Source organism: Paramisgurnus dabryanus, chromosome 3, assembly GCF_030506205.2.
Source record: "Paramisgurnus dabryanus chromosome 3, PD_genome_1.1, whole genome shotgun sequence".
Lineage (NCBI taxonomy): Eukaryota > Metazoa > Chordata > Actinopteri > Cypriniformes > Cobitidae > Paramisgurnus > Paramisgurnus dabryanus.
Genome location: NC_133339.1, coordinates 10,370,889 through 10,599,500, shown reverse-complemented (window position 1 = coordinate 10,599,500; position 228,612 = coordinate 10,370,889). Strand labels below are relative to the sequence as shown.

Sequence of the window (228,612 nt, the reverse complement as noted above, 5' to 3'; positions counted from 1 at the left end):
GACAGACAGACAGATCAACAGTCAGACCGATATATAGACAGACAGACAGTCGGACCGATATATAGACAGACTGACAGATTGATAGTTGGTGCAATATAAAGACAGACAGAAAGTCAGACCGATATATAGACAGACAGACAGATCGACAGTCGGACCAATATATAGACAGACAGACAGACAGATCGACAGTCAGACCGATATATAGACAGATCGACAGATCAACAGTCGGACCGATATATAGAGAGAGACAGACAGATCAACAGTCGGACCAATATATAGACAGACAGACAGATCGATAGTCGTACCGATATATAGACAGACTGACAGATCGATAGTCGTACCGATATATAGACAGACTGACAGATCAATAGTCGGACCGATATATAGACAGACAGACAGTCGGACCGATATATAGACAGCAGTGTTGGGAACGTTACTTTAAAAAAGTAATTAGTTATAGTTACTCACTACTTGTTCCAAAAAGTAACTGAGTTAGTAACTGAATTACTCTATAATAAAAGTAACTCGTTACCAGGGAAAGTAACTATTTGCGTTACGGTTAAAAAAAAGTTGCTATATGTCAAAGAATTTGTATTTTCACATGTTGTAGTTTTCACATGTCAGTTGAAATGAGTAGAACAGACAGGTGTTCATACATAACTTTCAACCTGAGACAACTGGTCAAGTAAACACCCTGTACTTCCAAGTGTTTTGTTCACAAAAAGTTAACTTTTAAACAACAAAAAGTGTGTTTGCTCTGTAGTCGTATTCTTAATTAAATAAATCAAACTCCAAATGTCAGACAACTGGTCTGGTAGACATTCTGTACTTCAGGTATTTTCTTCAAAAGTAAACAGTTAAATAATATACAGTAAAGTGTGTTTGCAATAACTGTAGCAAATTAAATAAATCAAACTAACAACCTGAAATAAATAGTCTGGAAGACATAGGCTGCTGTATTTCGTTTTCTTCATTAAAAAAGTAAACAGTTTAACAATATGATTCATTAAATTAGAGTTGCTTACAACGGATGTCGACAAAGTCTTCGCTCCCGGACATAATGTACACATTACATGCACATTTATGCCAACTTTTCATCGCATTGCTCCTCCTGACTCGCCATCTCTTCTGCTACCGCGAATCTCTGTTTAGCTGTTGCGTGTGTGTGGGTAAATTCCAAATGCCGTTTGTGCGCCCTTATATATAGACAGTCATATATAGACAGACAGAAAGTCAGACCGATATATAGACAGACAGACAGATCGACAGTCGGACTGATAAATAGACAGATCGACAGTCGAACTGATATACAGACAGATCGACAGTCGAACTGATATACAGACAGACAGATCAACAGTCGGACCAATATATAGACAGACAGACAGATCGACAGTCGGACTGATATATAGACAGATCGACAGTCGAACTGATATACAGACAGATCGACAGTCGAACTGATATACAGACAGACAGATCAACAGTCGGACCAATATATAGACAGACAGACAGATCGACAGTCGGACCGATATATAGACAGACAGACAGATCAACAGTCGGACCAATATATAGACAGACTGACAGATCGATAGTCGTACCGATATATAGACAGACTGACAGATCAATAGTCGGACCGATATATAGACAGACAGAAAGTCAGACCGATATATAGACAGACAGACAGATCGACAGTCGAACTGATATACAGACAGACAGATCAACAGTCGGACCAATATATAGACAGACAGACAGATCGACAGTCGTACCGATATATAGACAGACTGACAGATCAATAGTCGGACCGATAAATAGACAGACAGAAAGTCGGACCGATATATAGACAGACAGACAGATCGACAGTCGGACCGATATATAGACAGACTGACAGATCAATAGTCAGACCGATATATAGACAGACAGAAAGTCGGACCGATATATAGACATACAAACAGATCGACAGTCGGACATATAGACAGACAGACAGAGTTAGTGTAGGAGAGTGGTGTTTATTTGATCATTGATGTTGTGGTTTTTTATGATGATGCTACAGCACAGATCTGACCCTGTTGTCTGATCACTGGACTCCGAGGACTTTTGTAGTATCTCACCTTCATTTGTCAGGAAGTCATAAATCATGATGTGATAAAGACAGAAATATCCCATCAGTCCATACAGAGTAAGTGTTGGAGGAGAGTCTGCTTCAGAATGTGAACGTGAAGATAAAATCTTGTTGTTTTCAGTTTCAGGAATGATTTACTTTCAAAACGGATTATAGACAGTCATTCAAATTAGTTCACCCTTCTGATTGAAATCTAGTCATCTATTACTGGCTTTCAGTGTTTTAATTTTAAATGCATGAGAAAAAGAGAGACTTACTGAGATTCACTTTCAGTGACTGCTTGTGAACAGACATTTTTCTTCCAAAGCACTAAAAGTAAATTTCTGGTGTATCTCCTGAGCATTCAGTTAAAGCTGAAGTAGAGTCTTAAAACACAGAAATTCCACTAATCACATTTAGCAGTTATAACATCAAACACTAGAGGGCAGTACAGCTTTAATCTTCACATTATAGCAGTGAGTTTTAGTGTACAAAAGTTTTTTATGTATTTGAGGTAAACAAAATTAAACACAAACACCATATTCAGAAGCTTATATATGTGAAATAAAGCAACATCACACTGACAAACACTCACACGCACGCAGTAATAAACAGTGAGTTTATCTCTCAAACAAACAACAGATTGAACCACAGAACCCGAGGCAGACGATGAAATAATGTTCATTATTGAGAGAAGAAATATTCTTCACCTTTAAAGCCGTGTCCCTCAAAGCTCAAGAGCAATAAAGTCAAGTTTGGGTTTAAGTTACTCTTGTGAGCTGCTGCATTAAAACCCTGACATCTTATAAACTCAAATGTGTTTGTCACTACTGAACAGTTTCTTTTGAAATGACTCAATATGTCAGTGGTCTCAGTCATTTCCACACATAGAAACAATCACTTACAATGAGTAATGAGGTGATTTAAAGGCACAGGTAAGTTTAGTCAGTCAAGATATCAATAATCCTCTGACTCTGAGGGGTTTATACATTGACCTGTTTGTTTGACGTGTCAACTTCTGACTCAATCAATAGATTAAGAGCTCTATAGTGACACACATAGGAGAAATATTGTTCAATCATTTCATCTGAAACTTTAGAGGAGGCACAAGCTTAGAAGCAGGTTTTCAGCAAACATCTCTATTCAATCTGAATGCTGTGAATAGGAAAAATTAACAAAATTGTTATTTTATTTCATTCATCTAAACATTCATGTACATAAACGATGATGCCGATGACACCACACATCTGTAGTTACACCAACTTGAAGGAAAATTCATTTCTGAAGACAGTCGAACACGACGATTCATTTCAAACATCAGGTACAGGCACAAAAACTCAAATAAATCCTCAAAATCTTTATTTCATGTTCTTTTGTAAGAGAAAAAGCCCTGCAGACACACCGAGAACTCAATAAATCCACGGATCAGATGGATCAGACCCTGTACTCCAGCAGCTCAGATCAGATGTTGACCAAACGCCACATGGGCAGCTAAAAAAATCAGCTGGAAAACATGAGGAAAAATCAGCTTTGAAGCTTTAACTTCACTTAAATGCAAATACAAATTATATTTAAACATGATTAATGTGTATGTAAATGTAATAAAATGAAATATTATGACATTTGTAAAACAGCAGCAAATGGAGACTTTTTTATTTAATGCCTAATAAAGCAACTAAGTATATGTTTAGTTTAGGTCAGTACGGTGTTTTAAACTTATGAAGTTGACTTTAAATATTTGAACAGATTGTAAAATGTGTATTTTTCATAAGTCATATCAAGTCTTTTATCTATTTCTCTCTATTATGAGTGAATAAAGATGAGGCAGATTAGCACACAGATGTCTGAGGATTTGCTACAAAATCAACATTTAATTTAGTGAAGAACACAAAGGTTTGAAATCACACATCTGAGCATCTGCATCTTTTGTGTTATAACAGATGTAGAAGAACCCGGTGAGATGTTTGACATCAATCATCTGCCATTGAGACCTTGTAGACCTGAACTATCATCAGTATCTGAATACAAATTTTCTGTGTATGAACAGTGTGTGAATAAAACTCATAACTTAAAAAACTCTGCTTAAACTTTGCTTTGTGCATCAATTCTGCCTTGGGTGTGTACGATATTTCTTTGTTGTTGTATACTTAAAAACTCTTTTTTAGTTTAAAAACTCAAATCTCCTCTATCAACCAGCTGTAATGTTATTGTAATATTTGCAAATCTCATTGTTATGCTCTTTTTCTAAAAATGTAAAAAATTATTATTACATTTTAACTAAATAGTCTGAACAAACCTGAAGGCAAAGATTTACATGGAGTCTCAAATACACTTTGTCAAATCTAAGAGTTGCTGTTTTTGTTTATGCTTATGTTTATTTTTTTGTATAATATACGTTTATGTATATATATTTTTTACCTGGATCCATGTAAGAACACAGTACATAAGGTGCAATAAGAATAGGCCAACATGTAGAGGCAATGCATTGTTCAATATGCATGTGTGCATGCAGGTGCATATATTTGCAATAGAGCCATGAATATAATTTGTATTGGTAATGCCATGTACAAATTTTATTTTCAACATTGGAGGATAGAATGATATTTCCAACACAAACTCATGGCATTTGTACACTGTAAAAATACTTTGCTGCCTTAAATTATTTTGTTAAAATAAGATTTACAAGTCATGTCAAGAGAGATGAGTTGTCACAACTTAAAAAATATAGTTGAGAAAAGTCAACTTAATTTTATAAGTTATAACAACTCACCTGTAGTTATAACAACTCAACTCTAGTCAAGATAAATAATAGTAAGTTGAAATGACTTGTAAATCCGAGTTGATTCAACAAAAGATTTTAAGGCAGCAAAGTATTTTTTACAGTGTACCTACTTTATGATGTGACTAAATCATATGAACATTTTCTAGTATTATGTTTTTAGTATAACGCCTTTACAGTAAAAATTATGCAGCATTTTTGTCAATCAACATATATTTTTATTTTACTTTAACTTAAAAAATAGTTTCTTTTAAGTTATGTCAACTTTTCATAAGCAAAATATTAAATTAGTAGGTTAATTTGACTTGCAAAACACAGTTGTTTTAACTTCATGCTGCATTTTATTTTACATTGTTTGGCTTTGATGATGCTTTTGTTGAATTAATCGTCTGAATTTATATGAAATTGCCACCACATAAACACTCACAGAAAAAAGGTACAAAACTGTACATCTTCAGTCGCTGATACCATAATGTTCTATTTTGTACCTTCTGGGAATACAAAACATAATACAATGTTGTACCTTTTTGGGTACCCCTAATCTTTTAAATGGTACAAAATTGATCCTTATGATGTACTGATGTATTTTTAAATCACAACTTCTCATCTTTTAGCCCTGTGATGTGCCAGAGTGACCTTACTTATTATGTAATCATGTTGAAAAGTGATGCATGACATATGCAAAACTATCACTCCAGTGTTTACAAGTGCGGAAAAAAAGGAGTGTTCAGATGTTGTTGTATATGAAATGATACTAATTAATGTCTTTGTGTCAATCAAAATGGTCTGCAAGTGTGCGTTTGTAACATGTGTGTAACGTGTGACCTTTCAAAGTGATTACGTAATATGTAAGGTTGGCTAGTGCAAGAAGAGAAGTTGTTGTTTAAAAGTACTTATTTTGTTTTCCTTTATATTGGCAAAAAAAATGGTTGGGATAGTTTAGAACCATTTGCAGCTGCATTGAAACTGTAATCTGTTGAGGTCCACTAAAGTCCATATATGGAGAAAAATCCTGGAATGTTTTCAAAAAAAAAAAAAAAATACATATTTTTGACTGAACAAAGAAAGACATAAACATATTGGCTGATATGGGGGTGAGTAAATAATCACTTTTAAAAAAAAAAAACTTTTTTATGAAAGTGGAGTAATCCGGTCTCCAAACCTTTTTGTGAGCAAGGGCTACCACAATCGATAAAACAATCTGGAGGGCTACTTTTTTATATAGTCTACTCAAAACTTTTTTGTTTTACTTGTTGATTTTATTTTATTTTACTTGTTGATATGTTTAAGTATTGTTTAAAATGTTAACATACCTAAACCAAGCCAAGCTAATATAAAAAATATGTAATAAATAAATATTACAATTAAGACTATTAATAGTACCGAACCCCTAAGGTGACATTGGAGTAAAAAAAATCTAAAGTTTAGTTCATGTGCTCACGTGAAACTTTCATGTGCTCACTCAAAACCTTCATGTGCAGAATTTTGCACGAATTTTGCGCGCGCGATAGTTTCAGGTGAGCACGCGATAGTTGAGCACGCGAAACTAAACTTTAAAAAAAATTCTGCACATGAAGGTTTCGCGTGAGCACATGAAAGTTTCGCGTGAGCACATGAAAGTTTCACGTGAGCACATGAAACCAAACTTTATTTAATTTTTGCTCCATGTCCCCTTAGGGGCTCCGTATAATAGAATGTGCTTTGGCAAATTTTTTATTGAAGACCCCTGCAATAGGTCCTAAGGGTATAAAATTGTACCCCAAAAGGTAATGAACCTTTGAGGGTACCATCCCAGTGACATAACAAGCCTTTTTGTACCTTTATTTTAACAGTAAATTAGGTTAATTTGCCGTAAGATCAGTTTGGTATTTCTCATTGTCAACTTTTCTGCAACTGTTTGTAAAAACTCCTATCTTTGTTTAATGTTTTTATTAAAGCAATAAACCCCGAGAAGCAGTGGGTTACCAGTGCATTTTATAACAGCTAAGGGGCGTTGTTAGGCACGACGCGACTTATGTTTTGTTTAGTTCTCACGGCATGCTTTATACCATGTTTGATGGCATATTTTGATGGCATCGAGGATGACTAATAAATGCCCGTAAAGAAGAACGCTTTGTGTCCGTGTCTATTAACTGGAGGGAGTTATATTTATCTCGCCATTAATTGTGCAATTGTAGACAAATTAAAAATATGATTTAAGACTGTGGTGTTTATTTTCATAAATCAGTACGCAGCAACAGTGGCGCAGTGATACTTATGTAATGTGGTCTGAACCGTGAGGTTACCGGTGTATTTTATCACGGCTTAGAACGCGTTTCAACCAATCAGAATGAAGAACCAGAACTGCCCGTTTTATAATGCGATTTAATTTATGACACACTTCACCTTTAATTGTGATGTCATCATGTGAAGTTTCAGATCAAGTTTCTTCACCATGTCTGTGAAGATGAACTTCTATCCAGCGGCTGGATCTGTGATGTTGCTTTATCAGCACAAAAGTTTCTGTTATGGTTTACTGCGGGTGAACAACAAGGATGAGTTATGTGCCCTAAGATCTCACCACTCACTTTCTCTCGGGAAGAGAAAAATATTACAGTGCACATTCAGTAAATTTTGCCACGGTTAAGGGCTTTTCTTACACTTGACAGCAAAATATATGGGTTAAATATAAAACTGACTTAGAGAATTTATAATAAGCAATTAAAAAAGACATCAGTGTTTAATGAAATTACATTTATTCATGTATGCTTAACTATGTCCAAAATATATATAAAATAATATAAATTCAGCAGATGTCGTTTACAATGGCTTGTAAATCAAGCTGTAGATATTGTAAAAAACGACACACCTTAGATCAATCTCTATGGGACTTGTGTGTAACATTACATCTGATGTTCAAAGGCACTGGAAAGCTTTTTCTCCTCGTCTGGTTTTAGTAAAATTATCTTGAAGGCTTTAGCTTTGACTCACTGTTGACAATTTGGCTTGCTCCCGGGCTGCTGCGTGTCAATTATTTATGCCTTTAAAATGAAGAATTCAACACATTTCAACATCTTTTTATGACTTATTGATACAGCGCCACAAATATCACATTATACTCAACAGGGAGGGAAAGATTTTACCGACGCGCCTGACTCAGACTTTTAAATGTTGTACAGTATGCGTCTCAAGATTCATTTTCAGCACTCAATTTCTTAAACAGAAATGGTTTTGTGAGTGACCTTTATATGAATGTGTTTGCCAAATATATAAGAATTATATTGGACAACGCCAGAATAAAATACCCTTCGACATGAATTATTTCACCAGGTGTCTGCAAAGCAAATGGTATTTTAATACTACAGTAGAAATTTTAAATAGTTAGTTTTTCTATCAGGTGAAATACAGTTCAACAGTATATGAGGAGAATCAAAGTAACTTCAAGACACAAAGGAGATTATGTTTTCGGGAGAAATACAGTGAATATTGATTAAACAGTGTAATTCATCTAGAGATGAAATGTTTATTTCTATCTGATAACATATCATAAAAACAAGCACAGAAATCATTGGATGAAAACTTCAGAGATTTATTTATGTGGATTTAGGATTGGTTGCAGTCTCATAGTTGAAATAATTACCCTGAGTGGTGTCACTGTCATTTTCTAACGTTTCATCTATTAGAGTTTATTAAACAGCAGCATTTATACAGGATGACGTGTTGAATTATTCATAGCGTTTTAGTCTTGTACACCGCAGCTCTTGGTCTTTCTCATTTGGAGTTGTATAGAGATGATGAAGATGGACTGCTGAATATATCTGAATACATTCATCTGTTTTCCTATACATCACACTGATATAAAGCTGAGGAAACTGAATAAAACACTTCCTATTCAGAGTCTGAGTTATCTACAGTATAGATCAGTCTGGAAGACACTAAAAAAGAACAGTTCATTATTCCCTCCGTACTTTTCTGTCTCTTCCTCCTCTTCTTCCTTCCTAGCCACACTATTAAAATTATTAGTTGACTTTACTTAAAAAATGAGGAAACCCTTTGAGTAATTTACATACTGTTATGTATCCTCTGGTATGTAAGGTTGTTTTGACGTATGTAGTTGCATATCTGTACCAGAGGTTAAGTAATTTTTGTCATAAGCGGAATGTCTGGGGGCACCTACTGGCAAACAAGGGTACTGCAATACATTGAGATCATTGAGAGTGGGTTTTTAAAATATGATTTAAATGAATTCAAACTATTTTAGCCTTAAGTTACTTAGTATAGCCATTAACATGTTAAGAGTAGACAAATAAATTATTAATTCTCATATTTCTATTTCATTAATAGCTCAGACAAAAGCATAATTGGCTTTGGTTTGGGGGCAGTGCCCCTCCCGCCCCCCCAAACTCTGCCTATGAATTTTTTAACGCAACAGGTTTGTCTGTCTGATTTGTTCTTTCTTTATTTCTAGCTTTCTTTCCATGTTTCTTCCTTCCTTTCTTTCTCCCTTCTCTTCTTTTCCTTCCTTTCTTCTCCTACTTCCTTTCTTTCTTTCTGTCCTGTCTTTTCTCTGTCCTTTTCTTTCTTGCTTGCTGTCATTCTTTTCATGTTTCTTCTTTCCTTTCTTCCTCCCTTCCTCTTTTTTTCCTTCCTTTCTTTTTTCTTTCCTATCTTCTCCTACTTCCTTTCTATTTCTTTCTTTCTCCTTTTTCTTCCCATTCTTTCTCTCTTTTTTCCTTTATGGTTTTCTTTCTTTATTTCTCCCTTTCTTCTCATTCTTTCTTTCTTTCTGTCCTGTCTTCTGTCTGCCCTTTTATTTCTTTCTTGCTGTCATTCTAGCTTTCTTTCCATGTTTCTTCCTCCCTTTTTTCTCCATTCCCCTTCTCTTCTCTTCATTCCTTTCTTTTTTCTTTCCTTTCTTCTCCTACTTCCTTTGTCTTTCATTCTTTCCTTTTTTCTTTCTTTCTTTCTGTTCTGTCTTTTGTCTGTTTGTTCTTTCTTTCTTTCTTTTTATGTTTCTTCCTTCCTTTCTTTCTCCCTTCATTTCCTCTTCTTTTCATTCCTCTCTTCTTCTCCTTTCTTCTCCTACTTCCATTCACTTTCTTTCTTTCTTTCTTTCTTTATTTCCTGTCTTCTGTTCTGTCTATCCTGTTATACCTTTCTTGCTGTCATTCTTGCCTGCTTTCTTTTCATGTTTCTTCCTTCCTTTCTTTCTCCCTTCCTCTACTCTTCCTACTTCCCTTTTTCTTTCCTATCTTCTACTACTTCCTTTCTATTTCTTATTTTCTTTTTTTCTCATTTTACTTCTCATTCTTTCTCTCTTCCTTCCTTTCTTTTTCCTTTTCCTTCTCTTTCTTTCTTTCTTTCTTTCTGTGCTTCTATCTTTTTCCTTTCTTCTCATTGCTTTCTTCCTTCTCGTGTCTTTCTTTCTTCTCATTGCTTTCTTCCTTATCATTTATTTCTTCCTTGTCATTTCTTATTTTCTTTCTTTCTCATTTTACTTCTCATTCTTTCTCTCTTCCTTCTTTTCTTTTTCCTTTTCCTTCTATTTCTTTCTTTCTTTCTTTCTTTCTTTCTTTCTTTCTTTCTTTCTTTCTTTCTTTCTTTGCATCTTTTTCCTTTCCTTTCTTCTCATTGCTTTCTTCCTTCTCGTTTCTTTCTTTCTTCACATTTCTTTCTTTTTTTCTCATTGCTTTCTGTCTTCCTTCTCATTGCTTCCTTCTTTCTCATTTCTTTCTTTCTTTCTACCTTTCTCTCTCCTCATTCTTTTCCTTCCTTTTTTCTTACTTCCTTTCTTGCTGATTGACCATTTGACATCTGCTCTGTTTAAATCCACCTCATGATTTCTAAATAGCCGTTTCTTTTTTCCATCTAAATGCAAATAGTTACAGTCAATAAGTCGGCCATATCCGTGGCCCATTTACAGTGAATGTGAAGAATTAGAGCTCGCAGGCATTGTTCTCGTGTCCAGAAAGATGCATCACCCACAAACCCTCTCTCAGTGAAGAGAGAAAGAGAGAGATGGAGGTGAACAGGACCGGTGCTTCATACATTAATCCAAAAACCGACCCGGGCTTGTTTCAATGAAGAATTAGGGCAGTAAGGCTTTGTACTCTTAAATTGCTCATGATAAATTTCTTTTGATCCTAAATGTATGCAACACAACAGTAGACATGTCAAAAAAAACATTCATTTCCACTGTTACACAATAAGATAAAACCCTTGATGATAAAATACAAGGGCTTTACCATCAAGACTACAGGTCACACGGGCAGTCGAAGCAGCTCATGTTGTTTTCTGTTGGGAAAAAATGTGATGTCCATCTTCATCATCAGTTACAATAACTGAACGGCTGAAACACATAATAGCACCAAGCCAACTTGTGTTCTTGTCATCTGTCAAGAGATGCATTCATAAGGTTTATGATGATAATAAAGCCCGCCTCCCCTGTGAACCTGCAACCTGACAAAACATAAACAAGATCAGCGCCTGCCATCTGTTTGTTAACAATCACTTCTGTTCTCAGCCTCAGAGGAAGAACCGCTCCGAGTATGGACACATGAATTTAATGTTTGTGTGTTCATGCAAAGTTAATGTCGGAGAAAACAGCTCCTCACCACACCGCCGTTTCATCTTTCTCAAAACAAGAAGTGCATGACTTTAACAGGCTTGATTCGACCGGAGAGCTCCGGGCCTTCGAGAATACGAGCATTGATCTCTTACGGATGAAAGAAACCCAGATCACAAAGAATGCGATGGCAGGGACGCCAACATCTGTAATACACGACACAAAACAACTGCTCTCTGTCGTAAATGAGAATCATTAATGATGCAGAAATGAAGAATCTGCTAACGTTCGGCAGGAAACCATTTCAGAGATTGATGATATCCCGCCAGATCATTTACAAAGGCAAGCAACATTTCATTTTTTACCTCTCTGGTTAATATGATGATAATGAACATCTGGTCATTTAACAGCTCAATGCGAATTGCTTACGATCCTGATGTTGTTTATGGGACTGAAGTCCAATCGTTTAGTTCAGAAATCCAGCTTATGTCCTCAGATTGGAAGTTCTGTCATCATTTGGGACACAAAATAACCAAAACGTCTCACAGAAAGAGCAGCGGTGCCTACGGCAGGGTCTGAATTCGCTCATTAATACTCACACGCAGTATTCAATACGCAGCGAACCAGTCTGAACTAACACATCCGGTTTAATAAATTGAGTGCAGTGCGAACAAAGGACTCCGAGCGGACAGCAGAATTTATGGTCTTCATTAGGAAAGGACTGATAACACCAAAGGAAGATCTTCTTGGCCTTGGGAAACATTAGCTTCAGTCTTCAATGTTCTGTGCACTGAAAAATGTCTCGCTGTTGAACATTAAAAGATGTCACAGCATCTCTCACCCGCATCGCAGACGCCATCAAAACACTGCAGGCTCATCAATTAGTCATGAGTTCAGCAAAAACATCAACGACATGTGAGCACAACAGACAGAAAATACCAACACATGTAGTGAGATTATTTATAGCTTTGCAAAGGGAAATTGAGATAAAGAGAGAGAATTTTTTGATGAAACTGATTTACTGTGATCCGGTTTTATAAACTTCCTGTTAAAACTTTAGGTGAACATAATGCGCCAGGTCCATTAGAAATTCAGTACAATTGCATCATGTACCACAAAAATTAAGGTAAACTTATAATAGAAGTCAATGGATAATGCAATAAATGTTAAAATATTTTGAAAGTTATTTTAGTTTCAACATAAGACATCACAGGATAAATGTGATCAAATGTGTTAAATAATCTTAATAAAGATCTTAAAAGCTAAAAGAAATCATGCATTTGCTTTGCTTCAAATTCGGCTTTAAAATCTTCCATCAAAAACCGCTGTGACGTGTAAAAATAATTTTCTGTGATGTTGAGCAGTATATGGCAAAAATGTCACAAAATGTGTGATTTTTGTGACACAGAAAAATGTGATTTTAACCACCCAGCCAAATTGGAATGATACAAAAAACTTCAAGTAAACAAAATCATGGAAAAGCAGACAAAATTATCTGCTCTCAAACCATGGCAACTCACCGGAAAGCTGCTGTCTCTTTCCACTTTCAAATACAGCAAAAACCTGAATGGATGCTCGCGGTTGTGGTAGGGTAGGGGTGCCATAACTTTTCCTACCAAGGGCAAAAAAATCAAACCTGACTTAAGGCCGTGGGCCGAAAATATTAAAATTAAAAGTTCTCTCATTATTTACAATGTTCTAATATTTAAAAAATAAATAATTACTTTTTATGTATTACTTTTTTTCATAACTAATGCAGTTTTATTTTGAAAGGTAATTGTTGTAAAAAAGAAATCATTTTGCCAAATTTTTTTACATTTTCTTTAGTCTGTGTGCCACTGCCTCGACCTCTCCATTATTATCATATAGTACCCGAGTTTGTTGAGTTTTGTGACACATGCTATACACCTTCAAGTATGCATGTAAATTAAAAAAAAAAGTTTTGTTCACTTTAATTCCTTGCATTTAATTTCAATTTTTGTAATGTACAAATAAAACAACAAATTTTACTTTTTGGAAAATTTTTTATTATAAATAAGAACATTTGTGTCAATGATGTTTTTCTTTTTTCCTTATCTCACTTGGCATGACAGGCCAAATTAAAGGTCATTGTGGGCCAACTTTGGCCCTAGTTTCGGCACCTCTGTGTTAGGGCTCGACCCAAATAATCCTGAACACAGAAATGTGGAAAAACTGTTTAGCGGTGTAACTACACAGTTTGCTGCAGTCTTTGTAATGTGTTTCAGCAATACATTTCTAACATTTATAATGTGTTCAAAAATTATCTGAAATTAATTTATATTAATTCACTACTTATGTACTTGCGCATAACAGAAGTGAATGTTGTTGCCAAGACAACTATGTTATTGTTAACACACATCAAAATAAAACTTATAATGTAATAACTGCACGTAATGTAATAAGTGTTAAATTATTATTGTAATAAAATCGTGTAAATATTTTCTCCAAACTTAATAAAATCTTGAGCTCATAATGCAATAAAATTATTACATTATGAGAAAGGTATTACATTATAAACTCACCAAAAATATTGTCATAACTAATAATTTGAAACATTGCAAATGTATTATTAGTGGTGTTTGCGTTTATTTAAAGCATCACTATTATTATATATCATAGAGACATGGGGTGGGCTTATTTCACTAAGCATAATCATTGGTGGATGCCAATTCTCTCCCTAGCAACCAAACAGAGTACCCTAGTAATTATTTAGGGAGCTCTATCCACCTTATTTTCGAACGCGAAAGTGATGTGACCTATGTTCATTTCAATAGCCAGCCGGTAGAAAACAGTGTCGTGGGAGCATGCATAAAACATGATTTTTATAGTTAAAGTAAATATTTACTACAACTGCATGTATGAAGCAGTGTGAGGATGAAATTAAGAAGTGGCTTGATATATGAAGATATATTCGATATTGTTGCTCAGGGGTGACGGGTCTTCAATGCGCAAATATAAAAGCACAGAGACATAGCAGTATCTTTACAATGGGAAAGTCATTCGAGTGTTTGTACATGGAAAAGACCAAGACTTTGTGTTTTTAACCTTTCAGGCAATGGTTGAAAATGTCACAACTGTCCCTCTGGTGTGAGTTTTTTTTTAAACGGCAATTTTTAATGGACTTAAAGTTAAAGTGAGTTTTTATGCCACCACATCAATCTTCACGCGATCCGACAGTCAGCAGCATCTTTCTCATTTAACACATTGTAAGTTATTTGAACAAACCATAATAAACATATTAAACTACTACATGTATTCAGTATTGTTTTCATTTATGAGAATATTACTATGCAGTAGATAATTCATGAGATTATGACATTTTTGCTCACTTTGAGGAGGACAAAGTCACTTTTGGCTTTAAATGTATGGGCTTGCATGGTATGAATCCAAAAGCACGGTCGTGATGTAATATTTGTTTTACAAATACATTTATCATACAATAAAATTGTTATTACATTAAAAATTTTTATTACATTATGAACTTTATTATGTTTTGAGAAAATTATTACATCATGAACATTATTTTACAATAATAATGTAATACTTATATATTATGTGCAGTTTTTACATTATGAGTTGCTAATCTTTTTTTGGGTTTCAGCTTGTCTGTTAACTAAATCGCTTAATTTATTAAAATCATTGACGCATCACTTATTTGGTTTATCAATTCTGTGCAGTGTCACTAAACTCCTCACTCTCGCAATGAATTGTGGGTAATATCAGCCATTATAGTGTGCATGGATCTGTACTCAACAAACATACTATTTGGGACATACAAATTCTTATTTCGAATACTATTGGAATAGTATAACGAACAGTAGGCAAACTAGGACGCATTGAGAGTATTTAGGAAATACGTCTTTATCCATTATTTCTCACATTAAAAAAGAAATGGATTAAAACAGGTCAATTTTGCAAGATCATATTTCAATTTAAAATCAATTTTATTAAGACCTCAATACCAAACACAATCAGAATGGCACTTATCTCAAGAATCCCTCCGAGTCATCTGGCACAACTGTAGACAATCAGTACTGAAGCAGAGCATCATGGGAAATCTCAGATAGACTGACAGTAAACATCATGAAAGAGCTACTTCACATGTTATTCATTAACATCTTTCTAAAGGGAATATGCTGTTTAATTTTGTATAATAGCCTATTAAACGCATATCTTCCATCATCATTATTTATTCAGCACCAATTTTCCTCCTGTGCTTTCCATATATTGCGTACGTTTGTTTAATTAACACTTGAGAGATTTCGTGTTGGACCAACAAGAAAGGAAAGGGAATATATTAGTATTCAAAACTGGGAGACCATACGTACGAATGGCTAAATCAACCAAATTTATTCACAATTAGTCTACAAGTACAGGTTAAAAAACACACACACACATTACTGTACACATTTGTGTAATCAAATATACTCTGGATGGCTCGATTATGCTAGAAAAAGTTTAAACGGAACAACGAGAAGTCGAAAAGTAACCCACGAAGCAGCTAACTGAGCATATTTACAATCAGCTACGCGAAACGTAACATCACATTTCTATTGAAAACTTGATGATGATGGACGTATCGTAGAAGAAACAAAAGAACAGAGATTACGCGACAAAGGAAAACCGATTGCAGATTTATTGTGCTTTTAAACCCTTTCCCCACTTCGTAATCGAAATGGGATGCGTTTTTAAAAGAGGCACTCGATAAGTGCTAACTTCACTTTATATAGAAGAATTGCTATAGCTATGATTAGGACTTGAGTTACAAATCATAAATCTATATACGGTTTAATTTCTGTATGAATAAAGTCCGCAGCAGTTCAATCCACGGCCCAGACAACCGCATTTGGGTTTTCGTCTCGCTTTCTTCCGATCCAGGATCCGTGTGCGAAGCCCTTGTGTTTGCTCTACGTGTGAGGAGATCCGGGCTGCTTCAGGAAAGCTGACCCAGAACCGATGGAGTGAAACGTTTGCGCTTGAAGCAGGAACAGGTCAAGGTTGGATCCTTTTAAAAGAACCCAGTTGAAAGTGGGACACCATTTTAATTTGAAAGTTTCTCGAGCCGGATCTCAGCTAACCCGCAGAGCACTGCGGCGATTGTTTGTTGACATCATAGTCACTTGTTTTCATTCATCTATCGTTCTTAAACAGTTACTTCATTCTTACTAGCGGTTCTGTACTGGGGTTGGTGATGTCCCGGTATATACTGTAGGTGGTCTACCGTGTGCATGCGGCGGTTGGCGAACGCTTGCCTCTTGTTGCCCACCTGCGCGCTGCTAACAGTCAGAGTGTTGTGGGATTCGTTGGTGCTGGTGGGGTGCGAATGCATCTTCATCATTTTGTAGTGTCGGTCCATGACCGGTGTCGTTGGTATGAACATGTCCGTTTGGGAGATCGCCCGGGACATGGTCTTTTCCCGGAAGTTGGCCCGTCGCAAGGACAGCATCTTATCTGGCGACAGCAGAGGATCCTGGGAGTGAAGTCGATCGGCTGATAACAGTTGTTCCTGGGAGAGAATGCGTCCGTGGTATGGAGAGAGACCACCCGCGCCTCCGCCGTACGAGGACAGGTAGTCCCGGTTGGGTTTGGAGCGGGCAGGGGACAGCACGTGATCTTGGGACATGGCCCGCTGCACGCGCTTGGGTTTCTGCCGCTGTGCTGGAGGTTCCACGTTCAGCTTCACCATGTGTGACTGCAGGTTGCCGCCCCGGGAGGGCTGGTCGTGCACATGATGCTTTCGGGTGTAGTACTCATCATCTTTATCACCTGAGAAAGAGAGAAATCTTACAATCAGCTCACAGACAGAAGACAATGGTGATGTGATGACAAAGGTCGCCCTCCTTACCCACCAGTGCATCTATGGAAATGCCCCCCCCCTTATCTGAAAGAACTACTCACACCTCTAACAACAACCTGACCCCTCCGTTCAAATACCTCAAACAGCCTCGTTATCCCCAAGACTAAGCTCAGCACCATGGGTGATTGGGCTTTCTATTCTGCCGCTCCCTGTATCTGGAATGCCCTCCTCGAACCATCTGAGGGCACCTCAAACTATTGAGACTTTTAAAAAAGGACTGAAACATTTCTTTTTAGGAGAACTTATGACTTTTAACTACACACCTTTCACCCTTTTATGATCATAACTGTAGCACTTTGAGATTTGCTCCAAATGTAAAGTGCATTACTACCGAGCCCCTAAGGTGACATTTTTGTAAAAAATCTAAAGTTTAGTTTCATGTGCTCACATGAAACATTTGTGTGCTCACATGAAACTTTTGCCTAGTCACGTGAAACTTTGATGGGCTCACGTGAACTTTCGCAAACTCACATGAAACTTTCATGTGATCACGCGAAACCTTCATGTACAGATTTTTTTTTTAAGTTTAGTTTCGCATGCGCATGTAAAAACTAACGTGTGTGCACGTGAAACTTTTGCGTGCGCACATAAAACTTTCGCTTTCGCACATGAAACTTTCGCTTTCACGTGCGCACATGAAACTTTTGGTTTCACGTGCGCACGCGAAATTAAACGCGGTAGTTTCACATGTGCACACGAAACTAAACTTTATTACATTTTTTCTCCATGTCCCCTTAGGGGCTCCGTACATTACAAATAAAATGTATTATTATTATTATTATTATTAATAATTTCAAAACCTAGATCTAGTGATCCAAGTTGTCTCCATTAAACTTTAAGATCTGTCAACCGTGTTTCACACATATTTGCCGACATACAATATAAACCAGCCTGATCTCGCAAGAATTCGTACATATTTTACGAGTTGGCTAATTCGTATCAATTCATACAAAGTTAATCATGCAAAATCTTACGATTCTCATGAAAAAAAAACTAAACCGAACCCTGCACCTAACCCCAACATCACAGGGGTCAAGGCAAATCGTACCAAAACGTACGATTGTGGTCGCATGAATTGATACGAATTAGTCAACTCGTAAAATATGTACGAATTCTATCAAAAACCACCTCAAAACTTTAGCGAATTAAGGGATTTTTTTTAAATTTGGCATTTCCATCAATCTTATGCGATACTTTAAAATGCGCATAAAGTCAGGGTGATGGAAATCCAGCTATAGTGTCTAACGAGCCAGCAATGACCTCTTCAGATAAAGGCATCTTTAATGTCATACATAATGTAGTTTTTTTAAAACCTGTTGTTAGAGAAGACCACCCACTAGCCACATATGTTAAAGAGATGAATCTCTGTTGTGTGTGTTAAGACAGATATAGATTCACTACAGAAGTGTTTACGTCAGTAATAAAGACATGATCTGATAGCTGGCTGCTTCTGTAGTTCACAATTACCATCACTGACGCTGCCGGGCTTTGGCAGGCACTGAGCAAACCCAAAGGCCGATGGTGGCGATGTGAGGGCATGACATTAGAAATGAAAAGGTCATGTGAACAAACCTACAGGCCACACGCTTGCTATTGGTCACTCTCACACCCATGAGCTCAATTATTTGCTTAGATAAGACCATCACAAATCAACACGCAGTAATGCCACAAGATCCAAACGCTGTATATGACATTCCAGGATAAAGTGGATTTCCATGCCAATGTTGGGCCGGCCAATCCAAGAGAACGGTGAAGGCACAACACCTTCAAACACGTCGGACTGAGAGATTGTGAGGTAATGCTAAGAGATAATAATGCTAGAATAATTTCGATTTCCTGAGAGAAATAAATTTGACAGGTGTGCGATGATGATATGAGCTAAAGACGGGGACATGAGGCGACTCTCATGATTACTGTTTTTTTATTCATTTATTGTATAGAGGTAAGTCCGTGCGCTATTCTCTTATGTCATTAGTTTGTAGCATTAAATCCTCATCTCTCATTTATCATGCTAAATATCTTCATCTTTTCTTTCCTCGTTGCCCGTGAGAATGCGATGCTGTGTTAGTCATTGTCAAAGGACAGAACAAAAGCGCGTTTGGGGATTTTTATCTTACAGCATAAAAATATTCATTAAAGATGAAATGTGTAATTTCCCTGGCACCTTGTGAGATTGCATGAAAAACAGTTTTTAGAAAGTCAAACAAGCAATTAAAGTAAGATGGGAGACAGAAGTTTACCAACCATCTCTCTGACCCAGCGGCTTATTAAAACAGTGAGTAATTGTCCTGCATTAGCAGTCATTAATCTGAGCTCCACCTCCCTGCTTAACTCACATCACATAAAGTCCTGAATTACTCAAGCACTAGAAGACAGGAAGAGTACAGAGCGATAAAATTAATGTGGATGACAACTAAGATCACTTGGAAGAATACAATGAGAAATGTTCACATTGATATTGAGATTAATATGATTAATAATACATTTATTTCTTGGATAAACCCCTTGAAATGCACTGGTTGGTTTTCGAGGGGGTCCTAATGTATATTATATATATAGGTCTGTCAAAAGATTAAATTTGAAATTATTTTACAGATGTGGCCTTTAAAAATGCGCGTTTCTGAGAGCAGAATGCCGCGGAGACTTCCGAAATTCTGCGAGATCCCGCAGAAGGGGAGTTCGGTGGGGGACGCAGGAAATATAAAAACCTGTAGAGGGCAGGCGTGTTTCATGTAGGCCATACTGACGACAATGTGTGTGCTCGACTTCATGCTTAGCGTATACTGTATGATATTGAAGTAACATGACACGGATTATCAATGTTTAGGCGATAGACTTTGATGTCATACAAATGCATGCTTTTTGGCAAACATTTTGTTGGCGAAGTTTTCTTTTGCCAGTTACATAAACAGTCACATATTCTTCATAAAAATCGGACTCAAACGCGCATCATTTGTCTTATTTTTTCCGTGTACTTACAGTAGAAGAGACGTGATGTATGATAATCGAGTCTAATAACAAAATAATTCGCGAAGACCTTTGAAGAGACCGAGCGCATTTACGCAATATCATTAACTAGTTTATCTAATTTTACATTTAGTTCATTTTTGCATCTGAACGTTTTAATAGCTTTAACATGTGGTGCGCTTTTCTGCATTACAGAACAGTAGGCTACTTTTTATATTATCATGTTTCCCTTTACATGGTATGAAACACGATAAAAAGTATGCATTGGTGTTTAATACATTTCACTGAGAATTTGTATAATATGTTATACTTTTGTACTAAGGAAATAAAATCATAGTGTGAGTGTAAATATTCATAAATTGGAGGAGTTTCTGAGGTGTTTGTCATCGGCAAAATGTGCAGTTTCTTTGTTGCTGATTAAAAACCGTTGGCTATGTGATTGTTTAAAATTGACATTTTTTCTACTTATTATTAATTTATTTTTTGCCTACATTTACTCAAATAATATCAATGTGAAAATATAAGTAATTCATACTTCAAGTTAGGCGTAAAACTTACACATTTTTGATGTCAAATAGAAATAATAATAATTTGAAATATGCAATTATTACAGTTTAAAAAACTTAAATATATTACTCTGACCTTTTTAAATATATTGACTAAAATAATCTGTAAATGTAATACTTATATTATTAAGGCGTATACATCAAATAATATATGTACATTTTACACAAAATATCTGTTCTATTTTAAGTAATTTATTTTCCAACTAAAAAAATCGCATAACTGCATTAAGAGATTTTATTAAGTTACTTTAATCATTTATTTTAGAGATATTTACAAAGCCACTGAATCATTTTTAACAGTGTGTACATTATGACCTTACGGTAGACTATTATTAAATGCATATAAATAAAAATATGTAAAACTAAATAAAAAATATATCATACACGGACTGTATGTAAGCATACGTTTTCTTGTTCGGTGCACGTGGGTTTAAATGCCGTTTTTCTAAAGAAGAATTTTAAAACTTTATTGGTGGTAGTTGAGAAGAATTCCTTTTTCCATTTCTAAATCATTTTGAGCGCAATATAAATATATCATATTTTTATTCTTATTATATAAGAATACGCAATTTTTACAACATTTTTAACATATGGAAAATATACGTTATGTTGTGTGAATTTCCTAATTACAAGCTTTTGATGAAATTGCACCAAAACTAAACGTGCATAAAAACATAAAAAAGCAATTTAAATAAGCGAAAAATCTTTTTTATGAGCTCAAAATGTTGAATATAATGTGCTATTGCTGAAAATTGCCCATCTCTAAAGGAGAATATTCATCTTTAAAGTTGAAGAAACAAAAAAGTACTGACAAGCATTCTCAAATATAGCCTATATATTCTGCAAGCACTCAGTTGAGAACAATTCCATTTTCCATTTCTAAATCATTTTGAGCGCAATATAAATGTATCATATTGTTATTCTTATTATATAAGAATACGCAATTTTTACAACATTTTTAAGATATATAAAATATACGTTAAGCGTGTTGTGTGTATTTCCTAATTATAAGCTTTTGATGAAATTGCACCAAAACTAAACGTGCATAAAAACATAAAAAAAATCATTTAAATAAGCGAAAAATCTTTTTTATGAGCTCAAAATGTTGAATAGAATGTGCTATTGCTGAAAATTGCCCATCTCTAAAGAAGAATATTCATCTTTAAAGTTAAAGAAACAAAAAAGTACTGATAAGCATTCTCAAATATGTATATTCTGCAAGCACTCATTTATCCATAATGATGTAATTTATTTTTTAATAACATATTGTCGCTGTCGGGCAAAGATACTCTCTGGACACCAAGACCATGTCTATGGGTTCAAGAATAACAAAATATTGGCCATTTGAAACTCGAAAGTCATCACTTTATTTTGTCCCATTGTTTTCCATTTTGCGGGTGATAAAACTCCTGTGCACGTCGTTCAAATTCATTGAAATTTTGTTCACTTGTAGTTTAGCAAGTATGTATAATACAATTTCAATAATGTTTTTACACTGCACATCGTCTGAGGAAATCCGAAGTTGCGTCGAGGGGAACCAAGCTGACAGCCGCGACAGCAGAGATTGTCACGTAGTACCTACAAAAGGGTACCTGCAGCGATATCATTCTGGCTTGGTGGGATGTCAGCCAGCGAGAGTCCTCTGATTCTGGCCTTGTTCTTTTACTCCTCAGAGTCTAAAACCAGGAGGGCATATTAAGTATTCATTGTATTTTCATTTTAACAGAGCAGCTATGGTTGCGCGTTTCACACACCTCTCCAAACCACGTTGTTAACACTATGCTTGTTCGACTTCATGCGGCGCCACAAGAACCGACAGCCGGATGACGTCAGAGTACCGCGAAAATGATTCAAGAAATCATATTTCGCCTCGCTCTCGCGATACTGTGACGTCTTCCGGCTGTCGATTCTCGGGGCGCCGCATGAAGTCGAACAAGCCTATTGACAGCAGCAAAAGCTACGCATGCGCTTTTAACTTGTAAAACTCAAAGGTGTATGGGTAATGTAGTCTCTGCTCTCGGTGGGACGAATTAGGTAGCTTGCATTGTGAAGGGCGCTTTGAAAAGCGGCAGCGCAGCCAAAGGATTAAATTAAGCCTCTGATTTAAACAGATGTGCAAATGAGCGTTCTGGTACGCTAGAAGTACGTTCTGGGCGCAGGGAGAGGTGGTGGTACGCAAGAGCTATATTTGGAAGTGGCGGTACTGAGTACTGGCGCCTACCGGCCCACATTAAAGCACTGGCGGTAGCAAAGGTAGACGGCCCTTTGAAAAGCAAAAGAAAGCTGATAAAATGAGAAACCCACACTGAAATAAATTGGAGTAGGATTTAGGCTACTTAACAAAATCTAAACATTTTTCACTCAGAAAAGGCTAGTAAATATAAACAAAATTATCAGCAGCTTTAACTTTATTACTTTTTTAATTTTAATTCACTCTTTGTTTCAGCGATGTTTATAAATATACTATATTTTTGCATTTTGATTACAAACTGTTCTACACTGAAAAGAAACTAATGTAATCTTCATGATTTAATCACGTAAAACACAAGTCTAAACACAAGCACCACTTTTCTGAATGATGATAATCACAAACATCCCAGAGTTTGTAAACCAATTGTTTGTAAACATATTTAATGCTAACTACTTAAAAATTCAGAAAATATTTTTTACAGTGTATAAATAAAAAGACATGAAGGAAGTTAATTCCAAAATGTAATTAATTGTACATGGTTTAGCTGCTTGTTTTAGCAGCTACCAGTGACACAGAGTCAAGAAATTAAAAACCACCCACCCCTAGGTCTGCCAATTCTTTGCCAACCCCCAATGCTAATCGATCACCTCATCATCAGGGAATCAAAAGAAAACCGGTTTATCCAGTTTTCACCAGCGCGTTGGGTTTTAATTTCAACCCTTGCAGTTTCTTTGTTAAAATGCTATTTAAGCAAATAGGCCTAATACATACGCTGTATGTTATTTTAAATGAATGTTTATAACTTATAAAATTAAGTGGATATCAGGTAACTTAATTTGACATATGTTGATATAACCTAGGCTCTTTTTGTTATGAAACATGTTCAATGGTTACAGTGCCTCATGGTGGGGTTGAACCCCTGGTTCAGTTTACCCCATCTGGTTCACTTTGCCCCACAGCCACCGTTTTGGAAAACTGCCTAGCTTAGTAATTCAGGCTAATCTTTAGCTAAATCATTCACATGGTTTTATACATTAGCCTATCACCAATATGTATGGTATAAATATTTAGACCTGGATAAATCTACTTTGACATAACAGCCATTATACCTGGTATGTATACATTTTACTTTGATAGGATAAAAACTGTTTTTTTTTTTTTTAAAATCATACTTTAATCATAACTCTTTAATTTGTCCTTCTCTTTAACATAGCCAAATATAAATTATGGTTGCTACCTGTATTTGTGGTCACACGGCTACAAATCTGTATGGTTGCCTAGATAAAGGGGGTGGGTCAACTTACCCACTGGCTCACTTTGCCCCACTCTCCCCTACTTGGTATTGAGAAACGGGCATTGTTTATCGAAGCCGGAGCGCGAGCTACAAACTACAGAGCGAGTGCGCGGGTGCACAATGGTGAAAGAGCAACACACGATGTAAATAACTAAACCAGTGCTCGCAGTACAGACACTTTATATTTTAGCGTACTGCGTACCTTCACTTTCTTTTGCGTGCCACCACTTCTCATGTTGCTGGTACAGGGAACTACACTAACCTTTTCCACTGGTGGCACTTGCGCTACCAACTTTTTCAGTTACTGGCGCAAAATATGATTTGGTCGCACATATTTTTTTCAAGTTATATTAAGGCGCTCTGGATAATAATGAACAATAATGAAACTGTATTGCATACAGATATGCTTTTTATTTTTACTTGCCATCAACATGCCGCCTTGTTTTCTTAAACGTTGCAGTGTTTCCCACAGATCTGAAATTTACTTGGTGGTGGTAGCCGGTGAAAAGGGCAATTTTTACCCACTGACAAATAATGGTCTACCATACATGTGATGTAGAACTAATAATGTGTGACACAACACAATACTTTGATTCATTGAAAATTAATATTAATTTCACATTATATTTCATTAATCTAACCACCCCAAACTTTCTTTGCCATTAACAAAGCTGACACTGTTTGTCAAAGCACCACGAAAAGACTTACTGTTTTTGCACTGATATATGAAGCAATTAGACCCCTTTTATCAAACTCAATATAATACAATACTATGTATAGTATATTAATAGACAGTGCAGGTCTATAGATTATAAATGTGACTGATGTTATAATGGTTATAATTTCTATTAGAAAGGCACTTTTACTGCTACTGCTCTATCTTTCTATTTCTCTCTTGCCGATTTAAAAAGCTTAATCCACTCATTATTTCAGATTTAAAAGTCTACTTGCTGTCCCGGTGACAGACTTTACATTGCTTTGCTCGTTCAGTGCAATTGGCTTGACATTAGCATTGCTTTTTGCTACAATCTCTGTCCAAACTTAATATGGATATGGTTTTAGAAAATATATGGTTAATTAATAATAAGATTATTAAAAAATGTGAGAAAGAAAAAGCAGCGCGTGGTCGTAACAAGAACAATCGCCATAGAAACCGGAGGCACGCTGAAACTGCACTCGAGCTTTAGCGCGGTAGCGCTCATGGCCGTTTTCCGATCGACTCGGGTTATAAACACAACATTAATCAGACTTGGGACCCAAAGTAATTAAACTAGGACCTAACCGGACCCGACAGACCATTTAAAATATAAACCCGGAACCATACGAGTCCCGCGTCCTCAGTGAAGAAAGACCTCTGCTCAAGTTCAGAAACAAGGAAGACACTGCGCTTGCGTCGCGTCCCACCCAATTCATTGAGAAACAGCTGAGCACACAAACGCACACTGATAGGGAGAGACACGACGTGCTTTCACGCAAAATGAAGCCAACGTGTTGATGGCTCAGAGCACGTTATAAAACGTATTCTTAAGATCCACATTTCTGTTTTAATAAATGCTCATAGTAAATCATAGCATATTGTCTAAAACATTAGGTAGCACATTTGCGACCCATTAAAAATTAGGGTCGCAACGGCAGTTCAAAAGGTCGCATATGCGACCATTTTGGTCGCAGTGTAGCTCCCTGTGGTACTTTGCCTTAAAGAGTCAAAGGGCGTTTCTATGTGGCGCTGCGCAGACAGTTCGGCAACTAAGACATCAAAGTACCGCGAGAGCAAGTCGAAATGTTACAAATGGTCCGACTTTACCTTTGCTCTCGCGGTACTCTGATGTCATACGCCGACCAGTCAGCGCCGCACCATTTAAAGTCGAACACACAAAGCGTCAAGGCAGGGCCGCTGGAAGTCATTTTGAACAGGGGGTGCTGTGAATTTTTTTAACCAAAAAACCTATGAGCCTATAGGCCTATTTAAAATACATTTTAAAAATAAATACATTGAGATTTACTACTTTATTGTCATATACACTTCAGGGCACACAGCCAGGGTCTGAAACACAGACATCATCAGTTCTCAGATGAATATGCGCTATTAATCAGAAGCAAAAATACTTATCCCAGGGGGAATTACTTTCGTTACAATTTACATACAACATATAATATTATAACAACATATAATATTAATTAAACTTCACAGTTTTCAATGTCCATGCGGACGAACATATTTTACTTTCGTTTTTAAGTTAAGATCACACGTCGATTAACAGATGTAAAATATTCTTACATTAACATACCTAGTATATTTTTATATAGATCTTTTTTTACTAAATAGTACTATTACTGTCTTTTTTAAACATATAAATAATTCATAATTTGAACAAAAATAATAATGGGTTTAGTTCTGATATTGTATACTTTTAATAAGAAAAACATGGTGTATAATTACATTTTTAGAATAGGCTTTATATAAGGTTTGTACTGTAAAAATACTTTATTTGTTACAAACAAAAGATAAAGAATTTACAAACGTGTGGAGAGCCATTTCAGCACTTGGACAGCGAAATGTTTTTTTTAAAAGCATTACTTAAAATGTTTTCTCATCTCACCATATCTACAGGTGCAGAGTCATTATATACAATAAATCCGTTGGGTAGCATTTAAAAAAAAACATTTAAAAGTAGATGCATTTGTTTAAAGCAAAGCATTTATTTACTTAGCTACAGATGAAGCAGCTCTTTGCGCCTTCTAACGTCTCATAATTGGTCATCATTTATGTCCAAGAGACTCAATAATAATCTGTTACATTTTAATCCTTTAATTTTTCATATTAAAAAGCGTTTTTGTGCTGCTGCGCATCCATGTAATAAACAAACCCGCGTTGTCATTCCGTTAATACGCATATTATCAACGCGCTCTTTACTCGAACAGAAAAAACTCGCCTCGCGAATTGCGCCGGTTGTATAGAGATTCCAAAGTCTCTCATGAGCTAGAGGACAAATATCCAGGGAGTTCAGTATTTCTGTGTGGGCATGCATCAGGGAAAGGTGTGTGAGTCTTTTCTGGGTCATGGTGCTGCATACCAATGTCTTCAAAAGATGCAAGGCGGAGAAAGTGCGCTCGGATGAGGCCACGGATAGGCACAGTAATGAAATTAAAATCCAAAATACACGTAATAACCTACGTGTGTCAAAAATAATTTCCTAAAATATTCATAAGTAATATATCAATTGTGCAAAATATTTTAACCTAAAAAAAATATATTTCTCGCCTTCCCGCGACCATGCGTCAAGGTCTGGAGGAAAATGATACCTGCCCGGATCCCACGCACGCATCTGCAGTTATATACATTTTACAAAACCAGTATTCATTAGATTTTAAGAACTTTTTTGCCACTTTTAAAACTGTAAAACTAAATAAAAAAGATATCATATGCCGAATAAGCATGTAAGCATATGTTTTCTTGTTCGCTCCACGCAACACGGGTTTAAACGCCGTTTTTTTTCTAAAGAATAATGTTTACACTTTATTGGTGGTGGTTGAGAATAATTTATATTGCTTGCAGAATAATGTATATTGCATTTTAGCGCAATATAAATGTATCATATTGTTATTCTTAAATTAAAGAATACTAATATATTTTTTACAACATTTTTAACTTTAAAACATACATATAAAGATGCTTTGTACAATAGCTTTGCTTCTGACAACAATTTTCTGTAATAAATCAGTAAATGAATCACAAAATGTGTTGAAAGTGGCGAATAAAATGCTTGTCAATTCAAACAAAGGTGTATAAAACCGCTTTAATTAACAATAACTAAACTGTGCTCTTTTGCATACCTCTACTTTTCTCATGTCTTTCTTTATACCACCTTTATCTTTTTAAAATCTTGCCACTTTTAGAAATAATTTGTTTGCATTTTTTGTATACTGCACACTTTATTTGCATCAACTATACCCATAATAACATTTTCTACGTTTTTCTTTCAATAAGGAAATCTGTTTATTGTTATGAATAACGGCTGAAAGGATAAAAAAAAATCATAACACTGACTGCCTATATGCGCAAGAAAGGTATTATTAAAGTTTTAAATATGTAAAACTAAATAAAGATATCATATGCCCACTGTACAGTATGTAAGCATAGGCCCATGTTTTCTTGTTCGCTCTGCGTGGGTTTAAACGCTATTTTTCTAAAGAATATTTTTTTAACTTTATTGGTGGTGGTTGAGAAGAATTCCTCTTTCCATATGTATAGCATTTTAGCGCAATATACATGTGTCATATTATTGTTCTTAATATATTAAGAACAATAATACTAATATATTTTTACAACATTTTTAACTTTAAAACATGTATTTTTATACCACATGAATCTCTTTAAAATAGTAATACTTTTAGAAAAACGGACATAATTATTAATATTATAAACAAACAATGAAACGGTGTCAAAATTCGACAACACAAATAATTAAGATATTCATTGTAAATAGAGTTAAGGGTATTAGGCTCACACTAAATTCTTTGTTGCACTTAGTATAAATGCCCATTGCACGTACAGTCATCTTAATAAATGTATGCGCTGTTATGCTGGCAAGAAGGGGTTGACGTCACTTTGCTGTTTTAATAGAAATATTAAATATTCAGCAATGCCCTTATTAACTTCTGGAAACAACCGCAATGACAACGCATATAAAAATGTAGTTTTTTATGCGCCACCTGGTGGATTTTCTGTGAAGCGAAACACATTAAGGGAAAAGGGAAAGTAGCCCCCCCGAAAACACTTGCAGAATTCTGCGTGACTCCGCGAGACGATTTGGCGAATGCCGCGGGAGAAAACGCGCGTTTTTAAAGGCCACATCTGTATATATATATATAAATACACATACAGTAATGTCTACAAAATATTAAATAAAGTGTGTTCAATACTTATTCCCTGTGTCATTTCACTTTATTTATTATGACTCAACTTGTATACTTAAATTTTCTGATTTCTTTGTATGAATTCAATATTTGGCTTGATGGCTACATCTGGTGGAAATTTTGTGTCAATAGGCCACTTAGAAATCCCTTTACTGATAAAAATGCTGATGCCAAATACTGTCAAATACTTATTTTCCCTGCTATATATATATTTTATATTATAAATATAAATAAAAAATATACCTAAATTTTTTTTCATACATGCATGTGTGTATTTATATATACATATACAAACAGTACACACGCACGCACGCACGCACACACACACAAATATTATGCAAACACAAATTTAATAGTAAAAGGCAAAAGATTAGTTTATGATGCATTCTGGTAAACCGCGTCTGCATAATCACAAACCGGGTAGTGTGAGTTTTTGTTTCCGAACACTAAATGTAAAACACTGTTTAGATCGATATAGTACACTAGTTCCAATTTTTATTTCGCAAAAGTATATAATCAATATGATGTTTAAAAGTCAATTTAGGATCCAACCATAAACCTCAATATTTAATTTGATCAAATATGCCTACAGATGACTCTGGGCCGGATTCACACACCAAAGTCGGCAGCTCCGGTGCGGATCCGGCCCGGAGTCGTCTGCTGCACTAAAAAAAATGATTCATTGAATTTAATAAAAATTTTAAGGTAAGTGGTTGCAATCAATTTATTTAAGCTACATTTAAACAAAAGTTTTATATTTTATTTTACGTTACTATAAATGTAGCTTAAATAAATTGATTGCAACCACTTACCTTAAAAAAATTGATTAAATTCAATGAATCATTTTTTTCAGTGTGTCTGGTACAAATACACATTATATTACGAATTATGAGCTTGTAATTTAAGCATATTTCTTGTACCAAAGACCATAAGATTATATTTTCCTTTAATAAGTACAAGTTTATAAGATTTAATTTGCAGGATTTTTAAAACAAATTGGATAAAATGTATATTTTGTATTAACATAGAGATATTGATGTAAAATAGCCCCAAGGAACATCCCAGCAAACATTTTATGTTTTAAAAACATCTAATAGCTGTCCAAACACAGCCCAGACATCTAGGCAAAAATTTGGTCAGTCATTTAATAAATGTCTAACCATAGCCCAAAATAAATAAAACAAAATAATTAAATGAAATCAAACACCTTGTAATCTTTGTTGACATTAGATGAAATATCAGACATATCAAAAGCTATTTTGGCAAAAACGAAATGTATAGAAGTGGATAGAAGTGGGTTACTCATACCATGACTATCTTGGATCTATAGTTAACCTAGGTGGTTAAATGAAGGCTATTGTTTATCGCTGGGACACATGCATTAGTGATACTCATCTGAAACGTATAAGTAAACACAAGACTATGGCTGAGCTTTCTGATAAATCCCATTGCTGTCTTAGATAAACAATTGAGACTGAAAAGGTCTCTTTGCAATTTTTCGTCCTGAGTAGTTTGAAGTGGTTTTATCAATGTACAATCCTGCATGAAAGACGCTCTTTTCTTTGTGCTGTGTTTCAAATATCATTTAGCTAAAGTACATCTAATCATACGACCTCTGTATGCCAATACTTTATTCATTCATATTGGCCTTTGTATTTAATGAAAGATGTCTTCTGGCAACGTCCAGTGGTTATCTTTCATTAAGCAGGTGCTTTTTATTCTGAGAGGTACACAATGTATTTATTATAGGCGAGTGTCTTGCTGAAGGTCAACAGAATGGGGATTGCAAAAACTTTCTAATTCAAGAAACAATCCTCCGGCTTTAAACCTACGGCAATGTAATTTAAATATCTGAGTTGATTCCCCAGGACAGCAATGATATTAAACGATGAGCAATTTGAGACTTTTGCTTATGTCTACTGCTTCACAGATTTTTCCCCTGAGGAAAACATCTTCACATGGGGCTCTGTGTTTAGATTTGTCTAGATACTAAAATCTGCATTCGAAAGTCAGAAATCTCCAAACAAACTTTTTTCATTTATACTCCAAGACCACAATCTGAGCTATGTATTCCACATTCATTTTATAAATTCTCACCAAGGTCAAATGCTTTTAAAAAAACAAAAACAAAAAAAAAACTAAAAAAAACACATTACATTTGTATGTGTATTGATATTTTCTGGAATTTTTTGTTTCTCTCACCCTCTTTTTCTCATTGGAAGAACATACAGTGAAACAGGGCAAGTACTCACTTAATTCTGCTTTTATGGCCATCTCATATGAGGGAGGGAGATGAGTGAGGTTCTGGAAAGACCGTGAGAATGACAGATCGTAAGGTTCAGTCTGAGACGTCAGAATGTTGTTCATCCTTGGCTTCTCTGTAGGGTCAAAGAAACAGAGGCAGAGAGAAAGAAAGATGAAACACATCAACAGAATGTGTGCATGAAACTGTGACATCTGTCAGAAAACACAGCGTGTGTGCGCGTAAGAGCTTGTTTAATGATAGCGAATGTAACTCCAAGCAGCTGCTCATCTAGTCAAACAAAACACATTTTCTTATTCATTCAGAAAAATATCTACGAAAACATAAATTAAACTACATAAATGAGAAAAAAAGACTTTCAGAGACTATATCTTGAATTAATACCAGTTTCTTATACATTTGCATTTTTAAAGCATAAACTAAAATTAAATATAGTTAAAATTATCGTTCTAATGAAAAATGTTTTGCTGTGTCATACAGACACACACTTTTGCTTCTCAAGTAAATGTACTTTGTTTTAAAGTTGTTTAGGTATTTTAAATAGAAAACAAGACAAAAGTAGATTATTGTCAGACTCAGACAAACTATTTTCGATAACATCCAGACTTTAACATTTGTGATCTTGTCAAACACAGGGAAACTGTACACACACAGAGACCAGCACAGAGAGACTATACACACACAGAGACCAGCAGAGAGAGACTGTACACACACAGAGAGACCGTACACACACAGAGACTGTACACACAGCAACCAGCACAGATAGACAATACACAAACAGAGACCAGCACAGAGAGGTCGTACACACAGAGACCAGCACAGAGAGACAGAACACACACAGAGACCAGCACAGAGAGACCGCTAACACAGAGACCAGCACAGAGAGACCGTACACACACAGACCAGCACAGAGAGACAGAACACACACAGAGACCAGCACAGAGAGACTGTACACACAGCGACCAGCACAGATAGACATTACACACACACAGACCAGCACAGAGAGGTCGTACACACAGAGACCAACACAGAGAAACCGTAGACACAGAGACCAGTACAGAGAAACAGAACACACACAGAGACCAGCACAGAGAGACCGTACACACAGAGACCAGCATAGAGAGACTGTACACACAGATACAAGCCCAGAGAGATCATACACACAGAGATCAGCACAGAGAGACAGAACACAGAGAGAGACCAGCACAGAGAGACTGTACACACAGAGACCAGCACAGAGAGACCGTACACACAGAGACCAGCATAGAGAGACTGTATACACAGCGACCAGCACAGATAGACATTACACAACTAGAGACCAGCACAAAGAGACAGAACACACACAGAGACCAGCAGAGAGAGACTGTACACACACAGAGAGACCGTACACACACAGAGACCAACACAGATAGACTGTACACACAGAGAGACCAGCACAGAGAGACCGTGAAAACATAGACCAGCACTGAGAGACTGTACACACAGAGACCAGCACAGAGAGACTGTACACACAGCGACCAGCACAGATAGACTTTACACAAACAGAGACTAGCACAGAGAGACAGAACACACAGATACCGGCACAGAGAGACTGTACACACAGCGACCAGCACAGATAGACACTACACAAACAGAGACCAGCACAGACAGACATTACACACAGAGACCAGCACAGAGAGACCGCTAACACAGAGACCAGCACAGAGAGACCGTACACACACAGACCAGCACAGAGATAGAGAACACACACAGCGACCAGCACAGAGAGACCGTACACACAGAGACCAGCATAGAGAGACTGTACACACAGATACAAGCCCAGAGAGATCATACACACAGAGATCAGCACAGAGAGACAGAACACAGAGAGAGACCAGCACAGAGAGACTGTACACACAGAGACCAGCACAGAGAGACCGTACACACAGAGACCAGCATAGAGAGACTGTATACACAGCGACCAGCACAGATAGACATTACACAACTAGAGACCAGCACAAAGAGACAGAACACACACAGAGGCCAGCACAGAGAGATGGCACACACAAAGAGACCGGAACAAAGAGATCATACACACAGAGACCAGCACAGAGAGACTGTATTCATTGAGACATGCACAGAGAGATCATACACACAAAGATCAGCATAGAGAGACGACACACACAAAGAGACCAGAACAGAGAGACCGTACACACAGAGACCAGCATAGAGAGACTGTATACACAGCGACCAGCACAGATAGACATTACACAACTAGAGACCAGCACAAAGAGACAGAACACACACAGAGGCCAGCACAGAGAGATGGCACACACAAAGAGACCGGAACAAAGAGATCATACACACAGAGACCAGCACAGAGAGACTGTATTCATTGAGACATGCACAGAGAGATCATACACACAAAGATCAGCATAGAGAGACGACACACACAAAGAGACCAGAACAGAGAGACCGTACACACAGCGACCAGCACAGATAGACAGTACACAAATAGATACCAGCACAGAGAGACTGTACATACAGATACAAGCCCAGAGAGACCATACACACAGAGACCAGCACAGAGAGACCATACACACAGAGACCAGCACAGAGAGATCATACACACAGAAACCAGCACAGGGAGATCATACACACAGAAACCAGCACAGAGAGATCATACACACAGAAACCAGCACAGAGAGATCATACACACAGAGATCAGCACAGAGAGACAGAACACACAGAGAGACCAGCACAGAGAGACTGTACACAAAGAGACCGGCACAGAGAGACTGTATACACACAGAGACCACAACAGATATAGCCTACCGTACACACACAGACACGCACAGAGACCTTACACACAGAGACCAGCAGATAGTGACAGATCAACAAAAAAAATTAGATCCTACATTCACATACATGATGGGAAAGGAAAATAATACACATGTACAACATGTGTACTGCTTACCGTAGTACTCTATTCTGTGTCCTAATAATCCAAGTGAGAAAAACAAAATCAGTAAAAAAAAACGTTTAATATTTTACATGATGTTTACCCACTGTGGTATAGATAACGTGTGATGCGTTCTATCATTCTGAGTCAGAAGTTGCTGTTTATTTGGAAACTCAATATTAAGCCAAATACAGAATATGACGTGTTTTGTGTTTTTCTTTCAAAATGTCTCAAACCATCCCAATTAAAATCCCCAAATTGTTAAAGGAAAGTAAATCAATCAGTGTAACTTAACTTTGCATTTACCTGCGCTCAGTTATCCAGTTTCCACATCTAGTTAAATTAAAGCATTATTCTTCAAAATAACATCAAGCTATTTTCATAATTTCTAAAATGTGCAATATGATGATGACTGTTATTATAAGCTCTTATTTAATGTATGCTGAAATAAATATTGTTTGGTGTCTATTTATCTGATAACAACAGTCTGTGATAGTAATTATATCAAGCCAACAGCTTGAAGTAGAAACATAATGTTTGTGTTTCTGGGCCAAAGTGACTCAAAATGATGGAGCAGATCACATATTATTATTGAAAGACGTGGGCTGTTGAGAGTCATCCGGGCCAGATCGGGTTAATGTAAGTGTACTCTTCTCTCTGTAATGAACTTCATGAGCTGATAGCAGCACAAAAGACATTTAATTCAATACAGCGCAGGTGTTAATGGTCACCGTTCCACCGTGACAGCCGTGGCCAATGTGTGATTACAGCCTGACAAGCCTTTTCAAACCAAATCACATTTGGGAAGAGGGAGATACGGTCGGAGTAAATACAATTGTGGCTTTTCAATAACTGTGGAGATTCGATTAACATACTGTTTGTTACGGAAATCCTCCTGCTAGCGAGGCCATTTACAGGCTAAGCTTTTAATTTCCGTGTTTTTTCACCGTTTGATAAAGGGTTTCTCTGATCTCAAGGACTGTCAGGGATTGAGCTTATCAGCGCTTATTTGATGAGGCTCATTATGAAAGTCATTTCTGGAGATAAAATCTAGCCTCATTAATAATTTTAATCTAAGTGTGCTGATATTATAAGACATGTTCGTCATGCTAAAACCATCTGGATGTGATAGTTTTGCGATGTCTTAATAAATCAATTAAACTTCAGTTTAGCTCGGTGTGGGTAAAGCATCATCATGACAGGTATAGCAGAGACGAAACGGTTTTCAGGAATTCTTTCTGAACGTTTAAAAAAGCTAGAAAATAACTTACCAATTTTTGGTGTGTGTGAACCGGTGAGATCCAGATGGCTGGTGTAATCGTGCTGATGATTATCTATAAGAGACAATGAAGAATAAACTGTTAAATGTAATTAAATGAGTTAACCAATATGTGACCCTAGACCACAAATCCAGTAATAAGTCGCATAGGTATATTTGTAGCAAATGCCAAAAATAATAAGGATATATTTTATACATTTCCTACAGTAAATATTTAAAAAATGTATTTATTATTAGTAATATGTGTTGTTAAGGACTTCATTTGGACTTTGAACTTTAAATGCAATTTTCTCAATATTTAGATTTTTTGCACCCTCAGATTCCAGATTTTCAAATATTTGTACTTCAGCCAAACATTGTCCTATCCTAACAAACCATACATTAAGTGAAAGCTTATTTATTCAGATTATGTATAACTCTCATTCTCAAAATTCACCCTTATGACTGGTTTTGTAGCTCAAGGTCATAAATGACAAATTCTGTAGTTTAACATAGACATTATGTAAAACCAAAACAAACCACAGTACATTAATATAAGTCCTAACACGTTCTTTAACCGGCAGACATTTCTAGAAAACAATATCTGTTTGTGGACAGCAGAAACCGTCTGTACAGAGGAGATGAAATCCACAGAGGCTCGTCGATAACACGAAACGAAAAGTTATAGAGAGACAAGAGGTTAGATAAACTGAACTTTAATAACTGCTTCTTTTATCATTTTAACAAAGAAACAAAAAGTAATAAAACCAATATTGCCCCATAAAATCTACTGCTGCCAGACAGTTTACTCTTCACACTGAAATTACATTGTTTGCTGGAAGAGATTACGCAGCAATTGAAAGATTTTTGGAAGAAAAATGTGATGCAAGTTGCTAGGGTGCTTTGTTAGGTTGCTAGTAGGGATGCTTAACGATTAATCGCGATTAATTGTTAGCAGAATAAAAGTTTATGTTTACATCATATATGTGTGTGTGAACTGTGTATAATAACTTTGTATAAATAAATGCACACACATGCATGTATATGTTTTAGAAATGTTTACATGTGTATATACATTTGTATATTTATGTATAATTTATATTATATATAAATATAAATACTTAATATATAATTTTTTTCTTAAATATATATATACATATTTATTATACACAGTTTACACACATATGTGATGTAAACAAAAACTTTTATTCTGCTAACGGTTAATCGCGATTAATTGTTTAGCATCCCTAGTTGCTAGGTCACTGATAATTGTTTTAAATAGATGTAATAGTTAATGTAATTATTGGGTGTTTTAAAGGGGACATTTCACAAGACTTTTGAGTAAATATATGAAGTTTTAGCTCAAAATACCTCACAGATAATTTATTACGGCATTTTAAAAATGCCACTTTGAGTGTATCCTTTTAAATGCAAATGAGCTGATCTCTGCACTAAATGACAGTGGCGTGTTTGGTTAGTGCAGATTAAGGGGCGGTATTAACCCCTTCTTACATCACAAGGGGAGCCAGATTTCACTGATACATTTTTCATATGTTTGCAGAGAATGGTTTACCAAAACTAAGTTACTGGGTTGATCTTTTTCACATTTTCTAGGTTGATACACTCTAAAAACAAACGGTGCTATATAGCACCAAAAGTGGTTCTTTGCTCGTAATCATTTCATGATATGTCCCCTTTAATGTACTGAAGTTAGAAATCTACAAATCAGATATGCAAAATGATTTAGGTACAAACATTATTTTAAAGATGTTAGTCTGAAAAATGCAGTAACAAAACACAGTATTGAAGATTCTGTCATCCATTTATCCACTTAACTTCTCTCTATGAAAGATTTCAATTCCATTTTTCGATTTCAAGTAGGCACTAATAGTCCCAGAAAGGTTTATAGGTTCTGAAACCTTATGAGAGTTTTGTTCTTGTCTGCTCCTCACATTCAATTCAACACATTTCAACATACAGTAATGGCTTCAATTTCAGCCACATAAAAATGCTGGCTTCAGAATATAATGCATGTCATATGAACTAGAGCCCTGCAAGCCCAACGGGGCCCGACAGGCTAAGCCTATTTTGGCCGGGCTCTGGTCGTTTTTTTTCAGACTGGGCTCTGGACGGGCTCTGGCTTATTTTGGCGTCTCTCCTCATTGTGTGTGTGTTTGCGTGTGTAGCAGAGACAGCACGAATCTGAGAGCGCACATCAGAGAGAGCTTAAAAGTGATTGATATTGGTCTCGGGTCAGGTCGGGTTCGGGCTGAAAAAATTGCAGGTCGGGCTGGGGCCGGGTAGGGTTTGAACACTACGGGCCAGGGCCGGGTTAGGGCTGGAGTTTTTGGCCCGTGCAGGGCTCTAATATGAACTACTGTTAATGGTGCAATTTTGCCCTTTTTAATGCTTAACTTGTTTTTGGGCATTATTTTAAATTTTATTTAATCGTGGTCACACAAAACTACTAAAACACTCTACCTTTTTTAATGAACAACACTTGTAAGGTTGCAGAAGACAATCAATCTTAGCCTGTTTTAGCTAAATGCTCTCTTCAGCACGATGGTAACCTCTTAAAGATCAACAAAGATAAACATCTCTCTTCATGCACAAACCGAGAAAGAAGACACAAAAGCAGAACTTTTTTAAATGTGAACTGCTTTTGAAAATGTGGTAGATGAAAAAGAGACAATCCGCCATCTTTGGATATTAATGTAATAATGTATGAATAATGTATGAATCCTGGTTCTGTTGTTGATCTTTTGCTGCTGTTTGCATGTTTAAATTAAATAAAATATTTGTTTTTACTGCCACAAACTGTATTTTTCCACAATGGCATCAGTTAACTTTTAATGTTCGGTTAACAAGCTGCAGTTGTCAGTCGAGAAGTTTGTTGTAAGTTGTCCTAACTTAAAAAAATAACGCAAACTTTGTGTAATTATTATTATTTTTTGATTCCAAGCAATATTTCTGTATGCAGTACAAATGATGCAGGGCAGCAATAATTTGCGTCATTTACAGGCCAATCACAAATTAAGGAAAGAAAAGTACTGAAGTGTCTGTAGGCAGATGTCGACACGCAACGTGTGTTAACAAATATTTTTTCCTTTTAAAGAGCACCAATGTTATTGCTAAAAACAATGTTATTTTGTGTATTTGCTATAATACAATGTGTTTGCATGGTTTATGGTTAAAAACACATTATTTAACAAATACCCTACATTTTTGTAGCTCCAGATGTCAGTATCTTCCTGAAACAAATTTGATTGGCCATTGTGATTGGTCTGAATACCTCTGACGTCAGCCATAAATGTGACGCTCCTTACCATGTTTGAAAGATTCGCTCAATGCAATGCTAACAGGAGTTAATTTACAGGCTGTGAGTCCAAGCGGGAGGAATTATGATAATGTCTGTCTTTACTACATCACCAGTCCCAGAAAGTAAACTGTTGTTGCATGTGTGAAAATATGACTCCCAGGTTGTCACTGGGGCAGTACCTTAAAAAGGTCCTAATATGTACCATAAGGTCTTGAAAATGACATGAAAATGACAATCAATAAAAGATTTACTTCTCTCTAACTGATCAAACCAGCTGGAAATTCAAAACACAAAGAGGATAAACAAGAAGTGTTGTGTAAAATCAGCATGGAGCTGCAGACACAGCTTTGTTCAATCTCCTCTGTTGGGTGGATTTGAGTATGAAAGAGACAAACACGGATGATTAGGGCACATCCACAGCTGAAAACACAGCCCAATTACACAATGAAACACTGTATACTAAACGCCTAAAAGCCCAGCGACTGCCGTCCCACTCAACCAGCAGACTTTGATCCGGGGACCAATTATCCCATCTTCACTTTACTCCAGTAAATGAACTTGTTTCAGAAGCAAAACAGCTTCCCTGCTTAACACACACATACATACACACGGACTAAACAACCAAAACTTGCAATTCATCACAAATGACAATGTGCCTTTGAAATTCATGTTTCTAGACAGCACACCACAAAAACCTCACATGACACCGGAAAAACATTAAGTACACTTTCTCAAGTGCAAGAAGAAATAAGTCTATAAAGTCTGGAGGAATACTTGAAATGCATTTCGTGTTGGACTGCAGGATCACGCAGAGATGATAACAATTAGCTCCCAAACAATTTCAACCCAGCAATGACGGAAAGACAACAGACGCGAGCGAACTCCGGCAATCCCTACATGCCTGCGTTTTAATGGAGTTACTGTAGAACACACATTAATTTGTTTCAGACTTCAGGGTGCCCACTGTAAAATATAAAAATCATCCAAGTAAAATTGAAGCGTAATTGCTGCCTGAAGCTTTTATTTATAATGAAAGTCAAAAGTTCATTGCACTTTTTGACCATTTTTAATATTGATGATGGAAATTCACGTTAAAGTCCCCCTGGGGGAATATCAAGTTTTATTGTTGTCTATGTCTATGTGGTGTTTCTAATATGCTTTAAGACAAGCCATGTGCAAATTCATCGTTCAAAACCACTGCTGAGTATTTTCTCCATAAAACAGTAGACTCTCAAGTTTCATTCCCACAGTTTAAAATCGGCTTTTAAATCATTTCCATTATGGATATTATGCATGGATGCTTCAGCTCTGCGTCTGTGATGCTCACACCTGTTAACATCAGCGCTTAAAGATTAGTGCTGCAAATGCGCAGTATGAAAACCGAACTTAGCAGTTGTGTCTGAATCTAAAGGATTATTAGCAACACCTGTTAAATCTAATCAACCAATAACATGGCAGTTACTTTAATGCATTTAGGGGTGTGGTCGTGGTCAAGACAATCTCCTGAACTCCAAACTGAATGTCAGAATGGGAAAGAAAGGTGATTTAAGCAATTTTGAGCGTGGCATAGTTGTTGGTGCCAGACGGGCCGGTCTGAGTATTTCAAAATCTGCTCAGTTACTGGGATTTTCATTTCTAGGGTTTACAAAAAATGGTATGAAAAGGAAAAAAACATCCAGTATGCGGCAGTCCTGTGGGTGAAAATGTCTTGTTGATGCAAGAGGTCAGAGGAAATGGGCCGACTGATTCAAGCTGATAGAAGAGCAACTTTGACTGAAATAACCACTCGTTACAACCGAGGTATGCAGCAAAGCATTTGTGAAGCCACAACATGCACAACCTTGAGGCGGATGGGCTACAACAGCAGAAGACCCCACCGGGTACCAATCATCTCCACTACAAATAGGAAAAAGAGGCTACAATTTGCACAAGCTCACCAAAATTAAACAGTTGAAGACTGGAAAAATGTTGCCTGGTCTGATGAGTCTCGATTTCTGTTGAGACATTCAGATGGTAGAGTCATAATTTGGCGTGAACAGAATGAGAACATGGATCCATCATGCCTTGTTACCACTGTGCAGGCTGGTGGTGGTGGTGTAATGGTGTGGGGGATGTTTTCTTGGCACACTTTAGGCCCCTTAGTGCCAATTGGGCATCATTTAAATGCCACGGCCTACCTGAGCATTGTTTCTGACCATGTCCATCCCTTTATGACCACCATGTACTCATCCTCTGATGGCTACTTCCAGCAGGATAATGCACTATGTCACAAAGCTCAAATCATTTTAAATTGGTTTCTTGAACATGACAAAGAGTTCACTGTACTAAAATGACCCCCACAGTCACCAGATCTCAACCCAATAGAGCATCTTTGGGATGTGGTGGAAAGGGAGCTTCGTGCCCTGGATGTGCATCCCACAAATCTCCATCAAACGGAATTTTTTTCTATTAATTGACGAGATAACTCGCCAATGGCGGGGAAAGAGTTAAGGTGAAGGGTCAATCTGAGCACATAGCATTGTGGGATAGTGCTTGTTCTGTTTTCATTGGCTACTCAGTAGATGTAGGAATTTCGGACACTGCCAGACAATAATCACTGATAACACCCGGCTTTCGATCTCTCTCTACGACAAAGGACCACCGCTTAGGAGCTGTGATCATAAAAATCATCACAAATGTTTCGCAATGGCCATCTTTCATCCGAGACAGCAGAAAATCGTGCAGTGTGAACATGGCATAAAACAAAACATCAAAGCTTATTGTGTCCAAAAAAATAAAAACGTTGAGGGTGATGATATTCCCAAATGATGGCCCACATCACTTTCTCTAAGAGTCGTGCTTTCAAGAAGACACTTAAAAGCCTGCTTACGGATGTTAATTAAACATTGAATGATCTCAGAGCGACCACTTCAGTAACACACTGTACAAATACACTTCAGCTGACCTTATTAACAACATTAGCAACATTGTTACTTGGGATTATATTCATCTGCATAAAATACAAAACATAAATGACTGTCATTCTGACAAACCATCTCTCTAAAATCAATCTTTGCATAAATATACATTAGTAATAGTAATGTTTGCGTTAAGCACCCATAATTATGATTTGACAGTAATTTACTGGTAAAACCTGTGGTAACCTTTGCCAGATGTTGGCATCTCTGCTGTTAATTGCAGTACGTTTTAACATCACAAGCACACATAAACATCTGTGGTCTGCTGCTTTAAGTGCGGAGCGTACATCAGGGCCAGTTTCTAAATGTAAGTGCCCTACTTTGAGTGATCTACAGGGGGAACTGAGCCATTTCACAGCACTCAGCTGGCATCGGGGATCAAACCGCTCTGCGAGTCTCTGCCTCCCCCCGCAAGCGCCGCTTTTAAAAGAGAGCTCTAATTTCTGTCTCGAACAGATGGAGGAACATTCATTTCCTACTTTAATGAATTAAATACGTCCTATCCAGAGCTTTTATACAGAGAAACACAACTACGCCGAGATAAACTTTTAAAAAACATATGTAAAATGAATAACACATTTCATATTCAGCAATGACGTTATGCTGATCTGGGTGACACAGGAGTGAAAGCAAAGAAATCCGTGACAGATAATGGACAACGCTCCAGCATCTGCAAAGTAAAGCTGCTCTCCGTCTCTCACTGGGCTTATTTGTAGAGATAAGCACAGATTTAATTGATGTCTTCCTCAATTAGAAAGAAGTAACATCACTCAAAACTGTCATTATCTCAACACACCGATTCCTCCAACCGCGAGCTGACGCGTCATGATGTCCTGAAGAAACACTCAAAGCATTAAACCACAAAACAGGGACAGATTTTTAAACACAAAAAACATTACTAGACAAAAAATTAAGGAAAGGAGGACCGTTTTGAGCACAAACAAATACACTTAGATTTTTATAATATTTGAGAAGATCAAAATGCTTCAGACAAAACCCCATGTTGTACAATACTGGAATACATTTGATATTGAAGTCACACTATAAAAAATACAGTGTTAACTCTTTCACCGCCAGCGTTTTTAAAAAAAAAGTTGCCAGCCAGCGCCAGCGTTTTTCATGATTTTCACAAAAGTTTAATGTCTTCCAGAAAATGTTCTTCTTCAAATATATAAACATACAATATACCAAATGAAAGAACAGACCCTCTGCTTTCAAACAAAAAATCTGTTTCATCCTACCTTCAGTAGGTCTTTTGTAATCAGCTTTTGAATATCGGTAGGTTTGTGCAAAAACACCACATTTTGAGCAAAAAGCAGAGATAATTCCATTTTTGTGACGGACTTTTCATAGAGATCCCATTCAGAGCGATCTTTTAAACAGACACGGACATGCAGCAGCTTGCCATAGGGCAATACTTCCAGGTTTAAAAAGTTGCGGAAGGGCGCCACCTAGTGGAAAATAGCGGTATTGCGGAGAGATGGAAAAACTCGTCATTGGCGGGAATGCGTTTTCTCTTGATTGACGAGATATCTCGTCAATGGCGGGGAAAGAGTTAAACAGAAGCGCAATGGCGCCTGGTGACTTATCTTCCGAGGGGCGCAAATTCAAAATATTGTTCGAAGTGTCATATTTAAAATATGTGTTTGTTGCGTCATGTAAACCATGTGTATTATGTGTCTTGTCAAAATTAGTGCCTGCTGCACACGCGTCGTAACCGTATTTGATAAAAGAGACGCTCACGTTCACAAAATACTCGCAAGTATCTTTTAACACCAAACTCTGTTTACGCATGAGATTACGATCTGTCAAATGCGAGCGTTTCTTTTATCATAAATCCTTTAGACACATGTGCGGCAGGACACGTGATGCGCAGAACACATATTTTGAAATGACGAGCCACACACATGACGGACTTAGGGTGGCCATTCGTGCCAGTTCCACAGGACACGTCCCGAACAGGATACGGTAAGAATTAAACTACAATAAAAGAAATAAATCTTAATTTTCTAATGTATTTTAACTGAAATGTGAGAACCTCAATTACGTATGCGGTCAAGCAACGCGACTTCTGGAAAACAAACCCAAGATCCTGTTTGGGATGTATCCTGCAGAACTGGCACGGATGGCCACCCTAGACCAACTACATACATGTTGTGACGAGCTCCACATCGTGCACCCTCGATAAAGAAGTCACCGGCCGCCTCTGCAAAAGAGACATCTGAAAGAAGTCTATAACAAACTTTATTGTGATCATTACACAAAGCAAACCAAAGCTGACAAAGCCACTTTTAATAACCGTCAATACATTCATACTTTTGCATTTTCTTGTGTACAGCTATAGATTATAGATAAAACATTAAATAAATTGAATTTCTCCAAATACCGTCCAACAATTTGTCCTTAGGAGATTTAAGACTCTTGTGTCAGAAAACGATATTGTTTGGTTGATGTGAGATACGAGCTGGCCTGATGGTCACGTAAACAGTGTTGGGTTGGTGTGACCCAATAAAATGACCCATCTGGCTCAACCCATTGGGTGAAAAACAACCTAATGTTTTTTTTAAAGTGCACTGCAATGCTTCCGAAACATATGTGCCCAAACTAGGGCCCGCCGGCCACAGTTGGCCCGCAATGACGTTTAGTTTGTCCCGTCATGCCACGTGAGATAAGGAAAATGGATACGTCATTGACGCAGATGTTAGAATATTTCTAATTAAATATTTTCTAAAATGTAACGTTTTTGTTTTATTTGTAAATTGCATAGATTTTTAATTGCAATTAAATGCAAGAACTTAAAGATAATATTTTTTTTATGTACATGCTAGAAGAATTGCCACTTTGTAGGTGTGAGCAAAAATGTGATGTTTTGGGTGTGTCCTTTAATATGCAAATGAGTTGATCTCTGCACTAAATGGCAGTGCCATAGTTGGATAGTGCAGATTAAGGGGCGTTATTATCCCCTTCTGACATCACAAGGGGAGACAAATTTCAATTATCCATTTTTTTCACATGCTTGCAGAGAATGGTTTTCCAAAACTAAGTTACTGGATTGATCTTTTTCACATTTTCTAGGTTAATAGAAGTACTGGGGACCAAATTATAGCACTTAAACACGAAAAAAGTCAGATTTTCATGATATGTCCCCTTTAAACTGTTCCTCTTGAACAAGTTTGATTAGAATTTCTCCAGAAAATAAAGTGGAATAAACTATTAAGTGTTTGATTCATAACTATGCTTGTTTTGCAGGTTTGTAGCTCTTTTTATCTCTGAAGAGAATTCGAGTGAATTCTGTGGACTTTCACTTCAAATCTCATTCTCTCATCCAAAATGTTAAAACGCTCGGCATGCAGATCCCTCGACCCTGACCCACGCTGCTTCTGAAAACACCAAGAAAAGCTTGTAAAGCGAGACGGGACTTTCTAGCAGCAGGAAATGATAAAGTGCTTTAATTCAGCGCGGCTTAATCAGAAGTTTTCACAATGGGAAAACATGTTTCACATTTTGTTAGGAGCACGGTAGTGACACTTATAAAATGCTAATTACTTTCCTGGAATTTCATTGGCCTTCGTTTATATTTGATGAATCGCTTTGCGTGTTTTCTCACAATTACGCTGACATTGGTGACGCCAGGCTGCAGACTAATGAGACCGAAATCTCAGGCTTTGTGAATATGCTGTAAACTGTAAAATTGCAGCACAAATCTGTAAATGAGCTGGCAATTATCATCTTCTTTTGACTGTGTAGTGACATTTTACTGACTGGATTTCAATGCATCATTTTCATGTTTACATACAGCTGTTGTTTACTCAGTGATGATTGGGTAAATCTCACAAAATCTGTCAAGATCACAAGTTAGTACCGACCACACAGCTTTCTGGACTCCTGATTATGGCCTTCTATAGTCAAATATTGTTCATTTAACAGTACAACCATTATAACTATATAATCTGTGTTATATATTTGATCAAAAACAAAAGAATAAAATTACAATTTATTACATTTTGCTTAAAAGAAAAGGTCAATTTTTAATACAAAAATTAGTTACATTAGTTAATAATACAGTGCGATTTTCCTCTACAATTCTCGTTGCTAACAAGAACTATATTATAATTTTCTTCATGCAAAATATTATTCTTACCATGTTATGGTAAAAAATGTACATATATAAGAAAACACATCATAACAAAGCTTTTAAAAAAAAAAAAAGGAAATTTTATGTCTTGCAGAGAATGTCAAAAATCAGCTTATTATAAAATACTGTTTTAATGCATTAACGTGCAAGTCAATACACCGACTACGTAGAAAATAACGTTGAAATTAGAGGGTTTGTCAGGTTTCTCCTAGAAAATCTGTCAGAAGCTATCCTGTTGTATCTATACTCATGACTGTTACTTGTAGATCTAACATAAGTTTTTAATATTTACAGTTTTTCTGTCAACTGCTGCATGAGTCAAAGCAGACATTTAAGCCTGAAGTTTAGTTTAGTTTTTTTTTTACGTGTACAAGAACCGCTGTACACACACCGCCATATAAATGCCAGAAGAGGCATTGCAATTTGTTGCATCAAACGTCTGTGTACGCATACAAGTCAAATAAACAATGCTTTTTAACACAAAATATACAATGCTAACATTTTAATATTAAATATAGTGCATAATTTTTGCATAAACTTTTTTAAAGTAAGTTTTACATGGAATTTAGCAATTGCTTAAAATTTCATGTAAAACTTACTTAAAAAAGTGAACGCAAAAGTAAAGTAAAGTAAAAGTAAATCCAGCGTATTATTTTTAACAGTATACAAGTCCACTGCCTTGTTGGTATTTACTAAAATAATTCAAGTAGTTTCAACACAAAATTATTAGGTTAATTTCCTTCTTACAAATTTGACATGATAAAATTCAGTTGACTTTACTTAATAATGTGTTCATTTATAATTGCTTATCTTTTTGTGTTATTTTAACAAGATTTTTTTAAATATAATTTATTAATTTTATTTAGTTAAATTTACTTAGCCACAAAATAATTTTTTTACAGTAAAGGCTGTGCATTTGACCGTGCACGTACGCTATACTTCAGGCTTTATGCGTTAATTTACATGTACTTTTGTTTGTGGCATTTCTCTTTTACACATGGAGAAATGTGCACATGAACAAAACAAGACGCTGTGTCTTGTTAAATACATGTTTCTAGAAATGATGGAGGGAGACACTCTTTAAAGGTGGTGTGTTTGAATTATAGCGGAATCTAGTGGTGCGCATTTCAATCAACGGCTCACCCCTCAATTTCAAAACAACTATGGTAAGCGCCACAGGACAAACATGTCGTCGTCTAAGACAATGTAGGGATGAAACTTGCTCTGTAGTACAGTTTGTCCATTTAGGGCTACTGTAGAAATATGCATGTGACTTCAATGTAAGGGGACCCGCAGCGTATAGAGATAAAAAATTGGTCATTTTAAGGTGATAAAAACAACACAGTTCATTATGTAAGGTCATTGTAATGTATTTATGTCAAGAGATCTTTCTTAAAGTTACACAATGCACCTTTAAGAAAGGTAATGCCACATTGATCACATGTTCACACTCAGTAGATCTATAGATGTATTGATCAGTCATTATATGTCATAGCAGAACACTTCCAGTCTCGGCTCAAGAGATAGACACTGAATTGAATCTCCTGTCAGCTTTGATTATTACCAAACAGCCAATGAAACAGCCTCACAAAAACATGAAAGTATATTTGAATGTTAGACGACCCTGTTACTGTTCTTATAAAGAAAGATGTGTTAATCTTAAACTCAAACTAATAACAGCAGTCAGCCCAGCTGGTCATGCCACATTCTCACCAAATCAATGCCACGGTAGAAATAAAACTCCTCACGCATTATTACACAGGTAACAGAAGTTCGAATCAAGTGCATTGCATTGTGGGATGTAATGTTGAACACAATGTGCTTTGATTGTGAAGTTTGGCAAATGTAATAAGCTACTGGGATATTTCACCCCAAATACAGACTCCACATACTGCGCACAGCAAATAGTAGTGTAAAAGTGCTCCAAATACAGGTAAAATATTCATATGACACAAAGTAACATCACTGTGGTAATCTCATGTAGAGATGCGTCCTCAATCCTCACACTCTGTATCAGCTGCACTTTAAAAACAACCATAAAATTCAAGGTCATCGTGAGAAAGCACAATCTTGTTAAGCGTGACGGATCCATCTGAGACTGATATTGTAGTTCATCTTACAACTCTGAGTAGAGAAACTCACTTATAAATCATCAATAACAACAAATATTAACCACAGAAAAAAAGAGAAAACTTGAATAACAATATTTTGACGTTTTTAAAAGATTTTTTCTTAATCATTGTACTGTACACGTATAGCCGAGTCTCAAGAGCTTTTTCTCTGACCTGACTGATCTTAACAAACATCGAGGGACATATGAAATGTTTGACTCTGTCCAGACCAGATGATGAACTATCATTCAGGAGATCTCTGGTAAAGGCGAGGATTATCTCAGTTTGGTGATTCTGGACAAACCTCTGATGATTTAACCTACAGAAGTTTATAAAGTTAACACATTCCACCCTGGTGCTTTATGATAAAGAAGCATTACCTTTTTATTACTGTTAATAATTAGGTCTCTGCTTTGGAGCTCATTGCACATTCACATTTTTCCACTAAGAGAGATGGGTGTGAAAGAGAGAAGACTTTTAACCTCATTCAATTCACCTTTAATTGATCAGTTCTGTTTCGCACCCACTCAGTCCATCTCACAAACCTGAAGTAGTACTCACCTCATAATCTGCTCTAATGCAGGCTTTCCCAAAATGTGGGTGGAAATTACAAAAATTAAGAAAAGACAATGGAATACCAAAATCATGTGATAGTTATCTGCAAAATATACAAATGCAATGTCAAATGAAACCAAGTGGCATTGATTCTGATACATGCAGTGCTGGCAGGTGTACAGGGATTACAATATTAAAGTGATTATTACAATATAAGTCAATAAGAATCTCGCAATACTATACGTATCATGATACATTGGATTTCTTTACGTACTGGTACTGTAAGGCGGGGCGGTATATTGGGATATTCCCTTTTTTATATGACGGGATATGCTCAAGAGCAATGGCAACACACATTATTAAGCTAATGGGCTCATGCGCTGTACACGCACTGTCATGCACTGTACATTCTGCAGCGTTCATGTTTACTTTCGTAACATTAGGCAACATAAAGCAATTAAAGATTGTGTTTTTATTGCCTTTATCTCAAAACTTCTTAAGAAAAACTTTCTCCAACTCAGCTTTGTACATTTATCCAGAGATTAAAGGTGAACTCGACAAGAGATGCTGTGCAGTGGGTGGCGTTGCCAAGTCCTCTGCTTTTTTGAGATTTGGCTGTCTCCAATCGGTTCATTTTTTATGTAGGTAAAATATGAAAGGATTTTATTTATTAGTTATTGGTATTTGAGCTGTAGATATTCAATGGGATGCTTTTGGGCTAGTTTTGAAACTCTGTAGGGATGGTTTTCATATGCAAATCTGGCAAGCCTGGATGTGTGCTTGCGCAGACGTTTGGTTCGGATTATATAGAGTATACACGTAAATGAACATTTAAATCAGATTTACAGATATAAACTGTATTGCCGAAACCTTTCATTGGATTAAATTTAGTCAGATTGACAACATTTTGTGCATGTAAACATAGCCACTGAGATCACAGCACCCTATGCAAACCTTAGCAAAAATAATTGTGGCACACCGCTATTAAAGTACTTCCTGTTACTGTTTAAGTTCAAAGACAAAAGAATGCTATCTAGCGGTCGGGATGTAAACTCCAAACAAAACAACTGATAAAAAAATCATTATTGGATATCATGACACATGTATAAGTGTTTTCGTATGCCAGTATTACAATATACATAATGCATGATTATATAAATATAAAATATATTGAAATATAAATGTAATCTCTACTACTATTGATCAATGAAGTATGGGAAAACAATTTAGTAAAAGACTCCAGAAGTTCAGTTCTGATTTATATTTTTACTACAAAAAGTAAATTAACCATTACAGTACATTAACATATAAGATAAATTTGTCCATGCACCTGAAAAACATAACTGTGGGTTTACACCAGATGCAAGGTCAACGATTTGCACGAGTAGATTAAGGCTGGTTCAGACGGGATGAATTTAAAATCGTCAGCCGATTTTCCAACCCTGAGAGACCCCACACACGGCGATAAAACATCGCGGGTCTAACAGTTTTGGTCGTACAGTTAGTGGTGCGCCACCACATGGCAAAATCAACACATCACACACGAACCGATTTGACTCCCGAGCAGTCCCAGGTCAGACAGGAAATCTCGCAAAATCTCTCGAGATCAAACGTGATTTCATAGTAAACAATCATGGCGGACAAAGAGGATGCAGTGGCGATAGTTTGCAGTTTGTTTTTAACCGACAAAAAACTTTCTCAAAAGAAAAGGCGATGGTCAAAGAAGTGGAGACAAGACAACGCGAGCATGGACTATACTTGCTACATCATGATATGGAGGTGAGTTCTTGTGACCCGTGATTTTGTTTACATGACACCGGTACATCCACGCTTCCTCGTCACCTCGCTTTCTGATTGGCTACACGTCACAGTCCACAGGCTGCATGCTTGTTTGTCCCCGGGAGACACCACACACGAGAAGAAATCGGTCCAAAAAAATACAGAGCAGTCTAAACACACCACACACGGCAAGAATATCTGATCAGTTTATTTTACGATTATCAGAGCATCCTTAAGATTGTCGGAAGGGGTGAATCTGGGCTAAAATCAGCCTAATTATCCTGCCGTGTGAACCAGCCATTACATAAAAAAGTCAATGCAAAGACACGATCAGATGCATCCTCGCATGGTGCGTTTGCAAAAAAAACCACGCGCTATTCGCCTCAAATGCGTCTTCGCCTAAGTTGAAAATATTCAACTCAAGCGGAAAATTTGCATGACACAAAGATAAATCCCGCGAGTAATCTAAAGCGAGTAAAGCGATGCCCCGCATTTGGTGTGTATGTAGCATAAACCTGCATAACATTGTCGGCAATGTGGTTGCTATTAGACTTGTTGTCAAACAACTGGAATACAAACAGTTATTGCGATTCCATACCCCTTCAAATTGTGCAAATACCTAATAGTCATTATTTATCGCAATAAATTGTAGTTGCAGGCAAATGAAAAAAGGAATATATATAAAAAACTGCAATAAAAACAGTTTATGCATGCGCAAAAGTCATATGAACATTCTTTAAAGAAGCTAAATTGCATACTATGACCTCCTAGAAGCACCCCATACGTAGCTGCTCCCAAGTACAAGTCCTTGCCATTAATGCTTGGATAGTACGCGTACATCTCCTTTAGTTAAATTAATGGTGTGTTCTACTTCATGCGGTGCTGCGAAGACCGACAATGACATATGGATGACATACAAATACACCTAGTGTGATTAGAAAGCAAACTGCTCTGTATGATTTCTCGAATCGTTCTTGCGGCACTTTGATGTCATCTGCCTGTCTGTCTGCGCAACGCCACATCAAGTAGAACGCATCTATTGGCTAGCGTGGTGGCTGTGATACTTAAACCTACCAACATCTGTCACCATGACTTTTAAAAAGGACTTAAGTTTTACGCATATTTTAATGGAAACTAAGCTACAGATGTTGCTATTGTGTTTCCTTACTAAATATTCAGTGAAGTTGCAAAACAAAGATGCAGACCACTTTTTTAATCAATCATAGCTCCACACCTTGACAGCTAAAAGCAGCAAAAAGCAGCGAAGTCTGACCCTGTCAAAGACTTTTATAAACACCACACGTTCCTACATCCTAGGTGTGCTGTGTGATTTTATTGGCCACCCGACTAAGCAGCCAGATATTTTGTGATTGATTTGGTGAGACCTAATCAAGTGTCTCCACGCCGCCTCATAGACACAGAGAAATGGAGCCAATTAACTTTGACTTGAAAATGTTAAGAAATATGTGCATGTGACTGGCAGAAGCGCACCGCGACCATCTTCTCGCATCTATTTTGAAGCGTTTGATTTATGCGGCACTATCGAGCTCCCAGGAGCATGCAGGGTTAGCCCTGAACCCTCGAATCCGTTCGCTTGGCCAGACATGCGTTGATGGAGTGGGGCGGCTAGCCGTGAAGTTATACGACGCTATTGATTAGCTGCCTGTATTAGCGTAGCCACCCATGGAGATGAGAGACTCTTAGCACTTCTGAAATAAACACAGACACTCAAGTAATAACACACATTTATTAAAGTCTGGTGGCAGGAGTGAAGGACTTTGTGGCAGGAAGTGCTAACCCTTCTTTATTAACATACTGAGGGAAATAATTGGCACCTAGCGTAGCGTGGTGATGCTAGCGTAGCGTGAAGAAATGGCTCAATGCTAAATCGTGACTGCCGTTTTATGGCATGTACAGGCTTTTGTTTCTCAAAAAAACATATAAATATGCTCGTGCTAAAAGTGACAGCTGTCGTACGGTTTGTGGAAAACAGATGTGCGGAACAAAAACTCGGGTTTGTGTGTGTTATGTGAAGATCAGACCGCAATCAGATGCTAAAAGCTTAATTACGCACCAACAGCAGCTTGGATAAACAAACAAACACTTGATTTTGCATAGCTGTTTATACAGATCACTCCAGCAAGACGTTTAATATTGACCAAATAATGATCGCATGTAATACTGCATCACTAATATACTATTTATTATACAGATCCAGAGCTGAATGTTGATTGATCAATTCATGATTTCAGCTGTGTTAAAATACAGAATATAATAACAGCTATGAATTAATATTTATCTGTTTACCAGCAAATGGGAGGTGAATTGGTGGTTTGGATGAATGTGTTATCGGATATATTAGAGATATTTCTCATGCGTCTGTGAGATCAAAAAGTGAAACCCGAACAGCTACAAGGTTGATCCATTGAGACACCTGCCCGTAAGAGCCAAACAGACAGAAAAATCTTTCATCCTTCTCTGTCGGGATTTGCAAAAGTGTTTCAGTTCAAACACTGTGCTTTGGTTCAAGTCTCACGGCCAGCGGGTTGCGACTGAGGTGCCCTTGAGGTGCCTACCTTTCCTCCAATTGCTCCCCGGGCGCTGCAGTGATAGCTGCAAAACTGACTTTTTTTAATTTACAGACATGGAGTCATTCTGTTTTTATATGAAAGCAGTGGATGAAAAATCCCAAAGACTTCTGCTGAAAACGTAATTCTGTAATTCATCAAAGAGCGTAAAATTAGAGATGTTCATTTCAGTTAATTTTCCAGACTGACAACCGCAGCTTGTTAACCGAATATTTATTGTTAACTGATAAGATTTTAATATTAAATTGTCATTGAGTAAAAATACAGTTGATGGTTGTCTGTGACCCGGTAAAACAATAAAAAAATTTTATTTAATTTAAACGTGCAAACAACAGATCAACAACAGAACCAAGATTCATTCATAAATTTTCATGCAACATTACTAGGGATGCACCGATATGGAAATTTTGGGCGATACCGATAACCGATAACTCTTTATATTTTGGGCCGATAACCGATATATATATATATATATATATATATATATATATATATATATATATATATATATATATATATATATATATATATATAGGCCGATAAATATTCAATTCAATTCAATTCAATTCAATTTTATTTATAAAGCGCTTTTCACAAAAGTCAATTGTTTCAAAGCAGCTTTACATAAATAGAAGCAGTGAAAAGCACAGAAAAACGACAGATAGCACAACAAAATACATGATAGCATGAGCAGTTAAATTTGCTGCGGCTATGACTCAATATTATAAGTGCACGTATTACTAAAGCAACGTATAGAAGAGGAAGCTAGGTAAAGCCCAAAAAAAAGGCTGCCTCCCCGGGGTGAAAAACCCCCTAGGAGAAAAAAAAACCCAGTGAAAAAAAACCCCGTATTCATATTAATTTCACAATGAAAAACTCCCAAACCGCGGACATCTTGTCTTTGCGCTAGACTAGCATTCTCTTCTTAAGCCCGCAACACGTGTCACCTTCGTGCTATGTCACAAAAAGCACCAATCAAAACTCCACATGGCCAGCAATGAGCAAGTGAAGTGGTTCAACAAACCGAAATAATCCATCATTTATCGGCTTTCATTTATCGGCCTAATTTCGCTATCAGACCAATAATCGATAATATTAAAAATAAGCAGTTATCGGCCGATAACGATATGTCGGGCAATATATTGTGCATCCCTAAATATTACATTATTAAAGAGCACGTGAGCAGTCCAGAGAATTAATATCCATAGAGGGCAGATTGACTCTTTTCATCTACCACAGTGGCCAAGCAAGACACATTTCAAAAAGTTTTGCTTTTGCATCTTCTAACTTTGTGCAAAAAGAGAGATGTTTATGGTCAGGGTCTAGGACAGACGAGATCAGCAAAGGTCGGACTGGATGCCCATGTGACGTCTCCGTGCAGCTTCCAAATCATACTCAGACACGGATACATATGCAGTAAAAATGATTTCTCATACAAATGATTACCAGACCATTATTTCATTTACAAGGCATTCGCAAATTAAGGATAGAAAAGTGGATAGATGTCTGTAGGCGCCTGTCGACAAGCAACATGCATTAACAGTTTTTTTCTGATAGTATTAATCGGTCATAAATTCTTGCTTTTGTTTAATGGTTAACTGGTCAATATGAACATCCCTTCTTTAAATCAAACTTCATACTCTAAAAACAAACGGTGCTAAATAGCACTAAAAATGGTTCTTGGCTCGTAATCATAGAGGAACCATTTTAAGTGCCACTATTTTATAGCACCGATGAAGTACCTGTGTAGTGACCCCCATTATGTGGTGACCCCCGTATGGTTTTTCATAGGTGCTATATAGCACTAAAAATGGTTCCTCTATGATTACGAGCCAAGAACAACTTTTAGTGCTATTTAGCACCGTTTGCCTTTAGAGTGCAGTAAACTTGCAACAGTAGTTTAGGCTGTCTGTCTTTCCAGTAACCCTGAAAAACATCAATCAATTCCCTAGCAACTGTTCAGAATACCCTAACAACCATCGATCAATGCCCAAGCAACTGCTTGGAATAACCTGGAAAACCATCAAGTAATGCCATAGCAACCGCTCAGAATGCTCTGGCAATCATCAAGCAATGCCGTAGCAACTGCTTGGAATACCTTGACAACCATTAAGCAAGGCCCTAGCAACCACTCGGAATACCCTGGCAACCATCAAGAAGTGCATTAGCGACCGCTCGGAATACAGTGGCAACTATCAAGCAATGCCCTAGCAACTGCTTGGAATACCATGACAACCATTAAGCAAGGCCCTAGCAACCGATCGGAATACTCTAGCAACCTTTAAATAAGGCCCTAGAAACCGTTTGGAATAACCCAGCAACCATCATGAAGTGCCCTACAAACTGCTTGGAATACCTTTAAAAACATGAAGCAAGGCCCTACAACCTGCTCGGAATTCCCTAGCAACCATGAAACAGTGCCCTAGTTACCGCTCCAGTACCCCTGGCAAACATGCAAGCAATGCCCTTGCAACCACTCCGAATACCCCGACAACCATTAAGCAAGGCCCTAGCAACCACTCCGAATACACTTGCAACCATCAAGCGATTCCATAGAAACCACTCAGAATTCCATGGAAAACATCATGAAGTGCCCTAGCAACGGCTCAGAATACCCCCGCTACCATCATGAATTGCCCTACCAACTGCTCGGAATACCTTGATAAACATGAAGCAAGGCCTTACCAACTAGCAACCATCAAACAGTGCCCTAGCTACCGCTCAAGTACCCCTGGCAACCATCAAGCCATGCCCAAGCAACTGCTCAGTATACCTTGAAAACCATCAAGCAAGGCCGTAGCAACCACTTGGAATAACCCGGCAACCATCAAGCAATGCCCTTGCAACACTCCGAATACTCTGGTGACCATCAAGCAATGCTGCTCTAGCAACCACTATGAATACCCTTGCAACCATCAAGCAATGCCTTAGCAACCACTCTAAATACCATGTCAATCATACTTCAAAAAGTTAGGTGTAGTCCAAGTTTTAGGTTGGTGCAGATAGCAGAGAGACTCCAATACAAATACAGTGATGCTTTCTTTTCCCAGAAAGAATGTAAAACATGTAGTGTATGTTGGTTAGATAATTAAGTTTAAAAAATATCACATATAACATTTTAGCCCTAAAAACAACTATATAAAACTATCAAAAAGATTTAAAAAGATCCAAACCCTGTTTTCATGGTACGACCTTTACAATAATGAAATAAAGAAACCTTAAGCTGCCCGTCCGTCTAAAATCAAAGATGAATCGATAAACATGTGTCATTCTCTGTATGATATCCTAGGTAAAAGCGCTATTCATTTGACCATATCCCCATGAGCCGAACACCTTCACCCGGCACAGCACGAAACACTGCCTGTATGATGGGGAATAATACACCGATCGCAGCACAATCCGGCTTGCTGCAGATGTCAGAAATTATATGGGGCTGGAAAAGTCACACAAGAGCAACACTCTGAAACACTCATCTCTGATAAAGTCTGGCATTTCAGCCTGCGGTCAAGAGAGACCCTGTATGCTAATGTCTTTTATCTCTGGTCTTTAGACGCAAGGTTGAGAATTGATACTTTTTTAAAGGCATTTTAATGCAAAAAGACAACATTTATATTACATCTGAATGTGATGCTGTGACCAACATTATTAAAGCACACCAAGCAACCCACAAAAAAAGAAAAATCACAAATGTTTCTTTGTGATGGAAATGGGATCATTAAATGAATCTACAATACGCATAACTACAAAACAATATTTGGTTTCAAAGTAGCCCCTAATGGGTGATATGCTGAACACTTATGACACATACAACCCTGTTATGCATTTTTACATTTAACTGTATTTTATTTTTAATTAATTTTTTATTTGTTTGTGTTTATTTAATGTTTGTTGCAAGAAAATAATGAAATCACACAAATCAGGTTTATTTACCTCTATTTTGACATTATGGTAGCAGAGTTGCATGAACTCATAAAATGAAAAGTAAACATATGAATGTTACGTTCGACTTTCTGAGATGAACAAAATTTTTTTTGCAAATGTTAAGCTTGGGAAAACCAGCAACCACACAGTAACACTCATATTTCTTACATAAAATTTTAAACTCAGTGAATGAAATGACATCCGCAATCCATTTTACTTTATGTATTTTGATGTTATTCCAAGTGAAACACGATATTAAACACGAGCGGGAACTGACTGGATGATGAAACTGGAGTCAGGTGGTTAGAGGAGCTGAAAAATAAGATAAATTGTGGACATCATCCATAAAGTAAAGCAGTTTTAGAGGCGCAGCAAGTTATTATCATTTGATGACAGACTGAAAGATTTTATTTCTTTGCAATAGCATGCACTGGCAAATAGTGCACAATAAGACCAAGAATAAATGTGTGGAAAGTTTCATGTTGTCTTTAAAAACAACGAAGGCATGTAGGCCTCTTATATAATGTCAGAAAAAATTGTCTCAAGCTGTCACATGGCCAGGGGTACCTCTTAGGTACAAATATTGATTCTTTGGTACCAGTAGACCCATGTACCTCTGATGTACTAATGTGCCCTTTTTTGCACCAGTATTTACCTCTGAAGTACTAATGTGCACTCTTTTGTACAAGTATGTATTTCTGTGTTCCTAATGTGCACTCTTTTGCACCAGTATTTACCACTAAGGTACTAATGTGCACTCTTTTGAACCACTATTTACCTCTGAGGTACTAATGTGCACTCTTTGGTACCAGTGTTTACCTCTGAGGTACTAATGCGCACTCTTTGGTACCAATATTTACCTCCAATGTACTAATGTGCACTCTTTTGCACCACTATTTAACACTGAGGTACTAATGCACACTCTTTGGTACCAATATTTACCTCCGAGGTACTAATGTGCACTCTTTTGCACCACTTTTTACCTCTGAGGTACTAATGTTCACTCTTTTGCACCACTATTTACCTTTGAGGTACTAATGCGCACTCTTTGGTACCAATATTTACCTCCGAGGTACTAATGTGCACTCTTTTGCACCACTTTTTACCTCTGAGGTACTAATGTGCACGCTTTTGCACCACTATTTACCTTTGAGGTACTAATGCGCACTCTTTGGTACCAGTATTTACCTCTGAGGTACTAATGTGCACGCTTTTGCACCACTTTTTACCTCTGAGGTACTAATGTACACTCTTTTGCACCAATATTTACCTCTGACGTACTAATGCACACTCTTTGGTACCAATATTTACCTCTGAGGTACTAATGTGCACTCTTTTGCACCACTTTTTTACCTCTGAGGTACTAATGAGCACTCTTTTGCACCAGTATTTACAACCCCAAAACAGAAAAAGTTGGGACACAGTAGAAATTGTGAGTAAAAAAGGAATGGACTAATTTACAAATCTCATAAACTTATATTTTATTCACAGTAGAATATAGATAACATATCAAATGTTGAAAGTAAGAAATTTTGAAATGTCATGCCAAATATTGGCTCATTTTGGATTTCATGAGAGCTACACATTCCAAAAAAAGTTGGGACAGGTAGCAATAAGAGGCCAGAAAATTTAAATGTACATATAAGGAACAGTTGAAAGACCAATTTGCAACTTATTAGGTCAATTGGCAACATGATTGTGTATAAAAAGAGCCTCTCAGATTGGCAGTGTCTCTCAGAGGTCAAGATGGGCAGAGAATCACCAATTCTCCCAATGCTGCGGCGAAAAATAGTTTTCTGAGTTTCTCAGAGAAAAATTGCAATGAGATTGAAGTTATCATCATCTACAGTGCATAATATCATCCAAAGATTCAGAGAATCTGGAACAATCTCTGTGCGTAAGGGTCAAGACCGGAAAACCATACCGGATGCCTGTGATCTTCAGGCTCTTAGATGGCACTGCATCACATACAGGAATGCTACTGTAATGGAAATCACAACATGGGCTCTGGAATACTTCCAGAACACATTGTCAGTGAACACAATCCACCGTGTCATTCGCTGTTGCCAGCTAAAACTCTGTAGGTCAAAAAAGAAGCCATATCTAAACATGACCCAGAAGCACAGGCGTTTTCCCTGGGCAAGGCTCATTTAAAATGGACTTTGGCAAAGTGGAAAACTGTTCTGTGGTCCAACGAATCAAAATTTGAAGTTCTTTTTGAAAAACTGGGATGCCATTTCATCCGGACTAAAGAGGACAATGACAACCCAAGTTGTTATTAGCGCTCATTTCAGAAACCTGCATCTCTGATGGTTTGGGGTTGCATGAGTACGTGTGGCATGGGCAGCTTACACATCTGGAAAGGCACCATCAATGCTGACAGGTTTATCCAAGTTCTAGATACATATGATCCCATTCAGACGTCGTCTCTTTCAGGGAAGACCTTGCATTTTCCAACATGACAAATGCCAGACCACATACTGCATCAATTACAACATCAAGACTGCTTAGAAGAAGGATCTGAGTACTGAAATGGCCAGCCTGCAGTCCAGATCTTTCACCCATAGAAAACATTTGGTGCATCACAAAGAGGAAGATGCGACAAAGAAGACCTTAGACAGTTGAGCAACTAGAAGCCTGTTTTAGACAAGAATGGGACAACGTTCCTATTCCTAAACATTGGTCCTCCTCCAGCTGTTCCTTGTATGTACATTTAACTTTTATGGCTTCTTATTGCTACCTGTCCCAACTTTTTTTGGAATGTGTAGCTCTCATCAAATCATAAATGAGCCAATATTTGGCATGACATTTCAAAATATCTCACTTTCAACATTTGATATGTTATCTATATACTACTGTGAATAAAATATAAGTTTATGAGATTTGTAAATTATTCCATTCCTTTTTTACTCACAATTTCTACTGTGTCCCAACTTTTTCTGTTTTGGGGTTGTACATCTGACGTACTTATGTGCAATCTTTTGGACCACTATTTACCACTGAGGTACTGATGTGCACTCTTTTGTACAAGTATTTACCCGATGTACTAATATGCACTCTTTTGCACCACTTTTTACCTCTGAGGTACTAATGCCCACTCTTTTGTACCACTATTTACCTCTGAGGTACTAATGTGCACTCTTTTGCACCACTTTTTACCTCTGATGTACTAATGCCCACTCTTTTGTACCACTATTTACCTCTGAGGTACTAATGTGCACTCTTTTGCACCAGTATTTACCACTGAGGTACTAATGTGCACTCTTTTGCACCACTATTCATCTCTGAGGTACTAACGTGCACTCTTTTGCACCACTTTTTACCTCTGAGGTACTAATGCCCACTCTTTTGTACCACTATTTACCACTGAGGTACTGATGTGCACTCTATGGCACCACTATTCATCTCTAAGGTACTAACGTGCACTCTTTTGCACCACTTTTTTACCTCTGAGGTGCTAATGCCCACTCTTTTGTACCACTATTTACCTCTGAGGTACTAATGTGCACGCTTTTGCACCACTATTTACCTTTTAGGTACTAATGCGCACTCTTTGGTACCAGTATTTACCTCTGAGGTACTAATGTGCACGCTTTTGCACCACTTTTTACCTCTGAGGTACTAATGTACACTCTTTTGCACCAATATTTACCTCTGACGTACTAATGCACACTCTTTGGTACCAATATTTACCTCTGAGGTACTAATGTGCACTCTTTTGCACCACTTTTTTTACCTCTGAGGTACTAATGAGCACTCTTTTGCACCAGTATTTACATCTGACGTACTTATGTGCAATCTTTTGGACCACTATTTACCACTGAGGTACTGATGTGCACTCTTTTGTACAAGTATTTACCTCTGAGGTATTATTGCTCCCGCTTTTGCACAACTATTTACCTATGAGGTCCTAATGCACACTCTTTTGCAACCTTATTAACCTTTGAGGTACGAATGTGCACTCTTTTGCACCACTATACATCTCTGAGGTACTAAGGTGCACTCTTTTGTACATTTGAGCTACTAATATGAACTCTTTAGGAGCAAAGGTGTACTTCTTCAGAAGGGACCGTTCCAGTGACAGCTAGGAACCATTTTTTACCATTTTTTCTAAAAGTGTAGTTTATGCTGCTCACGCCTGGATAATTCAGCATGTTTACATGACAAACCATAATGTGGAGTGTTAAAAGTAAAATAGCGTGTCCCTCTTGAAGTCATATCCATAGTAAAAGACATAAACAGAATATGTGATGAAAGCACAGGCTACAGAAAACTAAATTACAACTATAAAAGGCCTGAATTAGTATTAAGGGGTCGTGCGGTCCAGCAGGCAGATTACAGCACAGAGAACAGTCCTAATGCTCCCTATGCAAAGAAAAACATCCACTGCTTCGCAGAAAAAACTCATTGGTCTGTTTGAAGAATATGTGTATAGTCTATACTGGACACAAAAACCATTACTATAGTGACTCACATCCTATATACCTTGAAAATAGGAGTTCAAATATGGGAAATGGTCTCTCATGAACAGTGCTCTATTTTAATCTTGTGCAAAATAAAGTCAAAGTTGCTTAAAGAAGCCTACGAGATTGTAAGTGATGTAACATTGAGGAAACATTCACCTGATGTGCTCTGGAAAACCTCAATCAGTTTAACTAACCCACAACTTTAACAGAAAGCTATTAAAAGAGATCTCATTGAAATCCTATTAGTGTGAGAGACGACCTCCTGCTGAAATAATCAACCTTGTTTGTTCATCTGTTTGTTTGGGGTTATTATGCAGATTTATATAGTAAAGCATTGAAGGCATAACAAGGCTGAGTGCAAAATCATCATCAGAGTTATATCAGCTTATGTTGTTTTCATAACTGAAAGACGTGTGTGTATGCGCCGCCATCAGCTAAATGTGTTCTGTGAGTTAGTAGCGCATTAGTGATAAACTTTATCGGACAATAATCAACCTCTGTCTGACACTAAACAGGGAACTTCTGTATGGGAAGGGAACGACATTCAAACAGTTTTTACTACAATTTCTGATTTCCAGCCTAAAAAGGGAATTTTCATCCAGCCTAAGTCTTCCGTCTTGTGGTTGACGACAGAAATAGGGAAAGTTTCCTGCAGGGGTAAATTAACCCGTCTGGGAGGTCTTAAAATATCTTCTTAACTAGGACAATTTAAGACAGTTTGGGTGGGTTAGCCGGATGTTTCAAGCTTGGATTTCACACATGCACTGTAGTGTTAGGATGCCTGACTCATTTCATTTCAATGAACCAGTAAAAAACTCTTTATTCTTTGCTTCATTAAGTTCAGTATGAGCTTGCTACGTTTCATCAGATAGTTGTTCAGCTGTAAATACCATGTGTCCATTGTTCTGACCATAATGATTGGCTCCATTTAACTCTTTGAAGCCAGACACAAAATCAGACACATCTGAAAGAAACTCTTTAGTATACATAAGATATATCTGAAGATCTATCTATACTATACAATATAAAATGACACTATCCTATACTATACCATACTTTACTATGCTAAAGTATATCATAATAAACCATACTGTACTATACTATACTGCACCACACTACACTAAACTAAACAATACCATACTTTACTGTACTTAGCTATACTATACTATACAAAGTTTTACTGTACCGTACGGTACTGTATCCTACCGCACTATACTATACTATACTGTACTGTACTGTACTGTACTGTACTGTACTGTACTATACTATACTATACTACACTGCACCATACTACACTAACCTAAACAATACCATACTTTACTGTACTTAGCTAAACTATACTATACTATACTATACCATAATATACTATACCATACCATACAATCCTACACTACACTATAACACAGCAAGCCTTACTGCACTTTACTATACTATACTATGCTACGCTACACTATACTATGCTGAAGTATACCATAACAAACCATAATGTACTATACACTATTGCTCCATATTGTACTATACTTTACTATACTATACTATACTATACTATACAATACTATACTATACTATACTATACCATAGCAAACTGTACTGTAATGTACTGTACTCTACAATACTATAGTATACTTTACTGTACTATACTGTACTGTGCTAAAGAATACTATAATAAACCATAATGTACTACTGCACCATACTGTACTGTACTATACTATACTATGCTAAAATATACCATAATAACCAATAAAGAACTATACCATACTGTACCATACTATACTGTACTATACTACAATATACCATAAAAACCATAATGTACTATACCATACTGCACCATACTATACTGTACTATACTACACTATACTATGCTAAAATATTTCATAATAAACCACAATGTACTATACCATACTGCCCCATACTAAACTATACTATACTATTCTAAAATATACTAGAATATATCATAATAAACCATATTGTACTATAATATAATGCACCATACTACACTAACCTAAACAATACCATACTTTACTGTACTTAGCCATACAATACTATACCATAATATACAATGCTATACAATACAACACTATACTACAACACTACACTATACTGTAGCATAATGTACTGTACTGTACTGTACTGTACTGTACTGTACTGTACTGTACTATACTATACTATACTATACTTTACTATACTATACTATACTATACTATACTATACACTGTGCCGTGCCATGCCATGCCATGCCATGCCATGCCATGCCATGCCATACCATACCATACCATACCATACCATACCATACCATACTATACTATACTAGTGTTGGGCTATACACTTCATAGTGAAATTGGCCTGTTTGTTAGCCTGTGAAATCACCGATACACAATAGTTTCCTTATGTATTTATTTGATATTTTTTAAGTATTTATCTATGACAAGCCACTGAATTGGTGGACAAAACAGAAGCTGCTTTCTGTAAGGGCAATGTGCACTGGTGTTGCAAGTACAGGTTATGTTACTGCGAAAATATGATGATAATAATAATAATAATACCATAGTAATCATTTAAAAGCTAAGCGGGGAAACAAGCCAGTAATTGGGAGGAAAGCTATCACCATCTGCAACAATAGTGTCGTCTATCGGCACAACCCTACATACTATACTATACCATACTATACCATACGTGCAATACTGTACTTAACTATACTATACCATGCCTTCACTACATCACATTTATAATCTCTTGACCTGTTTATAATCTATTTACCTGCATTGTCTATTATTATTGTTTCATTAATATACTATATATATATATATGATTGTATTCAATAGAGTTTGATAAAAGGTGTCATTTACACAAGTACTGCTTCATGGCAAAGAGAGTTTGGGATGGTTGGATTTATAAAAAAATTAATATGAAAATTAATATAAATGTTAATATAATAAAGAATAACAAATAAATCAAAGTATTGTGTTGTGTCACACATAAGTTCTTTGTCGCACGTACAGTAAACCATTTTTTTGTCGGTGGGTAAGATTGCCTTTTTCACCGGCTAACACCACAAGCGTATTTCATATCTGTGGGAAACACTCAAAACCTGCTGATCTGATTTGAAACCTAACTGAGCATCACAGACACATTTATTGATATGTTTTTGTAAACTTTCATCTAATCTCTACGGGGTCAGTGAGGGTCCATATGTAACATCACAGAGGTGTATGATGTGCGACCAGAGATGGGAACAACAACTTCAGATTGAGTTTAACACACCTACACATGCTTTTAAGATAGAGGACAATGCCCGAAACCTGTCGAAATGCATGCTGTGCCTCTCTAGGGGGTACTGATGTCATGCAATGCCATGCAGACAATTCATGTAGTAAATAAGTAAATACACAAATAGAAGCATAAAATGTCACAGCATGAAAAAGCAGAATTATAATGTAATGCACTTTCTGAAGTAAAATTGTAAATTGTTTCCCAACTCAAAGTCGAATGCAGCCACAATATTTTCTCTTTTCCAGCTGGCCGTCTTTTGTTTAAAGTGGCAAAAACAACACATACATAAGATTTGCAGTTTGTGTCTAAAAACACTTCAGATCAATGTTCATTAAATGTGTGCGTATGTGTGTTTGAAAAAGCCGAACCGGAGCCACATATTGCACGAATTCAACTACATTTGTCCCTATTACCAAGTATCTCACACCTATAACAAGATAAATGTTCCTCTCTGGGTGGAAGTAAGAGAGACATTTATTTAAATCAAAAGCTTTATTATGAATTTTTCCCTGGCAGGCAAAAGGTAAAAGCCGTCACTTACCATGATCCGATGCCATTTCAACACAAACCGCTACCGAAGGTGCCCGTAGGGGCCGACAGAAGCTTCTCTAGCAAATTAAACCTGTATTTATAATGCTGAGGAAAGTCAAAAGCCCATAACGCTTTGTTTAAATGAGGTGAGATTTGATCGCACGAGTCTCGTAGGGCCTAAAGTATTAAGACATATGAGACGTTTAGTTATGGAATGAAAAGATGAACTATGACAGATTGTGTGACGGCACGGCTTTATAAAGAGAATGAGATCGCTTGCGATGCTCCTTTAGGGTGAGATAAATGTGTTTAGTGAGGTACTAGATAGATCTATCAGTCATAAAGTGGATCCAAGTATCATTACTGTCACATTTAAATGCAAAAGGAGTCGAATCATTAAACTGAAAGCAGACACGGACCTCCCAACCTCTATAGTTAAAAATAAAAACCACAAATTTATTGCCACCGAATTAAATGCTTTTAAAAGCGAAATTACATTTATGCATCTGGCAGACGCTTTTATCGACTCACAGCACATTTTAATGTTTTTTATCAGCAGGTGTGTACCGCGGGAATTGAACCTATGACCTTTGTGCCACTAATGCAATGCTCCACCAATTGTAAAACTGTGATGTTTCTAATGGTCGACATGGGAGAACGACCAATGCCAAGGTCATGGTTTTGATTAGAAAAACACAAATAGTGATCAAATGCAATTGCTTTAAATGAAAGAATCTGCCAATGAAATAACAAGAAATCATTTTAGTCCACTATAATAACTAAAACCCCCTGTAACAATAAATCAGGCAGCACACAGGACGCCCTGTTCCCTTTTCAATACAACACTTGTGCTATTATACGGTAACTCTTCAGCCAGAGATGTGAAGCAGGCAGGTATCAGGGTGCAAATACACTGTAAAAAAAATCCGTAGAAATTGCAGCTGGGTTGCCAGTAATTTACCGTAGATTTAAATTGATGTTATTGCAACATTTTGTTCAAAGTTAAATGAACATTTAACATTTACAAGTCTTTGTCTTTACAGAGTAAAACTAAAAAAACAGCATCAAGCAAAACATTCTGGGAAACAAAATCTGAAGCAAAACCCAGAAAAAGGTTGATGATGATTTCTGGTTCCCAGAATTCTTTGCATGAGGCTGTTTTTGTATAGTTTTATTCTGTAAAGATAAAGACTTGTTTATATTTAAAATGTATTTAACTTTGAACAAACTCTTGCCAGTAAATAACATAAATTTAAATCTACGGTAAATTACCGGCAACCCAGCTGCAATTACATTGTAATTTCTACGGATTTTTTTTTACAGTGTAGGTTTGCCCGTCAGTCCAGCACCTGTTCAAGCCCACCATGTAATAAAGCACGATTTACAAAGACGGGTCTCTATGGAAACTTCCCTGAAGATAAATGACGTGACAGGAGATATCGAGAGCAGCCGTGTCGCGTGTCTTGAGGACTAAAACCTGTTCACGTTAAACTGCTGCAGTGAGGACTGAGATCTAGTTTAGAGATTGTGAATGAGTTCATGTTGGAAAAATCCTGAAAAGGAAAACTTTTGGGAATAACAGAACAATCTTAAATGAGGTAGGGGAGAACCGGGGCAAAAGTAACGCAGGACAAAAGTAACAAATCGATTTTCTCCGAGCCCTGATAACATTTGCATCCTAAACTACGACAGCATCTTATGCACACAACCCCTGACAGAGCTGACAAATATTGCGTTATTTACTCACCGTTTTCCGCGTGTAGATCCAGAAATCTGATTTCAACCATGATAAATAAATTCCTAAAGCGGTCATTTTTTCTTATAACCCGTTGTGTTTCTGGTTTCATGTGTTACAATTATGTTGAAAATGTGAAAATTTATATTATTCTAATTTGATTTAATTTAATTTTCATAGTGTTCAAACTGTTGAAAAAAAGTTTTATTCTCAACAATTTAAGTTTGTACGGTTGGTTGTTTTTGTACGGAGCCCCTAAGGGGACATGGAGAACAATTAAATAAAGTTAAAAACGATCACGTTTAAGCAAAAGTTTCATGTGCTTACGCGAAAGCTTCACGTGTGCAAAACTAAACTTTAAAAAAAATTCTGCATATGAAGGTTTCGCGTGAGCACATGAAACTAAACTTAAATAAATTACAAAAAAATTTACTCCACCTTAGGGGCTCTGTACCTTTGAAACATTTGATAAAACTGAAATTTAAAATGAAAATGTAATTTCATTATTTTTACGGAGATAAATTACAAAATATGTTTGCAGTTATATATTAACTAGGTCATAGTCATGTATATTTAATAAAAACAAGTGTAACACAAAAATCAATCTTGTTTTGTTGTGTTACCCCCCCCCCCCTCCCCCGGGGTCGAAAGTAAGGAACACGCCCAGGGAGCGCAAGTTCATTCCCTAGTTTGCCGACGTGCGTCTGTGGAGGGAAAAACCCGCTGTGCGCCGGTGCAAAATACGAATGATACATGCGTCACTGACAAAGTCAATTGCGCTGGGTGCAAGATAGGGCCCAAGAAGTGAATTGTTCCCTGATGCTATTTTGCAGTTTCAAAAAACAATTGCGCCACTGAGCAGAAAAAAAAGTTTAAAGTCAGTGGCGCGTTGCGCGTTGTTCATTATGCTATTTTAAGGGCGCATGCTTGACCATAATGTATAGCGTGCACAACGCGCACACACTTTGCTTATCTAATCTACACAGATGCAACAGTTATTTTTGCAAATCATAAATTGTTACACTAAAAAATATTAACACATGAGATAAGGGAAATCATAGTGGTGAGCATTGTGGTGATAGTTTTTATTTATTGTGTGGCTGCGTTAAAAAATTCTCATGCAAATAACAATTAAAATATTTTCATAAGTTTGTTGTGTGGCTGTATTACGCTTATTGTATGTAAATAATAATTAAAATGTTTTAATAAGAAACCTTAATGTATATGAACTTGATTTGTAAGTGTTCTTTGGGGTTGGACCTTGCTTGCGTTTCTTGGGTCCGATTTCAAAGCCCCCAAACCCTTTCAGCGGTGAGGGTGGACGCAGCGATGTCCTCTGCTGGCGTCAGGTCCTGTGTAGAGGCAGATCCACCTCCCGTTACACGGCGTGCCCGATTTATGCTGGGAAGCTTGGGATTCCCCCGTCTCCTGACATCATTGTAGCGCTTGGCGCAAAGATGGGGATGCCAGCTGATGAGACTGTGGCTATTTCCTCTAACGCCTGTTTAACCGACGCTGATTTGGGCGGGTTTCTCCCATCCCCATACAAAACAACTTCTGTGTCTTTGACTGCTCTTACAAGAACGTCGGTCTCCTCGGCTGTGAACCGCTCCTGGCGTACGCCTGGTAAATCCGTCATAATAATAGCAACCCGTCATGGAACTTGCGCCCTTGCGTTTAAATGGAATGTTGGATAGCGTTCTGATCGGTTTATTTGACGTTACGCCTAAACCACACCTATGAATAATGAACCTACTTCAGACCAACCCCTTATTGATTTGTGCCCGGCGCAAGAGTTATTTCTCCCGCCGGGAAAATAGGAACAGCGCCCAAGATCCGCCCACAAAGTCACTTGCGCGTTGCGCTTCGCACTTGCGTTTCAGATCGTTAAAATAGGGCCCCTTATGTTTAAAGTGAATTTATACTGAAGCCGTTTTACTTTTTTTTTTAATTCCACCTGGTATTGATAGACCACACTTGTGAGTTACTGACCACAGCAAAAATATCTCTCTGTCTTAAACCTTTTCTTTTAAAATTAAGTTTTCCTGAAAAAATGGTACATTTGCCCCCGCTCTCCCCTAATATTGCAGTTGCTTATTTTAGTGCAAATGGAGATTTTGGTTTAAGTTGCTTGCTTCTGAGATTAAAAAAATCTCACGTATCTCTACATTGCAAAAACTGACGTTCTTGCTTAGTATTTTCTTGATGAACAAAATGACCTAAACATAAGTGTAGTTTATAAACCAATTTAAGTGAATCTTTGCTTAACACGAGCAAAATAATAATACTTTGCCAATGGGGTTAGAAAAAAATATATTTAATTTTTAATTAAACTTAATTAAAATTTTTAGATATTTGTACTGAAAACAAGAAAATAAAATTATTTAATTTTTCTTGAATGTAGTGATTAAAGTTGTTTTCTTACCCCATTGGCAGATTTTTCTAAATATAATTTTTTTTGTGTGTAATAACTGTAGACTTTATTTAATTTTGCTCATCAAGAAAATGAATTTTTAAATATTTGTACTGAAAACAAGACAAAAGTACTAAGAAAGAAAGTCATGTTTTTTTTTTTCAGTGTAACTGTGCTCAGATGTACAAGTATGGCGAAGCCTGTAACCAAAACATTTCTTTAAAATGTGCACACACATACATGATTTACAATACACAAAACTGTCATATAAATGAGAAATCGAGAGCTATGAAAGAGAAACCACTGAGCAATACAATGTAATTTTCTGGGAATAATTCTTATTATTATTATAAACTAAATGTTTGGAGAACAAAAGAAATCAAACATCCTAGAGAAACGTTTTGTTGCATAGTTCATTCATACATTTCAGAACTAAATAGATAAAAATAAGACAAACAAGTTAGGTTTAGGGTTCATATTGAATATTTCTTTTAAATGTACAAATCTGGGCTGAATTTTATCTAAAACTGTATTAAAGACAAGTTTGCATTTGATCTACATTTAATCTCAGTTGTTCAGGAGAAAATTTGAAATAATAAAGAGATCTCATGTATGATTTCTTGTTCATACAGGATTAAACTATAATGTCAGAGGGTTGGTATAACCCAAATCCAATAATACTTCAGGATGTAATAGCTCAACCGAGTCTCATGTCATCATGGCTCCTGTGAACAAGCGGGAGCTCCGAAATAAGTTTGACATTAATCTCACAAGGTTCAATATCTTCAATATCACAGAACATATTTTAAAATGGAAAGAAACCTACATTTCCCATTCTCAATGACATCTAAGCTGCAGGGAATAATAAATGAAAATCAACCAATCAAACTGTAGAGTAGTACTGCATCCTTCATATCTCTGAAGAGTCTTTAGTTTGATCAGATTTATAAAAGACAGATTACTTTCCCGAAAAAACCCGAGCCCCTGGTGGCGTACCACAGGCAGACCGAGTCACAAGACAAGCAACACACACAAAACATTATCCCACTATCTCTAGACAACTTATGATTCCCTTCATGTTCATGTCGTTTACATTATATGCACTTACTGGCGACTGCCCCAGTTGATTTTGTGTCAGCTCTTGTTTGGTGTGTGTGTGCGCTAGTATGTGTGATGTGCCCATATAAGGACTTCCACTGTACTTCCTGCAATTGCCCATAAAAGACACAAAGCAAAATTGTTACATATGAACATTTTCCGAAACTTGGTGAAGTGCATTCGACACAGAAATACTCTGTCAGGCGTCCATCTGCTTTTTTGGCACTTTTTTGAAGACTTTAACTCTTTAACAGTTAATAGGTCAAAATGCATGAAAAAGATTTAGCCCACCCACCCCCCGTAATCAGCAGAAAACGGATAAATCGTTACATGAAAAACAGTAAAGTAAAATACCTAATTAACGATAAGGCTGATCTCTCATACAGAGAGAGCAATGTACTGTAACACAACAGAATTCACTATTCAGACTGAATAAATGAGGTCAGGTGTTAAATAAAATCCCTCGCAGTTAATTTCATTTCCTTTATCTCGCTGCCCTCAAAGCTGCTGGTGTGTCACAGAGCCATATATCAAACTGAATCTGTAGAAACACACAAGCCTTTTCTACAGTCAGCATTGCAAGGTTATTGAACAGATATATGGTAGAGATTTTTCTTTTAGAAACGTCAAGGTTCTGTTGTGAAACTGCATTAAACTGTAAGAGACTTTTGGTGTAAACTAAATAAAAAGACGAAAAGAAAAATTCACAGAGAACGGGAAAATTATTGAATGCATATCTTAAATAATATAATAATGGTATTATTGCAAATGTTACTATCCTCATAAATGGATTATAATCTAATTCCCTTAATTTCTTTAACTTTAATTATGAGCAATAAGAATCCACTTTCTCTGTTTCTTTGATTTATATCATTTCCTGCTTGAACCTCTAACAACAGGAAACTACATTGTTAAAAAATACACAAAAACAAATTTACATACACCACCCTCTGCATTAAACCTTGAATCTCTGCCTACTGTTTAAGATCCAAATTAGCGTGGTTAACTGTGCGACGTCTGACCCCTGGGGGCCGCAGGGGGCTTCTGTGCTCTTCTCTATGGGGCTTTTAAAAGTGACATCAGGAGTGGGTGGAGAAATTTGCGGTATTCTGTAATTAGAGACGCTCACTGTCGAATCCTTACTGTACCATACTTATGAACGACCCCTGTAATTAATGGGTGAAAGGTTTAACTCGGTTAAACTAACACTAATCCATTTACTCAAGTATGTGTGCACATATTAGTCACACAAATCATGCGCACACATTAACATGCAAACTAGAAGGTGACATTCGCTGAAGATGACAGTGCTTCCCGGTGGTGCTACACTGTAAAAAAAATCCGTAGAAATTGCAGCTGGGCTGCCGGTAATTTACCGTAGATTTAAATGTATGTTATTTACTGGCAAAATTTTGTTCAAAGTTGAATGAACATTAAACATTTACAAGTCTTTGTCTTTACAGAGTAAAACTAAAAAAACAGCATCAAGCAAAACGTTCTGGGCAAAACAAAATCTGAAGCAAAAAACAGAAAAAGGTTGATGATGATTTCTGGTTCCCAGAATGCTTTGCATGAGACTGTTATTGTATAGTTTTATTCTGTAAAGATAAAGACTTGTTAATATTTAAAATGTATTTAACTTTGAACAAACTCTTGCCAGTAAATAACATAAATTGAAATCTATGGTAAATTACCGGCAACCCAGCTGCAATAACATTGTAATTTCTACGGATTTTTTTTTACAGTGTAAGTGCTCGCTAAAGTATTCAGTGTGGTCAGGGAACTACACTAACATTTTCCACTGGTGGCACTTGCGCTACCAACTTTTTCAGTTACTTGCGCAAAATATGATTTGGTCGCACATATTTTTTTCAAGTTATATTAAGGCGCTCTGGATAATAATGAACAATAATGAAACTGTATTGCATACAGATATGCTTTTAATTTTACTTGCCATCTTTTAAACCACATGCCTTCTTGTTTTCTTAAACGTTGCAGTGTTTCCCACAGATCTGAAATTTACTTGTGATGGTAGCCGGTGAAAAGGGCAATTATTACCCCCTGACAAATAATGGTCTACTATACATGTGATGTAGAACTAATAATGTGTGACACAACACAATACTTTGATTCATTGAAAATTAATATTAATTTCACATTATAGTTCATTAATCTAACCACCCCAAACTTTCTTTGCCATTGACAAAGCTGACACTGTTTGTCAAAGCACCACGAAAACACTTACTGTTTTTGCACTGATATATGAAGCAATTAGACCCCTTTTATCAAACTCAATATAATACAATACTATGTATAGCCTATTAATAGACAGTGCAGGTCTATAGATTATAAATGTGACTGATGTTATGATGGTTATAATTTCTATTAGATGGGCACTTTTACTGCTTATGTTCTATCTTTCTATTTCTCTCTTGCCGACTAAAAAAAGCTTAATCCACTAATTATTTCAAATTTAAAAGTCTACTTGCTGTCCCGATGACAGACTTTACATTGCTTTACGTTTTTTATATCCCGGGTCAGCTTAAGCTTTGCTCGTTCAGTGCAATATGGGCTTGACATTAGCACTGCTTTTTTGCTACAATCTCTGTGCAAAGAAAAGATATGGTTAATTAATAATAAGATTATTAAAAAAATGTGAGAAAGAAAATGCAGCGCGTGGTCGTAACAAGAACCATCGCCATAGAAACCGGTGGCACGCTGAAACTGCACTCGAGCTTTAGCGCGGTAGCGCTCATGGCCGTTTTCCGATCGACTCGGGTTTTACACACAATATTAATCAGACTTGGGACCCAAAGTAATTAAACTAGGTCCTAACCAGACCCGACTGACCATTTATAAACCAAATATAAACCCGGAACCATACGGATCCCGCATCCTCAGTGAAGAAAGACCTCTGCTCAAGTTCAGAAACATGGAAGACACTGAGCTTGCTTTGCGTCGCACCAAATTCATTGAGAAACAGAGAGCACGCGAACACACACTCATAGGGACACAACGTGCTTTCACGCAAAATGAAGCCAACGTGTTGATGGCTCAGAGCACATTATAAAACGTATTCTTAAAATCCACATTTTTGTTTTAATAAATGCTCATAGTAAATCATAGCATATTGTCTAAAACATTAGGTAGCACATTTGCGACCCATTAAAAATTACGGTCGCAATGGCAGTTCAAAAGGTCGCATATGCAACCATTTTGGTCGCAGTGTAGTTCCCTGGTGGTGTATATTATGTTTCTGTATATGATAAGGTGCTCTGGGTGGTTGTTAAGGCATTGCACTGCGGTTGCTAGGGCATTCCAAGTGGTTTCCAGGGAATTATTGGATGGCTGCCTACAAGCCTTACAAACATCAGAGAGCCCAACCATAAATGTCTATGACTCTATTTTTTGCCTGGTTCAACAAAATCTTATGTGCGAATAATTGTGGGTTATTTATACTACAATGATTTCAACGGTATATGGAAATGTTTTTATGCGGTTTGAATGGTGGCTGACAGGAGTCACAACATAAACAAAAACAGAAATGTGTTGCAAATCCTTGCAACACAAACAAATACATAAATGCACTGCAAATACTCGCAACACAAACAAATACAAAAATGTGCTGCAATCAGAACAAACAACAATTGAAGTGTTTCAGGGTGATCACCAAAAGTGAATTTGAATTTGTTTGTGTTGTAAGTATTTGCAACACGTGTTTTGTATTTGTTTGTGTTGCGAGGATTTGCAACCTGACTTTGAATTTGTTTGTGTTGTGAGGATTTGCAATGCGTTTTTGTATTTGAATGTGTTGCGAAGTTTTGCAACACATTATTGTATTTGAATGTGTTGCGCGGATTTGCAATGCGTATTTGTATTTGTTTGTGTTGTGAGGATTTGGAACCTGTTTTTGTGTTTGTTTGTGTTGCGAGGATTTGCTATGCGTTTTTGTATTTGCTTGTGTTGAGAGAATTTGCAACGAGTTTTTTGTTTTTAAATGTGTTGTGAGCATTGCAATAGTTTGTTGTGAGGATTTGCTACAAATTTTTTTATTTGTTTGTGTTGCGAGGATTTGCAACAGGTTTTTTGTTTTGAAATGTGTTGTGAGCATTGCAATAGTTTGTTGTGAGGATTTGCAACAAGTTTTTGTATTTGTTTGTGTTGCGAGGATTTGCAATGTGTTTTTGTATTTGTTCGTGTTGTTAGGATTTGCAATGCATTTTTGTATTTGAATGTGTTGTGAGGATTTGCACTTGTTTGTGTTGTGAGGATTTGCAACGCGTGTTTTGTATTTGAATGTGTTGTGAGCATTTGGAATTGTTTGTGTTGTGAGAATTTGCAACGCGTTTTTGTATTTGAATGTGCTGTGAGGATTTGCACTTGTTTGTGTTGTGAGGATTTGCAACACGTGTTTTGTATTTGAATGTGTTGTGAGCATTCAATATTGTTTGTGTTGTGAGGATTGCAATGCGTTTTTGTATTTGAATGTGTTGTGAGCATTTGCAATGCATTTTTGTATTTGAATGTGTTGTGAGCATTTGGAATTGTTTGTGTTGTGAGGATTTGCAACAAGTTTTTGTATTTGAATGTGTTGTGAGGATTTGCAATTGTTTGTGTTGTGAGGATTTGCAACGCGTGTTTTGTATTTGAATGTGTTGTGAGTATAACCAAAACAACAATGGCAGCCTACAGGACTGTGTTTGTACTGCTCAAGCTACCGAGTTTATTTACGCGGTTCCAACATAGTTTTACAAATTTATCAGCACCCGTCTAAACAAAAAAGCTTGTATTTATCGCTCAGTTAAAAATGTGTATGTACGCATGTGTGTAGTGTTTCTATACAAAGTAGCATCGCCAACTACTGGCCTGGCACATGTAATACAGCCTATTCAGCCGTCTTCACGGATTCACGTAAACACAGATCTTTCTGACAGCATTGTCGTGTCTACAAAAACGCAAAATAACTTTTTCATTTTTTTACCACATTGATGTCGTGTAAACATAGCCTTACAAATAAATTAAACTGCATGCAATCTGATGCATCATTCATGTCTAAAGTACAAACGGTTCAAGGTTAATGCCAAAGTTGAATACATAACATTAGGAGTTTGTTAAAAGGATTTACTATAAGAGCAGCAGTTAGTGATGTCTTTGCAAACACTGCTAATTATAAACTCACATCACCAGGAAATGAGGTCAAAGAAAATGAACTCAATACTGTTACGGTGGTTTAACCAGCACTCATTAACAATTGTTATATGTGCGAATAAAGTAGTGTGACTTTAAAAGACAAAGAGAAATGAGAAAATTAAATATTGCCCCTCTTACAAGCTTTCACTGAACAATCACAGGTGATTTTATTGCTGCAAAATTTATTAAACCATTATTGAGAGTTGCTGCACGCAGTACTCCGGACGCAAGTGTCTCTCCGTATAATCTCACAGCTAGCCCTCGAAAGCAACGTAAATGTCATCAAATCTCCACATTTTATGTTGAAATGTGCCACGGCACCTCACAACCGCTCTAACGGGGCGATAAACGCTTGATTTACATTCTCAAGGTCTCATGTAATGAGGTCATTAACATGTAGCTGATGTCTGCGATATTAGGACGTCTGCAGTGTAACAGCCTGAAGCGTTTAAGTGAAGGAGAAACAAGCAGCCGATCTGCTCAAGAAGGTCAAGACCGCACACTCCTGTGCTCATTGGGATGTGTGCCGACCCTGATTATAATCATACAATATCCTCCATTCTGTACGACAGGGCTTTAGTGAAGGAACAGGATTGGACATGCTGTTTTTCGTACGTGTGGTGGTTTAACTTTGATTTCAACAACTTAAAAGTTGAGCAATGGCTGTGCATATCCAAAACTGTTTCTCTTGAACAGCAGTGAGATGAAAGTGGGAACAAGTAGAGACTTTCACTTGCATAATGTATGAAATAACCTTAGATTTAAGAAATCTGTGCTCAGGTTTGCAAAAACACCAAAGTCTGCTTTTAAGTCAAACATTTCTCATTTCTTCAAGCATTCAATTCTGCCCAAACGAAGATGTATTTTATCCACCTGAGCCAGACTGGTTCATAAATTTAAGCCATGAGTCTCACAATCACCCAGGCTTCCCCATAGACTCACAACTCAAACAACCAGATTTTTTCTTTCCTACTGTAAAATAAATGCGTCGCACAAAGTATGGCCAGTCCATAAAACCGCAAAGAAACAGCCTGGAGGTAGTGATTTATATCCACTTGAGTCTGCACAGAGCTTTATACCAAAACCATTTGCAGGAACAAACAGCAGTAGAGCAAAACTGACAGTAACTCTTTACTTTCACATAAAACATTATTACATGCAGAAATTACTTCAATATTCATCAATTATATTATTAAACTATCAAAAACATAGACAGTGTCAAATGAATTTGTTGACTAGTTGACTATACACCACATTTAATATATTCTAAGTGTTTTAAAGTGTAAAAGTAATTTGAATACTATTCCACTTTTAAACAACCAAATTCTCGTCTTGCACTAGCTGTGTGACGCGCCAGCATATGTGAAACGCACACTTGTGGACCATTTTAAACAATAAACTGACACAAAGACATTAATTAGTACAGATTTATAGTCACACAAAATTTGATTAATTTATTTGTGTCCATGGCACGAAATTCAGCTTTTTTCGTGCGTTGAGCATGAATGTCTTTTTCGTGTCACCGCCACGAATTTCTATAAATAGTTTTTCGTGTCCGTGTCACCACTTTCTTTTTCGTGTCATTTTATGTATTGTTTTCTCATTGTTTTTTTCTTTTTTCTTACCATTGTCGCTTGGGGTTGGGGTTAGAATCACTTTCTGTTCCATTTTAGAACTCAAGGCGAGAATAGTTTTTAAAGCGAAAGAAAAACATACATAAAAGTACATCCTAACCCAAACCCCAAATCTAACCCCAAGCGACAATGATTTAAAAATAGGAAAAATTTGAAAACAATACATAAAATGACACGAAAAAGAAAGTCGTGCCAGGGACACGAAAAACTATTTATAGAAATTTGTGCAGGTGACACGAAAAAGTACAGAGCCCCTAAGGTGGCATTGGAGTAAAAAAAAATCAAAAGTTTAGTTTCATGTGCTGGTTCAAGATGAGAAGTTGTGGTTAAAAAGTACTTTTTTGGTAAAAATGACAATGGCTGCGTCCGAAACCGCATACTGTATAGTAGGTACTGAATTAGATGAAGTACCTACTTACTTGCCGTTAAAACAGTAGGTACTGTATAGTATGAATCCTGGTAGTATGAATGAGATTCGGACGTACTACATCCGCCATCTTGCTACATCACGTGACATACGTCGTCATCACGTCATGTCATTTCAGCGCGAAAACCATGGCGAAAACAGCCGCGTGCCTCTTCTTCTTCGTTGGATAACTCCTCGTCCGGGGCATCATGGGATAGTGAAGCGTCCATCGTATGCACACTGCAAAATCTAACCGGAAGTAGTAGGTCATCCGGGTACTTTTCGCATACTGTTTTTCGAATACTATGTATTCGGACATACTACTCGCCTCGCCTACTGCTTTTCGCGTACTATATAGTATGTAGTAGGCGGTTTCGGACGCAGCAAATGGTTCTGCTAGATAAGACCCTTATGTCATGGTTGGGATCGTTTAGAGCCCTTTGAAGCTGGATTGAAACTGTAAACTAAGGTTCACTACTTGGAGGGAAATCCTGGAATGTTTTCCTCAAAAACGTAATTTATTTTTCGACTGAACAAAGAAAAACATAAACATCTTGGATGACATGGGGGAGTAAATTATCTGGATTTTTTTATTAATGAAAGTTAAGTAATTTTTTCCTCTCTGCTCCACCTGACGTGTTTATTTTGTCTCTCTGTGCATTCATAGCGTTACACTTCCATGGTTTAAAGTGCTTGATGTCCACGACATGCGCCAACGCTTTCTTCAGCTGCATGTATTTTTTTGTGGGATCCTCAGGTCCCGTGGCCTTGTGGGATATAAAAGTGTTCATGTAGTGCATACTGAGAAATCTTGGCAGAAGCATATTATCACTTTTATTTTGTTGCATACTATAGTGAAAAGTATGCAATTTCAGAAACAGAATAACAGATAGATTTTTCTGTATTGATGTATTTTGAAAATAATGAAATACTTCAGAGTCATTCCAGCCCCACTATCTACATTGATTTTATACATATACACTTTTACAAAGCCAATACCTAGAGTATATGCACTACACAATAAGTATACAAGCGTTGAAAATGTTTTAACATTAAAAGCTCAGATCTGCAGTCCAGAGAAGTATGCGAGTTTCTTCTGTGCACTTTACTTTCATTTAAAGAGAACAGAAGTTGTTTAACTGGAACACAGACAGGTATATGATGCCACCTGCTCACACTAATCTGCGTGTAAAATAAGGCAGGTATATTTACCCTTCACAAGCACGTAATATTGCCCCAGTATCAGCTTCTCACGATCTAGTTCACAGTCTCTGCATTGCAGAAAACACTGACCCTAATAGAGATGTGTGTGTTTGTGCATGTGTGTGTGCGTGCATATATGAATGTCTGAGTTTGAAATTTGATTTCTCTGATGTTTTTTCTTCATAGCTCAACATACTTATATTGTATTTAAGTATCAACTTTGTTTCTTTCGAAACATAAAACGCAAAGCTTATCATTTGAAGTAAGAAAAGTTTGAGTATTAAGACATTTAATTGAAGACTTAAGGAGTTTAAGTTCTACATTTAAGCATTTATCAAATACTTTTATTTAAAGCAACTTATAAAATAAGAAGAACAATAAAGTGATTCATCTTGGATCTTCTCTAAATCTGAGAAACAAGAGACAGACGTCTCAGCAAATTTGAATTTGCTCACTATTTGATCTCATCGCTGTCAGAAATCAAGTGAGATATTAAAAAGATCTCATTTCAGATTTCCTTTTCCTTTCATATAAATGCATCTCAGTTTTTGTACGTTCATTATTTGGGTCAAGGGCGGTTCTTGCAGGCTGTAGAAGGGTGGGCTGGCAGATATCCTGGGTGGGCAATATATATATATATATATATATATATATATATATATATATATATATATATATATATATATATATATATATATATATATATATGCACAAACGTAGATTCAAATTTACTTTAAAACAATGTTTTTGCTAGCCATATAAACAAACTGAGAAAATGTATGAATTATAAGGTTGCTGTTTCGTGCATTAATAAAGAAATTGATTAATCAAACAAATAAATATAAAAAAGCGACAACACTGAAACAGTTAATGACTCACTTCTGCGACAGTATATACTGATAAGTCTGACTTTACAGTACAATGAATCTCTTATTTGCATCTGAACGCTGTTGTTTATGATAAGTACAACAACTGTGAACAACAATTGTGAACAATTTGCACTAAAAATCATTTAAACACCACTTATTAGCCATTACATTCATTATGCACAACAGGCACAGCAAAACAAATGCATATAAAGTAAACTGATGCAACGTGAACTGATCTAAATCTAATGCTGCCATCAATGCATTTTCACATTTCATTTTGATTTTAATTATGATCATAATCATTTTAGATTTAATGGTAATGAGTCATGTTTGCTTTCTTGTCTTGAATGTAGGTGCCATTTTTATTCGTCTTGGTTGCATTTTTGCCCAAAGACCTCAGTAATTGCTTACCCTGAGAAGCGAAAGGACCATCCATCATTAAATGACTGCTAAATGGACACAAATGACTGGAACGGTGCATTTAAATTTAAGTAAAGTCCTGTAACGTAATTTGGGGGAATTAAGGTGGAGGGAGACGGATTGTGTGGAAAGTAGAGTTTGTTCCAGGTCATCAGAAATAACTGAGGCTAAAAGCTACACATTGCACAGAAGTCATTCTGCTTTAACATCTCGTGTAGCATCAGTCAGATTCTCCGCTACAGACATGAGTCGAGAGTGTAAATCTTATTTTAAATCTTAAAATTTTAATTGGACGGGCAAGACAGACGTTTGCCACCACTGCCCATGCCAAGAGCCTGCCCTGATTTGGGTCAGCACAGATTTTGTCCGTGGGGTTTCAATTCGTGTTTAAATTCCCCCAGGTGGTGAAGCACGTCCACATGTAACTCCTTATCTTTCTCATAAGCGCGTAAGTTGATTCTCTCCATAAAGCTGACCACCTCATTTCTTTTCAGGTCAGCGGCTATATTTATTTTCGGCTACGTCTCTGTTTTGGCCGTTCTGTGATTGATCTACTACATAAGTGAGAGAGATTGATGCAAGTGATGAAACAGACCAGAGACAATGATGAAACTCAAGGTTTGTGTATGAATCGGACACGACGCTATATCCTTCAATAAACCAGCACGTGAGAAACACGATCACTGAAACTTTAAGAAATGCTAATATCAAACAGAAATGGTTGTGAAAAATTATACTGTTAACTTTATTTAAAAAAATGATAAGTAATGTACGTTATTTGAAAAAGTAAAAGTATCTGATTATTAGCACACACACTGCAGTACTGATATCCAGGAACAATTCAGGCCAGAATGACCTGGTTTTAATGCCCAGCACGCGCACAGTACGTGTGGTGTTTGAGTGGACGCTGATGAGACCATGAGCTCAATTAATTTCACAGTGGGTGCAGAACAGCACGCTCGGGCAGAAAATCAACTTCCAGCAGCGTCCGTGCATCCTAAAGCTCCTTCTGTTTAGATTACCACCTCCTTTATAGCTAAACACAAACCATACAGGACAACAAACATGAGAGAAAGTGGATCAATGCTACCTATGCGGGTCTGTTACACTTTGCCTGCATATGTATTAAAGAAACACACTTTTATATCAGCAAGTTGCTGTGCATTTAGATGTGATTTAGAGGAACCGTACGTATGGATCATTTTCTTTGACGTCACATCGCAGCAGTGCAATTATGGGCTGTTTGTGTTGGGGATGAGAGACTGCTGACTGAAGATCTGTCATTATCATCATCATCAGGGGAGAAAACAAGACAGATCCCTAAACCCCGTCGTCTTTAAATCTATAGCAGCAAACTCAGCATTGATTAGGTGACTGCTGTGAACTACAGCACAGAAACACTGAGAGTCTATACATGACTTTCTGCTTCTTAACTCTACAAGTGTCCTACTGCAATACAACTCCTCCTGTTCTGTTTCTCCTCTCTTTCTCGTTCTCTCCGCTCGTTTGGTTTCTCCCCTCTCATTCTCTTCTCCTCCTCCTTTGATTCTGTTTCTCCTCTCTCATTCTCTCCTCCTTTTCTTATTCTGTTTTTCCGCTCTCATTCTTTCTTCCCCTTTGTTCTGTTTCTCCTCTCTCATTCCCTCCTCCTCATTTGATTCTGTTTCTCCTCACTCATTCTCTCCTCCTTTTCTTATTCTGTTTTTGTCCTCTCTCATTCCCTCCTCCTCCTTTCATACTGTTTCTCCTCTCTCATTCACTCCTACTCATTTCATTCTGTTTCTCCTCTCTCATTCTCTCCTGCCCCTCTCTCATTACCTCCTTCTCCCATTCTGTTTTTATGTTTCTCCTCTCTCATTCTCTTTCTCTCCTCTGGTTCTGTTTCTCCTCTCTTATTCTCTCCTCCTCCTCTCTCATTCCCTCCTCCTCCTCTGGTTCTGTTTCTCCTCTCTCATTGCTCCTTCTCCTCCTCTTGTTCGGTTTCTCCTTTCAAATTCTCTCCTCCTCCTCTTTCATTCTCTCCCCTCCTCATCTTGTTATGTTCCTCCTCTCTCATTCTCTTCTCCTTTCTCATTCTCTTCTCCTCCTCTCTCATCCCCTCTTCCTCCTCTCGTTGTGTTTCTCCTCTCTCATTCTCTCCTCCTCCTCTTTCATTCCCTCCTCCTCTAATTCTGTTTCTCCTCTCTCATTCTCTTCTCCTCTTTCATTCTCTCCTACTCCCCTCTTATTCCTTCCTCCTCCTTTCGTTCTGTTTCTCCTCTCTCATTCTCTCCTCCTCCTCTCTCATTCCCTCCTCCTCTCATTCTGTTTCTCCCCTCTCATTCTGTTTCTCCTCTCTCATTCTCTCCTCCTCCTCTCATTCTGTTTCTCCTCTATCATTCTCTTCTCCTCCTCTCATTCTGTTTCTCCTCTCTCATTCTCTTCTCCTCCTCTCTCATTCCCTCCTCCTCTCATTCTGTTTCTCCTCTTTCATTCTCTCCTACTCCCCTCTTATTCCTTCCTCCTCCTTTCGTTCTGTTTCTCCTCTCTCATTCTCTCCTCCTCCTCTCTCATTCCCTCCTCCTCTCATTCTGTTTCTCCCCTCTCATTCTGTTTCTCCTCTCTCATTCTCTCCTCCTCCTCTCATTCTGTTTCTCCTCTCTCATTCTCTCCTCCTCCTCTCATTCTGTTTCTCCTCTCTCATTCTCTCCTCCTCCTATCTCATTCCCTCCTCCTCTCATTCTGTTTCTCCTCTTTCATTCTCTCCTACTCCCCTCTTATTCCTTCCTCCTCCTTTCGTTCTGTTTCTCCTCTCTCATTCTTTCCTCCTCCTCTCTTTCTGTTTCTCCTCTCTCATTCTCTTCTCCTCTTCTCATTCTGTTTCTCCTCTCTCATTCTTTCCTCCTCTCATTCTGTTTCTCCTCTATCATTCTCTTCTCATTCTCTCTTTCTGTTTCTCCTCTCTTATTCTCTTCTCCTCCTTTGATTCTGTTTCTCCTCTCTCATTCTTTCTTCCCCCTTTGTTCTGTTTCTCCTCTCTCATTCCCTCCTCCTCCTCCTTTGATTCTGTTTCTCCTCTCTCATTCTCTCCTCCTTTTCTTATTATGTTTTTCCTCTCTCATTCTTTCTTCCCCTTTGTTCTGTTTCTCCTCTCTCATTCCCTCCTCCTCATTTGATTCTGTTTCTCCTCACTCATTCTCTCCTCCTTTTCTTATTCTGTTTTTGTCCTCTCTCATTCCCTCCTCCTCCTTTCATACTGTTTCTCCTCTCTCATTCACTCCTACTCATTTCATTCTGTTTCTCCTCTCTCATTCTCTCCTGCCCCTCTCTCATTACCTCCTTCTCCCATTCTGTTTTTATGTTTCTCCTCTCTCATTCTCTTTCTCTCCTCTGGTTCTGTTTCTCCTCTCTTATTCTCTCCTCCTCCTCTCTCATTCCCTCCTCCTCCTCTGGTTCTGTTTCTCCTCTCTCATTGCTCCTTCTCCTCCTCTTGTTCTGTTTCTCCTTTCAAATTCTCTCCTCCTCCTCTTTCATTCTCTCCCCTCCTCATCTTGTTATGTTCCTCCTCTCTCATTCTCTTCTCCTTTCTCATTCTCTTCTCCTCCTCTCTCATTCGCTCCTCCTCCTCTCGTTCTGTTTCCCCCCTCTCATTCTCTTCTCCTCCTCTCATTCTGTTTCTCCTCTCTCATTCTCTTCTCCTCTCATTCTGTTTCTCCTCTCTTATTCTCTTCTCCTCCTCTCGTTCTGTTTCTCCTCTCTCATTCCCTCCTCCTCTTGTTCTGTTTCTCCTTTCTCATTCTCTCCTCCTCCTCCTTTGATTCTGTTTCTCCTCTCTCATTCTCTCCTCATTTTCTTATTATGTTTTTCCTCTCTCATTCTTTCTTCCCCTTTGTTCTGTTTCTCCTCTCTCATTCCCTCCTCCTCATTTGATTCTGTTTCTCCTCACTCATTCTCTCCTCCTTTTCTTATTCTGTTTTTGTCCTCTCTCATTCCCTCCTCCTCCTTTCATACTGTTTCTCCTCTCTCATTCACTCCTACTCATTTCATTCTGTTTCTCCTCTCTCATTCTCTCCTGCCCCTCTCTCATTACCTCCTTCTCCCATTCTGTTTTTATGTTTCTCCTCTCTCATTCTCTTTCTCTCCTCTGGTTCTGTTTCTCCTCTCTTATTCTCTCCTCCTCCTCTCTCATTCCCTCCTCCTCCTCTGGTTCTGTTTCTCCTCTCTCATTGCTCCTTCTCCTCCTCTTGTTCTGTTTCTCCTTTCAAATTCTCTCCTCCTCCTCTTTCATTCTCTCCCCTCCTCATCTTGTTATGTTCCTCCTCTCTCATTCTCTTCTCCTTTCTCATTCTCTTCTCCTCCTCTCTCATTCGCTCCTCCTCCTCTCGTTCTGTTTCCCCCCTCTCATTCTCTTCTCCTCCTCTCATTCTGTTTCTCCTCTCTCATTCTCTTCTCCTCTCATTCTGTTTCTCCTCTCTTATTCTCTTCTCCTCCTCTCGTTCTGTTTCTCCTCTCTCATTCCCTCCTCCTCTTGTTCTGTTTCTCCTTTCTCATTCTCTCCTCCTCCTCTTTCATTCTCTCCTCCTCCTCCTCTCGTTGTGTTTCTTCTCTCTCATTCTCTGCTCCAGTTCTCTTTCTGTTTCTCCTCTATCATTCTCTCGTCCCCCTCTTGTTCTATTTTTCATCTCATTCTCTCATCATCCTCATATCCTGTTTCTCACCTCTCTTGTTCTCTTCTCCTCTTTCATTCTCTCCTCCTCTCGTTCTGTTCCTCATCTCTCATTCTCTTCTCCTTTCTCATTCTCTTCTCCTTTCTCATTCGCTCCTCCTCCTCCTCTCGCTCTGTTTCTCCTCTTTCATTCTCTCCCCCTCTCATTCTGTTTATCATCTCATTCTCTCATTATCCTCTCCATTCTTTTCTCCTCCTATCTTGAGTTTCTTTGCTGTCAGTATATCTTAGACACGGTTACTACATGAGAAATAATTTCAGAATTCCATCTTGGTTTGTTTGTTCAGGAACGCCATGTAAAACAGAATTATTCCCCATCCATTTCAATCCTCTCAGCACCCTGACAGAGCTGTTCTGTTCCATCTGTTTGGATATTTCGAAGCCGTTTTTCCCCAAGTTTGAGGTTCAGCAGTCTGTGTCTGGAGGTTAGCGCAGTAAACTGCTTGTTATTCAGGAACATTCAGGTTGTGTGCGAGTACATTTACTGTTGGCAAGCTGTGTGTCTGTGAATGCGTGTAGTAGATAACCACTAGTCTATAAACTAAACATAAAAAATGTATCTTGTCAAGACAGGCCCTAAAAAAATAACTAGAACTTCTAGTTTCTAGAAGAAATAATAATATGAACATTAGTAATAGTCATGTTTTTCTTAACTACAAAATATGTCAAATTTGTGGTAGTTAATACATTATCATTTTGATACAATGTTTGACAGCTGATTACAGTTAAAATCAAATATACTTTGTACAACTTTATCATCGATGACATTTTATGATAGGTGAAATTCTGGGGGCGGTTAGATTGCCAACTCTCTCTCTCTCTCTAAACATTTGGTATAGTGCTCTCCATCACAAAGTTCAATTCATGAATAATTCATGACATTTATTAATGAGCTTATGGAGGACAGTAAAGAGATGCAGAGAGAGACACACTCCTCTTTTATGAAATAGAAAAAGTTTGTATGTTTGTGTGCCTGCCCCCAAAATGTATCATTAAATCACTGACCTGTATGACTTTCAAACTAAACAGCTTGTATTAAAAAACAACACCGCCTCTTCTCTAAACGATCTGTTATATCAGTTAGTGTTCACTGTGTAGGCTATAGAAATGCACATTTCTGCAACTTCACAAAAACAAAATTTTCCCATAAAACTAAGCTCATAAAAGAAGCAACAACAGTTAAACTGACTCATAAAACTGATTTGAAATGTCGTGCACCTCCATGATGATAAATCATAAGGCACATGTGAGAATGTGAAGGACATTGTGTTATAATGTTGTGTTACAGACCATATGGTGATGATGTCATCAGCCTAGCCTTGACCTGACCTCCTTTAAAAAGTTAAGACACTTGTGATGTCACATCTTAGCAGACAGTATGGTGATACAATGTAACAGAGTGGATTGTTTTAACCCATTGTTGGGTCCAATATAAACATTTTCTGGCTTAATTTAACCTAGTTGCTGTTTTTTTTTTGTTGACCCAACGCTTGGTTGAAAAGAATCCAGCATTATTGAGAGTATATATGAGTGTAAATTGGACATCTCCTTTTGATAAAATATGATATTGATTCTCTCAGCCAGGTTTTCTGATTGGGAGTTCATCGATAGATTTATCAATATTTAAACAGCGTCTAACAGCAGACAAAACGTTATCTGTGTCTGTCTTTTAGCTGCTATCACTGCTTTTGCATCCCCATCTGTCTTCTTTGGTGAAAATGCATAGACAGTGTGTCAAAATAAAGGCACCTTGTATCGATATTTCATGCGTGGCATATTTATGCATCGTATGGTTATACATTTGATCAATGCATTGATCTAATATCTATCTATCTGTTGAATCTGTGTGAATTGTAGATAAGGTATGATTAGGGATGCTGTGATAGACATTTTCACTATTATGAGTATCCGTAAACAACATTAGTTTTTATTCTTTCATAGTAATAACATAATAATAGTAAACAAAATCTTTATTCAGTGGAGTACTGTGTTGCTTTCAGACCAGAGAGAGTGAGAGAGCGAGCGAGTAAGAGAGAGAAAGAGAATTGCACCTGCACGCTGCATTAGTTTATGCTTCTCTCCTCACACCATGCACACAGCTATCAGAATTCAGACAGCATCAGTGACCAGGCGTACACGGATACACATGCATGCACAAACACAGTCTGATATGACAATGTAAGTAAATAAATCTCAATGCTGAATAATGTAACATCTACAGAGCGCTGCAGTGCCACAATAAAACTAAAGGACGTTTGTGCGCCTTTATTCAACTTACAACAAAACTAATTTAACCAATCAGAGCGCTGCTCCTAAAGACAACATTGCATTAGAAGGTAAACCAATGGATCAGAAGGTAATCCATGGTCAGTAAGGGTCACATAAGTAAGCTGTTATGTAATACAGTATGCCCTAAATGTTCATTTATACCTGGGAGGAAAAGATGGAACAAAGGAAGGACAGAGATGTTTTTAGTGTCCTGCAGGTGGCGCTTCATCTGTGCTCTGCATGGCTTCAAATGGCCCAGTAATGAGGTCACATGACAAAAAAACCTGGATGTAATTTTAAAACGATCTCCCTCTGTGGTCATTAAACAGGTCAGCATCTATGAAGAGACCACACTGTCCGATATGACCATCTCAATCATGCCATAATGTAATAATAGGAGCCAAGCAACATCCAGGATGGCTAGCTAGTTTTTTTTTAAGTAGTCTCTTGGCGATTTATATGTGCAGTTACAGAAATATCTGACCTCACCTTGGAAAACCCAAGTCAATTTTTTGTGATTTATTGTTTTCGTAAAGAACACTGTGTAAAAATATAACCTTGATATCTTTAGTATTGACAAAAAATTTACGAGTTGCTGTGGGATGGGGGGGTTACCCCCTCTGGTCTTTATATCCCTTCCTCTGATGAATTAACGTACGGTTTTATCCCCGGTGGGATAATAATCATCAAATGGCCTAAAATAAAGATAATTTAATATCAAAGTAAAATCTTCCGCTCATGTGACAATAGGTGACAGTGCGTCTGAGTTTAGTCATGATTCTTTTTTAATGCATGCCCAGATTTTCCAAATGTCACCAAGCACCAATAGTCTATTTCAGCGCGAATACAGCCAAATAATAAATAAAAAGGATTGCAAGCAGCATATCATCGTATTTTACAGGACTGTCAGAAAACAAATCCATGAAATATTACCATTCAGGATGAGACAGCAGAAACTATAGTCATGATCAGGGGAACTCGCAGGATGACACGGGAAAGCAAAAAAGAGGTCAAAAGTCTGTCATCAAACAAAATGTCTAAGTCTGACGTCTTGTACACTGTAAAACCTAAAAGTTAACTCAACTCAAACCATTTAAGTAAACCGGTTGCATTAGCTTTAATACACATACATTTGAGTACTGTGAACTTAAACAAATTGAATCATACGCAGTTATGCACTTATATTTAAGTTCAGACTACTTAAATATAAGTGCATAACTGCACATGACTTCAGTTCACAATAATTAAATTTATGTGTTTTAAAACTTAAATGGTCTAATGCAACCGGTTTACTTAAATGGTTTGAGTTAAGTTAACTGTTAGGTCTTACAGTGTAGGCATATATAACCCCTTCACTGCAAAAATGACTTTCTTAGTACTTTTGTCTTGTTTTCAGTAGAAATATCAAAAAAATTTTTCTTGATGAGCAAAATGCCCCAAGAAAATACATCTAGAATTTAGACAAAAATATATAAAATTTAAGTGAATTTGTGCTTAAAAGAAGCTAAATTATCTGCCAATGGGGTGAGAAAATGTTGCTTAAATTAAGTGTTTAAGAAAACTTATTTTTAGATTGTTTTTCTCACCCCTTTGGCAGATCTGTTTACTTGTTTTAAGTTAAAATTTACTTGAATTGTATATTTTTGTCTATAAACTAGACTTATTTTCTTATGTCATTTTGCTCATAAAAAAGCAGCTTTTTTTTAAGAATTTTCAGATATTTCTACTAAAAAGAAGACAAAAATGTTAAGTAAGAAAGTCATTTTTTGCTGTGTTTAATTGTTACACTGCACAAAAAATTTTTTCAAGAAAAAAAATCTTAGTATTTTTGTCTTGTTTTCAGTAAAAATATCAAAAAATTCTTAAATTAAGATGCTGTTTTTTGATGAGCAAAACGACCAAAGAAAATAAGTCTAGTTTTTAGACTAAAAATATAAAATTTAAGTGATTTTGTGCATAAAACAAGCAAAAAAAAATAATAAGCAAATTTGTCTTGAATTTTTCATGAATTTAGTGTTTAAGAAAAACTTTTTTGCTTACCCCATTGGCAGATTTTTTTTGCTTATTTTTTGCCGTGTATATTGAGAGTACGTTATGCATTGCAATTTTTTCTAAATATTATAATTATAATCAAGTGTTTTGCATATATGGAGAAAAGCATAAAGAAGTAATGTAGTCTCACTTACAAAAATTAATCATGGTTTTACTACAGTTAAAATTAAAAAACTAAAACACAAAATTTTCAAAAACCATAGTTAAACTATCGTGTGGTAAAACCATTGTTTTCTAATAGTAATGGTTCTGTAATGGTTTTATTAAGTTTCGATAACAGAGACCAGCTAGTCGGTGATAGCTATCCAGTAAAAGAAACCTTAATCTTCAACCTTAAGAAGTGATCTAGTAACAGATGTTACAGCCCATAGCCTTGAGCCTCCGACTCTCATGCCAGATCCAAGCGGTTCGTATCTCGCTCAGGGCAGGTGCATATACATATTTTATTTCATCAGTTACAAAAATGTGCTTAATTGCCTGAATAATCAATGTAAGCCTGTGGTTCATAATTTATTTATTTTTTATTAAACAAAATCACACCCTGGTTTTTCCAATTTCTAGGATACAATTTCCCACTATTTCTAATATGCATGTCCCAATGTGCAAATATATTTGGAAAGAATCTAAAGTCTATGAAATGAACTTTGAAAAATATGCAAGTAAAATAAAGTAAAAAAAGTGTTTTTGCATCTGGTTGTTTGATAGTATCATGTTCCAGACAGACAATTATGAAAACAACATCAGTGCTTCTGTCTGGGCAAACATGAATCAGGACATGCAGCTCAGCTGTGTTTGGGTCACCATCATTTTGTCATAATTTTTGAACATTTTGTCTGATGTTTCTGCTCGCATTAGACTCACAACATCCCTTTGAGAAGCTAAAATGTGTGTATGTTTCTGGGCAACATTTAAAATCCTTAATCAATAATTCTGATCAATCGCTCGGACGGCCACCTGGGACATCCTCACTGTTTAATCCACTAAAAGACCACACAAAATCTCTCGGACTGTGAGTACATCACACTTTGATAAACAGACGGCCGGCTCGTCTGACGGAGAATTCTTGATCTTACTCGGCCGTGTCATTTAGATGGATGGCTCGGATTGGCCGGGGGTCATTACCGTCTGACATCTCCCCAGCAACGCTGTCAAATAAATCTGTTGAAGACCACTGTCTGCCCCGCCCAAACCTTAAATCATCATGCCGATGTAAAGACTGACAGGTACTGTAGAGGTATCTCTCTAGTATAGAGACTCTCACATTTTTATGTAACACATACATTATTATACTGCATGTCTGTGAAAAGTCAGGTTTTAAATGTGTTTACAGTGTGTGAACAATAAAAAATTCACCCTCTCCTTTTTTGATTCCCATTTTACCAAAGCAGTCTTATTTGACATGATGTTTTGATTCTTTTGTTAATATGATAAAGCCACGCCCCCAGCTAGTGACTGACCCAAATTTTAAGCTTTTCTAAAAGTGTTTGTTAGCATATTGTAGTGCTAATTTGGCTAAATATACGATTGTCCCAGACTGTATTCACGGAAATCAGATCTATTTTTAACTGATAACGTTAAATGTCTGTTGGTAAGGGAGTGGAGAGCTGTAGCTCATTTGCATTTAAAGGTACATGCATGAAAACAGCACTTTTTTGCATTTTGGGCATGCTATAACAAATCATCTGTTAGGTATTTTGAGCTGTAACGTCACAGACACATTCTAGGCACACTTGCGACTTATATTACATTTTGTAAAAATGGGCATAATGTCCCCTTGAAAAGATTTCGATGAACTCAAATGAAACATCTCTCCGTAGATTATTTTACCTACAATCGACATTCATTGTACAGCTCCATACTCTTAATGTGTCTTAACGATTGTCTCATATCTCCCAATATTTTTTTTTTTTTTTTTGGCTAAACATCAACTCGGTTGATACGTAAATGAAAAACAACCGAAAAGTCCATGAAATATCCTGAGCTATGAAATCTTTATCTCCGAGAAGCTACGCCGTTCATTTCATTTCAATTTAATTGAATAGTGCTTTCATAAAACATTGTTCACACTATCGCCTCCTGAGCAGACAAATGCGTCAGTGGTGATAAAACATCTTAAGATGCGTAAACAGATGAGGAAGAAACCTTGTGACGAATCCTAACTCAGCATTTAAACACATTTATCTATATTCAAAACATATATTCTTACTATATGCCAACCACTGTCTTATTTATGTTTAATTTAATTTGTCCCAAGGATTTTTATAGATACATCTGAGACAGAAATAATACTTCAGTGAAACATAACTGATAACTCTATTGCTCTGAAGATTAATCTTTCATAGCTCAGAAGATTTAATACAGGGTTTCTCTAGGGGGAGAGAGAGAGAGAGAGAGAGAGAGAGAGAGATTAAAAAACTTAAAGGGATAGTTCACTGAAAAATGAAATCGAGTCGTTCCAAAGTTGTATACATTTCTTTGTTCTGCTGAACACAAATGAAGATATTTTGAAGAATATTTGTAAATAAGCAGATCTGGGGCACCATTGACTTCCATAGTAGCAGTGGCGGCTGGTGACTTCTCTTTCGAGGAACAATGTGCATCATGTGTAATGTCAAAATATGTGTTCGTTGCATCATCTGAAAAATTTGCATCATGCGTCATGATAAAATATGTGTTCTTTGCATTATTGTTAACAATGTGCATCATGCGTCATGTCAAAATATGTGTCCGTTGCATCATGTGAACAATGTGGATCATGTGTTATGTCAAAATATGTGTCCGTTGCATCATGTGAACAATGTGCATCATGCGTCATGTCAAAATATGTGTCCGTTGCATCATGTGAACAATGTGGATCATGCGTCATGTCAAAATATGTGTTCGTTGCATCATGTGAACAACGTGCATCATGTGTCATGATAAAATATGTGTTTGTTACACTATTATTAACAATGTGCATCAGGCGTCATGTCAAAATATGTGTTCGTTGCATCATGTGAACAAAGTGCATCATGTGTCATGTCAAATTAAATGTTGTGACGAACTTCGCATCAGGCGCACTCGAAAATGAAGTCACTGGCCACCACTGCATAGTAGGAAAGTATAAAGTATGAGTAAAGGATGATAGAACTAAAATTTTTCTGCAAACTGTCATTTTAAGTCTCATGCCTTTGGTAAAAAAGATGTCTTAGTAAAGTCTCTAACTTTATTTAAATATGCCTAAATATGTTGAGATACAATACAAAGTCAAACATTTCCCCAAAAGAAAATGATTCATTTTACACTGCAGCTGTATCAACAATAAATGAAGTGCGTCTGATATGTTTTCTTGTAGATTCACATTTTTTATCAGGCTTTAATGGATTCAAATATTTCTGTATTTCTGTTATTCGGTATTTCTGACAGTCCTGAGGCCGGGATCAAGACGATTTAAAGCAAAAGTATTTGATGAACGTATAAAAGGTGACGTTTAGAGGCTTTTGCATCTGAGCTCGCCAAAAGTTATTTACTACTAAAGCGTTTATTTTTAGACATTTGATGTGTTAAGCCTGTTCAACATATCGAATCCCGCATGGATCATTGGTGTGAAAGACATCACACAGTTAGACAATGTGACACAACCTTTACACCAAGCCTGTCAATCATTCTGTCAGACCTGTCTGCTGTTTAAATTGACAGACAGCCGTTAATGTCTGATGTCTAAGTGGATCTGACCGATACTTGGCACTGATCTTCGAAATGCCATGTTTTAACAGGTATGAGTCTTGAAAAAATCACCACAGCTGCTGATATCAACATTCTGCTTACGGGACAAAACCAAATCTATTGTTATTCATCACACAGCTGTTACAGATGGGCATACTGCATTCAGGTAAATAAAACATGGCGCAATGGCAAACTGTGATGGGCCATTGGGACGCTTCGGGCCTGTGTGCAGTACAATACAGTCAGAATGATAAAACTTCACAAATCTTAAAGGCACAATATGTCATTTTCACCACTATATTTTTACTAAACAACAACAGCGGCTGCAGCTTGATGATGCTGTGAAAGATAGTAGTCTTCACCTTCACTGTCAATAGGAATGGATCTGACAATATATATAGCACTTTGCTGGTGATATTTAGCAAAAATCTTATATATTGTGCCTTTAATGGTTAAAAAAATGAATAGCACACTTTCCTCCAACAACGTGCATGCCTGGAAGCGTAAGTCATCCAAGACGAACTTGAATTTGGGTTGAGGATTTGTTCATATACATAAAAGCAATGTCTGCAGTGATGCTTGCCTTAGCAAACATCTCTAATAATGTTTCTGTAAGATATAGTGTTTAATTAATACTGTAATTAGTGTTGGGTCAATAGAATAATCCCAAGGTCTCAGACAAAGACAGATTTAAGATCGTTTCAGTTTAGCATAGTTCAGGAATTACACGGTACAATGGTTAATAGGATCACCATGGTAACAAAGAGGAGAATTCTGCACAGTCATTAATAACCCAGAGATGCTGTACTGGCAAAAAACAGCAAGACATGAATGAGCAACAAACTCATTTCAGCTGTTATATAACTTATAAGGTTCACAAGGTTCAAACCTTCATATATACAGTGTGAAGCCACAGGGAACATGGACGTTAAACCAATCCACTTAAGCTAAAGATACAGATAAATGAAAAACGCATTGCATTTAAATGCATAGAAAACTTGAAACGTGCAAGGTACGTACTGTATGATAGCGGCACGTCCAGGTCGCCCTGCCACGCCAGATCATCTACAGAGTGTTGAGCTGCAAAGACACAAACACACACATTCATTTAGTACTTCACAAAATACACATGCCTGTCTTTCATCGGTGAAACACAACAGGAGATAAACCGAGGAACGTCATCGTCCTCCGAATATGACGGAAAGGCATCATTAAAGTTCCTTCATCTCAAGCAACCCCATCTAAAAGTTGTGTGTCACTGACATTTAGGCTCAGAAAAGAAACTAAATTTCATAACGTCAGCCAGGTTTATTTGCATATGCATGAAGCTATCGTTGGCTTCAGATAAACACAGCGCACGGCTTGTATGGCTATGCTTATGGTGTTGTTTTTGTCCTTTGTAAAGCTCCTGACAGCTCCTGCTCTCCCATGTTGCATATATAAATGCGATGCAAACACGCTTCAAAATATCAACCTCATGGAAAAAGCGAGTTTAGAAGGGCACGATCTCTGGTGAACTGTTACTGTCATCTCTTCATGCTCGCATGCAAAATGTGTGCGAGCGGCTTTAAAACAGTGAGTCGGACAGAACGGGCGTCCGAAACCTCTGGAGAGAATCTAGAAAGAGAATTTAATCAGGTGGATTTAAACCGTTTGGAGCTTAAGGCCAATTTGCATGACCCGCGGGGAGCAAAGTTGAATAAGCAGAAAAATCATTTGAGCAACTTATTAAAGTCTTTCACCTGAAGAAAGTGAAGCACATGTTTAACTTTATCCTCTTTACATTTACATATGAGATCGGTAAACAAAATTTCAAAGAAAAAAGACTAAGCAAAAGTTTTAAAATCTACTATATTGCCAATTATCTGTCTAACATAATGCTGTCTTTATAATATCAAAATTACTATTAATCTAAAAGAGTTTTAATTTTTTATAAAAAAATTATAAATTAATATTTGGACCATTCCACCGAAAGTGTCCTGCATGTCAATCTAACACCAAATTTAAACAATATAATTTAAAACATTAATAAAAATGTAGAGCTATTTGCCAGTAACTTACTGTAGATTTAAATTTATGTTATTTACTGGCAACATTTTGTTCAAAGTTAAATGAACATTAAATATTAACAAGTCTTTATTACAGGATAAAACTAAAATAACAGCATCATGCAAAGCAATTTGGGAAAGAAAATCTGAAGGATAAAAACAGTAAAAGGTTGATGAGGATTTCTGGTTCCCAGAATGCTTTGCATAAGGCTGTTTTTTAGTTCTGTTAGTGACTTGTTAATGTTTAATGTTCATTAACTTTGAACAAACTGTTGGCAGTAAATAACATATATTTAAATCTACAGTAAGTTACTGGCAAATAGCTGCCAGTTATAATGTAGTTTTTTACATTTTTAACATATAAAGCATAAAATTCTTCAGAACTTTATTTTTTTTGCATTTTTGTCCATATCCTGTCTTTACTTTAAATGTTTATAGCATTGAAAAAGTAATAATATTTAGGATAAAATGCATATTTTAGTCTTGTCCCCAGAATTTCACAAATCTAGGAATATTTCACATTTTCAAGAGGAAGTGACATCATCTGGATCTTCTAAAGGCCATGTGAGGAACAAAAGTTACTTTTCTAATTTTATTTTCTGTATATTTTATGACATTGATTCTATGACTGTGAATGTAAAATCTTAATGTTCAGTCCTGTTATCTATATTATTTATTTTCATTGTTATCGGTTTATTTTAAAATAAAAAAATGGTAAGCCATTAGAATTTGCTCAGTGTCTTCATGCTGTTAGCACATACTTAATGCAGCTATTTTCATGTATTTGCTATATGCTAAAAACTCAGTCCTGTTACCAAAATGTCTCCATCCTCTACTAAGAAACCATTAAAAAAAATAAACTAGTTACTTGATAATGACCAATACTTATTTTGAAAAGTAAAATATGTGTGTTGTGTTAAAGGAAAACACCACCATATTCCAATATTTTACTACAGTATGTTTTTACCTGAACTTAGATGAATTAATACATACCTATATTTTTTTCTATGTGTACACTTAAAGGTGCAGTGTGTAATTTCTAGAAGGATCTCTTGACGGAAATGCAAAATGATATACAAAACTATATTATCAGGGGTGTATAAAGACCTTTCATAATGAACCGGTATGTGTTTATTGCCTTAGAACGAGACCTTTTTATCTACATACACTGAGGGTCCCCTTACATAGAAGTCACCATTTTGTGCCGCCATTTTTCTACAAGAGCCCTTAACGGACAATTTTTTTTACTAAGTTGTCTCCGACGATGACATGTTTGTCTGGTGGCGGCTACCGTAGCTTCTCTATGTGTTTCAAAAGCGAGGGGTGAGCAGTGGACTAAGCCATTGGTTGCAATTCGTGCCCTCACCACTAGATGCCGCTAAAATGTACACACTGCACCTTTAATCTTTGTACAGCGCTAGTGATGGGGACGAGACCGCCTATGCCGAGTCCGAATCAAGACTGAGCCTTTGAAGGTTCGAGACCGAGTCAAGACCGAGACCATTGGTTTTCAAATAGAGTCGAGTCCGAGTCAAGACAGAGTCTTTGAGAAAGCAAGTCCGAGTCGAGACCAAGACCATAAAAACATATCAGTTTTCATATTCATGATTTAATATCATCCCAGCATATAATCAACAGTTAGGCCTACAGACTAAGCTAGATTGGGAAGTGTTTAGAGGAGCAGTCTTAACATCTTAATATGGACTATGCTTTAAATATCATGAAAAAATCCCAACCACATGCATCATCTTCTGCCTATTTTTCTAGAGATAAACGGCTCTGATGGCAGTATCTTTGCATTGCACCATGGGATGTCATTTTCAAATAATGCTCGTCAACATTGCATTTTAATATCATTGCTATGTGTTGTGTGTTTTTTTTATATGAACATAAAAATGCGCTGGTCTCAAGGACTCAGTCTAAAATTACGAGTCCTTCTCCTCTCACTGTGGTCCGAGAGCGAGTCAAGACCGAGTCTTTGAAGGAACAAGTCCAAGACGAGTCAGAGAAAGCAGAAATCGGTCTCGAGAGACCGGACTCAAGTACTACATCACTATACAGCGCGTTGTGAATGTGTTAGCATTTAGCCTAGCACCTTTCATTCCTTAGGATCCAAACAGGGATGAATTTAGAAGCCACCAAACACTTCCATGTTTTCCCTATTTAAAGACTGTTACATGAGTAGTTACACGAGTAAGTATGGTGGCACAAAATCAAACTTTTGTTTGGATCCTAAGGAATGAATGGGGCTAGGCTAAATGCTAACACATTTACGAAGCGCTGTACAAAGATTAAAAGTGCACACACTGAAAAAAGAGAGTTATGTATTCATTTGTCTAAGTTGAAGTAAGAACATAGTAAAATATTGAAAAACGGTGATGTTATCCTTTAAATAAAGATTTAAAAATCAACTTGACGAGTTACAACATGAAAATGGCACTAATTCGGTGGAATAGCCTGTAGTTTAGCATGAAGGTCCCTCCCATGCAGTAAGGTTCATCATATTTGGGGGTCCTTCAAAACTTCTGTCGAAAATAATTTTTGCCAAACACATCTCATGTAATGTAATGAGTGTCACGGGCGTGGGCGCTAATGTCACTGATATTTCTCATTTATCTGAAGGTTTTTAAACATTTTACTCCTTAAAAATGTGAAAAAAATTGACAATCTGGTGGATATTGATGTTGTAATGTTAACAATCAGCCAGTGCTGTACCCATTATGTTGCAGTACGTGGGCAGGAGTGATTCAACTATAAGGGACAGATATGAGTTTCTTTTAGACAAAATGAGCTTTACAAAGCATCATTACTGCACTGTCAACATCTCAATGTCATCAACAGGACGCTTGTGACAAATAAAGAACATCTAAAAGACATTTGGGTACATTTCATCTTTTCCTTTCCAACTAAATGACCAGCCTGATCTCACGAGAACTCATAAATATTTGATGACTTGACTAATTCGTATGAATCAGCACAAAGTTAATCATGCAAAACGTACGATTATCATAAAAAACAATAACGAAACCCCACCCATAACCCCAATGTCACAGGCGTCAAGGCAAACCGTAATTTTTTTATGAATGTGGTCATACGAATTAGCCACCTCATAAAATACGTACGAATTGCCTTGAGATAGTGTTGAAATGACTCTAAAGCAAAAGCAGTTCATATTCCTATCGTAAATTTAACATGCTCACAGTGACACAACTCTCCTTAAATGCCTTCGGCATGATGCAGTGAGAAGATAAAAAAGTCCCTTTGGGATTCATAAGGGTTAAGAAACGGGCGATTACCTTTCAGATGGCCCCTGCCGAGCGTCACAAAGCCGGAGGAGATGAAGTTGTGCATGTCTTGACCGCTGCGGAAGTTTTCTTTCCCATAATGCCCTGCGAAGAAACGCACAGAATGACCATCACAAGAAAAACAAGTGTCGAGTCTTTATTTTATAGTTATGTGTCAATCTTGAATGCTGATGTGGTTTTAAACCTTGTAGCTTTTCAACCCAAATCCATCACACCGGACATTGCGGGTATTTGATGGCCTAAGGAACACAATTCTTTACGGATAAATACCCTTTATGTCCCGCATTACTCACAGCGCAGCCTTACATCTGACAGTTATTGAGAAGTCACCTCAGCCAGCGGCTGGTAAACGGTGTTTTAAGACAGACGACAGGACGGGATTCTGCATTAAGTATTAATGGGGGGTAGAGGTTCTGCTCGACCACACTGGAGGTTTTAGAGGTCAAACTATCATCTTGGCACACACGCGCACGCTTTTAACACAAATTTGAGCCCTGCTGGGTTAGAGGACACTGAGGTTGATCAGAGATGCAGGTGGATCCTTTAAGCATCTAATAGGATGGTAATGGCGCCCCTGACCCGAGCCAGATGACCAAAGACCGGAATCACATCTTTTCTGTTATGTGCATCACTGAATAGCGGTCAGACACAGATGGATTGACAGACAGAAAGTCTAAACAAATAATCCCATGCTCTCTGGAAGAAATAATTCAGTTTGTCTTTATTCTTTTCAATTATGCAACCGTATTTCTTAATAAATCAAGCTGATCGGAATTTAAGTCAATAAGGCAAACGTTTATCCATGAAATGAAACAGATTTCATGTCTTTAAGTGATTCATGGTGTCTAAAGTAACCAATGGACAATGAAATCTCAGTGTCTCCATCTGAAATCAAAGACGAGCCAGTTGAGCCACAGATCAAATTGCATTAAGAAACCCATAATGAGAACAGCACATGAGATTATTTGCTGTCTTCATTGCTCTCTCTCTCTCTCTCTCTCTCTGATGAAAGTTAATATTTAATGATTGTATTTTATTAAAAACAAGAGCTCAGTCAAGCGTTTCTTCGCATCACACCGACTGACGCTCGATTTGAGAGCTTTGCTACATCTTAGCTCCTCATGTGCTATCAAATCTTCATGACCTTGTTAAAATAGCCTTTTGCAAGATTTAAAAGACCATTCGAGTCCACTTAAAATCCAACTCAATGTTTAAGGGCTGTTTTGGTGCACACTTTTATAAACCAAAACAATATTTTTCCATTAAAGTTTGTTACCCTTTCTCTGATCTTTACAATGATTTCGGCTATGGTCCTTTAAGATTTAGGCTGTCATATACAGTACAGTAGTCTCAGCCTTAGACGTCACACCCACAGATTGTTGGATCTGATGTTTTTCGTGCACTTTTCTGAAAACCCTGTGGGAATGTCGAAATTAGAGATCGACCGATACTCATTTTTTCAAACCGATGCCGATAACAAATATTTGGAGGCTTATGTGCCCGATAACCGATATGCTGAACCGATTTTTATTTACTGTTATACTTCTGTTTTTGACATAATAATTACTACACTACTGAACTGAACAAACCCTTATAATAATAATCATCATCACAATCACTCCCTCTTTGCATACAAAGTCATAAATAGAGGGGTCTGAAAGAGTAAAGAATAATATTAATTTAATGAATAATGTAGAAACTATATTCCCAATACATGGACTATTCCAAACACCCCTATCATTTCGTCAGAAATGGACTGATCCAAAGTTCGCGCTGCGGTTTTCAGGTAACAGAGCGGGAGAGAGAGAAAAGTATAGCGGAGTTGGCTGCTTGTTATACATAGTTTATAGAGTAAAACAGGTGGATTAAGTGCCTTTTTTGGGATATCGTTGTTTTGACCAGCAACCTGAGCCTTCAGCAATCCAACCAGTAGTTAGCAAAGAGATTTTACAAATAATATCACTGACTGGAATAGTACATTCAGGAAAGAAACAAACAAAACGGCTTATATATCATCAAATTTCTTAACTGGTAACATTATTTGATTTCAGAATCATTAATATTTAGTTGTTTTAGCTTATGAAATGGCTGTAGACAGCGCTGTTTATCTATGCATTTACTCGCGCATTAACTGTATTAAACTGTGACCGCTTGCGGAGGTAATAAATAATTAATTAATATCCACAGACATTTATTTAGATATTTTAGCAAAATAATGTTTATCTGGTAAATGTTAATAGGGTAAATCTTGTTAAAAGTGGTAGATGTGCTTTAGCCTCCGGTAAGTGATCAGCAATATGAACGTGATTTTACGATGCTAATGATAAGCATAAATAACAGAAAAACGAATTTAATTTAGCGTTTTTAATTCCACAAAGCATTAATTCATGGCTGTTTTATTCATGCAAAGCTACGTCGTTATTGGGACCGGATTTGATGGATCAGCCAGCGTGACTCTGTGAGTTCGTCTCTATTCTTGGACAAGCTGCATACATTGCTTTTAATATATCAACTTATTTAACATAACATACATTAATGCACAAATAAGCTGTGCTATAAATGCCTCATATGCAAAGTAAGTATACTCAAAGTCCTTTTAATGAAGTCGCGTCACTCCGCCGTCATATTTGCTGTGCACGCTGCTGCTGCTGTGAGCTCCTCTCCTCAGATGCGTCCAGCGCGCAATTTTCTTGTTTATCGGTCAATCCGATATTACAAAACAGATATCCGATCATTGGAAAATGCTCAAATATCGGGGAAAATATCGGAAAACAGATATATCGGTCGATCTCTAGTCGAAATCATCTTTGATTGGTTGAAATAAACCGGATTTCCAGGTTTAGATTTAGGTCCCTGGAAAACAAAGCTCGTTTCATTGGGGAAGAAAATCAGTCGTGTTCACGTGGATAATAATGAGCAGTTATCATGATCAGCTAAACATTGGATTCTCAAAAATATGCAAAGTTTGCGGCATAGACTCTCTAAAAGACATCCAAGAGTTTTGCTTGAGACAGTTAGTGGAGTCAAAAAGTTTGGATCTCCTGAATTGCTTGTAAAAAAGTTAAAAAGTGAAGAGATATGCTTCAAACAAACATTTAACGGGAGCGTCTCATTGGTGTGGCTGTTGATGAAGTGCACAACGTGGTTCTATGGTGAGTAATGTTGTTTATTTAGATGCTATTCGGTTGGCTGGTTATTTCAATAACTGACTTGTTGCCAGCCAGCTCGTTATTGTGGGGAGTCCGAAACGTGATGCTAAGCGAAACCAACTGTGATTGGTTGTTTGAAATGTTGGTCAAACAGCTCGTGTGTGGGCTTTGTCCAGAAAAAGCAGCGAAAACACCAGACCTTCAGTATTTAAGGTCTGGCTACGCGAGACTACATTTACAGCATCACCATCCAGGAAAAACACTTTACATTTATTCAGACATCACAGAGCATCTATAGAAGTCATCATCCATTAGCACATCATGATTTAGATCCAGACTTGTGGTGCAAATTTTATTGAAAATGAAAGTTTATCAGTGAGCTCACAGTAAGCACTAAGCAGAGCAGTTTCAAGCCATTTTGATGCCCAAATATAACATAAAAAATGTAAAAAAAATATGATGTGATCATGTAACACTACATTTTTAAATGCACTTAAATCAACAAGACAGTTAAAAATAGTTTCAAGACTCAAGTGAATCAGCATTAAATATGTATATTCACTCTTTGGCGCCCCCTGCAGCTGGTGGCATCTTAGGCGACCAACCTGGTTTGCCTAGACCTACAGCTCTGACAGTAAGGCCACATTTACACATAGCCGGGTATTTAGAGAAACAAAATGCCTCCGTTTTTAATAATAACAACGTGGACACAACATCGTTTTCAAAAAACGTAATTTACATCAACTCGCATAAATACGCTGTCGAGTGCCAATAATAACTATGCCAAACCTGCAGTGTAGGGAGAGGAATAAAGCCATGCAAGCCAATCAAAATCCTCAAGTCGACACCAATGAATAACACGAGCGACTTCCTGTTCACATGACGTTAAGCACTTTCTGGCGCATAATGTGACGTTTCAGAACCTAAAACCCTGTTTCTCCGAGTTATCAGAAATCTTCACTTTGGCTGGAGGTTTTCGAAATTATCACTTCGGTGATAAAACAGTTTTTTTCATGTAAATGAGAGGCCAAACCACAGGGAAATACAATATCTGCGTCTTTCCTTAGTGTAAACGGGGCATAATTTCATACCCCTTCACTTTCACCTTCCCCTTCGTTTTTCGTGTTTAGGGGTAGGGCTCCCCGATTTTCTTTTGGTGTAGATAGGAGGAAGTGCTAGATAGCCCTTCAAATGAAGATTTTGTTAGGACCTCACTTCAAACAAATGGGTATGTGAAAGTTTACCGTCTACAGCGGCAACATAGCTGCCAAAGCGAGTCGAGAGACTCATAAATGTAAGTATTTTGCATTATTATTGATTTTAATGACAAAAGTACGCTCGTTATTGACTGCACAGCAGTCCCACATCATATTTTATTGATACCCGGTGACTTGACAGCAAAAATACAAGTGCAGTGGCGGGGAATTTGGTTGTCTTTTACCACACGTTTGATAACGCATTGTTTTGTAGTTGTTATGTGCCTGAATACGTGAACCAAAAATGTATCATACTAAAGATGATTTTGAAGAAAAATGCAAAAAAATTGTGGTAGCCCACGCAACGGAGCACTACAGCAATCTACGGCAGCTTGGAAGTTTGTGATTAACATTGGTGCGTTTTCTTTAACGTATGAGCTAACGACGATGAATGATGATGTATAAAGGGGTAGTAGTGGTGTCCTATTTCTTAGGGAAATATTTTTTGTCACTTTGTTTCAAGGGACAAGGGGGAGGGGTGAAGGGTTATAAAATAGCTTTTTTTGCAAGTAGGATGTGTACAATGAAAAGATGCATATGTGATGTGGTGATATAATTTAGTGTGTATGTAGCTTAGTTGGTAGTGCATTGCTTTAGCAGCGCAAAAGGTCATGGGTTTGATTCCAGACAACACACATACGGAATAATAATGAATACCTAAGTGTAATTTACTGTATGTAGAAATGTTAATGTATAGTTTTTATCATAATTAAGCACATCGATGTCTCCGAAATAAATGCTGATTGACAATACCGTCGATGAAAGAGTGGGAGTGGAGGTTCAGAGGACAGAAGAGGTTACGGAGATCAACCACTTGAAAGAAAATCTCTGTATTGGGAATCAATGAAACAGTCAAAAAATATTGAATTTTTTGACCAATTAACCAAATGAACATTCGCTTCTTCTGTTTGAAACTCTTTGTTGAACTTAAAAGCATTAAATCCATCAATCAAAAATGGGACGTTTTATAGATTGAAGGAGCACTCTGTCACCAGATCTCGCGAGACAAGAATCAAACACACAGCACATGTGTAAAAGCATCCTATGAAACACGCACACACACGCGCATATGCACGCACACGCACACACACACACACACACACACACACACACACACATACTGGTTTTTGTGATTTACAAGGACACTTCAGCCCAAACCAGTTTTTTGCTGAATTAGGGGGACACCCCTTTCCACTTGCTCTACAGTGATGTGGAGGATATCAAAAATTTTATTTTGAGCCATACAACACAGATTTCACTTCAAAGTTTGTTTACACACAACACAATGTATAATATAGCAACCAGACAAAATACGCATTTATGAGGACATTTGATAATTAGATGGAAGCCCCACCCATGACAAACGTTATTATGAGGACAGTGATTATGAACACACACACACATGACTTTAAAGTGTATTACAGGGTCCAACGTGAATTAATGGGACATAGCTTAACACAAACACAAAAGTGATGGCAGTGTGCATTAAAGGGACACAACTGATTTACAAGGACAAATGGTTAAACACAAACACAAAAGTGATGGGAGTGTGCATTAAAGGGACACAACTGATTTATAAGGACAAATGATTAAACACAAACACAAAAGTGATGGCAGTGTGTATTAAAGGGACACAACTGAGTTATAAGGACAATAGATTAAACACAAACACAAAAGTGATGGCAGTGTGTATTAAAGGGACACAACTGAGTTATAAGGACAATCGATTAAACACAAACACAAAAGTGATGGCAGTGTGTATTAAAGGGACACAACTGATTTATAAGGACAATCGATTAAACACAAACACAAAAGTGATGGCAGTGTGTATTAAAGGGACACAACTGATTTATAAGGACAATAGATTAAACACAAACACAAAAGTGATGGCAGTGTGTATTAAAGGGACACAACTGATTTATAAGGACAAATGATTAAACACAAACACAAAAGTGATGGCAGTGTGTATTAAAGGGACACAACTGAGTTATAAGGACAATAGATTAAACACAAACACAAAAGTGATGGCAGTGTGTATTAAAGGGACACAATTGAGTTATAAGGACAATCGATTAAACACAAACACAAAAGTGATGGCAGTGTGTATTAAAGGGACACAACTGATTTATAAGGACAATCGATTAAACACAAACACAAAAGTGATGGCAGTGTGTATTAAAGGGACACAACTGATTTATAAGGACAATCGATTAAACACAAACACAAAAGTGATAGCAGTGTGTATTAAAGGGACACAACTGATTTATAAGGACAATCGATTAAACACAAACACAAAAGTGATAGCAGTGTGTATTAAAGGGACACAACTGATCTATAAGGACATTAGACTCAGCACACAGTAACATTAACATTATAACCTTTCATAAACATACAGTAAAAAACAGCAGTAAACACTGTTAAAACCACAATAAAAGGTTCATGACATATGGGCTTTTAATTTTTTATGTTCACCAAGTTTTTATGTTACTACAGTTTTTGCATAGAAAACGTGCAAAATTAAGTAATTTATGACCTTTTGCACCCTGTTTCTAGTGATAGAAATGGCAAAATATGTGTTCAAGTGTGACAATGTCACACAAGAAACATGTTGTACCGCTCATCTTATACAGTATATTGTGATTTTATGTATATTTGAGTTTTAATAGGTTTTACATGTTTTCATTTATTCTATTTTATTCCGTTAGCTATTTTGTTTTATGTCTTTTGGGCTTATTTAAACAAGAATTCTGACCCTCAAAGACCTGTTAGTCTGGCTTTAAAATGTCCACCTCCACTCCATTTATTATCCTAAATTATATGCACCTGTTAGCTGCATAAAGACACCTGTCCACCCCATACAATCAGTAAGAATCCAACTACTAACATGGCCAAGACCAAAGAGCTTTCCAAAGACAGAGACAAAATTGTACTGGAAAGGGCAACGGGGAAATTGCCAAGCTGCTTGGTAAAAAAAGGTCCACTGTTGGAGCAAGCATTAGAAAATGGAAGAAGCTAAACATGACTGTTAATCTTTCTCGGACTGGGGCTCCATGCAAGATCTCACCTTGTGGGGTCTCAATGATCCTAAGGTGAGAAATCAGCCCAGAACTACATGGGAGGAGCTGGTCAATGACCTGAAAAGAGCTGAGACCACCATTTCCAAGGTTACTGTTGGTAATACACTAACACATCATGGTTTGAAATCATGCATGGCACGGAAGGTTCCCCTGCTTAAACCAGCATATGTCCAGGCCCGTCTTAAGTTTGCCAATGACCATTTGGATGATCCAGAGGAGACATGGGAGAAAGTCATGTGGTCAGATGAGACCAAAATAGAACTTTTTGGTCATAATTCCACTAAACGTGTTTGAAGGAAGAAGAATGATGAGTACCATCCCAAGAACACCATCCCTACTGTGAAGCATGGGGGTGGTATTATCATGCTTTTGGACAATTTCAGACCCCTCCATGATTTACTCCATAAATACTTATTTTCCTCATATACAATATATATACAATGGAGTGATGAGGGTGATGACTGTCAGGTGAAGAAGATATATACCGTGGCCAGCGTCATCACAGCTGCCACAACGACTTCAGGATCCAGTTCTGAGGGTGCTGGGCTAAGTTTGGGGTAGACAGTGAGTGCTGGGCTGAGTTCAGGGAAGCCAGGAGAATGAGCGCTTAAGAGATAAATTGCATAGATGGGGAGAAATCATCATGAATATATGATCATCCAGCCCCACCTTAAAACACGCATTAGGGATGGCATCACCCCAGCTTTCCAGATGAGCCAACTCCATGATCTCAGCTACATATTCCTCCAGAGGCAATCCATTTTGCTGAAGGTGAAGAAGCAAGTAGTCCTCTGGAGAATCAATTTTATAAGGTCTGTTCTGTTACGGTTTAGTGGTGGATGATGACGAAGAAGATGAGGATAAATATAAACAAGAACTTCAATATACATTCCCTATGAAATAAACAATAAATCTACATCACAATAACGCAACTTAAACGAGAAAGGACAATGACTAAAAAACAACAGGGTATATATACACAATGGAGTGATGAGTGTGATGACTGGTCAGGTGAAGAGGATTGAAGATGATGATCAAGTGAGGGAGAGTGGAGGATGATGGGAAATTGAGTTCTTAGAGAGATAACTGGGAAAACAAAGGAAAACAGGCAGGCTGACAAAACGGGACTGTAACACACTTAAATCTGATTACAAATTATATTAAGTGAGTATTTAGTAAACGCAAGTGTCTTTTTTATCATAAACCCTTATGTGATGCGATGCACATAGGTTCACATGACGCACAGAACACGTATTTTGACATGACAAGCCACATATATGATGGAAAAGCCGCCACTGGAAAGGGTATTTCTGTTTTCACCTTAAGACTTCAGTGTAACCACCCACTTCAGGTGTTTCACAGGATCAGTCTGATTGACAGACTACATCTTTTAAAGAGTTAGTTCACTACAAAATGTAAATGTTGTCATTAATTACTCTCCCTCATACCATTCCACACCCATAACACCTTCATTCATCTTCAGAACACAAATGAAGATATGTAACACAACTATTAGGTTCAAAGCTCATAAAGAACTTATTGTACGAGCTGTATTACAGGCTGCTGGGATCAGAATGATGACATTAAAGTCTACAGGTTCCCTCAATGCAGACAGACCTTCACCACAAGACCTGTTTTAGGTAAAAACGCGGTGCTGAGTGAAGTGGTGGAGAAACTGAGGACTAAACCACAAGCTGAATATGCTGGATCCGAAACATGTGACATTTGTACTGGGAAAAAAGTATCCTGTCTGGTGTGTCTGGAATCATACTGTTAGAAAAATTCATCGAGTTTCACTCCAGTAAGCGACACAAAATAAGCGATGACACTGAACGTCCTTAGATGAGCTTCCCTTTAACACGATAAAATCTAAAGTAAATTCTACATTGTATCAGAAGTTGCTTGAAGAACAAGTGAGACCACCTGTCAAAAATGTTTTACCTAAAGTGGAACTGGACCTTGGAACATGACAATGACCCAAAACATAACAAATCCACCAAGGACTGGCTGCAAACTGGCAAAGTGAAAATCCCAGATCCTAAAACCTATTGAGGTCCTGTGGGGGGATTTAAAATGGACTGTATTGCAAGAAACTTCTTAAAGGGTGATGAAGGTCATTAATGATGTTATGATGCGCTAAAAGTTGTATATGTGTTGCAAATCACTTAAAACAATAATAGCTGTCACAAATGATATTACAAAGTGGAAACTAGTTATTTTTGCATTTATTGAGGCCATATTGTTTATCCTGTTTGAAAAGTTAAGTTAAAGCCATGTCACAACGTGAAGTTTGGGTGCATGCTGCTGGTTTGTGGTGGCCTACAAACATACACAGAAAATATGCTTGTAAGGAACATTTCTTTACCAGACAGTTTTGTGAATTGGTATTGAGTGCAATCCAGTTCCACATATCTTCATCTTTTAAAGACACCATACAGGTTAGTTTGTATTAATACACTGTTTAGTATTATAAGTGTTTTCAATACGTCAGCATTTATATGCAAGATAAACTTTGAATAGTTATTTTTTATAGTTATTACTTCTATATACGCTTCATTAGGTTCATATTCACGTTCTCCTGTATGCACATGATGGTCTAACGGCTCAAACTTATAAGGAAGTTAACCTGCACTGTCATCTATCTGATCATACTGTGATTCAGGGAATTCTGGTGCCACTTTAGCTGCTACTCTTGGCATCACTATCCAACTTGCCAATCTGTGTGTGTGTGTGTTGTACTTATTTACTTAATGTAACTCCCCTTGATGCAATTGCCACCTTTTCTCCATGCTCTACTCTCCCATCTTACCCCCAGATAACAGCCGCTTTTTAAAAAGTTTTTCAAATCCTGTCCCAATTTTTCAACTCTGTGAAAAAAGGTAAAAAAATGAGCCCAATTCACTTGCATTAGATGAAGAAAAATCCTGGACTGTTTACCTCCAAAACCTTAATTTGTCTTCAGGTTGAAAAAGAATGCCAGATACATCTTTGACAACCTAAGAGTGAAGAAATAATCAGCTTATATTCATTTTTGGGTGAAATATCATTTAATTATACACATAAAATACACTTACAAATGTGACCAGTCACGGAAAGTAGGGACACAAGTCGGATCTGGGGCATTTTGAGTTATTCATAGATTCTGAAAGTGCAATTTCTAATCTTTCTAACGATGTGTAACACATGGAAATCTGAGAAGATCTGGAGAAGTTGTGATCATTTGAATGTAACACATTCAAGAAAGAGAATGCTGAGAAATTTGAAAAGGACAAAAAGTTAACACTTTCCCTTTTCCCTGGCTGGAGAGACAATAGGGCTTATTTACATCTAATTTAGCTTAGCCATACCCCCTGTAAAGCCTTTTTGAGATACAGATGTTCTAGCATCATATGTAGTATTTTATTACAGAAGTCCGAATGAACAACATGCAAAAATAAACAGGACTTTTACCTTTGTGGGGATCACAAGTCGAATCCAGTCTGTTTCAGATGTGTGAATCATCCAATGATTTTTGTCCACAAATGCGTATAATCCGTGAAATATAGATATATAGTCTATTGTTTACATCAGATTTCTGGTAATACAATATAATATACAATCTGAGGACTATTTACATCGTAACATGTAAGGGTATATCAGATTACACTCGGGTATTTAAGTTCCGTCAAACACATGAACCCGCCTTCAAATTTTGTATTTAAAATAGGGACGTAGTATAATAGATAATCCAAAAACAGCACCGCCGAAAACTTGAAGTCCTTAAGGGATGTTACCAATCGCTCGATCGTTGCTCCATCAGCCAGTGACTTCATGGAAAATATTGATAGACAAAACATGTAGCCAATTATATAAAGAATTCAACGATCTCTGTGTAACTTATGAGTTTGACTTCATGCTGCGCTGCAAGACTGCGACGCTAGAATCTCCGGAAAAACAAGCCTATTTCAACCGCAAAATGTACGCTTTTAAATATACATAAACTGCTATCTCAAACTCAAGTGTTTGTTATTTCATTGTGTACATTTTATTTTGAACTCACCGGTGTCATAAACAATATAAATAACTTAAATGTTACCAAATAAAAATTACAATGTAAAATTCTACTCTTTGATCTATCACATTATATTGCATTTTAACACAACTCAATGCTATTTTACATATTATCTGTTCTGTTGTCAGACATAAAACGAGTAGCCTATAAAATAGTGACTAAACACGACCCATTATACCTCGTGTTTAATCCAACCAGCTGTTCCTTTAACTGCTGCTAAAATCCTGATTTAGATATGCAACATTGTCTGACAAAATCACCATACATTTACATTGTAGCTTTACTGCTGTTGCTCTTAATTATAATTAATAATCATAATTGTTGTTGTGTTTTGAGCCATTTTTTGATTTTAAATGCGAGTGATATAGCGCAGACAATTCGGTGCAAATTCAGAAATATAAGAGAATACACTGTTGTTGTTGTTACACAGACTTCAGAACACGTGCACGGGCACTAGTGCGACAGCACTAGACTTCACAATTTAATCATAGCGTGTGTGTGTGGCACAAGTAGAAGCACACTATGTCATGATTCTCAGGGAACACAGAATACAGGAGCAGACTGATGAAACACAACACTATTTAAATAGAAAAACATGTAAAAGAAAAAAGACCCGCAAGAAGTAAAAACAACACGGAACCAGTAAACAACAATAAACAGACTAGGTAAAACAAACAATAAACTTGACAATGACTTAACTAGACTTAGATTAGACTTAAACAATAGGACTTACTTGGCACAGAGTACAAAACTAACCGGCACAAGCAAACAAAAGGGCATTAAATAAGGAGCAAATCAAGAGGGCAATCATGAAACAATAATAAGATAATTAACGAGGAGACGGGGGTCAGGGTAAGGAGATGAGACAAGGAAGCACACAGGAGGTGTTTCTCAATGTCAAGGAAGGATCCTCGGAAGCCAGAATTTCGAGGATGTTACGTCATCGACATCCGTCGAAGGACTGTTCCAATGTCGAGGATCCTCTAAATTTCAACTAAGGACTAAGTCCTTCGATCGAGAAATATCCCATATACAGGAAAGGATGCATATGTGTAGCCGTCGCGCTCTTCGTGCTCTCAAATCACCCACAATCCTATGCTCACAGTGCTGAAAGCACACCTTTTCACTGACGTAATGACCCAATGATGTGCACTTGCTAGCCTGTTCCATTTACGTGTTCTTAGTGTTTCCCATACATTGATTGAACAGTGAAACGTATTTTAACTCCCCGTTCCTCCGTGTACTTTCTTTTTTGCGCAAACGTCAACAGTCACGGCTGTTACTGACAGAGAAGACACCTGATCGAGTTCATCATGACTTAACGAAAGGTTAGCAGTAGTGTTTCACACACATACCCGTTTTCTTGGTCTGAGTCTGTGTGCAAGCTCTCTCCCTCCCCTATGATACAGTATGCTTGTGCACGTGTTCTATAGTCGTAACATAGCAACAGTGTATTCTCTAATTTTTCTAAATTTAATATATGACGTCACATATATGCTAATAGGCGTGTCACGTCATCACCGCCACAGTCTCTCAAAATTCTGTGGGAAACACTGAATGCTAAAGAGGAGCATCGCATGGCCTCTGAAGGAAGTGACTTGTAAGGACCAGTCCTGCCAAGGAAGTATCCTTGACATTGAGAAACAGCTACAGTATAAACAAAGGCCTTGTGCTATCTCAAAAAAGATTTGGGCCTGTTATATTCCTGAAGAGAAAACAGGATACGCACATCCAAAAAAGTCTTGACCAGGTGCAAGATCAAAAGATGAATAAAAAAAACAGAAAAAGATCTGCACACTGTAAAAAGTCCCTTTTATTTCAAAAGTTAAGAAAGCAAAGTTTCAGTCGAAGACCTTCGTCTGGGAAACACTGGTTTGCCAGACGAGGGTCTTCGACCGAAACTTAGCTTTTTTAACTTTTGAAATAAAAGGGACTTTTTACAGTATGCAGATCTTTTTCTGTTTTTTTCCTGTTATAATCCTGCCACAAAGGACAAAGACTATTACAGGAAGGTAGGGCCATGACACACTATACAGGTGCTGCATCCGAAACCGCCATCTTCCATATCATATTTTGGGCAAAAAACAGTAGGCGAGGTGAGTAGTATGTCCGAATACATAGTATTAAAAAAACAGTATGCGAAATGTACCAGGATGACCTACTACTTCCGGTTAGATTTTGCAGTGTGCATATGACTGACACTTTTCTATCCCATGATGCCCCGGGAGTGGAGTTATCCACTGAAGAAGAGGCGTCGTCATATTAGGAAATGTCAGAAACGACAATGAGGCTGTATTCGCACTGGTATGACATGACGTAATGACGACATATGTGACGTATCAACATGGCGGATGTAGTATGTCTGAATGGTATTTATATTACCAGGATTCATACTGTAAGTAGGTACTCTCATTCAGTACGTGCTGTACAGTATGCGGTTTCAGACGCAGCCAGGGTATAGACCCTTTTACAGTTGGTAAACATTGTGACGTATTTGTGTGGGCGGGGCTTAGCTGGAGGCAAAAAGAGCCGCAGAGGCAATGTTGACAAGCTTAAGATAGCACGTTTTAGGAGGGATTTATTAAACATGGATGCAAACACTGTCAGGACCGCGGGACCGTGACACGTATTTTTGTAAATTAACTCTTGCGATTTTAAGGTTTTAGATATTTCCTAGACAACATATGAATTACTTTCAGGTGGTTTGGGTAATTTTGTCTAGGCTTACTGTCTTATGTAACCTATCGCTGGGCTAACTATTGATTATTTTAAGAGACTATTTAAACGATGGCATACACATCTATCGCTGTATGTTTGTTTAACATTTAAGCTAAACAATAGCGCGGTTGGCGACTTTTCACCTATAAAACAGAAACTTGCTGATTTGTACTAGATAAATCCAACACAACAGTAAATATGCATAGATTATTTTACCTGATATGAAGTGTGCACTGCAAACACGAGCATTATTTATGATAGTCTCCGTCTAGTCTGTACGCCGTATTGCATTCAACCACAATTGTCTTCTTGATTTCTGTGAAGTAATGTCTGCTGGGATCCGGTAAAACTTTATTTTTGAACCAAAAGTGCTGTTCCTTTTAATCTGGCAGCCAAAAACACAACAAGATGACATTTTAAAGTCAAAAACTCAAACTTTTAGCGCGCCGGCTATGAGTTCCTACTTATTTTTTGCCTCCAGCTAGAGCGGTGACGTTACAGTGACGTGGGCGATTAAGGGGTCTATATAATAAACATATGGATGTAATTCACTCTGTACGTATCAAATAGCATTTAAACAATAAAACATTACAAAGTTGTTGCATACAAAGAATTACAAACACAAAACCATGGTTCATTCTGAGTGTACTGCTACCCATCCCCCAGAGTGTACAGTAAGACACCATTAGTAATTACGAGGACGTACAAACACAAAACCATGGTCCATTCTGAGTGTAGTTAGAGAAACACTGAACTGCTGAACATCCCCCGGAGTGTACAGTAATACACCATCAGTAATTACAAGGACGTACAAACACAAAACCATGGTCTATTCTGAGTGTACTGCTACCCATCCCCCAGAGTGTACAGTAAGACACCATCAGTAATTACGAGGACGTACAAACACAAAACCATGGTACATTCTGAATGTAGTTAGAGAAACTCTGAACTGCTGCCAATCCCCCACGATGAAAAGTAAGACACAATCAGTGAGGACGTATGAGCACAAAAACCTGGTCCATTCTGAATGTAGTTAGAGAAACACTGAACTGCTGAACATCCCCCAGAGTGTACAGTAAGACACCATCAGTAATTACATTGACATACAAACACAAAACCATGATCTATTCTAAGTGTACTGCTACCCATCCCCCAGAGTGTACAGTAAGACACCATCAGTAATTACGAGGACGTACAAACACAAAACCATGGTCCATTCTGAGTGTAGTTAGAGAAACACTGAACTGCTGAACATCCCCCAGAGTGTACAGTAAGACACCATGAGTAATTACAAGGACGTACAAACACAAAACCATGGTCTATTCTGAGTGTAGTTAGAGAAACACTGAACTGCTGCCCATACCCCAGAGTGCACAGTAAGACACCATCAGTAATTACATGGACATACAAACACAAAACCATGATCTATTCTAAGTGTACTGCTACCTATCCCCCAGAGTGTACAGTAAGACACCATCAGTAATTACGAGGACGTACAAACACAAAACCATGGTACATTCTGAATGTAGTTAGAGAAACTCTGAACTGCTGCCAATCCCCCACGGTGAAAAGTAAAACACAATCAGTAATTATGAGGACGTATGAGCTCAAAACCCTGGTCCATTCTGAATGTAGTTAGAGAAACACTGAACTGCTGAACATCCCCCGGAGTGTACAGTAATACACCATCAGTAATTACAAGGACGTACAAACACAAAACCATGGTCTATTCTGAGTGTACTGCTACCCATCCCCCAGAGTGTACAGTAAGACACCATCAGTAATTACGAGGACGTACAAACACAAAACCATGGTACATTCTGAATGTAGTTAGAGAAACTCTGAACTGCTGCCAATCCCCCACGGTGAAAAGTAAGACACAATCAGTAATTTTGAGGACGTATGAGCACAAAACCCTGGTCCATTCTGAATGTAGTTAGAGAAACACTGAACTGCTGAACATCCCCCGGAGTGTACAGTAATACACCATCAGTAATTACAAGGACGTACAAACACAAAACCATGGTCTATTCTGAGTGTAGTTAGAGAAACACTGAACTGCTGCCTATCCCCCAGATTGTACAGTAATACACCATCAGTAATTACGAGGACATACAAACACAAAATCATGATCTATTCTAAGTGTACTGCTACCTATCCCCCAGAGTGTACAGTAAGACACCATCAGTAATTACGAGGACGTACAAACACAAAACCATGGTCCATTCTGAGTGTAGTTAGAGAAACACTGAACTGCTGAACATCCCCCAGAGTGTACAGTAAGACACCATGAGTAATTACAAGGACGTACAAACACAAAACCATGGTCTATTCTGAGTGTAGTTAGAGAAACACTGAACTGCTGAACATCCCCCAGAGTGTACAGTAAGACACCATCAGTAATTACATGGACATACAAACACAAAACCATGATCTATTCTAAGTGTACTGCTACCTATCCCCCAGAGTGTACAGTAAGACACCATCAGCAATTACGAGGACGTTCAAACACAAAACCATGGTACATTCTGAATGTAGTTAGAGAAACTCTGAACTGCTGCCAATCCCCCACGGTGAAAAGTAAAACACAATCAGTAATTATGAGGACGTATGAGCACAAAACCCTGGTCCATTCTCAATGTAGTTAGAGAAACACTGAACTGCTGAACATCCCCCGGAGTGTACAGTAAGACACCATTAGTAATTACGAGGACGTACAAACACAAAACCCTGGTCCATTCTGAGTGTAGTTAGAGAAACACTGAACTGCTGAACATCCCCCAGAGTGTACAGTAAGACACCATGAGTAATTACGAGGACGTACAAACACAAAACCATGGTCTATTCTGAGTGTAGTTAGAGAAACACTGAACTGCTACCTATCCCCCAGAGTGTACAGTAAGACACCATCAGTAATTACGAGGACGTACAAACACAAAACCATGGTACATTCTAAATGTAGTTAGAGAAACTCTGAACTTCTGCCAATCCCCCACGGTGAAAAGTAAAACACAATCAGTAATTATGAGGACGTATGAGCACAAAACCCTGGTCCATTCTGAATGTAGTTAGAGAAACACTGAACTGCTGAACATCCCCCGGAGTGTACAGTAATACACCATCAGTAATTACAAGGACTTACAAACACAAAACCATGGTCTATTCTGAGTGTACTGCTACCCATCCCTCAGAGTGTACAGTAAGACACCATTAGTAATTACGAGGACGTACAAACACAAAACCATGGTACATTCTGAATGTAGTTAGAGAAACTCTGAACTGCTGCCAATCCCCCACGGTGAAAAGTAAGACACAATCAGTAATTATGAGGACGTATGAGCACAAAACCCTGGTCCATTCTGAATGTAGTTAGAGAAACACTGAACTGCTGAACATCCCCCGGAGTGTACAGTAATACACCATCAGTAATTACAAGGACGTACAAACACAAAACCATGGTCTATTCTGAGTGTAGTTAGAGAAACACTGAACTGCTGCCTATCCCCCAGATTGTACAGTAATACACCATCAGTAATTACGAGGACATACAAACACAAAATCATGATCTATTCTAAGTGTACTGCTACCTATCCCCCAGAGTGTACAGTAAGACACCATCAGTAATTACGAGGACGTAGAAACACAAAACCATGGTCCATTCTGAGTGTAGTTAGAGAAACACTGAACTGCTGAACATCCCCCAGAGTGTACAGTAAGACACCATGAGTAATTACAAGGACGTACAAACACAAAACCATGGTCTATTCTGAGTGTAGTTAGAGAAACACTGAACTGCTGAAAATCCCCCAGAGTGTACAGTAAGACACCATCAGTAATTACATGGACATACAAACACAAAACCATGATCTATTCTAAGTGTACTGCTACCTATCCCCCAGAGTGTACAGTAAGACACCATCAGTAATTACGAGGACGTTCAAACACAAAACCATGGTATATTCTGAATGTAGTTAGAGAAACTCTGAACTGCTGCCAATCCCCCACGGTGAAAAGTAAAACACAATCAGTAATTATGAGGACGTATGAGCACAAAACCCTGGTCCATTCTCAATGTAGTTAGAGAAACACTGAACTGCTGAACATCCCCCGGAGTGTACAGTAAGACACCATTAGTAATTACGAGGACGTACAAACACAAAACCCTGGTCCATTCTGAGTGTAGTTAGAGAAACACTGAACTGCTGAACATCCCCCAGAGTGTACAGTAAGACACCATGAGTAATTACGAGGACGTACAAACACAAAACCATGGTCTATTCTGAGTGTAGTTAGAGAAACACTGAACTGCTGCCCATACCCCAGAGTGTACAGTAAGACATCATCAGTAATTACATGGACATACAAACACAAAACCATGATCTATTCTAAGTGTACTGCTACCTATCCCCCAGAGTGTACAGTAAGACACCATCAGTAATTACGAGGACGTACGAACACAAAACCATGGTAGATTCTGAATGTAGTTAGAGAAACTCTGAACTGCTGCCAATCCCCCACGGTGAAAAGTAAAACACAATCAGTAATTATGAGGACGTATGAGCACAAAACCCTGGTCCATTCTGAATGTAGTTAGAGAAACACTGAACTCAACACTGAACTTTAGCCTGCCAGTGTTTAGTCAGCACTGCAGTCACAATATAGTGAGTGTTCAACTAGCAGACACAGTGTGGTGACACTGTTCAACTAGCAGACACAGTGCGGTGACAGTGTTCAACTAGCAGACACAGTGCGGTGACAGTGTTCAACTAGCAGACACAGTGCGGTGACAGTGTTCAACTAGCAGACACAGTGCGGTGACAGTGTTCAACTAGCAGACACAGTGCGGTGACAGTGTTCAACTAGCAGACACAGTATGGTGACAGTGATTAACTAAAAGACACAGTATGGTGTCAGTGTTTAAGTAGTAGTCACAGTTAGTTACAGTGCTTTCCTAGTAGTCACAGTGCGGGACAGTGTTTACCTAGCAGACACAGTAGAGTGACAGTGTTTAACTAGAAGTCAAAGTATGGTGACAGTGTTTAACTAGAAGTCATAGTTAATGACAGTGTTTTATTAGCAGTCACAGTGCGGTGACAGTGTTTAACTAGCAGACATATTGCAGTCAAAGTGTTTTATTAGCAGTCACAGACTAGCGTGGTGACAGTGTTAAACTAGCAGACACAGTATGGTGACAGTGTTTAACTACAAGTCAAAGTATAGTGACAGTGTTTAACTAGAAGTCATAGTTAATGACAGTGTTTTATTAGCAGTCACAGTGCGGTGACAGTGTTAAACTAGCAGACATATTGCAGTCAAAGTGTTTTACTAACAGTCACAGTTAGTGACAGTATTTAATTAGCAGTCACAGTGTGGTGACAGTGTTTTACTAGCAGACATATTGCAGTCAAAGTGTTTTACTAGCAGTCACAGTTAGTGACAGTGTTTAATTAGCAGTCACAGTATGGTGACAGTGTTTAACTAGAAGTCACAGTTAGTGACAGTGTTTTATTAGCAGTCACAGTGTGGTGACATTGTTTAAATAGCAGACACAGTATGGTGACAGTGTTTAACTAGCAGGCACAGTATGGTGACAGTGTTTAACTAGTAGTCACAGTTAATGACAGTGTTTTATTAGCAGTCACAGTGCGGTGACAGTGATAAACTAGAAGACATATTGCAGTCAAAGTGTTTTACTAGCAGTCACAGTTAGTGACAGTATTTAATTAGCAGTCACAGTGTGGTGACAGTGTATAACTAGCAGACATATTGCAGTCAAAGTGTTTTACTAGCAGTCACAGTTAGTGACAGTGTTTAATTAGCAGTCACAGTGCAGTGACAGTGTTCAACCAGAAGACCCAGTGTGGTAACAGTGTTCAAATAGCAGACACAGTATGGTGACAGTGTTTAACTATCAGACACAGTACGGTGATGGTGTTCAACTATCAGACACAGTAAGGTGACAGTGTTTAACTAGAAGTCATAGTTAGTCACAGTGTTTTACTATCAGTCACAATGCGGTTAGATTGTTTAACTAGCAGACATATTGCAGTTAAAGTGTTTTACTAGCAGTCACAGTAAGTGACAGTGTTTAAAAGCAGTCACAGTGTGGTGACAGTGTTTAACTAGCAGACATATTGCAATCAAAGTGTTTTACTCGCAGTCACAGTTAGTGACAGTGTTTAATTAGCAGACACAGTGTGGTGACAGTGTTCAACTAGCAGACACAGTGTGGTGACAGTGTTCAACTAGCAGACACAGTGCGGTGACAGTGTTCAACTAGCAGACACAGTGCGGTGACAGTGTTCAACTAGCAGACACAGTGCGGTGACAGTGTTCAACTAGCAGACACAGTGCGGTGACAGTGTTCAACTAGCAGACACAGTGCGGTGACAGTGTTCAACTAGCAGACACAGTGCGGTGACAGTGTTCAACTAGCAGACACAGTGCGGTGACAGTGTTCAACTAGCAGACACAGTGCGGTGACAGTGTTCAACTAGCAGACACAGTGCGGTGACAGTGTTCAACTAGCAGACACAGTGCAGTGACAGTGTTTAACTAGCAAGACACAGTGCGGTGACAGTGTTTAACTAGCAGACACAGTGCGGTGAAAGTGTTTAATTAGCAGTCACAGTGAGGTGACAGTGTTTAACTATCAGACACAGTACAGTGACAGTGTTAAACTAGCAGACACAGTACGGTGACAGTGTTTAACTAGAAGACACAGTATGGTGTCAGTGTTTAAGTAGTAGTCACAGTTAGTTACAGTGCTTTCCTAGTAGTCACAGTGCGGGACAGTGTTTACCTAGCAGACACAGTATAGTGACAGTGTTTAACTAGAAGTCAAAGTATGGTGACAGTGTTTAACTAGAAGTCATAGTTAATGACAGTGTTTTATTAGCAGTCACAGTGCGGTGACAGTGTTTAACTAGCAGACATATTGCAGTCAAAGTGTTTTATTAGCAGTCACAGACTAGCGTGGTGACAGTGTTAAACTAGCAGACACAGTATAGTGACAGTGTTTAACTAGAAGTCATAGTTAATGACAGTGTTTTATTAGCAGTCACAGTGCGGTGACAGTGTTAAACTAGCAGACATATTGCAGTCAAAGTGTTTTACTAACAGTCACAGTTAGTGACAGTATTTAATTAGCAGTCACAGTGTGGTGACAGTGTTTTACTAGCAGACATATTGCAGTCAAAGTGTTTTACTAGCAGTCACAGTTAGTGACAGTGTTTAATTAGCAGTCACAGTATGGTGACAGTGTTTAACTAGAAGTCACAGTTAGTGACAGTGTTTTATTAGCAGACACAGTATGGTGACAGAGTTTAACTAGCAGGCACAGTATGGTGACAGTGTTTAACTAGTAGTCACAGTTAATGACAGTGTTTTATTAGCAGTCACAGTGCGGTGACAGTGATAAACTAGCAGACATATTGCAGTCAAAGTGTTTTACTAGCAGTCACAGTTAGTGACAGTATTTAATTAGCAGTCACAGTGCAGTGACACTGTTCAACTAGCAGACACAGTGTGGTAACAGTGTTCAAATAGCAGACACAGTATGGTGACAGTGTTTTACTATCAGACACAGTACAGTGACGGTGTTCAACTATCAGACACAGTAAGGTGACAGTGTTTAACTACAAGTCAGAGTTAGTCACAGTGTTTTACTATCAGTCACAATGCGGTGAGATTGTTTAATTAGCAGCACAGTGCGAAGAGATTGTTTAATTAGCTGCACAGTGCGGTGACAGTGTTTAACAAGAAGTCACAGTTAGTGAGTTTTACTAGCAGTCAGAGTCAGTGACAGTGTTTTACTAGCAGTCAAGTGTGGTGAAAGTGTTTAAGTAGCAGTTACAGTGCGGTTAGAGTGTATAACTAGTTGTCACAGTTAGTTACAGTGCTTTCCTAGTAGGGGTGGAACGGTACACAGAAGTCACGGTTCGGTTCGTACCTCGGTTCAGGCGTCACGGTTCGATTAAATTTCGGTACAATGGAGGGAAAAGCAAAACAAAAATGCAGAAGGCAATTTTTTTAGTACTTAAGATAATCTTAAAAACATAGGTGTCCTTATCTGTGTTATTTTGAGATGTCATGAATATGAACTGAAATGCATTTAACATACTATCTCGTATTACAAAAATCAAGGATGTGATTCTTACGGATTAATCCGGAATTCCGGATTATCCGACCTGAAAATGTGACCTACGTGAATCATGCAGATACGTAAAAAAATAGGGGGGAGGGGGGTATCTCACAGCCGTCACCATGGTAACCCGGGACGGAACCACAATCGCCGTCCCCGCGCAACAGGGCCACACCGGGCGGCACGTTAGATGACAAAGAGATGCATTTTCCTTCCTTTCCAAGTATCAACAAGGACGTGTTTCTGACTGTTCGCAAATGGCGGATGGCGAAGTATGATTGTATTGGTCAGATCAATAAAGCTCCCTGCGAGGGGTCCTGCAGTGTACCTCAGTCGCCCTCGCGGTACAGTGGTATCGTGAAAAGAACATCTCCAGATCGGATGATCTGGGTATGTATTATTGCTTGTGTCTATCGAAAAAGGAATCACGATCTCGATTCATACCCTGCATTCAGATGCACGTGTTCACGTATTTACATTAAAACAATCCAGATGTTATGTTGTCAAACTTGCTTACACTCACACAGTGCAAAACCAAACCCTATTCATTCACCAATCAGACCCGATCGTTTCTCTCCTCTCTTCTCCTCATTTGCGACGTTTGGCTGTCACCCGCGTGACGCGAAACAAAGCGGCAAACATATTCTGCGTGATTCACGTAGGTCACATTTTCAGGTCGGAAAATCCGGAATTCCGGATTAATCCGGAAGAATCACATCCCTGAAAAATGTATACCACTTTAAGTAATCTTGTATTCATCTTACATACAAATGAGTTCAAATGTATTACAAGTGTTACCTAAATACATTTTAAAATTACATTTTGGCCTTATTTCATATTAATGTACTAAAGAACAAAAAAAATAGGCTTGTAGGATGAATTAATAAGGTGTGTACGACTTCACGGGGCGCTGTAAGAAACGTCAAGTGGATGACGTCAGAGTAACGCAAGAGCGATTTGAAATCAGCATCCTCTGCAAGATTTCTTGCGGTACTCTGACGCTGATGGCGCTGCGTAAAGTTGAGCACACTTAAAAAAAGTAGCTGGACTTGACAGAACTGCCCTGTATTTGCCTGCGCTTTGTCCATAAATTGTATATACAGGACAATTTATCTCCTACTTCTCAGCGTGAGAAACACAAAGTGTGGCGTGTGAGCGTGTAAACTAACTGAAATGCGTGTGTCTCAAGGTGAATGCCTGAGACTTGAAAGCCTTCATTAGATGTATTTCCACTCACATACCCAACAACTGCTGAGCAACGCCCACACACAGTCCTCGTCTTTTCCACCACTCTCTCGCCTGTACTACTATAACTGACTGGAAAACCGTAGTTTTGCCAAACTTGCGATCTTAAAAAGGCCGGCGGATCTCCTAACTCCTGTGGAACATCACCACTTGCCATACTCGCTGTCGCTGCTCGCTCACTCACTGACTGGACCGGCGTCGACCTGACAAAAAAACTGCAGAGTGACAGAGAATGTAGACAGGCTCTGATAAAGCGCATACATAGGCGGAGCTCGGCTGCATCGGCGCCAATCAGAGCTTCAGAGCTAAAGCGGGGCTACAGATTAGCTGTCCATAAAAAGCCAGCGTATCTAACAGTAGTTCCACATACATTAATTATTTTGCACGTAAGTTTTTTTATTTTCATACCGTGCATTCTCCGTTTAAATTCATGCACCGAACCGTGACCCCCGTACCGATTCGGTTCGAAACGAATACATGTACCGTTCCACCCCTATTTCCTAGTAGTCACTGTGCGGGACAGTGTTTACCTAGCAGACACCGTATAGTGACAGTCTTTAACTAGAAGTCACAGTATGGTGACAGTGTTTTACTAGAAGTCAGAGTTAGTCACAGTGTTTTCCTTGTAGTGACAGTGCAGTGAGAGTGTTTATGTAGCAGCACAGTGCGGTGACAGTGTTTAACTATCAGTATGGTGACAGAGTTTAATGGCAATCACAGTGCAGTGAAATTAGTCAGTTTATGATATTTTGTTTTACGTGGTATTGCTAATGAATAGCCAAACTCTTGAAAACGAACTGTAGCAACAGTTTTTATATGGGTAGGACCTAAACTCTGCAGGACAGTGGTTCTCCAAAAGCAGAGTTCCCTTTACCTTGGTCATCATCTTTCCAGGATACAAACAAACACTTCACTGGCAAATACCTTCTTTGTTCTATCATCTGCTGGACAGTTGAGCAAACCTTCTGTCTGTTTTTCATCTTAGAAGTTACCTGTGAAAAGTGAATCAAGCTTTAATGATGAACAACGTATTCTTTGCTCTTGTGTAATTGATAGTACTTGTGCAATAAGTTATTTCACAGAGCAGATGTTTACATTTAGGCTTAGTCCAAGACCAAAATTTAAATACACGTGATTCTTAGTACTGTGTGATGTTATCTAGATCAGTGGTTCTTAAACTGATGTATGGTGAATTTGCCTTTCCAGCAACTTCTATACATTTGACCTCTTGCCAACAGTGACAGTAAAATGTTTAAAATCATCTTTTCATACTAAAAACTGAGGCTCACACACATCAAAAAGGCAAAACCATAGGTGAAGGTTGAAATGATAATTATTATTGGTGTCAATTTTTTTTGTTGTTGTCTGAAAAAACAGTTTCTAAAGACCACAACTAAGCTATAACTAAACAACCAAATGAATAAAAACTCTAAAAAAAATAACTCTTTACACTGTTCACCCTGTCCAATATTCCACATACACCTGACTTTGAAAGTATGGTGCTACATTCTTGCTCTTTAAATTGAAGTAAAAATGAAATCCCAGGACACTTAAAACAACCAAGAGAGATTAACTTTGCTACCTGTTCTATCACTGATGTGAAAGTGCGAGACAAGTGGTTATTTTAATTCAGTCAAGTTTGAAATCGCTTTTATCCAGTCATGACGGTTCACACCACAAATTAAAACGCAGGGTTTAGGGATGACAGTGTGAAACGTCAGCTTATGAATACCCAGGGTTATCTCTTAACCTCTGGTTAAGTATGAACAATGTGAAACGTGAAACAGATAACCCAGGATTCTGTTAACCCAGGGTTTAGAATAACCCAGGGTTAACTTTTCCAGTGTGAAAAGCCCTATTGTGTCAGAAGCTGATGCTATGAGAGCTCCTCCCACTTCCATTTTCTCTGAAGCTGGCGTGCAGACTGTCCTTCTATGTCCACACACAGGCTTAGATGGGATAGCGCTGCAACCTGTGAACGTGTGCTGGGCTAAATAGATCCCAGCAAAAAGCACCGGCATAAGTGCGCTGTACAGTGCTTTCTCATCAGGCATGTGTTCATTGCACAGTCGCAATGTCTTGACTCAGTATTGTGCACTGCAACGATAATGTGAAAGGACCGTGGCAGATGGGGTGGTCTGCGTCGAATAGAAGCAGTAGGCCGCTCTGAGTACTAGGATATAAGAATAACCGAAGCAGTAATGCAGAGTTCAGACTGCATGATTTTCAAACTAGTGGAGTCACAGATGTTTTCACTTTGCGCGACTATCTGGGGTAGCATGACTATCTGGGGAACTTCCAGCTGTCCTGTATTTTGCTCTCTCATTGGCTGTAGGTCATTGGCAATGTTTTTTTAGTCAAAACACATTTCACACGGCATGATTTTGAATCGCTCAGATCACGTCTTTGATAATTTACACTGTGTCATTGTCACTCGCGTGCACGAGCATCGATTTGCCTGTGATTTCAGGCATTTAGCTGCAATTTCTCAAAACCTGTCGGCGAGTCAAAATCAGGGCTAAAATCGTGCAGTCTGAACTCTGAACTCAGCATAAGTTAAAGGGGTAAACACTGCCGGGTAAGATAAAGGGGTAAACACTGCCGAATGATCGAGACATTGCGCCCCCATTATGACATGCATGCGGGTGCCCATTATATGCTGTCCACTGTGGAATAACCCCCCTGCTAAAGACAGGCATGTGGGGTTTGCAGTAGTGAAAAACATTACCAAAATATTGAACATAAACAACTGTTTTAAATCAAAATTAGATACAGCATGTTTTCGGTTGTGTAGATGTAGTAGTTTGCTATTAATTTTGAAACGTAAACATTCAGACCCTTTGCGCTGTTTCTATCTCATGTTAAAGCAGTAAAGCAGGGCTATTCAATTGGCGGCCCGCGGGCCAAACCCGGCCCCCAAGGTAATTTGATCCGGCCCTTTATGTAGTCTGTTAAAAAGACATCTCTAGAATAAAGTTAGACAACGGGCCCTACAGTTACGAGTTGATGCGCGTGCGTCTGTTTCATACAGCATGAGCTGCAGAGCGCGAGTCATGTGACTGGTGCGAGCAGCTGTGTCACGTGTTTATATTCGCGCTTTGGTCCACAAATTCAACGCGATCGCCTCCCCCGCTCGCGTCTCAAGACGCGATAGCTGACAGTGGTGAGTTAAGAGACCGGACTCTATGGTGGTTTTAACTTTATTTGTAGTATTTCCAGCTTAAAAACACTACCCTATCGCTCACAGCCCAGCACCTGCACCACTTTATGCGTATCGTGCTGACAAACATACACCTGATTTTACTGCTCTTGCGAAATCTAAAAACATATTGTCTTATTAGAAGGTAGCCTAATGTTTGCCAATTATTATGCTGCGTTCCAGGCAACCTGTAACCCGTAACTCACGACTTCAAAACCACGACTCACGACTTTGAACTGGGAGTAGATCGATCTAGTACGAGTTCAGGGGTGGGAAGTCACGGGTTTGACTGCCGTTTCAGTGCACTTTCACCGGTAGAAGGTTGTAAAAACACGAGTTACAGGCTGCCTGGAACGCATAGGGTCGTGAGTCGTGGTTTTGAAGTCGTAACTCACGGGTTTAAAAACCTGCCTGGAACGCACCATTAAGATGGCTGTTTTAGTTTAAATAGGGCTACTGTAATAATTAGCTTTGACAAAAAACAGCATAAAACAATTATGTTCCATATTATAAACTTTTTTGTTATGTGCACCGAAGTGAGTAAATGAGTTAAATTCTCAATGAGTGTGATATGGATCTTATTTACCTATTTAAATGTAGAATAAAGCTTACTTGGGCATCTTACAATGCACTTGTTGTTATGCAATTTCTTAAATACAACATATGAACATGTCTGGAAGTAGAAAAAGCCTACTTAGACATCTGGCAATGCACTAATGTTGTTGAATGCAGTTTCAAAATACACGTTTGTAGAAAAAGCCTATTGTACAATGCACTGATTTTGTTTTTATGCAGTTTCAAAATATAACATTAGTATGTTTAAATGTATGAAAATTTAATCATCATCACTGTTATATCTTCTGACCCTCATTTGAGATGCTTTTCATGAACTGGCCCCCACGACAAACTAATTGAATAGCCCTGCAGTAAAGTAACCGATGTTAATTCGGGTTTTTGCTCTTTGCTGATCCAGACATTTTTTGTCATGGTTTGACTCTGTTTACAGAGGAGACATGAACGCGCTGATGATGTTTGATGTCTGCGTGAACGCAGTGGCATGCAAAACACGTTCACAGAAGAGTAGCAAAAATTGCATACGTCCAATTATTGTATTTGGTCCAAGTTCAATGATTTGTTGAATGTTTTGGTCCTACACCTTTCACAGATAACATATTTATACAAATAGATTCAAACACATTAACATAGTGATTGCTATCAGGATGTGAGGAGACTTTTAACCAGCATAACTAAAAAAAATTCTAGATCAAATCAGACCTTGCTTTTAACACTGAAACACTTGTTACAGCTCGCTACGCACACAAAGGGTGGCAGTTACTGTACATATGTTTGTTTCGGGGAATCTGCTGTTTTTTACAGGCCTGTGAGGTTAAACTTGGCTGAACTTATGGGGACGTTGGTATGCTGTGAACGAGAGGATGCCGTGCGGCGTGCGCTGAACATGACAGGCTCCAAAGAAACTGGGGCTGTTCATGTCTGAGCAGTGAACGAAGTGAATTATGTTACAAGGCAGATGCCAGAATGAGGGTCTTTCATGTATGGGGAGCGGCTGAAGCAAGCTGTGATCTTACAAAAATGAAACCTATGGTCTGTCTATGTATTGTGCACACTGTGGCGAGTTGGTGGGAAAGGGAGGCTTATACACGTGGCTCTCTCTGCAGTGTGTTGTGGTCACAATCAAGAACAGGGCTGAGAGCTGTGTGCTGTGTTAAGACGGATCGCTGCACGGGGGGCAAGGAATGAAGCGAGGAGCTATATCCATGTAAATGTTTACCGGCATGCATGCAAGGGTCATGGGCTTTCTGTCCGTAATGCGCGCGATTCTCTCTGGTGATGATTCAGCATCACGATGTGGAGATAAATAATCTATGAATTTACCACGTAGACAGGCTATATAGTGTTGGAAGGCACTTCTACACAGCGTTATGGTCGGCATTGGTCAGTACACTGGCATTGTTCAATAAAGCTTCAGAGAAAAGGCAAGTGGAAGAAGCTCCCATAGCTTCTGACGCAATATCAAGAGACCGTAAGGAAGAGACAACTATGAACAACTATCACAAAACATGAAAACAGGCTTTTATCATTCAGGTAACATCAAGCAGTATTAAGAAGAAGCTTCATGTAAAAACTTAAACTGGAATATTTTTGTAAATTCAGTTATTATTGTGTTGGGGACTATATGTAAACCACTGTCATCTAAAATAACTTGTTCAAGTTAGCATTAAATGAAAAACAAACTTCAATTTTCATCATTCCTCTTATTTTTATCAAATTACCAAATATAGATGTATTGTAAACTTATGACCACAACTGTATGTGAGCAAATGTAAAGAAAACATGTTATCACTATCGATCTATTCTAAAAATCTTGATGGGAATAAAATCAGTACATTTATAAGAGGGTTTAATTACTTAATACAACTATATGATGAGAAAATCAAACCTTATGAAATGAACCATAGTTTAAGTAGTTAGCCTATTTTTTTAAATAAAAGTAAAACTATAGAAACCCCAGATTTACCATGGTCTTCTGTTACTATAAAACCATGGTTTATTTTCCTCAGGGAATGACAAATAAATATTACAAATAACGTAGTTACAGTTACAGTTTTTACCATGTAACCACAAATTAACCATAGTTTTGCTAGTGTAACCATAATTTAACCATGCTATGTAAAACTGTGGTTTCACAAATGATAATCTGCCAAAAAAGACATGGTTACTAAGTTACACTTTTACTATAGTAAAACCAAGGTTAATTTTCATAAGGTTGCTAATGCTAACGTGGTAAAAACAGTTTTAAAACTTTAATAACAGCTGTTTGCTTAACATTATATAAATCTTACCTGGAGTCTTGTTACTTTGATGATTTATTTGATGATTTAATCGATGATTTATCCTCACATGTGGTCTTCTCAGCAGATTTTACTAATCCATGCATCAGTTCAATCGATCTGAAAGTGTTTCCAATCATATTGTTCCTCTGTGCTGTTATTGATATAGTTGTGGTATGAACACTGCGATCATTTTATATTAAAAACGATTTTAGAACTATATTTTTATCGTTTTCGTCCTTGATGTACATAACACAATCCTTTGACAAATCCCGAAATTATGAGGACATCTGGCTGTCAGCCAATCGGAAGCGGCGATTTCATACACACACATGAATATTAATTAGGAGGTGCAGTACACCAGACCGGCCTACAGGGGCGCAGTCTCGATACACACGTCATACACAAAGTCTGGTCATTGTGACTTATGGAGACTTTCGGAGAAAATGAGAATTTAAGCTCCTCCTACCCCTAGAAGCACTTCTACATTGCCCGTATTATGAGGACACCGACCCTGTCCTCATAATACAAAATGTCCTCATAGTGTGGCGTGTATTCATATGAAATGTCCTCGTAAATCACAAAAACCAACACACACACACACACACACACACATACACACACACACACACACACACACACACACACACACACACACACACACACACACACACACACACACACACATTTGAGTTCTGGAAGATTCATTTTCAAAATGTATCCTTATGGTTTGGGTTAAGTGGGGTCACATGATCCTGATCCAACAAACACTGTATATCCATATTTGTATATCCTGTATGTCCTTGCAGGGATGTGAATTATCATTTGTATGTACATACTGTACAAATTCTTCTACACGTAAACAGTTTTTAAAAAAAAATTAAAGAAATGCCTTTAAATTCAACAAAGAGTTTCAAACGGAAGATGTGAATGTTCATTTGGTTAATTAGTAAAAGGAAATGCAATACTGTTTCAAAATGATGAAATGTTATATGTGAAACCCAGACAGCAGACGACTCCGGGCCGAATTCGCATCGGAGCTGCAGACTTCTGACACGGAACCGGCGCGGTGTCATCTGCTGTCTGGGAAAGTCACAGAATTCATTATTATTGTTGAAGCCAGTGCAGAAACAAGAACTATTTTGGACTTGGTTAATGAAAGCAACCAACCAGAACACGATAACAACCACCTACAGTAGCAACACCTTAACTCTTTCCCCACCATTGATGAGTTATCTTGTCAATTAAAAGAAAACAGTTGCATAAAAAATGTGTTTCTGAAGAATTTGTATGTTAATCTGCAATACCGCAATTATCCACTAGATTTGTTATTTAATTTATGAAAAAACTGAAACCAAAATGTTATTTAAACTTTGTGTATGTTTTGATAATCGTTCTGAATCTGATCCCTAACAAAATTCCTTCACAAGAATGCAATTATTTCAGCTTTTTGCTAAAAAAAGTATTTTTAAAGAAAAATGCCCATATACAAGAGATTATAAACAGAGAAAAAATATAGATAGGATGAAAGAGTTTTTTTCCAGTTTTGTTTGTTTGTTGGTTTGTTTGTTTGTTTGTTTGTTTTAATATTAATATATTTTTAGAATTGTAAAACTTTTATGAAAAAAAAAATTATATATATATATATATATATATACATATATACATATATATATATATATATATATATATATATATATATATATATACATATATACATATATATATATATATATATATACATATATACATATATATATATATATATATATACATATATACATATATATATATACATATATACATATATATATATATATATATATATATATATATATATATATATATATATATATATATATATATATATATATATACATATATATATATATATATATATACATATATATATATATATATATGCTGGCGGGCAACTTTTCAAAAAAAAACGGCTGGCGGGTAAAGGGCGATTTATAGTCGTGCGTAGGTCCTACGGCGTAGCCGCGACGGCGTAGGTTCCGCGTCGGTTTTCATTTATACTTTTGCGTCGCCGTCCGCGTCGACGTGCAAACACACACGAAACCGCTGGTTGGCAGTAATCACCCGTGTAACCACAGTAGCAGCAGAAGTCGTCACAGAAGAAGAAGCTAAGCAAGTTAACCCACAAACGAAGAAGAAACAGCAACTTGTTGTGTATAATTTGAGAAGACCAGCAATGATGGAAGTAAATAAACAGCGACTTATGTTGCAGTTTGAGTTAAATCACTCCTCAACTTGGCTCATCTTTGTTTTCACCGTCACAAACGGAAATACCTATGACGCAGTTTTTTTACCTGACGGGAGGGGTTCTGGTGGACCAATCACAGCGCTTGCGGTCCGCGTAGAGCCGACGCGCTGTTAGAAATTTTGTGAGGTGCGCGTCAGGCTACGCAGAGCTACGCACGATTTATAGTCGTGCGTAGGTCCTACGCACTTAGCTACGGCGTAGGACCTACGCACGACTATAAATCGCCCTTAATGAGTTAACAGTCTAGCGTCATGTGTAAACTTTAAGCACCAGCGATCATTCTGTAGTACAGCAAAAGTAAGTTTATTCAGCCGTCTGAATATTGATGGCATGTGAGCCCAAACCCAAAAGAGAAAGAACATGGAATTGCTTGCAAGATGTGAATGTTTGAAGAGGTGGTAAAAAGTGGACAATAACACGTTTTAAAGTCTGTTTGACTGCTGCTCTCTGTTCGAATGAAAAATTCATTCAGATGTGATTTCAGATATGACTATGAGTTGAACAGCATGTGCTGAACCTTTACACATGATGAAGCATGCTTCATATATCCACAAACCCACACATTTGTACATAGAGACTCATTTTAATTTAAAAATCTGCAACGGTCTTCAAAGATTACCATAGGGTTACCATTACCATACAAGTCTAAAACATAATCATAAAAGGTTTCGTCATATAGCCATACATTAAAATAACACACCAACACATGAGATAACTTACCGTGATTGTTTTTGTTGTGAACAGGTGTGTAGTGGTTCTTGGATGTTCGTACAGGTGTCTCCTCTTTGGGTGAGGTTTCTATGGCGGCAATGTTTTCATGCTCGTACTGAGATATGGGAATGGGCCCCTGCTGCCTCAAAATGTCTGCCAACGCTCTGAAAAACACAGGGAAGATCATTTTAATGTTCATTATATCATTATCCTAAAAACAACAGTGTCCTGTTGTTCAGCACTGGAATAAACGTTTCATCCAGTTTACAGATACAAACATATTGCACCCCAAGAGGTTTAGACAATTTCCAATAAGGGCCCGTTTAAGGGCCAGAATGTTGTATCTTTTGTTTTCCTATGTGTGGAGGTGCTTGGCTCTGGTACAATCTCTAACGCACACACACACGAGTTTAATTGCGCTTTGTGTTATAATGATCAGTCGAAGTTTGGCCTCTCAGGTTTTCGAAGCTCAGGCCTTTGGCTACAGCAACAAACAAAAGCCATTAATCAATGTGTCGTCTGCAGTATGGTGGTGTAGAAACACATCCACCCATACAAGCCTAATGGGATTCAAATTCTATTAATGTTTCTGCTCTTTGGCCCCGAGGACACGATCTCAGAATTAAGACCCAACCGCTTCATGGAATTTTCATAGTGGCAATATGAGATTCTGGAGAGATTGCATGGCCATTAAAATTATGAATCTTCCACAGTAATGCTGCTTTCTGTAATGGGGAGCGTGTGGGGGGTTATACAGGACTTCATCAGTCAGATTTTACTGCAGAAGAAACATGGATTAACATGGTAAATTGAATTCAGGTAAACCGGGATACTTTTACAGTCATCTCAATGTCATAACCCAGTTTACCTGAATTCACCCTACCTTTCTTAGGGGAAATGAGTATAAGCGTAATTTGTAATTAATTAATGCAAAAAATGGTTTTCATACTGCTCTTCCGGGGGCGCAAATTCAAAATATGTGTTCAGAGTAGAACCCTGCACGGGCCAAAAACTCCAGCCCTAACCTGGCCCTGGCCCGTAGTGTTCAAGCCCTACCCGAACCCGACACATGATGCACATAGGATCTCTCAACACGCCGAAAATATTTTGAAATTACGATTACACAAACATGGCGGGCTACATACATGTTGTGTGACAAACCTCGCATTGCGCGCCTTCGAAAAAAGAAGTCACCGGCCGCCACTGCTTAGCTTACTTAATTTTTCTTGTTTTCCAGTACAAACACCTAATAATTAAATTGGGGGGGTTAATGCTATTTCATGCATCCTGACTTTTTAACACAGTTTCAGAGCTGTAATCCTCATGCTAAACAAATGGAAAGTGTCAAAAAAGCAGTTGAGCGTGTGACGCAGTATTTCTGGGCCAAACTCACTTCTCCTCTTTCTTAGAAGTGTTGGAAAGTTTTTTTCGAACTTGGGTACCCGTTACGTATCAGTGACCCCATATTCCTTTTATGGGCACTTCCCCTGGAAAAGCACACCCATGCGTCAATCAGAGTGAGAGCGAGAACAACGAGGACTCTCATTAGCATTAGCAAGTAGAAGTCACAGGCATCACTTCACGCAACAGCTTTGTTTTATATCAAGCCTCAACAATGTGTGTTTGTTTAACTCTGGATTTCATTGAAATAGGGAAGACCCAACGGAGGCGGTAAGTAAAACTGCATTAAATATCTGTTTTGTTCGCAATCGATGCATAAGTGCATATCATGTAAATGACACAAGCATCATACTGTAAGTTATCCAGAGATAGTGGGATAATGTTTTGTGTGTGTGTTGCCTGCTGTGAATTGCTCCTAGTGCTGGACACCTCTGGGATTTTTCCAGAAACAATCGCTAGAGCTGATCTGTCTTTTATAAATCTGATCAAACTAATGACTCTTTGGAGATATTGAGAATGTAATACTACTCTATAAGTACTTAAAATTAACATGAGATGAGCAAAAAACAGTGTGTGTTGTGTGAGCTTAAACTTAAGAAGTAAAATGACCAGATTTACTAAACAGGGCAAATGAGTGTAACTGTGCGTTCACACCAGCCGCGGTTGAGGCGGCAAAACGCGCTATTCGCGGGTAGTTAGACACTTTAGCATTTTGAGTGTACTTGCTTCATTCGCGCATGAAAGCTGCGCATAAAATTCTAGTCATTCGAGACATTCACGCAGAATTTCATGTCATGGGAGGGACTTCTGCGACTCTGCTCGCTCCCTGTAATCATGTCACTATTAAAGCAAGCTCCTGATTGGTTAATGGGGCGTGAATATCCAACAAAAACTTGTGCGTTTCTCGCGGCAATGCTCAATTCAAGCAAAATGCGCCATACACGCATTCTGCGCCATTCGCACAGCGCCATCCATGTGTTCCTCGCAGGATGCCTATTCGCGTTTTTGCATTGACTAAACATGTAAATCACTCACACTTGCCATCTCTTCGGCGTCTTGGGTGAATGCCACATAAGAAATGCATTTTCAGAGCGCCGATGGGGGTGGAAATTTCTGCGGTAATGTACTGACAAGGTGCAGGTTACAGAACACAGATGCAACATCTCATTTCCACAATAACCAGTGCAACTTCAGACAGATTTTATTTTGACCATTACATATTTTTTTCAAAAGACATCTATTAGGTGTCCAAACACAGCACAGTTGTCTAGGCAAAATTTGGGTTGTCAGAGAAATTTTAATAGACATCTAATTGTAGCTCAAAAATAAACCAGTAATCTCTGTTGACTTACTTGTTGGAATATCAAAAAGCAACATTTTAAGTTTATTGAAAGTTTATGCTAATTTGTGCGTATCTCATAAATCACTACGGTAGTTTTTTAACATCAAAAGGGCATTTGCACTGACGCAAGCTGTAAATCTGGCCCTTTATGTCATTTAGCTTCTCAAGCAAATGTTTCTTGATTTCAAGATTTTGTAGATGTTTGCACTAAAAACAAGCCAAATAAAAATCATTGTTTGTAGTGTATTCTAATCTAAATGCCCATTATGACCACATGAAGACCAAAGCGGTCAGCATTCATTTTTTACGGCCCACTATCTGAAACCAGCGTGTGACATTGCGTCTGGTTCCACCTCAGCCTGAGGCCATCTCTCCTCACAGGAGGAGCCTGAAATGGCGTCTTAACTGTGTCAATGTCAGCACATTCGCTCGGCCTCGCGGTCTACATCTTGCTATGCATGAGAGAGACAGAAAAGAAAGAAAGAGGTGGAGAGAGAGAGAGAAAGATAAAGTGACTTTGGTAGGATGTATAATTAGTCTTCCCTTCCAGGAGAAGAGGCCTTTTATAACAGAAGTTCTCCTCACGTGGGGGCGACCTGGTTTCAGTGCTCCAGTTGCCTGTGAGGTTCTCTGCGCTTTCTTCTGTCACACCACAGGACTGGGACACCTTCGGGCCCTTAAAGCCCGGACACATTAAACTACTTGACTGGACTCTTGGAGTTTTCACACCTCATATTTATCTCATTTGTTGTTTTTTTCTGTGCATGTACTGCAAAAGTTTGTTTCTGGTTTAAGTTAACTTTGTCAATAGCCATTAAGCGACAGAGAAATGCAAAAGCACGATTGATTAAGGCACTCCAATACAATTTCATGGCAATTCCTATGGATTTAACAAGGTGGCTAATTCCTATGCAACTTTGTACAGCCAACTCAAACTCATACGAATACACCAACTAGTAAAATACGCATGAATCAGGTTGGACACTCACAATGGAAGTAAAGCAAAACACTTAAAATACAAACTGTCTAGCATTTCTATCTCATGTGAATCTCTTACTTAATTATATATGTATAATTTTTTTTACTTAAACTTCATAATCAAGTAAAGTGCATTTTTATGCATATTTATGCAAATAAAATGTATATTTATTCAAATATGTCACTTTTAGAAACCGCTGCACTCAAGATGATTTGGGCATACACAGTATCGGGGTATTCGGTGCTCATCCTTCTATCACATGAAGCAATCTGTTTAGAGATATGGACGACAAATTGAAACAGTTCCAAAACAAATCCAGACCGGAACCGCACCGGATCTGTGCCGAAGTCAGCAGCTCTGGTGCAGATCCGGCCCGGAGTAGGCTGCTGTATGGGTTTCACCATCATGTACAATATGTAGTGTTGATGGATATGTGGTCATATTACTACATAACACAATGCAATTCATCACTGCAATACATACAAGGAATCTTTCATAAATGTTTGTGACACGTTCAATATTAAAAGATAAGTAACAAAGGGAATTCAATGGTCTGGTGTTAATATATTCAAGATTATGCAAATCCTAATTAAGGTCTAAGTGTTTGTCTGTTTGCAAATACATACACATCAAAACATCATTGTGATATAAATACATCCTCACCAAACACCCTAAAGCCTCCAGCGACACATAAACACAGTTTCCAAACAAATGAGAGACGATTAACTTTGTTAAATATCACCTAAAATGGGTTTTAAAACATATGGCTGCTTTAGTAACCCATCATCAGTGAAGTACTTAACTCACTTCAATATAGAGTTTAAATGAACCCAGATTTAACCTTCATTCAGTGCAACAAATTCACTTTTTGGTGTATCTGTAAATAGAAAATAGAAAATCTATTTTGGCAGGCGCTTTAACCCATGGTGACTTACACGTCTTCAAAGTTTTTGCTGCGCTTACGATTTTTCCCCCTGCTATTGACTAGGACTGTAATGATTAATCGTGCAAATGTGCGTTTTCTCAATTAATGAATTTTAATGAATTAGGTGAAATCCCGGCACATCCGAACGCCAGGGGGCGCTCTCATGCAGAAACTCCCTTTGTGCCACAGAAGAAGTAGCATTACAATATTAATATCGCTGTTCTTCAAGTTGTTTCAGGTATTTTCATGATAATAAAGAATATTTTGAATGATTTTGTTTAACGAGTGTTGCTGTTTTAAATGCATGTTATAAACGACTCCGACTCATAATGATTTTAGATTGATAAGGACTTCCTACTGACCAAATGCCATAGTACACGCACAAGCTGTGCATGAAACAAAGAATCGCAGCCTTGTGATTCAGAATCGATTTCAGACAGGCATTTTTAATGGGACACGCGATTTAATCGTTACATCCCTACTACTGACAAGTTATCTCATCAATTAAGAAAAAACATTTCCCTGCCAATGAGGAGTTTTTATGGTAATCTGTAATTCTGCTATTATCTTCTAGATGGCGCTCTTACCCAATTTATAAAAAAACTGCAGCAAAACGAATAAGTTTTAACTACGTGTATGTTTTGATGATTGTTCTGAATGTAATCTCTAACAAAATTAATTTACAATAATGCAATTATTTCAGCTTTTCGCTCAATATTTTGTATTTTTTGAAGAAACCTAAGCATATTTAAGATGTTATAAAAATAGAACAAATGATAGGATTAAATGTTTTTTTGTTTGTTTGAAAGCAGAGGGTCTGTTCTTTGATTTGATATATTTGTATGTTTATATATTTATAGAAGAAACTTTTCCTCGAAGGCATTTTGTGAAATGTTGTGAAAATCCAAAAAAATGCTTCTGGGCAACTTAAAAAAAAGCTGGAGGGGAATGAGTTAAATACTGATATACACAAGAACACTAACGGTACATTCACATGGGACAGAAGCATTAATGCTTGACAGAAGGCTTGTCTGAAGCGTGGCCAAAAAGCCAATCACAGTGGCCGCTACACATGCTCCGGTATTCAAAATACGTAATTGGCTGGCTTTGCCTAGGTTATTTGCATAAGGTGATCTGTTTGACGCACGCGTTGCCGCTTAAAAAGTTGAGAAATGTTAACTTCTGCCGCGAGCAACAGCAGTGACGTGGCGCAGATGGATCCACAATTCAGTTCGGCAAGCTTGACGTCACCCATTAAAAGTGAATGGGAAGTGTTAACGCTTATGCCTCGTGTAAACGTAGCGCTAATGTGTGTTCACATTGCCACCCGCGAGAGCGTCAAAGTGGCCGGAAGTCATTCAATTTCAAAGAGAGCCAGCGGCAAGCTCTGGCGAGCGGCAAGCACTGGCGAGCGGCAAGCACTGGCGAGCGGCAAGCTCTGGAGAGCGGCAAGCTCTGGCGAGCAGCAAGCTCTGGCAAGCGGCAACATGAACGGTGTTGAAATCAGTTCAACTTTATGGTAATGAGCTATGATGCAGTTAGGCAGCAACCAATCGAAAGGCGGAAATGTTTGGCGGCAACCAATCGGAAGGCGGAAACCTCCGCTTGAGAGGATTCCAGAGAATGCATTCAAGCATCAGAGCGTCCACTACACTTTTTCTTTAGCGTTGTTGGCAGGGCAGCCAGAGCGTTTTTTTACGCTCTTGCTGGTGGCTGTATGAATGCACAGTAATACTGAGCACAATACTGTGCTCCTGTATAGCTTAGGGGTAGAGCACTGCGTTAGCAGCGCAAAACATCATGGTTTAAACCCAGTGAATCATACTGATATAAAATGCATACTTTGTGATGCACTTTAAGTATAAAAGCATCTGCCAAATGCGTAAATGTTAATGCAACCTACTGAGATGAATAGCGGCAAAAGTATATGAAAAATATTGAGCTGTAGAGTTATAAGATTGTTTAATCATTTATTTACACAGTGTTTGTGCACTGAAATCTGACAGAGTGATCAGTCTGGCTCATCTCTTACGTCAGCGAGTGTTCAGATTGCATCGGACCGTGTACCTGAAGAGTCGGATCAATATGCACTGCTCAGAACACCCGCGGAGGCTTACAGATCTCTCTCTCTTTCTCTCTCACAGAAGGTCACCAGTGAATCTGCATTAAACCTCTCTTTCACCTCTCAGCTCCAGGAGACCTCAGATGATCCCGAAAGAAGCGCAGTGTTATTCATAAAATGGCTTTCAAATACTTTATAATGCAAGTTTAGTCATTAATCTGATGTTCCTCTCAAAGCGCCCATGCACGCCTGTCAGATTCAAATTATAAGCTGTCAATTGTCTGCATCACTGGCACAGCAGCTCCAGGCCATCCGATTGGCCAGAGGAAAAATTATTTTGACCGGACACAAAAGGCATTTGTGTTTAAGTTTCCCCTGTGGCTCTTGCAGGAGCTGTGACTGTGCTCCAGGATCAGAATTGAATCATTTTATGATTTTATACAGCGAGAAATGTTGAGTGGTTATGCATTATTTTTCGATAAACGCACACCTGACCTGTCAAATGGCTTAAAATAAACACCAGAGCAATGTCTGTGGAAACCGTGGTATAGGAGGAATAATTGACTCCGGTCTTTTGAATTATTTATAAATAATGCACACCCACAGTGTAACAGCTTCGCGTCGTGCCGCATTACCACCCTGGATGTGCATTTTTTCCGAATAATTCAAATTATTTCTTACTTCAAGCTGAAGAAGTTTATGCTGAGTGCATGGTAAGAGACACCAACTAAAATAACAACTGCTAAGGAAGATAAAGAGGAGTCAGCTTAGCCTTCCAGCACTGTTGCATTTGCCATCGCGGCCGTGGGGTTTTAACAGTTTTATTTCAGTTCAAACAAAAAATAAAAGTCATTTACTTATCTCTTAGGGCTTGTGTGTTTGATGTTAAATGGCTAATAAAGTTATCTAAAGAGCAATGTGTCTGATACTGTAAATACTGTACTGTATGTCATACAATTTCATAATAGTGAATGATAAGCAACAGAGCATCTGTTGCACATCACAAAAAATTTACTTGATATTCACAAAGATGTGAATGACAGACACTGCAAGCACAGCCATTGGGTTAAATTAACCCAGATTTTTTATATTTGATCCAACAATGGGTTAAAACAACACAAGGAGCTAGGGTCGTCCCTTTAGACCCAACACTGGGTTGAAAATAACCCAGCAAAATTTTTTTTAGACTCTATATTTTATTTGATTCCAATTAAAATAAATGTTTTAATCGTTTTAGTTTTAGTAAAGGATAACATAACCCTGCTATATAGCACTTTTGAATACACATTGCTTACAAAATACCACCATTACCCTTTACTGTCATTATATTTTTACTGTCAGAAAGAAAGGCACAGAAGCTGTCACTGTGTATCCAAGATACATATCAGTACCTCAAAGATACATATCTAAATGGTTTTTAAAGTGTACCATCACAGTTTTGGTCAGATCACTTTCTTTCTCTCATATTTCCGGACTGATCGGTTTAGGACTTTAAGTTGATGTCCTCTCAAACAGGCAGATGATTCCCCAGCTATTTCGGCAGGTGTCTGAGCACCATCAATATTTCAACAATGACAGACAGCACACTGAGAAGCAGCAGGGGATTCTGGGTAGCTGAGAGATGGCGAGTCATCACACGGGGCGATCTGATCAGACAACATCACTGATGCTTGTCAACACACGATCCCGATCATGTCATTAGTGTGGGACGTTTAGTCTGTATTAAAAATCAAAGACGCTTCACTGTAATGGAGAGGGAACGCTTACTTTGTTTAAGCTTTATGACCCAATTCAGTCAATAGTTTTGAGAGCATGGGACAAACAGAAAATTTGTCCAAAAAGTCAAAATGCTTAAAGTATTTATGTGCATGGTTAAATTAAAATAAATGATCTTTTGCATAAATAAAATAAAGACTGAATTTTTTATTCAATTAATTTTTTTACATTAGAAATTTTTGTAATTGTCATTAGAATAATGCAAAAAAGTGTTACTGGCACAGACTTTAATTTCTGTTTGCCAAATAATTTTTTATCATTTGATGTTAGGGTGCAACAAAAGATTCACCTGAAAAGTGCCAAAAGCTATACGAAACAAATGTGTCTAAGACTTTAAAACAGTGACCGCATCTCATAATACTGTAAATCACAATTGAATAATTTTTCACCCAACACTTTAGTTGTTTTTTATCATTAGTGTTTGCTTAGACCTCAAATAATGCTAATATGAAGTCAAACCACAAGCTACGTCTGACAAAAAATGCTCTGTAGTCTCTGTAATCGATTTATAATAAATCAGATTAAGAGGAGCACACAGAGTCATATCTCATCTCTCATTGGCTGACGTTGCATCTTTCATTCATCTTTTCCCAAACCAGTAGTAAAATATGCAGAAACCTAATACACATTTCATGTCTATCCTCTTTAAACACACATCCATCCAGCAATACACATTGTGGGTAAAGACAAAATATAGCCTATTTAACTGTATTTTGGTGCAAATTACAACCCTGTACACACATTTTTTATGATATTTTAAAATGTTAAAATAAATGCTCAGGAACATTCTGTACATTCATAGACTCAGGCGGCGTCTCTGAATTGCAGGACAGCTCATGAACAGCAGGATGAGATATGACGGAGATAACGCAAAACCTTCTGAGAAATGCGCTGCATTGATCTTTAATAAATATTAAACTTTACGCTGTGTTTGCTCCTGACACTGAAGGTGATTTGAACATGCAAATCACATTTTTAGGATGTCCAAATGTAAATTGTGAACATGTTGTAAAGCTATACAGAAATGTCTTCATCCTTTCTGCTATAATCATGAGATATCATTTGCACATTGACCTTTAGAAACGGAAACATCGATTGGTCATCACAAAAATCCAATGAGCTTTATTGTAAGCTCCGATCAAATGCTTTAATGGACTGTCTGAGTTTGACTCATCTGAAAGAGCAACACTTTTAACACTTGTGCAGCTGCATATAGGAGCAGCCTCCACTTACTGGCTGAAGGAGCTGTGATGTCAGAATGACATCACTGTTAACATGAGAAGAATCCATGGGACACAAATCGAGTCAATTAAGAACACAGAATCAACTTGGCTGTCACATTTCCACCAAGACCACTCTCTAAAATTTCTCCTTTCTTTGACATTGACAAACCGATGCGCTACAAATTTGTGACTTATTGACAAACAGCAGCTTGAAGACCCAGATCGGCTCCGCTGTGACAGATTTCAGCTGACCTCTATCTCAACATCACACTAATGAAATCCAGAATCAATCCCGCCTAGACGCAGATGAGTCCTAGATTTAATACAGTACGCAATTTACTATTAATAATCCATGTCAGCCCAGAAGCCAGCGTTTCATTTCTGATCAAGATCCTAGATTCAAGCTTTGATTTACAGTATAATGTATGCACTATATGTTTGTGTATTATATGTAAAATAGCTGAATCTCACAAAACGGAGGATAATAATAATAGTTCACACTAAGACAGTGTTCATTTCATTTATGGAAAATATTATATCACATTTTCTTCTTTAGAATTTGGGTAAAACTAAACTGTACTCCCTAATGTACAGTAAGTGTCGTATTGAAGGATACAATGGTAATATCTTACAAAATAAATCTTGTGGATTTCAACCTCAGAAACATTAACTTTTGCAACTTTAGCTCTGCAATTCTGGCTCACCAATGCATAGCAGATTGGTTATGAGGAGCACATACAATCTCCTCAGATGTGCTCATGGTTATTATGACTGAATCAATGTGGCCACAAAAGTTATGGTACGGTATGTTAAAAAGTCCTATTTAGGTAGAAATATGTATACATTTGGGGCCAACATGTACCACAGAGGTTTCTTGGTAACAATATGCATATTTGAGGTACTATGTGTACTTTTAAAAATTTTACCATCCCAGTGACAACTGTTTTACACTTTTAAAAGTTTAAGTTATAAACTGCATATGATTTATTACAGTGTATAGCCCTTCATTTGTCACCACCTTTACGCACCAGCAAATATCGATTGTGCTCCCTCTACTGATACATTAGCTTCCCAAAAAGTGTTTTTCCAAAGATCCTGTTTGGCTTACCTATGGACATTCATCTCTTGAGGCGGTCGGATGGCTTTATCATAAGCCACTTTGGCAGAAATTCCCAGTATGATGATGAGAGTGATGACCCCGCAGGTGATGTAGACGGTGGTGTTGGTCTGGTCCAGCGCGGGGTCGTACGTGTCCCCGGTGGGCGCAGGCGACGGCGGCTGCGTCTTGATCCAGTCGGGCGTGTTGTAGTTGGTGCAGACTCTCTGATCCAGTCGCTTGGCTTTGACGGGACAACAGAAGCGCAGAAAGCAACTCCCGCAGCAGTACCGGTGGTCCGTGTTGTTGCAGGCGAACTCTTTATCGTACTGACCGCTCACGTCGTAGTAGCCGAGACACATGTCGTGATCGCCGGCTATGGGCGCGAGGACTTGCGTGACCCGTCGCGGTGGAGCCGTCGGTGCCGCGGTGCTGTTGACCTCCTTCACTTTCGGGGGTCTCTTTGGAGCGGGTTTGCTTCTCTTTGCCGTGGATGCGCTCAGGACGCACAAGGGGTCCAGATAGACCAACAGAAGCAGCAGATGTCGGATCTCCATGACTTCAGCTAAGTGTTTCTCTTCTGCTTTTGTGATGTCTTCAGACCGACACCGAGCCGATCGCTGAGCGTCCACGTCCACGGGGCATCATTTCCACAGTCCTCATCTCTTACGCTCTTATTCATTCCGCGCGATACCCATTTTACGCGTCGCGTTTTCACGAGTGGATGAAGTGAATTCAGTTGATTAGGTTCATAAGGTGTATGAGCTAACACTTCTCACTCACAGATGTGTGAAGTCTGAAAGAGGAAAGTCAGTAAAATTATCAAAAACTGTACAGAGAGAAACAGCGCCCACATTTCAGCACCACGGACAGCGCGCGGCCGCTTCCAATCAGTATCAAACGCGCGTCCTGGTGGATTAGCATACATTCAAAAAACACATTTAAAATTAATGATACAAAATAAAATAAAAACATTTGTTTGTCTGCGGGTCTACTGAGAAAACACGCCGCAAACAAGCAAAAAGTCGATGGCAATGGTAAAACACACTTAAATGAAGAACGCACAAATACGCACGAACCTGAACACTTACATCGTTTTAGCCTGAAATGTTACTATATAAAAAGTTCTGTCCGTCTGTATTATCTGTTAACTATACACACAACTCTGACATCGAATAAGCTACTTACTGCGTAATTCATTGGATGTCTAAAAACATGTGAATTTTACCTTTTATACACATCGTAAATCGTAGTAAATCGTCCACATAGCATCGTCACACATGAACTAAAATGTTAATCTCGTAATGTTACCTCTCAAATTGCACATCCATCCACACAGAAGTCAAAAAGTGGAGTTAACTATGCAGAAATGAAGATCACAGTGCGCTCGACAACGGGACGCCCGTTACTGCGCTTCTGAACAGCACTGAGCAGAGGGACTGACCCCCCCCCCCCCCCCCCTCTCTCTCTCTCTCTCTCTCTCTCTCATTGAGCCGTTTTACTTTTACACATCACCAGTAAGCCAGGTAATTACAAACCCGTCTCGGGTTAACGCACGCATGCTCATACCTGCAGGCTTCACTACACAACCTACAAGATTCTCAACAACTGCATTAGTGTCACGGACAGACATTTACCACACAAACACCACACAAATCACAGGGGCTTTTGCAATGAATGGACCACACGTGCCTACAGCAAGGTCTACTAAGGTCACATCAACACTAGACCTGTCATCTTATATACACACACTGTAAAACACAGCACAGCTGAAGTGCAAACAATGCTTAATGTAACAGGATCCCGGGATATTTCCAGGTTAAATATGAGGGCAAGTTGCAGTGTTGCTCAATATTACATTTAGTATGGAGCGAGTGTAAATAACCAATGACCAACAATTGCATGGTTAAGAAAAATTCCCCAAGGGTGCCATAACCCTGTTCTTAAAATCTGATTGGTTGATAAGAATGTTGTTTCAATGTTGAGAAGCATTTCCTGAATGGTGATGTCACCAGTTTGGTCCATCATGAAACCTGAGTATGGCATGTTCAATATTCTTACCAGAACATTGGGTTCAGTTGAGATTTGATACCCTATACAGATATAACAGATTAATTCAGGATTATATAACTCTGACTCATCATTACTGGATATTTAAATCTTAAACATTTCTATTTAATGTAAAATATACATTAGCACCAAAATGATCAATTATAAAGTGTCTATACACAGTCCATTAAGCACAACTTTGTTTGCAGAAGCAGAAACCATTTTGTCCATTTCCACACTGTTAAATATTCCAACATTCATTTTTTATTCATTTAGCTCGGGATGGCATTTCTTTAAAGTGTACTTTAAAAATCACCTCACCGTAATGAAAAATGAAAACAAGCTTGTGTGATCTGCACACTGTGTTAAACAGAGTCTCAGTCCATCTTTGGGTTTGCAAATGAGCGCTGTCTTCCTGTCAATCACAGCTGTGCACGCGCACAGACAGACGGGGGGTTCGAGGACGGATCGGCCATTAGACTTTAACTGCTCGCGCCCGAGAAAAGCAACCTCAGCAGAAATCCCTGACAGGTGCCATCAGTACTGACACAGGCTGAGGAATTATGAGGCAGATATTCCCGCTCTCCGAAAACACATAATTAATCACAGAGGAATATTCAGCTGCGTGAGCCTACACAAGCTGTTTCCACACGGGACCACCTATAGCTGCGTACACACCGCTGGACCGAAACCTTCATTTCAATATTGATAACCATCCATGATTTGATTAATACATCCAAACATTTGTTTTTTAATGTTAAAGTTTATGAAACTTTGTTGGAGCAATTGTGCGGAGGTTGGCGCATCATTTACCAATGCTGTTCATCCTACACTACATCAATTCATATCTCGTGTCATGAAAAAAAATAAAACAGATAAATGGCCCTCAATAGTGTTTCAGAATTACTGTGGATTTTCTTCTTTACAGAGGCACTAAACAGCATAATAGAGGCGCTTCAAATAAAACATCAAGAAGTTAATTAAGCATCAAACTACGACTCTATCAGCGCTGAAAACAGATAAGACTCAGAATACAGAATTCAGAAGAGGCTTCGGATTGCACGCCATCCAGTTCACGCGCACCTATCTATAAAGGGGTCCGATGTGTACACCTGTTGCTTGATATCTTGTAGAGCAATGAAGCAAATCCACCACAGGGTTCATATGAGATAAGGCGAGAGAGAATTAGCATGGCGTTATCATCATTCCCTCACCCATCCGTGTGGAGGTGAAGTGAATCAGTTTGAATTCAGCTACACAGAGGCTTTGGTTCCCTGACCACCATCTCCTGAAAAACACACAAGAGTTTAAACAATGAAGAATGAGAGATAGACATTAGCTGTGTTTTCATTACCCTTCAAATTGTGCAAATTGAAAAAGCGAATTATAAATTCACTGAAATGGAAATACGCCATTATCGCATAAACTCCCATATTTTACAAAAGGTTTTTTACACTTGCATAAGGTGGTTTTTAAGGTAATTCGAAAAAATAATGTTTTTCACATTAACGGGTCACCTGATGTGCGTAAAAGTCACATGATCAATCTTTAAATATGACTAGACAGAGGTCCTGTCCCAAATGACGCACTTCGTGTGGATAACCCATAAATGTAATTGGCTGACTCTGCCTAGGTTATTTGCATAAGGCGATCTGATTTGCTGGCACACGCGTTGCCGCTTGAAAAGTTAAGAAATGTTCAACTTCTGCGCACGTGATTGCTTTCATCAGTTAGGCGACCAATCACGAAGAGCTGTCTAGTCACCAGAACTCCTTGCAGCCGCTCTGAAGAGGCTGTGCCGGCTGATATATATATATATATATATATATATATATATACAATAAGCGGTGGCAAATCGCTAAAATTGCGTTTGCCTCTTACAGGCCAGACGGCGGTTAGCCTGCGGGCCAGCCGTGGAATGAAGGCAATAGACAGCCGGCTGCCGCCGTCGGTGCGCCGTCAGACGTGTTTGCGATTAAGCCTTTATGCCGCTTCTACTGCCTCTAGAGCACCGCCGGTGGTCCGCCGACTCATTGCTGTCTGGGATCTTTGGATGTAATACCGGGAAAACGTCCATCTTTGAAACTGTCTTACTGTAGGACGTAGAACCAGCAATTAAAAGCCACGATCAGAGAAATCAACATGATAGTTTCACGATGGTGATCTTCCGTCTGGGACAGCCAAAAATCCTGCAGTATCCCGGGCTTAACACATTAATACTTAAAGTTTTTTTTTATTTCATGTGGACTTTAAGTCCACAAGACAAAAGTGTGTTTAAATTCCTTACAGCGAGTACTGTATGAGGAATAATAATGATGATTGTATTAACAATCATCACTGATGTTCAATGTGTGCTGTCACAGAAGTGCAAAAATCTCCAGTCTGCTAAACCAAAGGAACATTCCAGTATGTTCTCAGTGTGAATCAATTAGCATTTCTGTCTAAATGTCATTGATCTGGACACCGAAGGAGACGGCTACTGGGACAGAGAGACCAAAACAGAGATCAAGGGAACAAAGCATTTCTGATTCAGCAAGAAAAGAGACTCACGGTGTGTAAATGTTAAGGAGACACATAGTGTGTATCACAAAAATGTGTCACCACAAAACGAGGCATAAGTCGCATGGGTCTATTTGCAGAAATAGCCAACAATACATGGGTCAAAATGATTTTTTAATAATGTCAAAAAGTAAAGATCATGTTCCATGAAGATATTATAACTATATATAAAATGTGTTTACCATTAACAATATTAGTTTCTAAGGACTTCATTTGGACAACTTTAAAGGTGCAATGTGTAAATTTTTGCGGCATCTAGTGGTGAGTTTGCAAATTGCAACCAACAGCTCAGTGTACAGCTCACCGCTCTCTTTTGAAACGCATAGAGAAGCTACGGTAGCCGACACAGGACAAACATGTCATCCTGGGAGACAACTTAGTAAAAAGTTTGTCCGTTTAGAGCTTCGGTAGAAACATGGCGGCACAAAATGGCGGCTTCCATGTAAGGGGACCCTCTGTGTAGATGAAAACGTCTCATTCTAAGGTAATAAAAACATAACTGTTCATTATGAAAGGTCTTCATACACCCCTGATAATATAGTTTTGTATATTATTTTGATTTCTGTCAAGAGATTCTAAAAATTACACACTGCACCTTTAAAGTCGATTTTCCCAATACTTCAATATTTTTGAAACCTCAGATTCTAGATTTTCAAATTGTTGTATCTTAATATTGTCAATGGAAAGCTTATTTATTTCACTTTTGGATTATATATAAATCTCAATTTTATAAATAAAGACCTTTATGACTGGTTTTGTGGTACATCCCATCACATATTTCTGTATTACATAAGGAATAATTGATGATGAGCCGTTAAATTATTCAAAAATAATGCACACCCAAGGTGGTAATGCGGCACGACGCGAAGGGCTGTTACACCGCATGCGTGCATTATTTTCAAATAATTCAAAGGACCTTATACGATGAACATTGCTCTATTTAAAGACATTTGACAGGTTAGGTGTGCATTTATCTCAAAATAATGCATACTTATACTCAAATAAAGCATTCAACAGTCCCGTGGTATGAAGAAAGATGTTTAATTTTTGTGTTTTTCTATATTGAGTTTGTTGAATCTCATTAAATTCGTATTACTGTAAAACAGTGATTTGTAAAATTTGTAGGACCATAAAATGATATAATCATAATCCCCCTCAAAATAGACTTCATATCTGTTATATCTCTGAATATTTACACCGGTACTTAGTTTCTGTTTAACCCTTGAACTGCTTGTGAGCTGTTGTGGGTCTGCAATGACATTACATCCTGCTTAAATCTACTGTTCTCCTGTATGACTCAGTGGTAGAGCATTGCGTTATCAGCGCAAAATATCATAGGTTTGAATGCAGGAAACACACACACAAGTCTGATAAATAAAAAAAATTATACTTTGTAATGCACTGTACATCGCTTTGGATAAAAGCGTCTGACAAATGCATAAATGTCAATTCTTTTATTTCAGTTTTAAATATACAATGTTAGTCATCATTGTCCTTTTTGCTTTCAATGAAAAACTGTTTTTCATGCTTTTATGCAGTGTTCAACGCCTCAGTCTTTAGTTAACATGTTAAAGAATATTTGTAGCTTGTTTGATGAGTTATTGACTGAAACAGTTATTATATTTGTCAGTTTAAATGTCAAAATCAAAAATGGCCATTTATGTAAGTAGAAAAGAGAAAATTAAACAAAATTGTGATCTTAATGTTGATGTGTTTTGGCTATGGACAAATCAAGAATTGTAATTTATTTTCTTGTTTTTGGGTTGCAGATTGTTTGTTAGTGTGCAAAAATAATTGGTGTCACGAAGGAGTGCTATGCTCTGCTATTGAGAAAGAAATGTTGTTGTTGTTGTTTTTTTTCATATTTTTTTCTATAATTCTGTGAGCTTTCATTTTTTCTTCTTTTGTAATGGTTTTATATTGATAATTGTGCTGTAATAAAAGGTTTATAAAATCTCTCTCTCTCTCTCTCTCTCTCTCTCTCTCTCTCTCTCTCTCTCTCTCTCTCTTTTAATAGCTCCTCAGCTGCTCATTTGGTATCTCTCTTATCAAAGTAATTTATAAAAAGTGCAAGCGCAGTACTTCCTCTAATCAACCCAATCAGGCATTAAGACCCCATCATTCTCTCTCTCTCTCACACACACACACTCACCTTCGCTTGCCCCAAAACCATCTCTTTCTGTATCTCTGCATCTGTCTTTTTTTTACTATTTTACAGCAAGCTTTTGATTTATTTTACACAAGTTTGTGTCACTGACATTTAAATAATATCAAAACGAGGACTTGTCTCTTTTACAATGTGACCTGAAATCAAAGGTGTATGATTCATAAGATGGTACAAAATGATCCTTAAACATGGTTTAGCTTGGTTGGCAAAGCACGTTTCTTTTAAAGGCCACACATTTTTTCCTTTAGAATCAAAGATGTTTCTCCTAAAAACTGTGTTCGAATTAAGGTGGGTCTGGGGTGGTCCCGGACCCCCTATAAAACCCAAAAATATTAAATATTAGTAAAATAATACATGAATTTAAAATTCTCGTGCTGCGCTGCCACAAAGCGATATTGTCCATTATTTGTCCAAACGCTTAGGTTACTCACGTAACCCCGGTTCCCTGAAATAACGGGAACGAAGCATTGCGTCAGTTAGCTGACGCTATGGGGGGGAAACTCCTGTTTACTCCGTGACTGAAGCCTATTGGTTAACGTCTGTACAAAGTACAGACCAATGACGTTTGAACCCGCGCGCGGGAGGAACGCGTCCTTATATAAGCGCGGTTCAATCGTCAGGAGCTCATTATATTCGACTGAAGCGCGCAGCCGAATAACACTCGCTGCGTAGACGTTTGTAGCACGGCAAGAGACGCAATGCTTCGTTCCCGTTATTTCAGGGAACCGGGGTTACGTGAGTAACCTAAGCGTTCCCTTTCAATACGGTTAACTTCGCATTGCGTCAGTTAGCTGACGCTATGGGGGAACGTAATCCCATCACGCCGTGCATACACAACGTACTGAAGTGCCTTACCGGAGAGACACTGCGTGTGGCCCTATAGCCGGCATATTCACAGCTTAAAAAGCAAATGTGTAAGCACCATATAAATTGTTGACGCGCACACGGTGGGGTTTTAAACGCACCGGGGGCACATAACATAGCACAAGACGGCAAGGTACCGAGCGCGCCGCGGTTGTGCGAGATAAGTAAATTCAGAGTCACGTTGGTGAGCTCGCTGAGCGCACCGTGGTGTACACATAAAACGCATGAGCGTGCATGATTGAGCCGAGAGAACCTGCGCTCGTAGGGCAGGGACGTCTAAGCTGTACAATCTGACAACGTAGACGGCGAAGACTAGCCGGCCGCGTAGCAGATATCAAATATAGATATAGATACCCCTGTAGACCAAGTTCATGAAGAAGCCAAACTCGCAGAGAGTGGGCTCTATATAGGACATAGCTCATAGAGGGGCGTGAGCCAGTGCGATGGTTTCAACGATCCATCTAAATAACCACTGTTAGCAACAGACATACGTAGTGAGTGATCTGCGAAGCTCACGAACGGCCGATCTGACTATAATATGCGGCAGAACGGTTCGTAGCGTGGGATTATACAGATACCACAATAGTGTGAACCCAGGTGCACCCTCGAGCGCATCGGGATGCGTATAGGTAGTATTATAGTGCACAGATCGGTGAGCTTTCCAAGCGCGCCGTACATGTGTATTGACTATAAATTGCACGGGCACAGGTGAACACTTGAATACATCGTGAATGCATATCAGAGTGTTATAATGCACAGGCCGGCAAGATTCTCGAGCGCGCCGTCATGTGTTCTGATAATAAATTGTGCGCACACGGGTGAACTCTTCAGTGCACCGTGAATGCGTATAGATAAATCAGTGCACAGAACGCGCCGTGAATGTGTACAAATATGATTGATGAACGTAACGGTGGGCACCCAACGCACCGTGAACGTACACAGATGAACAACAATGTATGTGTCACAAATCATAACACAGCTGTGTATACAGGTGAGCTTTCCCAAGCGCATCTTATTGTATACCAAAATGTTATAGCGTGTACATGTGAGCTTCTCTAAGCGCACGGTGGACGCATATAATTAAAAACCATATCGTGCATACAGGTGAGCTAATGGGCGCACCTTTAATGCAACAAACCTCAGTAGTGCGCGAAGCAGGGATGTCGAAGCTGTAAACTGACAACGTGGACGGCGGGGACCAGCCGGCCGTGTCACAATTGTCAAATGAGAAACCTCTACCATGCCCATGCTCTAAGACAAGTGAGCATAATTGTCACGGGAGGTGATAACGTCAACGATCCATAAATAGCCTGTATTGACAGGTGCTCTAGTGAGTGATCTGTGACGCAGATGAACAGCTGATCGTCTGATGTACGTCAGACGTATGTGTCATCCAGGACCTTGGACAGTTCCAGAGCGCTGTGCCTCGGGCACCGTCCGCATCTGAGAAATGACAGGCTTATGAATAAAGTGAATGGCCAGCCGTAAAAGCATGGTTCGCTGTTACCGCCGCCGTCCGCATCTGAGAGATGACAGGCTTGTGAATTAAATGAATGGTCGGTCGTAAAAGCGTGGTTCGCTGTTATCACGGCCACATAGATATAGGTAGGGGAGAGAGCCGCCGTGCCTCTGTAGTGAGGAGAAAAGTGTTCCACCCACGATTCGCGGGGGGTATTGACTTTCAAATGTCACTAGACAGAATGGATCAGACTTTGCATAAGGACGCCTCGTGAAAGGGGTCCTAGCAGCTTGTGTCAATGTGTCATAAGGCACGTAATGTAGGTCGTGTCCCACGGATGCCATCTCCGCACGCCCATCGTAATGGGTTAATATTGGTAGTTTAAGCATGAGATGCGTATCACTCTGATTGAACATAGCTTATAAAGCGATGCAATGAGTTTATAAAGGAGATGACTCGTCAGCTTGTTCAGGGGGCGAGATCTCAGTCTGGTTCGGTAAATAATGAAACCACCGTAGATTGCCCGACCGCATTATCACAATAACACGGTCGAGCGTGCTGCAGTGCTAAATCATCCTCTTAATGTACCGTATTCACAGTACAAGGTGATTTATATGAGACAAACGGCGTTCCACGCGCCGAAGGCTGATTGCCGTCGTAAAGCGTGTTCAATCCACAGCAAATGCTGGGCTAGCTCGTAATGACAGCACTTCATGCAGCAGTGTGTAACTTAAGCAAGCTTCCCGGCCGTCAGCTCGGGGCGGGACCTTTGCTTAGTCAAACTGAAGTGGACTTATGAACAATGCCACGATATTCAGCTTTCTGAGGCTCGTTAGAGGGGTACGTGCGCCCGTCTTAAACGAGATGCCGCGCGCGTCTGACTGTGCGCGCGCTTTAAGCTTTGAAACTTATTGTGGCGGGTAGCAAGCTCACTTGAGGTTGATATTACCCTTAATATCTCCGAGTATTGGAGCGGAGGTGTGAGCGTCTTCGGATCCGCTAATATAAATCAGCTATATGGCCGAAAAACGTCATAAACCGCTTGGCTGTAAGCCTTTGAGTGGCCGTCCGGAGAGGGCGCGATTCAAACGCTTGGAGCCATGCAAAAGTCTGAGGCTGTCCTTCCTCTAGGAAGAGAGAATAACAGCCGTAAGACCGTGCTCGTTTGCGCCATCAGCATCGTAGCGGAGAAACTGAGGTGGGCTGCGAGCGAATTTGGCAGAAAGGTGTTAGAGACACCGTACAGTCGTGGGGTGTCAATACACAGTATATGGCCAAACCGGGGTTTTTTCGGCTAGCGTCGATAGAATTATGGACAGCGGGCCGTGTGTGCGTATTACTGATTGCTTGTCAGTAAGGCGATAAAGTGTTTAGAGACACCGTACAACCGTGGATGTCAATACACAGTATAGTAAGCACGGAAATTACTCTTTTTAGAGGAATTAAATACCGTTCGCCACTATAGTGAGGTCGCATAGCCGACAGTATTACACAGTATGTTTGAATAAACAGCACACAGCAAACATTTCAGGGCAGTCCAGCCGAGGCGCGACATAACCCCTTTTTCCCAGACAGTTTCGTTCTCTGTTGATGCAGCTATGCTGCGGAGACCAGAGCTCAGCCGTTCAGGTGCACAAGCCTCAGTAGTGACGGTGACCGAACGGCTCACGGAGCAGGGTAGTATGTCTAGGTAGTTTAATGTCAGACTGAACCCATCGCAGAGAGGAAGTCTGCCGCGAGGCCCGCGGTTTTGCCGTTTATTAAAAGGGCAGAAAAACCGGGTATATATATATAAGAATGTACCAATATTCAGCGCACTGATATAGGACGGGACTGAATAAAGGGAGGTATTCGGGCCTCAGTTTATTATAAACAAATTCGTTCTGCCTCTGATTCCGTCTAAACCAGAGAGAAATTACCAGGCAGACGAAAAATGAGCTATCTGAAGTGAGATCGGCTCAGGCCAGTAAAGCTCTATAATAAGTGTTTTAGCGCTCCAATAGAGGCGTGTCCGCCTTATCGAGCAGACGAATGAGATCGTGCCGCTCCAGGAGGGGAGGGGCATGAAGCTCTCTTATAATGAGTGTTCTTGGTGCTCCAATAGCGGCGAATCGGCCCTATCGAGCAGACGAATGAGATCGCGCCGCTCCAGGAGGGGAGGGGCATGAAGCTCTGTAATCGTTGAACACTGGACAGCTGCATTTAGAGGCAGCGAGCCGTAATACCGCGTGCTAGCTAAGCCGTTAAGAGACCTCACCACTGTGGGGAAAGGAGCGAGGGACTCCGCGAGCGTGGAGCACGAGTGGCTGTGCTATGACAGAGACAGGGGCAGACCGCCCGTGTTTGCTTGTCGTATGCATCTATCCAGGTCTACGGTTCCCCGCTTGTTCATCTCAACAAGAGAGGAACGGCAGAGGGGAGCAGCAACACAGACAGAACAGCCATGCGTCGTGACGGTATCACCCGATGCACTCGGGGGATTCATATATGTGCCAGAGATCTCGCCACTGAATGTAAGAGGAGCAAAGGGACTCTATAAGCATGAACGGTTGCGGTGTGACAGAACACAGGGGAGGTTAGTCCGTGTGTGCTTGTCTATGCATCCATCTAGTCTCATGGCTCGCCGTGTGTTCATCCCGGCGAGAGAGGAACAGCAGGGGGAGCACGAAACATGGATAAGACAACCAAAGCATAAGCGCGGTCCCGGCGTGGGAGGTGCCAGACCGGTAACGCGCTCGGAGGAAATTCATAGCAGAGAGGCTCACCGAGCCGCTGTGCTGGACGCTATTACAACAGCGCCTGCTCTTTTAGCTTATAGCCTTTATATTAAAAATATTGATCTTACCGGGCGGCCGCAGGGGAGACCTCGTCAGGCGTGTGTCCGCTGCACAGGGCTCAAACCACGGCAAGCGAAGGCTATCTTCGGTTCTCGGCCGGAAAGCGGCAGGGGAAGACGCTAGACCTGGACTCTGCTATCTTCGGTTCTCAGCCGGAAAACGGCAGGGGAAGACGCTAGGCCTGGACTCCGCTGCAGGGCTTTTGTCAACGGCGAGGTAAGGCTTCTTCTTTTTCTTCGGAGCAGCGAGAGGTTCGCGCTGAAGGAGAAAATAATGAGCTCCTGACGATTGAACCGCGCTTATATAAGGACGCGTTCCTCCCGCGCGCGGGTTCAAACGTCATTGGTCTGTACTTTGTACAGACGTTAACCAATAGGCTTCAGTCACGGAGTAAACAGGAGTTTCCCCCCCATAGCGTCAGCTAACTGACGCAATGCGAAGTGAACCGTATTGAAAGGGAACTATTATTTCACACTAATCTGATGAGTAAAAATGGTTGGGTAATCTGGGGTTTCCAGTATCACATCAAATATTTTTTTAAATCACGCCGACCCTATAATGAAGGGGGGACTTGGCCAGGGGATGGGGCTTAGCTAGGGGACCATAATCTTTGACATAATTCGAATACTGTCTAAAAGTCCTGGAAAAACGAAAAGACAAAAAAAGTAGGCTATCTCAAAAGTGAATTGTGGTCATGCTGTACGACTGAGATAGTGTCGCTAACATAGCGAGGACAATTTATTTTTGAACGATCCAAGAAATGAAGAAGTAAACTAAGTTTATGATCAAGGAGAATATGTCGGCATACGTCTGTTTTTGAGACATACGTCTGTTTTGCATATTTGTGTATGCTGGTATCCTCACTTTTTTTCTCATCGTCTCTCAATGATGGGCATCTGAACATGTGGAGAGAGAGAGAGAGAGAGAGAGAGAGAGAGAGAGAGAGAGAGACAGAAAGTGGAAGTGAACAGTAGAAGCTTTTGATTTGTTTCCGAGCTTAGAGATCGTTTCACCCGAGAAGTAAATTATGAAACACATGGAGCGTTTTAAACCGAAGAGGAGGAGAGGTGAAGTCAGTACAGACACCAATGAATTACCCACAATGCTCTGCTCTGTCCTAATTAACTAAGACAAATGGGCAACACGTATTAGCCTGACACATCAAAATAGAGGGCACGTCGTTACGTGAACCTGGATACGGGATCAACCCCACAGCCGGTGAAAGTCAAGCAGCAGCGTCGAGTCATTAAACTCCAGTCTGAGTGTTTCTAGAAGGCAAAAGTGCTTCTTTGTGGAAGTCACACTGCGGTTCAACCGCCAGAAAAGAAAAGAAACCAGGGACCCTTCAACCGTTCGGAGAGCAAGTGCTTCATCAGCAATGAATAAAAGCAGATACAACCTGATGGGATGAAGAAGAGGAGAATTGGCAGCTAACAGAGAAAGAGAAAATGCTGGGTATCTTTAAAAAATGAATTGATTTGTTTTTAATGACTCTGGGGTCTACAAAAGGTTATCGTCTGTGAAATATGAATTTATTAATTTTCAGTCGTTGAGTAAAACGATGGCTCAGAATCGAGCTCGAGAGAGAAATATAATGAAGAAAGAAACGGACAGAAATCTCTCTCACTCCGTCTTTCTGTCAGAAGTTACGTCTGTAGGGAAACACAATGGTGGGGAGTTAGGGCAGATGCTGTATTTCATTTGATGCGAATGAAAACAAGGCTGTCAAGAAACTGTTCAATTATTCAGCCAATGAAACATTATGGTTAATTGTTTAAATGCATTTGTTTAAATGTCTCGTTCATTTGCATCAAATTATATGTGCCGTAGAGGTCTTCTCGGGCCTTAAGAAATGTAACCCAATCACTTTTTACCTGAACCCCATGTGCATACATAATATATTTTTAAGAAAGGCCCGACTTGAGACAAACCTAAAAAAAATTAAACCCAAACCAGTGGCCCGATTTTACCCAAATGTAAGCAGCACTGATGTGTGTGCAGTCTGCATCCCCACACGCACCAGTCAAACAGAAAAAAAACTGGTGGCCTCGCATCCAATTTGGCCCGCTGCTACAATTATTGTACAACCGCTAAAATGTGCATTAAAAAATGATTGACAGGTGTGTCTCAATGAAAATTAAAGTAAGTGCTCTTGGCAAACAGAGGAGGGGTTGGAAAAGAACTCGATGCACACACACGAGATAGTTTGGATCGTCTTTGGTCAGTTCTGCAAAAACACATTCATTTTAAATTACTGTGTTTTCCGGACTATAAGTTGCACTTTTTTCATAGTTTGGTCTGGTTCCTGGAATTTAAAGTCAGATGCGACTTATACATCAAATTTATTTCATATGAACCAAGAGAAACCATTACCATCTACAGCCGCGAGAGTCCGTTATATGCTGGTCCTGTATTTATGTAATTCAATGGATTAAGTGATGTGGAATGACTTCGGGACCATTTGAACTTGATTTGGCTTGTCATGTTAATTTAGCCTATTCAGCCTCCCAGGTTTGTTCAGGAGGCTATTGTGTATCATGTAAAAAACTGTTTATGTTACTTTAATATGTACGGACATCTATTCAGCCTGCTGTTCTGTGTGCCACTGTTTAGTTGAATAACTTGCCTTTCCAGATTAAATGTATTCTAAATATGGCGTACCGCAGGGATCAGTTCTAGGCCCTATCCTATTCTCTTTATATATGTTACCTCTAGGAGACATTATCGGGGAACATAATGTTAATTTTCACTGCTATGGAGATGATACCCAGCTTTACATGATGATACAAGGATTGACTTTGGCTTACGTAGCACCCCCTTCTATACGTTACATATTACTACGCTCGCTTCTTTAGTTTAATCTTAGCTGCTGTATTTTGCTACTTATGTCGTCTATCGATTTTTTCAGTGTTCCCCTGCTTCTATTTATGTAAAACTGCTTTGAAACAATGACTAATTGTGAAAAGCGCTATATAAATAAAATTGAATTGAACTGAATTCTTTGGCTTGGATTTTGTGGAATCCAATTTTCTAAATAAATGCAACGTATAGTCCACTTATACTGTATATATTATATGCAACTTATATATGTTTTTTCCTTTTTTGACTGATGCGACTTATTCTCCAGAACGACTTATAGTCCGGAAAATACGGTACCCGAGACCCGATGCCGCTATTATTATACCCGACATGTGTCCAAGGCACAGTTGAACTTTTAGACCCCCGGACCTAGAGTTTTCGGATCTAAGTGGACCCGTGAAGACTTCTAATGTGCCGTTTATTTGGTAGATGCTTTTATGCAAAGCGACTTTAGGTATAAATTTTTATCAGCATGTGTGTTGTCTGGGAATCGAACCCAAGATGTTTGCACAACTAACACAATGTGTTATTATCTGGGCTACAGTCCATCTAAAGATAAAACGACACGGGCGAAGAACCAGAGGTCGTGAGAAACCAGAAGACTTCTAATAATCAGTACTGAACAAATGATTTCTCACAATGCTGCCTATAGAGAAGCTTATATCATCCAATGTCTATATAAACCACTGCATATCACTAATAAGGATCCATTTCAGTAGGGTCACCTATATAGGCAGTAGACAGCAAAGTGTATATCAAATATCTTTCATGAAATACAAAGACGACATCCTAATGTAAACTCAACATCACACCACACCTGATCCTCATGCATTTTGCATTGGCTTCAGGCTAAATCTTATTTTTAATGTACACCACAAACACTCTGAGCCTTCCATTTCTTTGTTTTCTCTCTGCTTTTATGTTGCTATAAAACCCTGTGGTTCGCTTTTCCACTTTTATTTGTTTCCATTTGACTTGCAGGACCCGAAGCTCTGAGCCGCAGAAGGGCAACAGTAACCACCCGTGGAGCCCACCAGAGACGAGTCTTTCCTCCATTTCGGTAAATCAGATGTGCGAGACGCAGAATTGGAGGAAGGGGTATAGGGTCACATCCCATGACTGGACCCTCCATTCATCACGCGTGTCAGGATTGACTAGGACAGTGGCCCATCAGTCTGCAGAGGACAGATCACTGTTCTCTTTAAAGCGTTACTCTGAGGGACTACATTTGAAAGAAGCAAAGAGAGAGAAATAGAGAATCGTCCTAAAAATTTACAGAGGTTATCTACTGGAGATTGCTGCCACAGGCTCAGAAACCGAGCGGTAGCGATCGATACGGCCATTTAAAGAGTCAGTAAGGAGAGTCAGTAAGAGTCAGTATCTCCGGAGGAGAAGCCTCACACATACAAACAAAGATAAATAATAGCAAGCATTTTCACACACAATGCTAAATCTTTCTAACTACTTGTAATAAGGTTATAATTTAAAATCCTTTTTGGTTCAGAAAGACTTCATAGGAGAAATCCTCCATACAGCTGCCCTGTCTCCCATTACAAGTGTTGTTTAGCATCAAGCACATGAGTCACAAAAATGTAGATAAAATTGTGAAATTTAGATGAATTGATTTCGTGTTCAAGGACACACATATCTCGGTAGTTAGAGCAAGCATGTTCACCGACCGTAGTAATGGTTGATAAGGCTCGTCTGTAGTATTTACTGTTAGATTTGAGACTTCCAAACATATATAAGTGTAACGTGATCTGATGAGAATACGTATGTATCCATAAATTATTATAATTTTTTTTATAATTCCCATGGACCAGCATGGGAATTTTGCTGGTCTATGCTGTTTATTTCAGCAGGGTAGGTAAATGAGTAAACTGTCTTAAATAAATAAGTCAGAAAATACGCATGAAAACATGTCATTAATATGAATAAGAAATGCAAATGCCTGCGTATATTAAAATACCAGTATCACCAGCATACCAGCACCAAAACACAACATATGCTGGTCTTGCTGGTATGCTGGTTTTTCCAGCAGGGTAATGAAATGTTCATGACTTTCAGAAAATTACACAATATTAGACAAGACTTCACTTTAAAACCTTAAAATGAATAACATTTCTGTAATCATTTAACTATTTTGCAATATTTAGTTTGCTTCACATAACACACAAAAACACGTTTTCTCAAATGCAGTTTTCTCATATGCAACAATAATTACACCAAAACACAACATAAATTCACAAAAGATGTTAATTTTATTCATTCTCTGTAATCCACATCTTAAAAATTACGATTGCGAGGAACAAATCCAAATTCAGTCCTTTATCCAACGATCTTGATCCCAGTTCTCATCAGTGACCCTAAACCTCAAATCTTGTGTTTGTTATGAATCTGAATTCAAATATTGCAGAATTTCAAAATGTGAGAGACCACAAACATGATGAAATTTAACACGTTTGTTCTTATAGTGTGTGGAGTGCCACTATATGGTCATTACAGCCAGGGCCGGTTCTAGATATTTGGAGGCCCTAGGCAAAATTTATGTTGGAGGCCCCTCACACCCCTCTAATTTTTAGAATAATGTGAGAACGTGTTTTTCTACTGCGTAAGAAATCAGATGAGCACTAGTAATAAACATGTTTTTCCCCATTATTTTTACTTTTTATTAAGTTTTATCAACAAATTGATTAACTTTATGCTAAAATGATATTAGAAATTATGCAAAACCACATGTGTTAAAAATTTGAAGGCAGTCACATTTATTAAAAACACCACCTTTTGGGGATAACACAGGATAACAGTTTTGCTTTCTCCAAAGAGTAAAATTAAAAAGACAACCAGTGTTGGGGAAAGTTACTTTTAAAAGTAATGCATTACAATATTAAGTTACTCCCAAAAAAAGTAACTAATTGCATTACTTAGTTACTTTTCATGGAAAGTAATGCTTACGTTACTTTTAGTTACTTTTGCGTTACTTTTTCTTGGCTAAAGCTTGATCTCTTTCAGGCTTTGCCGGTGTTTTTATGACTGAAAAGTTCTGCATTCAGAAATTGCATATTTCATCACAAAAATGTTTAGCTCTGGCCTGCCATCTTAGTTTCTGACTCAAACTGTTTCCACACAGGCACAGAGAGTGCATACGTTTAGTTTAATTCAGTACATATTTTTTTTATCAAATTAATTAAACTAAAAAAGTAACTTGAGTTACTTTTTTGAAAAAGTAACTCAAATATTAATGTGTACATTTAAAAAGTAATGCGTTACTTTACTCGTTACTTCAGAAAAGTAATATTATTACGTAACTCAAGTTACTTGTAATGCGTTACCCCCAACACTGAAGACAACAGTACATTGCAAAAACCCTAACCGTAAACTTTTATTGTTTTTTATTTTAACTTGGTATAAAGAAGAATTTCCCTCTTACTTAACCAATATACAGTATAAAGTTATCTATCAGACTATTGCAATACCTTTTTATAAACTACCATAAATATCCATACAAATCAGCTGCCACTGGAAGTTAAACAGACAAACTACTTTCATGATTTGAAAACTAAAATAAAGTGTAGAGGACTTACAAGATATACAGACAGTTTACTTTAGGTAACGCCAGTTTTGTTTGCTGTTCGACTTTAAATACAAACTTTTTTAAATACAAACTTAATTCTTGCAGTGGCTGCGCCGCATAAAGTTGAACTCACCTTAAAACTTTATTTAATGCTGTCAGTAGTGATTGTCGGACCAACGCACATGGACTTAGCAGTTATGGAGGCCCCCCTTCCAAGCTTGAGGCCCTAGGCATTTGCCTACTCTGCCTATAGCTAGCGCCGGCCCTGATTTCAGCACACCATGCACCATCAGATTAACTTCACAAACAATGCGAGTCTCCACTGAGAACACAGGAAATCTTGTGGAGATCTTGCGATGTCTCTTCCGGCTAAACGTGACTTTACAATTAAAAACATGGCGAACAACGGGCACAAAGAGTTAAAAGAACACGCCCAGATTTTGGGAATTTAGCTTATTCACCGTATCCCCCAGAGTTAGATAAGTCCATACATACCTTTCTCATCTCCGTGCGTGCTGTAACTCTGTCTGACGCAGCCCCCGCTAGCTTAGCTTAGCACAAAGTCTGGAAGTGAATGGCTTCAGCTAGCATACTGCTCCCAATAAGTGACAAAATAACACGGACATTTTCCTATTTATGTGTTGTGATTTGTATAGTCACACCGTGTACAAATAACAAGGTCATATGAGACACATTATCTTGTGGTGCGTACCCGTGTCATGAGCAATTCCGTCCCCCCGGGCAATTCGGTCTCCCCTAGGACCCCGATTGGTACCTAGCACTAATGCCTGCTCAAAAATGTGTGATTGTGATATCTCGTCTGCGAAAGCGGTCTAGCAAGCTAATTACGTTGTACAAAATAAAAGCATAACATTTTTTTAAATAAAAGTTAACCAAAAAATAATATAATAAACTAATATTCATGTTGCAGACACGTCAGTACTTTTGTGTCATCATCTGCTTTACAAAAACCATACTTTTATTTTTACAAATTAAAAATTTACATACCTTACGGAATATATTTTTTTAATAGTAAAAGTGTAGTAACCATGGCTTATAAATTTTAATTTAAATGTGTGATTCAACTATGTAGTAGTCATGTTTTGTATAAGTAATTAATGAGTAAGTAATTGTATAAGTAGACAGTAAAAAGTGGAAATGGTACAGATAATAATAAATAAATAATATAAGCAATGTGTAGATCTCCCACCTATAGCCTCTGGATGTTCTAACTACATAAATCATAACGCGATTTTGTAGGAATTGTAATAAGGCGCTAAGAAAACTACCCATGAGGAGTTTTTCCAGCCAATGGAATCACGTGGGGGTTCTAGGGGAGACAGAATTGCTTGGGGGGACCGAATTGCTCATGACACCGGGCTTTACGGCAGTGATATCAAACACTCATTGGCTCATGCATGCTGCGTCAAAGATTTGCGACATTCCTGTTTTTCAGTCGAGGTACTTTTGAAATTTGAAATGCACGTCTTGACAGAGAGAAGTTGGATTAGAGTTCTTGTGGATTAATAACTTTAATATTTCTCTGTACTTCATATACTCCAGCGACTGTAGCACATCGTCATTTGAACTACTTTTGGTACTGCTTTTGAAATTTAGCAATAAATAAGTTATTGTGATTACACGTTTCTGTCTGTTATGCTTTTTATTTGCTAGGTTTGGTAACATTGTCAATAAAATGGTTAAAGGGAAATGATACAGCAATCTTTGCGGTATAAAAGATTTGTAAATGTTTTACGTTTTGTAGCTGTAAAGAAAAACTTAACAATGCAATGATTAAATGTTGCAAATACATATGTTTAATGTTTTTAATAGCAGAGGTGTCAAGTAACGAAGTACAAATACTTCGTTACCTTACTTAAGTAGCTATTTTGGGTATCTATACTTTACTGGAGTAATTATTTTTCAGACGACTTTTTACTTCTACTCCTTACATTTTCACGCAATTATCTGTACTTTCTACTCCTTACATTTTAAAAATCGCCTCGTTACTTCTATTATTTCGGCTTGTTTGCTTTTTTCATTCCGGCTTGTCATCGTTAAAAAACCTATCTTGATAAATTGCATCATCCAGATAAATGCGATTGTGGTTGGATGAGAAGTATAAACATACACCATTCCGACACCCTATTGGTTTGTACGCAATCCCCGCCCCCCAGCTGACCGCAGATGATCAAAAGTTTGTTCGATGCTGCTGCACAGAGAAACATAAAAGAACCGCGAGAGCGATTAGAAAGCATGCGGAGCAGTTTGCTCTCGCGATGCTTTGATATCATCCGCCATCCGTTTGTACAGTAACAGAACGCGGCATTCTGTCTTCAAATGGAAAAGTACGAAATAAAACTCGCGCATCACTTTCAGGTCAGTTCACATTCACAAGCCTGTGTAAATGTATAGCTGGCTGCTGACACCAACTCATCTGTGTGATTTAAATAGTGTAACAATACCAATTTATATCATATAACTTCAGTTGTTCAACTTAAATGACATTGTGCTGCGTTGCGTTTTGAAGCATGGCAAAGATATCTATGCTAAAGACATCTGTTGTTTTGTATATGCTTATAACTACCCTAAATTTTATTTGCATTAACAAAACCTACTTAGCTGAATGCTTGAGTATTAAATCAATCAAACACATAACCATACATACCAACTTTTGCTTTTGTTAATAGACATCAGCTGTTTCCTTAAACCTGACTTTTTGAATTTACTTACAAGAAAGACATTTAGTAATTCTCCTTAATTGCTTGGATTTATACTGTATAAAGTATAAAGTATACTAAAGTCCATTAGCTACACAAGTACAGATACAGGAATATAGGCTATAATATATAATTGCATATTTGTATAATTGTAGTTTGTGTTGCTGTCAAAATAAAATTTTAAATGAAAACAATAATAGCATATTTCTATTCTCACACATACTATAGTTGTTTGAGATTTTGTTGTTTTTTAACTAAAGAGGGCACCACTGTAGAAGTTTTGCCAGCAGCGGCCCTGCTCTGAAGTTTGACTTTTTGCACCATTACAATATTTATAGGCAACTAGTCATCATATCTTCCTCTCTATGGAACACATGTTAATGCTCAGTAGTACACATATGTGGTTCTTTAATGCAGTGGTTATCAAACCTTTTTTTTTTCGCGCCTCCCTTGAGTACAGTGGATTCCTTCACGACCCCCCAAAGAAAATGTATGACATAAACATTCTAAAACTTTCAATTTGAATTAAACAAAACATATTAAATTATACAATGTATTGCTTTTGTTTAGTAGCCTTATTTTTTAAGGTTTAATTACACAGAATTTATAATAAAGTAATGTATTTCATAAAATATTATAAAACTGGGGCCCCTGGCACCATCTCGCGGCCCCCAGTTTGAGAACCACTGCTTTAATGTATTTGTTCGCATTGTATTGAAATGCGTTCATTTTTAATGGGCATGTACCGTATGTGGTTAAAACAGATAGTCTAGTGCAGGGGTAGGCAACATGGAGTGCCGATGTCCTGCAGTGTTTAGCTCCAGGTCTAAACAAGCAGACCTGAACAAACTAATAAAGGTCTATAAAGTCACCTGAAACTACAGGTAGCCAAGGTTTTATAAGGGTTGGAGCTAAAATCTGCAGGACATCGGCACTCCAGGACTGATGTTGCCTACCCCTGGCCCTAGTGCATCCCAAATTGTTTAACATTAACATTTTTAATATAACACTATAGTTATTATGGCCTTTAGAAACATGTTTTAGAGGAGATAGGGTAGTGCACAAAAGGCCCCTGTGGTGCGGCCTAGGCTTTTTTCCGTAATGACATTTTTTCCTTACATTACTTTTACTTTTATACTTTAAGTAGATTTGAAACCAGTACTTTTTCACTTTTACTTGAGTAAAAAGCTTGAGTTGATACTTCAACTTCTACAAAAGTCTTTTTAAACCCTAGTATCTATACTTCTACTTGAGTAATGAATATGAATACTTTTGACACCACTGTTTAATAGTTACGTATTAATACTATGGTTTAACCTCTTTAGCCGTGGATCATATTCTGCATTTTTTATGTAAATGTGATGATGCAATATTGGACCCACCGGTGGGTCCGCAGAGTTGAACAGGTTTTAATTGTCTCACAATAAGCCTTAATTTCATGTGAATATATTTTTTTCTTCTGAAGCATTGCATACAGTAGCAGCCAGAGACAAAATATTTTTTGAGCCTATAACTGTAAGAAATCGCTTGCTGCTTTGTGTGCAAGTTGCGTTTTGACTTCACTATATATTTCTGGCCATTTCAAAAATCTGTCCCTTCCAGTATATTCAAACCTGTGTACAGACACTCTCCACCGGTTGCCAGAGGGCAGAAATTGAATGTTTCATAAGCAGGCGCTTGCAGTGGCTGTGTCATTTATTTACAAACACATTTCAATTTATTTCTATTCAGTATTCTCCTCTTGTTCCTCACATGGATCCTGACCACCCCTTCCCGGTACCTCTCGTACACATCGAGGAAAGCACGTCAAACCTAAAATGTTTGATGGGTGCTCAGTGCACTTTAATTCAAACCATTAGGAGATGAATGTAACGCCAACATTTATGATTCAACCACAAATTACACGCTACAAGCATTTTCTGTGCCTTTTCCTTCACCGTGTGTTGGGATTTCTGAACTGAAAGTGATTTTACAGGGGTGAGAGTGCAGGTGGATTGCTGAAGTGAGGATGTGGAGATACTATCAGTAAACCGGCTGTCATGATCCGATCCGATCCTGCGTCAGGATGTCTGATGCAAGCTGCTGATGTCTTTGCACCAGGAAGATGATGAAAGTTTAGATCTTACCACAGATCTGTGCTATCAACTATACATTGTTCAGTCATCTTCTTGGTTTAGTCCAAGAAAAAAAGATTTTGAAGTTGGCGATAACTCGCACCGTTATTTACTTTGGGATTTGTACCTTTTGCATATCGTTAACATGTACTAATACACCAGATTTTACATTCATATTCAAAACAATGCCGTGACACTAAGCTGTTTTAGTAATGACACTGTTTATCATCGTTGGGCTTGTGATGTGGTTTATTTGTGTAAGGCTGGATCTATCTGTAGCCCACAGCTCAAATCATTGGTGTGTTTTGACAGCTGGACTTTGTAGCGTTCATCAGGATTTGGCCCTCTGAGGCACAATCGCTAGAGCGAATCAAGCGTTACGGTTAAAGGAGATCTTTTAGCAAAGTCATCAGTAAGGCATGAGGACTTCTGGAGACACTGCCAACATACTTTGACATTGTAAACAAAGTTGCTCATTTTGGGGTGCAGACAGCATCCCTTAGTCTCATACATCCAGACATATAAAATCCAGTACACATTAATCTTCCATAGATGTGACTATGCAGACTGGAAAGGACCTTGAATATTTAATTTAATACAAGTAAAAACTTCCAGTTCATTCTTGTTATCTTGTCATCCCAGTAGCAGTAAATATGACATTAAACAGGCAGTGAGTTATCTGTGTCTAGAGATTGGCGACTTGGAGGAAATTGATGGTTGCCTGTAGATATTTTCCTTTGATTTGGTTTGATAAATGATTTACACAGACATCGGTTGTGCTTTTTCACAAATGAGACTCGAACGAGTTTTGGATTCTGGCTTGATTTCTGTTATTATTTCTATCAGGAGTGTTATTTAAAATCAGGATTTTGGAATAAGAACCCACCAAGAAAAAACACAAGGGTTTATAAGAAACCAACAGACCTTTGAAATGTTAGCTTTTAGTTTAGAGCTTCCAGGAACACAAGACCATCGCACCTTCTCCCAGGAACTTTCAATGAAGACCAGCAGGAATAAAAAGGATTTTCGGAAAAAAAATCTTCAGAGAAATACATTAACAGAGGCCGGCAACTATTTGAATATGAGCCCACATAAAAATCTGATATACTGCAAAAAAACAAACAAAAAAGAAACATCTGAAATACATATGCAATATATATACTTCTGTACAAAAATGTGTGATATATTGTGTATGTGATATTTTCATTTACATACAAATGTTTTGAAATACTTGAATTCCCCCATATGACAAAAAAATTAATTTCTTTGGCCAAAATATATTTTAAATATATGCTAAAGAAATTTGTAGAAAGTAAAGCTTAATTAAATATATTTTTGAGTATGAAAATATATTTAGTTTATACCTTCATATATGAATTTTAACATTATATAAAATATATGTTTCCTGGTAAAAAATATATAATGATATTTTTGAAGCTGAAAAAATATTTAATTTTAATCTTTTTTAAAAAAATATATATATATTTTTAAATAGATAAAAAATTATATTTTGCTAACTACTAAATTAAATTGGTAATTTGATTTGGTAACTTAAATAAAAAAATAATAAGTTGAAAAATAATTTTGTATGTATTCCCAATTGAAGTACTTTTTAAGTAGATCCAACTTTCACTTTTTAAAGTGTACATCATTCCCAAACGTGAATGCATAGATTAGATTATATAAAACTATGATTATATACATTCACATATATTTGTTTATACATACTAAATGCATTTTTTTTTTACTTTACTTTTTAACCCAAGTATTTTTTGCTAACTTTAGCCCCAACGCTGTTATCATTTTCACATACAGCGTCACATTGTTTAAATAGCAAATTTATTTGTGCCCATTTGTGCACCCATGGACGTGCTGGCTTGAAAACGAGCTGTGTACATAGGCAATCCGCATTGGCGCGAACGCATCTGGCTTTTTAAGGGGATAATAGCTGAGACTCTCATTGGTTTATTGCACGTTACGGTCAAAACACACCAATTATTCATTACGAGAATAGGAACAACCCTTTTAGACAGTGTGCCAGGCGCAGAGACCATTTTTCCCTTCCTTAAACTAGCAAAGAAACTCTGACACGCCATTAGTGCACTTGTGCCGTGCACTTTAGACCATGCGCTTAAAATAGGGACTTCTTCAGGCATCAGTCAGTATTTATTCCCTTGGCACTAAACACATCTTGAGCTTTTTGAGGAGACTGAAGTCCTGAAGTCATTCGATTAAAATTAGAAATTGGGATTTAATTTCATTAAGCTTTAAAAGATCCTGTAGTTGCCTGCTATTGCTCAAGTGAAAAGGAGTTTGCGCTAAATACTTGACACTTCAGCTTATACTTTATACTGTTTTTAATACAAAATACACATTTTATGTAATTTGTGGTTATATTCTAATAAAGAGACTGATAAATAATTATATATTATCACTATATACCATTACAAAAACAACAAATCTAATGGTGGCCTAAGAGTTTGCACAGTACTGTATGTATGTGTCTATTTTATGTACAAAGAAACAACTGTGTTAGATAAATAGTAAGTGTAATATTATAAATTGTTAAATTTTCCAAACTTAAATAATTACACTTAAAGTAATGTTGGATGTATAAGAAAACTACATTTCTAACAAATACAATACTCAAGTAAGTAGGTCAATCATAACAGGTTAAACAGTTTAAACTTTTCTCCGTGTACTTTTACAACAGATTTTAACTTACCACTGTACAGTAATGCAACACCATCATGCTGTATTGCTTTGACTGACAGGTTTAACATTCATCTTTCTCTCACAATCTTCAATATTCTGCATTCCCACAAGAGAACTGACGGTACAAACTGAGACAGATGAACCGTGCCTTCTCTAACCGGCCATTACCTCCAATTTAAAAAACCTGTCTGTGAGTAACAGCATACAGGATCTTGCCAAACTCGTAGTGTGTCCTCCCGTCTTTCACACTTTGTGTGTAATTGCTCCGCTCATGAGTTTCAAACTGTCCCGACCCGCAGTTAGCATAGCTGTCTGACCACCGACACTCAATAATACAAAACCCACAGAGAGATGCATGCAGATTTCAACTCGCCACATATTTCAAGTGCTCCGCTGGCAGGGTTAAAAAACAACTTAATGAGTCTTAACCGAGCACCCAACAGGAACATTTATAACCCTTACGTCCACGCTCCCCGGTCGACTCCAGACACGAGCTTGCACGGGCGCTGTTAGCGATAACATACTCGCTAATTTACTGCAATGGAGGAGATCATTCATCTACAGCACTCTTACTACCCAGCAAAAATGAATCGGTTCATTATTTCTATGAACTATTAGATCAAGTCAGCTATTCTGACACCGCATTTGTGCTCTGCGTAAATTGTTTTGGCCATTTTAAAAAGTGCTTGTGTGCAGAAGGTGAATGTTTATTGTATTGTTACAATGTAAATGGGAGAAAGTATATAAAATAAAAACTCTTTCGTTTGCACTTTAATGTCTTTAACTTTAAATTGTGTACCAAGAGAACAGTTAGCATACATTATTTGCAACCAAAAAGCTGTATTATCTTCTTCTAAAAGTTTCAGACAATATTTACATATGTGGCAGACACTTACAGTGCATTGAAGTTATACATTTTTCATCGGCATGTGTGATCCCTGGGGATCGAACCCACAGCTCAAACATTGCATCAGCCTGATCTCAGGGGATTTCGTATGTATTTTACGAGCTGGCTTATTTGTATAAAGTGCATTGTACAAAAGCGTATGATTATCATAAAAAAACAATAATGAAACCATGCCCATAACGCTTAGGTTACTCACGTAACCCCGGTTCCCTGAAATAACGGGAACGAAGCATTGCGTCAGTTAGCTGACGCTATGGGGGAAACTCCTGTTTACTCCGTGACTGAAGCCTATTGGTTAACGTCTGTACAAAGTACAGACCAATGACGTTTGAACCCGCGCGCGGGAGGAACGCGTCCTTATATAAGCGCGGTTCAATCGTCAGGAGCTCATATTATTCGACTGAAGCGCGCAGCCGAATAACACTCGCTGCGTAGACGTTTGTAGCACGGCAAGAGACGCAATGCTTCGTTCCCGTTATTTCAGGGAACCGGGGTTACGTGAGTAACCTAAGCGTTCCCTTTCAATACGGTTCACTTCGCATTGCGTCAGTTAGCTGACGCTATGGGGGAACGTAATCCCATCACGCCGTGCATACACAACGTACTGAAGTGCCTTACCGGAGAGACACTGCGTGTGGCCCTATACCCGGCATATTCACAGCTTTAAAAGCAAATGTGTAAGCACCATATAAATTGTTGACGCGCACACGGTGGGGTTTTAAACGCACCGGGGGCACATAACATAGCACAAGACGGCGAGGTACCGAGCGCGCCGCGGCTGTGCGAGATAAGTAAATTCAGAGTCACGTTGGTGAGCTCGCTGAGCGCACCGTGGTGTACACATAAAACGCATGAGCGTGCATGATTGAGCCGAGAGAACCTGCGCTCGTAGGGCAGGGACGTCTAAGCTGTACAATCTGACAACGTAGACGGCGAAGACCAGCCGGCCGCGTAGCAGATATCAAATATAGATATATAGATACCCCTGTAGACCAAGTTCATGAAGAAGCCAAACTCGCACAGAGTGGGCTCTATATAGGACATAGCTCATAGAGGGGCGTGAGCCAGTGCGATGGTTTCAACGATCCATCTAAATAACCACTGTTAGCAACAGACATACGTAGTGAGTGATCTGCGAAGCTCACGAACGGCCGATCTGACTATAATATGCGGCAGAACGGTTCGTAGCGTGGGATTATACAGATACCACAATAGTGTGAACCCAGGTGCACCCTCGAGCGCATCGGGATGCATGTAGGTAGTATTATAGTGCACAGATCGGTGAGCTTTCCAAGCGCGCCATAAATGTGTATTGACTATAAATTGCACGGGCACAGGTGAACACTTGAATACATCGTGAATGCATATCAGAGTGTTATAATGCACAGGCCGGCAAGATTCTCGAGCGCGCCGTCATGTGTTCTGATAATAAATTGTGCGCACACGGGTGAACTCTTCAGTGCACCGTGAATGCGTATAGATAAATCAGTGCACAGAACGCGCCGTGAATGTGTACAGATATGATTGATGAACGTAATGGTGGGCACCCAACGCACCGTGAACGTACACAGATGAACAACAATGTATGTGTCACAAAGCATAACACAGCTGTGTATACAGGTGAGCTTTCCCAAGCGCATCTTATTGTATACCAAAATGTTATAGCGTGTACATGTGAGCTTCTCTAAGCGCACGGTGGACGCATATAATTAAAAACCATATCGTGCATACAGGTGAGCTAATGGGCGCACCTTTAATGCAACAAACCTCAGTAGTGCGCGAAGCAGGGATGTCGAAGCTGTAAACTGACAACGTGGACGGCGGGGACCAGCCGGCCGTGTCACAATTGTCAAATGAGAAACCTCTACCATGCCCATGCTCTAAGACAAGTGAGCATAATTGTCACGGGAGGTGATAACGTCAACGATCCATAAATAGCCTGTATTGACAGGTGCTCTAGTGAGTGATCTGTGACGCAGATGAACAGCTGATCGTCTGATGTACGTCAGACGTATCTGTCATCCAGGACCTTGGACAGTTCCAGAGCGCTGTGCCTCGGGCACCGTCCACATCTGAGAAATGACAGGCTTATGAATAAAGTGAATGGCCAGCCGTAAAAGCATGGTTCGCTGTTACCGCCGCCGTCCGCATCTGAGAGATGACAGGCTTGTGAATTAAATGAATGGTCGGTCGTAAAAGCGTGGTTCGCTGTTATCACGGCCACATAGATATAGGTAGGGGAGAGAGCCGCCGTGCCTCTGTAGTGAGGAGAAAAGTGTTCCACCCACGATTCGCGGGGGGTATTGACTTTCAAATGTCACTAGACAGAATGGATCAGACTTTGCATAAGGACGCCTCGTGAAAGGGGTGCTAGCAGCTTGTGTCAATGTGTCATAAGGCACGTAATGTAGGTCGTGTCCCACGGATGCCATCTCCGCACGCCCATCGTAATGGGTTAATATTGGTAGTTTAAGCATGAGATGCGTATCACTCTGATTGAACATAGCTTATAAAGCGATGCAATGAGTTTATAAAGGAGATGACTCGTCAGCTTGTTCAGGGGGCGAGATCTCAGTCTGGTTCGGTAAATAATGAAACCACCGTAGATTGCCCGACCGCATTATCACAATAACACGGTCGAGAGTGCTGCAGTGCTAAATCATCCTCTTAATGTACCGTATTCACAGTACAAGGTGATTTATATGAGACAAACGGCGTTCCACGCGCCGAAGGCTGATTGCCGTCGTAAAGCGTGTTCAACCCACAGCAAATGCTGGGCTAGCTCGTAATGACAGCACTTCATGCAGCAGTGTGTAACTTAAGCAAGCTTCCCGGCCGTCAGCTCGGGGCGGGACCTTTGCTTAGTCAAACTGAAGTGGACTTATGAACAGAATGCCACGATATTCAGCTTTCTGAGGCTCGTTAGAGGGGTACGTGCGCCCGTCTTAAACGAGATGCCGCGCGCGTCTGACTGTGCGCGCGCTTTAAGCTTTGAAACTTATTGTGGCGGGTAGCAAGCTCACTTGAGGTTGATATTACCCTTAATATCTCCGAGTATTGGAGCGGAGGTGTGAGCGTCTTCGGATCCGCTAATATAAATCAGCTATATGGCCGAAAAACGTCATAAACCGCTTGGCTGTAAGCCTTTGAGTGGCCGTCCGGAGAGGGCGCGATTCAAACGCTTGGAGCCATGCAAAAGTCTGAGGCTGTCCTTTCTCTAGGAAGAGAGAATAACAGTCGTAAGACCGTGCTCGTTTGCGCCATCAGCATCGTAGCGGAGAAACCGAGGTGGGCTGCGAGCGAATTTGGCAGAAAGGTGTTAGAGACACCGTACAGTCGTGGGGTGTCAATACACAGTATATGGCCAAACCGGGGTTTTTTCGGCTAGCGTCGATAGAATTATGGACAGCGGGCCGTGTGTGCGTATTACTGATTGCTTGTCAGTAAGGCGATAAAGTGTTTAGAGACACCGTACAACCGTGGGTGTCAATACACAGTATAGTAAGCACGGAAATTACTCTTTTTAGAGGAATCAAATACCGTTCGCCACTATAGTGAGGTCGCATAGCCGACAGTATTACACAGTATGTTTGGATAAACAGCACACAGAAAACATTTCAGGGCAGTCCAGCCGAGGCGCGACATAACCCCTTTTTCCCAGACAGTTTCGTTCTCTGTTGATGCAGCTGTGCTGCGGAGACCAGAGCTCAGCCGTTCAGGTGCACAAGCCTCAGTAGTGACGGTGACCGAACGGCTCACGGAGCAGGGTAGTATGTCTAGGTGGTTAATGTCAGACTGAACCCATCGCAGAGAGGAAGTCTGCCGTGAGGCCCGCGGTTTTGCCGTTTATTAAAAGGGCAGAAAAACCGGGTATATATATAAGAATGTACCAATATTCAGCGCACTGATATAGGACGGGACTGAATAAAGGGAGGTATTCGGGCCTCAGTATATTATAAACAAATTCGTTCTGCCTCTGATTCCGTCTAAACCAGAGAGAAATTACCAGGCAGACGAAAAATGAGCTATCTGAAGTGAGATCGGCTCAGGCCAGTAAAGCTCTATAATAAGTGTTTTAGCGCTCCAATAGAGGCGTGTCCGCCTTATCGAGCAGACGAATGAGATCGTGCCGCTCCAGGAGGGGAGGGGCATGAAGCTCTCTTATAATGAGTGTTCTTGGTGCTCCAATAGCGGCGAATCGGCCCTATCAAGCAGACGAATGAGATCGCGCCGCTCCAGGAGGGGAGGGGCATGAAGCTCTGTAATCGTTGAACACTGGACACCTGCATTTAGAGGCAGCGAGCCGTAATACCGCGTGCTAGCTAAGCCGTTAAGAGACCTCACCACTGTGGGGAAAGGAGCGAGGGACTCCGCGAGCGTGGAGCACGAGTGGCTGTGCCATGACAGAGACAGGGGCAGACCGCCCGTGTTTGCTTGTCGTATGCATCTATCCAGGTCTACGGTTCCCCGCTTGTTCATCTCAACAAGAGAGGAACGGCAGAGGGGAGCAGCAACACAGACAGAACAGCCATGCGTCGTGACGGTATCACCCGATGCACTCGGGGGATTAATATATGTGCCAGAGATCTCGCCACTGAATGTGAGAGGAGCGAAGGGACTCTGTAAGCATGAACGGTTGCGGTGTGACAGAACACAGGGGGGGTTAGTCCGTGTGTGCTTGTCTATGCATCCATCTAGTCTCATGGCTCGCCGTGTGTTCATCCCGGCGAGAGAGGAACAGCAGGGGGAGCACGAAACATGGATAAGACAACCAAAGCATAAGCGCGGTCCCGGCGTGGGAGGTGCCAGACCGGTAACGCGCTCGGAGGAAATTCATAGCAGAGAGGCTCACCGAGCCGCTGTGCTGGACGCTATTACAACAGCGCCTGCTCTTTTAGCTTATAGCTTTATATTAAAAGTATTGATCTTACCGGGCGGCCGCAGGGGAGACCTCGTCAGGCGTGTGTCCGCTGCACAAGGCTCGTACCACGGCAAGCGAAGGCTATCTTCGGTTCTCGGCCGGAAAGCGGCAGGGGAAGACGCTAGACCTGGACTCTGCTATCTTCGGTTCTCAGCCGGAAAACGGCAGGGGAAGACGCTAGGCCTGGACTCCGCTGCAGGGCTTTTGTCAACGGCGAGGTAAGGCTTCTTCTTTTTCTTCGGAGCAGCGAGAGGTTCGCGCTGAAGGAGAAATAATATGAGCTCCTGACGATTGAACCGCGCTTATATAAGGACGCGTTCCTCCCGCGCGCGGGTTCAAACGTCATTGGTCTGTACTTTGTACAGACGTTAACCAATAGGCTTCAGTCACGGAGTAAACAGGAGTTTCCCCCATAGCGTCAGCTAACTGACGCAATGCGAAGTGAACCGTATTGAAAGGGAACCCCAGCATCACAGGGGAGAAAGCGATTTGTACAAATACGCAGTCGTACGAATTAATGCGAATTAGCCACCTACTGTACAGTATCCATCATGTGCATTGATGAACATTAATACTGATGAGCTGTCTAATATTTAATTGGTCATAAAATCACAAATCTGAGTCGGACAGACGGACGATTTTCTTCTTTACTCTGTTCTTATCACTTTTCATCGCCTTGCAATCTCCTCTCTATTCTTTAGCAAACATTAACAGGACTTCCCATCTCTTTTCTCTCTCTGTATCTCTGGCAAAAAGAGAAGTCACAGTTGTGATGCTTGTCGTCTGGATCGATACAGTATCGATGCTGTCAGTTTCTTTGTGTGTGAATAGCAACTGCACAGAATATTATCAGCATGGCCACACTCACTTCATTCATACATCCCTCGCACTTGTGAAAATAAGACACCGATTGAAATAAGATACAATGTTTTATATGCTGTAAATCAATCTTTAAGAAAAACCAACGTATAGCAGTCAGACTGTTTATGTGGTTATATGATTGTTGCTGGTTTACAGTTGTCTACCAGTTATTACCAGATTGACCAAGATGCTTTACCAGGTCCAGCTGAAAATGTTATTGATCACGGGTTGCTCCTTTACAGCTTTGACTTATCTTCATCCGGCATCTCATTTTTGTATTTTTGTATTTTGCCAAATCTGAGCATATTTGAGACATTATTGAGATTTCTTCTAGAACTTATATAGATATATTACTCAAAGAAATTATTGGAGATTTTAACTAAACCCCTGGTCAGAGCCTGACTCCACCCACTGCCAATATTTGAAAAATGCAAGAAAAGTGGGCAGACCCCAACGGAGATAGATGGGACGAACTGAGCTCGTACCAAGTGTGTGGTGAGATCATAACAAGGGCGTGGTGAGCTTGAACCTGTTTACGTCACGTCGTACTGCTTACGCAACCCATTCTCACCAAAAAGCGTACAAATGACACGCAGTGTGATTATCGTGCAATAGATACGCCAAATTCCGATTTTGCGTGCATATGATACGCCAGTCCTTCCCATTCACTTATATGGCGAATCGTTTCGTGATGTTTTATTTATTGTTTTCTCATTTGTTTTCTGTTTTTTTTTACCATTTTCGCTTGGGTTTAGGGTTAGAACAACTTTTTGTTATATAAAAATGACATCCTAACCCAAACCCCAACTCTAACCCCAACTCCAAGTGACCATGGCTTAAATATAGATAAAAACTTAGAGAAACCTGTATATTAAATAACCTACTTAAACAAATGTGAAATCTAACCCTAAACCCAAGCGAAAATGGTTTAAAAAAACAGAAAACAAATGAGAAAACAATAAATAAAACGTCACGAAACGATTCGCCATATAAGTGAATGGGAAGGACTGGCGTAGCATATGCACGCAAAATCGGAATTTGGCGTATCTATTGCACAATAATCACACTGCGTGTCATTTGTACGCATCTTGGTGAGAACGGGTAGGCTTACGTCAAGTAGTACCATAACATCCAATAGGAAAATTCAACTGCAGAAGCCACTGTTCAACCTGAAGAGGGCAGCACTCGTCGTTTTTACACCATATATTGTAGCATTGAAACATTTTTACCCAAATGTCAAAAAAGTTACTCAAATCAATGAACAGCAATATTAAAGCCCCATTCTTACAGATCATTAACTAAAAAAAGTTGGTTTAGGGTTTAGTTACTCTTTAACCACAACTTCTCGTCTTGCACTAGCCGTGTGATGCACCTGTGCAACCTATACACATTACGTTATCACGTGGAAAGTTCACACATGACGTATGCAAAACTACCGCTCCAGTGTTTACAAGTGTGGAGAAAGAGGACCTTTCTGATGTTGTTGTATGTGGAATGATAGTAATTAATGTCGCCAGCCAGCGCCAGCATTTTTCATGATTTTCACAAGTTTAATTCCTTCCAGAAAATGTTCTTCTTTAAATATGTAAATATACAATATATCAAACAAAAAAAGTGTAATCCTACCTTCATGTGTTCTCTTTTTCTCACCTCTCAAATATGGGTGGGTGATTCTCACGAAACCATTGAAACACCACGGCACTAATGATTTTAGCTATAAAATGTGTAATATAGTAATATTAAAAAGCATCAGAATTAACACAAAACTGTGTTCTACCTTGCACAATGTGTGATTTCAACATAAGAATTTATAATTTGTCAATTTTATCTCATTTTCTACTGAAATTCTCATTACCGCAATGTGTCCGGCTGTGTTTGAACATGCGTTATGTTGTAATTTAATCAAATTAACACAAAAATATTTAGAAAAAAAATAAATGGATTTTTTGCTAGACTACTTTAGATGACAGAAAAAAATATTTACTGAATATTCATGTATAATAATAATGAAGAAAAATTAGGAAAATGATGTGTCCATGCCTGATGTTCTCATCCTCCGCAACACTTTTTGAGAACAGTTTAAGCACACATACAGAATTTTAATAAAGTTTGATTTTGAGTGACCAAGCACATGGACCAGTTACTTCAAGATGGCTACCAGGTAAGATCATTTTTTTACAGTTAATTTGAAATATTGTCTTGTCAGAAAGCTTACACGACATTTTGATTATCATTACCGCAACAGATGCTTATTAAATGTTAATTTAATTAATAGAAGCATAATACTTTGATTTTAAATGCATGTGCAGAATCTCCAAATTATGTTCTTTCAGGTTTGTCATGTCATTTTGAAAATATGTCAGTGTTGATGTTTTCTGACTGTTGCGGTAATGATATTTTTTAGGACTAATTTTTTAAATTATGTTACAAAAAGTGTTAAATGATAAGTAAAAGTGTTTAAATTAATGTTCCCATTTACTCCAGACTTTGTTTTTCAATGTCTGGTGGGAAAAAAAGTAAATTTAAGCAATTTTTACATTTTCATGCTTGACATTTTTAAAACCAAGTTTTCGTGAGAATCCCCCGGGTAGGTTGCTTCAAAAACCCAGAATTTTGAGCAAAAAGCTGAGATAATTGCATTTTTTAAGGACTTTTGATAGAGATCAGATTCAGAGCGATCCTCAAAACATACACGGACATACAGCTGTTTGCCCTGGGGCGATGCTTCCAGGTTTTATAAGTTGAGGAAGAACCACCTGGTGGATAATAGTTGTATACAGATTGCCGGAAATTCTCGTCAAAGGCAGGGAAGTGTTTTCTCTTAATTGACAAGTTAACTCAATGGCAAGGAAAGAGTTAAAAATGATCTGCAAGTGTGCGTTTCACATATGTAATGCTTTCAACGTGATTACAAAATATGTAAGGTCATGCTGGCGCATCACACAGCTAGTGCAAAATGAAAAGTTGTGGTTTAAAAGTGCATAATTATTTATTGCCGAAAATGAAGAACGTTTTGCTAGATAAGACCCTTATGCCTCAGTTGGGATCATTTAGAGTCCTATGAAGCTGCATTAAAACTGTAAACTGTTGAGGTCCGATAACCTCCATTGAATGGAGAAAAATCCTGGATTGTTTTCCTCAAAAAAAATTTATGTCTTCTCAGCTGAACAAAGAAAGACATAAACATCTTGGATGACATGGTGGTGAGTAAATTATCTAGTATGAAAGTGGAGTAATCCTTTATAAGACTTATTACTGTGTTAACATGGTCATGCTGAACTCTTAAAATCAATTACAGGTCAAAAGCAATTAGTATGACGTACAGAGCTGCGGCAAAATCAGTGACCTGCACAGTTTAGTTTTAGTACGGATGCCTACAAAAGGCAGTAGATGGCAAAGAAGTTCACTGGGTCCATTTAAAGTCCACCAGGAAAGAATTGAGATGTTAACTGGAGCGAAACGTTTCATGAAACATAAAGAAAGTCTCAGGATGAGAATATGAGTCCATTATAGTGACCTTAGAAGGTTTGAAGGAAAGTGGATCAGGGTATTCCTGTCCAGAGGAGCAGGGCTAATTTTGGTCAGTTGCCGTTTCTCTTACATCTGTTGGACAGACCTGATTAATGATGCGTTTTATCATTAAAGCTCCAGACAGATCCAGGACAGACGCACTCAGCTCTCTTTTCTTCTTTTACTTTGTTTATTTCTTCTCTTTGCGCTGCCTTTAATTGCTTATTTTGCTAAGCACCACCATTGCAGATGCTCATACTGAGGGGCTTTACAGGGGCCCGTAACACCATAGCAACACGTTTTTTTTGCAACATGAAGCACCAATTTTCTTTTTTGTATTTGCGTGTGTGTCGTATAATTATTAACCTGTGGTACCAAATATTCAGTGTGCACTTGCACTACATAACACACGCCCTAGTGATAATGGTGTTGAATTAACCCATAGTCCCTAATTAACAACCGTCTCTCTCTCTCTCTCTCTCTCTCTCTCTCTCTCTCTCTCTCTCTCTATCATATTCTCTAACAATAATTGTTTTCATGTGCAGGCTTTAGTAATATCTCTTTGGAAATTACATACTTTCAGGAAACTAATGAAAATGAATTGGTATTTCGTTGCTGATCATTAGCTCTGCTTAATGAAGCAATTGTCTCTTTATTATTGCTCATCCTCAGGGTTAGCGAGGTCAACAAACCCTTGACCCCAGTATGAAACTTCAGTGCACATCTAATCTATATCCACTTCAACTACAGATATGAATTATATGACCACATGGTTTGTTGAAGGAAAGTGTTCTGTTACTTTTCCAAGCAAAACATGAATTAAAATCATAAACGTCCACATATAGCGGAAAAGGGTGTGACCTTCCCTCCCCGGTGAGAAATCTTTGGCCTTTACAACTCACATAGCGGCCACTGAACTTCATATCATGAGGATTCATTCAGTTCAGACCCAGAAGAGGAGGAGACCTTTCAGAAATGTAATTATGTGATTTCAAGAACTCCACTGACCTCAGTTTGGAGATCTCATCCCCAGATTGATTAAAATAGATGAAGGTCAAGGAATAAATGAGACTACAACATTATCTGAAGGCGATGAGTTAGTGGATTAACGTACAGGTCTACGCACTTCAGTCCTAGCACGCATATAATACATGTATATCAGGTTGCGCAAATTGAAATTGTGAAAATGCTCCCAATGGAAAGAGGTCAATTGCACAAGACCTGGAGGCGTTGCAAATATCGGAAAAAGTAGAAAAAACGGAAGTGACATTGTTATGACGGAAATGCCGTTATTTCACTGCAGTTTTTATCAACATTTAGAAAATATTGCAAAGGTTTTGTGCAAATCTTTAATGGAAACCAGATCAAAATGTAGATCAAACAGAATGCCCTCAAATGAATCACTGTAGGATAAAACTGTCATTAATGAATTGGGGAAGTTACTGCTAGTTAAAGGTGCTCTAAGCGAATTCAGGCATTTTAGACCATAAAACAGTTTTTGTTGCTGATCAAACTGTAAAAAACGCAATCTCTGTAGACAGTCTAGGCTCCACAAACTGCAATAAAAACAAAGTGGCCAAACCTACCACCAGAAACAATAACAAAGGGTTCCAGCCAATAAACGACAAGAAGGATATGGGGGTGGGGGTTGGGCGCGTTCATGAAAGCACGGAAGAGGGAGAGGAGTTAGCTACGCTCCGTTTGTTTAAAAACAGTTCAAACATCAACAAAAAGTGACGTCGCACAGATTCGCTTAGAGCGCCTTTAAACAGAAAACGTTTGCCCAAACATTTTACATCCTTGAAACTTAAAAAAAAAAAAAAACAATTATATTTATATTAGAAAAAATATATATATTTTTTACACTGTAAAAACAATTGTAAATTAATAATTGTAGTAAAATAATATTTTTTAATATAATTTTTGTAAAAAGTAAAAATAACACAAAAAATTAAGTCATTTTAAAAAACACATTATTTTGTAAATGTTACTTAATTTTAACATGTAAAATCCACTTAAATTTGTAAGAAGAAGATTAACTAAATAATTTTGTGTTAAAACTGCTTGAATTGTTTAAGTAAATATAACTTACTAGGTAATGTACTTCTTAACCTGTTTTGCATGGGACTGCATTTGTAGAAAATTTTTTACTTAATTAAATCAGGAAGATTCCATTAAAGAAGTAACCCTTTAAAAATAGTTTGGTAACAATATTATACATATAATTTTTAAGTACATTACATATTTTTTACAGTGTAATTTAACTTTACTTAGTAAACCTAAGTAAATTCTACATGTTGTTTTTTGTTAATTTAAATAAGCTTTTCTAAGTAAAAAAGTGCAAAAACTTGCAAAAGAAAATTAAGTAAATTTTACTTATTATTTTTTTCAGTGTATGTTGTGGCCTAAAAGTTTACTTTTAAGCCGTTTACGTTTAAAAAAAAAAAAAAGATTTATCTTTCCAAAAATATGTTTTAAATATATGCTAAATATATATGCACATTTTAAATATATTTTGTAAAATTAAACCTTTTTTTATATATTTTATATATTATATTTCAAAATAGCCAAAAACATATTAGTTAAAAATTATTTTTTTGTAAACATATTTTAAAATATATTTCAGTACATATATTTTCTGACATTTTTTTTGTATATTTAAATTATATATATATACAGCAGATGAAATACAGTGTGACTGATCTGAATGTGTGATGTTTATTGACTTCAGAGTTCATAAGTCTTTAAGGTTAAATCAAATACAACATTATCAAAACATTTGAATCCCTAACCACAGTGCAGATTAACATTTATTATTTTTAATGATAAACCATAATCTTTTTTAAAAAATAGTGTCATAAAATGCATCTTTATTATTGAAAAATGTACAAACTGAGGGTGTTTACATGCTTAATTCAATACCACCTCCCTTCTCGCACGCACAACTGCAGACAGAATGCAATGGACACCTCAGCAGCAAATAAAAACTGCTTTACTTCATAAATATCATTTCACGCCAGTTATGAACTCACTGAACTGTGAACATCAAAACTTCATTTCAGATAAATTCAGGACACAGTTTTTTTATACAAAATAAATTGAATTCAGTTTAAACTGACTCCAGTGTGCATACAAAGTTACCGTGAACTCTAAGTAACTTAAGCTCACAAAAAGATGTCGGAATAAAGATTAATCTGAAATAATCTAATGAGCTGTGTGTAAAATATTCTCTTTTAATATCAGATTGGCATCAAATTAAGGTTGACTCATCTCCCAGTGTCTTGGCTCTCTGGGGCCGCAGAAGAAATTAAAAGTGAGAACGTAATTCGATCAGTGAGCTCATTTTCTCATTTACTCTGGTGTGTGCCGCTGCATATATCTTGTTAAATATTAACCAATGGCCTCTGCTTTTCTGCATTTCAATGAGGAGCGGATATGCTGCGTTTATCCACAGTGATGCAATCATATGCGCATGCAGCAAAACTAACATGCCACGAATACATTACGATCGTCAAATCCATATGTTAGGATTTTTACGCTACCTGAGCCACGGATTCCACTAAGATTTATTCATTTGCACTCTAATCAGTAAAGCTGGGCCGCATGAATGAGTGCAAAGGATTATGGGAAGGGACTTGAGTTAAGAAGGGTTGTTCGCTGGGCAATTGGGTCTCTTGAGAGCTACTTAGCCGAAAAACCTAAAAAATACTAAAGACGAAAGGAAACTTTAAATATAAAGGCATGAATACATGACACGAATGCTCGGGTTTAAAGATCGCCACATTAGGATGGCAGTATATTTCTTTAGCCAAACAGAAAATAAGTGGTTTCATGAAAAAGCAAGGAGCGAAGATGAGAAATGATACCGCTTCACTGACGTGTAACTAAATAGCTTCCAATTATTAGAAAACATCACCGGCTTTGCATTTAAAAGGTTCAGATGATTTACGACTTGTTTACGTGAAGCATGGCGGCGCTCGCAATGTGCGACTTAAAAAACTTGAAAATGCTCATCGTTTTATCGAGATCACACTGGGAATTTTCTTGTCTCAAACCTTTCTGTACTCGGTAACATTTGGTCGTGTGTTAGTTTGTGTCTGAGCTGTCAGTAATTAGCTGGACTCTGAAATATTACAGCTAGACGTTTGCCTGCAGATCCAATACAGAACGAGTGCATTTTGAAAATCATTGAAGGATGAAATACGAACATCAGTCTTACTTGCGTTCCTGTGCGCCACACAAGTCACTCTCTGAAAAGTTTTGAAAGTTTTCAAAAGCTGCATCTGTCCGCTCGCAGCAATGATGGGCGCTTCGGACTCTGACAGCACTGCAGCGGAGATCAGACTGACTTACATCCACACAAACCTAATGATGAAACATTAAAAATTTACAACTGTGAAGAAGAGTCAAGAACTGCTGGAGAAGGGACAGAACAGGATTCAGATAATCAAATCCAGAACATGTATGTCTGTGAAACTCTGACAGGAGTCAATATACTGTATGTTCGAGTGTTCGAGAGTTCGATGATGATGATGATGAATGATGATTTTGTGTTTTTTTTTTACTTTATTTATTTCTGTAATGGCTGTGTTATTGTTGACTATGCTATTGTTGTGGAGCTGGATCCATCTGCGGTCCAGTTTGGCGTTTTTCTCTCCTCTCTGTGTGCCAGCCGCTGTGTACCTGTGTCTTGTGCCAGACAGCGAGAGACAATGATGAGGATCTTCACAGACTCCATCACCTCAGACAGTACACAGCCTACACATCCATGACCACTGCCAAAACATGTACCAGAAAAACAGTAGCAACATAGGATATGCATGTACTGTACCACAGCAACCAGTCTTGAGATGAATTTAAATACACTTAGTCAAAGCTTAATCAATATCCTTCTGTTCTAAACATCAGTCTTCATGACAATAAAATTAACCATGGATTTATTATAGTTAAGCTGTAGAAATGATGCTTTTTGGCATATTAATGAGGCAGTCAGTGACAATGTCACAAGGGTGATTTGTTTATAAAGACAGGAGGCATTCAGGGATGATTTCATAATGGTGGTTGATTTGTTCATGACAACAAGAGACAGTCAGTTATGATGTCATAATGGTGGTTGATTTGTTCATGAGGACACAAGGTATTCAGTGATGATGTCATAATGGTAGTTGATTAGTTCATAAGGACAAGATACCTTCAGTGATGATGTCATAATGGTGGTTGATTAGTTCATAAGGACAAGATACCTTCAGTGATGATGTCATAATGGTGGTTGATTTGTTGATTAAGACACAAGCCCGCCAGTAATGATGTCATAATGGTGGTTAATTTGTTCATGAGGACACAAGGTATTGAGTGATGATGTCACAATGATGGTTAATTTATTCATTAAAACATGAGGCAGTCAGTGATGATGTCATAATAGTGGTTGATTTGTTGATTAAGACACAAGCCCGCCAGTAATGATCTCATAATGGTGGTTAATTTGTTTATGAGGACACGATACAGTCAGTGGTGATGTCATAATGATGGTTAATTGTTCATTAAGACATGAGGCAGTCAGTGATGATGTCATAATGGTGGTTGATTTGTTCATTAAGACACAAGACCACCAGTGATGATGTCATAATGGTGGTTGATTTGTTTATGAGGACACGATACAGTCAGTGGTGATGTCATAATGATGGTTAATTGTTCATTAAGACATGAGGCAGTCAGTGATGATGTCATAATGGTGGTTGATTTGTTCATTAAGACACAAGACCGCCAGTGATGATGTCATAATGGTGGTTGATTTGTTCATGAGGACACGATACAGTCAGTGGTGATGTCATAATTATGGTTAATTGTTCATTAAGACATGAGGCAGTCAGTGATGATGTCATAATGATGGTTAATTGTTCATTGAGACATGAGGCAGTCAGTGATGATGTCATAATGGTGGTTGATTTGTTCATTAAGACACAAGACTGCCAGTGATGATGTCATAATGGTGGTTGATTTGTTTATGAGGACACGATACAGTCAGTGGTGATGTCATAATGATGGTTAATTGTTCATTAAGACATGAGGCAGTCAGTGATGATGTCATAATGATGGTTGATTTGTTCATTAAGACATGAGGCAGTTAGTGATGATGTCATAATGGTGGTTGATTTGTTCATTAAGACACAAGACCGCCAGTGATGATGTCATAATGGTGGTTGATTTTTGAGGACACAATACCGTCAGTGATGATGTCATAATGATGGTTAATTTGTTCATTAAAACATGAGGCAGTCAGTGATGATCTCATAATGGTGGTTGATTTGTTCATGAGGACACGATACAGTCAGTGACGATGTCATAATGGTGGTTGATTTGTTCATTAAGACACAAGACCGCCAGTGATGATGTCATAATGGTGGTTGATTTGTTCATGAGGACACAAGACCGCCAGTGATGATGTCATAATGGTGGTTGATTTGTGAGGACACAATACCATCAGTGATGATGTCATAATGATGGTTAATTTGTTATTTATTTTATTTATTGTTTATTTGACAGGGACGTTGCACAACAAATGTGTTGCACAGACCAGAAATAGCTTCAAGCTAATTTTCATCTGTAGTCCCTGGACAGCGGCAAAGTGACAACAAGTTAATACAGTGTACAATAAACATGAGGCAGTCAGTGATGATGTCATAATGGTGGTTGATTTGTTCATTAAAACATGAGGCAGTCAGTGATGATGTCATAATGGTGGTTGATTTGTTCATGTGGACACGATACCTTCAGTGATGATGTCATAATGATGGTTGATTTGTTCATTAAGACACAAGACCGCCAGTGATGATGTCATAATGGTGGTTGATTTGTTCATTAAGACACAAGACCGTCAGTAATGAATTCATAATTGTGGTTGATTTGTTCATGAGGACACAAGACCGTCAGTGATGATGTCATAATGATGGTTGATTTGTTCATGAGGACACAAGACCGTCAGTGATGATGTCATAATGGTGGTTGATTTGTTCATGAGGACACAAGACCGCCAGTAATGATGTCATAATGGTGGTTGATTTGTTCATAAGGACACAAGACCGTCAGTGATGATGTCATAATGGTGCTTGATTTGTGAGGACACAATACCGTCAGTGATGATGTCAAAATGATGGTTAATTTGTTCATTAAAACATGAAGCAGTCAGTGATGATGTCATAATAGTGGTTGATTTGTTTATTAAGACACAAGACCGTCAGTGATGATGTCATAATGGTGGTTGATTTGTAAAAAAGCGTGAAAGTAATGTTTTTTACCTGATGGACAAAATAATCTCATGGACTTACACTGACGTACACAATGCCTGAATGAATGCCTGAACATCTTTTATGATATTGGATAATCACCAGCCCAAACAACCTAAAGCCAGAAAGAAACTCATTTCTGAATTTACATTACCTACTAATGTGTGTTAGGTATATAGAGCAAACTGTTATTATCTTGTTTTCACACTTTTCATAAAGGCTTGGATTTATTTGCACATGTCGTTTTTGTTGTGTTTCTCAATGTCTGTAGACAGAGCGAATTCTTTTCTTTCTGAAATATCTTCAGTCACAGCTATAATTGGGTCAGGCAATTAGCTTAAGAGCTGCCCTCACACACACACGGACACACACACACATCATGCTTGTCAATGTGTTGGGAAGGTAGTGTGGTCTTTCTCAAGGTGATTTGACTTCTTAGACATCTGTTACCTCAATAAACTAAGCCAAAAATGGACACAGGTGCAGCTCACATATGCTTTCCAAGATCAATCACTCTTACAATCAACAGATATGTGAGCTTTATGAGGTCATGGCTTTGAAGGCACATTTTTCTTTGCTTGCTGAAGTAACCGTGACTATTGTTACCGTGAAAAAGTGGCACACATCATAGCAACCATCCAGAACACTGTTAGTAACCCAGATGACCTAACAACTAACAACCTAACCTAGCAATGTGCTAATAACTATTCCTTTATTGGATCTTAGCAAGCACATATCTTGCACAAGGTTTCAGATTCAAAAGGTTACATCGAACTCAATACAAAATCAATTTATTCATTCAAGTAAATCAGTTCCTGTAGCTCAATGGTTAGCGAGCATTGTATTAACAGTGCATTTTTTAAATGCAAATCATAAATTGCATATTAAAAAAGAGCATGCAAATTACTTGATAATTGATACCATGACAAAAGGGGTCCCCAATGCAATACAACAAAAATAATTATTAAGGTTGACATTATTGATAATGTTAATGCATCTGTGTCCGATCCAACAGATACACGTACAGTAAAATCTGACACACTGTATCTTTGTGTATATGTTTCGTGAATCCAGGTACAGATTCATTCTGTGTCACTTTTCATGACCTTCACTGTGTCCCTAATAAAGACTGAAGAGAGATTTCTCTAGAGTACAGCGTGACCTTGTGTATGAGTGAATTTACACATTTTCGCAGATGAATTAAGCACTTATAATCATAAAAAATGATTTAAGAGTTATACAGTAGCAGAATGAAATGTTAGTCACACTAGAACATTTAACAGGCTCAGCGCACTGACATGAATACGTACAGTATACACATACACGACTGAATCTGGGCTAAAGCTGTAAAGTGTATGAGCGTGCCTCTGAGGAGCAAACCTAGATAACATCTCTTAAACTGAAGCACGCAAAACACACACACACACACATCCCGTGTGAGAGAGAAATAGATAGAGAGCGATAAAGAAAGAGATTTGGGCATCTTCCTGAACTTTTGGAAAGGAGAATACAGTGCTTTACTAAAGTGGGCCATGTTACTAAACCAAGAGAGAAATGCATAAAAAAAATATTTCTGAAACACTCATGACATCATCAGCTGCATCTTAATACATCATCGCTGTTTGTTATCAACCCCACTTATTTATCATTCATTATTTTTTTAATTCTCTCCTGTCCAGTTGCTTTGTTTCATTATAAAGCAAGTGTGTGTGCGTGTGCACTTTATGTCTGCTATCATTCGGCTGACTGACATTTTTGCTCTTTTCTTTCATTTCATTCTAATAAAGTTCAGAAAGAGTGTTAGTTGTTTCTGCTTCGCAGCCTCTGTGAACTCTTTATGTAATTAGAGACTCAACCCGTACCCGTCGACCGCCGCCCCGAGGGTTCGTCTACAAGAAAGTGAAGACTTTGCTCTTATTAATGCCAAGCTGCCCAAGAGCTGCCCAATCTTTTAAGACATATAGAAAAGTTCCTGTTGAGCAACTTTAGTCAAATTCTTTTTTAATTAATAAACAGCTTGTATATACTATAGTGTCTGAAATTCACTGAAAATCTGATTCAAAATCTAATTAAACCTGGGAAAAAAGGAAACATTTAGGACTTTAAAAAATGTAGAACATTCTGCATCAAGTTGACATTCTGCATTATTCCTTTATTTGGATAAAAGCGTCTGCTAAATGCCTAAATGTAAATGTTTTAGGACACTAATTGAAGGTGGCAAAATTTTTGTTGTTAACTAAAACTCTTTCTGAAATACTTAAAAACTATCCAGTTATGTTTTTTTTAACCTTTAAATCAAATTGTTATGCTGATCATATTATTTGTAATGAAATTGTAATAAATTGCATAATTAGAAAAAGGTAGTTCGGAAAAGGCATCAGATATAATGATGTTCACTTTTATTTGGCATATAAAATTATGTGTAAATTCTGATATTAAATGTGTTTTAAGTTTGTCACACCACAGAAAAAAGTGATATTAACCACCCAGGCAAATGAGAATGATTAAAAAAAACTTGGGCTATCAAAAGATTAATCGCGATTAATCTCAAACAAAATAAAAGTTTGTGTTTGCATTATATATTTGCATGTGTGTGTGTGTAATTATTATGTATATATATAAAACACACATACATTTAAGAAATTTAAGAAACATGTTATTTTTCTGGGCAAAGATTAATCATGATTAATGCGATTAATCGCATACAAAATTAAATATATTTTTTGCATCACATATGAGTGTGTGCTGTTTGTAATTATTTTGTAAATATAAATACACACACATTCAAGTATGTGTTTAAAAACATTTACATATGTATATATATTTATTAATATTTTTTATATATTCTATATTATATATTAACAATAAAAATTGATATATAAATAAAAATGTTTTGAAATGTATATATGTATGTGTGTGTGTTTAAATATACATAATAAACACACAGAGAACACACACACATATTAGGCAAAAATGCACTTTTATTATGTATGCGATTAATCACGATTAATCTTTGCCCAGCACTAATTATTTATTATATATAAAATAAAATAAATCAAAATATATATGTTAATATAAATGTTTCTTAAATACATACATGCATGTGTGTGTATTTATACCAACAAAATAATTACACACAGTGCACACACACATATATTATGCAAAAGCTAACTTTTATTTTGTATTAAGTAAATAAAATAAAATAAGTTAACAAAATATTAAAAAAAAGCTTTCAAACGTTGGGGGTATGTCTGCTGTCTGAGCTGACACCACACCCAAGTATGGAAAAGCTGCCTTTAAAATAGGGCTACAACCTAAATGGCTGCTGGTGATAGTGTTGGGGCGGGACTATACTCAGTGGCTCCAGTGCATCATCGAGCCACCGTTTTAGCCCCACCCAGATAATCCTGAACATATTACCGGTGTAACTTCACAATTCAGTATTACATATAGTTCACAGTCTTTGTAACGTGTTTCAGCAAAACATTTCTAACATTAATAATGCATTTAGAAACAATTCTCTGACTTTAATTACACAGACTTTAAATGTCACGAATTAAAATAAAAAAAATACTTACCAGACATTTTTCCACTGTGCAACACTAAGGTCTTCTGAAAATATACAGCAGAGCTGTGTGAGAAAACAGACATAAACTGAAACTGTCAATCACATAAATAATGTCTTCCACTGTACAGCAGAAAAGAGTCATGTGTGCATGTAGTGTTATTAAAGTAAAGAGACATCAGGACACATTTAAGTTTCTATATATGGACCTCTAAAGGTGATTTCAGTGATGAAGATGGTTGCTTATACCAGCTGTAAATGAGGTCCAGAAGATTCTCAAACAGAATCTAGAACATCTGATTCTAGATTCTGGGTTCTGCTGCAGTGTTCAGCACACTCACCGCCTCAAGTCATTTACAGTGACCCTCAATCTAAAATAGGACAGCCTGTCTGTTTCGTTTTGTGTGCTCTGCTCTGGATGCTGTAGACTTTCCTCTGCGGTTTTGTGTTTTACTCCAGCAGCAGAAGGACACGAGAGATACAGTCATGAATCAAACCCGTGAGATTGTCCTTTATTCACCTTCACAACTTATAAAAAGAGATTTTCTGCAAAGATGTAAGGGGAATCACAGTGTCTTGTTTGATAAATAATACACTGTTAGTACTGTTTACTATTTAAATGTAATTGTATGTTTACAATGCCAAATTAAAGAGCACCTACTAAGTTGCTTAAAACAACATTATTTTGTGTATTTGTGTTTGCGTGGTATGTGTTATTTTCCACATACTGTACATTATTGTTGCTCCTCTATGCCCTGCCTCTCTCAAACGCTTTGATTCGTTACAAATTTAATTGTTCTGAAAAGCTCTGTGTCCCTGATTGGCCAGCTTATCTGTACATTGTGATTGGCCTGAATACCTCTGACGTCAGCTGTAAATGTAACGCTTCTTACGTTTTGAAGATTAGCTTCCAATGCAATGCTGACAGGAGTTAATATCGTCGTTACTCTACTCAGTCTCACAAAGTTTCGTGATATAGTCACATATTTTTTTTATTCTTTTTTCGTGATATTATCACAAATTTCTGCATTTTTCGTGATCGTATAATGAATTCCTATTTTCGTGTGATTATCACGTATTGGTTACTCAACTGCTTTTTCCTATTTTTAAACCATTGTCGCTTCGGTTTAGGGTTAGATTTGGTGCTTGCATTAGAATGTCACTTTATACATTGGTTTATACTATTTTTTCTGATTTATTCTTTTATATGTCGCCTGGGGTAAGGGTTAGAGTTAGGTTTGGGTAGGGTGTCATTTTATGTAAATCTAACCCTAAACCGAAGCGACAATGGTAAGAAAATAGGACAAAACAGTTGAGTAACCAATACGTAATAATCACACAATAACAGGAATTTCGTTATACGATCACGAAAAAACGCGGAAATTTGTGATAATATCACGAAAAACAATAAAAAATATGTGACAATATAATGAATTTTCGTGAGACTGGGCTGCGTTACTACCTTATCAGTATGAGCTTAATCTGATCTGATCCAGAAAAGGCAGATGACCAAGCTGATCGATCAACTTTACCAGCGAGGACTGAGCAGGAATGTAACAGATTGGTGAGGTAAGGATACTAAAACAAATAAAAAACATGTCTGCATTTGTGTTTGTAGAAACAACAAAAAACAAGCGCTACTCTACACTGCACAAAACTTGGGTTTGAATCATGGTTTAGTCCAGTGATCGAATTGAGGGAGGGGGGCCTGGAGTGGTCCCTGACCTCGTATAAGCATTTAGGGACCCCCATAAAGTACAAAATTATATATTAGGGTGACCCTATTTTTTTATTTAAATTAAAATACTACCTAACTGTAATATTCTGGTGCTGTGCTACTATAAAGCGGTACTCTCCATTATTTGTCCCAATAAAAAAAAACGAATCCAATTTAATTCAATTCAATTCAATTTTATTTATATAGCGCTTTTCACACGTGTTAATTGTTGCAAAGCAGCTTTACATGAGAATAATCCAAAATATTTCTGTCTCAAACTATGACTTCACACCAATTTGAGGGTTGTAAAATGGTTTGAATTAATGGTCATTTGGGGTGTCTTTTTTTATTAAAACGTGCAGGACCAACAAAAAATGTTGATCCAGGATCACATCTTACGAATCACTGCAAACCTATAATGATGGGCGGGTGGGGTGGTTCTTAAATAGGGGACCCCCATAACCTTTGACATAATTTGAACACTGGTTTAGTCAGTAGTAAAGTCTTTAAATATGAACACATAGATGACTTACAGACTGTGAGTCAGAAGTGGGTGGAGTTATGATAATGACCATCGTGTCCACGTCAACAGGAACAGGAAGTAAATTGTTGCCAAATATCCGCGTCACCATTTACTTTGGCATTTGTACCTTTTGCAGATCCTTAACGTGTACTAATACACACTTATACACCAAAGGAAATGTAAAATCTTGAATTGGATAAAAGGTGCTCTTTTATACTAGTTCATATACCATATGCTGTATGGTTTGAATATGAATAAAAGCGTTTCTTTTATCATGAACCCATCTACAGCAGGCACTTATTCAGACAAGACACGTGATGCGCATAGGTGCACATGACATGACACAGCAAACACATATTTTAAACACACATGACGGGCTAAATACATGTTGTGACAAGCTTCGGATTGTGCGCCCTCGAACAAGAAGTACGGGCCGCCACTAATTTGGACCTTTTTAAATGGTACTGCCTCAGTGACAGCTAGGGACCATTTTTCTAACAGTGTGGTTCGCATAATTATTAGAATTAATTTGCTTAACAGAGTGTTTAATAAAAAATCAATGTGATACAACTACATATTTAATTCTTAGCCACAGCTGAAACGTATTAATGAAAGCAAACAGGATTTGTTTGCGTTTAATGTTTTCCAGTTCATTGTTTCATTAGCTGTCAGAATTAAATATGTTTGCACTGCTGCTTATTGTGCTTAGAAATATTACAATTCTGACAAAAGAACAAAGAAACAATGAGATAAATTAAAACTTCATAACGCCTAAACCGTACGGAGCGGTTCACTTCACAGCACCCAATTAACATGTGCCCACCCATCTCTGTCTGAATTTGCATCTCATTACGCATTCATGAGGCTCTGATGTAACAGCTCTGATTGCATTTAAACAAATATTCACGTTTGGAATATAATGAAGTGAATATAAAAATACACGCCACACTAAAAAAACAAAATACATGTCTATAAGAAATGGTTAAGGTGGGGTATATGTCATTGTAAATCATGAGGAAATTACCTCAATGATGTAAACACACACACACACAAAACAACAAGTGCTTTATCAAAGAACCCTGGGCAAACAGCCCAGGTAATTACTAAAGAGCAGGAAAATAATCTGATTGGCTATTGATTTTGTGTGTGTGTGTGTGTGTGTGTGTGTGTGTGTGTGTGTGTGTGTGTGTGTGTGTGTGTGTGTGTGTGTGTGTGTGTGTGTGTGTGTGTGTGTGTGTGTGTGTGTGTGTGTGTGTGATAGCCCCCGGAGAGGTTTGCTTTGCATCAATAGGGACCAAGGGCAGGTGTGTGTTTGTGTTGACATGTTTTAATGTTGTCCTTACAACAAATCTGTAGTGTACTTGCATTACAAAGCATGTCATGTAGTGATCTTATCATGACATCTACTGGGTTCAGCCAAACATGACTTTCAACAAGATGAATCCTAAACCTGTGGTTTTCCCATTGGGTCTAAATCAGTGGTTCTTAAACTTTTCAGTGTGCACTTTTCATGAAATGACATAAAACTGGGGCCCTCGGCACCATCTCTTGCACCCAGTTTGAGAACCACTTATAAATAAATAACATGTAATTGGTGTTTCCTGGCTGTAGAGTTATAAAATGACTTTTCTGTGTCATTGGTTATAAATCATACCATTAATAGTCTTGGCTTTAGATCTGTGTAATCCACAATCTCTGTCTCAAGACCTGAATTTCTCTCAGATGATCTTGACCCCAGAATGCAACCCGCTGACAGTCTGATAAATAACATACAAAAACAGATTGCATTACATTTTCTTATATGGATAGCTTTTGATCTAATTGATGTTTAACAGCAAAAAATGACTGACCCAAGACGGCTACAAAGGGAAGATTTGAGGAAAATTATGGTGAAACGTTTATAACAACATAACATTTATGCATTTGAAATACATGTAACGTGATTTTCAGTGCATTTAAGCTACACCTTTTATCAGTTTGTCAAAACTTGTAAGATATTTAAAGTTTAGGTGTAAAAGCAGAAAGTCCAAAAAAGTCGTACCGCTAGGCAGCCATGTTTGCAACGCCTCCCGGCAGTTATTTCAGTCAAGCAGGACTAAAATCCTGAATGGGGAAATACGGATGTCTCTAAAATCGTGTGCTATAATTACAATTAAACAACATATGTCTGATCAACAATTAAGCCTGACAAACTTTTATTTCTTAAGATCAACTTGTACTTTTTTCCCAAGTTTGCTTCAGCTTCTGTGCATGATGTTGAATATTTTTACGATCAGAAAACCTGTTGTGTGGGAGAAACCACCAGCCCTGCTTTCCAGTTCGTTTTTTATGACCTTCCCTCGTTATCTTCCCTCAGTCTGGTTCACTCGGATTTATGTCATTGCTTACGTTGTACAAGTGCCCACTACTGCTGAAACACTTGAAGCAGGTTCAAATGGATCACCCTAAGCTCTTGATCACATGGAAGGTGGAGACCGCCCCCTCCATCATTTAAACTGTGCAAAGCGCGAGTTGCTGAAGTGACATCACAATCGTCTTGCATTGTGGGATATGGAGCTGCATGAGTGTACATATGAAGTAGACTCGCTCCCTCGGTCAAAAGAGGGTCTGTCCATACAAACTTCACTTGACGAAGTGGAACACATTTCAAAATGGCGACAGGGATTCCCCGAGGGGAAGTGTTTTGGGAAGTTTGCAAGTGCGTGTCTAAAACTGGAGTGGAACGCACCCCACGACAAATGCACAGGCACGCTGTAGATTGTCACGTGAAACAAACGATACCCAATCAGAAAGCGAGCTGATGAAAGATGAAACCATAACAACCACTGTCATTGCACAGCAGGCACAGTCCAAAGTGAGATGAATTTGAAAATATGTAGGGTCGAATGATGACCACATAGCGGAAAAATAGGATATTTAAAAAAATCTTTTGGTGTCATTCTAGCTTAATAAGTTGCAAGATTTGCCCCTAAACGACTGAAAAAGTCTCAAAATGCATAGAAAAGTCATTAAATCTAGCGATAAAATCCCCTCCCTAGAGTCTTTACAGATTGATGATTGGTTCTTTTAACTGAAAGGGTGGGACTTCCATTGCCAGTGCAGCCATTTTGAGCATTGCATTGTCCCTGTCCCAATCTTGGTATATTTAACATCTTTGGTACCATACCGTAAATGAGATGCTTGAAAACAACAGTACAGTCTTGTTCAAAATAATAGCAGTACAATGTGACTAACCAGAATAATCAAGGTTTTTAGTATATTTTTTATTGCTACGTGGCAAACAAGTTACCAGTAGGTTCAGTAGATTCTCAGAAAACAAACAAGACCCAGCATTCATGATATGCACGCTCTTAAGGCTGTGCAATTGGGGTATTAGTTGAATTAGTTGAAAGGGGTGTGTTCAAAAAAATAGCAGTGTCTACCTTTGACTGTACAAACTCAAAACTATTTTGTACAAAAAAAAAAATTCTGGAATTTAGCAATCCTGTGAATCACTAAACTAATATTTAGTTGTATGACCACAGTTTTTTAAAACTGCTTGACATCTGTGTGGCATGGAGTCAACCAACTTGTGGCACCTCTCAGCTGTTATTCCACTCCATGATTCTTTAACAACATTCCATAATTCATTCACATTTCTTGGTTTTGCTTCAGAAACAGCATTTTTGATATCACCCCACAAGTTCTCAATTGGATTTAGGTCTGGAGATTGGGCTGGCCACTCCATAACATTAATTTTGTTGGTTTGGAACCAAGACTTTGCCCGTTTACTAGTGTGTTTTGGGTCATTGTCTTGTTGAAACAACCATTTCAAGGGCATGTCCTCTTCAGCATAGGGCAACATGACCTCTTCAAGTATTTTAACATATGCAAACTGATCCATGATCCCTGGTATGTGATAAATAGGCCCAACACCATAGTAGGAGAAACATGCCCATATCATGCTCCATGCTTCACTGTCTTCACTGTGTACTGTGGCTTGAATTCAGAGTTTGGGGGTCATCTCACAAACTGCCTGTGGCCCTTTGACCCAAAAAGAACAATTTTACTCTCATCAGTCCACAAAATGTTCCTCCATTTCTCTTTAGGCCAGTTGATGTGTTCTTTGGCAAATTGTAACCTCTTCTGCACATGCCTTTTTTTTAACAGAGGGACTTTGCGGGGGATTCTTGAAAATAGATTAGCTTCACACAGACGTCTTCTAACTGTCACAGTACTTACAGGTAACTCCAGACTGTCTTTGATCACCCTGGAGGTGATCATTGGCTGAGCCTTTGCCATTCTGGTTATTCTTCTATCCATTTTGATGGTTGTCTTCCGTTTTCTTCCACGTCTCTCTGGTTTTGCTCTCCATTTTAAGGCATTGGAGATCATTTTAGCTGAACAGCCTATCATTTTTTGCACCTCTTTATAGGTTTTCCCCTCTCCAATCAACTTTTTAATCAAAGTACGCTGTTCTTCTGAACAATGTCTTGAACGACCCATTTTCCTCAGCTTTCAAATGCATGTTCAACAAGTGTTGGCTTCATCCTTAAATAGGGGCCACCTGATTCACACCTGTTTCTTCACAAAATTGATGACCTCAGTGATTGAATGCCATACTGCTATTTTTTTGAACACACCCCTTTCAACTAATTCAACTACTTGCCCAATTGCACAGCCTTAAGAGCGTGCATATCATGAATGCTGGGTCTCATTTGTTTTCTGAGAATCTACTGAACCTACTGGTAACTTGTTTGCCACGTAGCAATAAAAAATATACTAAAAACCTTGATTATTCTGGTTAGTCACATTGTACTGCTATTATTTTGAACAAGACTGTACATTCCTCCTTGCTCTAAAACTTTAAGATTAAACACAATGTCGTTTGTTGCTCTAAATAAAACAACAAACAATCGGCATAAGTGTGCCAACATATAGCAACAGTGTGCTTATGGTTCAATTTGCATCTGGGAGGTCCTTTGCCAATCCTGCTTCCATATCTCCACCCATACAATGAAGAGATGATCAAAAGTCAGACAATACAACCTCACAAACCTTAACAAGACTGTTCTGACATCCAGGGAGAGATACTGCACCTGCATACCAGCAAGACCAGCATATGTTGTGTTTTGGTGGTGGTATGCTGGTGACCACCAGCTAAACCAGCACCAAACCAGCATGGACCAGCATGGGAATTATTCTTGTCTATGCTGATTTTATTAGCAGGGCTTAACCAAAGAGAGAAAGTCCAGTAACAAAACACAAGACAAACACTACTGGATCTGTCAGACAGGTTGAATACAATGTCAGGACAACATCTTTAAAAAATGGCTGTTAAATTTACCAAAGTTTGTCATCAGTTTGAATACATGAAGCCACAGAAACAGTTCACAGCATAGCTGAATTAAAAATTTGGTTTGCTTTATATTTTTGTTGTTTATGAGAGAGAGAAAGAGAGAAAGAGAGAGAGAGAGAGAGAGAGAGAGAGAGAGAAGAGAGAGAGAGAGAGAGAGAGAGAGAGAGAGAGAGAGAGAGAGCAAGGGAGAGCGAGAGAAAATAGTAAGGTTAAATAAATCTTAGAGTTAAACACATCTGCTGTGACTGAAGCAACATATTAGCCAGTTTAGCTTGCGGTGACAAAAACAACGAACAGACAAAATAAATGATACAAATGTCACACAAGAGGAAAAACAATATGAGCGGCAAGAACTACAGCAGAGACACATTACTCTACATGTCTCTCGCTCATACATTTGTCTTAGACTTTCTAAGTAACGTACATCATATTCAAACCAGGTGCAACTGTGGAAAATGACGTGCAGTGACAAATGTCTTTGCATATTTTTGCTGTATTGTATAACGTCATCCACATTTAAAATGATCATTGGTGGGTGGTCACAATTAAACAGTAAATATCTTCCGATAAGCCAGCCTGGTCTCACAAGAAATGCACATATTTTATGAGTTGGACAATTCTTATGAATTTGTACAAAGCAAAGCGTACAAAAACGTACAATTATAAAAAAAACTATAACAAAACCCCACCCCAAACACCAACGTCACAGAGTGAAAGGAAATCGTAAAAAAATGTATGATTATTATAAAAAACTATAATGAAACCCCACCACTAACCTCAACGTCACAAAGCGAAAGCAAATCATACAAACATGTATGATTATCATGAAGAAACTATAATATAACCCCACCCCTAACCCCAATGTTACGGAACGAAAACAAATCATACAAAAACGTGTGATTATTATAATAAACTGTAATAAAACCCCACCCCTAACCCCAACGTTATGGAACAAAAGCAAATTGTATAAAAATGTATGACTATTATTTAAAAAACTATAATAAAACCCCACCCCTAACCCCAATGTCACAAAACAAAAGCAAATTGTATAAAAATGAACGATTATTATTTAAAAAAAAACTATAATAAAACCCAACCCCTAACCCCAACGTCACAGAGTGAAAGAAAATTTTACAAAAATGTACAATTATAATAATAAAAAAAAAACTATAATAAACCCCACCCTCAACCCCAATATCACAAAACGAAAGCGAATTGTACAAAAATGAACGATTATTATAAAAAAAAAAAACTATAATAAAACCCAACCCCTAAACCCAAAAATTGTACAAAAATGTATGATTATTATTTTAAAAACTATAGTAAAACTCCACACCTAACCCCAATGTCACAAAACGAAAGCAAATTGTACATAAATATAAGATTATTATTTAAAAAAAAAACTATAATAAAACCCAACCCCTAACCCCCATGTCACAGCGTGAAAGACAATTGAACAAAAATGTACAATTATAATTTAAAAAAATCTATAATAAAACACCACCCCTAACCCCAGTGTCACAAAACAAAAGCAAATTGTATAAAAATGAACGATTATTATATTAAAAAAAACTATAATAAAACCCAACCCCTAACCCCAACGTCACAGAGTGAAAGAAAATTTTACAAAAATGTACGATTATAATAAAAAAAAAAACTATAATAAAACCCCACCCTCAACCCCAATGTCACAAAACGAAAGCGAATTGTACAAAAATGTATGATTATTATTTTAAAAACTATAGTAAAACTCCACCCCTAACCCCAATGTCACAAAACGAAAACGCAAATTGTACAAAAATATAAGATTATTATTTAAAAAAAACTATAATAAAACCCAACCCCTAACCCCAATGTCACAGAGTGAAAGACAATTGAACAAAAATGTACAATTATAATTTAAAAAAATCTATAATAAAACACCACCCCTAACCCCAATGTCACAAAACAAAAGCAAATTGTATAAAAATGAACGATTATTTAAAAAAAAAACTATAATAAAACCCAACCCCTAACCCCAACGTCACAGACTGAAAGAAAATTTTACAAAAATGTACGATTATAATAATAATAAAAAAAACTATAATAAAACCCCACCCTCAACCCCAATGTCACAAAACGAAAGCGAATTGTACAAAAATGAACGATTATTATAAAAAAAAAACTATAATAAAACCCAACCCCTAAACCCAAAAATTGTACAAAAATGTATGATTATTATTTTAAAAACTATAGTAAAACTCCACCCCTAACCCCAATGTCACAAAACGAAAGCAAATTGTACATAAATATAAGATTATTATTTTTAAAAAACTATAATAAAACCCAACCCCTAACCCCAATGTCACAGAGTGAAAGACAATTGAACAAAAATGTACAATTATAATTTAAAAAAATCTATAATAAAACACCACCCCTAACCCCAATGTCACAAAACAAAAGCAAATTGTATAAAAATGAACGATTATTTAAAAAAAAAAAACTATAATAAAACCCAACCCCTAACCCCAACGTCACAGACTGAAAGAAAATTTTAAAAAAAATGTACGATTATAATAATAATAAAAAAAACTATAATAAAACCCCACCCTCAACCCCAATGTCACAAAACGAAAGCGAATTGTACAAAAATGTATGATTATTATTTTAAAAACTATAGTAAAACTCCACCCCTAACCCCAATGTCACAAAACGAAAACGCAAATTGTACAAAAATATAAGATTATTATTTAAAAAAAAACTATAATAAAACCCAACCCCTAACCCCAATGTCACAGAGTGAAAGACAATTGAACAAAAATGTACAATTATAATTTAAAAAAATCTATAATAAAACACCACCCCTAACCCCAATGTCACAAAACAAAAGCAAATTGTATAAAAATGAACGATTATTTAAAAAAAAAACTATAATAAAACCCAACCCCTAACCCCAACGTCACAGACTGAAAGAAAATTTTACAAAAATGTACGATTATAATAATAATAAAAAAAACTATAATAAAACCCCACCCTCAACCCCAATGTCACAAAACGAAAGCGAATTGTACAAAAATGAACGATTATTATAAAAAAAAAACTATAATAAAACCCAACCCCTAAACCCAAAAATTGTACAAAAATGTATGATTATTATTTTAAAAACTATAGTAAAACTCCACCCCTAACCCCAATGTCACAAAACGAAAGCAAATTGTACATAAATATAAGATTATTATTTTTAAAAAACTATAATAAAACCCAACCCCTAACCCCAATGTCACAGAGTGAAAGACAATTGAACAAAAATGTACAATTATAATTTAAAAAAATCTATAATAAAACACCACCCCTAACCCCAATGTCACAAAACAAAAGCAAATTGTATAAAAATGAACGATTATTTAAAAAAAAAAAACTATAATAAAACCCAACCCCTAACCCCAACGTCACAGACTGAAAGAAAATTTAAAAAAAAATGTACGATTATAATAATAATAAAAAAAACTATAATAAAACCCCACCCTCAACCCCAATGTCACAAAACGAAAGCGAATTGTACAAAAATGTATGATTATTATTTTAAAAACTATAGTAAAACTCCACCCCTAACCCCAATGTCACAAAACGAAAACGCAAATTGTACAAAAATATAAGATTATTATTTAAAAAAAAACTATAATAAAACCCAACCCCTAACCCCAATGTCACAGAGTGAAAGACAATTGAACAAAAATGTACAATTATAATTTAAAAAAATCTATAATAAAACACCACCCCTAACCCCAATGTCACAAAACAAAAGCAAATTGTATAAAAATGAACGATTATTTAAAAAAAAAAACTATAATAAAACCCAACCCCTAACCCCAACGTCACAGACTGAAAGAAAATTTTACAAAAATGTACGATTATAATAATAATAAAAAAAACTATAATAAAACCCCACCCTCAACCCCAATGTCACAAAACGAAAGCGAATTGTACAAAAATGAACGATTATTATAAAAAAAAAACTATAATAAAACCCAACCCCTAAACCCAAAAATTGTACAAAAATGTATGATTATTATTTTAAAAACTATAGTAAAACTCCACCCCTAACCCCAATGTCACAAAACGAAAGCAAATTGTACATAAATATAGGATTATTATTTTTAAAAAACTATAATAAAACCCAACCCCTAACCCCAATGTCACAGAGTGAAAGACAATTGAACAAAAATGTACAATTATAATTTAAAAAAATCTATAATAAAACACCACCCCTAACCCCAATGTCACAAAACAAAAGCAAATTGTATAAAAATGAACGATTATTTAAAAAAAAAAACTATAATAAAACCCAACCCCTAACCCCAACGTCACAGACTGAAAGAAAATTTTACAAAAATGTACGATTATAATAATAATAAAAAAAACTATAATAAAACTCCACCCTCAACCCCAATGTCACAAAACGAAAGCGAATTGTACAAAAATGAACGATTATTATAAAAAAAAAAAACTATAATAAAACCCAACCCCTAAACCCAAAAATTGTACAAAAATGTATGATTATTATTTTAAAAACTATAGTAAAACTCCACCCCTAACCCCAATGTCACAAAACGAAAGCAAATTGTACAAAAATATAAGATTATTATTTAAAAAAAAACTATAATAAAACCCAACCCCTAACCCCAATGTCACAGAGTGAAAGAAAATTTTACAAAAATGTACAATTATAATATAAAAAAAAACTATAATAAAACACTACCCTTAACCCCAATGTCACAAAACGAAAGCGAATTGTACAAAAATGAATGATTATTATTTTTTTAAACTATAATAAAATCCAACCCCAAAGTCACAGAGTGAAAGAAAATTTTACAAAAATGTACAATTATTATTAAAAAAACGAATGAAACCTCTCCCTAAGCCCAACGTCACAAAGCGAAAGCTAATCATATCAAAGTGTACAAATGTGGTCGTACAAATTAATACAAATTACCCACCTCATAAAATACAGACAAATTGCCATGACTTTTCTTCTTCGCATTATTTAAAGCTGGAAATTTTTCATGTCACGGCTGTTTTGGACAGCAGATGAGAGTTTTTCCTTTTTTTACAAACTCATCATCTGTGGACAGATGGAGCCAGACAAACATCTCTTCATGATTATGGTCACTCTCACATCGACTCTTATTTGAAAGTGTGCAACTGAATAAGCCAAACAAAAAGCAAGAAAGAAACCCAGTCTATATATTGAAATGCTTACGAAATATTTGTATTTGAAGACCACGTCTATGACCCTGTGAAAGGCTCCTCAAACACACATACACTCATATAAACGTTATTATTATTATACCAACAGCACTTCAGACAGGATTCGGTGTGTGTTTGTGTATGTGTGTATTTTTTTCATTCATGGATTTATAATACTGAAGGGGTAATACACAGCTTCATGAATTATTCATAAGTCATAAAGAGCCGGCCACAAACCCCGCCCTCGGGCACAAACTATACTCAAGTGTGTCTGAGGAACCGCGGTAATCTTCAGATGATCGTGATTGGGAGGGAAATCAAAAGACATCATTGCGGATGTGACACACACACCAAACAAAACACCACATGAACATCTGAATACTTGCAGAAGAAAATCACAGAGTTTGCTACGATGCTATAAAAATACGTTTTAGTCAAAGTTTGAATTAAATGTGATGAAAAATAGAAACATAAAACATACAATCAACATGTCTTTCTCTTAAATTGGTGTCATTACTGACTGTTTCTTCTGCATATGACAATATGCAATTAACGGGTATACATTTATAACAGTTTTGTTACGATATGCAGTGCTTAAATGAAAATAACATTACAATCTTTGGTTATTTCACTTAACACTAGACTACCATATGAACATCTTGATTCATTTAAACCTACTACAATAGATGAGCTCTCTAAACTAGTCACATCATCCAAATCATCGTCCTGTATATTAGACCCCGTTCCCACAAAACTACTTAAAGAAGTATTCCCTGTAGTGTCAACCCCGGTTCTAAATATCTTTAACTCATCGCTAGAAATAGGATACGTTCCAACAGCTTTCAAACTAGCAGTTATTAAACCGCTGATTAAAAAACCACAGCTTGACCAAGGAGAACTTAATAACTTTAGACCAATCTCAAATCTCCCTTTTCTTTCGAAAATATTAGAAAAGGTAGTGGCAAGCCAGTTACGCACATTCTTGACAAATAATAGTACATATGAAAAGTTCCAATCAGGATTCAGGCCCCACCATAGCACAGAGACAGCGTTGCTTAGAGTTACAAATGACCTCCTATTAACATCCGATCGTGGTGAAATCTCAATTCTTATATTACTAGACCTTAGTGCAGCATTTGACACAATAGACCACAGAATCCTACTCAATAGACTAGAAAACTATGTTGGTATCAGTGGTCAGGCGCTAGCCTGGTTTAGGTCATATCTAACCAATCGCTATCACTTTGTTTATGTAAATGAGGAAGAGTCATATCACTCCCTGGTTAAATACGGTGTACCGCAGGGATCAGTTTTAGGTCCTATCCTGTTCTCGTTATACATGTTACCCCTAGGAGACATTATCAGGAAACATAACATAAGTTTTCACTGCTATGCGGATGATACCCAGCTTTACATCTCCTCGCATCCCAGCGAAACACACACGTTTTCTAAACTAAAAGACTGCATTAGCGATGTTAGTGACTGGATGGCACATAACTTTCTTAAGCTCAACTCCAATAAGACAGAGGTACTTATTATTGAACCAAATCGCTACAAACATAATATGTCAGATTACAAGTTGCACATAGATGGCTGTACTGTGGTGCCATCTTCCACGGTTAGGAACTTAGGTGTGATGTTCGACAGCAACTTATCCTTTGATAGTCATATCGCCAACGTCTGCCGCACAGCATTCTTCCATCTTAGAAATATCTCAAAAATACGCCATATACTGTCTACATCTGACGCAGAGAAGCTTATTCATGCTTTTATGACCTCTAGAATAGACTATTGTAACTCGCTACTCGGGGGATGCCATTCAAATCAGGTCAACAAGCTTCAGCTAGTTCAAAACGCTTCTGCAAGGGTACTTACTCGATCTAAGAAGTATGACCACATAAGCCCAATTCTGGCATCTTTACACTGGCTACCAGTTAAATATCGCATCCAATTTAAAATATCACTAATCACCTACAAAGCTTTAAATGGCTTAGCACCCTCATATCTTAGAGAATTACTATCAGAATACAATCCATCACGCACACTACGGTCGCAAAATTCTGGCCTATTGATTATCCCTAGACTATCAAAAGTGTCTAAAAGTGGAAGATCCTTTTCCTACTTAGCCCCTAAGCTCTGGAATGATTTACCAACCGATGTCCGAGAATCAGACACAGTCGATCATTTTAAATCTAGACTTAAAACTTTTCTCTTCAACAAAGCATTCGCATAATTTGTCTAGTAAAGGTTCTTAACTCGCAATAGTTATTTTCACGGAACAAAGCACTCACGGTCATAACACAGACCAACCAAATAAATAAATAAAAACCTTTTCTGCATGAACACTTAAAATGAATTGCATTAAATAGTTTGCCACCGTTTGCCACTGAACCTGCATTAACGACGACAGTGGGGCCTCCAGCCTTAGTCAAACGGTTTGGCACGTATGGTCGGGTTGCGATTTTGGTGCTTTCGTGTGTCTTGTGAATAGTATGCCATACAGACCCGTTTGCCACTGAACCTGCATTAACGACGACAGTGGGGCCTCCAGCCTTAGTCAAACGGGTTGGTATGTATGGTCGGGTTGCGTTTTTCGCGCTTTCGTGTGTCTTGTGAATAGTATGCCATACATACCCGTTTGCCACTGAACCTGCATTAACGACGACAGTGGGGCCTCCAGCCTTAGTCAAACGGGTTGGCACGTATGGTCGGGTTGCGATTTTGGCGCTATCGTAAGTCTTATGAATAGTATGCCATACAGACCCGTTTGCCACTGAACCTGCATTAACGACGACAGTGGGGCCTCTAGCCTTAGTCAAACGGGTTGGTATGTATGGTCGGGTTGCGTTTTTCGCGCATTCGTGTGTCTTGTGAATAGTATGCCATACATACCCGTTTGCCACTGAACCTGCATTAACGACGACAGTGGGGCCTCCAGCCTTAGTCAAACGGGTTGGCACGTATGGTCGGGTTGCGATTTTGGCGCTATCGTAAGTCTTATGAATAGTATGCCATACAGACCCGTTTGCCACTGAACCTGCATTAACGACGACAGTGGGGCCTCCAGCCTTAGTCAAACGGGTTGGTATGTATGGTCGGGTTGCGTTTTTCGCGCTTTCGTGTGTCTTGTGAATAGTATGCCATACAGACCCGTTTGCCACTGAACCTGCATTAACGACGACAGTGGGGCCTCCAGCCTTAGTCAAACGGGTTGGTATGTATGGTCGGGTTGCGATTTTGGCGCTATCGTAAGTCTTATGAATAGTATGCCATACAGACCCGTTTGCCACTGAACCTGCATTAACGACGACAATGGGGCTTCCGGCCTTAGTCAAACGGGTTAGCACGTATGGTCGGGTTGCGATGTTTTTGGCGTTTTCTCCTGGTCCTGTAAATGGTATACAATATAGACCCGTTTGCCACTGAACCTGCATTAACGACGACAGTGGGGCTTTAGGCCTTAGTCAAACGGGTCGTCAGGTTTCATTTTCTCTTAAAGATCGGAAGGTGACCCTTATTTACCATATATACCCTCGCATTGGGCCCCCAATTTGCTAAATCCTCAACTGTGGATAACATAATTATGCCGCAATATTTAGTCTGTCTGGAACTAAGCTGAGTTAAACCACATCACTGTGTGACACTTCAATACATATGAACGGCCGCTACGCTAATACGATTTTGTTTTTCTCTCCCTGTCTCGTCCTCGACCCGAGGACGAGACAAACAGATCCAGTCCCGGTAGATGTGAAAGTCGGCACACCTCTGATCTACTGGCTGTCCTTCAACGTTATGCCCAGCTGATACCTGACCAACGATCACCGGCAGAACCGCTTAATCTCCGCTAAATCTCCATTTCCGTTCTCCCAAGGGTTTTTCCCTCCTAGGACTTATTTTTCCTCGGATAAAAGCCCGGGGTTTTTTTTTCTCCTAGGGGGTTTTTCACCCCGGGGAGGCAGCCTTTTTGGGCTTTACCTAGCTTCCTCTTCTATACGTTGCTTTAGTAATACGTGCAATTATAATATTGAGTCATAGCCGCAGCAAATTTAACTGCTCATGCTATCATGTATTCTGTTGTGCTATCTGTCGTTTTCTGTGCTTTTCACTGCTTCTATTTATGTAAAGCTGCTTTGAAACAATTGACTTTTGTGAAAAGCGCTATATAAATAAAATTGAATTGAATTGAATTGAATTGAATTAAAGCAGAATAAAATGAACATGATAAATGTAGTGGTTTAATTCAATCAAGTACCAACGCTGGTTTATCCTTCATAACATTTGGCTCATATCCATAAGCACACAGGAATGCAGGGACGTGCACAGGGGGGTTGCTCAGGTTGCCCGGGCAACTGCCCATATGCCCTTCTCGACTCAAGTTGCCCTTCCGAGGTGGAAAAAAATAAATTGTACTTTTACTTCGTTTACACTATGCAGCGTTCCTTCGTTACTGTATTTTAATTAATTACGAAATTTGTATTTTATTTTTAAATTGCTATCTTGTGTTTCTGGCGTATTCGCGAATTAATGACTCGTTTGAGTCGATTCCTTACAAAGTGTTGCAAATAAACGAGTCTTTTGAGTCGATTCTTTACAAAGCGAATGGGCCAAACGTTTAAATTGGTTCGCGAATCAGTTTGAATGAATTGTTCAGATCGCTGCAAAAACGGAATCGTTCGAAGCTGTTTTACTCGTAACCTATAGAAACACGCAGAATATAACCAGTGTTGGGTGACGTGGAAATGAATTTACCAATCTTTTAACTAAAAGCAAAACTTCACACATGTACCCGCCATTACATACACGCGACCTGTTCGTCGTCAGACACAGTTAAACGCGTGCAACCTCCAGAAGCAGCACAGATTGAAGAAAATCCATCGATGATTGACGTCTGATTCGCTGTATACTGTACTGTATATGATGTAAGTGATTCTCACAAAACACACGTGACATGACAATTTACTTGTCTGATATTTCAGCTATAAGCTACATCAACATTGAGACTGGAGTTAATTTGTTAATTTGAAATGCTTGTCTATTCTGTGTTTGTATTATTTTTTCTGTACTGTTTGTGTATGTTGCAGTTTTACACATACTGTACAAGTGCCCTTCATAAGTTTTCTTCTGTTTGTTGTGGAGTCAAGAAATGTTTAAACATTAAAAGATGAACATGAGACAAAAGTACAGAATCTGTCATATTATTTTTTTTAATGGTCACTGAGCTGTGTCACTGAGCTGTGTCCTGATTGTTTACACATGAAAAGCATAAAATGTGTAGGATCAGTTTGATTCACTTATGTGCATTTGTGTACAACACACATAAGTCAGCATTTAATGCTGTTGTTCTTTGTTGTTGAAGCATGTGTTTAAACATAAACAAAGGTTAATAAAATGTGACATTCTAAACTTCTGACATACTGATATTTATCTTACCAATTTCTGGTCTCCATAGCAAACAGAAAAATCTTGTCTTTACAGTTCTGATACTTATGGAGGGCACTGTATTGTGTGTGTGTGTGTGTGTGTGTGTGTGTGTGTGTGTGTGTGTGTGTGTGTGTGTGTGTGTGTGTGTGTGTGTGTGTGTGTGTGTGTGTGTGTGTGTGTGTGTTTGCGCGTGTATATCTAGATTTATTTTTTCATGAGTAACTAGTAACTCGCTACTTGAGTATTATTTTCATTGCATACTTTTTACTTCTACTTGAGTAATTATTTATTTAGTTACTTGTATTTTTACTTGAGTAAAGTTTTTGGCTACTCTTTCCACCTCTGTTAAAATCTTCATGAATCTAGGCTGAGTTTGCCACAGTTAAGCCTAAATAATCAGACAGATAGCAGCTAGCTACGGCTTGGAGACAAGCAGCCTAGGCTACAATTTTTTTGGTAGGCATTAGGCAAACATGTTTGCTGATTTTAATAAAGACCATGTTATTCTCAGTCCTTCATATAGGCCGTGAGTTTTAATAAAAATTTTTAGGGGGGGGGGGGTGCCCTTTATCAGAGCAACTGCCCCTAAAAATTCCTGTGCACGTCCCTGCAGGAATGTAATTTCACAAATGTTTCCGAGCACAGGTGGACCAATAACCGTAAAATATTCATGATGTGAGAGACTATTCGAATGAAATGCAATTAAATCAGCTCATCTGTAGGGCTATAAGGACACCTGACCGTGGCTTTTATGTTTCTAATTAAAGATTTGTAAGGTCTAGCGCAGCCCGAGAGCTTTAGATTCAACACAATGAATGAACACGCTACTGGACTGTTACAGACCGGCCCGACATTCATTTACTACAGAATTAATGAACTCTCTATATGAATAAAAAAAGAGCAAGAATAAAGTCCATCACGTCCATTGAAGCATAGATTATCTATCTGATCTTGAATCTCCAACAATCAATTACAGAAGACACAAATTGACTCCAGTGATTGGAAGAAAGAGCCGGTCAGCCATTAGTCGAGCACACCGACTGGTCAATATCACTTATACGGGGCTGAATAGAAATAAACGTGGCTTGGCTTCTTCAGCGTGAATCATGCAAAAAAGAAGAAGAAAAAAACACTTTCCCGAGTGCATGGACGCTCTTTTATAAAAATGTCACAAGCTGAAGGGAGAAAAAATATTTTGCATTCAAACTGGAAACCAGCTTAATGTAAACGTGTTAAAGGCCTGCACACACGCAGAGACAGGACATCACTCTCATGCTGACTCACACGTGGGTTTAATAAGATGTGACTCACTCATACGTTTTATATCTGAACGGACGCAGGGTTTCTATTCAATCATAGGGAACGTAAATTACACATCACACATTCAAAAGCACAATGAGCATAGGTGTCATTTACACTGGGGACGCTGGGGACATGTCCCCACCACTTTTTTAAATGGCTGATTTTGTCCCCACCACTTATTGGAAGCATTTGGTTAAAATGTTCTGAAAAGTCAAGGGAACCAAGACATGTTACAAGTTTATTTGCACAAAATTAAATATGCAATGCATTAAATTTAAGAATTTTTTGATATTTTTACTGAAAACAAGACAAAAAAATGATTTTTTTTCTTGAAAATAATTTTTTGCAGTCAACATTGTTGAGGGTTTTATCCTGCACTGCAAAAAATTATTTTCAAGATTTTTATTTTCTTGTTTTCAGTAAAAATATCTAAAAATTAATAAATTAAGATGCATTTTCTTGATGAGCAAAACGACCCAAGAAAATAAGTCTAGTTTTAGACCAAAAATATCAAATTTAAGTGCTTTTGTGCATAAACTAAGAAAAAATCTGCCACTGGGGTAAGCAAAAACATCTTTAACATTTTTCTTAAACACTTAATTCAAGAAAATTTTACTTACCCCATTTGCAGATTTTTTTGCTTGTTTTATGCACAAAATCATTTAAATGTGATATTTTTGTTCTAAAAACTAGACGTATTTTCTTGGGTCATTTTGCTCATCAAGAAAAAGCATCTTAATTTAAGAATTGTTTGATATTTTTACTGAAAACAAGACAAAAATACTAAGTAAGAAAGTTATTTTTTGCAGTGTGGCCCATTTTTGATAGCCATTCTTCAATATTTTTCCCATCCTGCTGTAATGTTTTTTCATCTGATCTTTTGTCCCCACCACTTTTCAACACAAACTGACGCCCCTGACAATGAGGTTTGATAATGAATAAAAATCTGACATCAGTGCATGTACGTAGACACAAATGTGACCCTGTCTGTGAAAACCCAGCTAAAGTCATTTTTTGTAATTTACTGTTTCTGCATAAAATCATCGTACATCATGCATTCTGTGAAAATATAACCTTGATCTCTTTAAGGAATCTCATTAGGTTACAACGGTGGTACATAAAAAGTAAATAAGGGTACATCTACACAAAGTGCTCAGCCTGGATTTCACAAAGAGGGTCACAAACATACCTATGCATACTATACACGCAATATGTATACAGGTACATATATGTTAAACTATATATTGTGTTGAATCTGAAGCTCTTGGGCTGCAATAGACCTCACAAATCTTTCATTAGGAAAATAAAAGCTATGGTCAGAAATGAAAAAAGAAATGTAATTGATTTGGAAATATTTTTAAAGGATAAATTATTGTTAACTCTTTCCCCGCCATTGACATGTTATCTCGTCAATTAAGAGAAAACATTTGCATGAACAAAAATGTGTTCCTCGTGAGGTTTTATGTTAATCTGTAATACCGCAATTATCCATTAGATCGCATAATTTACCCAATTTATAAACAAACTGAAGCAAAAAAATTATTTACTAATTTTAAACTCTGTGTATGTTTTAATAATCGTTCTGAATCTGATCTCTAACAAAATTCCTTTACAAAAATGCAATTATTTCAGCTTTTTGCTTAAAAAAATATTTTTTAAGAAAAATGCCAATATTTAAGAGTGTGTAAAAAGAGAAAAAAATAGATAGGACGAAAAAAAATTCCCAGTTTTGTTTGTTTGTTAATTTATTTTTGTTTGAAAGCAGAGGGTCTGTTCTTTCATTTGAGATATTTGTATGTTTATATATTTTTAGAAGAAAATTTCCTGGAAGGCATTTTGGGCAACTTTTGTGAAAATCACAAAAAATGCTGGCGGGCAACTTTTCAAAAATGGCGGAGAATGGCGGGGAATGAGTTAATGGGCCTCTTGTGCAAAAATCCTTAATATGAAACATTGTTTAATTAAATACATATTTGTGACCCTGACCAGAAAACAGCTAGCGCAAATACGTTATTTTTCAATGTAGACGTGTGGCAAGCGTGCTCAAATAGAGAGCAAAAATATTTCATTACACTGCAGGTCATGTGACAAGAACCAACCAGTCAGATTCATCCTTTACGTATCAACATTAAGTGTGTTCGACTTCATGGGATGCCGCAAGAACCGACAGCCGGATGACGTCAAAGTCCTGCAGCACATGAAATCGAACAAGCCTAGTGGCTGCATCTGAAAGCTTAGGCAGCTGACTTGTTGCCTCGCTGCCTCATGAGGCAATGCCTTTGGCGGCATGAAGGCAGCTCCGGGATACGCATTTAGACAGACTTCATAGGCAGCCTAATTTTATTCTGTTTGAAATATAAACAGAGAGCGCCTTTGTGATATCTAATCGCATACTTGAGAACTACAATACTAATTTCTCGCTAGAAATGCAATTAAAAGGTGTGAAAAGTGGAAATAAAACTTGGGCGCCATTTTATTTTTTTAAACTTGACTTATCACATTCGCTGCACACAGCCATGCATAAAATTGTGGGACAAGACAATGAAGGTATCTCAGGAGACAGTAAGTAAACCAAACATTGGATTCGGACGTGCATTGATGCCCTCCTGCCTTGGAATGATGCCTCTGAGAGGAACCATTTTAAAGCTTTTGGACGCAGCCATTGGGTCTTATTAACTCAAGATGGAGGAACAGCTGCTCATGGCTGTACAGGGATACACAGAACGAACGAACTGTCAATTTTGACCTAAGTAGAAAAAACCTCTGAAGTCCATGAAGAGAACTGAAATGAGACGGTCTACGGAGGCTGCATAGTTACATAACTTGCTGTACGCTCCAACCGTGCCCGGCAGCGGGACACAGCTGAAATGTTTCTGACTTATTAAAATAAATATGGAACTAGAATTTTTTTTTTTTAAATATGACACGTTAATATAGTTGGTTCAAAGTAGCTAATCTCTGCACTAAATGGAAGTGGCGTGGTTGGATAGTGCAGATTAAGGGGCGGTTTTATCCCTTTTTGACATCACAAGGGGAGCCAAATTTCAATGACTTATTTTTTTACATGCTTGCAGAGAATGGTTTACCAAAACTAAGCTACTGGATTTTCATTTGAGCACTGGAGACCCAATTAAAGCACTTAAACATGGAAAAAGTCAGATTTTCATGATATGATTTTTAAACCCCAGATGTTAATAAACAGTGACATGTACACAACATGAGCTGAACACATGACCTCGTGTGATATAATACCTACAGCTGTAAGTGTATGTCCTCCTCACTCCAGATATCTTCTCATTTCACCAGCTGTCCACATGAATGCTCGCTCAGTATTTCACAAACCTGTTTAAAAGCATAGGAGAGATGTGTTAATAACAATCTGTCTTCAATCTGTCACATGTGTGTGCGGGTGGACAGCAGAACACCACATCAGAAATGAGTTAATGGGTCTCTCAAGAAACCTGGAAGTGATTTAAACTCATAGGAACAAACGTACAAAACACACACACACACACTTTGTCTAACATAAATCATATACTTTACTAAGAAAAGTAGAGACATGAAAATAAGAAAACCACAGTTTCGTAGAAAAACTTTTTTTAATGTATCATTAAAATATTCTATAATATTATTTTAAGTACCTTTGAGGAACTAAAGTACATGACTATTGTCATCAGTTTGTACCATATTTCAAAGCAGCATTGTCTTTATCATCTCTGTATGGTACATCCAAAGTGCATTTGTGAGGAACGGCACATCTCCACAGAGGGCTCATGTTCAACATTAACATCAAAAGCAGCAACTCCTCTTGTAGGAGTAAATAAAAGCCAATTTCTGTGCATGTAAACAACAAAATTGAGCTGCATGAAATGCAGACAAACAATAACTGTCTCTGTGCACACCACAAGCACAGTTTTCATTTACTGTGGATGGTAAACTTAATTTCTGGAGGGCACGGGTGCAGATGTTTTACCTGTGGCACCTCAGTAAAAAGTCTATTTGCATCTGATCTTTCTGGTGCTTTCATGCACAAAATATCTACTCATGGCTCTCCATTGTCAGCTATGTCTTCATCCGGGAAGCTTTTACGCTACAGAAATAACAAAAAACAACTGCGTCATGAGGGCAGCGCATACTGTATGATTTCCATAATGACTATGCAAAATCTTCTGAGGTCGTGCAATAGCTTTTTTGGATAAAGCATGCAGATTAAATGATGACACATTAAGTTGCATGATGGCATGAGGTAAATAAATAATGCTAGAACTTTAATTTGGTTGAACTGTTTTTTTATTAACCATTTTATTATTTTAATCTAGACCGAAACATGTGTGACCTCCCATCATTTGTTCTCAGTGATTCTCAGTGATTTCAGGTTGGGTTGGGTTTAGGATGTGTTGTGTTTATAGCTGAACCAATCGTTGGAAATTTCTTCTCACTTGTTTTAGCTTCATCCGTGATAATGAGGATGGCAGACTGTGAAGATACACGCAGAGTAATGCTGAATCACCAATGACACTGTGAGATGTGAGAAGTGACTGCAAAATAGTTTATTAGAGAAACTGTGCCATCATGAGGATTATATCATCTGCAAACGTTTCTCACATGCTAAAACAAAAAGACAAGTTACAGTTTTAAACAATGATGAATAAGTGTTCAAAACACGTTGCATTTATGACGCATAATAAAAGAAACTAGATGGCTGCACAGATAAATCCAGCACATAACACATCCTCCTGAATTAAATCAGATTTTCTTTTGACTGACCAGAAAGAAACCTTTTGGCATTCCAAAAATATTTGTGTTATTCTCAGAGGAAAAACCTTTTCCGTAACCTTCATCTCTCTTCACACATCAAAGTTTCCTTATAGTTCATTCACACAGCAGGACATTCACACACAGACCTTGAGCTTCTGAACACCTAAACCACAGCGTCTCATTCCAAACATGCTTGTATCAGAAGACACATCGAGCTTGTTAGCAAGTTATAACACTCTCAGATTTTATTTGAATATTATATATTGAATATTTTGCAATACGTTGCAATGAAAAGAAAAATGTGGTTTAGTTTTCTTAGGTTCCAGTAAGATATAAAACACGAGTGCAGTCAATTGTTTTTAATGTTATTCTACCTTATTCACACCAAACAAGAAGCATCGCGTTCCTCGCTCTAAATTTCACGCAGGATTTAACTTTGTGTCATGCTTATTTTTCACTTGAGTTACATCTTCACAACTTTAACGAAGATGCATTTGAGGCAAATAGCGCATCACCCCGCGTGAGTTTGGTCTATTGCCGTCTTTACATTGACTTTGTATGCAATATACTCGTGCAAATCGTTGAATTCGTGCTTGATGTGATTGTGAATGCCCCAAAAAGCTGCATACACACCAAGCTTGAAGCATCGTGTTCCTTGCTGTAGATTACTTGTGGGATTTGACTTCATGTCATGCAAATTTTTGGCTTGAGTTTAATATTTTTAACTTAAGCGAAGACGCGTTTGAGGCGAATAGTGTGTTTTTGCTGCAATCGCGCTGCACAAGTTTGCGTCATTCACATCGCCCGCATGAGTTTGCATCTATTGCTGTCTTTAAATTGACTTTGTATGTAATCTACTCGGGCAAATCGTTGAAATCGCATTTGGTGTGTTTGCATCATAATGCTACATACACACCAAGCACAAGGCATCACGTTCCTTGCTCTAGATTACTTGTGGGATTTAACTTTGTGTCATGTAAATTTTTCGTACTTAATATTTTCAACTTGCACAAAGACGCGTTTAAGGCAAATAGTGTAATTAAACTTCATGACATGCTCATTTTTCGTTTGAGTTGAATATTTTCAACTTGTGCGAAGACACGTTTGAATCAAATAGCACGTGTTTTAGCATCATTCACATCGCTCTGCGTGAGTTTGCGTCTATTGCCATCTTTACATGGACTTTATATGTACAGTAATCTACTTGCGCAAATCAATGAATTTGCATTTGTTGTGTACGCCCAATAGTGCTGCATACACACCAACTGCAAAGCATCGCGTTCCTCAATCTAGATTACTTGTGGGATTTAACTTTGTGTCATGCAAATTTATCGCTTGAGTTGTATATTTTCAACTTGCACAAAGACGCGTCTGAGGCAAATAGTATAATTAAACTTCATGTCATACAAATTTTTCATTTGAGTTGAATATTGTCAACTTGTGCAAATCAATTAATTTTCATTTGTTGTGTATGCCCCATAATGCTGCATACACACCAAATGCGAAACATCACGTTCCTCGATCTAGATAACTGGCAAATGTATCGCTTAAGTTAAATATTAAGATGCGTTTGAGGTGAATAGCGCGTGTTTTTGTGGCAAATGCGCTACCCAATTTACTTCATTTGCATCGGCCCCCACAAGTTTGCATCTATTCACATCTTTGCATTGACCTGTGTGTAATCTATTTGGGAAAATTGTTGAAATTGCATTTGATGTGTACGCCCCATAATGCTGCATACACACCAAACTCAAAGCATTGCGTTCCTCGCTTTAAATTACTTGTGGGATTTAACTTCATGTCATGCAAATTTTAGTTTAAGTTGAATATTTTCAACTTGCGCGAAGACACGTTTGAGGCGAATAGTGTGTATCACGCCACCCAATTCACATCACCTCGCGCGAGTTTGCATCTATTGGTGTCTTTGCATTGAATTTGTATGTAATCTACTAGTGAAAATCGTTGAATTCGTGTTTGTTGTGTACACCCCATAATGCTGCATACACCCCAAACACGAAGCATTGCATTCCTTGCTCTAGATTACTTGTAGGATTTAACTTCGTGTCATGCTAATTCTTCGCTCGAGTTGAACATTTTTAACTTGCACGAAGACACATTTGAGGCAAATAGTGTGTGTTTTCTCAGCAATTGTGCAGCCCTTTTTAAACACCATTTGCATTGCACGTGTGAGTTTGCATCTATTCGTATCTTTGCATTGACTTGACTTGTGTAATCTACTTGCACGAATTGATTTATCCATGTTTGGTGTCTACGCCCCATTAGGAAATTTCCAAGATATTAGTAAAGGCTTTACAGAAATCTGTCTGCTGTTCTCTTTCAGCAGTAAAGGCTCAGCTCACACATCTGAGATGTTGTAAAATGGATAAAATGCAGCAGTGGAACTGAACAAGTATTGAATGAGCTACTGAATAAATCCTGCTGTTAAACTAAAAAGATAACAGACAACTTTTAAAACGTGGCCTTTTGTGACTTAATTGGCACCTTAATTAAGAAAAGAGACAAAATATTAGGTTTTATTTAATAAAATAACTAAATTTCTAATTATCTATGAAAATTTGATCCCACCAAATTTGAAATTTTCAGAACTGAGACACCTGACATGTTTAGATACAAGTAAATGAATTTTTTTTTTATGGTCTGAATTTTTTGTGCAGTGTATAAATCTGCTAAACTTTGTCAAATCGATCCCCACAGAAACCTGTAAACAGAGCAGTGTTTTAGAAAGCAAATATCAAGAAGTCAATAAATGAGGTATGTGACCCTCTCTGGGATACTTAACATTGATTGGCCAGTCACAGCAGTTAGTTAACAAACGTCTGAATAATGTCAGTAATTTTCATTATATTTTATTATTATTCATTTATTTTAATAATTTAATATGATGTCATTAAAAGTGATACATGACCCCCTCCACTTCAGTGCTCTGTAAGGGATGATATTTAGCCATAATGACCGGCTGACTGTATAGTCACTTTCTATACAGATTCTTGTGGCTTTATTGGTTTTGAGGAGGGGAATAATCGAGTGCTGGACTGACATAAAATCTTTACCCCCTCTGATGACATCACAAACACTCTTTCACATTAGTTATGTATGGGTCATCTCATAATCCACAGGCCCCTCGGGTAACCAGCGGGCAGGTAAAGAAATTGTCACTTTAAGTGCGCAACAGGTCATTATAAACAAAATAAAGAAAACTCATGTTTGTTGTTTGCAATTCCCTATAGCCGTTATTAAACCAATGTTTCATTATGGTTCTTTGATAAAGTTACAATACGTAATAGGGCTGGGCGATAAAGCTAAAATGTTTATAACCAATACAATGTGTTATATCATTCGATAGCAAAAATTATTGATACGTTTTATTAAGCTTTTTAACCCTTTTGGAGAACCTAAGAACCCTTCTCTTAGCATCAATTAACATTGACCAAATTTGACCTGTGGGTTCTACAGGGTTAAAAATGATAAGTAGAAAAAAGTTTTAATTTAACCACACTGTGTTTTATTTATACACTTTATTAAGGCACACAATAAACAATTTTAGCTTAGCAGTACAATTTTTTTTAATATCTTACATAAAAATTAAATTGGTGTTAACTCTTTCCCCGCCATTGACGAGATATCTCGTCAATCAAGAGAAAACGCTTCCCCGCCAATGACGAGTATTTCCGTCTTTCCGCAATACCGCTAGTATCCACTAGGTTGCGCCCTTCCGCAACTTTTTAAACCCGGAAGTATTGCCCTATGACAAGCTGCTGCATGTCCGTGTCTGTTTTAAAGATCGCTCTGAATGGGATCTCTATGAAAAGTCCGTCACAAAAATGGAATTATCTCAGCTTTTTGCTCAAAATGTGGTGTTTTTGCAGAAACCTACCCATATTCAAAAGCTGATCACAAAAGATTTTTGTTTGAAAGCAGAGGGTCTGTTCTTTCATTTGGTATATTGTATGTTTATATATTTGAAGAAGAACATTTTCTGGAAGGCATTAAACTTTTGTGAAAATCATGAAAAACGCTGGCGGGGAAAGAGTTAAATAAACTCTATAAATGCACTTTCTGGAGCATTTTCGTCATCATAATGTTTGATTCCTGTTGTTTGTTTTTTGTTGTTTGTTCTAACCATTGTTTGAAATGGTGGATCGGCTACTTTTCTTCACCTACAATTTTTAATGTACTGTAAATGTCGCCAAGTCAGTACGCCCTGGTAGAGTAATAATTTGAATAAGAAATCATTTGTATTGCGTATGTATCGAACACTGCCATCCGCGTGTAGCCGCAATTAGTATACTTTGAAAGCTGCGCTGATGCGTGTGCACAAAAGCCAGACGCGAACGCGAAAAAGAAGTATACTCGGCCAACAAGTATGCACACCTTACACACAACATTGTTCTGATGCTGATCAGACAAAAAAAACAAAGAACTGCCATATTGGCGAGCTAACATTTCCTTTTATTATTGACAATCTCCTCGGCCACAGCACTCATTTTTACACGTCTTCATGCTTTTCCTGTTACAGGGCAATGGCGCAACCGAACCCCACAGCAACACTTGCATTGCTGGCAAATGCATTTACAGGCGTCACATTGAATGTTTTTTTCCCTATAGTTATCGATAAAGGTGTATCAACGGTACATATCGATAACGTTTATCACCCAGCCTTAATTTGTAGGCCTTTGTACCAACGAAACTTGCGTTATGTCCACAAACCAATGGCTCCCGCCACCAGTCACAACAAAACAAATGGAAAAATAGAAGTGAAGATGAAAGACGAGGTGCGGGAGAAATGAAGATCAGGAATTTATGAATAGATAATACAATTGCTGCTTTGTAAATGTTAAAAATGTTAATCATTATACTATCTTGTTATTGTCTATGCTGGTTTCTATGGTTCATAAGCTTATGTTGTTGCCAGTTTACAGGGCGATGTAATCTGTTTCCAAGCTCTTTTAGGCTGAAAGAAAGCCTGCTTTTATTTACATTACAATCCATTGTATGTCTATTTAATGGTCGTGGGTGTGGGTTGTTAAAACACAAACAGTGGTGCGGGACGGGCTGGGACGGGCCAAATAATTTCATAAAAGTGGGACCTTTTATCACTCTCTCTCTCTCTCTCTCTCTCTCTCTCTCTCTCTCTCTCTCTCTCTCTCTCTCTCTCTCTCTCTCTCTCTCTCTCTCTCTCTCTCTCTCTCTCTCTCAGACAGTTGTTGGTAGCAGATGGTTGTCTATTTCTACAGGAATGACAACAGAAGTCACATATATACACATACACACAGGTTTCAGCAGACTCAGAAACTACAGCAGTCACTGGTAACTTTGTTCGGTAAACTTTTTAAGATGAGAGCAGCAGTTTAACTTTGAATAAATGATGACTTAACAATGATCTTGTCCTTATTCAAACAAAACATTAAACACACACACACAAAAAAATGCTGGGTTATTTATTGCCACCTTATAAAATACGTACGAATTGCCATGACATTGTGTTGGAGAGATATACCTTCAATGGTGCTGGGCTATTTTCAACCTAGCGTTGTGTCAAAAAGAGACCAATCCAACACATTAACTTATACTGAGTTGTTTTAAACCATTGTTGGGTCAAATATAAATATTTTCTAGATTAATTTAACTCAACGTCTGGGTTCGTCACTTTTTGACCCTATGCTGGGTTTAAAATAAACCCACATTTTTTTAGAGAGTGCCTGAAGGAATCTCTCTAACACAATCTCATGGCAATTCATACGTATGTTTCTAATCGTATGTTTTTGTATAAATCACTTTGTAAGAATTCACATGAATTGGGCAACTAAAGTACGTACAAAGTCCGTGAGATCAGCCTGATCTCTCTTACCTAAGTCAATTTTATGCATAAAATCTCAGTCCGATATACATTGATAGAGTCATATTTATCAACACTGTTAAGTAATACATTTTAATGTCTCAATTTCGAATGTACTTGCATTTTAATTTATATTAAATAATGTTTATTTGAAAATTCAATATGTTATACATTTACTTTAATATAAGTACATAAGTAAAGGATTTTTCTTATGTCTTCATACATGTAAATGTAAAGTTATGTCATTATGGTGTCACAGAGAGAGACAGTGCCGTGTTTAAGAATGTGCTGGGTAATAAATAGCCTGAGATACGGTGAGTTTTCTCCCGCACTATAAATCTCTGTGTCGAATCTCTGTGTTGATTTATGACTTCCACCATCGCCGCGCTGCATCAACATCGCAATGCTAGACACGTCAATAACTACTGACTAAATTCATCTTGCCAGATTAAATTGCCAGAGGAGGAGGAGGTGGGGGGGTGAACCTCACGCGTACAAACCAGACTGTCACCGACCTCATCTCATTATTTCCAAAGGCTTATTAAAAATAAAACAGACACCATTTATCACAGCGGACGGCAACAAAAACAGGATGCATATATCAGGGGGAAACATCAGTGAGAGGCTTTATCCACCATTTCTATACGCTGTGCTGTGTGGCTGTTTACTACATGACTGAATGTTCCTGGTGAACCTCCGAGTGTCCCGCGGACAACACAGCATTGCCCAACCGAAATGTCTCTTATGGGAAATGCACAGAAAAAACTAGCTACTGTTATCAAAGTGTGTGTGGCCATAAAGACGAAATACATTTCTCTTTCTGTTATGAAGCTGAAAAGTTTCTTTCTGAAATGTGATGGCAAAAAGCCAAAGTTATATTCAGCTAATTTTACACCAGAAGCTCAGATTTTTTTTAAATTAAACTGTGTGATTAACAAGGCGTTTTGTTACGCTATATTACTGTAATCTCATTATGATGATATTCAGCAAATATGTACAATGTGTACGTGTGCCCACAGGACATGAAAAACATTCAGATTTTTCATTCTCTTAATTGTTTCTCATAGACAATGAGATTAAATAAAGAACAAATGTTCGGCTTTGAGTTTCAGAAGACATCTCAAAAATGTCTCTAACTTTGTTCTGATTTAGCAAATTACAGTTGAAATGTTGAGAACCTTCTGAAAAGAAAACGCTGTAAATAAAGATTTGTTGCTTCAACTTGAAGAAAGTAAGTGTGCAGCATTGTAAAAAAGCAGCATGAAGTTAAAACAACACTGAAAAAAATATTTATTCAATTTACTCAATTGTTTAAGGTAAGTGATTGCAATCAATTTATTTAAGCTACATTTCAACAACAAAAAAATTGTAAAATAAAATAAATAAACTTTTGTTTAAATGTAGTTTAATTAAATCGATTGCAAATTAAATGAATCATTTTTTTCAGTGAACTTAGTTTTGTCAAGTTAATTCAACCTACTATTTTAAAGTTTTGACCTGTGATAAGTTGACATAACTTTAAAGAACAAGTTGAAATTGTTTAACTTAATTTTTTAAGTTAAAGTAAAATAAAAATATATGTTGATTTGACAAAAATGCTTCTTTTTTTACAGTGTGCCTTAAAATTTTGAGTTATTTTACTCAAACATATAAGTTTTTTTAAGTCAAGTAATATTTTTAAGTAGAATAACTCAGTATTTTAAGGTAGCATGAACACTTACACTGTAAAAAAAATATTTGGTGGCTTAATAAATGTAACTAAATAAAATGAGTAAATTACATTTTTAAAAAATAATTCTTGATTTTTAACCAAAAATTTGAGTAAAAATGACAGTAAATTCAACTTAATTTTATCATGTAGAATTTGTAAGAATGAAATATAACTAAATAGGCAGTGGACTTGTATACTGTTAAAAATAATACGCTGGATTTACTTATAGTGCATAAATATAGTGCGTTCTTTTCGCATTCACTTTTTTAAGTACTGTAAGGTTTAAATGGAATTTTAAAGGGACCATTTAAAATGTCCGCCAAAAAAAATCAATTCATACTCCACACTCCAAACAGACGGGGGCAGTATACCTCCAGAAAGTGAGTTGGTCTATTTTAATTTAGCAGCTGCTAATTTAGCAGCATATATCAAGATTGATTTACATTAGCAACTAAGTAAGTTATCATTAGTCCCAAAAAAAAACATTCGGTCTCATTAAAATTGCAATGTTTTCCGCTACGTTTCGTGCGTCCATTTGGTGTTCATTATCATCGAAGACATTTCAAGCTTCTTAGCTAATGTTACATTTGCTTGGTAGCTAATGTTACATCAGCTTGGTAGATAACGGGTGAAAACCAGATCGGATCCGTGGGTAGAGCTAACTATTAAACGCTAACAGCTAAGGATGCGCGATAAGTTGCATGTGATAGTCATTGCGCTTCTCGTCAGTGAAGCCGGTTTCTTGATTAAAAGTGAATCGCCATCAGCTGCTTTCAGATGGAGCCACATTTACTGCACAAAGCCGTAGTTCATGTACAAGCTGAGCATAGGTTATCCCAAGGCCTATTATAAGTAAACTTCTAGCGAAATACTAACAGCATCTTACTTACCAATCGAAAAGAAATGTTGTCATTTCCGGGTTGAACCTCATTTCTTTCATGTCCATTAGTTGTCTCCAGCGATGAAAAGCAGTGCCAGTATTTACTCTGGTTCGGTTACTTTATTTATCATATTTTATTTTTGATTCTGAGCGCGTTGTTCCCTGCAGCAAATGTTTGTGGTAGTGGTAAATGTCTCTTGCTTTAGCCATTCTTCCGCTCTCTTCCCTGAACTGAAATGCGTCCGAAAACCCTATTGCAAGGCAGGAAGGCATCAAGGCATGTCCGAATCCATGGCTGTCCGAATTGCATTTCTCTGAGCTGCCTTCATGTCACCAAGTCAGCTGCCTTTGTTTTCGTACGCAGCGGTAGTAGTAGAGGGCTGTACTCCCACACATGCGACTTATTCGTGTATTGCAGTTTGGCTGGCGGTTATGTACGTGGCCCGCATACCCCCTCCCATGGTCGAAACTGGTATTACGACACCTGTCGGGCTGTAGCTAGTAATTTAGCATGCTAATTCAGATTGATATCTCTGCAGCACTATACCTTGTCATTTTTTTAATGGCATCTTTGCCCTTATTTCTTCTCATTCTTTTGATGCGTGTAGCTCATTTTTTAAAATCTTTTACCTCAATTATTACAAATGGCACCTTTAAGCAATTGCTTAAAAGGGTAATTTTAAGCTTAGATTGCTTAATTCCATTTAAAACTTACTTAAAAAATTGCAATTGTTTAAATTGTGTAAAATTCGAAGTAAAACTCACTTTAAAAAGTGCATGCAAAAATTATGCACTATATTTCTTTTTTTTAGGCACACAATGTCGCAAGCGTATTGGCAAACAGAGGAGAGGTTTAGATGCACACACGTGAGATAGTTTGAGTCTTCTCGGGTCCGTTTGGCAAAAACACATTTATTTTTAATTACCCGAAACCCAATGTCGCTTTTATAATACCCGACCCATGTCCGAGCCACACTTAAAAGTTATAGACCTGAACCCGCTCAGAATGGACCTCGGGTTTTAGAATCTAAGTGGACCAGCGAAGACCTCTACTGTGGGCTTTATTCAACGTTCTCTCACAAGAATTCGCACATATTTTACAAGTTGGCTAATTTGTATTAATTCATACTATCACATTTGTACGTTTTTGTATGGTTCCCCTGTGACATTGGGGTTAGGTGCGAGGTTAGGGGCTGAGTTTCGTTTTGTTTTTTTGCATGAGAATGGTAAGTTTTTGCACGATTAACTTGAATTCATACAAATTAGCCAACTTGAGCTAGAAGTTGTGCGCAGCTGAACTGTTGCAGATTTCCATCTTTAAACGATGCCTAATTCCACCGCAAAGACAGTTTTTATAAATATGGACTTTGCTGTGGATTTTTGTGTACGCACACTTTACGATCAAATCTGTGTGTACGCACGCTTCATAAATGATGCCCTGTATGTTTATATTTGGTATCAATATGTACCTTTGGGTTACTAGTATGCACTCTTTGTGTTTACCTCTTGATAGCCCCAATGAGGGTGTGGAGTTCAACCCTTGACCATCAATCCAACACCTGCTGTAACCATGACGTTCATGTCAGGTATTCATTTAAAAGTCTCTCTGATCCCTCTGTCCATTTTTCCCTCCTCACAGTTTGTTTGTTTGTAGTGTCCTGTGTAGTTTGTTTGTAGTTGTATGTTCATTGTTCATCGGGGACACTGTGAGAGCCACAGAGAATAACTCCTGCAACACAAGAGAAGAGTCGACTGAGATGAGCGTGTCAATAAATCATGAAAGCATGAGACTCATTATGTGTGAAGAAAGATCAAGTGTTGACCTCTCCTTTCAGTCCCTGAGCCTGGAGGGATGGCGCTAAATAACGCAGGCCGCCTGCCCACCTCGTCCTTTCGGTGCTTTGTTAAAAAATTTGCTAAAGGCCAGATGCCCCCCGAGCCGTGGACTCAGCTCTGAAATATTTATACATGTAGATGGAGCCACATATCGATTCTGAGTCACCGATCGCCATACCTAACATCTCATCCACTGCATGACGCAGGTCTACATGCTAACCTGTCAAATGAATTTCATGGTAGAGGTAGATATTGAACGAGTTTTTGGGAGGCATAAAAGTAAATTTCTTCATCTTGTGTTTCTTTTTAGATTACTATATTTTTTATGTGTTTTTTGAATTTACAGTGAGCTCACATAAAACTTATGTCACAGTATTACAGTGTGAGAATAGCGTGTCACTGTGATTAAAACGTGTGCTCACATGTTTACTGGTTTACTATGCTTACTAAATATACAGATTAAAGGTACTGTACACAGACAAAACAGTCAAATATAATGTTTTCTATTAAAATCAGTAACTGTGGAAGTTTGCATTGCATTGGAAAATACACCTTGAATTATCAGACTCAGGGCCTGTCATGATCCTGTCAGTTTGTCATACACTGTAAAAAAATTCCGTAGAAATTGCAGCTGGGTTGCCGGTAATTTACCGTAGATTTACATTTATGTTATTTACTGGCAAGAGTTTGTTCAAAGTTAAATGAACATTAAACATTTACAAATCTTTGTCTTTACAGAGTAAAACTAAAAAAACAGCATCAAGCAAAACATTCTGGAAAAACAAAATCTGAAGCAAAAAACAGAAAAAGGTTGATGATGATTTCTGGTTCCCAGAATGCTTTGCATGAGGCTGTTATTGTATAGTTTTATTCTGTAAAGATAAAGACTTGTTAATATTTAAAATTTATCTAACTTTGAACAAACTCTTGCTAGTAAATAACATAAACGTAAATCTACGGTAAATTTCCGGCAACCCAGCTGCAATAACATTGTAATTTCTACGGATTTTTTTTACAGTGTAGTTATTACTTATTCATAGTCATGTGGCAGGATTGTGATGGTACCCATGTTTTGTGTTGTAGCACATGGCCTTTGTTTGGTCTGTGTGCTGCTGTGTCTCGTTTATGTCCCCACCCCCTTGTCTCCTTGTTAATTATTCATCATTGGTTAACTCCCTCACCTGGGGTGTATTCCAGAAAGCAGGGTTAACTTACAATCAGATTAACCCCGAACTTTGGGTTGATCAACCCCAAACTTGCTTACTCGGGGTATGTCGGTTCCAAAACACAGTTTAAGAGTTAGGTCAATCAACTCGCTGAAAGTAACCCAGAGTTAACGCACGCTCACGGTAACAACATAAGGCATTGTCAATGGATCACAGATTTCACGAGTCACCATGAAAACGTCAGAGAACTTAAAAGTTTTTAAATGAGAAATAACATTACAAACCAATATTTTTTGGCAAATCAACGTTTTATAATCGTCTTAGAAGTGCGTGATTACAAAACAGATAAAATTAATTAATTAAATAATTAATACGAACCTATTTTACCCCATTTAGTCCAATATTATATGTGTCTCAACGAAAATACACACAATATTATTTAAAATAATCTAAAACAATCTAAAATAATTAATATAGTAAAAATAATCATAGATTTTATATATGATTGTAAACATATGAATTATGAATATCTTTTCCCTTATGAAAAGTAACAATGGTTTTACTACAGTAAAAAAAACATGGTTACAGTAAAACCATGGTAACCACAAAATAACCATGGTTTTCAAAAAACATAGTTAAACCATGGTTAGTGTAGTAAAACCATGGTTCTGCTGATAGTAATCAATGCACAAAAAAACATGGTTACTACAAATATACACCAATAAAACCATGGTTAATTCCATAAGGGTTGTGGCACATAAAGTGCAAATCTGTCATAAGGCATTTAAAGTTGTTTTTTTTTTTTTTTAGATATGATTGTATTGCAGGCATAAAATGCACTATGATAATATTCACTATATTGTACTTATTTTACTTCTGCTCCTTTGGGTGACCCTGTTTAGTTTTAGGACTTTCCTTGCATGACACTGTGTCACCATCTTTTTTATCATTTAGGGGTTGTGTACACCAAAACTTTTACGCCCGCGGCCGGCGCCTGTTTTCAATTGTTTCCAATGGAAGCTCGGCGTTTTTCAAATAAGCCAGCAGCTAGCGGGTTTTTTCCGCGCTGAAAACCGGCGCTCGGCGTTTTTTCCGCGCTCGTCGCTGAGCGTCGAGAGTTGAAGAGATTCAACTTTGGGAGAAAAGCTCCGCTCGTCAATGTCAGTTCTCACACGGCCACCCAATCACAGTGGAGGAGGGGCGGGACATTACCACAGCAACCAACCGGCTCGCAGCTGAAGTATCACGGCTATCAAAGCGCTCAGCTGAAGAAAGCTGGCACTCAGCTGAAAAACAGCTGGCATTCGGCGTCCTCAAGGCGTTTTCAGCCGCGTTTAAAAGTTTTGGTGTGTCCAGCCCCTTACTGATAGCTGATAGATTAATGCACCCTCTTTTAATTGTAAAGCTTCCTTACAGCCCTTACAGATTTTCAATAATGTTATAATGTAATGCTTTTCAGTACACTACATTAAGAATGATCATTCATTTGCATTTGCATTGAACGATTAGGATCTGCTGTGACAGAATTGGAGAATAGAAATATTACATTAGTGTCAATAGTAACATGTTCTACAAGAATATGTCCTGTATCATCTAATATAACCAAATATCTAAATTTCCCTTTGCTCAAAAATGATAGCTCAGGAAAGCAGCTGCAAAAGGCCCATTTTAAAGAAATAAAGGTGATTTAGAAAAAGACCAACTATAGATCAAATGTAGGGTTCTAAGGATCTGAAGTGCATGTTTAAGAAATAAATGGAAAATCACATTGAGATATTTTATCTTTTCTTCCAGTGAGACCTGGTCAAGACAGTGGCACATTAAGTGTTACACAAAAGATAACAATAAAACAACACAATTTACAACAATCACAAATAAAAGCAAGTCATCTAAAACAATTACAAGTATCAATTAAAACATCTTGTAATAGGTGCTTGAAAGTGCTAAGGGTTGGAAGTGCATCTAAATTGAGAACACTTAACAAATTGTTCCAAGCCCATGAAGCATAAAAATGAAAGCACCTTTGCCAAACTCTGACAGTGCCCTTGGAACTTTTAGGCGAATATGAGAACCCGACCAAGTGCAATAATTATGTGTATGATAATCAAATAATCAAATATTTGGTAACTATAACACCACCTTCTGTGAGATAGGGTAGTTAAGAGATAGCAAAGCTACTTTCACTTTCATGTTGTAAAGTTTTATTCCTGTGAAGTATTCATTACACTCAGTCAGACAGTCAGTCTCTTAAACACAACAACAACAGATTTTACACTGCAGCGATGGCATCAACAAATAAAGGTCAGTCAAACTTTTACACAATGATATAAAGTCATAGGGTTAAGTTTTTATATTTAGTAAAGAAATCTATCATCATAAATTATGTGTATGTTCTTTGAATACAGAGAATGTTAGGATTATAATATTTTAGAGGTGGGCTTTTGAAGATTTCTTTAAAGACACATGAGATTTAAAAGTGTTAAACAGAATGAAATGTATAGATGAACAGTGTGATATTAAGCAGAGTTCAAATTAACAAGTTTACACAAGCTAAGACCTTTCTTTACTAGAATTAATATTTAAAAGTGTTATGTAACATTCAGTATGACACTTATCAAGTTTCAAGTTTATTGATTTACTGTATAGACCACATAGCACAGGCTGACCAAATTGCTTTAAAGAAATGCATAAAAAGACAGAGATAAGAAGGATACTAATCATAATTATTAATAATAAAATTAAAAGATAAAAGAAAGTAAAAAGAGAGGTCTAAAAAAGCAGTCTACAAACATTACTCAATATTAAAAGCAAGAGAGAAAAGGTAGGATATTACCAAAGTTTTAAAAACAATTAAGGATTGAGCGATTCTAATGTGGACCGGCAGCTGTTCCATATTTATTAGTCTTGATTTTGAAACCAGGGGGCGTATTACAGAAACTTTCTATCTTAGGTCTTAACTTAAGATATGATGTGTTAAGTTAAGATTTTTCACAAATTCATATTACAGAAGCAAATCTTAAATTGATTTAGGATTCTCATCTTATTTCACCAAATCTTATCTCATCTCTAGTTAGGAAATCCCAAATCGCTTAATCATGTTCGGCTATCAACTGTCATGTCTGTTACCAAGCAACCAGCAATGCGTGAGCTGCTGCTACAGTAAACAAAAGAATTGTCCTTTTAATTTCAATGGGCCAGAAAAATACATTTTAATAAATTCATAGTAATCATAGTCTTTGTTTTTTGTATTAGTGTTTTAGCACATCATCTAGCAGTTACCATTCAATTTAAACATTTAGCAAATGTTGAAAAAATTATTCTTCCTAAGTGCTAAGATACTACTGTACATTTCAACATCTGATAGAGACATGAGAAGAAATAGATGCTGAGTCAAGTGTGTACTATATTCACTATAATCCCATCAATGTTCACGGATAAGATAACTGTTTTTTAATAATGAGGGATGACAGAAATGTAAAGATCGCTCCAGTAGTGAGAAACATTGTGATTATGTGAATGTGTGAAGGTAAAAAACATTCAAAGAGTAATCCAAAAACAAACATTGATGTTTTTCATCCTCCACTTTGTTAAAAATGTAATGTCATTCTCCCGCAGCTCTATCATAATGTGAATGTTTCAGCTGGCTCTCATTAAAGTTTTAAGTTAGGACACCTGTGAGGTTACCCTAAAGTTAAGACCATTTTTAGGATGTTTTGTCAAGTTAGGATGCTTCTGTAATAACACTTTCCTATCTGCAGTTAAGATAAGATAATGCATTTAGGAACATCATTCTGTAATAGCTTTTGTCTTAAATGAGGTCCTAACTGAAATTACCATGGTTATCAAACAGTTAAGATAAGATTTTAAAGTTAGGACTTTTCTGTAATACGTCCCCAGAAGAAGATTCTGATCTGCAGATCTCAATGTATGGGATGGGCTATACGGGTGAAGAAGTTCACACATATAAAGTTGTTATTTAAGGATTTATAGACAAAAAGTAGAATTTGGAAGGTGATGGGAAAATAAACAGGAAGTCTGTGTAATG

General features: G+C 37.8%; 1 protein-coding gene across 1 annotated transcript; it reads right to left on the bottom strand.

The window, feature by feature from the left end:
* Positions 1-15,768: 15,768 nt before the first annotated feature.
* Positions 15,769-143,309, bottom strand: LOC135734297 (protein shisa-6). Its single transcript, XM_065253232.2, has 9 exons — positions 143,180-143,309; positions 141,881-142,664; positions 131,074-131,228; positions 98,368-98,460; positions 94,044-94,103; positions 35,707-35,769; positions 34,451-34,471; positions 31,484-31,609; positions 15,769-17,205 (listed from the first exon to the last, which is right to left on the bottom strand). Exons 2-9 carry the CDS (start codon positions 142,423-142,425, stop codon positions 16,583-16,585), a joined length of 1,686 nt encoding a protein of 561 aa, XP_065109304.2. The 5' UTR covers positions 142,426-142,664; positions 143,180-143,309; the 3' UTR covers positions 15,769-16,582.
* Positions 143,310-228,612: the final 85,303 nt, after the last annotated feature.

Coding starts and splice junctions, on each gene's coding strand:
- LOC135734297 (XM_065253232.2), bottom strand. CDS start 142,425: ATGGAGATCCGACATCTGCTGCTTCTGTTGGTCTATCTGGACCCCTTG. Junction 98,461..131,073: donor TCACAACAAAAACAATCACG/GTAAGTTATCTC, acceptor GTTTCTTCGCAG/GGCATTATGGGAAAGAAAAC. Junction 31,610..34,450: donor ACACAGAATAGAGTACTACG/GTAAGCAGTACA, acceptor TTGACCCTACAG/AGAAGCCAAGGATGAACAAC.